At 39.9% G+C, this 288,358-nt stretch overlaps 1 protein-coding gene and 1 pseudogene across 2 annotated transcripts; one reads left to right on the top strand and one right to left on the bottom strand.

Annotated features, from left to right (window-relative positions):
- Positions 1–132,193: 132,193 nt before the first annotated feature.
- On the top strand, positions 132,194–268,553 carry EPC2 (enhancer of polycomb homolog 2; the record flags this gene model as incomplete). The annotated part of the gene is made up of 14 exons (XM_080719980.1): positions 132,194–132,346; positions 176,342–176,501; positions 222,169–222,314; positions 234,455–234,661; positions 238,353–238,501; positions 239,231–239,363; positions 242,391–242,582; positions 247,488–247,577; positions 249,186–249,331; positions 249,435–249,778; positions 264,443–264,579; positions 266,171–266,330; positions 267,311–267,644; positions 268,481–268,553. 14 exons carry the CDS (start codon positions 132,194–132,196, stop codon positions 268,551–268,553), a joined length of 2,424 nt encoding a protein of 807 aa, XP_080576106.1.
- Positions 190,871–191,985, bottom strand: LOC308279850 (5'-nucleotidase domain-containing protein 3-like; annotated as a pseudogene). The gene has a single exon. The product of its transcript is annotated as a 5'-nucleotidase domain-containing protein 3-like (transcript).
- Positions 268,554–288,358: the final 19,805 nt, after the last annotated feature.

Genomic DNA, 288,358 nt, shown 5'->3' with positions numbered 1-288,358 from the left:
TGAGCACAGACAGGGATGGGACCAAACCATCAAAGAGCGCCTCAAAGGGCGGCCCCGCTTTGTCACCCAACTCTATGTTCAATTCTAAGTAAAAGGTGGCAGGAAGCTGAGAGGAAGAAAAGAACCCCTGAAAACCTGGTAACTCACATGGAAGCGGTGTCTTCTATCAGGATGGGGAACATAGGGGGCCTGAGACAGGGTCACTGCAGGTTTGATGATCCTCAGCAGAGTCACTTACCCAGTGTGCCAGGAACGACCTCAGCCCCAGCACTTCCGGTGTCACACTTGGTGGGAGCAGGAGGGCCCACGAAAGCCAGGGCAGAACTCAGTCCACAAGCCCGGCTCAGGTGCCCTAGCTGAATGGGCATGTCCTCTGCATGCTCTCAGCCTCAGGGTAGTTCTGGAGCTTTCTTGGCAGGTATCCAAGGAGCCTGGTTCTAGACAGCTCACTCACAAGGTCACAGCATTGTGGCAAAGGAGCTGAGCTGGGTTCTAGTCCTTGTTCTGCTGTTGGCTTTGTGAATGTGGGTAGCTCCAAGTTTTGAACCTAAGTATCCTCATCTGTCCCCAGAGGCACTGATAGTGCCCTGCCTATCCCAGAGGCGGCATGAATCCATGCGGACATGTGGCTGGCTTTGCAAAAGCTGTACAAAGGAAGTCGGAAGGCATCCAGACCCCGTGCTAAGGTCTTTTCAGGCACAGAGATAATATTTCTTAGGGATCCTAGAGTTACCCACCCTGAGGAATTTTCTCTTGAAGAGCCCAGTCCAGAAGGAAACTGGTACATGTTAGATTAGTAGTCTAAACCCAGAACTCTGGAAGCTTCCTATATCTGCAGAATAAACCAGGTGGACAATGAAAGCTTCCATAAAATAATTGAGTATGTTTTCATGCTTCCCGTAATGCCAAGGGATATTCTTTACTTGTTCATTCATACATTTATTCGTTCATTCAACAAATATTTATAGACCATCTTATCTCTGAGATAAACTGAAAAAGGCTCTTTATGGGCTCGTGTTCCAGTGGAGGAGAGAGTTGTGCAAAGACACTGCACTACCCCACGAGAGCCACAGCCCAGTGCGCAGTACAGAGCTGGAACACTGAGGGGCTGAAATATTAGGGAAAAGGTTAAGTGGCTTATGGGAGAGTAGGAAGTGACACATCACCCCAGCAAGGGGACACCCAAGAGAGAGGGATGACGTGCAGAAGCCAGATGAGGGGCGCGAAAGGGAGGAGTCGGCATAGTTTTCTGGGAACCATAAAAGATTCTTTAAGGTTGCCATCAACATCTTTTTCTTCCTTCCTCCTCCTCCCTTAAAATTTTTTTTCTAGATACTGGGGATTGAACTCAGGGACATTTTTCATCTGTGCTACACACTAAGCCTTTTTATTTTGAAACAGGGTCTTGCTAAGTTTTTTTTTTTTTTTCTTCACATCTGGAGATGGAATCCAGGGATATTCGACCACTGAGCTACACCCCTGTTTATTTTGAAACAGCATCTCACTAAGTTGCAGAGGGCTTCACTAAGTAGCTGAGGCTGGCCGCGAACCGTGATCCTTCAAGTCTCAGTCTCCTGAATGCTGGGATTACAAGTGTGTGCCACCACGCCTGGCTGGATCTTGCTAATTTGCTGAGGCTGTCCTCAAACCTGCAATCCTCCTATCTCAAGCTCCTGAGTCCTGGGATTACAGGCCTGCGCCACCATACCTGGCATAAGATTCTGTATGTCTTAAATGTAGTGTAGGAAGGAGAGGGATAGATAATAAGCCCAGAAAGTAGGTACAAACCAGATCATGGTGGAAGTAGGGCACTGGCAGGTTTTCCAGGTAAGTTGAACAGAGAAAGCCATTTGGAACATTTTATTTATTTATTTATTTATTTACTTTTTGGTGGTGGTGCTGAGGGTGGAACCCAGAGGCTTTTTACCTCCGGGCTATACTCCTAGATCTATTTTATATTTTATTTGGAAACAGGGTCTCACAAAGTTGCTGAGAGCCTCACTAAGTAGCTGAGGCTGGCTTCCAACCTGTGCGATCCTCCTGTCTCAGCCTCCCAAGCGCAGGGATTACAAGCGTGCACCACCACGCCTGGCATTTGGAACATTTTAAAACACACGAACGACAGCCATTTATCTACACACATGTGTTCAACAAATACTCACTGTGTGCCCAGAACATGGCAGCGCTATTCTAGGATACAGTGGTGTGTATGACTGCCATGTTCCTACCCTCCTACAATATGGAACATCAAAGGCAAATGCCAAATAAGTAACTAAAGTGTGATGAGTGTTATGACACCTACAGAATTTTGTGGCACCATATAATTTTGTTTCAGAAAGGCCACCCTGACCATAGTTTCGGGGTGGATATTTTTTCCTATCTTCCTGGGAAAATGTGCACAGGGCAAGTTTGCTCCACTGGCCCTGAGGTGAAAATCCAGTTTCCTTCTGAGAGGCATGGACCCTGAAATTAAGGCATGGGTGTGCCAGGATAAAGCCAGAGGTCTAGAGTTGCAGCTAAACGCCAAAGCCCCCAGGTGGAAGCAGAGGTGTGAGGTACACTTGCAGTTCCATTTCTGATTACCCGTGGGCTTTGTGGGGCAGGTCCTGCCATTCGCTGCCCTCATGACCCTGAGGAGATGATAGTGTTCCATTCAAATTAACATTCTTAGATTCTACTGAAGACGGAAAGTGATCGGCACGTTCTAGCCAGTCCCAGCTTACTAACGAAACTTCTGGGTTTTACTGGCTGGTCTTTGTAAATTCTGCTCACTCTGGGCCAACAGTGAGAAGACAACCTCAGAAGCACCTTCTCCACGTAACCTCAGTCCTCCCTGCTCCACCGCTGCACTTAATATTGTCCTTTTTTGGTTTTTGTGTTTGGAACTGGGGACTGAACCCAGGGTCTTTCTGCCTCCAAGCTATACTCCCAGTCCTAGTTTTATTTTATTTTTTATTTTGAAACAGAGTCTCACTAAGTTGCTGAGGCTGGCCTCAAACCTGCAATCCTTCTGTCTCAGCTTCCCAAGTACTGCGATGATAGACGTGCACCACCACACCCTGGTTACTGTTATTATTGTCCTCTTGGTTGAACAGAATTAAATAAAATAGATGGAATAAAAAGGAACGTTGTCCCTCATACCTCACAGCAGAACAGTCTCTTTAGTGGAATAGTTGCTGCTTCCCCCGCCCCCCCCAGTACCAGGGATGGAACCCGGGGCACTGTACTTCCGAGCTATACCTCAGCCCTAGTTTTTAGTCTTTTTATTTTTGAAACAGGTCTCAGAGTTGCAAAGGGCCTCGCCAAGTAGCTGAGGCTGTCTGTGAACCACGATCCTCCGGTCTCTGCCTCCCAAATGCTGGAATTACAAGCTTGCACACCACGCCTGGCTTTTCTTTTTTCTGCAAAAGATTATATGAAGGAAAAATATACTGCTGAGCTAGGCACAGTAGCACACTCCTGTAATCCCAGTAATTGGGAGGCTAAAGCAGGAAGATCACAGGTTTGAGACCAGCACGAACCTGCTCCAAATAAAAAAAAATATATATAAGTAAAATAAAATAGGCTGGGGTGTATCTTAGAGGTAGAAAGCCTCTGGGTTCAATCCCCATTACCATGGCAGGAGTGAGGGGGAGACAGTGCTGTACAAGATGAGCTGTGAGAGGCACCAAAAACCCGCTCCAGTCCATCACAAAATCTGAAATTTCTTTGGTCAAGTTTTACAAACCCCTGTGAGATCAAAGAAGTGGCCTAAAGACTTGGGAGCTGTGGCTGGGATGTCAGGGAAGACGGGGAGAGGTAGCCCCATGTCACAGCCTGTCCACAGCCCCATGCCGAGGCCACCTGGATGGTGGTGTGTAGCTGGTATGTTGTTCTGCAGTGATGGTGTCCACCCATCCCTGAGGCCAGACATAACGATAAAGGACATAGGTAGAACTCCTGTCTAGAGTCAACACTGCTACGTCTGCATCACCGCATCCCCTGGCTCAGCCGGGCGGCTGTCGTGTGGCATCTCGGTGTGGTCGATGGAGCCCAAGGAGAAAGGATGAGGCCTCCTCCCTGCCCGTCCATTGTTGATCCCCACGGCTGTGAGCTGGGACCTCCCCCAGCACTGCGGACCGGAACACTCTCCCACGGCCTCTCTGTGTGGTCTGGCCTGCCTCGCAGTGTGGCATTTGGGTTCCAAGAGCAAATATTTCCAAAGAAGAGCCAGGTGGAAGGGGCCTTGCCTTTTTAGCCTGGTCTCAGGACATGGCATGGCTCTGCCAAGTACTATTGGTTAGACACAAGGCCCTGTGACCAGCCCGCACCCAGATATATCTATCAACTTCTTCTCTTGACTGAGTGACAAAAATTTCAGATATATTTAAAATCACCATACAAGTTTTTTTTTTTAATTGGTACATTATAATCATACATCTTGATGAGGTATAAGATGGTGGAGGCATATATGCACACATCACTCATTTAGCCCTTCCCCACTTCTGACCCCATTCCCTCCCCATTCCCTCCTTCTCCTGTTTGGCTTAGTGATTAACTTTGATATGTTTGTACCTCACGTGCATTTGAGAGTTTCCCTCTTCCCCCTACCATCCCTCTCGGGTTGCCATAATTTTTCATATATGGTTTCTCCTTCTTCCTCCAGAGTTCCTCCTATGACCCATTTTTCCCCTAGCTTCTGCATATCAGGGAGACCATTCAATAACAAACCTCACTTAGCAAAATGTTCCCCAGTTCCATCCATTTCCTGCAAATGACACAATTTTGTTCTTCTTTATGGCCAAGGAAAATCTATTGTGTACATGTATCATAGTTTTGTAATCCATTCATCTGTTGATGGACATCTTGGCTGGCTCCATACTTTAGCAATTGTGAACTGTGCAGCAATGAAGATAGATACACATGAATTATTTTGATAGTTTGGTTTCCATTCTTTTGGGTAGATACCCAGAAGTGGTATTGCTGGATCATATGGTAGGTTCATTTCCATTCTTCTGAAGATTCTCCATACTGTTTTCTAAAATGGTTGCCCTAATTTGCAATCCCACCAACAATGTAGTAGAGTTCCCACCTCTCCATACCCTCGCCAGCATTTGGTGTATGTGTGTGTGTGTGTGTGTGTGTGTGTGTGTGTGTGTGTGTTTTGGTGGTACTGGGGATGGAACCCAGGGGCCTTCTACCTCCGGGCTACACTCCCAGACCTATTTTATATTTTTATTTGGAAACAAGGTCTCTTACACCAGCGAGGCTGGCTTCAAACCTGTGTGATTCTCCTGTCTCCTCATCCCAAGGGATTACAAGCGTGCGCCACTGGTGTTGTTTGTGTTTTTAATGGTTGCCATTTTAATTGGAGCTAGGTAAAACCTCAGGGTAGTTTTGATTTGCATTTCTTTGATTGCTCATGATGTTGAACATTTTTTCTTACATTTATTAGCCATTTGTATTTCTTCTTTTATAAAATATTTAGTTCATTTCCCCCCCCTTATTTTTTGGTGGTACTGGGGTTCCTGGAAACCCTTCTACCTCCAGGCTACACTCCCAGACCTATTTTTATATTTTTATTTGGAAACAGAGTCTTTTAAGCCAGCAAGGCTGGTTTCGAACCTGTGTGAACCCCCTGTCTCCGCTTCCCAAGCGTAGGGATTACAAGTGTGTGCCACCACACCCGGTGATTTTCCCCTTTTTTGATTGAGTTATTTGTTTTCTTGACGGTAAGTTTCTTGAGTTCTCTTTATATTCTAGATATTAGTCCTCCATCAGAGGAGTAGTTGGCAAAAATTTTCTCCCATTCTGTCAGCTCTCAGTTAAGGTTCTTGATATACAGAAGCTTTTCAGTTTAATGCAATCCCATATATTGATTCACCTTTTAATTTCTTGTGCCTTTGGGGTCTTGTTGAGAAAGTTTTACCTGTGCCCATGTATTGAAGTGTTGGACCTGTGCCCTCTTCAGGTAGCTGCATGGTCTATCATCTAATTTCCAGGGTTTTGATCCATCTTGAATTGATTCTTGTGCAGAATGAGAAAGTGGGGTTTATTTCCATTTTTCTGCATATAGTTAACCAGTTTTGCCAGGACCATTTGTTGAAGATGCTGTCTTTTTACCAGTGTTCATTTCTGGCCCCTTTGTCAAAGATCAAATGGCAGTAAGTGTGCAGATTTGTTTCTGAATCTTCTATTCTGCTCCATTGGGCCATGTGTCTGTATTTAAAAGCACCAATACCATGCTGGTTTTATTACTATGGCTTTGTAGTATAATTTGAAGTCAGGCATTATGATGCCTCCTGCATGGTTTTTGTTGCTGAGAACTACTTTGGCTATCCTGGTTTTTTGTTGTTCCAAGTGAATTTAAGGACTGATTTTTCTATGTCTTGGTATTTTAATGGGTTTGCATTGAATCTGTAGATCACTTTTGAAATAATGGCCATTTTGATAATATTCATTCTGCCTATCCAAGACCATGGAAAGTCTTTTCATTTTCTAAGGTCTTTCAAAACCAAATAAGGACAGCTCAAGAAAATAAAACTATAGACTTATATCACAGATGAACTTAGACACAAACCTGCTAAACAAAATACTAGCAATGTGCATTCAAAATCACATCAAGAAAATTATACACCATGACCAAGTTGGATTCATCTCAAGAATGCAAGGCTCATTCAATATAAAAAAATTTCATGTAATTGACCACATAGACAGAACCAAAGAAAAAAAATCACATGATCATTTCAATAGATACTGAAAAAGCATTTGACAAAATCCAACACCCATTCATGCTAAAACCACTATAGAGAATCAGAATAGAAGGAACATACCTCAACATCATAAAAACAGTATATAATAGGCCCACAGAGAACATCATATTAAATGGGGGAAACCTGCAAGAATTTCCCCTAAAAACCGGAACAAAACAAAGATGTCGATTATCACCACTTTTTTTCAGTATAGTACTTGAGACTCTAGCCAGAGCAATAAGGGGAAAAAAAAAAATCAAAGGATTACAAATAGAAATAGGAAAAGAAGCCGGGCGTGGTGGCGCACGCTTGTAATCCCAGCATTCGGGAGGCTGAGACCGGGAGGATCGCAGTTCGCGGACAGCCTCAGCTACTTAGTGAGGCCCTCTGCAACTCAGTGAGACCCGGTTTCAAAATAAAGAATAAAAAATAGGGCAGGGGGTGTAGCCCGGAGGTCAAATGCCCCTGGGTTTCATCCCCAGACCCGCAAAAAAAAAAAAAAAAAAAAAAAAAAGAAATAGGAAAAGAATAACTAAAGGTATCCCTATTTGCAGATGACATGATACTATACTTCGAGGACCAAACAAACTCAATCAAAACGTTTAAAGAAATGATGAACAGATTTAGCAAAGTGTCTGGATACAAATGAATCTTAAAAAAATCAGAGCTAGATGTGGTGGCGCACGCTTGTAATCTCAGCATTTGGGAGGCAGAGACAGGAGAATCGCGGCTCAAGCAACTTAGTGAGGCCCTTTGCAACTCAGTGAGACCCTGTTTCAAAATAAAGAATAAAAAATAGGGCTGGGGGTATGGCTCGGAGGTAGAATACCCCTGGGTTCCATGTCCAGTATCGCAAAAATAATAATAAATAAATAAATCAGAAGCTTCCCATATGCCATCCATAAATCCACTGAAAGAGAAATCCAGAAAACACTTCCACTTACAATATCTCCCCCAAAATAAAATACTTAGGAATAAACCTAACCAAGGAGATAAAAGACCTCTCTACAAGGAAAATTATAAGACATTGAAAAAAGAAATGAAATAAGACCTTAGAAGATAAAAAGTACCATATGAGTTTTTAACAGGCAATCTGGTTGTCAACATTTTCTTTGCTGGTATAAACATTGTTAAGATAAAAATAGTTGCTAATATTTTTAGTACTTGCCATATGTGCCAGGAATGATGCTCAGCACTGTACACATTGTGAAAGTCAAAGGCCACATGATCCCCATCCTATAGGATGTGGACTAGTATTTTTTCACTTCATTTTAATATTTAATTATTATATGAATTTTGTATTGGTGCATTGTAATTGTGCATCATACTGAGATTCAAAGTGATACATTCATATGTTCAGACAAGGTCACTTGGTGTGTTTCTCTCCCCACAACTCCGCTCTTCCCCTTCCTGCCTCCCCATACATCACGGCGAGAGTCATAGTAACACATTCATAAACGTGCCCATACCATTGTGTGATCTGTTTTCTTGCCCAATTTCCACCCCCCTTTCTGCCACTCCCTTTCTACTACACTACGGGTCTCTCTTCTCACTCATGAGATCACTTTTCTGTCCTTTTTTCTCTTTAGCTTCCACATAGGAGGGAACACGTGCAGCCCTTGACATTTTGAGTCTGGCTGATCTCGCTTAGCACGGTGCTCTCCAGTTCCACACATTTTCCTGCAGTGGACATAATTCTGTTCTTCTTTATGAATGAGTAAAACGTCATTGTGTATATACCACTTGTGCTTTATTCATTTCTGTTGCTGGACACTGGGGTTGCTTCCATAACTTGGCTATAAGCATTCCTATATGTTTCCTTCTACAGTTTCAGTTTCCATTCTAAGGCAGTATAAGACCCCCAGCTTAGCTGGGGATGGTGGCACATGCCACTAGTACTCGGGAGGTTGAGATAGAAGGATTGCAGGTTCAGGACCAGCCTCAGCTACTTAGGCCCTCTGCAACTTAATGAGACCCTGTTTCAAAATAAAAAATGAAAATAGGGCTAGGGTGGGGCCCAGAGGTAGAATGCCCCTGGGTTTAATCCCTGTCACAAAAATAAGTAAATAAGACCTTCAGCTTTGTGGAATCTAAAACTCACAATACATAAATACAGAGTGTAGTTACCAGGATTGAAAAGGAGAAAGACTTCTTGCAAAGATATGCATCAAAGGTATAATTTTGCATTATAGAATAAAGTCTAAAATAAAATATGAGGCCCACAACAATAATTTTTTTTTGTGCGGTACTGGGGATGGAACCCAGAGGCATTCTATCTACAACCTACACTCTAGCCCTATTTTTTACTCTTTATTTTGAAATAGAGTCTCACTGAGTTGCAAAGGGCCTCACTAAGTAGCTAAGGCTGTCTGCAAACCACAATCCTCCAGTCTCACCCTCCCAAATGCTAAAATTACAAGCATGTGCCACCACACCAGCTTAACAATAATATTTTTTATAGTCTGGTAATTTACCAGCACCTTATATAGTTGTCTTTTTCCCCTTTTAAATCTATGACAAGAGAAAGAAAAAAAATATAACTCTATGAGGTGATCACTAACAATGAAAAAATATACATATATATATATATATATATAAACTTTTATTGGTGTACTATAATTATACATCGAAATGAGATTCAAAGCAATACAAACATACGTACACACATCACTCCATAGTGTTTTCATCCTTTAACCTTGGGTAGTGTGCGTGTGTGTGTGTGTGTGTGTGTGTGTGTGTGTGTTGGGTGTGTGTGCTACTGGGGATTGAACCCAGGGCAGGGGCATTCTACCTCTGAGCTACATCCTCAGCCCTTAATATTTTTTGTTTTGAAACAGGTTTCACTAGGTTGCTAAGAGTCTCCCTATGCTGCTGAGACTGGCCTTGAACTTGTTTCAGCCTCACAAGTACTCAGATTACAAGTATGCACCACCACATCTGGCTTGGCATCCTCTTTAAATATTCTTTTGTGAGTCCTTTCTTATCATGTGAAACCATAAAATACTTTCAACTATTGCATTATTCTATAATGAGTGACTGGGAATCCTAAGTTGAACTATAGCAGTATTTGGTAACAGGTATAGCATGCCCTGAGCCGTGCAGACTTTACTTGGCCTAAAATGGACTAAACCCTTGAAATCTCCAAAATGATGAGCAATCTTCCTTCTTCTAAGTTGTTGTGGTCAGGTTTGGGGGTCGCAGCAGTGAGAATGCTGATTAAAACACTTGCCTTACCTTCACTGGGTATTGAACCTAGAACTTCTAGTATGCTAAGCAAGCAGCATACCACTGAGTTACCTCCCCAGCCCTTAAAAGAAGTTCTCTTGAAAAGTGTTCTGATCGTTTACCTTAGGCCAAAGAGCCTCCATTGCTATAGTTCTTTTGGGCTCTGGGTCACCCTTCTTATCTCTTTAGGCTGAGTTGTTCACCTCAAAATATTGCTCAGGTTCTATTAGAAGTTGTACTTCTACAAAATGTTAATGGGCAACAGTTACAACGTTTTACAAGGAAAATACAAAACAAAATTAACAAGAACAAAACAAATTTAGTTTGTATTATAGTTATGAACCAAGAAACTTTAATTGTCATGGGCAGGCTATGCTATTAACATAGACCAAACATGTCTGTGTCTTTCTATAATATCAGAATTGATCCAACAGCAATAAATTCACAATCTATACCACCTTCTTCAGTTGCTAGTCACATAACCTAGTTGTAGGTTGGTAGAAGGTTGATCACATAACCTAGTTGGTAGGTTGGTAGAACAGGAAATCACAAGTTCTTTTATTCCAGGCTTAATTTCTAATATCTGTAACAAGCTGAGCACTGTAGTACACTCCTAAAATCCTAGTACTCAGGCTAAGACAGGAGGATCTCAGGTTTAAGACCAGCCTCAGTAACTTGGTGAGATCCTGTTACAAAATAAGAAATAAAAAAGGCCAGCATGGTGGTGTGTGCTTATAATCCCAGCATTTGGGAGGCTGAGACCGACAATATCAGCTACTTAGTGAGGCCCTTTGCAACTCAGTGAGACCTTGTTTCAAAGAAAAGAAGAAAAATAGGGCTGGCGTGTAGCTCAGAGGTAGAATGCCTCTGGGTTCCATCCCTAGTACCACACACACACACACACACACACACACACACACACACACTAAAGAAAGAAAGAAAGAAAGAAAGAAAGAAAGAAAGAAAGAAAAGAAAAAGAGAAAGAAAAAGAAAAAGAAAAAGAAGCCAGGCGTGGTGGCACATGCTTGTAATCCCAGCATTCAAGAGGCTGAAACCGGAGGATAGTGGTTCGCGGACAACCTCAGCTACTTAGTGAGGCCCTCTGCAACTCAGTGAGACCCTGTTTCAAAATAAAGAATAAAAAATAGGGCAGGGGGTGTAGCTTGGAGGTCGAATGCCCCTGGGTTCTGTCCCCAGACCCACAAAAAAAAAAAAAAAAAAGAAAGAAAAAGAAAACGAAAAAGAAATGGGATAGGGTTTTCACTTAGAGGTAGAATACCTCAGGGTTCAATTTCTAGTATGTACATTTGTGCTCGTGTGTGTGCGTGTGTGTGTGTGTGTGTGTGTGTGTGTGTGTGTGTGTGTGTAGACACACATACACAGGTACTTAGATAAGAGTCTTAAGGAACTCATTCTGAAGAGTCATCAAGGGAAGTGGTTTGGACTGAAGGAGGTTTCTTTTCAGAGTGTAGCTTGAAGTGTCAGCTCCAGGTGTCAGCTTGGAGTGGGCCTTGGTTATTGTCTCACAGGAGAAACCGTGCCAAGCTAAAACCCAGGGACAAAGAACTAGAGGTTTGTTGCTATGGTGATTTTCCTGGGCCAGGGAGATTCCTCCTCTCCTGGGTCTCAGGTAAGGGTGCTGCCTCATTTGTTGGTGCGGTGTGTTTAATAAGCTCAGGGGCCTGGGTTTTCTGCTATGGGGTTGCTCTGCCCATGCATCTATGTGTACTGATTTGATTGATAAACCAGCTGGTGGTCATTATTTATTAGCACATTAATTTACCAGCTTGTGTCTTATGGTTGTGCTGTGCAGATGCTTGTTTACTTGTATAAAGTATGGAGTCATTCTGTCTCAGCCCTTGTAACCAACGTAGAGAAACTCATGGTCTTTCTGGCTGGCTCAGGCACTAGTGGCATGGGTGAGATGAGACCTATCTCCTTTCTAAGCCTTGGTTTCTCTGCTGATAAAATGGAGTTGATAATAAAAGATGGTGAGAACTGGATTTATGAGGACCGTGGGGAGTCTGGGAAGTGCAGAAGGCCATGATGGGGCTCCCCCTATGTCTTGGCAGCCAGACCCTGGGGTCTTGAGTCAGGTTTTCCAGAGATGTTTCTAGAGCCGGTCTCTGAGATGAGACTTGAGTGCTGGCAGCTCTTCAGGGAATGAGTGCCTGGGAAGAGTGAGGACAGCAGGACTGAGCAGAGGCCGAAGTGGCAGCAATGGCTTCAGCCAAGCCCGTGGGTGCTCAAGTTGGTCCAGCGTTTCAGATGGTCTCAGAGGAAGGCCTGAGGGTTAGGCCTTTGAACTCTTCCTCCCATGGAAAAGCCACTGGGCTAGGACGCCTGTAGGGCAAGGCAGTTCTCTGTGGCCCAGGACGGTTCCTGGAGGGTTCCTGGAGAAAGAGACCCTCCGTGAGAGTTCCCTGCCCTGAAGACAGCGTGGGTGCTCAGTCCTGTAAAGGGAGAGGGAAACACACCCACTACCTCTGAGAACTGGACCGCACTTCTCAGGGACCAAATAAGTGGGCGGGGGACCTACACTTGGAGCGAGGAGGGTGAGAGGAGCCAGGAGGTCACAGAATGTTGTTCTGTTCTGATATGATCTTGCTCTGTCTCCACCTGAAATCACCAGGAAATTAAGTGTCTCATTGGGTAAATGCCGCACCTGGCTGGACATGCGTGCAGCTGAGAAGGGAAGGATTCTGTAGGTAATCTGAGGCTGGGAAGCCCGAGGACCACGGCAAGGAGTCAGAAACTGAAGATAACTAGGCAAGGAAACTGGAGGGAGGCAGTAGAAAGAGAGTGTGGGTCAAACTGAACCTCAATCTCCAAAGGACAGGGAAGCCCCAAGCGTCACGTTGGATAGGGTGCTTCCCCTGGCCTTCGGTGGGGTTTAAGGATTTCAGACCTCAACCACAGAACAGCAGAAGGCGCTCTCTGTAGTATGTGCCTTCCCAGCTGGCACCAGGGCAGTGGAAAGAATCTCTGAGAGTGTGGTGGGCCTGATTCAAGGAATACATAAGACATGACTGGTAAGTTTCCACCCAAAGCACCCCATGTCAAGTTACATGGTGCTCCTAACTGAAACTGCCCTTCCCCGACTCATCTGCTGAAGCCCTAGCTCCCGGTGCGACTGCATTCAGAGATAAGGCCTGCAAGGGGGGATTAAGGCTAAATGAGTGCTGAGGTTGGAGACCTAATAGGAGAGGACTAGTGTCCTTATAAGAACAGGAAGAGACACAGGGAGGCACACGCGTGGAGGAATGGCAATAAGGCACCCTCCGCGTGCCAAAGAGAGAGGTCTCCGGAGAAACCAGTGCTGCCCACAACTCCATCCCGGACTCCAGAGCTGTGGGAAATGAATGTCTGGCGTTTCAGCTGCGCAGTCTGAGATATTTCATCTTGGAAGCTCAGCTGACCAAGACAAGATACAAGCCACCCACAGGCCGGGAAGGCTAGTGCCAGGCAAAACGGATCCAGTGTCCCCAAGTCTTTATCTGTGTCTCTCTTACTTCATCCCGAGTCTGGAGGGACTGGCCAGTGGCCAGGGGACGCCTGGCCAAGCATGTTTCCAAGGCCACATACCAATCGTAAACACACAAATGCAGAGTGCCAGAAACAGGGCCGCCTCGGTGACACCCGGCGGTCACACGAGCTTGAGGACCTGAGCCAGCCTCAGTGCCCCTTCTCTCCTGCCTGTCGCTGGCTGTGTGGCTGACCTGAAATCTGCTTTCAAAGGGAAGTTGCTTCTCTGTAATTCTTTGGGTTCCAGTTCAGAACTTGCATAAGGAAGCAGGATCCCATTTAAGGAAAAGCCCAATGAGGAAATCAAAACAAAACCAGGAAGCAGAATGAGGTGCCTCCCAGCCTCTTGGCCTGAAAAGCAAGACAGCAGCCTTAGATTTGTGCCTTTTTCTTTTCTTTTCTTTCCTTTTTCTTTCTTTTCTTTTTAACCACAAGGAAAGTGTCTTCAAAAGAAATCTTACCAAGCTGGGCATGGTGCGCACGCTTGTAATCCCAGCACTTGGGAGGCTGAGACAGGAGGATTGCACAGGTTCGAAGCCAGCCTCAGCTACTGAGTGAGGCTCTCAGCAACTTAGTGAGACCCTGTTTACAAATAAAATATAAAGTAGGTCTGGGAGTATAGCCTGGAGGTAGAAAGACCCTGGGTTCCACCCCCAGTACCACCAAAAAAAGAAAAAAGAAAAGAAAAGAAAAGAAAAGAAAAGGAAGGAAGGAAGGAAGGAAGGAAGAAGGAAGGAAAAGAAAAGAAATCTTACCAAGAAGCAGATACAGGAGGTAGAGAAGGATTGAACTGCTCAGAACAAGAGGAGAAGGAAGCCAGGCATCGTGGTGCACGCCTGGAATCCCAGTACTTGGGAGGCTGCAACAGGAAGATCACAGGTTCACAACCAGCTTCAGCAATGCAGTGAGATCTTGTTTCAAAATAAAAACTAAAATAGGGCGGGGGGCATAGTATAGTTCAGAATTAGAATGGCCCTGGATACAATCCCTAATGCCACAAGAGGGTGGGGGTGGGAAATGAGTTCCAGATCTTGCCCTCCAAGCTGGTGCTTTGCAAAGGAGCTTGAAGACCATGTACTTTCAGCTGGGCGTGGTGGCACACGCTTGTAATCCCAGCACTCAGCAGGCTGAGATCGGAGGATCGTGGTTCGCGGACAGCCTCAGCTACTTAGTGAGGCCCTCTGCAACTCAGTGAGACCCGGTTTAAAAATAAAAAGAATTAAAAAAAATACGGCAGTGGTGTAGCTCAGAGGTCAAATGCCCCTGGGTTCCATCCCCAGGCCTGCAAAAAAAAAAAAAAAAAAAAAAAAAAGGACTATGTACTTTAATCTCCTAAGTGCTCCTCCACCCTCCTGTCTGTGGAGCTATGGAGAGCTGGCATTCCCGCAAACCTGGCCATGCCTCAGCCAGTCACCTGGGCAAGGACGGGACCATGGGCCATCCCTCCCCAACCCCATCCGAGAGTTGGATCCAGGCACCGGAAGCCATAGCAGACATGATCCATCTTCACAGAGCATTAGTTTTACTCAGGTACAAGCAATTCAAAACATGTTAATACAGAACCGACTGTCGTGCAGTAGGAAGCACAAGCCACATGAGGTTTCAAGGTCAGGCAGGGCTTTGGAGAATATCCTGCCGCGGAGGACACACTGGGCTCTAGCCAGAGCATCAAGATTGTAGCTTCTGAGGTTGGGGCGCTTGGGGAAACATTCCCAAAGCAACGTTCTAAGTGAAGGCAAGTAGGACCAAGCATAAGAAAGAGCGCTGAGAAACTGAGGTATAGGTGGCTGAACGTTAAATAAGGACATCTGTGTTTTACTCTGAATGAAGGTGCCCTCGTTCATTCACTAAACAGGTATTTACTAGGTGTCTACTCCCATCCAGGCACCGTGGGAGACGTTGTGCCAGCTATTTAGGAAAAGACTTGTCTGTAAGTATTAGACCCAGGGATAAGTATATTTGGAAACCCAGAATAGTGGTTGCTCTGAGTCTTCTCTATTTTATGAGTCTGTTTGAAGCTAGCAATGCTGGCTTCAAACCTGCGCGATCCTCCTGTCTCTGCCTCCCAAGCGCAGGGATTACAAGCATGCGCCACCACGCCTGGCGAGAAACACTTTCAAATTAAAGTTACTATGTTGGTGGAAAACAATCTAAATTATACAAACAATTTATCCCTTCATGAAATATCAATTGAGCCCCAATAAATGCCAGGGCTCACACTGGGCACAGTGAACCTGCCCACAAAAAGTAGATTGTTCACAGGACAGGAGATCTAGAAATATGGTTGTCTAAGCAGGGCATGGTGGCACATGCCTGTAATCCCAGTACTTGAAAGGCTGAGACAGGAGGATTGCAGATTTGAGGCCAGCCTCAGCAATTTAATTAGGCCCTATTTCAAAATTTATTTATTCAAACTAAAATAGGATGGGGTGTAGCTCAGAGGTAGATTGCCCCTGGGTTTAATCCCTACTAACCACCCACACACACATATACATAGGAAATATGGCCGGGTGTGGTGGTGCGCTTGGGAGGTGGAGACAGGAGGGTTGCGCAGGTTCGAAGGCAGCCGTGCTGGCTTAAGAAACCCTGTTTTCAAATAAAAATATAAAAATAGGTCTGGGAGTATAACCCGGAGGTAGAAGGGTTTCCAGGAACCCCAATACCACCAAAAAAAAAATATATATATATATATATATATATGAATAAGATTAAGAAAGAAAGAAATATGGTTGTCTAGGGTAACACTGGGATAGATGGTCAAGCAATAGGTACGATGAGACTCTCAAGGGAGACGTCTCATTGTACACTAATGGTGTACAATGTAGATCATCTCTTATTTTCCTAAAATTTCACAATGCTTAGAAATAACAAGTATAGCTGGGCGTGGCGGTGCACGCCTGTAATCCCCGCACTTGGGAGGCTGAGACAGGAGGATCACACAGATTCGAAGCCAGCCTCAGCTACTTAGTGAGGCTCTCAGCAATTTAGTGATACCCTGTTTCCAAATAAAATATAAAATAGGTCTGGGAGTATAGCCCAGAGGTAGAAAAGCCCTTGGGTTCCACCCCCACCATACACACATGCACGCATGCACACACACACACACACACACACACACACACACACACACAAGAAATAACTAGTATAACCATAACCATAACATTATACCAGGAAGTACTGCAAGCGAGAGTATGCTGTGTCATTTGTCATTAACAATAATGTCAGCATGGTTTAGGACCATGGTGAGCCCAGGCTTGCCTGTAAGAGACAAGGCTTAGACCCTGTCTGGGAAACATGAGTAAACTGAGGTACTACATGTGCCTGACTGTGAGAAATAAACTTGGGAGGGTGAGGCCCACTGGATTCAACCACTGTGCAGAGACAAAGGGAGCCATAGTATTCAGTGAGTCAACAGGCTGAAATGAAGGGAGGACCTCTCCTCTCACTTCTCTACCACAGTGCCCCAGCAGAAGCAGCAGATAAGCCTTTGCATGTGCTGAGAGAGAGAGAGAGAGAGAGAGAGAGAGAGAGAGAGAGAGAGAGAGAGAGGAGAAGAAGAAGAAGAAGAAGAAGAAGAAGAAGAAGAAGAAGAAGAAGGAGGAGGAGGAGGAGGAGGAGGAGGAGGAGGAGGAGGAGGAGGAGGAGGTGGAGGAGGAGGAGGAGGAGGAGGAGGGAGAGGAGGGGAAAGGAGAGGAGAGGAGAGGAGAGGAGAGGAGAGGAGAGGAGAGGAGAGGGGAGGAGAGGGGAGAGAGAGAAGAGGAGATGAGATAAGAGGAGAGGAGAAGAGAGGAGAGGAGAGGAGAGGAGAGGGGAGAGAGAGAGAAGAGGAGATGAGATGAGAGGAAAGGAGAAGAGAGGAGATGAGAGGAGAGGAGAGGAGAGGAGAGGAGAGGAGAGAGAGAGAGAGGAGGAGGAGGAGGAGGAGGAGGAGGAGGAGGAGGAGGTGGAGGAGGAGGAGGAGGAGGAGGAGGGAGGGGAGGGGAAAGGAGAGGAGAGGAGAGGAGAGGAGAGGAGAGGAGAGGGGAGGAGAGGGGAGAGAGAGAAGAGGAGATGAGATAAGAGGAGAGGAGAAGAGAGGAGAGGAGAGGAGAGGAGAGGGGAGAGAGAGAGAAGAGGAGATGAGATGAGAGGAAAGGAGAAGAGAGGAGATGAGAGGAGAGGAGAGGAGAGGAGAGGAGAGGAGAGAGAGAGAGAGGAGAGGGGAGAGAGAGAGGAGAGGATAGAGAAGAAGAAGAAGAAGAAGAAGGAGAAGGAGAAGGAGAAGGAGAAGGAGAAGGAGAAGGAGAAGGAGAAGGAGGGAGGAGAAGAGAGGAGGAGAAGAGAGGAGGAGAGGAGAGAGAGGGATGCATATGGATGATCCCAGTGTCATTGGGAAATAACTACAAGCACACCCCTACTGGTGAAAGCCTCATTGCCATCTCTGGATCCACAGGGAATAATGCCCTTGGGTCCTATCCCCAGCACCACAAAAAAGAATGAAAAAAAGAGAGAGGGAGGGAGGGATCCATGGGACAGAGGCGGGAAGTCCCACTGTGGTGGGTCTGGAAGGGAGGTGTGTTGTCTGCCTGGGCTGCCATCTCAGAGCATCACAGACACAGTGGCTTAAATCCAGAACCTGTTTCCCCACAGTTCTCGAGGCTGGGAGTCTGAGGTCACGGTGTCGGCAGGGCTGGTTTCTTCTGAGGTCTGTCATGTCTTGCAGGTGGCTGGCTTCTCCTCGTGTCTGCACTTGGTGTCCCTCTGTTGAGGTCTGTGTCCTGAGCTGCTCTTGTTATAGCATTCACTCTGGCTTAGGGCCAATGCCCGTTGCCTCAACTAACCCTAATCACGTCTGCAGAATCACTCCATTCTTAGGCACTGGAGGTTAGACCTTCCACATGTAAACTCTGGGGCACATGATGCAACTCAGAGCAGAAGTCTTTCCCTAACTGTGGTAGAAAAGGGAGGAAAGGGAACCAACAAGCTCACTGTGTAGAAAGTTACCGAGACTCCACGGGGCCTGGCGTGGATGAGGAGGAGACTGACCAGTTTGGCCACTCATGGCCAGGACCTCAGGAGTAGTAACCAGGTCCTAGTGAAGCCTTCCTCTGCCACAGGATGGTGAGGCTCCTAGGAGCATGTTGGCTCAGTCTCATGCAAAAGAAGAAAGTTACTCCTTGACCTCAGGCCTGTCTTGGCCCCACTGCTCCATGGGGTGGCGCCATCTGCATGCAGCAGCTGTGTGGCCCCGCAGGGTCTGACCTCAAGACGGAATTTCCAGGGGCCAGGTCTTCTCCTGCAAATTCACTGTGCTTCATTGACCTGGGGCAAATCCCCTTTGTCAGGGGAGGCCGGGGGCTCAGTTTGGTGAGCTCTGTCACTGCAGTGGCCTGAGTCAGTCAGGGGGCCAGCTCTGGCTTCCTGGGTGCACCACCAGGAGGCATTTGGAATGCCACTAGCATCTCCGTGCTTATGCAAACCCAGTTGTTTTGCAGCCCACATGGAAGGCTAGGAGGAGGGATTGGCTTTGATCTATTATCAAAGAAGATTTTACATTTATGTGGGAATGGCTAAGGCTAAAAATATGGCTTTTTGGGAGAAACACGGGCCCATTGGTGGCCTGAATTCAGATATTTTACAATGATAACTGTGACGTTTCAGAACATTCGCATTAAACAAACAAATGTGAATATCCCTGGGTTTTTGCTTTGAGGTTGTTGGTTGGTTGGTTGGTATTAGAGATTGAATCCAGGGGTGTTCGGTGAGGTCTTTTTATTTTATGTTCTGAAACCGGGTCTCCTTAGGTCTCACTTAGTGCTGAGGCTTTCCTCTAACCTGTGATTCTTCTATCTCAGGCTCTCAAAGATTAGGATTACAGGCATGTACCACCAGGCCCAGTGAAACTCCCTGTTTCATTTTTCAAATAAAGACCAAATGAACAGAAAGCATCCACGTGCTCATGCTTATTTCTTGCCAGCTGTAGCTTCCTGGAAGTAGGGCAGTACTTTCCCTGGCACAAGGCTCTGCACACAAGGGCTGGGACTTGGCACCTTTGTTTCAGAAAAGCAGTGTCTTCTACATTCTGGTCCAGCCCAAGGGACTTGGATTTGAGTCAGGATCTGACTGACTGGAAGGGGTATGCTCCAGCCTTCGGGTCTGGACTTTCTTTTCCTCTTTCTTTCTTTCTTTCTTTCTTTCTTTCTTTCTTTCTTTCTTTCTTTCTTTCTTTCTTTCTTTCTTTCTTTCTGTGGTACTGGGGGTGGAGCCCAGGGGTTTTTATACCTCTGGGCTATACTCTCAGACCTATTTTACACTTTATTTGGAAACAGGGTTTCACTAAGTTGCCGAGAGCCTCACTAAGTAGCTGAGGCTGGCTCCGAACCTGCGGGATCCTCCTGTCTCAGCTTTCTAAGCGCTGGGATTACTAGCGTGCGCCACCACGCCCGGCTTTGGACTCCATTTCTAAAATGGATATAGTATTATTTGACCTTTCTCCATCATGGGGTCTTCTTTTTCTTTTATGGGAGGGGTCTGTTTGTGGTATTGGGGATCAAACCCAGACCATTGTGCTCACAAGGCAAGCCCTTTGCCACTGAGCTACATCCCAGCCCCTTCATGGGGTTTTCATGAAAATCCAATACAGAAGTACAGGTGAAGTACGGAAGAAGGGCCAGGTAGCATGTACCTTGCAGGGAGCATTTCTTAGTAAACCGGCATTATTTGTTTGTTTTTGCCTCTCTGTCTAGTATTAGTAGAAAAGCTATATTACAAACCTAATTTCTTCTGGCCAAGGAGCGCGTAGACCTCCCCTCCTCCACTGCGGTTGAGGGATATTCAGAAGGCTTTCCAACCTCCCTCCTGGTGTGCTATCCTATATGGCCCTGCTTGCAAGAAATTCCCCTTTCCTGACTTTTCTGTAGGCAATGATCTGAATATAAATTATTATGAAAACTGTTCCATGCAAACAAATTTTGGAAGGCAGATGTGTGACAGAAATGGCTTCCTGGTGATGGACACATTTTTTGTTGCACACATGCTCAGAAGATGCCTACCCCTGGTGCAGCTGTCTAACAGCAGGCCCACTGCGCCTTGGGTTTAGAAGGCAGGTTGGGGGCTACAGCAGAGGGGCTGTGACCTTCCTGGCTTCCTAATTCCAGAATCAAATATAGCATGCAGCCAGGGTGCATGCCTAGAATCTCAGCACTTGGGAGGCCAAGACAGGTGAATCACAGGTTCAAAGACAGCAGCAGCAACTTAGTGATATTCTCAAAAATAAAATAAAAAGGAGCTGGGGCCAGGTGTGGTGGTGCACGCTTGTCATCCCAGCATTTGGGAGGCTGAGACAGGAGGATCGCGGTTCGCAGACAGCCTCAGCTACTTAGTGAGGCCCTTTGCAACTCAGTGAGACCCTCCTTATTTCAAAATGAAGAATAAAAACTAGGGCTAGGGGTGTAGCTCAGAGGCAGAATGCCTCTGGGTTCCATCCCCTGTACTGAAAAAAAAGAAAAGGAGCTGGGGTTACAGCTCTAAGGTAGATTACCCTTAGGTTGGATCCCAATACCACCCAAACAAAAACAAAACTCAGCACGCAATCTTGAACTCAGAGGTCCCTGTGGAAGCCTCCCAATCTCCACCTGGCCTAGGGTTTCATCGCCACAGGTCAGGCTTTGCTGTGTTCTGGGAGATGTTTCTGAATATTCAACCTGAAACTCCCTCCTTTAGACCACCTAACAGCTTTGTGAGCCTTCAATACTGCCATTAAAGCCCTCTCTGCTGTAAATATCCAGAGTAGCTTCTTATTCTACAAATGAAACCTGCCCGGCACTAGAGATGGGCACTAGAACCCAACTTGGACCACGGGAGTCAGATCATAGAATTTCATTCCAACAGGCACGAAGCCTGACTTTCTGATGGACTTGGAGACTCTGAGGCCAGAGCAGCTGGCAGCCCTTTCACCTCTGCAAGCGAGCTTTTTGGAGGGAAGCAAGCAAGCAAACAAACAAAAAAACCCGACCTGAGAGGGCCAAGCGAGGCCCAAGCTCAGCTGAGTAGCTGGATCAAGTAACATCTATGCCAGACACAGCTTCCTCCTGTCTAAGGCAGCTGGACCTGGGCAATCCCATTATGAGACCAGAACAGAACTTTTGTGGCATAATGAGGAGGACAAGAGAGGAAACCTCGTGCCAGCTGTGGGTATAGATCACAGAGTCCCTGGGAGCACTTTATAAGGTCTGAGTGAGGAGCCAGACATAGTGATTCATGCCTGTGAATCCTAGTACTTAGGAGGCTGGAACAAGAGGGTTGAAGGTCTGGGGCCAGACTCGGCAATTTAGCGAGACCTTCAGTATCTTAGACCCTGTTTCAAAAGAAATAAATAAATAGGGAAGGGAGGAAGGAAGGAAGGAAGGAAGGAAGGGGCAGGTTGGGGATGTAGTTCAGAAGTAGAATGCCCTTGGGTCCAATCCCCATTACTACAAAATGATAATAATAATAATAATAATAATAATAATAACAACAATAATAATATCATCCAAGTGAACAATTATGGGCCTCGACCTCCAGACCACATGTGAGTAACTGATAGACTCCCTTAGGATGGGCTGTTCTCACAGACCCCCTTAGTGGCTGCCAAAGACCCTCTCATAGGAAGGGGCACAAGCTACAGACATTCCTTGAAAATACTTGAATCCCACTTTCAGGCACTAAGATTAATTTTTTAACCTAATTTTGATTTTCTTCTTTTAGGGTTAAAATTTTCTTGCCTTCATTCTCTCAGTATTGTAACCAGCAGATAAGAATGCTGTCGAGTGAGCCGGGCGTGGTGGCGCACGCTTGTAATCCCCGCGCTTGGGAGGCAGAGACAGGAGGATCGCGCAGGTTCGAAGCCAGCCGCGTGCGCTGGCTTAGGAGACCCTGTTTCCAAATAAAAATGTAAAAATAGGTCTGGGAGTGTAGCCTGGAGGTAGAAGGGCTTCCAGGAACCCCAGTACCACCAAAAAAAAAAAAAAAAAATGCTGTCGAGTGAAGTATTTCAGCCCAGCTTGTATAAGCCAGAGCAGCTGGGCCGTTTTTTTTTAACTGTAATAAATAAGTGAATACATAATCAGTCCCTCGAGTGCCAGCTCTCTGTGCTTTTTCATCTTTAGTCTGTGCCCCCGAAAGGAAAATGGCACAGAGAAAAATGTTGACAGACTGTTCTCTGTGACGTTAACCAAAAAGCTAAATGGTTAACACTCATTCCAGAAGGCATTACGATGGTTTTGATGGGTGTAAATTTAGAAAAATCTTCCCTTGGCTGGAATAAATATTAATTGTTTAAGACTCAAAGCCACCAGAGAAGAGAAGGCAAACATTTTAAGGCCTGGGGTCTGCAATATGTATAAGACAGCCCTTCTGGAGGAGAGTGAACAGCCATAGAAATAAATACTGATCAAGCATTTTCTAAAGCACCTGGCCAGGGCTTGGGTGACTGAAGATGAATCAGACATGCTTCATGGGTTCAAGAAATTTACAGTCAGCCAAGCGTGGTGGCAGACATTTGTAATCTCAGTACTTGGAGAGATTGAAACAGGAGGACCATAGGTTCACGGCCAGCCTCGGCTACTAACTGAAGCCCTCTGCAACCTAGTGAGACCCTGTTTCAAAATAAAGAATAAAAGAAATAGGACTGGAGTTATAGCTTGGAGGTACAATACCCCTGGGTTCTATCACCATCACCAATACCACAAAAAAAAAAAAAAAAGAGAGAAAAGAAATTTAGTCTATGGAGAAGCAGGCTTGGTGAAAGAACACACTTATTTGACAGAGGATTTTTATCTTTGAATCAAACAAAAATTATTCAGAGGCAAAGCTGACGGATAAGTTGGGTGATCAAACCAGCTGACTCTCAAGCATGACTCATAGGATGGCTCTGAAGTCAGCTCCCCAAGATGGTTTCTGAAAACATTGCAAGCAGCTTGGAACTCGTGCGTAACCGGCCTCCTGAGGGGCACTTTGAAGGGGAAAATTCATTTGATATCCTGTGTAAGTTCCAGTTTGCTTGTTTTCTGTTTTTGTTTTTAGAACCATACAGGAGGGAGAGGGGAAATAAAAGGATCACATGATTAAATGTTTGGCTGATGGAATTTTCCTCTAAATTGAAGGTCCCTAAACTTTCCCGGGATGTGGGTACCCGTTAGGACACAGAAGTTGTACTGGCTTGTCACCTCTGCCTTGACATCACCTTTGAGCCCCTCCCGGGTTTGGTTTGTGTGAGAGAACAGTCTCCTCTCTCAAGGCCTTCTCCTGGACTCCTGGCTGCTGGCCGCCGCCCACTGTCACTTGGGGACATTCTGGCCAAGGTCTCTGCGAGCGCTGACTTTTCCTTGGGACCTGATTTACTCTGTAAACATGGGGCCAGAACCTTCATCCCAACCCTGTATTGCAGTCCATTCTCTGGACTCGAGTCTCCAAAGTCCCCATTGCAAAGAGCACACTGTGTGCTGTTTCTTTTTAATCCCACCTCCCTCCATAGGCCGGGAGCAGATTCCATGCTGTCTAACTCCACCACTCCCCCCACCAGCCTCTGAACTATAATCCCATGGCCTCCTCTCTATGCAAACAGCTCTCTGAAGCCTGATCACTAGCACTTTGCACCCCTAAAGAATCCCCTGTGGGATACAGCCAGGACCCCAGCCACTTATAAAATAAAGATCAGCCCAGGACCTTAGGGTATCCTGCTACTTCTCTTGGTTTCTGACAGAGCTGACTTCCGAGCAAAGGATCTGGGCTGGAGGCTGTGGCTCTGTCTACAGGGTAAGGATAGTAACTGTAAGAAGCCATGCAATGGAGACTCACCTCACAGATTTGGGGCAGGGGTAGTCGACAGCACAAGTCCAGTGCATATACAGGTAATAGCCCTCCCTGGGGTTTCTTTTAGAAAGTAAGAGTATAGGGAGCAGGGCGCAGTGGCGCATACCTATATTCACAGCTACTCAGGGCTGAGGCAGGGAGAACACACATTCAAGGTCAGCTTAGGCAATTTAGCAAGGCCTTGTCTCAAAATAAAAAATAGAAAGGAAGCTGGGCGTGGTGGCGCACGCTTGTAATCCCAGCTTTCGGGAGGCTGAGACAGGAGGACTGTGGTTTGCAGACAGCCTTAGCTACTTAGTGAGGCCCTCTGCAACTCAATGAGAACCTGTTTCAAAAATAAAAGAATAAAAAATAGGGCTGGGGGTGTAGCTTAAAGGTAGAATGCTCCTGGATTCCATCCCCAGTTCTGTAAAAAAAAAAAAAATAAAGGGCTGGAAAATGTAGGTCAGTAGCAGAACACCCTGGGTTCAACCTCCAGTACTGGCAAAATAAATTAAGATCATAAGGGATTTTCATAAAGCCTATGATGTCTTAATTCTTTTATAATAAATATATTTCCACTTTAAAAGTCTCTACCTGAAGGGTTGTGGGAGAATTAACCAAGGCTTCAGATATGAAGGGCCGAGGTGTCCCTCTGCCTCCTCACCACCCAGCCTCCTTCTCCTGGCAACTTCCTCAAACTGTACAGTTTATTTGAATATATGAGGGGAAAATATACTAAAACAAGCATGAATAGATTATGAAGTCAGATGCAAAATTCACATGAATTTTTAAGCTAGAACAAGGAACTTGAAAGAAATTTCTTATCTGCTGCTCCGGGGCATGCGTTCACTCTTGTTAGGGATACTTCAGCAGAAAAGTTTGAGAAGTTCTGATGTGGGCCCCCGGGGAGCCAGCAAAGCTTCCTGGCTGGGGGCCGGCAGTGCAAGGAGGAGCAGGAGAGAGGGCCATTCTTGAGCTTGGCCCCTCTATGATAACTGCACAACTCACCCTCCAGTCCTGAGCACCCTGTGTCCTGGGGGTGTCCTCTTTAGGGCCACCCCTGTCTGCATAGGACAGCCCCAGAGAGGCAAAGAGCTACATGTCACATGGCTGGAATTCGAATCAGGCTGATACTACTGCCCCCTGCACCCCCTGGAGGAGGTGGCAGGCCCAGATCTCGGGGCTGGGCCCACCTAGAGGAGGCCGTATGTTCTGTGTCCCCTGGACTGGGTCCAGGCATCTGCTACTGTGCTCTCTAGCTACCAGGCTGCCCTGCTCTGGCCAGCTACCCCCAGTGTGTGACCCTCCCCTGAAAGGACAGTGCCAGCCATTCCACATCTCACTCAGGGGTAAAGCGACTCCACAGTTCTTCCAGAGACACAAGCAAATGAGCCTCAGAAGGCACTGGCTGACTTTGAGGACCTCGTGCTCTGGCCTCCAGTGCAGATGAGGCTCAGGGAGCACCGAAAGGGGGGCCACATGGCCTTTGTGGAGGAAGAAGGTGCGCTCCGGTGGCCACGTCCCCTTCAGGAAAAGCTCTGAATGCCGGCTTCCTTCCCCTGGGGGCTGGTGGCCAGACCTCTCCCTGCAGCCCAAGAGGGAGTGCTGACTTGGTGAATTTAAAGGTTTCCACTTACCGCCCAGGAAGCAGGAGGAGGACCTATATACCCGCTCCCCGGAGCAATGTGCATTCAAACAGGAACTAGCTCCAGCCTTTTCTTCCTCTCAGCCTTTGCTTTCTGTTTCAAGTCCGTATCTTTGAGTCACACAAACATTTTAGAACAAACAGTAAGAAATGAGTCAGCTTTCAAAGGGGACATTTTGAATTCTAACGAGCCATTTTCCCCTCTGGAAGTCAACGGCATTGCTTCCAGATTCCAAAGTGGACCCTGCTTCTGTCTCCACTTGTTCTTTCTGGGTTCTGTCCCCTCCAGCAGGAGCGTGGTAGGTGCTTAGGGGCCAAACAGGGTCTTGAGCAGCTACCTGTGGTCCTCTCTGGGGAGGCCTCAGCAGTGGCTACACCCGAGAGGCAGCAACCAGTATTAACTCACTAATCATTGTTGCGTGCTGGGCATAGAGGTGATGGAGTGCAGGCACCAGCTCTCTACCCTCTGATCTTCAAATCCAATGGGGACAAAAAGCAAAACACAAACCACAGCAAAAAAGTTCCAATTCTACTGACTATTTGAAGGACAACCAGGAAGATACTGAAACGGGGTTTCTTCTGAGCCCCCCAAGATGAAATGGGGGGTTTCCTGAGAAGAAACCTGGTGTTTCATCAAAGAAGAAATGGAGTTTCTTGAGAAGAAACTCGGCGTTTTCTTACAGGGTTCTTGTCTACGAAGAATGACACCCGCAGACTGCAGGAAGGGGAGTAAAAGGTTTATTGGAAGCAGCAGGGAATGGGGAAAGGTGGCTGAACACCCCAAAGGGGCTGGAACTCTGGGGTCCAGCAGCTGCCTTCAGGACAATACTTGAGAGTAGCCCAAGCCAAATTGCCTTCATTTGCAGGCTGCTTTCTTCCAGAGTCCATGCGATCTGCCAGAAGGGAATAGGGAAAAGTGGCCGAACAACCTAAAGGGGCTGTCGGGGCCGTGGTGCCCAGTAGCTGCCTTTAGGTCACTACCTGAGTGTCGCCCGAGCCAAGCGCCATCAGTTGCAAACTATTTTCTCCCAGGGTCCACGCGATCTGCCAGAAAAGAGGTACAGGTCACCCCTAGGGGCCCTGGTCAGCCTTGATGTCCAGCAGAGGCCTTCAAGTCACTACTCGAGAGCTGCCCGAGCCACGTGCCCTCAATTGCACTCTGCCTTCTCTCAGGGCTAACATGACCTGTGAGAGAGAGAAAAGCTCCCCCAAAGGGGAGTGGATCTCGAGAGGGAAAGACCCCATTTGGTGGCCGGCTAGGGCCTTTGCCAAATGTCTGTGTGTCCTCTTTTTTGGGTTACGATGAGTTTGGGATCCTGGGAATTCTGGGAAGCAGCTCTCAGAATTTGCATAGGGTATTTGCAAGTCTTCTGAAGAGTCTCCTTTCAGGAGTGCCAGACTTGCTCTGGTGGTGGCTCCTGGGTTTGTTGATTAGTAAACCAATGTTTGTGAAGCTTTGGTCCTTCTTATCTCTGAACCTTGGCCCTTTGCCCCTCAGGAAATTGGGTTTTTCTCTACCAAGGCCTTTTCCCTATCTGCCTATTTCCTTTCTATCTCCTCAATACTACAGACTGTGGACACACCCGAAGAGAATGTGATTTAGCTAAAAGGAGAAGGTAGAGTCAGAAACCTTCTCCCCCAGGAAGTGAGATTTAAGGTAAGCCCTAAAGCCATCAGCAACATGGAAAGGAAGCAGAGAGTCGGGATAGCTGGCATTTTGTCACTGAGACAAAGACCTGAGAAGAGCAACTTAAAGGGGAGAGCTTTTGTTTGGCCCACGGTCTCAGTCCAGAGTAGGCGAGCACCACTGTTTTGGGCCTGAGGCCACACATTATGGTGGAAAGGAGTGGCAGAGCCAAGCTTCTGGCCTCACGGTCGCCAAGAGATGGGAGCCAGCAAGGTACACCTTGCAGGGCCCGCCTGCCCCCAGTGACATGCTTCCTCCAATAGGCCCCTCTGCTCACAGTTTCCACTGCTTCCCAACACCGCCGTCTAATATGAATCCCTTGATGGACCTATCCACTGAGGAGGACGGAGCCCGGGACCCAGTCACCTCCCAAGGCCTCGCCTCTGTGTGCTGCGGTACTGGGGACCAAACGTGCAAACAGGCCTTTGGAGAACATTCCAGATCTGAACCATAACAATGGTGGAGATCAAGGCTCCACCCTTCAGGTCGGTGTGTATGGAAATGCTGAGGCCGGGGGATGGGGTGTGTTGAAAAAACTAAGGATGTTCCATATCTCAGGAGAGGTCTGAGGGAGATAGGCAAAGATTTGGGCCCTGGAAAGCAATTGGCAGGTGAAAGGAAAGGAAAAGATAAGATCAGATTTGCATGTTTAAAGGAGTGCTCTGGTTTTGTGGGCCAAATGGGGAGTTGGAAAGCATGCTGCATTTGTCCAGGTGAGAGATAGTGATGGCTTGCACTGGGGTGGTGGCAGAGAGGGTGACAGGGAGACGTGGCAGAGAGGGTGACAGGGAGACGCTGATTGATGAGAGACTGAGAGGTAATGGGGTAAAAAGCTGTGGACTGGCTGCATGCAGCAGGCTTAAGAGTCCAGGATGACCCCTACTCTTAGGGTCCCCAAAGTTACATAGTAATTGCTTCCTGAAATGTTCAATGCCAGTACTCACTGGAAACCAGAAGCTCTCTGCTGTGTGAGAAACCCATTCCTCCCACCTCAACTCATTCGTTCTGTACTGGAATCCCAGCAAAATCCTGGCTGAATCCCGTGGATCAGGGATCAGCAGGATTGTGTTGGGGATTGTAGCTGGCTGCCAAGATGCTGTTTCCTTCTGGATCCAAGCAAACTGGGAGCTGTGCCATCTGCCTGTGTGGGGTCAGGATGGGCAGCGTCTGGCCAGGCGTGGGGCTCATCTCCCACAGGAAGCCCCTCCAGGCAGTTCTGTCAATCCCTGGGCTATGGGTCAGCTGGTCTTGGAGCCACAGTGCAGGGGACCCAGCTCAGAACGCCATGACCCTGGGCCGTTCCCATGTGCTCATCCAACCTTTAAATGAAAGATCATCGTCTTGCTGGGCAGAACACCCACAGCCCTTCTAGTCTCATGCAGGAAATTGCTTAATGAACTCTAAAATGGTGACCCGCATTTGCTGGAATGCCTACGCTGCGCATGTGTCCCGCCCTCTGCTTCTGTCCCATGTCTCTCTCTGCCCACGTCCCCTGGGCTCAGGCGACTGCTCCTGCCCTCAGCCTCCTCTCTCCTCCTCTTGGCCCCTCTTTTCCCACCCCCGCGCTCTGGCGCTCTGTGTTCTGCAAGTCTTCTTTTTTTCCCTGACCTGTGCCCTTATGTTCCTTATTGTCTGTCTGCTTTCTGAAAATATTTTTACTTTCAAGAGATTATGTGGCCATCCTGACTCTCCTGCTAGACTGCCAGCTCAGAGCATACACCCACCACTGGCCTTCATGTCTTTTTTATTTTTTATTTTTATTTTTTATTTTTTGCAGTACTGGGGATGGAACCCAGGGGCATTCTACCTCCGAGCTACACTCCCAGCCCAATTTTTTATTCTTTATTTTGAAACAGGGTCTCACTGAGTTGCAAAAGGCCTCACTAAGTAGAAGCTGAGGCTGTCCATGAACCGCAATCCTTTTGTCTCTGCCTCTCAGGCGCTGGGATGATGAGCGTGCACCACCACACCCAGCTCCTTCATCTCCTTTTTTCCAGATCCACTGATGCCGTGGTTGGATTGAATCCCCCTACAAAACCATATATTGATGTTCTAATCCCCAGTATCTCAGCATTTGATGTTATTTGCAAATAGGGTCACTGTAGATGTAATTACTTAAGATAAAGTGACACTGGAGGAAAGTGGGCCATAATTCTACACCATGGGCATCCTTATAAGATGACAGCTATGTCCAGCATGGTGGCACACACCTGGAATCCCAGTACTTGAGAGGCTGGGACAGGAGGAACCTAGGCTCAAGAGCAGCTTCAGCAACTAACAAGATCCTGTTTCAAAACAAAACAGAGTAGATCTGGGGGTGTAACTTGGAGGTAGAATGCCTCTGGGCTCAACAAAAGAAAAAGTCAGCCAGGTAAAGGCAGATTCACACGGAGAATGCCAGGGACAATGAAGCCAAAGGCTGTAGGCATGTAGCTGTCAGCCAAAGAGGGCTGCGGACTGCCAGTGACCACCAGAAGCTAGCAAGAGATGAGGCCAGGTTCTTCTCTACTCACTTCAGAGGGATCATGGCCGACTTCTAGCCTCCAAGTTGTGAGACAGTGAGTGTTTATTGTTCTAAGCCACTCGCTTTGTGGCATGTTGTTATGGCAGCCCTGCCAATCTAGTACCAATGTGGCCAAGTGCATCCCAGGACTTTCCTTCTGAGGCCCTCATCCATCACCAGATTCCATCTGCTTCCCACCTGAAAACCTCCTTGGTGCTGATGCAGCTGGTGTTTCCATAGGTGAAAGAGCTCTCTGGGGCCAGATGCCGTGGCCCATGTCTGGAATCCTGGTATTGGGAGGCTGAAACAGAAGGATCGCAGGTTTAAGGCCAACATCAGTGAGTTAGCAAGATTCTGTTTCATTAAAATAAAAATATAGAGCCAGGTGTTGTGGCACACGCTTTTAATCCCCGTGCTTGGGAAGCTGAGACAGGAGGATCCGCAGGTTTGAAGCCAGCCTCAGTTGGTTTAAGAGACCCTGTTTCCAAATAAAATATAAAATAGGTCTGGGAGTATAGCCCAGAGAATGTCCTGTTTCATATATATATATCCGGGTGTGATGGTTGTATGCTTGTAATTAATTCCAGTACTCAGGAGGCTGAGACAGGAGGGTCATGCAGGTTTGAAGCCAACCTCAGCTGCTTAGTGAGGCTCTCAGTAACTCAGTGAGAACCTGTTTCCAAATAAAACATTAAAAATAGGTCTGGGAGTATAACCCGGAGGTAGAAAGCTCCTGGGTTCCATCGCCAGTACCACAATAAATAAATAAATAAATAAACAAATAAATAAATAAATAAATACAAAAATATAAAGGGCTGAGAGTGTACCTCAGAGGTAGAATCCCCTGAGTCCAATATCCAGTACTCTTCCCCATCCATCCAAACAAACAATTCTCTGAAGTCCACGGGTATGACTCGTGGAGTAGGAGGCAGCTACTGACCCCACTGCTCCACCACATCTCCGATCCCCAGCTGCTTCTCCCTGAGCACTGGCACCTTCCAAACCACCAGATGATGCTCTTATTGCCAATGTGTGTCTGTTGCCCAGTTTCCCCTTGCTAGGAGGTGAGATCCATGTGCGCTGGCACAGTTGATAATTGATAAGCTTCCTTTTAAACAAATATCTGAAACAGGACCTTCCCACCCCTGCCAATGTGGAGGAACTAAGACTGCCCTGCTCTAGCAGGGCTGGAAACAATGAAATCAGTGATCAAGTGCTAGAGAATTTTAAAAAGGAGTTTTCACTGATCTGAGGAATCCATGCGGGAGGTGGCGTGAAGGCAGGCCTACCTTGGTTCTTGACCATCTTGTGATCTCAAGTCCCCTGCTGCCTGAGGGCTGTGCAAGCTTGATTCTCAGTGTGATCTCCCCTGGAGTGAGAGCCCACCCAGGTGGTTGCTGCCTAGCAGTCCAGCAGGGGGTCTCTAAGGGTCATTTTGGCCAGTGCAACCAAGGAATCTGGCTGTTCCACACTGGAATAGTGAGGCTGAGGAAGGGCTCTCAAGGCCCTTGTATTCTAGCTCCAGCTCTGGGCCCGAGTGCTGCACCCATAGTAAAGCTCCACCATTTAGGGAACCCCAACTATTGCAAAGAATGGCTAAGACTTGTCCATAGATAGAAATACATGCACAACCCTAAGGCAGAATCAAGTGCCATGAAAAAATAAAAAGAATTAAGTGCCATGAACTCAGCAGCTTGGGAGAGTTGTTGGAATTCAGAGAAAGAGGACGACAGAATGGTGAGGGGAGACATGGTGGCAACTGTCAAAGGACCTAGAACTCTCCTTTGAAGGAAGAAGAGATATGGAAAGACATTTCAGTGGGGCATGGTATGAGCAAAATTGTAAGCAAAGACTTGGCATCAGAAGACATTTAGAAGACAGTCCCTGGCTGTGCTCAACAAAGAGTGCACTGACCAACTGATAATGTCAAGGCGGATGGTACTTGGACCCTTTCACTTGGGAACAAATGTGTCCTGATGCCAAGAGAGATGCAGAAGGGTCGGGTTCTGAGTTAAAGAGGGAAACACAGCCTCTTTTCTACTTGGATAAATAGCATACTAATAGTTTGGTAATGGACATTTCAAATAAAATGTAGTGACAGAGGTAATAAAGCATCAGTCAAGTTATCATTCAAAATAATACAAGGTAGTTGCTGACACTGTTGGACAAGAAATACAATTCCCCAGTGGAGCTGACGTCATTGCGGAATGGTCAGGCCTCTCTCTTGCTCTTTGGCTGGCTTTTTCTCGTTTCCTCCCTGGTATCAGCAGGCTGGTGGGCTATTTAGGTGGCTGTCCAAGGGGGACGCCGCTGGGAGTTGGCTGTAACACACCTTCCTGTATGGCCTTTGGGAAAAGGATGGTGAAAGTTTAACAAAGAGGATATGATGGGGGACGATCAGCACTGTGGGAATTACCTTGTGACAGTGCTAATATGGAATCAATATCTGGGATGAGATGAGCATTAGCCACCAAAGGTAACATAATGGAATATGTGGACCCAAATCGTAAAGACTATTAAACCAACCATGGTTATAATGTCTTTCTTTATATGACAATTATAGGCCAATTAAGGGCATTCTATAGAAGTTATTAACTGATGTTTTAGATGTCACCCTCAAGGCAGAAAAGGAGAATATATCATTGGCTTAAGTTTCTTCTACTGGAGATCAAGATCTTGTCAAATGAAGTGTCTTCATGTTCCTAGATTTAACTCATCCATCTTCATTTCCAACTCAGCTTGCTTGGCTGCTGTGAATCTTAGGCTCCTTTCTGCTTTTCTCTAGGACAGGCACCATTTAGACACTTATTTGTCCATGGGTGTTCAGTTGCTGCCTCTTTTGACACTTCCTGGCAGTCTCAGGGTCTCCTGAGGGAAGAAGCAGGCCACTCATGGGTACCTTCTTTGTCATCCATACCTTTATGACCTTCTGCAAGTAAACAGAGATGGAGTTTTAAAATAGGGACAAAGTAAGGAAGAGGAGTCTTTATGCCAAGTCCTGTCTGAAAGCTGGTTATACTGCTTAGCTGGCAGGGAGCAGTAACCAGTCAATACCCACTACCTTTTTCCCTTCCTTCCTTTCTTTCCTTCCTTCTTTCTCTCTTTCTTTCTTTTTTTCCTTCTTTCTTTCTTTCTTCCCTCCTTCCTTCCTTCCTTTATATTATTATTATTATTATTATTATTATTATTATTATTAATTATTTGCAGTACTGGGGATAGAACCCAGGGGCATTCTACCTCCGAGCTATACCCCAGCCTTATATTTTATTCTTTATTTTGAAACAGGGTCTCACTGAGTTACAAAGGACCTCACTAAATAGCTGAAGCTGTCCATAAACCATGATCCTCCTGTCTCAGCCTCCCAAATGCTGGGATTACAAGTATGTGCCACCATGCCCAGACCCGCTACCTTTCTGAAATGACAAAAAAATAGTGAGGGAGGAAGTGAGGGCAGTAGAGACAGGTCATACACAGATGCACACTTACATAGTTCAGCCACAAATTGCTAGGCCACACGAGCAGAGCATGGGAAGGGAAACACTTTTAGGACTTCTGCCCACCAGTACACAGGTAATCATTTGGTCCAGTTTGAGTCATAGGGGGAAGGGCTCTGCTCCACCCTTTGGGCCTGGTCCCCTTGTGCCTCTCAGTGTGAGTATCCCATGTGTTAAGTATGATTCTCAGGTTGAAGGAAACATAAATTTGTACATGTTAGCTCTTAGATGCAAGTTAGCTACACATCAACTTGACCAGTGATTTATTTGTACTTGTGTAGAAGAGAAAAAAAAAGCACTGTGCTGGACATTTTGACAGATGGTGTATATCTCGAATGCAGCAGTGCATAAATACTACCCTCTGAGCTGTTTTCAGTGGCTGATTTCAAGGGTTTTTAAGAGGAATTTTGACCCATGCTTCATCTTATGAGCAACTCCTCTCATCAGACACGACAGTCCCTGGTATGAAGAGGATGCTTTTAATCAGCCATTATTTCCTTAGGCTGCTGTCCACTGTCAGCCCCTCTCAGCACAGTCCCCTGTGTCTCCAAACACTCCTCTAGTCTTTATTCAACCTGTGGTCACTGGGTAGGGGAAAGACGAGTGTCGAGCAGAATCTACTTGTAGAAAGGAAGTGGGTTTCTCTTTGCTCGTTGTTCCCAAGAATATTCCTACAAGGAAGAATCTTTGCATCCTCCCCGCCCTTTCTATTCAGATAGACAAAAGAATTTCCTGTAAGACTAGCGAGCCCTGTGGCACTGACGCTGACAAGGGCCACTCTGTCTCAGCCTGGGGGACCAGGGGACAAATCGTTCCTCTCCTTTCCTCTGTGGCAGGTTTCTGTTGAAGCTGCAACAGCCCAGACTCTGTCTTCCCACAGCAGCTGTCTTCAGACTGGGGATCAAGTACACCTGAGGTGTGCAGCCTTTTCTTTCTTTCTTTTTTTTTTTTATTACAATGCACCAATAAAAAAGATTAAAAGACAGGGAAAATTAATTTAAGGAAGCACTGAAATGAAAAACACAGTAACGTGGAAAAGCAAAGATCAAATGCAAGTTCAATGATAGTCAATAAAATAATGTTGGCTTGTTAAAGGAAGTTGACAGATAAAATGCCCAATTTTATAATATATTAAATTCATTTTTACCTTGCTAAAAATGTTATTTCCTTGAGACTTTTTTCTTTTCTTTCTTTCCTTCTTTCTTTCTTTCTTTCTTTTTTTTTATTGGTGTACTGTATTCATACATCATAGTGGGATACAAACTTTTGTAGACATACATGCACACATCGCCCAGTCAGCCCCCACCCGATCCCCACCCTATTCTCTCCCCATCCCTCCCTCCCATGCTTGGCTTAGTGGTTGACATCTAGTATTTTAGCAATTTATCCAAAATTTAAAATGATAATCTCATATAACAGTTTCATTTGTCTGATACCAAGCTTTTGATGACTTAAAGATAACATTTCAATATTTCTTTTTATTTTCTTTCTTACCAGAGAATATTTTTTTTCTATTTTTTTAGGTAAAACTATCATATATTTATATATTTATTTTTCAGAAAAAAAAATCTATCCTAATATGGAATATGGACTCTAGATACCCAAAACGATCTTGAAAAAGAACAAAGTTAGAAGATATATATTTTCTGATTTCAAACCATATAAAGCTACAATAATTGAAACAGTGTAGTACTGTTCTAAAGGCAGATATATAAACCATTGGAGTTAAATACAAGCCTAGAGCTAAATTCTTCCCTATATTGTCAAGTTATTTTTGACAAGGTTTCCACGATCATTTGGTGGTGAAAATTATAATCTTTTAACTAAATATTGTTAAAAAATAATAATTACATGGAAAAGAATAAAATTGGACCCTTACCTTATCCCATATACAAATATTAACTCAAAATAGATAATAGACCTAAATATAAATCTTAAGACTATAAACTTTTAGGAGAAAATCTGGGTCATAAAACCTCACACCATTGAAATTGGCAGTGATTTCTTGGATATGATTTCAATGGCACAGGCAACAGAAGAGTATACAAACTCCCTAAAAAATAAAAAAAAATTGTATATCCAAAGACAATGTGAACAGAGTTAACAGTTACTAATAGAATGGGATAAAATATTTCCAAATGCTATATCTGAAGGTATATTAATATTCCAACTAGAAATCCTAAAATTTAACAACAATAAAGGCAAACAATACCATTTAGAGATAGGTAAAAGACTAACATAAGTAATGAATCTCCGCAGATAACCAATCTTAGTTGACTGTTGGATGGAAACTCTTGTTTCTCTGGTTCTGGTGTGTGTTACCTATTTCTTCTTTGTAATTAATCTCTTTGAGTATTTTCTCTAGCGCTGGTTTTGAAGACATAAATTCCTTCAGTTTCTGTTTGTCATGGAAGCTTCTTATTTCTCCATCTAATTTGATAGAAAGTTTTGCTGGGTAGGAAATTTTTGGCTGGAAGTTGTTTTCTTTCAGAGTTTGGAATATGTTACTCCAAGCCCTTCTGGCTCTCATAACTTGGTTTGGGAAGTCTGGAGTGATTCTAATTGGTTTGCCTCTGAATGTCACTTGGCCCTTTGTTTTTGTTGCCTTTAAGATTCTCTGCTTGGCTTCCACATTGGTCATTTTGACAATTATGTGGCGTGGGGATCCTCTTCTCCGATCCTGTCTAAAGGGAGTTCTATAAGTTTCCTGGACCTGTGTATCAACCTCTTGCTCTATGTTTGGAAAATTTTCTGCTATTACTTCCTTGAAGAGATTGTTGATCCCTTTGGTTTCACTTTCTTTTCCCTCCTCTATTCCAATTATTCTTAGGTTAGCTCTCTTAAAATGGGCCCATATTTCTTCAATGTCAGATTCCTGCTGTCGGATATTTTTTCCTAGATTAGAAACTATGCATTCATTTTTGGAATGATCATCTTCTAAGAGCGAGATTCTGTTCTACATGTGGTCTAATCGGTTGTTTGTGCTTTGAATTGAGGCCTTTACTTCATTAATTGCATCCTTTATCTCTTTTTGGCTCTCTCTGAGTTCTTTTCGAAGCACCTCTATTATTTCTACAGTTATTTTCTTGATTTGATCTTCTAGAAATCTCTGATTTTCTGTTTTATCGGGTTCTGATGTTGTGGGGTTGTGGGCATTCATTGCTCCAGTATTATTCCTCTTTCTCATGATTTTGGATGTTTGTGCCTTCTCTGGGTTCTTCCCTTGGGTCACTATGACTTCACTTAAGGTGTTCTGGATCTTGAGTCAGTAGTATCTCAGACCCCACTACTCCTTTACTGGGTTTTATCACAGAGTCTCCGACCCAGAGAGTCGATAGAGGCTGTTTTAGACTAAGGGGGGTGCCAGGTTGCACGTTCTCCTATGGTGTGATATCTCTGCCACCGCCCCTCCCCCACTGGGTCGAGTCCCAGGGAGTACAGTACTGGGATTTCTCCTCTGTGGTCCGCAATTTGACTCACTGTTCTTGAGTACGCAGATGTAGCTGTACTGGATTCGGTGAATTCTCTGCTGCTGCTGCTGCCGGTGGCAATATGGCGCCGCTGCTATGCCCTCGGCCGTGAGGCTGGCATATTACTCTTTGGTTTTGATTTCCACTCTGAATCCCTGCAGCGTGTGCTGAGCTCAGCCACTGGGAGCTTTAGATTTTACCTGCGGCGAGAAATCCTGCCTGGCTGTTCCGCAGTGGCTCACCTCGGCTTGCTGTAGCTGTCCGGTGAATTTGCCGCTGCCGCCGGCATTATGGCGCTGCTGCCGCATCCTCGGATCTCCTCTGTGGCTCTGAGCTCTGTTCTCAGTCCGCTTTCTCTCTGGAGCCTGGTGATTTTTTTGTTTCTCTGGTGATGGTGTTTTCTGGCTATGAAAGGCGCTGATTTTGTGGTAATGGAGGTTGGTTGTTAGCGGGGCTCTTAAGTCCCGCTTTTCTTGGTCGCCATCTTCCCGGAAGTCTCCGTGTGCAGCCTTTTCAAGAGGGTAAATACCCAAGATTGATTTAGAAGGCATCCACTTTGGGAGTCTTAACTTCTAAAGTACTTAACCTCTGAAGTACTGACTTCTAAAATCATGTCATGGAAGCTCCCCTGTCCTCCTCACCCATTATGATCTCAGCGTGGAGCCTTGCTCTGACTGTAAAAACCTCCCGAGACAAAGAGAGATGTTGGATATGTGGGTTTCTGGGGACTCCTTTAATGATTTATCAAGACATCTTCCCCCCCTTAGGGCTTCCTGTCTTTCTCTGGCACATGCACATTTCTGTCAAGGGTGAAGTGTGGCCCACATTGAGATGCCCTAAATTTAGAACAGCTAAAGCAGTATAGGTTAGTGATGATAGGCTTTTTTTTTTTTTTTTGAATGATTTCTTTTGAGTCAGTCTGCATTATTCAGTAATTAAAACTTATTTTATCAAACCAGCTCATGAAATATTTATTCCAATTATAACTTGTCCTCGTCTTATTTTATCTTATGAAATGTTTAATCTTTTATAACTCCCAACAAAAATAAACTTTTAAGCGAAGGTTGAAACATTTAGATGTCAACTTAAATTTGTGCAATGGGGTTTGCTGTTGTTAGAAATTATTTTAGGAAGTTGTTGAGCAAAAATGTTTGGAGACTATGCCCCAGAGCATCTCATGGTCCCCACAATTGAATCCCATCTACATAGGCTCCTCCCTGCTCAAGGGCTATGTAATACATGATGTGCAATACATAGCCACTAGTCACAGGTGAATAGTAACCACTCTAGCTATGTTTCAATTGCTAAATAGCCACATGGAGCTGGTGGCTGTTATATTGGAAAGTGCAGAGACAGAACATCTCTGTCATCACTCAAAGTTCTATTGGACTGCACTTATCTGGAGTATCCTGGGAACTGATATGGCCTCCAGGGGCAGCCACAGCTCCAGAAAAAGCTGTGACATGGTGGAAAATATGTAATCATTCCAGCTTTTTATAAAAGTAGTTCCAGCACCTGGTGCAAAATTAAGAAGATACGAAATAGTCAATAGAGCAAAATAAGTCTCTTTCTGTCCTTGTCTCCAGTGACCTAATTTCCTACCAGTTTCTTGAAATTTCCTCCAAAGGCATTCTCCTCAAATGCAAGTAAGTATACATGTGTGCAGTGCTGTGGCAGTTTTAAAACATGGCTCCAAGTCTTGGACATTTCTCCCACAGAAAGGGGAGGTTTGTGCCCCCTCCTGTTGAATCTGCATGGAACTTTGACTATCCAGCCACCGAGGTATGGTGAGATTATCATGTGTTTCCCAGACAAGGCCACAAGGCTCCTGGCCTGTTTGCTGGAGCACTGACTCTGGGAGTCCTGAGCTGCCATATACAAAGCTGACTGCCCTCTACCTACTGAACTGGAGAGACCATCCTTAGCCATTCTTCAGTCATAACAGCCAAAGTGTCAGAATTGAGATAGAAGAAACTATCTGGATTAATTACCTGGGACTTATGAGAGGAGGTTTTATAATTTGATTGGAAAGTTTAGAAAAACTAACAGATATTTAGATAATTTAGGCAATGAAAAATGAGGTAATTAGAAACCCTAGGATAATCAAACTTCACCCATAAAAGAATAAGAGTCTATATGGTTCATCTATGAGTACTTGTAGTCATTGTAATGCTTAACACAGAACATTGGTTTAGCCCAAACTGGCAATATAACAACATATGCAGGATGGAAGGAAGCAGAATGTGCTTGAAGAGGGTGCAGGTAGGCAAGAGAACGTATCTAAAATTGAAAAAGCAAAAAATAGCTGTATTATTTAGAAGTATAGATATAAATTACAGAAGAAACAGATGGGAGATACTGAAGTGTGCACGTGTGCCAGTGGGAATGATCCACTAGAGAGGGAGACACTGATGGGAGGGAGGAAGAGAGGGACGGAGGCTGCTCGGAGGACCTGTGGCATGGTGGGCCTTTGATGGGGTGGGCAATCTGAGCAATGGAAAGGGTCTGGCCAGGGAATATGTGCTTCAGGTGGGGAAATGAGTGCATTCACAGCTGGTAGTGTCTCCTTTCTCAATGAAAGAAGAGGAGAGTTTATCAGCTGAGTGTAAAAAGCAGGGAAGTGTTGTGTCTTAAGGATAAAAAAAAGGTATGAAGAAGTCACCTACAGGAATATATGGAATGCTGGTTTTCACAAAGGAACACAGCAATACTGAAGAGTAGCTTTGAGCACCTGTTTGATGTCTGTGGCAGTTGACTTAAAGTAGAAGCGGTCTGCTTGCTTGCTTGCCTTTCCATCGTAGCCCTCAGTTGCTTGAGTACAGTGAATGGCAAAATATGATCAGTTTTTTTTTATGTTTTAAAGGAGACTGCACTGGAAGGGGAGGGGACTTTGAGTGTGGGAGTTTGGGAATGCAGTATTTATGATGATGAGCCATAAACTCTAAGCTAAACAAGAAGAATGAACACAGGAGGTGGCTGATGGTTTGCAAAAGTTAGTGGAGTCAATGGTAGAGATCTCGACGGGGTTGAAAAGTTGCTGCAGTGAAGCCAGGCGTGATGGCACACACCTGTAATCCCAGTGCTTGGGAGGCTGAGACAAGAGGATCACAGGCTGGAGAGCAGCCTCAGCCATGTAGTGAGAGCCTGTTTCACCAAAAAGTAAAATACAATAAGGTTGGGGGAGTGTAGCTCAGAGGTAGAATGACTCTGGATTTGATCCCTAGTACCAAAACGAAGGGGGCGGGGGTAGGAATTGTTGCGTGAGCATTTGAGCTTATGTCAACAAGAGGAAGGCATAGAAGGGGCAAGCTTTTTGAGTTTGTAGCAATAGTGGAGTTTCTGGTGGCAACAAAGTTCAGGATATGATATCTAGAGGAACCAGAAAAAGGAAAGGTCTTATGGATGAAAAAGTCAAGAAGACCAAGAAGCCAGAATGCTAGATGGGAGATCTACATGGCTAACTCCAAAGACATGACAAAAAGAGTTATGCAGAGAAAATGAGGAGGAGCTGGGAGGCATGGCCCTCAGTAAATGAGGACACTAATCAAGTGTGAAGAGTCAGCAGAGCCCTCTAATAGGCAGAGGCTTTTGTGAGAGATAAAAGTGGCTAAATTGTGGGAGCAGCAATAGAGAACAAGTCGGCCTCAACAGCTCCAGGTCTCAAAGATTATGGACTATAAGAGCTCAGACAGGCTCTGTCAGAAAGAGCTGAAAGTCCTTGGGACAAGCCAGGCTCCCATTAAGACTAAGAAGGAAAAAGAAGTCTCTGAAATTGGCTGAGGATTGTGGATTCGGTTATGGGGGGATTCCAAAACTAATTGTGGAGAAGTTTGGGAGGAAATGGGGAGGAAGGGTAGGAAAATGGGCCAAGTTGGTTCTGAAAAAATGGTAGGGAAGGATGACAAGTGCCCATGATAAAAGATGGTCTGCTCTTTACAGGTGACAGTTCAAAATGAATATCAGACTTTGTCATCCCTCCACCTCGATTCCTCTGATGGCTTCTATTGCACTGAACTCCTTACAAGGACACACTAGGCTCTAGTCAGTGGTTCTCCAACAGTGGTCTCTGGACCTGAAGCAACACCATCATCTGAGACTTGTTAGAAATGCAAATTCTTGGGCACTATAACAGAGTTACTAAATGAGGAATTCTAGGGGAGGACCCAGCAATCTGTTTTCACAAGCCCCTCCAGGTGATTCTGATGCACACTAAAGTTGAGAACCTATCTGCCTGATTTCAGAGTTTCCTAACCTGGTAAGCTCTGAGCACACGGGACTTCTTTTCCCCTGTTCTAAGCTCACACTCTCCTCCAGTTCTTTGTTCTTTTTGTGCCACGTGCCTGGAATGTTCCCGCCCCAGCGTACTCTGCCCCCCTCTCACCATGTAAGTCTCTTTTCAGATCGGTCCTACCTAATAGTCGTGTCTCGCCCCAGCTCCCACTCATTGTCTAATCCATTGCCCTCTTACTTCCTCAAGCACTTAGCACTTTGTGAAATTTCTTGTTCTAAACATGTTTGTCTCTCTGCTCCTATTAGAAGGTAAACAGCATAAGAATGTGGCATTAATCTGCTATTTTACCACTTTGTCTGTAGTACCTAAAACAGTCTGGATATAGTGGGGTACTCAATAACTATTTGTAGTGAATGCATTAACAAATGAAGCATGGTTGAATAAATCAGGATATCAGGATATGTTTTATTTATCATTATTACTATTATTATTATTATTATTATTATTATTATTATTATTATTTGGTGGTACTGGGGATGGAACCCAGAGGCTTTTCTACCTCCGGGCTATACTCCCAGACCTATTTTATATTTTATTTGGAAACAGGGTCTCACTAAGTTGCTGAGAGCCTCACTCAGTAGCTGAGGCTGGCTTCAAACTTGTGCGATCCTCCAGTCTCAGCCTCCCAAACGCTGGGATTACAAGTGTGCGCTAACACACCCAGCTTCAGGAAATGTTTTAGACTTCGGTATGCACAAAAATCAGTTGGGGATCTCTTCAAGTGCAGATTCTGATTCCTGGGCCTGGGATGGGACCTCAGATTCTGAATTTCTAGTGAGTTCTAGGTAGTATGATGTTTCCAGTCTACAGAGCACATTTCGAGTTGCAAAGCTTTACAATTAGCCCTTGAGTCTGTCTCTTATAATCTCAAATACTTGGTCTTTTGATGGCTTCCAGACAGCCTCCTGAACATCTGTGATGATTACATTTGAAATATTTTCTGTCCAGGAAAGATAGCAGCTTTCCTAAGCCAGCACTCCTTAGAGAGAAGTTTAGGCTCTTTCCAGAGATTATGAAATAATGAAAAGGAGCATACTAAGGAAGCTACTGCTTTACAAGGGGCCAAGTTTTGCTGAGAACGACTCAGCAAAACCCCACTATAAGTTTCCAGATTAATTAAAAAAAAAAAAAGAAAATTTAGATCTTTGCATTCTGTGGCAAATCTGTTTACTGTAAAGTAATAGGGTAAGTTTGTTCCCATCCAAATCATTTACTAGGAATGCCAACAAGAAAGAGCTGAGTATGTAGGGAGGGTTTTTACCTCTTCTTTGCCACAGTTTGAATAAGTTCTCCAAAGTTCATGTGTTAGAAACTTAACCCCCAAATTCATATGTTAATGGTATTTGGAAGTCGGACCTGTGGGAGTAACTAGGATTAGATGAGGTCATGAACAGAGGCCATGGTAGCTTTATGAGAACAGGAGGAGAGACCTGAGCTAGAACATTTGCTGTCTCACCGGGCGGTGCCATGATACAGTGCAGCAAGAAGGCCTCACCAGATGTGAGCAGATCCTGGCTTGTGCTCCTGGGCTTCCAGCCTCCTAGACCATGAGCCAATTAAGTTTCTATTCTTTATAAATTATTTGATTTCAGGTATCTTATCATAGCAACAGAAAATAGACTAAGACATCATCTTCCTTGCTTGAGTGCCATAGGTTAGCAATTAGCTAGGAGGACAGAAAAAAAAAAAAGAAATATTGGGGCTGTATAATCAAAATACTTCATAGCACTTTCATTAAAAACCATGGCATACTCGCTGGGCATGGTGGCGCACGCTTGTCATCCCACACTTGGGAGGCTGAGACAGAAGGACTGCACAGGTTCGAAGCCAAAGGCTGGCTTAAGAGACCCTGTTTCAAAAATAAAAATATAAAAATGGGTCTGGGAGTGAAGCCCAGAGGTAGAAGGGTTTCAAGGAACCCCAGTACCACCAAAACAAGCAAACAAAAACAAAAAACAAAACAAAAAAAAGTCATGATGCACTCTTGTAATCCCAGCATTTGGGAGGCTGAGACCAGAGGATTGTGGTTTGAGGATAGCCTCAGCTACTTAGTGAGGCCCTCTGCAACTTAGTGAGACCCTGTTTCAAAATAAAGAATAAAAAATAGGGCAGGGGGTGTTGCTCAGAGGTAGAATGCCCCTGGGTTCCATCCCAAGACCTGCAAAAAACCAAACCAAAACAAAACAAAAAACCATGAACATCAGATAAACAGTTCTTGGAATAAGTTATTAGGAGGTGATATTTCCCATGCACTAAGCAGTTCTTTGATCAAAAAAGTTATGAATTTAGGAGATGCTGTATTACATGAGCAACCATTACAACTCCTGGCTGCAGGATCTCTTAGAGGTGTTAATATCCTACCTATGACTCTTTGAGGGCTTTTGGTATACATTTTCCAAGCTTACTGGAAGACTTTGTAAGAGTATCATGTAGAACTAGTGCCCCATGCCATAAACCTTGGAAAAGTTCACTGAATGCGGTTGGCTTCTGTTGAAGCATTTTCTAAGAGTGGAAGCCTAAGGAGACAGGCAACACATAATCAAGGAGAATGGCCAAAGGAGGTGCTTTGTCTCCCAGCCCTCGGCCTTCTGCCTGTCGGAGATTCTTCAGTTTGAATATCTAAACCCTCTGAGCCTTTCCAAACATTTTACTCCCTCTCACCTTCATTCTCCTGTGTCCCCCTCCTCTCAGAGCTGACAGTCTAATGGAACCTCTCATTGTTATGAATTAATTTGATGCCCTTTTCAAGAGTCTTAGTATTTCTAGAGGATTTATGGATCAGACCTACTTGGCCCAAAGGAATGGCTTTCCACTGGAGTAGCAGGAAGTGGTTTTTGGCAGAGGAAACTGTCTAAACTTATTGCAGGAAGTCTACTTCCCGGTTCTGAAATTAAGGGACAGCAGGAAGACCCAGGAAACGACCATTGCTCCTCCAAGGCCTTGAGCAGCTCTCTTCAAACCGGGTACCTGGTACATACCTGCTACAATTCCAAGTAATACTTTACAAGTTGACAAATTTTAGCCTTTGGGGATAATGGCCAATTTTGTCTCCTACACTTTGTTTACATGATATTTTTCTTAAATACTTTCATTGGTGCATTGTAGTCTCACAACATAATGTAGTGATAGAGACATACATGCACACAGCACTTGGTGAGCTTTCTTCCACATCCCGCCCCTTCTCTGTACATGAAATTGAGATTGGCATTGGTATTCTCACATATGTATATAATGTCAGTGGAAGTGTTTTCTTTACTGATTCTCCCTCTCCCCCCTTTCTCCCCTGGACCACCTCCGTCACTCCACTGGGATTTCTCCTCCATTTTCTAAAGCCCCTCTTGGCCAGGCATGGTGGCACACTCTTGGGAGGCTGACACAGGAGGATCACACAGGTTTCAAGCCAGCCTCAGCTACTTAGTGAAGCTCTCAGCAACTTAGTGAGACCCTGTTTCCAAATGAAATATAAAATAGGTCTGGGAGTATAGTCCAGAAGTAGAAAGCCCCTGGGTTCCACCTCTAGTACTACCAGTAATAAATAAATAAATAAATAAATAAATAAATAAATAAATAAGTAAAGTTCCTCTTGTATCTTGATGACTCCCTAGCTTCTACATATGAGAGAAAACATATGACCCTTCACTTTCTGTGACTGGCAAATCTCACTTAACATAATGTTCTCCAGGCCCTTCCATTTTCCTGCAAATGACATAATCTTGTTCTTATTTTTGCCGAGTAGAATGCCATTGTGTGTATATCCCATAATTCTATAATTCATTCATCTGTTGATGGACATATCTCTGAATCAATTTTTCTTCCTCTCAATTTGCCTTATAACTACATATTTCAAACCAAATGTATAATTTACACAGTACAGAATGTGAACAAGTATTATTGGATAAAGTTTTGGTTTTTATGACTTGAATAAAATATAACCTGTGGGGAAAAAAGGAGTTTTACACAAAATTATTTTTGTTTTATCTTATTGGTATTATTTTTTACCTTATTACTGTTATTCTGGCCCCTATTTCTGTTTAATCTGATATACATCTCCACATTTTGTTTCGCTAATATTTTTAAATCATGATATTTTTTCATCAAAAATTTTCAAGTTTTGTAACTTTTTTAGGATTCTGGAATATACAAAATTCTTTGACCATCTCCACTTTAAGGCATTATATAACTAGTCTAATTCTTCATCATTTAGAAGGCATTTAGAAGGCGTCCAGCTAGTGATGACATAACTCAACTAAAAGTGAAATAAGTGATACAGAAATGCATTATTTCATGGGACAGAAAGGCTGGAGCAGGACCACCTTCAGGGCTCAGAGAGTCATTGGCTCAAATTGATGACAAGATGACTACTTCATTTGTAAGCACTGTGCCCAGATGTGCTGGCATCCAGAGAGGGAAGAAGGAAAATAATACTATCTTCATCCGTGGCCATGTCACACAGCAGCTCCCTTCGTTTCCCTCTGATTTGGCGACAGTTAGAACATGTCCACTCGTGAGCCAATCACTGCAAGGGGAATAAGACTACTGGGATTGCGTGGGCAAATGGGGATGGACCCTGGATGTGGGCGTGCATCAGCTTGCCTTGGGACAGATGTTGCCCATGGATGAGGAGGATACAAAATCAAACAGGCTCCCAGCAGAAAACGGGAAGTTCATGAAAGTGAGCAATATAGGAGAATTTAATAGTAAGACTGTTTGCAAAAGGTGTAGGAAAAATGTTAAAAAAAAATGTCATGGCACCCCACCCCCCAGGGCTGATAACAATGAGGCATACTGTTCCACCTGTACTGGCCTCCTGTGCAACAAATCAACATAAATTAGGTGGCTTAAACCAACACAAATTTATTTTCTCATGGTTCTGGAGGCTGGAAGTCTGGAACTCCCCCTGGAGGCTTTAGAAGAGAACCAGTTATTTGCCTTTCCTAGCTTGTGGTGGCTGTTAGCTTGTTCCTTGACCCACTGCGACATCTTTCAAACCTCTGCCTCCAAGATTACATGTCTCCTCCCCTATGTGTTAAGTCTCCCTCTGCCTCTTTCTTATGGAGACACTTGTTATTGGATTTAGGGGCCGCCTGGATAATCCAGCATCTTCTTATCTTCAATTCCTTAATTTAGTTACAATGGCAGAAAAAATAGAAATTAATTGATTTATAAGCTTATTTATAGTTATGTTTATAAATAAAGACACATGCACAGGTTCCAGGGATTAAGATGTCTTGGTGGGGGCACCATTTAGCCCACTACAGCACCTTGAGGCTGGCAGGAGGAGGGGAACCAGAGACACAGAGAAGTTTGTACTACGACGAGCCCTCTGATGGAGCATGGTTTCAGAAGGAGAAGCAGCAGGCCCACTGGGAGGCAGCGGGGGTCACTGCCCTGGCCTTATGCGCCTGTCTCTCTTTGATCTCCTCCTGTAGCCCCTATCAGCCAGACCAAACCAGAGCTTTTGATGCCAGCGGTAAAGGTCAGCCTCTCTTTGGGGCCACAAAATAAGAAAGAGAAGTGGAGAAGGGGCCCACCAAGGGCATGTAGAAGATACAGAGTACAATACAGGAGCAAAATTGAGGCTCTGGAAGGGAACATGAATGAAGTAGTCAAGTACAGAGCCCACCACTCCCTGACTCTTCAACACTTTGCATAGAACTACTCATTTAAGTAGAACCACCAGCTTAAAAACGACCCAGTGCTACCATTTAAATAAGCAAATATTGTCCTCTCTGTTTACAAAAGCAATGTATGTTGATGACAGAAAATTTGAGACATATATAAAAAAAAGACGGGGCAAATAAACATTACCCACAATACTCCTACACAGAGCTAATCAGTCTTGAAGTGTCCTTCTGGCATACCACACCTCCAGTGTCGATGTATTCAGTAAGATAACTAGACTCTGAATGTATTGTTCATAAACAAGTTTTTCCATTATGAGATTTTTCCATATGGTTACATAGTCTTAAAGAATAGTGTGAAAGGATGCATGGTCTTCTCTTGCAGGCATTTCTAATACTTTCTACAGAGTCAGGTTTGGAATCGTCTGACTCCCACCATTACCCTAACCCTTGGAGAGGTCACAGCATCAATACCCATAGGTCTTGTTGGATGCCTGGCTTGGTGGCTTGGAATCCAGCTCAGCCCAGGCACTTGGACTGGAGCTAGGCTAATCTGCTAGCGTTGTGCTTCATCACCTGCCTTTCTCAATTCTACCCCCACCTCCCTCCCCTCCAGGGATTCTGATGCACCTCCTGGAGGAGGTGGTGGCACCCCAGAAGGGACTCCCTGTTTCTCTCCACACCTCCATCCATCATCACTACGTCCTCTCTCCCCATCTTACTAGCTACACCTTGCAAAATGTTCCAGATGTGCTTCCTTTATTAAGATGTTCTCAATGTCATCTCCTTCCTGGGTTTTGGTAACCATCAGGAACAGTTTCTTAACATCCCAGAAAAATGAGCTTCAAGAATTTGAGAGTGAAGCAAGAAACATCTGCTCCTCTACTTGGTTGAAGTCCTAGACTCCTTACACCGAGTTCTGTCTCAAAACTATTTGTTTTTCAATTTAAGGGCAGAACTTGCGCTGGATACCTGACCAGGAGGCCAAGGGGGTAGTAACCTCCCTGGTCTCCCCTGACAAGCCCAGCCTCTCCCGTACTCTTCATGGAGACACCCAGGTCACAGCATAGCCTACCACATGGACTAGCAGCATTTGCTCTGTTCCCAATGATATCCGCAGCCACCTAGTGAAGGGCTTAGGTTTCAGGCTCCTCCTCAAAAATCTGAGCAAACTCAGAACACTGCACAGCTGGGAGTCATTACTTAGGAATTGCAGGGCGGCATCAAGGGGAGGCAGGGCCTCCAGCTGGCCCAGAAGCCTCATGTGTGGCCTCCAGCAATTGATGAATCGGCTTCAAGAAGAGCTAAGGCATCCCGGCTGGATGTCCATGACTCTCTGAGCAGAGCCAGGCGGGGAAGGGTACCCCAGCCTCTGAGCCTTATCTCCAGGATGGGGCTGCTGAGGGCGGTCCTGAGGGATGGGGTGTCTGGCGCTGACACTTTCCCTACTCCTCTGGGTGCTTGTCCTTCTACTAGAGATGAGCCCATTATTTTGAGATACATACCTTGCTGGGCCTCTAAAGAGGTCAGGAAAAAGATGCTGTTACCCAGAGCGAGTCAGGGCTGGTCAAAGCCAATGCTTTAGGCCACCAGCCAAGCTGCAGAACTTGTTCGTTGGGGCGTCCACACACACCTGTAAAGAATCGGGCAGACACATAAGCTAGGCCTAGTTACACTCACAAGACAACTAGGACACTCATGACTCATCTGAGGTTTCAATGCTGCTTGATTGAATGGCTGTTATAGTTCCAACCTCCCCCAGATATAAAGCAGGCCTCCTCCAAGCAGGCTCTGCAATGTATCCCTTCCTCCACTCAGCTCCCTCCTAGGACCCCAAGGCCTATTCCAGAGACGTCAGCAAACCTCTTATGGCCTGTCCCCTCCAGACTTGAATTTGGAATCTCTTTCTTTTCCCAGAGTCAGGCCCAAGCAGAGATGGGAATAGCCCCTTTCCCCCTATGGGGTTCTTTGAAGCCCTACTTGCTCTGCGAGGACTCCCAGCAGCCTAGAGCAGCCCCTCCTCTACGCTGTCCAGGAGGGAAACCCTACAAGGGCCAAGAATGTGCTGTTACAGACCAAACTTCCTGCCTCAAGCGCCTTCTGACCTTCTGTAATTACGGCTTCGGAAGCGGTTGGCTCCCCATCTAGAAATTGGAGATAATGAGCCCCAACTTCTCAGGGCCACTGAAGGTTTAATTGATTCATGGTGGCTAAGTGGTTGGCAGTCCAGGCCTGGAATTCCTAGAGACGGCTCTGTCAACAAGTAAAGAGGCAGCCTGGCCTTCTAGTGAAGGAGCCCAGGAGCGGTGGGGGAGGGCTGACTGGCTGCGGCCTCTCTCCCCCAATCCCCAAGGTCTTCTCTTTCTTCTAAATGAATGCTTCAAACTCTTTCTGGGCTCTATGTTCTAGAACCCTCTGCCTGACCAGGGTGGTCTATATTTGGACCCCCTCAAATCACTCCTTTCCTTGCCTGAGAAAAATTAACCATTGTCAATTGTCACCTATATTTCCTTGTCTAGTTCATTTGAACCCTGTCCTGCAGAAACCCCACTTGCTTGCAGTCCTTACTGTTCTTTTTGTTTGTTTGTTTGTTTTGTTTTGCAGTACTAGGGATGGAACCCAGGGGCATTGAGCTACACCCCCAGCCCTATTTTTTAATATTTTTATTTTGAAACAGGGTCTCACTGAGTTGCAAAGGGCCTCACTAAGTAGCTGAGGCTGTCTGTAAACCCTGATCGTCCTGTCTCAGCCTCCAGAATTTTGGGATTACAAATCTGCGCCACCACGCCCGGCAGTCCTTACTGTTTATACCAGCCATAGTAATCTCTCTTTTGTGAGTGTGGTCCTATAAACCAGCACTTCTCTAACTCTGGTGCAAGTTGGAGCTTGTTAAAATGCAGATTCTGGCTGGTTTGTAATCCCTGCGCTTGGGAGGCGGAGACAGAAGGATCGTGCAGGTTCAAAGCCAGCCTTGCTGGCTTAAGAGATCCTGTTTCCAAATAAAAATATAAAGAAATAGGTGTCTGGTAGTGTATCCCAGAGGTAGAAGGGTTTCCAGGAACCTCAGTACCACCAAAAAAAAAAAAAAAAAAAAACCAAAAAAACCAAAAAAAAAAAAAAAGCATATCCTAATTCCAAAAATCTGAGCTGGAAGCCAGGCAAGGTGGAGCACACCTGTAATGCCAGCAACTTGGAAGGCTGAGGCACTAGGATCACAAGTTCAAGGCAAGATTATGTCTCAAAAAACAAAACAAAACAAAGCAAAACAAAAAAACAAGTACTGGGGATATAGCTCAGTGGTAGAACACCCCTGGTTCGATCTCTTGTACCGCCAAAAAGAAAAGTCTGGGCTGGGGCCTGAGACTGTATTCATTCTAAGCTCCCAGACGATGCTAAAGCTGCTAATCTGAACAACACACATAGAGGGTCGGCCATGAATCTTATGCCCTGTGCCAGTGCAAAGCTGCCCCTGCACAGTGAAGTATTTCATTAATTCAAATATATACGTTCAAAATTAACAACCTTTACTTGTAAAGTCAATCAACTAGTTTGTTTGATAAGTAAGTACAAGAATATGAAATTGACTGTAGTAGATGACTATCTTGCATCAGTTTCAGTTTCCAATTTTATTTCTGTATTTTATTTTTAAAAAAACACCTGATTCTGGCCGGGCGTGGTGGCGCACACTTGTAATCCCCGCGCTTGGGAGGCAGAGACAGGAGGATCGCGCAGGTTCGAAGCCAGCCTCGCGCGCTGGCTAAGGAGACCCTGTTTCCAAATAAAAATGTAAAAATAGGTCTGGGAGTATAGCCCGGAGGTAGAAGGGCTTCCAGGAACCCCAGTACCACACACACACACAAAAAAAATAAAAACAAACAACATAAAAACAACATCTGACTCATGCAATTAAGTGAAATGGCCATTTTTTTCAAATACTGATTCACCTGGGAATGTTTAGATGTTCTTCATAGTGAATAATTATGTTAGGTACCATTCTCCTTTACAACTACTGTGCCAAGAAGAGTTAATCCAGGTTCTCCACAAAACTGCTTAATTTGGTAGAACAACACAGTGTGATTCTTTGGTGAGTATGTTGTGTTAATATTAGGCATGTAGAAATTTTCAACATCTCTACTGTTTCATTACTATTTTTTTTTTTTTGTGGGTCTGGGAAGGGCATTCGACCTCCGAGCTACACCCCCTTTTTATTATAAAAAATAAAAAGATTTTTTTATTCTTTACTTTGAAACAGGGTCTCGCTAAGTTGTGGAGGGCCTCACTAAGTAGCTGAGGCTGTCCAAAAACTGTGATCCTCCAGTCTCAGCCTCCTGAATGCTGGCATTACTATTCCTAAAGTGTAAATTTTTTTTTTTTTGTATGTGTATGGTACTAGGAATTGAACCCAGGGGTATTCTACTTCTGAACTACTCCCTCAGCCCTTCCTTCCTTCCTTCCTTCCTTCCTTCCTTCCTTCCTTTATTGTGGTGCTAGGGATTGAACCCAGGGGCATTCTACCTTCCAGCTATGCCACCAGATCAATCTTATTATTTTTTTAAATTGGCCAAAAGCCTCCCTAAATTGCTGAGGTTGGTTTTGAACCTGCAATCCTCCTGTCTCAGCTGAGATTACAAGAATGGGCCACCACACATGGATTAAAGCTTGATCTTTAAAATAAAATTCAAACCAATGGGAGGCCTGAGACAGAAAGATCACAGGCTCAAGACCAGCTTCAGCACTTAGTGAGACTCACCACAACTTAACAAGTCCTGTTTAAAAAAAAAAAAAATGTAAAGGGCTGGGGGTGTACCTTGAAGATAGACTCCTCTGGGAGAAGAAAGAAAGGGAAGGAAGGAAGGAAGGAAGGAAGGGGAAGAGAGAGGGAGGGAGGGAGGGAGGAAGGAAGAGAGAGAGAGAGAGAGAGAGAGAGAGATGCAAACCAAGTCAATGTATTAACCTAGACCAGCTTTCTCCACCTCAGCACAGCAGCTATATTGGGCTGGATAACTCCCTGTGAGTTTTGACTTGCACATTTTGGGATGTTTGGCAGCTTGCTTATCCTTGATGCCAGCACACACACACTCTTTCTTTTCCCTGGCATGCTTGTGAAGAGGCTGTGAGAATCAGAAATGTCTCCAGATATTGCCAGTGTCCCCTAGGGGGCAAAAGCATTCCACCTTTTGAGAGCCATTACCCTGTATACACTAGGATCTGGGGCTTCCCTAAAACACATCTTAAAACTATGGTTTATGGCCTTGTTTAGCACTTAACAGGCATACCTTATATTGTGCACAGCCCCTTGTAGGGACTCTTTATTAGACCTCAAACTCCTTGTGAGCAGGACCATATGGAAAACTTCATTGTGAACCGCGATTTGCTCAGCGTGGTGCCCAGCAAATGTTTGTCGCTTGACTGATAGAGAAGTCGGCATCTGCCCTGGCTGCAGTATGTGGAAAATTTGAAAAAAAATCTGAGATAAGGAATGTGACCATGTCTTGAAAGCATAAACATATAGATATAAGGTGATAATAAAACTGTCAAAGGGCATTTATTTGTTTTCATTTCTTCTCATTTGTTCTCATTCTTCTCCGAGGCAGCAACAAGAACAATAAAACATCATTCTCCTTTAAAAATTTTTCTTTAGCTGGGCATGGTGGCCCACACTTGTAATTCCAGCATTTGGGAGGTGGTGAACAGAGGACTGTGGTTCACGGACAGCCTCAACTGCTTAGCGAGGCCCTTCGCAACTCTATGAGACCCTGTTTCAAACAATAAAAATACTAAACAATAGTGTTAGGGGTGTAGATCAGAGGTACAATGACCCTGGGTTCCATCCCCAGTACCGCAAAAAAAAAAAAAAGAAAAATTTTTTTTTTAGCTGGGCATAGTGGCACACAACTGTAATTCTAGTACGTGAGAGGCTGAGACAGGAGGATCATAGGTTCGAGGCTCAGCAACCATCTGAGACCTTCAGCAACTTAGTGAGACCCTATTTCAAAATAAAAATTAAACTTGGGAGGCTGAGACAGGAGGATCGCGCAGGTTTGAAGCCAGCCTTATTTGGCTTAAGAGACCCTGTTTCCAAATAAAATATAAAATAGGTCTGGGAGTGTAGCCCAGAGGTAGAAGGCCCCTGGATTCCATCCCCAGTACCACCAAAAATAGATATATAGATAGATAAATAAATAAATAAATAAATAAGATATTAAAAAAATAAAGGTCTCGGTGTGTGGCTCAAAGATAGAATCCTCTGGGTTGCATCCCTGGTACCAAAAAAGAAAAATGTTTTTTTCTTTATTCCCATAGAGTGGTATTATCTCTGTCTCAATTTTCTTATCTGTAAACTAGAAGTGATAATATTAATTTTGTAAAATGGTTTTGAGGATCAAATGAGGCAATATCAATAAAGTACTTAACCACCCAACAAAGTCACAAAGGAAATATTTAGTAAACAAGAGTTGTTCAGTCTGCCTTTGAGATGTCTTTAAATATACCCACTATAGATGGCCTTAAACTAAAAAGCTTCTGCTCATCAAAGAAAACCATCAGGATTCTAAAGAAAAAGCCTACAGAATGAAAGACTTTTGCCAGCTATCCCTTTGATAGAGGACTAATATCTAGAATATACAAAGAACTTAAAAGACTTCACACACACACACACACACACACAATCAAGAAATGAGCAAATGAATTGAATAGAAATTTCACAAAAGAAGAGATACAAATGGCCAATAAATACATGAAAAGATATCCAACATCATTAGCAATCAGGAAGATGCAAATCAAAACTACTGAGATTTTATCTAATCCCAGTCAGAATGGCAATTATCAAGAAGTCAAGGGGAAGATGGCAACCGAGAAAAGCGGGGCTTAAGAGCCCCGCTAACAACAAATTTCCATTACCACAAAATCAGCGCCTTTCATAGCCAGAAAACACCATCACCAGTGAAACAAAAAATCACCAGGCTCCAGAGAGAAAGCAGACTGAGAACAGAGCCACAGAGGAGATACACCGGCCTCGCGCCCGAGGACGTGGCAGACGCGGCAGCAGCGCCATACTGCCGGAGGCACCGGCGAATTCACGGGACGGCTACAGCAAGCCGAGTTGAGCCGCTGCGGAACAGCCAGGCGGGATTTCTCCGCGCAGAGAGCATCTAAAGCTCCCAGTGGCCGAGCTCAGCACACGCTGCAGGGATTCAGAGTAGAAATCAAAATCAAGAAGAAAAACGCCAGCCCCATAGCCTGGGGCGTAGCAGCGGTGCCATATTGCCACCGGCAGCAGCAGCAGCGAATTCAGCGAGGCCAGTACAGCCACATCTGCGTACTCAAGAACAGTGAGTCAAATTGCGGGCCACAGAGGAGAAATCCCAGTACTGTACTCACTGGGACTTGACCCAGTGTGGGAGGGGCGGTGGCAGAGATATCACACCATAGGAGAACGTGCAACCTGGCACCCCCCCACAGTCTAAAGCAGCCTCTATCGACTCTCTGGGTCGGAGACTCTGTGATAAAACCCAGTAAAGGAGTAGTGAAGTCTGAGATACTACTGACTCGAGATCCAGAACACCTTAAGGGAAGTCATAGTGACCCAAGGGAAGAACCCAGAGAAGGCACAAACATCGGAAATCATGGGAAAGAGGAATAATACTGGAGCAATTAATGCCCACAACCCCACAACATCAGAACCCGATAACACAGAAAATCAGAGATTTCTAGAAGATCAAATCAGGAAAATAACTGTAGAAATAATAGAGGTGCTTCGAAAAGAACTCAGAGAGAGCCAAAAAGAGATAAAGGATGCAATTAATGAAGTAAAGGCCTCAATTCAAAGCACAAACAACTGATTAGAACACATGGAGAACAGAATCTCGCTCTTAGAAGATGAGCAATCCAAAAATGAACTCATAGTTTCTAATCTAGAAAAAAATATCCGACAGCAGGAATCTGATATTGAAGAAATATTGGCCCATTTTAAGAGAGCTAACCTAAGAATAATTGGAATAGAGGAGGGAAAAGAAAGTGAAACCAAAGGGATCAACAATCTCTTCAAGGAAGTAATAGCAGAAAATGTTCCAAACATAGAGCAAGAGGTTGATACAAAGGTCCAGGAAACTTATAGAACTCCCTTTAGACAGGATCGGAGAAGAGGATCTCCACGCCACATAATTGTCAAAATGACCAATGTGGAAGCCAAGCAGAGAATCTTAAAGGCAACAAAAGCAAAGGGCCAAGTGACATTCAGAGGCAAACCAATTAGAATCACTCCAGACTTCCCAAACCAAGTTATGAGAGCCAGAAGGGCTTGGAGTAACATATTCCAAACTCTGAAAGAAAACAACTTCCAGCCAAAAATCTCCTACCCAGCAAAACTTTCTATCAAATTAGATGGAGAAATAAGAAGCTTCCATGACAAACAGAAACTGAAGGAATTTATGTCTTCAAAACCAGCACTAGAGAAAATACTCAAAGAGATTAACTACAAAGAAGAAATAGGTAACACACACCAGAACCAGAGAAACAAGAGTTTCCATCCAACAGACAATTAAGATTGGTTATCTGTGGAGATTCATTATTTATGTTAGTCTTTTACCTATCTCTAAATGGTATTGTTTGCCTTTATTGTTGTTAATTTTTAGGATTTCTAGTTGGAATATTAATATACCTTCAGATATAGCAATTGGAAATATTTTATCCCATTCTATTAGTAACTGTTAACTCTGTTTACATTGTCTTTGGATATACAATTTTTTTATTGTTTTACTTTTTAGGGAGTCTGTATACTCCTCTGTTGCATGTGTCATTGAAATCATAACCAAGAAATCACTGCCAATTTCAATGTTGTGAGGTTTTATGACCCAGATTTTCTCCTAAAAGTTTATAGTCTTAAGAGTTGTATTTAGGTCTATTATCTATTTTGAGTTAATATTTGTATATGGGATTAGGTAAGGGTCCAATTTTATTCTTTTCCATGTAATCATTATTTTTTAACAATATTTAGTTAAAAGATTATCATTTCCACCACCAAATGTTCGTGGAAACCTTGTCAAAAATAACTTGACAATATAGGGAAGAATTTAGCTCTAGGCTTTTATTTAACTCCAATGGTTTATATATCTGCCTTTAGAATAGTACTACACTGTTTCAATTATTGTAGCTTTATATGGTTTGAAATCAGAAAATATATATCTTCTAGCTTTGTTCTTTTTCAAGATCGTTTTGGGTACCTAGACTCCATATTCCATATTAGGATAGATTTTTTTCTGAAAAATAAATATATAAATATATGATAGTTTCACCTAAAAAATAGAAAAAAATATTCTCTGGTAAGAAAGAAAGCAAAAAGAAATATTGAAATGTTATCTTTAAGTCATCAAAAGCTTGGTATCAGACAAATGAAACTGTTATGTGAGATTATCATTTTTAATTTTAGATAAACTGCCATAATACTAGATGTCAACTACTAAGCCAAGCATGGGAGGGAGGGATAGAGAGAGAATGGGGTGGGGATTGGGTGGGGGCTGACTGGGAAAAGTGTGCATGTATGTCTACAAAAGTATGTATCCTACTATGATGTATGAATACAGTGCACCAATAAAAAAAAATATATAAAAAAAAGAAGTCAAAAAACAATAAATGTTGGCAAGGATGTGGGGAAGTTGGAACTCTTCTACATTGTTGGTGGAATTACAAATTAGTTCAGCTGCCAGGGAGATCAGTGGAGATTTCTCAAAAATTGAGAATGAGAATGGATTCACCATATGATCTGGCTATACTATTCCTGGGGATCTTTCTAAAGGGGCCAAAATCAGAGAACTACAGTAATATATGTATGCCCATGTTCATAGCCCACAATTCACAATATCCAAATTATGGAACCAACCTAGGTATCCATCAACAGATGAATGGATTACAAAATTATGAGATATCCACACAATGAAATTCTGCTCAGCAATAAAGAAGAACAAAATTATGTCATTTGCAAGAAAATGGAAGGACCTGGAGAACATTATGTTAAGTGAGATTAACCAATCACAGAAAGTGAAGGGTCATATGTTTTCTCTAATATGTGCAAGCTAGGAAGTAATGGGGATACCAGAGGGACTCCAGCTAATGAAAGAGAAACCTCAGTGCAGCCAGGGAGGAGGTCTGAGGGAAGGGGAGGGGGGAGAGTGAGGTTCATTGAAGGAATTACTATCTTCGGCTATGTATATATATATGTGAAAATACCAGTGTCAATCTCGGTACTCTGTAATGGAAAAGGGAGAGATGAGGAGGCAAAAGGGGGTCACCAAGTGCTGTGTGCATGTATGTCACTGTCAACATGATTTACATTACGATGTGAGATTATAATGTACCAATAAAAGCATATTAAAAATAAATAGATAGCCGGGCATGGTGGCGCACACTTGTAATCCCCGCGCTTGGGAGGCAGAGACAGGAGGATTGCGCAGGTTCGAAGCCAGCCGCGCGCGCTGGCTTAGGAGACCCTGTTTCCAAATAAAAATGTTAAAATAGGTCTGGGAGTGTAGCCCAGAGGTAGAAGGGCTTCCAGGAACCTCAGTACCACCAAAAAAATAAATAAATAAAAATAGATAAACATACCCACTCTGAAGAAGAAGAGAGGCCGGCTAAGATAATGCAAAACAGTATATAAGCTAAAGTCTTTTCCATTTAGCTTCAGAAAGAGCTTTTCACTAAACCCTGACCCCTTGTCCTCATATATACACATTCTTCTATGCACTCAGGCCTTGCTCATCCTCCTACCTCCAAAAGGAATTTATCTTCCCCACTTGCATGGACTTTATCCCTTGGATCACCATACTCTACCCAAACCAGAAACTGGGGTTGTCCCTCCACCTATTGATAAGTTCTCTAAGTTCCACTGATTTTTGCTTCCAAAAGGTGGGTGCCCCCAGGCCCTGGATTTCTTCTACTTTAGCTCAGGCCTTTACCTGTTCTACTTGAACTATTGCAATAGACCCTAACACTTCTCTCACTGTGTAATCATATTTGGTACCATCCTCCACTGTGTTCACGAGTGGCATTCAGTGGTTTCTTACAGCTTTGGGAAAATCAAGTTCAAGCACCCAAACAGAATACACAGCGTGTTGATAGAGACCTAACTCTTCGCTCAGACGATGCCCCAATGGTGTTGTTGGTTGTTGTTGTTGTTGTTGCTGTTTTGCAGAACCAGGGATGGAACCCATGGGCATTGTACCTCCAAGCTACACCCCCAGCCCTATTTTTTTTTTTTTTTTTTTTGGTGGTACTGGGGTTCCTGGAAGCCCTTCTACCTCCGGGCTACACTCCCAGACCTATTTTTACATTTTTATTTGGAAACAGGGTCTCCTAAGCCAGCGTGCGCGGCTGGCTTCAAACCCGCTCGATCCTCCTGTCTCTGCCTCCCAAGTGTGGGGATTACAAGCGTGCGCCACCACGCGCGGCTCCTATTTTTTTATTCCTTATTTTGAAACAGAGTCTCACTGAGTCGCAAAGGGCCTCACTAAGTAGCTGAGGCTGTCTGTGAACCGCAATCCTCCTGTCTCAGCCTCCCACATGCTGGGATTACAAGCGTGCACCACCATGCCTGGACAGCATGTTCATTCTGCATTAACCAAGCTGTTTCTCATTTTTTAATGTGGACCCAGATCGATATTTTTCCCTGATTGGTCTGTCTATCTCTTCCCTGCTTGTCTACCTGGAAATGCTTTGTGTGTGTGTGTGTGTGTGTGTGTGTGTGTGTGTGTGGTACTGGGAATTGAACCCAAGGGCATTCTACCCTTAAGCGACACCCCCAGCCCAATTTTTTTTTATATATTGAAACAAGGTCTCACTAAGTTGCAGAGGCTGGCCTTGATCCTGTGATCCTCCCATCTCAGCCTCCCCAGTACTGAGATTACAGGCATGTACCACCACACCAACCTAGAAACTCCTCTCCATTCCTCAGTGGCAACCCCAAGCCATGCCAGTAATCACTGACATGGAATATAATCAAGTGACATCATGTTACATGCCCATTTCCCCAGCATTCTGAGGTCATATGATGTACTAGACAAACAATCTTCATATATACATTGAGAAATATAATCAATAGGTTTATATGAAGTATAACAATACATGTGACATATACAAGAACAAACATTATGAATTTGGACTGGCTTTCTTGGGTGCCCATGGATGTCTCCTCCAACTGTGGACACTGCATTGATTTCCTGGGCTGACATGGAATGTTGGGTGCATTTCCTCCACAAGGGCAGTCTTCCTCAGGACCCCTCTAGATGTTTTCATTTTTGTTCCTGTGAGTTCCTGGGAAATGCATCTTTGAGGAATATATACCTCACTTTTTCTGCACTTGGCACACACAGACAAGGAGGCAGGTGGGAGACTCTCCACCCACCCAGGACCTGCTTCCCACTTCTCCCCTTCCTTTGCTCTTCTAGGCCCATCATTTTTCTTCTCCTCTTCCCTCTTCTTCATTTCTTAGGTTTTGTTTTTTCCTCTGCTGAACAAAATGAAAAGATCCCCATCACAGAAGGGCAAAAGTAGATGTTCTACAATAAGCACTTAACATATATCGGGGACTGTGCTAAGGGCTTCCGGAGCTATTGCATCTAGTCCTCACAATGAACCTGCAAGACAGGAAGGTATGCCCAAGAGACTGCTGGACCTGCGGGTGGTTAAAGGCTTTGGTGGAGTGATGTGGCAAGTAAGGGAAAGATACAGCAAAATGTTCAAGAAAAATGCCTGTGCATATGTCATACAAGGAGGAGAAGACGACGAAGATGAAGATGAAGACAAAGAAAGAAGAATTGTGTCCATATCCTATCCTTTTTTTAATCTGTCATGCTGGGAATTGAACCCAGGGGCATTCTAGCACTGAGCCACATCTCAGCCTGGGAGGTTTCTCCTCCACATCACCACATCCTGGCTTGATTAGTGCTTGTGGGAGCTGCAGGATTCTTCTATGGAGCTGGCTCAATCCAAGAAGGCAGAGGGGCTGCACCTCAGCCCCTCTGAGGAGTCAGGGAATGATGGTAGAGAGAAGGAAGGATGGGGCTGGTGAGCCCCTAGAAGATGTGGCACAGACGGGGGAAGACAACAGGGTTAGCTCTGCCCATTCCTGTAGTCATGTGTCTCAGGCTGGAATATCAAGTCACCTGCTAGAGGACAAGCTCGCTGAGTAGCTCGGCCTTTGGGATCAGTAGGCAATTGACTGTGCGGCCAATGGGCCACGGCATCAGCTTGTGGTAAACTGGCCATTTGGTGACCTGAAGATTCTCAGGTGACACAGGCAGCTGGCATGCTAAGAGTCAGACCCACCGTGGGTGACGGGCACCCAGGGAGAGGCTGAAGGAAATGCCTGCAGTGGTCTCTTCTGTGCCCCATTTAGTGCGCACATTGCCATCGCTTCTGCCTGGAAGACACTGGGCTGAGAGCGATGGCAATGGAGGGGAGAGATGGTGACATGAATCAAGTGATAGCCTCCTGCCTGGCTCCTCAGAGACGGCGCTGGTTGGGGGAGGGGACGGGATGTTGGCGGCCCAAAGTCCTGAACCTCCAGGATATACAGGTTTTTTCTCTCCACTTCCCCCTGTGGGATTGTGAATTGTTGAAGCAGCAGCAGTCCTTTGTCTTATCATCATCATCATCATCATCATCATCATCATCATCATCAGCATTGTGACTCTTCATCCCCCTTCTTCAATTCTGACATAAAAACATGGAGACATCTGTGTTTGGGACCACAGAAAATCTGGCTAAAATATACACAGCTAAATTCTTACTTCACGCTGGGCTTGAGAATCACAAAAGAATACCATCTGACTCGTTCATTGTCTCTCTAACTTGCTTCCCCCTCCACTCTCAATGTCTGTTTGGGGACATTGACCACCTTTGAAAGACAGATTGTTAAGCCAGGTCCTGCCTAGGAGGTCCCTCCCCTCTGGGCAAGGTGGAAGGGACACATGGAATTCTCATTCCCAGCTTTCGTTAGCTCTTTTTCTGGCTAACAGAAAGTCTCTCAAAGATGCTATGAAAGTCAGAATCAAAACCAGTGCAAAAAGGCAAAGAGAAGTGTTTTCGGACTCCAGGCCCTTAAAGACCCTTGAGAGAAAAGGAAAATGCTGGAGCCTGTAGGACCCTGGGCTCACTCCTGCTGTGCTGTTGCCCTGAGGACCACGCATCAGCCAAGGAGGCAGGGGTGGCTGGGTGTATATATATACAAATGTCCAGTGTCACCTGTCCTCACTTTGGCCATCTCTGTACCCACAGGGCAGGAGTCCCTCTCTCACCAGCAGGGAGAACAGGAAGTCACCCAAACTAAGCTGCACAGCAGGGCTGAAGCGAACCTAGATCCACACAGGGAGACAGCGATCTCAAAGCTGGAGAAGTCAGCTCTGTAAATAAGGCAGCAGAGGCCAGGCTTTCTGACCAACTGTGCCTTTTCCACAGCTCAGAGGAGGATTTAAAAGGCCGGGATGGGAAAGAGAAGGAAAAGTAAATACCATTGCATAATGTTATGAAAATCACAGACGTCTGGGTGGTATCTTCCTCCAGAGGAAATGTTCTTTTGTGTCTAGAAGGCAGCAAGACCAGGGCTGTTTGCCTTAATCTAGCCTTGGGTTAAGCTGCTCTAAAATTGGGTTTCAGTCTTACTGAGCAGAACCATTTCTGCCTCTTCCTTACTCTTACACTATCGCCCTTTGGGGGATCTCAACTGAGAGCATGAGGTCTTTACCCCAGCCCCTTCTCCTTGGTGAGCCCACAGCTCCAAATTTTTTTTTTTTTTTTTTTTTGTGGTACTGGGGTTCCTGGAAGCCCTTCTACCTCCAGGATACACTCCCATGGGCTACACTCCCAGACCTACTTTTTAACTTTTCTATGTGGAAACAGGGTCTCTTAAGTCATCCAGGCTGGCTTCGAACCAGCGCAATCCTTCTGTCTCCGCCCTCCAAGCGCGGGGATTACAAGCGTGCGCCACCATGTCCGGCACAGCTCCAAATTTTATGTCTTCAATCCTGTGAGACCACCAGAAGCTCAGCTCAGTTTCTCCACTTCTTAGCTACCCCTTCCAGATTAAATCCTCAGCCTGCCAGCACCAAACCTCCTGGGGAACAGGGGGCCAGTGACCCCAATCTGGTCCACATCAATACATGTTTTCTTCCTCTCCAGACCCTTGCCCTTTATTTATTTATTTATTTATACAAAATCTATCTATCTATCTAATCTATTTTTGGTACTGGGGATTGAACCTAGTGGCATTCTACCACTGAGCTACACCCCCAGCCCTATTTTATTTTAATTAATTAATTTACTTATTTATTTATTTGTTGTGGTACTGGGGATGGAACCCAGGTTTTTTGTTTGTTTGTTTGTTTGTTTGTTTGTTTGTTTGTTTGTTTTTACCTCCGGGCTATACTCCCAGACCTATTTTATATTTTTTTATTTGGAAACAGGGTCTCTTAAGCCAGCAGAAGCTGGCTTCAAACCTGCGTGATTCTCCTGTCTCAGCCTCCCAAGCGCGGGGATTACAAGCGTGCGCCACCATGCCCGGCTTCTTCTTTTCTTTCTTTCTTTCTTTCTTTCTTTCTTTCTTTCTTTCTCTCTCTTTTTCTTTCTTTCTAAATAAGAAATACTTTTTAGGCTGGGCATGGTGGCAGATGCTTGTAATCCCAGTATTTGGGATTCCGAGACAGGAAGATCACAGGTTCGTGGCCAGCCTCAGCTACTTAGGCCGTTTGCAACTCAGTGAGACCCTGTTTCAAAATAAACAATAAAAAACAGGGTTGGGGCTGTAGCTTGGAGATACAATGCCCCTGGGTTCAGTTCCCAGTACTGAAAAAAAAACCAAAAACTTTTTGGCTGTGAACCTGTGATTCTTTTGTCTCAGCCTCCCAAGTACTGGGATTACAGGCATGAACCACCATGCCAGGCTCCTTTTAATTTTTTATTTTGAAACAAGGTCTCACAGAGTTTGCTAAGACTAGCCTCAAACCTGCTATCCTTCTGTCTCAGCCTCCCAAGTACTGGGACTACAGGTGTGTACCACTGCACAGGGCTCCTTCACCCCAATTTCTACCTGCCTTGGTAACTCTCTAATGATTTCAAACACATGGATTTTTTTTTCCAATGCAGCTGTTCTAGCTGTTTTCAATGGAGAGTTGATTTAATACAAGTTAGACTACTAGAACCAGAGTGGAAATCCAGTTACTGAAGCAATCTTTGAAGACCTGTTATCTGCTCAGCACTGGGAACTTCAGCGCATCTTAGAGAGGTAAAAGGTGGCTTGCCCTCCATTCCTTCGAGGAGCACAGACAAAGCCTGGAATAATTGCAGCACACTACAAGGAGAGTACACAAGAGCGGGGAGATAGAGTGAGCCGTAGTGATCAAAGGCAGTTTCTTTTGTCCCCCTACGCCTGCACCAGGACAATGGTAAAGGCTCCCTGTCAAGTTGTGGAGATGTGTGCACAGAACACAGGTAGGAGGAGGGAGTGCACCTGGGCTGGAGAGCAGGAGACCAGAGCGGCCCCACGCGGCCCCTGTGTGTTATTGCCTCTCCTTGGCCAGTTTGAGACCCACCGAGGAGCAACAAGAGGCATCTCCCTCCGAAGGAAGTTCTGCAAGAAGAAAGAAGTCCTTTTCTCTCTCCTCCCTCTCTCCTTTTCTTCTTTCATTTCTCTCTCTCCCTTTCTCTCTCTCTCTCTCTCTCTCTCTCTCTCTCTCTCTCTCTCTCTCTCTCTTTGAACTGAGGGTTGACTCCAGAGGCATTCTCCTTCTGAGCTATACCCTGTAGCCCTTTATTATTTCTTATTTTGAAACAGGGTCTCGCTAAGTAGCTGAGAGTCTCATGAAGTTGTTGAGGCTGGCTTCCAGCCTGCGATCCTCCTATCTCGGCCACACTAGTTTCCTTTTCTAGCTTTAGTTATTTCTCTTTGTCCTGCCTGCTCCTTTCCTGTCTTAGAATCAGGGCTATATTGAGATAGGTCTATTGGAATGGGCAAGAGAACTTGCCTCTGAATGACCTGTAGAGGCAAAAACATTGTAATTCTATGTTACTCACTACTTAATACCCACCTCTGTGCAGGAATTCTTTTCCCTGTTTGACAAATTGGAAAAGCCATCATTGGGTTCCAGAGAGGACAAGTCACATAGTGAGAAAGAGGGTTTTTTTGGAAAATTATCAAATAGGTGCCCTTCCCACCACTCCCTTTTATGCCCTCTGCCAGAATCTTCTTAAACAAAATGTGACTGCCCATTTTGATCTCTTCTTGGTCTTTCTGATTTCCCTTTTAATGACCATTTTGGATACCCAGCTGTTTTGGGAGATGACTTCCCCTAAGCTTCTGCCAGCCTCTGTATTAACTTAGTTTACAAAAGTTTCCCTGAAGCAAAATTGTCTTTTATTTTAGTTGATATCAGAGCATCAGGGAAATACAATGATTATAAATGCTTGAGTTGTGAGCAAAATACTAAATATTAAAAAAAAAAAAAAAAGGAACCACTTAAACCAGCAGCCAGATTTGCAGCCTTCCCCGGGCTGAGGAGTGGCTAAGGCTTGTGTTCTCTGAATCCAAGAAGCCAATAAGAAATATCAAACCTCTTTGGGGCAGATTGGAATGAACCAGAGCTTCAAGCAGGGTTTTCTGGGTAGCTACAGTGATTCTTCCATTTTTCTTGCACCTCGTTTCCACATGTTGCTCTGTGGGTGTGGCGCTGTCTGTTCAGCCACTGACCTCTTTACTCAGATAAGCCCAGGCTCATCTCTGGGTCAGTAACTGTCTTCCTCCTTGGTGGCACAGAGAGGCACAAAGGGGTCTCAGCAGGGAGGCTCAGCACCTCTGCTACCTGAGAAGGAAACCTAGCAGATAAGGAAACCTAGCAGATAAGTGGCTCCTTCAGCTTTCTGCAAAGCAGCAGGTAATGACTTAAGCCAAAGTAGCTTCCAGGAGGGTTAGAAGAAAATGTCAGATGAATAACAGCTTGGGAGAAGGTGGGAGAAGGAGGAAATGGGGAAGGATAAGGAGAGACAGGAACAAACACATTAGGGCTGGTAGGCAGGTTTTTTTTTTGTTGTTTTTTTTTTGTTTTGTTTTTTTTGAAAACTAGTCATGCTGGGCATGGTGGCACATGCTTGTAATCCAGTACTTGGGAGGCTGAGGCAGGAGGACCACAGGTTCTCAGCTAACCTCAGCTATTTAGGGAGTCCTACTGAGACCCTGTTTCAAAATAAAGAATAAAAAATCGCCGGACGTGGTGGCGCACGCTTGTAATCCCCACACTTGGGAGGCGGAGACAGAAGGATCATGCAGGTTCTAAGCCAGCCTCACTGGCTTAAGAGCGCCTGTTTCCGAAAAATAAAAATAAAAATAAATAAATAAATAGGTCTGGGAGTGTACCCCGGAGGTAGAAGGGTTCCATTCCCAGTGCCACCAAAATAAAGAATAAAAAATAAGGCTGGGTGGGGTAGAGCGCAGAGGTAGAATGTCCCCGAGTTTAATCTCCAGTATGTAAAAAAATAAAAATAAAACAATAAAGAAACTAGTCACTATTCTCACTCTCTCTGGCTATTTCCTTTGATGGATGATGATAGCAGGTGAGTCCAATGTCCTATGGTCAAAAGGCAAAAGGAAACTGGAGGAACTGAAGAATGCCTGGTCAAGGTAGCCATCGAAAAAGCAGCGATATCACTGAAAAAAGCCATCTCTGTTACGGTTGAATTAAGTCTCCCTCAAATTTGAAGTCCTGACCTCAATACTTTAAAATGTAATCTTATTTGAGGATAGGGTCTTTACAGAGATAACCAAGTTAAAATAATGTCTTTAGGGTGGGCTCTAATTTAATGTGACTGCTATCCTTATAGAAGGAGAGACTTTATAGCCTGACACACACAAGGAGAAGGTCATGTAAAGACAGAGGCAAGGATCAGGGCGAGACTTCTACAGGTGTAGAAACCCACCCACCTACCAGCCCACCGGCACAGGCTGGGGAAAGCACAGAACAGATGCTTTATTGCAGCCTCACTGACATCTTGATTTTGGGCTTCAGAACCAAGAAAGAACCAATTTCTGTTGTTTAGGCCACCTGGTCCATAGAACTTTATTACAGCTGTCCTGGCAAACCATCACATGCCCTCTGGTGTCGAACTCTAATTCTCAAAACATTTTACCCTAGGGGGTTATTTTCTTCCAGTAGAAAAATTAAGGAATATGAGCCGGGCGTGGTGGCGCACGCTTGTAATCCCTGCGCTTGGGAGGCGGAGACAGGAGGATCGCGCGGGTTCGAAGCCAGCCTCGCTGGCTTAAGAGACCCTGTTTCCAAATAAAAATATAAAATAGGTCCGGGAGTATAGCCCGGAGGTAGAAGGACTTCCAGGAGCCCCAGTACCACCCCCCAAAAAAATTAAAGAATATGAAAGGAAAAATTAATCAAGCTATGAACAATGCAGTTAATATTTTAGAAACAAAACTCCAGGAACGTTTGTTTGGGAGAAATGAAGGCAATATGGTTATATAATAATATATAATATATTACTACTATATTACATATAGTAGTTGTATAGTATATAAAACAGTATATATAATAGCAGTTATATAGTAATAGGAGGAAATAGTTGGTTTGGCAAATGAGGGGTTGAAAGTTTGGGGACGTGACACAGTAAGAGAAAGGCTGTTGCAAAATTACAACAGAAAAGAGAAAAGAAGGTACACGGTAAGTGGATAAAGAAGCAATCTGGTTGTGGTGTGAAAGGAGACGACCCATGATAACAGAAACTAACAAAAAGGATATTTGGATTCATGTATTTTTACATGTTGACTAATAAATATATTTATATCCTATCTCATTTAAAAAGGAGGACATTATGCTAAGTGAGATTAGTCAGTCACAAAAAATAAGAAATCAGATGCTTTCCCTAATATGTGAGAGTTAGGGAGAATTGGGTCATAGGAGGAACTCTAGATGAAAAAGGAAATCCTATGGAGGAGCAAAAAAGGCAACCTAAAGGAGGAGAAAGGAGGGGGGAAGAGGAAAATCTCTAAAACACACAATGTACTTAAACATATCGAAGTCAACCACTAAGCTGAGCAAGGGAGGGAGGGATGGGGAGAGAATGGGATGGGAATTGGGTAGGGGTTAAATCAGTGATGTGTACATGTCTGTACACACAAGTTTTTTGCCCCAATATGATGTATGAATATAAGCACCAATAAAAAAAAAAGTCAGCTGAATTTTCAAAATATAACCAAGATCACAAAGTGAAGATCTGGGTAAGAGTAATAGTGAGAGAAGGACCAAGCGAGGAGGGAGTTTGTTTGTAAAATCCTCCTGCAAATATGCTATTATGCAGAAGTGAAGCTCTTTCCTACCAGTGTCCTCCTTTCCAAGTGGTGTCATAGAAGAGATCCACGTGCAGCCAGAACGCCAGAATTCTGGGGAGCTTCCCGCTCCCCTTGTGTGTTTGCTTTTCACCCCTAAGAAACAGTGTGTGCGTCCACTTTAGCACCTTCCAGGTGCGACACCTGAAAACTCTACTTACACTTGCAATGGTTGGTGCAGTAACAGGTGGCATCCTCCTAGAATATCCTGTATAGAGCCTTAAACACAAGGACTCAGACTAATGTCAGATAGCAGAGATTTCTTTATCATGTGTTATTGGAGAAAGAGACTAATATCCACCAAAGAGGATCACTGTATCAGAACATGTCTTTGTTGTTTTTGGCAGTACTGGGGATTGTACCCAGGGCACTGCACATGCTAGGCAAGTGCTCTACACTGATCTACATTCCTAGCTCTAGAACATGTACTTTTATAGTATTAAAGTCTTTATGAAACAACTTGATCTCCAATATATTCTATAGTAAAAGGGATATATATTGGATTTTTTTTTTTTTTTTTTTTTTTTTTTTTTTTGGTGGTACTGGGGATGGAACCCAGGGGCCTTCTACCTCTGGGCTACACTGCCAGACCTATTTTATATTTTATTTGGAGACAGGATCTCTTAAGCCAGCTGGCTTCGAACCTGCACAATCCTCCTGTCTCAGCCTCCCAAGCGCAGGAATTACAAGCGTGCGCCACCATGCCCGGCTTATATTGGATATTTTCAAAATCAACATATTGATCTCCAATAATCCCTCTAGTAAAAGGGTATGTTTCAGTGGGATAATACTATGGTAAGAATAGAATGTAGTATATTCTGTATAGTACATACCAAGACATCAAGATATGTTCCATAGATTGTGGCATCTCAAATTGTTCAAAGGAACTCTTTCATAGAATGCAACATTTAAATACAACTTAAACTTACAGACACATGCACACATGCATAATATCTCTCCATCATAAGAATTTCATTCAATGCCTAGAGCTCAATCCCACTGTGGTACTGAAGAAGGTAGCTTTTTTAAAAGGGCACTTGTTTGAGTCTAAGGAAATAAAGGATCATTGCTTGCATGTAAAATTCAATGCTTGGAAGTCTTTCTTCTTTTAGGGTGCTGTAGTCATTATGGCTCCCTCCTGCAGGCAATCCCTGCCTGACCCCCTGCCTGGATATTTGATCCTGGCAATGAGGATCCCTGGATAAAGATGAAGCGGGGGAGGGTCCCAGCAGATGGACTCAGCACTCTCTGGACAATTTGTAGTAAAGACCTCCTGCCGGTCATATGCTGCTGAGGAGCTGAGTAGTGCCTGACTCACTGTAACCATGGCAACAGTAACAGTGGAACTGGTCCTGGTTCAATGTCTTTCTGTTTCAAGGAGTTATATGCTACCATGGCACCTCATCATCATTCCTTCATCATTTGAGTTTTTGTTTTTCCACTTAATAAGCATGTATTAAGTGCTTGAGATGGGCCAGGCAGTATGATATGATTTTGAGAAGCTTGCCCACTGTTATCATTAGTCTTCAACATGCGACTATGGATTGCACTGTGACCGGTACTGGAAATACATGGCCCATGTTCTCAGGAAATATGTGGAAATATGTCCTATCTATTATTACACTAAGATCTCAATAAATTTAGATCTCTAACTTACACAAGAACGATTTTAATACAATACTATAAATACATATGTTTCAAAGCAGCGATTCTCAACTTCAGCCCATGGGCAGATCACCAAGGGAGTGTTAAAAAAAAAAAAAAAAAAGCCTAGCCAGGCGTGGTGGCACATGCTTGTAATTCCAGTACTTGGGAGGCTGAGACAGGAGGATCGCAGGTTCACAGCCAGCTTCAGCTACTTAGTGAGGTCTTCTGCAACTTACTGAGACTTTGTTTCAAACTAAGGAATAGAAAAAAGAGCTGGGAGTGTAGCTCAGGAGTAGAATGCCTTTGGGTTCCATCTCCAATACCACACACACACACACACACACACACACACACACACACACACACCCCTGATCTCCCTAGCCCCATTTAACCAGTTAATTCAGAATCTCTGGCAATGAAGTCCAGGCATTAAAATAGATAATGACTCCAGTGATTATACTATAAGGCCAGAATTGAGAACCACTACAGTAGAATTTTTGCTTCAAACATTTCAGAGCACAGAACAATATTAGACACACAATAGGCTCATATCTAATATATTTAAGTCTAACTACTTTACATGCCTTTCTTTCTTAACAAGCTTCCAGCATATATCTAGCACAGAATAGGGGCATAAGGAATGGCTGTTTCTTTCTATTCTTCCTCCTTGCTAGAAATTACCTAGAGGAAACTAAAAAAATTATTGTGCGTGTTCCAAATGTACATGTTGAGGGCCTTTAAATTCAAATAAACGATGGTACTTATGCATATGGGTTTGCTAAAGTCCTTGATTGTATATAATTACATTTTCTAATGTTCAAACAGTAATATTTTTCATCACTCCTGACAGCAAAAAGCTAGTTGGAAAAAAATTTGAATCTGATGATGAAATATAACACAGATGTGAAATGGTAGTTACACTGAGGCCTGGGATGGTTTCAGTTCAGAATAGAAACCTGGGGATTTGGAATGAATAAGCTCAAGATGAAACAATTTCATTTTCTATCTAAATTTTAGAGGAGGCTCATATAAAAAATCTCCATAGCTAGGAGCAGCCATTGGCTTCTTTTGCCTATTTCTTTATGTTCTGATTGGCTCATTTCATTTGGTCTTCTTAATAACCAGTTTTTGTGGATCACTGGAAATTTTTGAAAATGCTTTTGATTTTATTCATTTGTGAGGATGGCAGAAAATGAGATCTCGCATAGCCCTTGACAAGACCCTAGAGTTTCCACAAGGGCCAAGAGGGGAAGGAGGCTTTCTATCCATAGGGGAAGTGATTTCATTCATTCACTCAATAAATATTTGTTGAATATTGACTAAATGAAGGAAGGAAGGAAGGAAGAAAGGAAGAAGGGACGTACTCTGGGCAATGCTTTTAAAGAAAAAATGTTTATTCAAGCTAGTGTGGTAGGGCAGTCCTGAAATCCCAGAACTTGGGAAGCTAAAACAAGTTTTGAGGCCAGCCACCGCAACATAATGAGATCCTGTTTCGAAATAAAAAAATAAAAAGGGCTGGAGGTATAGCTCAGAGGTAGAATGCCCCTGGGTTCAATTCCTAGTACTAAAAAAAAAATCTTTATAGAAATATAAAAGTGGACATTTTTATTTTCATGTGAATAAATTCACCTACACATCTGTTACTTTATATGGATCTTTGCACTTCTTATTCAGAGGCTTGTAATTTTACTACATGGAACAGGTATGTTTCCGGGCCAGCACACGCAGGTGCATAAAATACTACTGAAATTAGGTGGGAAAAGGAAGAAAACTAGTGCTGCCTATTTTATCTTATTCTTAGCTTCTGGCCCTTACTCAGCTGAAGGACCACAAGTTGTGGTTTGGGGTTTTGATCTGAGTTCAAACTGATGTTTATTTGTTTTCCTTTAAATGAGACAAACTTTCGCTTCTTAAGTCTTCTGTGTAATGTGGTGACCCTCAAGCATGGTAGAGGGAAACATATAAGAGTCTTATGTTTTGAATTTAACAGAAATCTCTGTGCCCTAGAATATGTCTCTGAGGGATTATTTATAGAAAAGTCATGACCAAGGTCGGCTTCCTTGGCTTTGAGCAGTGCTTCTCCAACTTTATTATGCACACAAGTCACCTGGGACCAGGAAGCCTGAAGCTGTCAGCTCGGCAGGGCTGCCACAAGAACCCAAGGACGTGCATTGCTCACCAGTTCCTAGGCCTGGCCAATGTCTACCCTTGTACTCTGAGTAAAAAGGGCTCAGAAGGCATCCAGTTAGTGACAATAAAGGAAAGATGGCATGCCATTCCTAAAACCTTTTCTCCTCTGAGAGACTTTCCCAGACTATTCAAAACAAATCCATTTTTTATTCCAAAAGGAAAAATTATAAATGTTTTTGAAGCAAAGATTCTATTTGATATCCCTCACATGTCTTTCCAAGTACCAAGAAGTCTGATGCTTTTTGCCAACATAAAACTAATTAAACTTCAAGCTGGTAACTCCAATTAGCCTTACTTAAAAGCCATATAGATAGTTAAAGGATCTATTTTTGTTTTTGAATTATAAACCTAACTTTTTTTGTGTGTATATATATATATACACAAAATAAAATAATATATATACAAAAAATACACATATTTGTGTCCTTGACCCTTAGACTTTAAACTTTGTGGGGTAGCCGGGCCTGGTGGCGCACGCTTGTAATCCCCGCGCTTGGGAGGCAGAGACAGGAGGATCGCGCAGGTTCGAAGCCAGCTGTGCTGGCGTAAGAGACCCTGTTTCAAAAATATAAAATAGGTCTGGGAGTGTAGCCCGGAGGAAGAAGGGCTTCCAGGAACCCCGGTACCACCAAAAAAAAAAAAAAAAAAAAAAACTTTGTGGGGTAGATTGTGTGCCTCTGATTCTTATAGTCATGAAAACACCAAACACAGGTGCTGATACCTAGGGATAAGCTAATTTCATGTCACCCAAATATGACGTAGCTACCCCTAGGGCTGTGAGATGGTTGTAGGTTAAATATGCACACCATTTTATGAATTTTTATAGTTTTATATGTTTTTAATACATAAAATTTATCTTATGTATAGATAACTAGGATTATATTGCCTGGGATTTAGTTAATATTATTAGGTTAAAAAATACATTATCATAAATATTATTTTTTTGAAGATTTAAAGAAGTTTATTAAAAAGATCAAAATATAGAAGATAGTTACAGCCCCATACCAGAATTGGGGAGGGGGGGGTTCAAATGAATGCCCCACCCTATCCGAAATTTTTTTTTATTTTTTTATTTTATTTTTTTTTTTTGTGGTACTGGGGTTCCTGGAAGCCCTTCTACCTCTGGGCTACACTCCCAGACCTATTTTTACATTTTTATTTGGAAATGGTCTCCTAAGCCAGCGCGCGCTGCTGGCTTCGAACCTGCGCGATCCTCCTGTCTCTGCCTCCCAAGCGCGGGGATTACAAGCGTGCGCCACCACGCTTGGCCCTATCCTAAATTTTAAAAGTGAATTTTTATGAAAATGAATATTTAAGCTGTGCATGGTGGTAATCCCCGCACTTGGGAGGGGGAGACAGGAGGATCACACAGGTTCAAAGCCAGCCTCGCTGGTTTAAGAAACCCTGTTTCCAAAAAAATATATAAAAATGGGTCTGGGAGTGTAGCTTGGAGGTAGAAGGGTTTCCAGGAACCTCAGTACCATCAAAAATAAATAATAAATAAATAAATAAATAAATAAATAAATAAATAAATAAATATTTAAGCCGGGCGTGGTGGTGCACAATTGTAATCCCCGAGCTTGGGAGGCAGAGACAGGAGGATCGCGCAGGTTTGAAGCCAGCCTCGCTGGCTTAAGAGACCCTGTTTCCAAATAAAATATAAAAAATAGGTGTCTGGGAGTGTAGCCTGGAGGTAGATGGCTTCCAGGAACCCCAGTACCACACACAAAAAAAATATTTGAATACTATTATGTAGCTCATGCATACAGCAAAAGTTGTGAAAACTGTTTTTGAATAACAGGTTTAGGAAATAGTATTTAATCCATCATTAGAACTCAAAATTGAGGAAACTGAAGCTCAAAAATATCACCATGTTTCAAAGCTTTAAGATATCATGGATCATAGGATATGTTAGTTTCACAAGTGCTAAAAAGGGAGGAAATTTAAAGAATAAATGAAATAGCAAAGTGGGTTACTTCAAAGTCAGACATCTATGATTAAAACTGGTTAAAGAATAATTTCTGCTCTTAGAGCACTTTTACTTCAATAGGTGATAAATTGTTGACTCAGAGGAAGAGCATTCCCCTGATGGAATTTCGTGTGGTACATGTGGCAGGTAAGCAGGTAGGTGACATTGTTTCAGGCAGAAGCTTTTTCATGGTCCTTTGACATCACCCTTGTAGAAGATGACCTATTCTCCTGATACTGTCCTTCAGCCAAAGACCACCTGGGACACATCAACAGGCGAGCAAGTTGGCTGTACTGTTCACTGCAATCAGAAAAAACTGTGGAGTATCCAAGCAAGAGGTGTTAGAAAGAACTTATGGCAAGATTCAGGCTTGTAGATATGATTTCAAAGACAACTCTAAGAGGCTGGGCTTTTTTCTGGATTAGATGCTGCCAGGAAGCAAAAGCAGTTCTGTGATTTAGCACCTTAAATCCTATCTAGAAGATGAAAGAAATGAAGATGACCTAATGCTGGGATTGCTAAGAATTCACTCCTGGTAAGGGATGGGTTGAGTTTGGTCATTTTTGTTGTTTGGACAATGGTCATATTTTGGCCTGTATTCAGACTTAATTGGAGAGTGGTCTGGTCTTTGTCTTGATCCATCAGGATCACAGATTAGTGAGTTGCGTTCTTTGATGTTAGTGTTCTGTGAAACCATGTTCAGCAGGAGAACAAGACCTCCTGTGAGTTGTAGCTAACACCTGGATATTGGGGCTGATTTTCTTTCTCACACCTTCCCATGTGGCTCTCTCTTGAACCACCTTGCTACACTTCTGGCTAAATGCCAAGTGTCAGAAAATTGCCAGCAAGTTAAGAGTTTTGTATTATGCTAATGAATTTAAGACCCATCTTGGACTCTGATAGCAGATGCCTTTGTTTAACTAAAAAGATATTGCCTTGCTACATTATCTCTTCAAAAGAAGGTGATCTATCAGCCATCCATGATGATCAATACTGTACTTCATCAATTTATCCTACCCCTGCAATTTTACACATACCTTTTCTTTATACCATAAAGACTCACCACAGCCAGATGTGGTAGCTCACACATGTAATTTTAGTACATGGAATGCTGAGACAGGAAGATCACTGGTTCAAGGCCAGCTTCAACAATTTAGTGAGGCCCTCAGTGACTTAGTAAGATGTTTTAAAGTGAGAAATAAAAAGGGCTGGAGGTGTAGCTTAGCAGCAGAATGCCCCTGGGTTCAATCTCCAGTAACAAAAAAAGAAAAAGAAAAAAAAAAAGAAAGAAACTGCCCTACTGAAACTTCCTTGGGGCTTCTATGTTGGTTAATGATGGTCAATTGTGTTTGCTGAAGCAGAATTCTCTCAGGGCCTTTGATGCTAATGATTGCTGCCACCCCAAGACTAGAGGCACTATTACCTAGGTAAAGAAAAGGAAATGAAGGTAGAATGGTTACCAAAGAGTTGGGGATAAGGAGTTTTTATTTAAGGTAGCAAAAAACATTCTGGGATTAGATATTGGTGATGGTTGAACCACTGAATTGTACACTGAAAAGGGTGAATTTTAGAGTTAATTTGTGTGTGTGTGTGTGTGTGTGTGTGTGTGTGTGTGTGTGTAGTACTGGAGATGGAACCCAGGGGCATTCTAACTTCGAGCTACACCCCCCAGCCCTACTTTTTTATTTTTTATTTTTATTTTTTTAATTTATTTTTATTGGTGCATTGTAATCATACATCACATTGGAATATAAGACTTGAGAGGATATACAAGGACACATCATCCAATTAGCCCTCATCCAGCCCCCATCCCATTCCCTCCCCCTCCCTCAATCCCATGTTTGTTTGGTGATTAACTGTGATACATATGTTTATGTACCTCCTGCTTTTTAAAGAGGCTCCATCCTCCCCTATTCCATACCCTCTGATTGGTCACCTTAATTGCTTCACTATAGGGCCCTATCTATAGCTGGACCACTTCCTGTTGCCTGTTTCCTCCTAGTTATTGCTGATTAGGGGAATCATCTGGTTTTAATTTTCTGCGATATTTCTCTGTGCATGCCACGTTGCAAATACCGATCCCACGCTTGATGGCCCCAGTTGTGGCCTGGCTACCCGGTAGACTGATCAGACCTCGCTGGCTCAAGCAGCGGCCTTGCCTCATGGGAGGCCCCGGTTCTGGCCTCGCTGGCCCCGAAACTGGCCTGACCCCTCAGCTGGCTCCAATCCCGGCCTTGGAGGCCCCAGCACTGGCCTTGCCTCACGGCAGGCTCCGATGTTAGCTGATGGCCCCGGCATTGGCCTAACCCCTTGGCAGGCTCTGATCCAGGCCTCGGAGGCCTCAATAACGGCCTTGCCTCACAGAAGGCTCCGATGCCGGCCGTTTGCCCCGGCACCGGCCTAACACCTCGGCAGGTTCCGATCCCGGTCTCGGAGGCCCCAGCACCGTCCTTGCCTCACGGCAGGTTCCGATCCCAGCTTTGCTGTGTCTGTCGCCGGCCTCACCTCTCGGCAGGCTCTAATCCGAGCACCCTCTTCGCCCAACTATTTGTCCCACGTTCTTGAGGGTGCGTGGTGGTGGTAGCATTCTGCCTCTGGGGTCATTACTTCAAAAGTTCCAGGTGTAATGTATCAGATCTCTGCCTCCCCTGAGTACTGACCACTGCCATTGCCACTGCATCCACCATTTCAAATCTTTCCCAAGCTCTTTTTCCACTCTGAATGTTGTCCAATTTTCCTAATCATGCGGGACGGTAGCATTCAACCTTTGGTGTAATTTCTCAAAAAAAAAATAATAATAATAAGGTTGGTAGGCTCCGATTTCTGCTTCTCCTGAAAACAATTCTCCACTGCCAACGCGGAGACCACTTTCAGCACCGCCTTTCTCCTTGGTCTCCGCTAAAGTCTCTCTCCTTACAGGTGATGTCCAAGATTCTTAACAGTGTAGAAAAGAAACAGTCCTCCTTAGCGGGGAATTTTTCCAATAATTCTAGTTCATTTGGATAAGTTTTGTCTGCATCTCCAGTATCCTGGCATCCGCCACCTCCTTGACCCCTCTCTGATATTTTCCTTTTTTCTTTTTCTTTTCCTTTTTTACAGGGTCCTTCCGGGTGGGCCAGCGCCTGCCCACCCGCCCAGGGTCCTTGCGGGTGGGGAGGGGGGTCACCTAGGGGTGCCCCGCCAGCGTCTGCCCACCCACCTTATTTTTTATTTTGAAACAGAGTCTCACTGAACTGTAAAGGGCCTCACTGAGTAGCTGAGGCTGTCTGCGAACCCAGATCCTCCTGTCTCAGCCTCCCAAATGCTGGGATTACAAGGGTGTGCCACCACACCCAGATATAGTTAATTTTTTAAAATGAATTCTGTTGCATTAAATAAACATTCAAGTCACAGACTACATGTATGAGATGGCCCCATTGATATAAAAGGAAAAAATATGCATATATGTAGCCTAAAAGCCTACACAGGAACAAGAGACATTTCCTAGCTTTACACTAGGATTTCTCTAATTTGAATAATTTACAGATCCTGTAAAGGAAAATAGTTCTTTGTTTACTTGCTGTTGGCTCAGTTTTTTATTCTAAAATTTACTTCAGTAGGTGCAAGTAATAGAAAGCAGTGTACTTTTTAAAGTACATTTATTTATTTATTTATTTATTTATTTATTTATGAGTATGGTACTGAATGAAATGAGGGGCATTCTACCTCTGAGCTACACCCCTAGCCCTCTTTTATTTTTTATTTTGAAACAGGGTCTCATTAACTCTTGGAAGGTCTTGCTAAGTTTCTGAGGCTGGCCACAAACCTGTGATCCTCCTGTCTCTGCCTCCCAAGTACTGAAATTTTAAGTGTGCACCACCATACCTAGCTTCTCTCTGTGCTTTTAGCATTAATAGAAATATAAATCCCAGAGCCAGGCCTGGTGGTGCATGCTTGTAATCCCAGTACATGGGAGGTAGAGACAGGAGGGTCACAGGTTCATGCCCAGCCTTAGCTACTTAGTTAGGCCCTCCGAAACTTAGTGAGACCCACTTTTCAAATAAAGAATAAAAAATAGAACCAGGGGGTGTGGCTAGGAGGTACAATCATCGGTACCCCCCCCAAAAAAAAAGAAAGAAAGAAAGAAAAAAGAAAAATAAACCCCAAGCAACATAAATTAAATATTTCCAATATCTATGTATTAAAAACCCAATTGGTATTGTGCTAAAATGAGATCTCTGATGGAGTTAGAATTGCAGGAAGACGTCATCTCTGGTACAAGTCTATATTAAATCTTTTTGCATTTGACTTTGATTATATTCTTTGTATTTCTATTATGTTATAAAAACCTGGATACAGTAGCACATGCCCATAATCCCAGTACTTGGGAGGCTGAGACAAAAGGATTATAGGTTTCAGGCCAGCTCAGTAACTTAGTGAGACCCTGTTTCAAAATAAAAAATGAAATAGGGCTGGGGTGTAACTCAGAGGTAGAATGCCCCCACCTCAATCCCCAGTTACATAAACACACACACACACACACACACACACACACACACACACACACACCTGAAAAACTTCAAGTCTATGTTTAAAATTCAGGATAATCATACCAAATTTAACCAAAACATGAACCAATTTTAATGATTATGATACCTGAAAACTCTAAATTGGTTTTGTTCCCTTAAAATTGAAATTCATTAGGCTGGACATGGTGGTGCATGCTTATGATCCCAGCATTCGGGAGGCTGAGACCGGAGGATCGCGGTTTGCAGACAGCCTCAGCTACTTAGTGAGGCCCTCTGCAACTTAGTGAGACTCTGTTTCAAAATAAAGAATAAAATATAGGGCAGGAGGTATAGCTCAGAAGTCAAATGCGCCTGGGTTCTATCCCAAGACCACACACACACACACACACACACAAAAAAAAAATTAAAGTTCATAAACTGGGCATAGTGTCCTACATCTGTGATTCCAGTGCTTAGGATGCTGAGATAGGAGGATTGCAGGTTCCAGGCCAGCTTCAGTAACTAAGCAAGATTCTGTTTCAAAATAAAACTTGGAAAAATAAATGGCTGGGGAATATTTCAGAGGTAGAATGCCCCTGGGTTCAATCTCTGGCAGAAAAAAAAAAAGTTAATATTGATGGGCTTTTTAAGCATTAATTATTTTTAGGAACAAGAAATAATATATGAATCTGTTCTGTTTTTTGAAGATGTTGAAAATGCATAATATCAACATAGAGCTCACACAGTTTAGAAGGATAGTAAAAACTAGAAATGAGTCAATCATACCATTTATAAAACCACTATAATTGAAGTTTTCTTATCAGCGTTTCTGTTTTGTCTGAAACTGAAATGTTCAAACTTGGCACTACATCCTGTGGCTTTCAATGGCCCACATGTATCCTCTTCATGTTAAATCAGCCTCTGGTCTTATTACCTCTCATTAATTAAACTAGTGTATTACTCACTTTAATTATGTTAATTTTCAGGATGTCACCTTGAATTCTCCATTGATTAACAATTTTAAGAACTTAAGTCTTTACATATGAAAATGCCATTCAATTGCAAATTATCATAGCCAAAGAGAAGTTTTGTGTGGTAACTACAGAAGAATTTAACCTCAGGGCAACAGTATCATTTTGACTTTGGGACCTACCAACTTTGTGGCCTTCAGACTTGCTTTCTGATCACAAAAGGTTAAAAACCAGAGAAAGGTGGTCAAACTGTTTATGGCATAAATGAGAGGATTTTGAGGAATATTTTCCATTATCTTTCCAGTATTTCTGAAACATTTTAAGTGATTATCATTATTTATATAAACTTAAAACTAAACTATAAAGCTAATTTCATTGTGAATATATATATATATATATATATATATATATATATATATATATATATATATAATTTGTATTGGGGATGGAACCCTGGAACACTCTACCTCCAAGATACACCTACAGCCCTTTTTATTTTTTATTTTGAAACAGGGCCTCACTACGTTGCTGAGGCTGATCTTGAACCTGTGATTCTCCTTTTTTAGTCCCCCAAGTACTGGGATTATAGGTGTGTGCCACCACACCTGGATACATGGTAGGAATTTTTGGTTTTAGTCCTAGGGATTGAACCCAGGTGCATTCTACCTCCAAGCTACATTCCCAGCCTGATTTTATTTCTTATTTGGACACAGGGTCTCATTAGGTTGCTGAGAGCCTCTTTAAATTGCTGAAGCTGACTTTGAACCTGTGGTCCTCCTGTCTCAGCCTCTCAGGTACTGGGAGTACAGGCATGCACCACCATGCCTGTTTAGAAAATATGTTAAAAATTAAATGCTGTCACTCTAAGTGATCATGACTCCCAAAAGATTATAAACACAGGTGAAAACAAGGGTGATGCTCTTAAGATCCAGCATTATGTTGAATGTGGTCATCTTTTAGAATTTAGATGAAGGAGTTTATCATTTTTAATCATTGAGATGGCTATCACAATAAATAGATAAAGTTAAAGATAATTTTGTGTAAAGAGCTTCCATCTAGGTATGTCCAGAATACCTAGGGATACATGGATTTGGTTGAAGAAATACTTTATATCCTTCTATGTGGCTTACAATTTTTATTTATAATGAGCACAATAAAAATAAAGTGGCCCCATCTCCCAGTCTCCCACCTACGCACTGTCCCCAGCCCTCTTATTTCCTCTCCAGAGTTTCCTGTCCACGTTCTTGTCTTTATGAATTTACGTAAGTCCACTGCCGGTTCCCTTGAGTGTCCTCAACACCCAGAAAGGTGCTTTGGTATCCTGATAGAACAGGTGCAGTAAAGTCAGCTAGACCAGGACAGAAAAGAACAACAGACCAAAGAGTGGGCACTAAAAAGCAGGCGGCCCAACACATCAGGGATTGGGAGTGGGAGACAGGTCAGGGTTTTAAAATCTAAACCCAGCCAGGTTTGCAGGCAATGGTTTAAACCCCATTTCACAAGAAGTCTCAGAAAATTAGAGACCTTAAAAATTCACTAGTTAGCCGGGCATGGTGGCGCACGCTTGTAATCCCCGCGCTTGGGAGGCGGAGACAGGAGGATCACACAGGTTCGAAGCCAGCCGCGCATGCTGGCTTAGGAGACCCTGTTTCCAAATCTTAAAAAATGTAAAAAATATGTCTGGGAGTGTAGCCCGGAGGTAGAAGGGCTTCCAGGAACCCCAGTACCACCAAAAAAAAAAAAAAAAAAAAAAAAAAAAAAATTCACTAGTCTACCTCTTTCAAATGGAGAGAAGAGTTGAGTCTCAGTGATTATCATTTGCTCATTAGATCAGTTGGAATGCGAACTCAATTCTCTCCAGTCCTCCCAGAGCTCTTTGAAATCACAGTGCATTGCAAATCCATCTCAAATGAGGTAACTGCCTTTCCTCTCAACAGTAACCTGCGAAGGGTCTGTATAAGATATAGTATGTGGTACCCACTGAGCCAGAGTTTTGTCAAAAAGACAAAATTTTTATGAATTTCTCTATTTTCTCTCTCTTGGCCTGGGTTCCTTTTGAGGCCCCTTGAGGCCAGGGATCATGTGCTACCCAAGGATTAAGAAAGTGCAAGCTGGGTGTGGTGGTGCAAGCTTGTAATCTCAGCATTTGAGAGGCTGAGATAGGAGGATCACAGTTCGAGGACAGCTTCAGCTATTACTTAATGAGGCCCTTTGCAACTCAGTGAGACCCTGTTTTAAAACAAAGCATAAAAAATAGGGCTAGTGTAGCTCACAGGTAGAATGCCCTTGGGTTCCATTCCCAGTACCACAAATTAATTAATTAAATAAATTAAAAATAGCCCTGTGTCTTGATGAGGGCCTGCCTTCAGTAGCACAGACTCCTGGCACTCCCAGCCTAGCTATAGGCGGGCAGAGCCACCCCAGGACCCCAGGGGCAGGCTCTGCAGAGAGCTCCAGTGCAGGCCAGAGAAGGCCACTTGCAAGGGGTAGCATAGAACAGAACAGGGGCCTCCAGGAGGTGTAGAGAGCAGTGCAGTGTTCCCTTACACACCACAATACCACAGTCCAATTTTCTGTCAGATCATTTTTTCCCCATTTCTTCTACAAAACAATTTAAAATGTATCATAAAAATCAGTTCTCAGGCTGGGGATATAGCTCAATGGTAGGATATTTCCCTGCATGCATGAGGACTTGGGTTTGATCCCAGCAACGGAGAGAACAAGAGATCCTTAAACTTTTTCCATAAAGACAGTAAATATTTTAGGTTTTGCAGACCATGAAGTATTTGTGATGTGGCTGCATATCAATAACGTTTACTGGACACAGAAATCTGGATATCACATAATTTTCACCTGTGATAAAATTTTCTTCTTTTGACCGGGCATGGTGGCGCCCGCTTGTAATCCCCGCGCTTGGGAGGCGGAGACAGGAGGATCGCGCTGGTTCGGAGTCAGCCTCGCTGGCTTAAGAGACTCTGTTTCCACATAAAAATGTTAAAAAATAGGTCTGGGAGTGTAGCCCGTGGGAGTGTAGCCCAGAGGTAGAAGGGCTTCCAGGAACCCCAGTAACACACACACACACAAAAATTTTCTTCTTTTGATTTTTTTCAAACAGTCAAAGATGTAAAAGCCATTCTCACGGGCAGGCTATCCTGAAAACAGGAAATGAGTTGGCTTTGGCCTGTTGGCTATGGTTTGCCAGCCTCAGTTCTAGGTCTTTGGCTTTAGACTCTTTGACCGTGACCAGAAGAAAGGCATTTGGTTTTATATTATATCTAAAATATATCCACATGCACTTATGCATCTGTTATTAAAAATTAACTTTCATAAATAGTCCTATGAACTATAAATGGATTTTTCACCTTATCTAACATCATTTTATTTTTCATTGATGTCATGAACCACTGAATTGCTTTTCTAAACCCCAAGGGCCATGTCACCTCCAGTTTGGAAGACTATTGGAGCTCCATTGCAGCCTGTGTTCAGGATGGTGTTAGTATCTCAATCATACTGGCTGTTCTGTATTTATCAGCACTGACATTACTTGGAATTTGCCAGTAAATAACATTTAAAAAAGATACTATCATCAACTTGTCAAGGGCAGCATGACAGGATCGCCTGCCTCAACCTGCCTAGCACCAGGTGTCTCAGAAATGTTCAGATGGCTCCCTGTCTTTCTTGATGTGTGATGCATGAATTTTTGTTTGAACTGGGCAGGATTCAGAACAAACAGATATTTTAAAGTTACTGCAAGCCCCTGTCCGAAACCTCAAGTTTGGCAGTTTCAAAAAAGGCTTTGGACCATTTGCATTAATAGCCATGTTTGTCACCAGCTGAGGCATCTGAAAAGTGTGACAGTTTCAACTAATAACCTCCTGGTATAACTCAGCTAAACATTAAAATAGATGAGACCATGAATGGCTTAAAAAAAAAAAAGTAGTTCACTGTGACTGGAAGACAAAAGATGCAATGCCTGGCACTTTTTCCTAATGAAGGATAGCTTCACACCCCTCTGCAGTTCAGGGCTCATGACACGCCTCTGGAAAACAGGGACTAAATGACAATTGCCATAATCATTTTCCATTATCCATTTCTCTCTTGTCCTTTTCCCCCGGGATCCTGGTCTTGCCTACCTATCTAAAATTTTTAATTGACACATAATAATTGTATATATTTATGGGGTACAGTGTGATCTTTCAATACACGTATACAATGTGTGTAACCAAATCAGAATCCTATCTAGATTTTAAAGATGGGACAAGGGAGGGAGGGAAGGATCCGTCTGAAATCCTATTAAAAGACTTCATGCTCATCCCTGTTTTGAACATCTTCCTCCCCATTTCCCACTTCCCTGTCAATGCATGTGGACAAGGGGAATGTTTCTGTCTCTTTCTTTCCCCAACTTCAATTCAGTTTAGAAAACAGTTATTGTACACATTGCCTGTGCTAGTTTCTGGGGACAGAGTAGTTGGTGAAATAGGATCCTGTTTCTTGTAAGCACAGAACACAAGCCCCCTAGTTCCGTGAGATGTTAAGTGCAGAAGTTCTCTGTTAGCCGTGAAGGGATCAATGATAATTCTGATGTTAGCTATCAGTCATTCCCCGCAGGTATCATCATCCTCTGTAGATGGATTGTGCTTCACCAGCAGAAGTCTCTTGCTTCCAAAGTCCCAGGTCTTTCTTTTCAGAAACAAAATGATAGCAACTCTTAGTAACATGAAAGAATTTTTTTTTCTCGATACTGGGGATGGAACCCAGAGGCATTCTACCTCCAAGATATACCTCCAGCCTTACTTTTTATTCTTTATTTTGAAACAAGATCTCACTAAGTTGCAGAGGGCCGCAGTAAGTAGATGAGGCTGGCTGTGAACCTGTGATCCTCCTGTCTCAGCTTCCCAAGTGCTGGGATTACAAGGTACATCACCATGCCCAGCTATGAGAGGATATATATATATATATATATATATATATATATATATATATATATATATATATATATATATATGTATGTATGTATTTGGTGGTACTGGGGTTCCTGGAAGCCCTTCTACCTTTCTACCTCCAGGCTATACTCCTAGACCTATTTTTATATTTTTATTTGGAAACAGGGTCTCTTAAGCCAGCAAGACTGGCTTCGAACCTGCGGGATCCTCCTTTCTCCGCCTCCCAAGTGCGGGGATTACAAGCTTGCGCCACCATGCCCGGCTATGAGAGGATATTTTAGAAAAATAATCCATGCCAGGCATGGTGGTACACGTTTGTAATCCCTGCACTTGGGAGGCTGAGACAGGGGGATCGTGCAGGTTCGAAGCCAGCCTCACTGGCTTAAGAGACCCTGTTTCCAAATAAAATATAAAATAGGTCTAAAAAAAACCCTGATAAGGACATATAAAACAATACCTAAAACATATATACCAGAATAACCTAGATAGTAGGTTCTAAGAAACTTTATTTTCTTCTCTAAAATGTTACCTTTGAAGTACCTAAAAATATGCTCTAAGTATAATGGTATAAAATATTGATATATAGCCAGGTGTGGTGGCGCACGCTTGTAATCCTAGCACTTGGGAGGTTGAGACAAGAGGATTGCACAGGTTCGAAGCTAGCCTCAGCTACTTAGTGAGGCTCTCAGCAACTTAGTGAGACCCTGTTTCCAAATAAAATATAAAAAAGGTCTGGGAGTATAGCCCAGAGGTAGAAAAGCCCCTGGGTTCTACCCCCAGTACCACCAAAAAAAATTGATATAATGTACATATATACACACTCATTTTAGGTACTACATATATGTAATATATATGAGCGTAGGTTTTCAATTCTGTTGAGGGATGGAACATATGGAGCATGTAAAGTGGTATCTTAATGTGGTTTTATTTGCATTTCCCTAACAACTAATGAGGTATAACACTTTTCAAGTTATTTATCATTTATATATTTCTTTAAAAAATATATATTCAAATGTTTTGCCCATTTTACACTGTTGTCTTATCTTTACTGATGAATTAGAAGTGTTCTTTATATATCCTGGATACGAGGCCCTTAACAGATAGATATATGATTGCAAATATTTTCTTTCATTCGGTAGGTTGTCTGTTTACTGTTCTTTTCCTCCCTCCCTCCTTTCCTTCCCTCCTTCTTCTTCCTTCTTTCTTTCCTGACTCTTCCCTCTTTTCTTCCTTCCTTCCTTTCTTTTTTCCTCCTTCCTTCCTTCCCCCCTTTCTTTCTTTCTTTCTTTCTTTCTTTCTTTCTTTCTTTCTTTCTTTCTTTCTTTCTTTCTTTCTTTCTTCTTTCTCTCTTTCTTTCCTGGGGATTAAGCCCAGGGCCTTGGGGGCAGCTTGGGCAAGGATTCTACCATTGAGTTGCACCTCCAGCACTTAATTTTATTTTGAGACAGGGTCTCACTGAGTTACCCATGTTAACCTCAAACTTATAATCTTCCTAACCCAGCCTCTCTACTAGCTGGAATTACAGAAGTGCACACTGTTCTAAGCACCTTACTTTGTTAATAGTGTCCTTTGATGAACAAAATTTGTTATGTTTGAGGGATGGTGATATAGTTCAGTAGTAGAGTGCTGGCTGGCCTAGCATGCCTGAGGGCCCTGGGGTCAATCCCCAACACACACACACATACACACACACACACACACACACACACGCACACACAAATTAAGTTTCATAAAGTTCAGTTATACTCTTTCCTCTTTGATTGCTGTGCTTTTGGTGTCAGATCTATAAAATCTTTGTACATTTAAGGTCACAAGCATCTATACTTATGTTTAGGGTTGGCTCTCACATTTAGATCATTAATGCTTTTAGGTCTGTTAAATTTGATACGTCCTGGACTTCAAAAGAAATTTCAAGTGTACAATTGAATACAAAAATCCTTGTGTTTGTAGGAAACATCTGGACTAGATAATTAAATTCGGGAGCTTTCTGTGCATAGGTGACATTTAAAAATTGAAATGGAAATAAACTCACCAGGGCAATGATTGTATATAAAGAAGAAAAAAAAAACAAGGCTTTCCTACATTTAGAAATCAGAGGAGGCATCAGAAAAGAAATACATGATATGATGGGAAAGGAATAAGAATAGTTCCGTGATACACACATCAAATCGGTCCCCTTATGTTACTCCAGAAGGCTTCCTGAAATTTCTAATGTCACATTGCCATTGCTCCTGCCTTAGCTGGAAAGCACATCGACTGGTCTATCTCCTGCAGGGATGCAGTCTTACTCATCGCTGACCAGAAGTGAGAAGCCACAGGATTGGGCAATCTTCTCTGATATTGCCATTTAGTTAGTGCCAAGTTCGTATACGAACAACACAGGTCCTCTCTGCCTTGCTCTCCCTTCTGCTTCCTTTTTCTGGCCCTCTGTCCTCAGAGTCTCTGGCTCATGTCACCTCAACTTTTTATATTTATCCCAGTATTTCCTGTTTTCTCTTCACACTTTTCACAGTGAAGTGTGTTAGGATAGTCTTCCTGGAATGACACATTTCACCATCATGACAGGCTCCACTTTTAAGAACTTTACATGTTTCCCCTCACAAAACACGTCCTCCAAAGTGCCTCTGGAACAAGGTATGGGGCATCTTCTAACTTTGGGAAAGTCCACAGGTGCCAAGACAACATCTGGACAGGCCAGGCCAGGCCTGGATGCTACAGGATCCATCTGCCATGTGCTCACATCATCAATCAGCCTTTCTCCCTTTTGGGAGCACCAGATGCAGCAGGGGGTCCTGCCTGGGCTTGATGTCCCTGGCCACTACACTGTTTCTCTTCATACCTTATCAAAGGCAAGATACCACGAACAAGGTGCACGGGCATCTGAGCTCCTGTGAGGCTGTGCAGGTCAGCACCCAGTGCTATAGTTTGGGGCCTATATTCAGGTGCAGGTGCTGCTTCATCTCATACCAGTGCTTCCCACTCGGGCTCTACTAGCAACTTGGGAAAGACAGATCGTTATTGTACAGAACCATCGCAAACACTGCAGGACATTTAGTATCCCTGTCCCATTCCCACCAAAATATCAATAGCACCCACCAGTCACTACGACAATGAAATGCTGCCCCGTATTTCACCATATAGTTCTGCCCCAATAGATCAGCTTCAGGGCCAACCTTTCTTCTGCTACTGTTTATCCCCTCTTCTCAGCATTATTTTTATCTTTCAAAAGAGGGAACTCATATGGTAGGCAAAATTCTAGAGATCCTTCAAGATTGACTTTTCCTGCTAAGTAAGTCAAATGTGAATCTAGGTTCTATTGGGAGAGACTTTGCATATATAAATAAGGTGACAAATAGGAAAATTATCCTGGATTATCCAGGTGGACTGACTATGGGCATATGATACTCTAAAGACAGAAGCAGGACTTCTGGGAAGATGGTGACCGAGAAAAGCAGGGCTTAAGAGCCCTGCTAACAACCAATCTCCATTACCACAAAATCAGCGCCTTTCATAGCCAGAAAACACCATTACCAGAGAAACAAAAAAATCACCAGGTTCCAGAGAGAAAGCAGAATGAGAACAGAGCTCAGAGCCACAGAGGAGATACACCGGCCTCACGCCCGAAGATGTGGCAGCAGCGCCATACTGCCAGCGGCAGCAGCGAGTTCACCGGACGGCTACAGCAAACCGAGGTGAACTGCTGTGGAACAGCCAGGCGGGATTTTTCAGCGCAGGGAGCATCTAAAGCTCCCAGTGGCTGAGCTCAGCACACGCTGCAGGGACTCAGAGTGGAACTCAAAACCAAGAAGATATAAGCCAGCCTCACGGCCGAGGGCGTGGCAGCAGCGTCATATTGCCACCGGCGGCAGCAGCAGCGAATTCACCGAGTCCAGTACAGCTACATCTGCGAACTCAAGAACAGTGAGTCAAATTGCGGGCCCCAGAGGAGAAATCCCAGTACTGTACTCCCTGGGACTTGACCCAGTGGGGGAGTGGTGGTGGCAGAGATATCACACCATAGGAGAACGTGCAACCTGGCACCCCCCATAGTCTAAAGCAGTCTCTATCGACTCCCTGGGTCAGAGACTCTGTGATACAACCCAGTAAAGGAGTAGTGGGGTCTGAGATACTACAGACTCAAGATTCAGAGCACCTTAAGTGAAGTCATAGTGACCCAATAGAAAAACCCAGAGAAGGCACAAACTTCCAAAATCATGGGAAAAAGGAATAACACTGGAACAATGAATGTCCACAACCCCACAACATCAGAACCCGATAAAACAGAAAATTAGAGATTTCTAGAAGATCAAATCAAGAAAATAACTGTAGAAATAATAGAGGTGCTTCGAAAAGAATTCAGAGAGAGCCAAAAAGAGATAAAGGATGCAATTAATGAAGTAAAGGCCTCAATTCAAAGCACAAACAACCGATTAGACCACATGGAGAACAGAATCTCGCTCTTAGAAGATGATCATTCCAAAAATGAACGCATAGTTTCTAATCTAGAAAAAAATATCCAACAGCAGGAATCTGACATTGAAGAAATATGGGCCCATTTTAAGAGAGCTAACCTAAGAATAATTGGAATAGAGGAGGGAAAAGAAAGTGAAACCAAAGGGATCAACAATCTCTTCAAGGAAGTAATAGCAGAAAATGTTCCAAACATAGAGCAAGAGGTTGATACACAGGTCCAGGAAACTTATAGAACTCCCTTTAGACAGGATCGGAGAAGAGGATCTCCACGCCACATAATTGTCAAAATGACCAATGTGGAAGCCAAGCAGAGAATCTTAAAGGCAACAAAAACAAAGGGCCAAGTGACATTCAGAGGCAAACCAATTAGAATCACTCCAGACTTCCCAAACCAAGTCATGAGAGCCAGAAGGGCTTGGAGTAACATATTCCAAACTCTGAAAGAAAACAACTTCCAGCCAAAAATTTCCTACCTAGCAAAACTTTCTATCAAATTAGATGGAGAAATAAGAAGCTTCCATGACAAACAGAAACTGAAGGAATTTATGTCTTCAAAACCAGCACTAGAGAAAATACTCAAAGAGATTAATTACAAAGAAGAAATAGGTAACACACACCAGAACCAGAAAAACAAGAGTTTCCATCCAACAGTCAACTAAGATTGGTTATCTGCGGAGATTCATTACTTATGTTAGTCTTTTACCTATCTCTAAATGGTATTGTTTGCCTTTATTGTTGTTAAATTTTAGGATTTCTAGTTGGAATATTAATATACCTTCAGATATAGCATTTGGAAATATTTTATCCCATTCTATTAGTAACTGTTAACTCTGTTCACATTGTCTTTGGATATAAAATATTTTTTTATTTTTTAGGGAGTTTGTATACTCTTCTGTTGCCTGTGCCATAGAAATCATATCCAAGAAATCACTGCCAATTTCAATGGTGTGAGGTTTTATGACCCAGATTTTCTTCTAAAAGTTTATAGTCTTAAGTTTTATATTTAGGTCTTTTATCTATTTTGAGTTAATACTTGTATATGGGATTAGGTAAGGGTCCAATTTAATTCTTTTCCATGTAATTATTATTTTTCAACAATATTTAGTTAAAAGATTATTATTTCCACCACCAAATGTTCATGGAAAACTTGTCAAAAATAACTTGACAATATAGGGAAGAATTTAGCTCTAGGCTTTTATTTAACTCCAATGGTTTATATATCTGCCTTTAGAACAGTACTACACTGTTTCAATTATTGTAGCTTTATATGGTTTGAAATCAGAAAATATATATCTTCTAGCTTTGTTCTTTTTCAAGATTGTTTTGGGTATCTAGAATCCATATTCCATATTAGGATAGATTTTTTTTTCTGAAAAATAAATATATAAATATATGATAGTTTTACCTAAAAAAATAGAAAAAAAATATTCTCTGGTAAGAAAGAAAATAAAAAGAAATATTGAAATGTTATCTTTAAGTCATCAAAAGCTTGGTATAAGACAAATGAAACTGTTATGTGAGATTATCATTTTTAATTTTGGATAAATTGCTATAATACTAGATGTCAACCACTAAGCCAAGCATGGGAGGGAGGGATGGGGAGAGAATAGGGTGGGGATCGGGTGGGGGCTGACTGGGCGATGTGTGCATGTATGTCTACAAAAGTTTGTATCCCACTATGATGTATGAATACAGTGCACCAATAAAAAATAAAAATTAAAAAAAAATAAAGACAGAAGCAGAAGGCAGAAGAATTGACCAGAGAGATGAGATAAAAGGGGAAGTCAGGAATATTTGAAGCATGTGAAAAACTCAACCTGCCATTGCTAAAGAAGGAGGTGTATGTGGAAATTACGAGAAGAAACACAGCAGCCTCTTGAAGGAAAGAGTGGCAGCCAGCACAGTCTCAGCCCTACAACCACATGTCACTGAACTTGGCCAATAACTGAATGCTCTTGGAGGCAGATGCATCCTCAGAACCTGCTAAATACAACACAGCCCTACCAGCCCCTTGCTTCAGCCTATGAGAGCATGAGCAGAAGACCCAGTGGGCCCAGCATACCTGGACTACTGACCTTCTGACCTGAAGAACTGTGAGAAAATAAATGGCTGTTGTTTTGTTTTGAGATGCTAAATGTGTGGTCATTTCTTAATTATTTTTGTCAGGTAAACAGTGATACCATATATTGAAGCTCATCAGAACCTTTCTTTCTTTGGAACAAAGGTTCCCTGTGATTTCATTCTGGTTTCTTTTTCTCTAAAAATACTGTGTTTCAGCCGGGCATGGTGGCACACACTTGTAACCCCAGCATTTGGGAGGCTGAGACAGGAGGATCGTGATTCTCAGACAGCCTCAGCTACTTAGTGAGGCCCTTTGCAACTCAGTTAGACCCTGCTTCAAGATAAAGAATAAAAAATAGGGCTGAAGGTTTAGCTTGGAGGTAGAATGCCACTGGGTTCCATCCCTATTACCAAAAAAAAAAAAAAAAAAAAAAAAATACTGTGTGTCATTTAGATCCCTGGATTTTCTCACAACAAAATAAATTATTAAAAAGCCTATCTGATCTGGCATATCTTACTCTTCCACTATAAAGAAGAAATCTTCCATCTTTATCACCAAGGAGAAGCAACATTTTCTGGACCATCAACCATTTTATGTTCTATAATAGAAAAGAATCATTTAAAATGACCTGGAATTGAAGAAAATGGAGAAGGAAATTGTTAGGAAGGTTTCAAAAGCATGAATCTGTGGAATATTATAGGTTGAGATAATTAGGATTAACATTCGATACTTAGATAATTAACAGAAATTTCCCTGTGTGAAATAAGCTCAACAAAGAACAGCATCACCTGGGAGGTAGGATGTTGTATTTCATCTGTATTTCATCTCTTCATTTTTTCTTGGAACATGGAGCTGTGGCTTTGTCTTGGCTTTGCCAAGACATTAGGGAAGGCAGGTGGGACCACTATTGCTATGCTCCTCATCCCATAGCACTTTGAATCTGCCAGAAGTATGATTCATGGCTAACTAGAACAAAAATGTATAAAATGAGAGGAGACCTCATATGATTGAAGGGAAACTAACAGGGGCAACAGCATACGAATGATTATTAAAATTATTAAGTATTTTATAAAAGGTCACTTTAAAGGACGCACAAATAAAAGGAAATTGGGGCTATCAGGAATATTCTGGAAGTCACCAAGAAAAGCTAGATTCAATTGCTAGAGAGTGAGCGCTCATCCTGTTTTCTTTGTATCAGAAGTGAACACTTTCATTCATATATGGAGAGTTTTCCTCAACTGGCACTTTTGGAAGAATAGCTGTGTCTTATGGATTTCTTTGAATAAAATAAATAGCAGGTACTTAGAAAATACTCAATTAATTGAACTGAATAAAATTGCCTATTGATGAGCTGGATAACAAATTAAGACATTGTGTTTCTAATTAGAGTACTGATCCCTTGGGAGAAATCAAGATTAAGTCAGAAGAAGCCATATGTTCCTCATTCCTCCATCCTTCCTCCTCAAATGACCTGCTGCTCTGGGGTGACTTCTGCAATAGAATTGTCTGGAAATGCTGGTTAAGAATGAAGAATTTGGAGCTGGGTTTGCAGCTCAGTGGTGTAGCACTTTTCAAGCATGCATTCAGCCAGCCCTGAGTTGAATTCCTAGCATGACAGGAGAGAGGGAGAGAGAGGGAGAGAGAGAAAGAGAGAGAGAGGGAGAGAGAGGGAGAGAGGAGAGAGAGAGAGGGAGAGAGAGAGAGAGAAGAGAAGAGAAGAGAAGAGAAGAGAAGAGAAGAGAAGAGGAGAGGAGAGAGAGAGAGGGGGGGGAGAGAAAGGAGAGAGAGAGGGAGAGAGAGAGAGGGAGAGAGAGAGAGAGAGGGAGAGAGAGAGGAGAGAGGAGAGAGAGAGATTGTTTGAGATTAAAGAATTATATACCCCACTGCTCTGGGCCCACTGACTGAAATCTAGGAGAGAAGGGTACTTGCATTTTTAAATTGAAATATAATTACCTACTATTAAACAGATTTTAAGTGGACTGCTCAATTGAGTTTGACAAATGTATATGCCCCATATAAGTACCACCCCAACCGAGACTTCTGTCACCCAGATTTCCTTAGTTTTCTTTCCAATTAATCATTCACTCTCTCCAACACAACCGCTGTTCTGGTTTCTATCATATGTAGAGACTCTTTTGAGTCACACTCATCATGTTCTCGAGACCCATCCATGTTGCTATAGATATTGATAGTTTTCTTTTATTAAGTGATATTCTACATAGGAATATGCTACAATTTATACATTTACAGTCTGATAGGAATTTGGTATATTCATTTTCTATGCTGTGTAACAAATGACCACAGATGTACTCGCTTGAAACAGCACATACTTATCTTAAATTTCCAAGGGTTACACCTCTGGGCGTGGCTTGGTAGGTGCTCTACCCAGGGCCTCACAGAGCTGCAGGCCCGCCATCCATGAGGCTGCGTTGCTGGCTGGAGCTTAGGATCCTCTTCCACATGCACATGGCTGTTGGCAGAATTCAGATCTGGCAGTTGTAGGACTGTGGGTTATGGCGGACACCTTGGGGTGTGTCCCCCAGCCGTTGTTTCTAGTTTTCAGTTCCTATGAATGCTGGTGCATTCGTTTTTGTGTGAACCCACGCTTTCACTTTACTTGGGTAAATACCTGGGAGTGGAATTTCTCAGTCCAAGAGTAGGTTTATATTTAACTTGATAAGAAAATGCCAAATGGGTTTTCAAACGGTGGCAGTTTCACACTCCCACCAGCGACAGAGCGAGCGCTCCGGCGGCTCTGCAGCTCACCGGTGTTTGCGGTTGTCTGTCTTGTCATCTTAACCACTTTCCACTGGGCGGGAAATCTGCGCTTTTAATGAGCGGTGTGGGTGATGCTTCCGTACATTAACCACTGAGTGAGAGAGGCGAGTCAGAGGTGACTCCGCTCTTGCTCCTGACCCTTAGAGGTAAGTCCTAGACCTAACTGACAAACTGGCTCACAGGAGCATTTGTCAAAATCACACTCTCCACTCTCCTGCACACACCCTGAACCAGCATCTCCAAAAGTACAATCAGGGAATCTGTGTTTTCCAAAGACCCTCTGGGGATTTTTAGAAAACCTGCCTTTGCCACTTCAAGGCCCCAAATGTCTTTAGGTGGTACCAACACAGAGAAACTGTGCATAAAATGGGGTTAGGAAATGGTACCCTAGCCGTCTTGCCTCATAATAATGTCTCTTAGCTTATCAGTGCTTATTTACTTGCTTGTATTTTTTTCTTTTCTTGGTACTAGGGATTGATCCCAGAGGCATTCTACCTCTGAGCTACACTGCCAGCCCTTTTTATTTTTAAACAGGTTCTCACTAAGTTGCTGAGATTCTTGCTAGATTTCTGAGACTGGCCTCAAATCTGTGATCCTCCTATCTCTCAGACTCCCAAGTCCTGGGATTACAGGTGTCTGCCATCACACATGGCTGCTTATTTAATAACACAACTTCATGTGAAAAAAAGAAGTTTTGGGGATTTTACTTCAGATGTTTTGTTTTACTGATGAGTTTCCTATTCAAGAAACTTATCTCAAGCCGGGCGTGGTGGCACACACTTGTAATCTCAGTATTCGGGAGGCTGAGACAGAAGGATCGAAGTTCTTAGACAGCCTCAGCTACTTAGTGAGGGTCTTTGCAACTCAGTGAGACTCTGTTTCAAAATAAAGAAAAAAGCTGGGCATGGTGGTGTACGCTTATAATCCTCACACTTGGGAGGCAGAGACAGGAGTTTGAAGCCAGCCTTACTGGCTTAAAAAACCCTGTTTCCAAATAAAAATATAAAAAATACATGTCTGGGAGTGTGGCCCAGAGGTAGAAGGGTTTCCAGGAACCCCAGTACCACCAAAAAGAAAGAAAGAAGAAAGAAAGAAAAGAAAAGAAAGAAAGAAAGAAAGAAAGAAAGAAAGAAAGAAAGAAAGAAGAGCTGGGTGTATAGCTTGGAGGTAAAATGCCCCTGGGTTCCATCTGCAGTACTGCAAATAAAAAAAAATCTCCAAATGCAACTCAATAATCTCAAGGCACACTCCCTGTTGATATTAAGGACATTAAGTTTCTTCTCTTTTTTTCTCTGTTTTCCCCTTGGTACTAGGGATTGAACTCATAATCGTTCTACCTCTGAGCCCATTTTCTAAAATTTTCTACACCTCCAGTCAATTTTCTAAGGTTTTATTTTGAAACAGAGTCTCACTAAATTGCTGAGGCTAGCCTCTAACCTTTGATCCTCCTGTATGGCCTTCCCAAGTACTGGGATTACAGGCATACATCACCTCAACTAAGACACTAAGTTTAAGAAGGATTTCCCTGAAAAATAGTGTTTGAGTACATGCTATTTACCAGGTGCTATAATATGATATGAGCACTGGACAGGAGCCAGGGAGAAAAATAGCCCACTAACCAAGCAAATTCAACCTGGGTGCTAAGTACAAAGCCTGCAAGAGACCTGTACCAGGGGCACCTGACCTTACCCAGAAGTGCTAGATTCCTCCAGGATTTTTATTCTCTAGCCATCATTTTTAGAAAACCATTTTCATGGGCCACGGTCACAGTGGTGACTGCGGCCGCAGAAACAATAGCTGGCAGTGGCCAAATAGGACAGGTATTCCTCTGAGAAACCCTGGACAACAGATTTTGGTTTAATATCTGATCTGGACAATATATAGAGACATCTATAGCCATGACTTCCTGATGATAAGTCAGGTCCCTTCCCCATGTGATCTCAGCAGCAGGAACAGGAGGCAAAACTCCGGAAGCCAGAAGCAGAGATATTACGAGACTCAAGGTGCCTCAAGTCTCAATCATCGTGAGACTATAGATGTCGCGAGAGAATTGGCATGCCTATAAAACAACGGTGCCTCCCATCTGCCACGTGACTCAGCCGGCCGATCAGGACTATGCACAACTCTCTAGATGCGTGGCCCGTCGCTCCCTTCCCCCATGGCCAGCTGACTCCCCGGGGGGTACCAGGTGCCAGGTCTGAATAAAGCAGCAGTCTCTAATAACCTGGTTGGTGTTTTTACCTCCCTCCTAAACTCCCTAACTCTATTTTCAACCTTTCGCCTACCTAAAATATAAGAAAGAAGAGACAGACCAAGATGGCAGAAACGGCGGCGGTGTTGGCCAGTATTCAGGAGAGTTAGATAAATCCAATCCAACCCGCCTTGAACTGTTGGAGAAATCTCCTAAAAAAAAAAAAAAAAAAAAAAAAAAAAAAGACTGCTCCTGCCCCACTGCTCAGGAATTCTGGACAACATACTATGTAAGAAAAAGGCTCCAGAGGAGGGCCAAGATGGTGGCAGCAGCAATGGCCTGTATTGGGGAGAGGCAGGTAAATTCATTCCAATCTACCCTGAACGTTTGAGGAAATCTTCTCAAAAGTAGACTGCACCTGCCCCACATGCTCAGAAACTCCGGACAACATACTATGTAAGAAAAATGTTCAGGGCACGTCAGATGGAGCCCCGCATAGTTGGGTTGGCTGGCACTGTGCGTCCCAGGAGCCAAGGGCGCTCCTGGTCACCATGCTCCTCTGCATAGCACTAGGGTCGGGTGCGCTTGGAGCAGCAGAACCCGCTCTCCATGGTGAAGCTGTGGGCCTCTGCTCTTGGCCGGGAGATAAAACACATTGCTACTAAGTACTTGGGCCCCCAACTCCTACAAAAGACATGTACTGATTTCTATTATAAAAAAATATTGAAGAGGGAGGAAGATGGTGGCAGCTACAGTTGCAGCTGCAGCAGCAACCATAGCCACAGCAATGATGGTTAGCAGTGGCCGAATAGGATATGCTTCCCCCTGAGAAACCCTGGACAACAGATTTTGATTTAATAGCTGATTGGGACAACACACAAAAACATTTCCAGTCATGACTTCATATCTGAAATACAGGAGAGTGGAAAATGGAGGAATTAGAGGCAAGACTGCAACACAGCGCCTGCCACTGCAAGAAAAGTGATTTTTGGAGAGATATTCTAGAAGAGATCAGAAAGTAGACTGCTCCTGCCACACATGCACAGGAATACTTAACAACATACTCTAGGAGAGACCAAGAAGGCAGAGGCAGTGGCCAGTATTCAGGAAAGGCAGACAGATCCAACCAAATCCACCTTGAATTTTTGAAGAAATCTCTCCAAAAGTAGACTGTTCCTGCTCCACATGTTCAGGAACTCTGAACAACATACTATGTAAGAAAAAGTTTTGCAGAGACAAACCAAAATGGTGGTAGCAGTGGTTGCCAGTATTTGGGAGAGGCAGACAGATCCAATTCATTCCACCTTGAATTTTTGAAAATATCTCCCTAAAAGTAGACTTCTCTTGCTGCATATGTGCAAGAATTCTAGACAACACACTATGGAAGAAAAATCCAGGGCAAGTCAGAGGGGCTGTGCCGATTCATTGTGCTGGGTGTCCTGGGAGACCTCAGCTCATGGCCGCTGCGCTCCTCTGCGCTGCGCTGAGGGTCAGGGTGTGCTTGGAGCAATGGATTTCCCTCTCCATGGTGAGGCTGTGAGCCTCAGCTTTCAGTGTGGAGATAAAATCCATTGCTGCTAGAGAACTGGGATCTTAGCTTCTGCAAATGACACACGCTGTTTTCGCCTACTAAAATATATGTGGAGGGGAAAATGGAAACCTCTGTAAACGTCATGCCTATAGTGACAAGAACCAGAGCCTGCTAGGCGGCGAGGCTGGATCTGGAGTCAGTGAGGCCGGGCCTGGAGCCTGCTGCGTGGCAGGCCTGGAAATGGGGCCTGTTTCACAGCAAAGGGCCAGCAGGATGCTTCATCTGTGTGGCCAGGAAGCAATAGAAGCTGCCACTGCCTCACCTAATCTCTTAGCAGATTTCCAGATCCAAGTGACCTCTATTAAAAAAAAAAAAATTGGTTGTGAATGGATCATCCTGTCAAAGTCACTCATCTTCTGGCTTTTAGGTTTTCAGTAAGTGGGAATAAGTGTGGAGAAATAGAAGCTCTAGTACATTGTTGGTGGGATTGCAAGTTGGTGCAACCACTTTGGAGAACAGTATAGAAGATCCTCAGAAGAAGGAAAACAAACTTACCATATGGTCCAGCAATACCACCTCTGAGAATCTACCAAAAAGAATGAAAACCAAAATACCAAACTAATGCATGAACAACTATGTTCATAGCTGCACAGTTCATCATTGCCAAACTGGAACCAGCCAAGATGTCCTTCAACGAATGAGTGGATTTCAAAACTATGGGATATGTACACAATGGAATTTTTCCCAGCCATAAGGGAGAAAAAATTATGGCATTTACAGTGTAATTTCACAAAAAAATAAGAAATCAGATGCTTTTCTTAATGTGCAAAATATTAGGGAGAAATGGGTAACAGGAGGAACTCTAGATGAAGAAGGGACCCTATAGAGGAGCAATGAAGGTGACATATCTGAGGGGATAAGAGGGAGGATAAGGGAAACTCTTTAAAGGATATGATGTACTTAAACATATCAAAGTCAACCAGAAAGCCAAACATGGATAGGAGGGAGGGGAGGGAAGCAAGGGAAGGGGTTAGAGATTGGGTAGGGGCTGATTGGGTGATGTGTGCCTGTATATCTCCACAAGTTTTTTTTTTATCCCATTGAGATGTATGACTACAATGCACCAATAAAAATTTATTTTAAAAAAAGAGCCGGGCGTGGTGGCGCACGCTTGTAATCCCCGCGCTTGGGAGGCGGAGACAGGAGGATCGTGCAGGTTCGAAGCCAGCCGCGCGCTGGCTTAGGAGACCCTGTTTCCAAAAATGAAAATGTAAAAATAGGTCTGGGAGTGTAGCCCGGAGGTAGAAGGGCTTCCAGGAACCCCAGTACCACCAAAAATAAAAAATAAAAAAATAAAAAAATAAAATAAAATAAAAAATAAAAAAAAGAAAACCATTCTCATATGAATAGATGTGACTGAATTCCTCTGTGACCAAAGTCTTACCTCTCAAGCCGGACCCAGGATAGTCATCCAGTTGGGATGGAGCACAGAGGAGGACTGCTAGATATTTCAGCAATGCTGGAGTCCAGACAGAAAGACAGGTGGGGAGACTGATGGACAAGGTGTTTGGGCAGCTTCACACTCACCTGCTGATGGTGAACATTTGATGGAATGTCAATCAAGAATGAGGACCACGGAGTTGGACTTCTAGCTGATCTCTGAGTTTTGCCTCCCTCTGTTTCTACAGAAAAAAAAAAAAAAAGAATAGCCATGTCCTAATTCATAGAGAGAGGATGTCTGAGGAGTCTGAGAATAGGATGAACGTATGTTTAAGCAGTATGTTAAGCCAGGCGTGGTGGGATACACTTGTAATCCCAGTACTTGGGAGCCTGAGACATGGGAATGAGAGGTTTGCAGCCAGCCTTAGCTATTTAGTGAGGCCCTCTGCTACTTAATGAAGCCCTCCTCAACTTAGTGAGACCCTGTTTCAAAATAAAAATAAAGAATAAAAAATAGGGCTGAGGGTATAACTCAGAGGTAGAATGTCTGCTGCCTCTGAGCTTAATCCTCAGTAGCTAAAACAAAACAAAACAAAACAAAAAAACTGCCAAAAAACAGTATGTTACTGCCTTTCAAATAATATGGTCAATATTCTTTTTCTTCAACCTCCAGACCACTTTCCAAATAAAACTCTTCTAATTTTCAGTACACTAAAAAAAGTCTAAAAACCAGAGGAAATAAATACTAACTATACTTTTTCAGATGAGTAATTGACTCATTTGCTTTCAATTGGAAACTTCTTTATTTGAAAAGGTGGCTGAAGATGGAAAAAGTAGATTGAGCATAGTGTTGAAAAATAAGACTGACATACTATTTGAAAAGAAGTTTGTCATCTGGGCATGGTGGTGCACACTTATTTTATTTTTTGCGGGTCTGGGGATGGAACCCAGAGGCATTTGACCTCTGAGCTACACCCCTGCTCTATTTTTCTTCTTTATTTTGAAACAGGGTCTCACTAAGTTGAGGAGGGCCTCATTAAGTAGTTGAGGCTGTCGGCAAACCACCATCCTACGGTCTCAATTTCCTAATTGCTGGGATTATAAACTTGTACCACCACACCAGGCTGGTGCACACTTATAATCCCAGTACTCAGAAGGCTGAGACAGGAGGGCTGGAGGTTCAATGATACCCTCAGCAAGTAGCGAGACTGTCAGCAACCCACTGAGACCCTGTTTCAAAATAAAAAGGGCTAGAGGTTATCTTGGAGGTAGAATGTCCCTGGGTTCAATCCCCAGTGCCCCCCCCACATCTGCTCTGTGTTTCCCAGCTTTTCAAATATATTGTACATTGTGTAACTCTAAAAGCAAGTGAAATTGCTGAAGTCAGGGAGTTCACATGACTTGCCCCAGGTCTCACTGACTCAGTGGTAGAGCCAGGACTTAAACTTCACCAAAGCCCAAGCTCTGACCTGCTCCTCTTCCAGGGCATTACTCAGAGCTCATCCCCCCAGCAGGTTGTCACAAGACTGTGGAGCTTTGTTGATATCTTGATTACAGCTTTATTCTAATAAGAAATGGGCTTATTATTATTATTATTATTATTATTATTATTATTATTATTTTGGTGGTACTGGGGTTCCTGGAAGCCCTTCTACCTCTGGGCTACACTCCCAGAGCTATTTTATTTTTGGAAACAGGGTCTCTTACACCAGCGTGGCTGGCTTCAAACCTGCGCAATCGTTCTGTCTTGGCAGGGATTACAAGCATGCGCCACCATGCTCGGCGTGGAATGGGCCTATTTTTTAACAGTGTGGGTTTGGGGTACCTTTCTGAGACATTGATGACACCCTCACCTCAGAGAATTAAAATTGTGCATTCAATGTTAAGAAATGCACCTCTGAAATCTGCCTCTGGAACCTTGCAGGAATCATGGACCCAAGTAAAGACCCACTTCCTTTGGCTGTGAAGTTCTTAAAGACAAAGAGTGAGACCTCTGTTTTCTCACTCCACTTGTGTGGCTGGTGTGATGGAGCTCTGATGCGTTCGCCTTACATGCAAAGGCTTTGGGAGTGTTGGAGGAAGAGTGAGGATTCAGTGAAGCAAAGAAGGAAGAGAAAACCCTTCAATAACAGGGATGTGATGGGGCGTAATATGGCTTAAGAAATGATAGCTCCTTCCCTCTGATGGAGCTGTGTAATTATCAAGGCACATGCGAGTGGCAGCAGCTGTCAGTCCTCCACTTCCTGTCTATGTTGCACCCGTGAGTGCAGCCAGCCAAGGAATGAATGCAGGCCAGGCATATTCTCCAGCCCGACTGTCCTTTGAATCTGACGGCACAAGAGAGGACAGGGACATGTGTACTTGGGTCTTTTCATAAGTTACCCAGAAGACTTTAAAGCTTTATTTATTTACCTCTTATATAAATAGAAACTAACCCCTTCTTTGAGACACTTGTCCCTTTTAATGACTGTTTCTTTTCATTGCTAAGACTCAGAACGATCTGTTGTTATATATAATTTCCCAGAAAAAGGATATGATTTTATATCAACATTCTATGCTTTTCTCTATAGAATATTCCCTCCATCTAGGCTCAGGAAATATGTGGAGAATGAATTAGCATCTTTCAGATTTTCCTCCTAAGTGCTCCTCATCCCCATCTCTCTCCTGCCACCCTCGAAGCATCCTCCTCCATGCCACACACTGACGGCTTTACTGTCCCTCTAGTGAGCATTTCTCATAAACAAAATAAGCAATGCACTTGGCTTGCACAGACATCTTTCTCCTTGAGTGGTGCCTCCATTCACTGATGAACACCTCCCTGGGGCTTCATGTGTAAGGAAGGCAAGTGCAGCCCTGGGGACCAAGAAGTGAATCATTGGTCACATGGCTCAAGCCCTATAAAGACATGAGACTGAGCAACTATCTCAACTCTTGGAAAGCCCTTTATATATTTAGTAAATACATGCTGCCTGGCTCATGCCAGGTAAAGTAGGCAGCTGCTCACGTGAAAAGATTTCATGAGACACAGAGCACATTTATTCACTCATTCAATACATGTGAGTCTTTCCTCTGCCCAGGTACCATACAAAGCTCAGTGGCTACAATGTCCTTGTCATCTCACCAGCATCTGTACCAGAAGGAAGCACAGGATTCTGAAAGCTGATAGCAGCCATGCTGTTTCTGGGCAAAGTGGCAACAACTGGACCATGCATTGAAGACATGTAGAAATTAGCTGGAAAGTGTGGGAAGTGGAGGGAATTAGGGGAGGTCATTCTAGGAAGAAAGAAGGGGGAAGACTCCAGGAGCTGCAGTGAGCAGGAGCCTGCTTATACTGACTGGAGGGGCTGACTGTGTGCCTCTGGCCCTCTCTCTCCAGTTGATGCCTTCATCAAGAAACTGCAGGGCAAAGGAGTTCTGTGATGTAGTGACTTAGGGTGCTCCATGCACAGTGCAGAGCAGGGCATCAAAGAGCTGAGAACAGAGGAGGAAGGGTTGGGAATTAACCAACACATCTGGTAAGGCCCTGAAGGGACCGTACATGCCATACATGCTCCCCCAAGGGATTTAAATATAGCTAACTTATGAAAGTAGCAACGCTTACTTTTTTTTCCTATGGCTAATGATTCAAGTATAACTTATAAAGGGCTATAAGATTCAATCCAAGACTTGATCCAGACCATAAAAATAAATTCTATTTCTTTAAAATTTCCTCAAATAAGAAAGAAACTATACCCAGAAGGAAAAGCAGTGCAAAACCTATTCGTTTGATGTAAATGTTCAAAGGATATCACCAACATAATATCTCTCTTTTGCAGAAAGATAAATGTGCAGCATTTAGAATCTAAGTATATGGGGTCATAGTTCAGATCCATCACTTACCATCTGCACCACCTTGGGTAGCTCAGCTAACTTCTCAATGCCTCAGTTTCCCCATTTTTAAGTGAGAGTAGTTAGAATATACTCCACTAGGGCCGTTGTGAATACTATCTGCTACAATGACTTTCTGTTTTTCCTCTTGCGTTTTAGTAAGTTAATAATGGTGGGGAAAAAAATATATATATATATTTAGAATCTAAGTACATGGGGTCATAGCTCAGATCCATCACTTACCATCTGTACCACCTAAAATCTTAAATTAGGTCTGCTGGTGAGTACTGCAATCTTGCAAGCTCTGGCAATGTGCTCTGAAAGAGGGTTCTGAACATTGTGTCTTGCTGGGACTTGATACCTTTTTTCTGATCACTACTTTCTGATCCAATTGGAGGTAACAGACAAATTGATGGTTCATAAGTCATGACAGTCCTTGATGACAAATGGAGCGGGCTCTAATCTTCCAAGTACCACCACCTCCCTGTACTCTTGTGTTTGCTCTCGCATTGATTGGGCTGGGAATTTCAAATTGAAGATCTTGCAAGTTCAGCTTGCAACAGTGTTTATCAAAATGTTGTCCTTGGACCACAAACATTAGAATCACTCGGAGCACTTCTTTATGATGGTGAATCCTAGGCTCTACCCTAGAAGTGCTCAGTCTGAATATTTACAACATGTCTGCATTTTAAACATGTATGGGGTAATTCTTAAGTACACTAAAGCTGGAGAGCTAAGGCTCCATAGTAGTTTTTCTCTTATGCATTCATCACCAACTCCATTTGTTTCTTACTTCATTCAACAAATATTTGCTTCTGTCAGTCACTGTTCAAGGTGATGTGGAATAATATGGTGATTAAGACCAGCCGAATCCTTCCTTTTAAGGTGCTTATGGTCTGGTGAGAGTGGGAAAGAGAGACCATAAATTGTAAAACAAACAATGAAACTTCAGATAATATAGAGGAAATAAAATTATGGGGAAGTGGAGAGGGGGCAAGTGACACCATGGTTGCTTTAGATAGAGTGGCCACAATAAGCTCAATGAGGAGGTGACATTGCAATTGAGGTACATATTCTATTGTATGATTTCTTCTAAATATTCATATTTATGATGCAATGCACATGTATACACACATGAACTTTAGTCCTATTAGACATAGTGAACAGAAAATCCTTAAGATTAGTTTGAGAGGGTATTTTAGCTACATACTCACATGTTTATATTAGATATGTCAACCATGGCACTCACCACTCTCAATAGAAACTGCCCTATTCATTGCTACTAAACAAGAAGACTGCTATGTTTTGAGCCGCCAGGCCCTATTCCTAGGTTACAACTGGCTGCACCCAAAGGCAATCCATCCTCATTATGGCCAGCAATACAGAAGCCCCTCCCCCCATTCTTGCAAGATATATTCCCAAGTACCCCCAGTGGATGTATGGAACCATGGATTGCACAAAGCTCCATAATAAGCACATATCACATGTTTTGGCTATAACCTTTGAAGTCTGAAGTTTAATCACAGAACTAGTACAGGTTTCTTTTTTTCACAGTTTCACAGATTACTCATCATCATAGATTTTAGAAGCCTCAGCCAATAACATTTTTTCTTCCATATTAAATAGAAAACTTTTCACTTTAAAGAAACATTTTATAGCTTCTCTTTGGTCTATCCAAATTTCCATCATCATTATTCTCGTGATTTGAGGCCACTATTAAATAAAATAAGAGCTACTTGAACATAAGCACTGCAATCTTGCAGCAGCAGATCTGGTACTCAAGATGATTACTAAGTGACCAATGGGAGGGTAGTGAACACGGTGTGAATACACTGGACAAAGTTCAGGCCCTGGGTAGAATGGAATGGGATAGCAAGAAAGTTCACCAAGCTACTCCAAACAGCTGATAATTCAAAACCCATGAATTATTTATTTCTGCAATTTTCCATTTAATATTTTCAGACTGAGATTGACCATGTGTAACTGAAACCATAGAAGAAAAACACAGAATAGGGGACTACTGTATAGGAAAAGATAAACCGGACCATCGAATTCTCTCCCAAAAATAAGAATGAGGAACAGTAAACGAGGCAGGGAGAAGCAAGCTCTGGGGTTGACATAGTGCAGAGAGAGAAACAGCAAGGCGCACTTGAATCCATGCATGACCAGAGAAGTTTATGAGAAACAGAAGCTTTAACTCAAGGAATCGAAACTGTAAGAAGGCAGAAATAATAAGATGAAGACATAGACCACAAAGACTAGCTCAATATCACAAAAAGCACCTGTCCTGTATGGAGTTGGACTCTACTTCAAATCCTAGTCTTCCTGTGACTTCTCCTAGGCCCCCAATTTTTCTAATCACCAATAGGAGCAGGAAGAGCCCTGCTCCCAACCCATATCTTTTTTTATTTAACTTGAATGTGTCTCTGTCACTGAAATTATTTATGTTTTATTTTGAATGATGTCACTGTAGTGTGATTTTAGTTTAAATATACATATACACAAACACACACCATGCACACGCCACGTGCACACACACACACACACACACACACACACACACACACACACACACTTTTTTTGTACCTGCCTCCTGGATGTGGGAAAGTGAGGTGATCTTACACTTCTTCCTTTACAAATCATTCCTAGAATTCCACATCCCCCACATAAAGGCCACAACTCTAGCATGGCTCTACCACTTTCTTACTAACTTTCCTATCTGATAAGTGAACTGGGGGACAGGCTTCATTTGTGGGTTTGCAACAGCCTTGAGAGCATTGATCCCAAATAATAAGGATACTATGAGTAACTCCCCTCCTCCTGAAGTTGATTTTCTTCTGATGAACGCTTATCAGTGAGTGGTTGTTCCTTAAAAATAGTTTCTGAAAAGGCTTAAGCATCAGCAGCTACCTCCCTGGAGAGAGGGAAACAGAACATATAAAAGGAAAATGCATGTGATGTCAGACCTCATTCCCAGTCCCTTTGAGTAATATAAAAGAGAAATGTTGTGGAGCAGTTGAGATATTTAGCTCTGAAAATTAGCCAGAAAGGAACTACTTGGATAATGTTCAGTATTTTTTTTTTTTTTTTTACAAACCACCCTTTGAAATAGACCAGACAGAGGTTCCTTTCACTTCCATGGGAGTTTTCAGCAAATGGAGAAAGGAGGACTGTATAAGCTTGAAGCAGCCTCGGCGGCCATTCACAGACTTCCTAGCATTCTCTGCCACTTCCCCGAGCTGAGGGCCTTGAATGTGGCTTCTCACTATCGTCATTGTCCCCCTCGGGCTTTAGCCTAGCAGCTGAGCTCTCAGAAGCTTATAGCCTTCAGAGTATGGGAAGAAGTTACCATCAGACGTGATCACACACTACACAGAGGAGAGATGAGCCAAAAGCCATGGCCACAGGGAGGTGAAGGGCTATTTTCACACTCTCTAGAATCCCATTTCCCGTCTCTTCTGCCCAGGGCTCCTGTAGTGGGTCTGGAAAGCTCCTGCTATGGGGGTACCCAGAGACTCCACCCAGACAAGCAGAGATTCCTGGCTCCCTGTTCAAGAACAAGACCTCCTTACATTGCCAACTCCTTCTTCAGAGCATCCTCTTCTCACTCCATTCCTGGCCTTCCATTCCTAGGCTGTAAGGATTCCCAGTCTTTGGGGGTTGTAAGCTGGTTTTGGCACCTGGCCCGTACTCCATGTGCCAGCTTACTATTTCCTCTGCTAGGAAAGCCTCATCCTTTTAAGGTTCTTATTTTCTCACACGTATGATGATATGTTCTTTTCAGGTTTTGTTTCTCTCTTTTGAAAGGGTAACAAGTTCAGCTTTTAGAGTACCCCACCACCAACTCCACCAATCTTTGAAATCCTCTCCTGCTATTTTGCCAGCTGTGAGTAAATTTTCTAGATATCCTTTCTGGTAAGCATTCAAAATGTCTCAGAACAAAATAAGCTTAATAATAATCCAAAGAAGATCCTAATGATACTTTATCTAGAGAAATGTTCCAAGAGTAAAATCCCAAGATGTCAATGATGAGTCTCCTTAAGACTCTAAAGTGATAGCCATCAATGCTTGACTCAATTATATTAGCTGAACAAATACACACAGACCCAGGAGGAGACTCTCACTTCTTACCTGTCTTCTCCCCAGAATGGGGTCCCCTTTTTTGTGGAACACTGTATTTTTTAAATTAGAGGCAGGATGGACTTAATAAGTAGATATATATCAACTAAAAATCATAATCTGGGGAACTTCAAAAAGCCAGCTGCTTTTACACCATATTGCTCTCCCTATATTAAATAGGGATGCTTTGGGCTTCAAAAACCAGGGAACTATAGAAATTGTGGTTCACACCATTTCTATTGGAGAGAAGCAGGTCATTTTTACTGGAGAGAGGTCCATTGTCCAATCAATGGCTCAGTGATATCACAGAAATAGACATTCTCTACATATATACTCAGACATTCACAGAGTTGACTTTTTTCCTGCCTACTTATTGCCTAATGGTTATACCCTCACACCAGAGTGGATGGACAGAAAAGCACTCGGCTTTCTTGGAATAGGGGTCTGTTTTTGTTGCTGAGAATGGAAGCCAGAATTCACCCATACATCCACTGCTAAACCAGTCACTGGTGGAGAAAATCACATTCCCATGACTGACTAGAGCAATCATGATCCATCCAGAGGACTGAAAATTAGAGTTGGGTCTCACCTTTCCTGAAATCAAGACTCTAGTTCTACAATGAGGGAGAAAAGACAAGACAAGTGGTTGTTGAGTAGAGCCCAAAGTGTCTACCCTAACCACTAAGATTGCTGATGCCTGGGATCCAATCCCACAGTTTTTTTCACTGATGCTTTCTCCAAACATAGGTTCTATCCAATGAAAGAAAAATATATTCCATTTGCAAGAGACTTATACCTCCAAAAGTATTTTATATTTTTAGGAATATCAAATAGGAAATTGCAAACCAAGAGAAATACTTATATTTATCATGAGTACTAGTGGTATACTTGTAAATCTTTAGCTACCAACTGAAGAGAAACTCTGATTTATGGTGGCTGATGTTTGTGGTGTGTATTCTCCCACCACAAAAATTCCAAGCTACCAAATGGTTTAGCAACTGGCTAAAAAAAATTTGAAAGATATAACAGTCAATTCTTGTGAGTTAATACTAATCAACTGTGGCACCACACCGAATGAGTCTACTCTATATCAATATGCCAGGCAATTGTGCTGTTACACTTTTATTTTATTTTATTTTGCAATGCTGGGGAAGGAACCCAGGGGCATTCTACCTCTAAGCTACACCTCCAGCCATATTTTTTATTCTTTCTTTCTTTTTTTCTTTCTTTCTTTTGGTGGTACTGGGGTTCCTGGAAGCCCTTCTACCTCCAGGCTACACTCCCAGACCTATTTTATATTTTTGAAGCGTGGCTGGCTTCGAACCTGCGCAATCCTCCTGTCTCCGCCTCCCAAGCGTGGGGATTACAAGCATGCACCACCACGCCCTGCCTTTTATTCTTTATTTTGAAACAGGGTCTCACTAAGTTGTAAAGGGCCTCACTAAGTAGCTAAGGCTGTCTGGGAACCCAGGTCCTCCTGTCTTAGCCTCTCAAAAGCATGTGCCACCACGCCTGGCTGTGCTGTACTCTTTTATATGTATAATATCGTTTTTAATCTAGCACTCCAGACACCTTATGAAGTAGATATTATCATTGTATTTTACAGATGGGAATTCTGGGCTTAAAGATGTTTGATCTTTTGCTACTTCTAGGTTATAATCCAATTTTTCTGACTAGGTTCAAACAAGAGATCCATGGTTTTCTCAAGGCCAAGAGACCCTCAAATGATAGATATTTTACCCAAGTAACAAATACTTATTACTAGAATTGTGTGCACTTTGATATCATTGAAGTAATAAAGACTAAGACAAACTAAAAAAGTCATCAGAAGCCTTTATTCTTGTTTTGAAGCAAAGAAAAATGTAAAAACCTCATTAGAAGCATCCAAACACAGTACTTTCTGTTCTCATTGTGAATATTCTACATTTGAAAGAAAGGTTAGGTCCTTCTTGGGTTTTTTTTTTGTTTGTTTTTTGTTTTTTGTTTTTTGTTTTTTTTTTTTGTATGTGTGTGTGAGACATCAAGAAGATTTTTTTTTTAAAGCACTCATTTTGGCCTTCATTCTTACCTTTAGCTTTATACCAAGGAACAGCCTTTGTGGCTCAGATATGTGAATATATTCTACAATTGTGTATTTCCTTATTTTAAAAATGGTTCGCAGCAATTCTGCAAGCTGAGGGGCTCGATTTTTTTCTTTTCTTTCCTCAGGTGGTGGTGGAGACGCACAGCTATGGTAGTATAAACGTGACAAAGCTCCATCATGGTCAAGTGCTTTTTAAATTAGTATGTTCTTCATTATAAAAACAATCCCTACCCCCTAAAAAGAAAAACACAATTGCCTTTCTCACAAAGTTGTCCTCTGCAGGTTATCACTGGGTATTTATTTATTTATTATTTGTTTATTTTTGGTACTGGGGTTTGAACCCAGAAGAGCTCTACCACAAGATACATCCCAAGTCCTCTTTATTTTATATTTTGAGACAGGATCTTGCTAAGCTGATCAGGCTCATTTTGAACTATCCTCCTGTCTCGCTTGGGATTACAGGAATGCACCACCTTGCCCAGCTCATCCATCAAGCATTTATTAATCACCATGGAATACTACCATAAGCACCCTGGAAAGAGAGAGAAGTAAGGTACAATGAAATTGGTCTCAAGTGAAAGTTCACATAATACTGGTGAGAAGCAACCGAATTTGTGCCAAAATGCCAATTTTGGTTACAAAATAAGACCTATCTTCCGTGAATTCCTGTTGACTTCTCCCCCACACTCCAGAGCAAACTCATGTTTCTGTGTATGATAAGTAGGAATCAGTGGAAGCCAGCAGGAGACAGTGACCACTGAGACTGTTCCTGAAGTCTATTGCTCTTGAAGCTGTAGTCCATGTTTCTCCCCAAAGATGCTGTGACATAAATAACTTGACTAGAACCAAGTCTCTCTTCTTCCTCATTCTGTTCCTCTGATTGATCTTGAGCCACTGCCCCATTTCACATCTACACTGCTTTACAGGTGCATTGTCTGGTCACATAATACCAGAAGATAATGCCACAACTTGATAATGATAATAACAAAAACAATAATAAGAATGCAGAAGATTCTTGGAACATTTAATAGCAGCAGTTCTCAGTGAGTGATCTATAAACTCTAGGGAGTCTACACAATCCTTTCAAGGGATTAAAGAGGTCAAAACTATTTTCACTATCATGCTAAGATGTTATTAGCATGCTCAAGACAGCAGTGCCAAACAATAGTTACTGGATTTTGAGCCAAGTCTGTTGCCCAGGCTGCTCTCAAACTCCTGAGCTCACGCAATCATCCCATCTCAGCTTCCCAAGTAGCTGGGGCTACAGGCATGCACCGCTGCATCTGGCTATCATTGGACTCTTTAATGCCATTAATTTACAGTAAAAAGGAAAAACAAATTTAAAAATTCCAGTTTCAGGTAAGAATTTGCTTGGAGAGACAACATCATTTAAACAGTATTAATTTTATTAATAATAGCAAGATTATTAATAATTAGTGATAATAATTTTATTTATTGACCCTTGAGTATGTACCATTTTAATATTCTGTCTGGCAAAATGGAAAATATGCATAAAACACTTCTGTATGCCAAAGTACAAGGTAGGTCAAAGCACTTGCGTGATTTTAGAATTGCAAGCTAAACTACCACTTTTTTCATGGTTATTTGGTAGTCATTTGCTTAAAAATAAATAAACTGGGTCTATCACCATCAAGGAAATCAACTGACAGTATTTGTTGCTAGGGATAAAATTCAAGTGTTCAAACAAAAATTGCTAAAGCTACTATATTAAGGTTGGAAACCTTAATATCTGTCACCATGAACCTAGTAGCTTCTCAATATTTAAAGACTTCTCTGACATCAGCAGTGATGTTAGTTAATGATATTTTTGATATTGTATTGCTAAATGCACAGAAGTTTGAGAGACATGCATAACTCAGTGAGTTATATTTTCTAAGTAACCAAATACATATTACAAAATCATGACCTAGTCCATTTATGTGTTTTAATGTAACCGAATATAAGAATTTCACCTATATGGTTTCATATTTCACATTGGACTAATAAGAAACTAACAATGACTGTGTTTTAATGTATGTTATGGTTTGGATTAGAAATGCCCCCCAAAGACTCACATGTTGAGGGCTTGGTTGCCAGTACAGCAGTGTCCAGAGGTGGGACTCTTGGGAAGAGATTGGATCACATGGGCTCTGACCTCATCAGTGGATTGACTCATTGATGGTTTAGTCGTTTGATGGCATTATTGGGAATGGTGGGAACTGGAGGAGGTGGGCTCTCCTGGAGGAAATAGGTCACTGGGACAGGCGCTGGAAGAGTGTGTCTTCTTGTCTTCCGCTTCCTTCCTCTCTGCTTCCCAGCTGCGTGAGCTGAGCAGCTGTTCTTTGCCAGACCCTTTTGCCATGATTATTTTGCTTCATCTCAGGCCCAAAGCAGTGGTACCCACCAACCACAGACTGAAACTTCTGAAACTCTGAGCCCAAATAAGTCCTGCTTTGGGCTTTTTTTCTCAGATATTTTGGTCATACAGACAAGAAGCTGACTAACACAGTATAGTATCAGAGACATGTAAGGCTATTAAAATACTTCTCAGAAAATCACAGGTTCAAAGCCAGCCTCAGCAACTTAAGATACTTATTTTTCCAACCCTATATACCAATACTATATGTGTATGCTATATATGTATGCATATATATGTGCTGTATTTACATGTACAATCTATACATATATATGTATGCTATATGTATGTTTATATATGTGAATGTATGCTATATATGTATGTATATTCCATATACTTCAATCAAAACAATATATTAAAAGAGATTATGTTAATTGATTCAATAAATAAGCGATATTAAATTTCTCCATTTTACTTTACTTTTTTTTGTGTGTGGGGGTCTGGGGATGGAACCCAGGGACATTCTACCTCCAAGCTACACCTCCTGCCCTATTTTGTATTCTTTGTTTTGAAACAGGGTCTCTCTAAGCTGCAGAGAGCCTCACTAAGTAGCTGAGGCTGGCCACATACTGCGATCCTCCTATCTCAGCCTCCCGAATCCTGGGATTACAAGCATGCACCACCACGCCCAGCTTCAGTTTTACCTTTCTATATGGTAAATATCAATAGAAATAACCTTTATTATGAAAGCTCTTTCGGACTCCTCAACAATTGTGTGTGTGTGTGTGTGTGTGTGTGTGTGTGTGTGTGTGTATGTGGTGCTGGGGATTGAACCCAGGGGCATTCTACCTCCAAGCTATGCTCTCAGACCAATTTTTTATTCTTTATTTGGTAACAGGGTATCACTAAGTTGCGGAGGGCCTCACTAGGTAGCTGAGGCTGGCCTCACTAGGTAGCTGAGGCTGACCTCGAACCTCCTGTCTCAGCCTCCCAATAATTTTTTTTTTTTTTTTTGGTGGTACTGGGGATGGAACCCAGAGGCTTTCTACCTCCGGGCTATACTCCCAGCCCTATTTTATATTTTATTTGGAAACAGGGTCTCACTAAGTTGCTGAGAGCCCCACTAAGTAGCCGAGGCTGGCTTTGAACCTGCGCAATCCGCCTGTCTCAGCCTCCCAAGCACGGGGATTACAAGCTTGCACCACCATGCCTGGCTCCAACAATTTTTAAGAATATAATTTTTGTGTGTGTGTGTGGTACTGGGGTTCCTGGAAGCCCTTCTACCTCCGGGCTACACTCCCATACCTATTTTATACTTTTTTTTTTTTTTTTTTGGAAACAGGGTCTCTTAAACCAGCATGGCTGGCTTCAAACCTGTGTGATCCTCCTGTCTCCACCTCCCAAGTGCGGGGATTACAAGCGTACACCACCACGCCCAGCCCAAGAATATGATTTTTATAGCAGGGTGTGGTTATGCCTGCTGGTAATCCCAGTACTTGGGAGGCTGAAACAGGAGGATTGCAGGTTTGTGACCAGCCTCAGAAACTTAGTGAGAACATCTACAACTTAGTAAGACTCTGTTGCCAAATAAAAGAATAAAAGAGGTCTAGGGGCACAGCTCAGAGGTAGAATGTCCCTAGGTTCCATCCCCAGTGCCTCCCCCCCAAAAGAATATAATTTTTATGAAAGCTTCTTAAGGTTCCTCTTTCTTTTAAGAATACTTTTCTAAGCTGGACATGGTGGCGCATGCCTGGAATCCCAGTACTTGGAAGGCTGAGACAGGAGGATTGCAGATTCAAGGCCAGCCTCAGCAACTTAGTAATGCTCTCAGCAATTTAGCAAGATCCTGTTTCCAAATAAAAAATAAAATAGGTCTGAGAATACTAGACTAAGCTAGGCACATTGGAAATCTAATTAAAAGCACTAAAACTAATCTTGAATGATGTGTTGGAATTTGTGGAAGCAGTGGCTCTGCTCCCTGCAGCTCGTGCTCTGCTGAGGACTGCTGCCACTGGCAGCTAGAACCCTCCTGCAGCTTCTGCACAACACACACCACCCTACCACTGATAACCACAAGGTGTTTGAACCCAAAGTTAGCTTGTTTAATTGTGACAAACTGGCTCATTGCAACTTTGACCTCATCTATCTTATCTCTTTCTGAAAATACCATCTGCCCTCAAAGGAAGGTTTACTTTCTTAACAGTAAACAAACACTCAAGAGCATTTGCCTCAACAACAGAGATAATGTATGGAAATTTGGCAGGTTCCAAGATGAGAAGGATACCAGAGGGGAGCCTAGTCATTTTTACCTTCATTCAAAAGATAGTGATGGAGTGCCTGCGATGGACCAGTTGCTCAGCTGAGTGTTGGGGATATAGTGCTAAGTCAAATGGATCCAGTCTCAATTACAGAACAAGACATGATATTAGGTAAGAAAACATAATAAGAAATATTTAGGAAGATAAATAGAACCAAGGGAAGAGCAGGAGGCAGGGCAGAATACCAACAGGAGAGATGGTCCTTGCAACAGTGAACAGCGAGGCCTCTCCGAGAAGGAAACATGTAAATTGGACTTGAAGGATGAGAAGGAGCCACCGTGTACAGAATGAGAGAGGAGTTATGGACTAGGGAGGTGTTCACAGCTTATGTGAAGGTCTTGGGCCATTGCCTTTTTGCAGGCTTGGAACGTCCTAGGCACAGGTTGCCTGGGGGTTGAGTGCACAGGCTCACAAGTCTGACTGCCCAGGTTCTAGTCCAACTCTTCCTGGCCCTGCGGCAGTCACCTAACCTTTCTAGGGATTGGTATCACTAATAAAACAGGATAGTGGGCCGGGCACATGCTTCTAATCCCAGTAGTGGGGAGGCCAATACAGGAGGATTACAGGTTTGAAACCAACTTCAGCAATTTAGCGAGACTCTTAGCAACTTAGCAAGACCCTGTTTCAAAAGCAAAAAACAAAATTGGGCTGTAAGTGTAGCTCAGAGATAGAATGTTCCTGAGTTCCACCCCCAGTACAAAAAAGAAAGAAAAATAAAAGAAAACAACAATAATAATAACAAAAAATATATAAAATGGGAAGGGAGTCTTCTTTTACAGATGGTTATTTCTCATGGATTACATCATATAATTATGCCAAGTGTTGGGCTCAAAATAAATAAATAAATAAATAAATAAATAAATATCGATGATATAATATTGGTTTGTAGGAACTTGAGATAGTTGGTCTTGGCCAGGCTGAAGAGCCCTAACTGAAGTCTGTTTAGCATCAAGCCTTGGCTGGTCTTGGTTATGATACAGGAACCATATATCTAGAGTCAAGATGGCATAAAGAATCCCATGCAAGATTAGAAGAAATAAAGTGAGAAAAGCATCATGAAAGCCTATGATTCCCACACATGCTGGGGCTGGAGTTGGCAGAAGGGGCTCATCAGAGGCACAGACAGGCAGAGGCTGAGGTTCTGACCGGGAAAGAGTGCGAAGTGGAGAGCACAAGGCATAGGGGCACGTTTGACAGGCCAGGTCAGGACTCAAACGACGGGACAGCCAAAAGCAAGGTCTGGTCTCAGCCAGCAACTCAAAGGATGCCTGGTAGGCTTTGCTGTCTTGTAGGTGCTCTAGTTCTAAGTGTGGCCACCAATCTATTGAATGTTTTATGTCTATGTTGAGTTGGACTGTTCCTCTTCCCCTTTTTTGCCCTTTGTTCCAAAGACCAGAATTTCCGAGTCGCTTTGAGTCTGAGTGTCCCATTTTGAACTTTGATAGTGGAAACAACATAGACAAATCTTGCATGGCCCTCTCAGAGATATAGTCCTTATAGTGGCTCAGAGTAAAATTAAAAGAGAAGGAATAATTGAAATTTAACTCCATCTCTGCCTTTCTCCTGCTTTATAGCTGATAGCTTCATGCTGGACCACTACGGGTGTGCTGTGAAAGAAACAGAAGGGGAAGAAGTGAGAAGAGGGTTAAGAGATGAACTAGAGTTTGATGATGTGTTTGGGGAGAAGCAGGGGACAAACAGTAGCTGTTCTTGGGATGAGAAGGAACTTGGGACAAGAAATAGGTATAAAGCAATGTTAAGATGCTTTCCTGTGTGCCACCACAATATTATACCTCTCCCTTTTAGAAATCTCTGAAACAATTTAATGTTTCAATTTTAATGTTTCAGATTAAATTTTAATTAATTTTAATTTTCAAATGTAATCTAAACATATAGCTATTCGATAGGGACCATAAGTCATCCCAGACTTTATGTAGGCCACAGAAGATTGGATGACCATCTAGGCAGGGACCACTGTCAAGGGGGGAGATCTCAAAAAGCATGGAAAGTCAGAGGTGCTGCTTCACCGTGATGCTTAGGTGGACTCCCTTACCCATGCCTCCAGGTTTCAGGAAAAGAGAACACTTTGGTCAAGGGCAGCAACAGGAAAGGCTCACAGAGAAAGAAAAATAAAGAAGAAAATCAAGATGGTGGATCAGGTACTACACTTTCCAGTGCCTCCTCATCTGAGAATCAAAGCAGCTGGAGACCAGATGTTGAGCAAGGTGGGTGGCTGAGGGAACTCACCAAAGTTCAAAACCAGACACTCAGAGACTCAGAGAGACCCAGAAAGTTGCTGCAAAATCAATGCTGTTTTATAGGTTGTTGGTGTTAAGTCTGAAGGTTACAGCCCACCATCTAAACATGATGCTTAATGGTACACTGGGCTGGATATTTTCTGCTGCCCCCTCCTATCCTGTTACACCTTTCTCCTCCATGCCCTGGGCCTAGGAGGTTCACCTTTGTGGACTGAATCAGCAAGCATCTTGCCAGCCTTAAGAAGTGATTGCCATCAGTGAGGAGCAAGGGTAAACAAAAGAGGGGAGGGCTGGTAAAGACAGTTGAGTGTTCACTTATGTTCTGTGCTCCTTCACCACCTGGTCACCGCACCCTTCTTCTGAAGGCCGAGGCCCATAGCAGACAACCTTCTGTATTTATGGAATTCTCTCTTTTCCTTTAACCATTCTTCCTCCTTTGCCCCTCAGGCCTGGAGGTGACAAGAGTCCTAGTTATTAGTAGACCCCAGACTCAGCACTATTCCTGCTGTTTCCCAGTACACTCTGTAAAGCATATCTTATCAAGACCATCTTCTCCTGCCCAGACCCTAACTCTTACATCTCTCAAATAAACAAACAACAAACCAATAAAAAAAAAAAGTGTTTAGGACAAGAGAAGATAAGCACAATTTAAGGTCCCTTATTTGGCAAAGCTGTTGACAGGAGATAGATAAGAGGAGATAGGTTAGTTCTTGTTTTGTTTATATCTTCTTGAAGGAGAATTATCTGTCATCTATTCATAAAAGGAAAGACACCCAATAAAATCTACTTTGAATTTATCCATGGATGCAGAGTGCATCCGAAGCCAGGAGCAGATCTCCACCCACTCCCCCAACTGTACAGTGGTCCCTTGCTGCTGCTGCTGTTGTTTTCCATATGGGTGGAGTCAGCCATCTAAACACGCCACAGATCATAAAGTCCATCCTGGTGTCTAGGGCATTACGTGATCCTCAGCTCCTGCTGGGTGTTAGCATCTGTGACACAATTCTTGCAGATGCAAACATCTATATGTCTGCAATCCTTCACACCCCAGAGTGTCTCATCAGAGATGTCCCTGCCGTGCTCTTTCATAGCTGCTATGTACTGTCTCCCAATGTTCAGAAAGAATATTAAAAGCTCCCATTCTTCTCAAACCACATTGCTTCTTAGTGTCCTCTGACTAGTGGGTCACTCTTGTGTTTTCTCTGATTTTTTTAAAGTTGTGCTATTTAGGCCAGGTGGTGGTGGCGCATGCTTGTAATCCCCGCACTTGGGAGGCGGAGACAGGAGGATCGCGCAGGTTCGAAGCCAGCCACGATGGCTTAAGAGACCCTGTTTCCAAATAAAAATTTAAAATTTTTAAATTTTAAATTTAAAAATTTTAAATTTAAAATTTTAAATTTTAAATTTAAAATTTACCTCTAAAATTTTGTAGTCCAGAGGCTACAAAAAAAGGCATTCTACCTCTGGACTACACCCCCAGCCATATTTTTTAAAATTCTTTACTGTGAAACAAGGTCTCACCAATTTGTAAAGGGCTGGCCGAGAACCTATGATCTTCCTGTCTCAACCTCCCAAGTACTGGGAGTGTAGCCTGGAGGTAGAAGGGCTTCCAGGAACCCCGGTACCACCACCAAAAAAAAAAGTTTTGCTATTTAGGACAGAGATTATATATGTCTTTTACAAGGTACTTAATAAAAGTCAGGTCCTCTACTAACAGCAAGGAATACAAGAGGGAGCAAAACAGTCACAGCTTCTACTTTCATGGATTTCGTAGCCACAGAAACAACAAGCATGTTGGAACACCTAGAGAACTGGTGTGGCATCACTGCTGGGTGTGTCTTTGAGGCGTTCCCAGAGAAGACTGGCATGTGAGTCAGTGTACTGAGTGGGAAAGATCCACTCTCAGTGTAGGCAGGTGCTGTCAGATGGGCTAGGGCCAAGAGAGGAAGAAGAGTCTGGAGACATTTTTCATAGTCACAACATGAGGGTCCCACTGGCATCTAGTGGGCAGAGGCAAGGGGCACTGGAAAGGCCCCTCCCTCCAAAAAATTAAATGGCTGCAAATGTCGATAGTACCAGGGTTCAGACCCCTGAACTAGGTCAATGATTCCAGCCAAAGAGAACAACCCGTGCAGAGACACGGCCTCACACCTAGCCTGGCACAGAGAAAGCATTCAGTAGTGGACTAAAATTTCAGCTTAAGTTAGTTAGCGTATCACTTCTATTTGTCTTCTCTATCATTACTTCTGTTGGGTAAAATTCTGTTTTACAAGGCAGGGGTAGGAATGGATATGACCAAAACATCTCTTCAAAATGTACATGGAACAGAAGCTGGAGTCCAGAGGGGAGTGAAATGGAGTTGCTGGATGTGGGGATTTTTCTTGCACTCTAGATGAACGTTGCTTGAAAATAGAAAATATCTTCTTCATCTCAACAGGAAATATGACTCCCTGAAAGTGGGCATTTGTGGTTGGGAGTCCTCAAATGGTGACCTGGATTAAGCTGACATGGAAATTATGGTTTGGGAGAAATAAATAGGACACAGGAAAAAGGATGAAAGAAAATCAAGATTTGTGGAGTATTTGTTTAAGTCAAGACCTGGGGTACAATATTCTTTCATTTAATACAAATTTATTAGGCTCAATTGTCCTAGATGCCAGGGCTAGTGGGGGGGGAAGACTCAGGATCTAATAAGGAGACAGATGAGCAAATAAACAATGATGAAGCAACAAAGACTATGCTCCAGGAGAGTGCACTTGCCTCAAGTGGGGCGGGGAAAATGGGTCAGTAGATGGGACTTGATGGTGGACTCTGAGCACTGAGCAAAAATTCCAGGGAAAGGAAAGGCACAAACAATACCACAGTGGAGACTGGATGGGAGGAAGGCAAACTGGGCAGGAGAGTCTACTCAGGAGATTGGTGGAGTTAGGCAACCATGCGAGTGAGAGTCTCTGAATGTGGAGAAATGGTACTGCAGTACAGAAGGGGGAGGTGGACTGCAGGAAGGAAGAGGCCACATCTACAAAGTGTCTTAATGCCATCACAGTGACAATTAAGTTTCAATGAATGAATTTATGAGGACATTCAGAATATGCAACTTGTATGGCTTTTCATGGTTTATATAGCACTTTCACACCTTTTAATATATATACATACATATGCATATATATTTATATATATTCACATTACATATACACATATATACTCATATATACATACACACACACACACACACACACACACACACATATATATATATATGCAAAGTACTGGGGATTGAACCCAAGAAAGAGCATTATACCTCCAAGCCACACCCCCGACCCTATTTTATTTTTATTTATTTACTTATTATATTATATTTTATTTTTTGTGGTACTGCTAATGAAACCCAGGGGCATTCTACCTCTGGACTACACCCCCAGCCATATTTTTTAAAATTCTTTACTGTGAAACAAGGTCTCACCAATTTGTAAAGGGCTGGCCGAGAACCTATGATCTTCCTGTCTCAACCTCCCAAGTACTGGGATTACAAGCGTGTGCCACCACACCCAGGTTTATTTTTATTTTTTAAATAGAGCCTTGACAAATTGCTGAGAATCTCACTAAGTTTCTGAGACTGTCTATGAACCTGTGATCCTCCTGTGTCAGCCTCCCACGTTCTGGGATTACAAGCATGTGCCACTACATCTGGCTTTTACTATTATATATATATTTTTTGGGTGGTACTGGGGTTTCTGGAAGCCCTTCTACCTTTGGGCTACACTCCCAGACCTATTTTTTATACTTTTTAATTTGGAAACAGGGTCTCCTAAGCCAGCACACGCGACTGGCTTCGAACCTGCATGATCCTCCTGTCTCCGCCTCCCAAGTGTGGGGATTACAAGCGTGCGCCACAACGCCCAGCTATAGTTTATATTTATAGTAACCCTGTGGCATTGGTAAGTAGTTATTCTACCAGCTGCAATAACAAAAATTGAGAATAAGAGTCAGTGTGGATTTTGTAAAATTATTATTATTTTGGTACTGGGGATGGAACCTAGGGGCATTCTACCTCTGAGATACACCCGCAGCCCTATATTTTATTCTTTATTTTTAAACAGGGTCTCACTGAGTTGCAAAGGGCCTCACCACGTAGTAGCTGAGGCTGGCCTCGAACTGCGATCCTCTTGTCTCAGCCTCCCAAATGCTGGGATTACAAGTGTGTGCCACCACGCCTGGCTAGGAGTCAGTGTGTTGACCAAGCAGCCATAGTAGGGAGATCCAAGACAGAGTGTCGCTGACTTGAACCCTCAAAGGTTTGCGCTCCCCATGCTCCATCCTTCAGGTCTCTCCTTCTGGAATGCATCTTCTTTCCTCCTGTCTTGTTTACACATGTTTTTCTACCAAGAATAAACTTTTTGCCCCATTTCCACCTGTTCACGGTATTTCATAGTATTTCCTCTCTAAAGTTTTCTCTGACATACACCCAAGTCATTGGCCAGAAGTAATCTCTCCATAATTTCTCTTCCCATAGCATTTGTGTGAGAGAGTTTCTCCTAAATACCTATTCCTTTCTCTGCTCTACCATAGTTAACTGTGTGTACATATCTTCTCTTCTCCACTATGCAATAGGTACTGAGAACTGATGCATGCTCATCTTTAAATCCTCCACTTACTAGAAAGCCTTATGTAGAGAAAATAGAAAGCAAAGTAGGCATTATTAAATGTATGAATGAATAAAGTGAGAAAGGTAAAATCCCCAGGGACGACGTGGTGTTTGGAAAAGAAATATGTCTAACACTATTCTGTCTCCCAGGATCTCCTTTTTTATTCCAGGACTGAGTGAAAGAAAAACATTCTGAAAAAAGGTTTAAGATGTCCAGCCAGTTACCTTCTATTTAATTTTTATGGAAAGCTCACCCAATTTCTTATATAAAGTCAATCAATAATAGAGCATCAAGCTGGATGTGGTGACACACACTTGTGATTCCAGTACTTGGAAGGCTGAGACAGGAAGATTTCAGGTTCATAGCCAGCCTCAGCAGTTTAGTGAGGCTCTCAGAAGCTTGGTGAGACCCTGTTTCCAAATAAAACATAAAAAATAGGTCTGGAGGTATAGCCCAGAGGTAGAAAACTCCTGGGTTTCGTCCCCAGTACCACACACACACACACACACACACACACACACACACACACACACACACACAGAGGGAGAGAGAGAGAGAGAGAGAGAGAGAGAGAGAGAGAGAGAGAGAGAGAGAAAGAAGAGAGAGAGAGAATATAGAGCATTCAATCAACTTGGGTCAAGAGATCTGGTTAGGCAAGTTATGATTAGGAGTATTGAACCTTTAACTTATATGTCTTTGATTAAGAATAACATGGTCCTGTGGCCATGATGTGGAAAAGTCTTCGACTGCATTTCCCAGGATTCCTTTCCACCATTTTCTAATTTCATCTTCTTCAGGGTACAGGTACAAGTTCCACTGAGAAAACATATTCCAGAGTTTGGGAAAAAAAAAGGTCCCCACTGATTTCAGCTTTGATAGCTGGAGAAAGAAAATGTGTATGGTACAGTGAGGCATAGAAGTTGGGATTAGGGCCACCAGAGCCACAGAGAAAATGGGCAAAGGTCTTGAAAAGACATTTCTTCAAAGAAGATATGCAAATGACCAACAAATACACAAAAAGAGAAAAGACGAGAATTAAGGCATACTCTTGATGATTAAAATGTTTAAGAAACTAATAGTTTAAAACATTAACCTTTTAGCTGGGCATTGAACCCATTGTGCTGGGGATTGAACCCAGGGGCATTCTACCTCTGAGCTTTACCCCAACCCCATTTTTTTTTTTAATTTTGAAACAGGGTCTTGCTAGGGCCTCATTAAATTGCTGAGGCTGGCTGTGAATTTGCTATCCTCTTGTCTCAGCCTCCCAAGTACTGGGATTATAAGCATGCACCACCACACCTGGATTGCTTTCTTCTCTGTTCCTCCTGTCTCTCCAATCAACCTCCCCATCCCTGTGGCCACTCTTTCCCCACCATCCTCCTGCCCTTGCCTAGAGAATAAATGAACGAACGAACAAACAAACAAACAAACAAATAAATAAATAAATCAATAAATAGGGGGAAAGGATGAAGTCAAAGGGGAAAAAGAGACCAAAGACAGAGAGAGCAAGAGGAAGATGAAAATTAATGAAAAGATGAGGAAGAAAAGAGGAATTCATGGCATAAACCTATGTAAAATATTCTGAAGCAGAGTCACCTGGCATATTTGTTAACTGCACATTTCTGGGCCACATTCCAGACCAGCCTAATTGGCATTTATTGGAGCAGCATCATTTAACTGTAAATGGAAAGATTTTTGATAAAATAATTATTCCCCTTTTCATTAATTTGACTTCAATTTTTGCATGTGTGAGTGTGGTGCTGGGATTGAACCCAAGGGTATACTATCTCCAAGCTATACTCCCAGCCCTATTTTATTTTATTTGGAAACAGGTTTCTCCTGTCTCAGCCACCCAAGTACTGGGATTCCAGACATGCACTACTACTACCAGACAAATATTTTATTATTTTTATTTTAAATTTGCAAATCCATTTGCTTCTTTAAAGTTGTAAAAAAGAGAAATATTCCATTTATTAGACTAAAAACCCTTTTTTATTCTACGCAATGGTTGATAACATTACTTTACACATAGAAGTTGGCATATTTTCACACACATCAAAGCAGCTCTGAGACGTAGCACCTTCCATCAAAAGGATCTGCTCTAATGAGAGTAGCAGGATAATTTCAAATGCACTCTCTTCTGCCATGAGCACTGGTGCTGTGGATGCAGGAAAATCCACACTCCACACAAAAGAGTGTGCTCCTTATTTTTTCCTTTACACTTGTTTGTTAGGCTGTTTTCTAAATTACAGTTGCTGCTGGGCATGGTGGCGCACGCTTGTAATCCCCACTCTTGAAAGGCTGAGACAGGGGGATCACACAGATTCGAAGCCAGCCTCAGCTACTTAGTGAGGCTCTCAGCAACTTAGTGAGACCCTATTTCCAAAAAAATGTAAAATAGGTCTGGGAGTTTAGCCCAGAGGTAGAAAGCCTCTGGGTTTCACCACCAGTACTACACACACAAAAAAAATTACAGGTGTTTGCTGATCATTGGGTTGTTGTTGTTGTTGTTATTATTATTGTTATTGTTATTGTTGTTGTTGTTATTATTATTGACACTTGGCTAAAGTTGGAGTATTGTCTGCCATGCTAGCAGTCCTGAGAAGTCCTATCACATCTTTTCTGTGGGACCAAATCTAACAGTTCCCATTGTGTCTGTGGTCAGATTTCTCTATGGCAGAAACTGCTGCCATAGAGACTTTCTGCAGGGTGTGAACACCTGAGTTCACATGTGGAGTTAGTTATTATGTGACATGTTGTCATCAGGTTGTTACTGCCACAATGGAGGCTGTAGCTGCACACATGCTAGTTACCTGGTATATTAGTCATGGCTATGTTGGGAATCCATATTGAAAAGGACCCGCTGTGTAGTGGTCATGTTGTCTAACCATATTGAACAGTGCCTACGGGGACGGGATCATGTTGTGTATCCATACCTAGCTGGGCCTGCTGTGATAGTGATCATATTGTGTTTAATTGTGTGGCTACCCTAGGAATTTATGGCTATAGATCAGGCAATACGGCAGGAGAAAGCCAATAATTGTACTTGATCTGGGCCATTAGTGATACTACTGAGAGCAAGCATCTGCTTCTAGGGTGGGAAACAAATCTTTCGTTTGGGGATGGCAATAAAGTTTACATTCTAATTCTAATGTGTTTTTTATTTACTTATTTTGTTAATTCTCTCCTATTTGTAATTAGGATAAAGTAACTCTAAAAGTAATGAAATATGTACATACTTAAAGGCTATATTAAAATTAACAAGTCAGGTGTGGTGACGCACATTGGGAATCCCAATACTTGGAAGGCTGAAACAGGAGGATTGTAGGTACCAAGACAGCTTCAGCAAGTGGTTGGACTCTCATAAACCTAGTGAGACCCTGTTTCATAATATAAATAAAATAGGGCTTTGGGGGTAGCTCAGATGTAGAATGTCCCTGGGCTCTATCCCCAGAACCACAAAAAATTTAAAAAAGAAATCAAGCTTGATTCAAGCGTATCCAGATAGAATGCCTTAAGAGCTATTCAGGACTTCATAAAACCAATAAAGTATAAATATCTTGTCAGAGAACATAATGCCAAGCAGGATATTTGTTGTTTTCTGTTTCGTTTATTTTTCCTGGTACTAGGAATTGAACCCAAGGGTGCTCTATCCTTGAGCTACATCCCCAGCCCCATTTATTTATTATTTTGAGACAGAATTTCCCTAAGTTGCCCATTACAGTTTCACATTTGTGATTCTCCTGCATCAGCCTCCTGAGTAGCAGGTGTGCATCACCATTCCCAGCTTTATTGTTCTTTTTAAGCTAAACTCTGGTTGGGAAATTTTTCTCTGTGGGTCAGGAAATGTTGATACAACCAACGCTTCTAGTCTTATATTCCAATATTTCCTTGTAGTTAAATTACATCAATGGTTAATTAAACGAAGAAAAGGTCAACAAGTAACAAGCCTGGTTTAATAGGCACAACAATATACCTACATTCAAAGTGGCATGGTCTCTCAGGATAGAGACTTGGGCAAGCTTACTGTATTTTGGGATTCTTCTTTTGGAAAGGCCATGAGAATTTGTTCACAAACCCTGTAGCAAATTGGTGTCATTGTCTTCTTCCTTTATGACAGGGAAAAAAAATCTACTCAAATGGCCCACTTATGTTAGTCACCAGGATTGGCTCTGGGAGAGGTCTGGCTCTTTGTAAAGCCAAGGTGGATATGTAGAAGGGGACCTATAAGGATGGATGTGTTGGTTTGTTGAAAAACAATCAAATATTTTCAAACATCATTTGTAATTATTTCAGAAGGCCTGCCAATGTTTGATAGATGTGATACCATGATTCTTGCTATTGTCATTTATGATCTCCCTTGTGAACATGGTGGCCTTATTTCACATATTATGATGAGATTTCTCATGGGTTAATAGCCTACCTCTTTCTGATTTTAGACAGGAGTTACCATGTTGCTGTTAAGGTAGAAATTTGAATTATTAAAATTAGCTTTGCAATTTTCTAAAACAATAGGAGAAAAGAAGGAAGAAAGAAAAGGAAGGAGAAAAAAAGATGGTGAAAGAAGGAAGGGCAGTTTCCTCTCCTCAAGTCTGATCTTAAGGCTGTGTCATCAGTTATTGAAGAGAACTTTTGAGAAATGAGAAACAGGTCTGACTTTTCAGAGACTTTGGTCTAGTATTTAGATCTAAGTGGGTGTTTCTTTAATAAAAATATGAGTTCTTTTGAAAGATCTAATGTTCTCTCTTTGGCGGGCCCTGTGGCCATGATGACCTGGTTAGTAGCTCCCCTTCATGCCTGGGTAGTTGATGGGACCAAAACAGTGTTGGGGAATGAGGTGTTAAGAGGGGTGGAGAATGTGATGTCACATTTTGTTTAGTTTTAAATAATATAAAATTAACCATAAACCAAACTCAAATTTTCATTTTATATGTACTACAGTTCTAATTTTGTCTCATTTTAGTTACCTTTAGCCATGTAAATGAAAAAGCAGAAGGAAGGGAAAAGAAATAGTAGCTTAAATGTTGTTAAGCCTCTACTGTGTTGGCCAATATGTATCTTGTTATTTCATTTAATTCCTATGAGGAGTCTGAGATAGGCATATTATATCCATTTCATAAAGTAACAGATTAAGCCATATGACAAAGGTCACAGAATATGTGGACCAACCTTTGTCTTTTTTCAAAGCCCAAGCATGCTTTATTCTCAGACTTTAATTCTCTTTCTTTCTTTTAGGTATTGGGGATTGAATCCAGGGCACTCACTATTGGGCCACACACCCCCAGTCACTTAAATCTCTAGTATTCCAGTTGTGTGCCACAGCATCAGATTCAGACTTTAGTTTTCGAGTTTTAAAGATTGACAATCTAGAACTATTAACTATTATTATATGAACATAGAGAGGCTTATACAGTAAAAGTAAAGAATTTTTTTCGGTACTGGGGATGGAACCCAGGGTCATTCTACCTCCAAGCTACACCCCAGCCCTATATTTTATTCTTTATTTTGAAACAGGGTCTCACTGAGTTGCAAGCGGCCTCACTAAGTAGCTGAGGCTGTCCACAAACTGCGATCCTCCAGTCTCAGCCTCCCAAATGCTGAGATTACAAGAGTGCGCCACCACGCCCGGCTTAAAGATTTCTTGACATCCTTACCCTATAGTCTTATTTCCCTCACTAAAGGAATATTTTGTAAAATATTCCAGGCTTGTCTCTATGCCTAAAATAAGTTTCAAATGTAGTTTTCTTTAGTTAGCTACTTGGGTACATTTTTAAATGACTGAATCTAAATCATATATATGGGCTACAACATATAGCTTAGGTCATTTCATTCTCATGAAGTAATAGGGAAGTAGGAGGAGAAAGGACCACAGTGGTCAGTAGGACCTTTAAGAAGTGGCTCCAGGCCAAGCTATCACTGCCTCCAAACCTAGTGGAAGGCATCAACATGGTGGTAAAAGTTGGACCTCAAACTGACATCCATTTCCAGAATCCCTCTGTCTGTGAAGATTCCATTAAGTTATCTGAAAATGGTGAATCTGGGTTGTTTGTGGGCACAGACATACTAGCCATGGAGGAGAATGCCAAATGCCAAGAGAACTGCTGGCCTGGAGAAGGGTGGAAGATGGAAATTTGGTACCTCAACATCCCCTGTTCAGCTCTGAGTAGAAGAGGGCTATGCCTTCCTTTAAAAGTAGACACTCTGGTCTGGCATGGTGATGCCTGTCTTCTGTAATCCCAGTGACTAGGAAGGCCAGCCTGAGCAACTTAATGAGCCCGTCTCAAAATAAAAAATCAAGTAGGGGAACTGGGGATGTAGCTTAGTGGTTGAGCAGCCCTGGGTTTAATCCCTAGTACTGGGGGGAAAAGAGTGAACACCCTGAAACTTAGTTTCCTTGAGACCAGCCTTGGCACAGCCTACTGGCTGCAAAAGTTACCCATAGCCAAGTGTCAGCGATGAGGCTAAGGCACAATGCAAGCACTGGAACTGGAGTTACAGCTAAAACACAAAGCTGGCAAACAATTGCTATTGCCACCAACTAGAAAACAACCTGCTTCCTCTACCTCCCCACCATCTAACCTGAGGTAGCAAGGCCACCTCGTTTATGCAAAGATCAGATTAGCTAGTGGCCCTGCCAGTGCCTATGCCCTTGGCTCAGTGCAAGACAGGAGGGACAGCTTACTAGTCAGGCCTTGGTCTGTGTTAGCTCCTTTCTTTCCAGAAAAGACTATTAACTCCACTCTCTACAACACGGTCATTTATGGTCATATGGGTCTGCCCTTAACTGGGTACTTAGAAGAGCCACACTTAGGCAATTGTAACAGAGCAAAATTTTGAGCTCTTTCAGTCCTGTTTATCAGGAGACAATAGAGAGAAAAATTGTACTCAGGAAGGATTGCCTGGAGGCCATGGTGTCTATCTATACTCCCAGATCTGCATGGAGTGGGGCTCCCAGCCTTAGAACACAGGCCCTCTTTACCTTCAGTAGGATTGTTTGTGCTGGATTAGTGTCTCAGCTTATATGGAGGGTCACCATAAGAAGCAGTCCTAGGAAGCCCCTCTTATACGTATTGTAAGGACACTGCTGAGATAAATGTTATGCCACCTGGTTGTTCTATGTATGAAGATTCGTGGATATTGTGCTTAGGAGCAGTTGTAAACCTCCTGAGCCATCATGTTATGTAATGGACATTGTGAACTGTGCAGAGGAGCTCTCTTAATTCCTTAGTGCTACTAGGGAACTTAAAGGCCAATGCTACCCAGGCATTTTTCAGCTCCCCCAAAAACAATCTGAATTTTTTTCTGAAACAAGGAGAGGGGCTTGGATGAGCCAGTACTGTGTTTTATTTCAGTGGCTTCTGATTCTTGCTCTGCCAGTCACCTCTAACAGCTGATGAGACACAAGTAAACCTGTCTTCTGATGAGGAGAAACAGAGTTGCTTTTCTTTCTGCCTCCTAATAAGTCACTTTGGAATTGAGGGGGCTCTCAGTATGCTAATACCATAGGAAGCAGGCTATTTTGTTCTAAGGGACAACAAAGATAAAATCCCTAAGGCATGGCTGCCAGGAAATCAATCCACCATTTTCCTTAATTCAGGATTCCAGCTGCATACTCCATTCACAAATCTGTGCTTATAAACATTAGTCCTTTGTTGGTGTTGATGGGAGAGATTTTAAAAAATAGGTGAGGGGAGCCACATTTAGAATAGCAACCCAGGTTTCCTAGCAATGGAGTCCTCTCAGCTAACACTTTGAACCCCAGCACGCTGAGTGCTCTGAGCCCGCCTGTCTGAGAGGTGCAGGCAAGTGAGACTACGCTGCCTTCACACAGAGAGAAACATCCTTCCCAGTTACCTTCCAGAGATGCTTGAAGGGAAAAGGATGAGCCGGTGGAGGAAGTCGGGGAAGGCAGCTGAGATGAATATATGCTATAGGAGACTGAACCAAAGCAGGTGTGCGCCTGTAGCCCCCCCACCCAAAGCCCAGGAGCTCCACTCCAACTCCCTGTTGAAAACAACATGAAAAAGGTCCAGCTGGTTCCATGAATGTAGCAGTGGCTTCAGTTGAATGGCAGCTGTGATGAATTTAGAGCTAGTTTCCTCCCAATGTGGAATTTTTCAAGGGTAAGGTAGCTGCATTGAAAAGGATCCTTTTACCTCCCTTAGCCTTGCTCCAACAATTGTAGTCCCTGTTTCAAATTCTTTTTCCCCCCAAGCATCACTATTATGCATTTTCCAAAATAAGCAGGATTATAGTCATCAGCTCAATAGAAACTAGTACCTCTGGAAATCCAAAGTCCTGAAATTAAATCTATGTAGCTCACTTACCATTTGGACACAGATAATTGTCCAAGTCAGATTCATTAGCTCCAATGCAAGAGCTTCACTTATTTCTGGTACTCAAAAGCCTGAGCATGTGTGGCGTCAATCCATTCCATGTGTGGGGCATTGGGTGTGTTTTCCGGTCAGGGGTGGGGTGACAAATGAGACAGGCTGTGGGTGGGTTTAAAAATCAAGTGTTGTGGACCCTCTGGAGCTGTGTGTTTTCAAATCTGTTTCCTTCAATTACATCTGCATCATTTCCCCTGAGTTAATAAAATACAGAGCTTTCGGTCTCATTATTTTGAGACTATCTGGATCTTTTGTGGAACTGGGAAGTAAATCATCAGCTTATACACAAGGTGGCACCCTGTGATTCCAACCAGGTCTGAGAGAAGAGATTCTGCTAAGAGACTGAGACATAGCTACAAATTTTTATTTACCATCTGGCATTCCCACTGTGGCGAACGAAGAGGTGCAAGTAGGTATTTGGCATGTTACCTCTTTGGGCAATCTTCGTGTCTCAGAGTCAGACACACCTCTTTAAAGGGCACTGGAATCACAGGACTGACGCTAGTCGCTAGTGGATTGTAATGAATGCAGAGCCCACATTTAGAATACATATGGAAAACAACGATGCTTTATTGGTATTAGGCTCATTCCTGGGAACATAAGGGGGAGGGGTAGAGATGCAGTTCACATACCAACCTAATTAACTTTCAATTGGGTTTGCTGAAATAGGGAGCCAATTAGAAAGAACGTGACATTTACAAAACTCTAAAATCCTTGAATAGCAACTGTGTCACTAGTTTTAAGGTTCCTTTCGAAAAGTAATTTATCAATAACTTGGAAGCTGCCTGTCCTGGTTATAGTACTGGGGACTGGAAACTGGAATATAATCTTAAATTTTACAGATACTTGATATTTAATTTAGACTACATTTAGGTAGTGGTTTTATTTTTTTGATACGGCTTTAGAACTGATTCTAATTCTTGGGTGTTTGCACATTATATTTTCTGAGATAAATGCATGTCATTTGGAATTGATCCAGAGCATATTTGCAGTGGACTGATTCTGGAATGACTGTATTCAGTATACTGTGTGTGAAAATTAAAATAGGCTATTGGGCTGTATAACAATTTGAAACAGGTTTGATAGAGATATTTTATAAGAGGATCTAACTGAAAATTGAAAATATATTTTGTCCTTAGCACAAAAATTGAGTATTCAACAGATTATAAATTTAAATTAGAAACTTTTTGAAAAATAGTGTCTATATAAAAATTAAAATTATTTTACAAATGTGAAACAGAAGCATTCTGGCTTGGGCACTGAATTAGAAGCCAACAAAATACAGAATGTGTCTCCAATGAAGAACGTATTGTGTTATTTGCTTCAAACTGTTTTATTCCCAGCTCTATAATCATTGCTTACAGGGCAAGAAGAAAATGGAGATTTGGGGGAAAAAATCTGGTCACATGGTCAAAGTAAAAGAACAATAGAAAAACAGTTACTATAGCAAAAGCTGTTTGTTCCTATAGCTGAATTTCAGCTTTTAGAAGTTTCTTTGAACAACTGGTTCTACAATTTCTTTGGCCAAAGGTAGGAAGCTGGGAAGCATGGTATGCCCAATATTGCAGATATTGGCAGCAGTATCTGGGGTGGATGAAAGGCCAGTAAGGTATGTGAACTCTTAAGGTGAAGTGGAATGGGGTTGGTATTGTTGAATTTCTTTGTGTAATATCAGTCATCAACTATGTAATAAATACCTGCTATATAAGAGCCATAAATCTTGGGGTAAATAATGGAGTGGGTGTCATCTCTGTCCTCCTTGGAGTTATTGAACCTTTAGGCTCTGGATTAGCCAGGAGTTGGAAGATGGATCAGCAACTTTAGGACACTGAATGATCAGTAAGCTGAAGCATTCAGGGTAGCACCATTGAGTTTTGGAGTCAGGATAGACCTGGATTTGCTGTGAATTGTTAGTGTTAGAATTTGGCAAATTATTTGTCTAAGGTTTGGTTTTCTTATTGGTAAAATTATTTCTTCTTATGAATATTAGAAGAACTAAGTGGAATTCAATTAGTTGAGATTATAATGTTATATTCAGATATGGGATACACACACACACACACACACACACATATTACCACTATAATAGTTGGTACATTATACTGGGTATTTCTTTTTCCAAGAGAGTAACAATACATATAGGGACTAGAAGAAAGCTGACATTTCTGAACCTGAGAAGAACTAGGCATCCAGATAAAAGCTCTGGGTGACTCATTCCTTCAGCCATTGCTTCCTGCCCTTTCAGGTTGAACCCAGGGATGACCCCCTCCGAAGGACTTCTTGTTCTTCCTTGCAGAGTATTGGAACTGCTCCAGAGAGTAGCACTCTGAGCAGGACTTGCCTATAAGCTTGAGGAAGGTATTGCTTACAAGAAGTGAGTCACAGCCTTTCCATTGTTTCCAGTAACAGTGGATGCAAAACACTCAAGCCCACTAAACAATGCTCCTAGTCTGCTGGGACTAATTGGTTAGATTATTTAAGACAGTACCATGAAATCCACATCCACCATTCTGTTTTCAAAGGAGGAGGTGGAGAAAAAACGGGAAGAGAGGAGGAAAAGAGGAGGGGGGAGGAAGTCTAGAAGGAGTGGTAATGAAGAAAGTTTTGATATCATGTAGACATGACTGTAGGAATCAGTGTTTTCACTATTGGACTTCAACAAACCATCTACCCTTTTTTCTTTTTAAGCTAGCCAGAATATTTATCAATTATTAGCAAATGGTAAAATGTTTTCATTCTTCCTGGAGATTTTGTGAGAAATCTGTAAGGCTGAAGACTAAAAACTCAGCAAAAAGACCTGGAGGGCAACAATAGCGGGTACTTGAGTCAACTAGATTGCCCTCCTCTTTAGAGCTTTCTCTAGTTCAGGCTAAAGCCATCTCTCCCTTCTCTGAACTCTCGCAGCAATCGCCTGTGACTTGGCAATTAATCACGTGCTATTGCTTCGTGTTATCCCTTGAATAGTTTTCTTCAAGTATTTGCATTTGGGGGGGACTGTCACTTATCTTTTCTTCAAATATTTCCAATTCTTGCTATTATTTATCCTTCCGGCGTCCTGAGCGCTGTCAACCTGAGCGCTACAGGAGGGCCAGAACTTTATCCCGGATTTCTCCGCGTCGTTACAGCACCCTGCATTCCTCCATACATCGGCCAATGGGAAATGTACGCTGCCTCGGTAAACCTCTAAGTTGAACACTTGCGAACTCTTACTAGTTTTGAAATCAAAGAACTATCCACCTCGCTCTCAATAACTACCGAAGTTTGGGAGACAGGTTGAAGTTCACTTGTTGCATCCGGCAGGCGGTCTCGGGGCACGCACCCTCCCCGCAGCGCGGGCATCTTCCCGGGGCGGGCGCCGGGCTCGCAGACCGCGCAGACCTGGCCGCGCAGGTGGCGCCGAGGCCGGGCCGCGGGCCGGGCTGCCGGGCGGGACGGCCGGGCGGGCGGGCGGGCGGCGCCTCCCGCAGCTCCCGGAGGCCGGGCCGGCCGCGCTCGGCGCCGCGGGGGCTCAGCGCGGCTCCCTCCGGACGGGCGGCGGGCGGCTCGGCGGGCACCGGCCGGCGGGGGCGAGGCGCACGCTCGGGACGCGGGCGAACTTGCGCACCTGGCACCTGCCGCCGCCCGCCCGCCGAGCGCCGCCGCTCCCGGCCCGAGGCCCGGCACGCTCCCGCCGGCGGCCGGCCGCGCCGCGGAGCGAGTGGGTGGGCCGGCGAGGGAGGGGAAGGCTCGGCGGAGGAGGGAGGGAGGGAGGGAGGAGGGAGAGGGCAGGCGCGGCCCCGCGGCGGGGGCGCGCTCTCGCGCGGGCTGCCGGGATCGCTCGCCGCCGCTGTGGTAATGTCCGCCATGTTGGCCATGGCGCAGGGAGCGGATCGGGCGGGCGAGCGGCGGATCTAGTGTGTGGAAGCGGCCGCGGGCGGCGGGGGGCTGTTTTCGGGCGGGGTGGGCGCCCATGCTGGGGCCGGGGGCAGTGCGGAGGAGGAGGAGGAGCGGGCCGGCCGCGCTGCACTGAGGAAGCGGTGGAGGAGGCGGCGGGAGTGCTCCCCCCCTCCCCGCCCGCCCGCCGCCGCCGCCCGGGCTGTTCCTGTGAGGCGGGGAGACAATGAGTAAACTCTCCTTCCGAGCGCGGGCGCTGGACGCCGCCAAACCGCTGCCCATCTACCGCGGCAAGGACATGCCCGACCTCAACGACTGCGTCTCCATCAACCGGGCCGTGCCCCAGATGCCCACCGGGATGGAGAAGGAGGAGGAATCGGTAGGGACTCGAGTGTTTATTACCCCCTTCCCTCCTCCCCCTCCCCTTTGTCAGCCGGCCGCGCCATTCACAGAGCGCTTACGCTCGCTGGAGGGCGCCGCGCCGCTCGCGCGCCGGCCCCTACGCCGGCGGAGTAGCGCTCAGCCCGGCGGCGCAGCGCCCGCCCGGCCGCCATGTTGTTGCGTCCCCGTGTTGTGATTAGCTCGGCGCGCCGCGTACGCCGCCGTGAGGGGCCTCGCCGTCAGGGCGCCGCGGAGGGCGCGGGGCGCGCCGCCCGTTGGCGCGCCGCCTCTGTTTACCTTTTTTTTTTTTTTTTTTTTAAGAATTTTCCAATTAAAAATTTCCCGGCGCGGGGTGGTTTAATGGCGAGGGATTCTTCTTGGGCAAGGAAATGTTTTTTCTTCCACTTTTAAATCCGGGCATGCGTTAGGTTCTCTTGGCAGCGACTTGTACGGAAAGTAAAGCGCTTTCAAAACAAAACGTCTTCCAGCCAGGTAGCGGTCGGTCGCCGCCGCCCGGGAGGGTGCAGAGGGACGGGCGGTGCAGCGCCGCGGCTGCCGCGCCGGGCCGGGCGCCGGAGCCTCCCGGGCGGACGCGGCCCGGCCGGCGGGCTCCGTGCGCCGCGCTGCTGCGGGGAAACCGGTGCGCCGGGACCCGCCGCCCGCGCTGCAGCCCGGACCGCCGCCACTGGAAGGTGGTCTTTTAGAAGCCGAAGACCTAGTGCATCCCAGTTGACAGTTGTATTTGCGTAGAAAAAAGTGCATTTTGGCAAAAATTTCGCCCCCCCCATGGGGTACATTTTACATAAGATTGCATTTCGTCCGATTTGACAGTTGAGTGTTTATGACTGGAGTGGTGTTACTTGCACGCCAAGTTCATAGTAACTGCACCCTCAAGAATTTCTTCAATGAACCTACAGTCCCGCCTTATTGTCAACCCCGGGTCTGTGTGGATTGGTTCTCTAGCTTCTGTGACTGTCAAAAGAAAGCTCGAGGTTTCCGTGATTGGCTTTCTCTTTTGACTATTAATATTGCAGGAAATGCATTTAAGCTTTTGATTGGCTGCTCGAGTTCTGACCTCATTATGTTACTCTGTTATTACTACTTTGGGCTGTGATTTAATCACATTTCTCTTTGGTGTTTTGATTGCCTGAAAGGCTTAACATTTTCAGATGAATGTGGTCATAGCGATGGGATGAACAATCAAAATAAGATAAGAACTCAGCATTTATGCCTTAAGTTTAGAGCTGAGTCGTATGTAGAATTATTTTTGTTTTCCTTTTATAAAACTTGTTTCTTAGTTTTCCATGGGAAGAATAATTTTAAAAAGGAAGTTAATGGTATATACAAGAATTGACTGAACTGTAAAAAATGAACTTTGGGAATGCCTTTTTTTACCCAGTGAGTTTTGACCCAAAAAGGAAAGTGATGAGTTTTAAGAGTATCCGTATTGTATTTAATTACATGGATCCTATTATTATTTTAGAACTTGAGTAAAGAAATCTGTTTAGAATGAAGTTAACTCCTGAAAGATATATTACTTTTTTGTAATTAGCTATATATTTGGCCCCTAGTTTATCTCAATTTAGGAAGAAAACTTGAAGATGAATTTTTCTTTTATGTTGTATTGAAAATAAGTGCTTAACTCCTGTAATAAGTGTGTAACTTTCTCAGTAAAATTTATGATTTGCATTGTAGAGCATGAATTCTAAACTTGGACTCTGTTCATCAACCTGCTTCACATGCCCAATTTAAGGAAGAAAAAAAATTATAAATTTTGAGACCTAGTCAAAACCTAGAACCTGACTCTTTGTTCTGTCCTTCTAATGTTACAAGGGGAGGTTCTTAAAATCAGAACAAAACCCCTGATTTATAGTCTAAAAAATCTTTTGCTTTCCAGAATATCCAGTGAGGGATATTTAAATTTTTCTTATTTTAACATACTATGCCAGAAGATTTGTGCTTTCATCAGTGACATGTAGCTCAAGTCTTCTTTTATTTACAGGAATCAGTTATTAAGCAGAATGATGTATTTAACAACAACAACAACAACAACAACAAAGTTCTGCTTTGGTAAAACAGTTCTAAGCAGTAGTAAAACACAATTTCCACAAGTGTATTATTTTACTTGATTTGTAAAATCAAGTATTTTACAAATACTTGTATTATTTTACTTGATTTGTTCATCTTCCAACGTCTATATGTCTTAAGTAGTTATCTTTATTTTTAAGTCACATAGACTTGTTCTAAGTCACCTTTTATATTTATGACATAAATATTTGGTGCATTAATAATGGTTGATTGGAATTTCTAAATTCTCCTGTTTTAAGTTTTTTTTTTTAATTGGTGCATTGTAGTTATACATACTACTGGAATTTGTTGTATCTTTATACATGCACATTACATAATTTGGTCAATTTTATTTCCATAACTTCATTTTGAAGACTTTATGGATAGCTAACATCCTCTACCCCTTTTCACCCCTCCCTCATAAATTAAAGACCTTCTCTGTATGACTGTTGAACTATCATTTGACTTTGTTATATAGCCATCCACTCATTTTTTCAGTTACTTTCTGACAGTGCTTTAGATGAGGTGGTTTAGGTGTTCTGTGGTGTTGACGGCATGCTGTTGACGGTATCATTCTCTTAGCCTTTTCTTTTGGACATGTGAGGATCTTTAATTTCTTCCTCTTTTTCATTATCTATTTTGTTGTTTGTTTTGAATGTGAGATATTGAGCCCTGGGATTTGCACACCTTAGGCAAGTCTTCTACAACCTTGTTATACTCCCAACCCTTTTTATTGTCATTTGCCTAAGGCCTGCCAGTTGGCACCTTCAAAAAACTTGTTTTATTGTTCTTTCTGGCGGCAGTTGGTCTAAGTTAATGACTGCAAATTTAGGTTTATTTAAACTAAAAACCAGAAAAATGGGGTAAGCAGTGATTCTTCCACTGCCTCATGAGTGTGTTTATAGTGGTAGTTAGTGTTTTTAACAATATCTGCCATTTATTGAATACTTCTTATGTTTCAGGTACTTTGCTAAACACTCTACATATATTCCATTTAATCTTTTTAAAAATTAGCTTTTTGAGGTATAATTTTATATACAATGCTATACTCCCATTAACAGCCTAAGATTTGATGAATTTCGACAAATGCATACATCCACAGGAACAAGATAAGAAACATTTCCAACATTGGAAAAAGCTTCTTCGTGCTTCTTTATAGCTAGCTAGTCTTTCTCTAGTTCCAAGCAACCACTGCTTTATTTTTATTTCATTGTAAATTAGTTTTGCCTTTTGTAGAATATTATATAATGGAAATGTACATACATGTTTGTGTGTATAGCTGCTTTTGCTCAGTGTAAGGCATTTAAGGTTCATGTATGTGTATCGGTCCATTCCTTTTTATTGCTGTGTCATCCACCCATCCATTTTCTTATTGGATATTTTAAAACATTTCCAGTTTCGGGTTATTATTTAATCTTTGTAACAGCCCTATGAGGTACTGCAGTTTTCTGTTTTATAGGTGAGGAAACTGAAAGGTCTTATTGTTGGTAATGGGTAGGGCTAGGATTTGAGCCCTTGCCTTTGATGTCACAAAAGATTATTCTCATAATCAGCATTCTTCATATTGAGGATTCTTAAAAAAACCAAAATTGGGCCAGGCGCGGTGGTGCATGCTTGTAATCCCTGCGCTTGGGAGGCGGAGACGGGAGGATCATGCAGGTTCTAAGCCAGCTGCGCTGGCTTACCTGTTTCCAGATAAAAAAGTATAAAAATAGGTCTGGGAGTATAGCCTGGAAGTAGAAGGGTTTCCAGGAACCCCAGTACCACAAAAACAAAACAAAACAAAACAAAACACCCCCCCAAAACAACAACAACAAAAAATTGTCATCTGAACAATTACTAAGTTATACAGTTTTTATAACATTTTACTTTTTTAATGTTGAGAATTTTAAAAGCTGATATTGATTTGGTCAGACTATAAAATGAAAAAGTCATTTACATCACTTAACTCTGACTTTGTTCTTTTTTATTGCTTTGCTGGGGATTAAACTCTGGGCCTTGCACTTGGGCATACATTTAGCAAGAGCTCTACTGCTGAGCTGAATTTCCCACTCTGATTTTGATCTTTGTTTTTCAGAGTTTCTCTTTTCTCAGCAGTTTGGTAATTTTGCTTTTCCCTGTCTTCACCATTATCTTTGAGTACTTAAGTTATCCTAAACACCTAAGAAATTTGCAGGAAAATACACTATTATTTAGATTTTTCTTCCATTAGAATATAATCTCTGGAAGGTCAGTGATCTTTGCTTAGTTTGCTCATTGGTATATTGCTAGTTTCTGGAACTGTGCCTGGGACCTAATGTATATGCTTGATAAATAAGCTTATTCTTTTTCTGTAATAAGAGCTATAATTTTATGTACCTGCCTGTGTATATGTGTACCTGCACTTTTTCACTGTGTGTGTGTGTCTGTGTGTGTGTATTTCATTAGCAGAATTTAGTGACTTCCAGGAATTCTTTGATATTACTTACTTTGATTTGTATAATTATCTTTTTTTCTCATAGAGGCCTCTTTATAGATTTTTTTACCTAGATTTTTTTTTTACCTAGATGCAATAATAGTGTCTATCCTGTCTTAATATGTAAATTAACATAAGTAAATAAACATATACATATATATGGGTTTGTGAGAGTTCATACTGGCATGAGCCATAGTCTACATAAATCTGGTCATTCTGTTTACAGACAAAGATCATGATAAATTTGAATTCATTTCTCCCCTTATATTTTACTTAATTTTTTGCCATTAATATTTGATATCCGAATAATAGAGTAGAAATATATTCAGTGCTAATATCTTTTCGAAATTACTTTTGTCAAAGCCAGTGCAATGGTGCATGCCTATAATTCTAGCGACTGGGGAGGGTAAGGCATGAGAACCACAGGTTTGAGGCTAGCTTGGGCTACTTAACTAGACCTTGTCTTAAGATATAAAAAAGTACTGGGGATATAGCTTAGTGTTAGGAGAGCCTATGGGCTCAATCCCCAGCACTACTAAAAATTTTTTTTTTAATTAAAAGAAGAAAACTTTAAAATTATTTTTGGCATTAATGTTATTTCATGTTTCATAATAGGCCCTACAGAGGCCATAAAGTGCAGTTTTAGTGGTGCTAGGGATTGAACCCAGGCCTTCAGGCATGTTAGGCAAGCGTTCTACCACTGGGCTGCATCTCAAGTCCATGTAAAGTGCAGTTTTGTAAATCGATACTGTAAAAACATGAAGCCTTTCTTTAAAAAAAAAAAAAAAAAGCAAATGAAATGGTAGGTATAATCTAAATGCCAAGTATTATCTAAATAAGATATTTGAAAGTTATTTAAAAGAGTTTGTATATCAAGAGTGTGTATAACCATGTGTAGTGATGTGGTGTTAGGAATAAAAGAAAATGTACACCTTGATTTCATGAAGCTAAATGAGTCACTAAGATATGTGTGTGTGGAAAATTAATAAAAAGTACTGCTTTAAGTCAACCTGACAGACATTGAAAAATGTTAGAAAAAGTTGTATGTCTGTGTAGTTGAGAGAGAGAAAGCCTACCATATTAGTGTAGGCTTTAAGTAGACTAGGCAGGTATGATGGTACATGCTTGTAATCCCAGTACTTGGGATGCTGAGACAGGAGTATTGCAGGTGCAAAGCTAACCTCTGCATCTTAGGCTTTCAGCAACCTAAGGAGACCTTGTTTCCAAATAAGATATAAAATCGGGCTTGGTATATAGCTTGGAGTTAGAATGCCTCTGGGTTCAATCCTCAATACCAAAAATAGACTAAAGGAATGTCCTTCCATGTTTTTTGTCTATCCTTACCTATCCTCCCCTGCTGATTCAGACTTCAGGAGGATAACATTCTATCATTTATTCTCTTGGCTCTTTCTTTTCTTTTGGATGTACAGATTTAAAATTTTTTTTAACTTTTTTTCCTTTGTTCTCTCGTATCTTCAGGGCTAGAAACTTAAAAATGTAGAAGGTACTCAGTGAATATTTGATGAATGAGCAAAAATTTGGGTATAGATAGGTTGGAGGAAAAAAAAAACAAAACCCATAGACTTAATACCAGATTGTATGTAGATAGCTTTGAATGTCAGGCCCAGAAGTTTTTAGTCAATTAAGTGGTCACTAATTTGGGAAGTTGTGTATCTTTTCTGAGTTTCAGGTTGTTAACTATCGTCACAGATAACCTTTTTTTTTTTTTTTTTTTTTTTTTTTTTGAGTATGTGGTGAGTATTTTTAGTCATTGCCAGGTACTTTGTTAATCAGTAGATGGTTTAGAGCTAGTTGTAGCAATAAGATGTATAAATGCTATTTATTATCTCTTTTACAGAGAAAGAAACTGAGGTTTTGCAAATTAAGTAATTTACCTAAGATCCCCTAAAACAGAACACGAAAGAACCAGGATTTGAACTCCGAATCTATGACCAATTGACTAGTGATGGATTTCAGCACTCTCAGCTTCCCTGTTGTACTGCTTCAGTGAGTGGCTTGAGGAGTAGATATGTCTAAAGTCTATACTTTACTGCTTCATCATATACTATCTCATAGGCATGGCGGAGCCAGAAGATTTTGCTTAAGGGAATGCTGTTATGAAAGGAACACCCCCAGCCCTATTTGTGTGTGTGTGTGTGTGTGTGTGTGTGTTTTGAAATGGGGTCTAAGTTAAGGAGGACCTTACTAAGTTGTTGAGGGCTGGCCACAAACCTGTGATCCTCCTCTACTCAACTATCCAAGTACTGAGTACTGAGATTACAAGCATGCATCACTATGCCTGGCTCCAAAGTCTTTTTAAAGAAAGCAGACCCTTAACATTTACTAATTTTGGGGAATGTAAAGGATAAGTTTTGTGTGGCCTTGAAGATATTATTGAATCTTCCTGGCCCTTAATCTTTTCATTTCTGAAATAGAATTGGACTGAGTGATGTTTAAATTACATTTCACCCTAAACATTACTTGCATCCACTGGACATATTTTTCAGACTTAATTAGATAAAAGAATTAAAAAAGGTGACACTAAGAATTAAGAAAATATTGACACATAAGGTTTAACTCGTTACCACTATTAAGATGCCATCATTTTAGCTTGGAGTTCTTTTTTAGTGAAAATTAATTTTATTTATCCAATGTCTGATACTAATTTTTCCTAGAAATCAATAGAGCACTTTACTCTTTGTACATTTTGGATGTGATAATTTTTCTGGTTTTGTTTACTACTCGTAGTCATTGATGTTAAGAGTTCTGATCTTTGATTTTTATTTTTAGTGAGTGTTCTAATCTCATGTTTCTTACTTGAGTTTATGAGTGTATATTAATGCTATATATGAGAGAGAATATGAATATACACTTATATCCTCACTTGATCCAGGAACTAATATCACTTTCTCTTTTAAGTGGTGGCAAATTTGTATTACAGACATTGACCATGATTCTGGCCTCTTGGATTGAGTTTAGTTGTATCACTAAACATACAGCTCTTCACTGAGTTTTAAATAGAACTGAAGTGGAGAATTGCTAATGAGTAGGTGTATAGACATAGCAGAGGAGGAGAGGCTGATAGAAATAAGCCAAGAAAGAGACCAATATGGATAAAAGGTTCATCATGATTATTTAATTTTATTTTAAAGCTAATCCTTGATTATTTGCCTTGTCTGTACTGTATAAGTAGAAAACAATTTTAAATTTGCCTCTTCCATTATTTATGACTGTTCCTTGTGGGATTAGTACTATGAAGGAAAATGGCAGTCTGTCTTGATTCTCCTCAGCACCAATTCTTTTTGTCTGCTTTTTTAAAGCCCCCCCCCCCAATAGGCTAGTATTGCTGTGAAGGCAGAGGAATGTAGCAAAGGGGAAGAGCCAGTTAACCTGTCTGCTAGCTCTCTAATTCATATTATTACTTCACAGCCTGCCCCCCTCCCCCCTTTTTATTGGGCGAAGGACGTGAGGCTATTGGTTGGGGAGTGGACAAGCAGTCCACAGACTGTCAATAGTCACTTGTATTCCTAATTTGGTAAAGTTAGAATTTTGATATTTTGTCTTAGGTTTCAGCCCTGTCCTTCTTCCTTCCCCATGGTCAAAGTAATTGAGAAGTATCGCAAAGGGCAGTTTTTAAAGATTTTTTGTGTGACTTCTTAAGGTCTGCAACTTAATTGTGACTGCTATTTTTTATTAACAATTTTCAGTTATGTAGAGTAACAAATATGAAGCAGTGTGAAAGATTAAATTATGTAGTGTCCTTATACATAAATTATTCTTTGACCTATCTTCACATTTCCCTTGATAAATACATTTTTACATCTGTTAAAGCATTAGCAGATTAACATGTGATTTTTCCTCCTCTCTTTTTTGGCAGAGCAGTTAACAAATTGATTTAAAAAAATTTAAGATGTTGAAAATTAGGGGCTAAGAGAACTAAATCTTCAGCTAATCAAACCATAGATGAGAACTAGGTCCTGAAGAATCAATACTTAAATATTGTATTTGTTTTTCAAAGTTGACATTTTAAAAATCAGATTACAGGGGAGAATAGATTTCAGTAGTGAAAATATTTTCAGTGGATGGTATACATTAGAAAAGTGTATGAAGAGAGATATTCTAATATACCAGTGAACTCTGGTATGAACACTTAGGTTTGGAAACTTTAGGAACTCTGATCCATTGATGAGAATAGTTAATGCCATATATTTGATTTTTGTCATGTTTTTCAACTGGAATGCTATTAGCATTAGATTTGTAGTTGGTGATACTAGGACATGCAGGTGAAACAGGAAATTTTTTTACATCTGCTGTCCATTGATTTCTGGTAGCATTCCAGTTCAAATAATCAAAAAAATGCTTCCTCTGTCCATTTTCAAAAGGAATCATTATGTAGGGCTTTTAAACATTTATTTATTTATTGCTATGGACTCTCTTAGTTTGATGAAACTCCTCAGAATGACACCTTAAATGCTTAATATCGGATAAACCAATTATATTGAAACACAGTCATTAAAACGGGTGTTTGTTTGAGATAGCATCTTGCTAAATTGTCTAGGCTGGCCTTAAGCTTGCAGTCCTACAACCGTAGCCTCCTGAGTAGCTGGGATTATAGTTGTGCATCACTGCACCCACTAAAACAGTTTTTAAAGATTATTAACAATATAAATAGTACAGTTGGATTTGGTTAGCTTAAATTCATAGTAGTGATGTGTGTAAACAATATTTTGACAAATGCAGCCATTGTAACATGAAAAGATCCATGCTTTCTGTTGGCGTTGCTAGTCACAGGTAATGCTAGTAGAACATGAGCAATTAAAGTAAATGTTAAATTTGTTAGAGCTTAGGGAAATTGAAAAAAAGATTATCTTACCAAAGTTCATGGATCCGTCTATTTTTATGCATGTTTTGGGGATCTGTGACCTGAAGCTCAGAACCCCTCAGGGAATTTCCGTGGCCCAAATGGCAATCCTATTCCTCTGTCATAATTAGGCAGGCTGCATGTTTTATTATCATCACTGTAAAGGAGATGCTACTGTAAACAGAATTTTATTTTTGATATGTTTTCCAGTAGCTTTTTTTTGTGTGTGTGTGTGGCACTGGGAATTGAACCCAGGGCCATTCTACCTTCGAGTTACACCTCCAGCCTTATTTTATTTTTATTTAAAAACAGGGTCTTGTTAGGTTGTTGAGAGTCTCACTACTTGCTGAGGCTGCCCTCAAACCTGCGATCTTCCTCTCTCAGCCTCCCAAGTACAGGGATTAGAGGTACCACCGTGCTTAGCTTCTACCAGCTTTTTTAAATTGAAAAATAATAGATTCACATGACTTAAAAATTTAATAGCACAAATGGATATTGTGTGTGTGTGTGTGTGTGTGTGTGTGTGTGTGTGTGTGTGTAGTAAGTGTCCTTCAGGTCCATAGAAGATCTGCAGAAACAATGAACAGAATATGTTTGTGTGTTCTAGAAGATTTCTATACCAGTGCTTTTTACTAGGTAAAGTAGCCAGATATTTTTCTTGTACTCATTTAACAAGTGAGGAATATGTCACCTTAAAGTTAATTTTTCTATCTAGATAATTTTTGTTTTAAATTCTTTTCTTTAAAATCTTTATAAAGACTTAAGAACTGATAAATTGTTGCTTTTGCTTTCTGTTGGGCTATTTAGAGCTTTTATAGCAAATTTAACCTGTCATTTTCATGTGGCAGTTTGGTTGTAAGTAAAGCTTTGATTTGTGCACAAGACTTCTGTTTATATTCGTATGTATAAAAATATTAATATCAGTAATTGATGATTCAGTGATTTGTCAGTTTATTTTCTCTAACAAATATTTTTGGCTTTACGTAGTAACTTGGATTAGAAGACCAATAATAGGGTACCTTTTTGAAGAAAACTGCCTAGTTCAGCTATCATGCTTGTAAGCCAGACATTTCATAAAAACTGCCCTCTCTGGTAGTTGTTTGAGATGTTTATTCATTCAGTACTTAGCCTCATGAACACAGTGTGTGGTCTGTATCTTTGTATCCCCCTTCAGTTGGTACAGGGAATGGCATTTGGTAGCTAGCTGCTCAGTAAATATTTGTTAACTGAATGAACAACACTTGCTCCATGCTTTAGGCACAGAAAGGACTGAGATGTGGTATCTGTTTTCAGGAAGCTTAGTGTCTTATAGAAGAAAAAAAGAGTTTTAGACATAATTCGTTATAATGTATTAATGTGGAAGATAAAAATGATACTTTGGAAATTTATATAGGAGGCATGATTTTAACCAGAGTATATATGAATTAATGTAATAATAACTAATTGACTATAATAATTGTTAAAAATTAGCCTGGAAGTGATAGTTTTGTATGACAAAATGCCATGAATTACTTTATAAAGACAGGTGTTCTTATTTTTCACATAGGGAAGCTTGTGATACAAAGTAAAACAATTTTTCTGGTCTAGCAGAGATTCACCTTTCAGGGCAGACAAATATGTCTTATAAAAGGTGCTTATTAAAAGAGTTCTGAGAAAAAGTATTATAAAAGGTGCTATAAAGAAATAGTGCTATTTGATTATTACAAGAGTAATGTATTGATTTTACTTATTTGGTCTAAAGCATAATTCTACTTTCTGTAAAGAAAGTACTTGAAAGAAGATTCCCTATACATTGAAGGTGCTTGGTTAGTAGGAGTTACCCTTCAGCTTTATTAGAGATAGCTCAGCTACTTAGCAAAATTTGTCAGGGATTTCAAAATACTCCCAAAAGAAATATAAAAATATTTAGGTCAGTGATTCTCAAACTTTAGCATGCATCAGAATCCTTTAGAAGGTTGTTAAAACAAAAATCGCTGGGTCTTATCCCCATAGTGTCTGATTTAGTAGATTGTGTATGAAGCTTGAGAATTTGCAGTTTTAATATGTCCCAGCAGATCCTCATGCTGCTTGTCTAGGGACCCAGCTTTGAGAACCACTGCTTTAAAAAGATAGAATAACATACTTGAATGTCTGGGATACTTATATAAAATCCATGTGTAGGCTTTATCCTAGATTGTCAACCAAATCACAATTTAAGGGTAACTTCGATACAGTGTGATGGTTTGTCTGGGTAGAAACAGTTGATGTGTATGTACACAATCCATGCCTTTTTTTCCTTCTATGTTGACACTCCTTTTGGTGATTCTTATTAGTTGACTTTCAAACTTTTAAAACAGACTCATCATTTGTGTATTTGCGATTGAAATTAAGTGTACTTTGACAGACACAGACATATTCATACACGAGATAATAGAGTTGATTTTCATCTTTTGAGGTTGTGGTGTTATATAGTCATTACGGATGAAGAATTGTTGAATATTCAGCCATTGTTCCAAGGACATACATGGTTAGGTTCCTGCAAGCCTCATAGCAGTTTCATCAACTGCTTTGTGTGTTTATGTTTAAAAATACCTTATTTAATATGGACTGTTGATTTATCAGTGTTGAACTTACAGCCAGCAGTACTGTAGCTCATCCCTGAACAAAGCTTATGTAACATGTATAAGTAAGGCACATCATAGCCTTATACATAGGAATTAGACTGTGTTTCCCTATGCTTGGGGGCCCCTTTAGACAGTAAAATCAACTACAGAAAGTTAAAAAAAAGCACAAAATATAGAATGTGGGAAGTAGTACATTATTTCTTTAATAGTTCATAGATCTGAGGAAGTCAGAGTATCACCCTGTTGGATCTTAGCTGGGAACATGTGTTGAGTGACCCAAATTTTTCAGTGCTCTTCATGTCTACAAATGATTTTGAAAGTACTGTATTAATTTTGGTGTCACAAAATTTATTGAGTAGACAAATCGGCAAATACGAGAATTTGCCAAGTAATCAGTATCAGCTTTGTTTACATATATTTTCCCCTTTCAGTTCCATTTTGTTAATAATTTTGGTTATGAACTACTAAATTGATTTCATGACTTTTGATACACAGTTGAAAAATACTGCTGTAATTAATTCAGCAACATTTTATACTATTTACACAATACATGATAAATGATACTAAGCTCTATTTCTCTATATTTGGGAAATACAAGATTTAATCCTAGTGATGGGAACTAGGTTTTCCTGGATATATCCTCAAGTTTGGATTTGTAGTAGATCACTGTGATTGGGTGTATTGTGGAGTCAGTGTGTAGGTGGTAGTTGAGGTAGATGGAAGGAAACAAAGCTAGTTAGTAGTATGTTGGAAACTGATTTCTACCTTGTGTTTTCAATAAATTATAACAAAGTAACAACAAATTTACTACCTTGTAGATTTTTGTTTTAAGTTTTCATTTTAGGTCAGTATGTCTGTTGTTCCTCCCCCCCTCCACCTCTTTCTGTGGTACTAGGGTTTGAACCCAGGGGTGTACCTCTGAGCTACACAACCCCCAGCCCTATATTACTATTTTTTTAAATTTTGAAACAGTCTCACTAAATTGCTGGGGGGCCTAGCTAAATTGCGGAGGCTGGCTAGCAACCTGTAATCCTCTTGTCTCAATCTCCTGAATACTGGGATTATAGACGTGTGCTATCACATCCCATTGTGTAGGGTTTTTTAACTGAGATCCCTAATTGATAGATTGGTTAGGGTACTTGAACCCTCTACCTCAGTGTTTTTTTTTTTTTTTTTTTTTTTGCTGGTCGGGATGGAACCCAGGGGCATTCAACTTCTGAGCTACACCCCCTGCCCTGTTTTTTTATTCTTTATTTTGAAACAGGGTCTCACTAAATTGCAGAGGGCCTTATTAAATAGCTGAGGCTGTCCGTGAACTGCGATCCTCCGGTCCCAGCCTCCCGAATGCTGGGATTACAGGCATGCACCACCATGCCTTGCTCCTCCCTCAGTTTTATATTTGCTTTTCCCTTCTGCCTAGAGTGAACAACCATGATGATTCTTTTGCCATGGAGTAATTATCTAGAGGAGGTTAAGAGTCACATTTTATTTTATTTATTTATTTATTTATTTATTTTTTTGGTGGTACTGGGGTTCCTGGAAGCCCTTCTCCCTCCGGGCTACACTCCCAGACCTTTATTCATTCATTCATTCATTCATTCATTCATTCATTCATTCATTCATTCATTTGGAAACAGGGTCTCTTAAGCCAGCAAGGCTGACTATGAACCTGCGCAATCCTCCTGTCTCCTCCCAAGCGCAGGGATTACAAGTGTGTGCCACCACTCCCAGCAAGAGTCAAATTTTAGTTGGTAATGCTGATTACTATTTCTATTATTATGCCTCACTGCACATGAACCAGAAAGGCCTAAATTTTCTGAGTGGTCTAAGGAGGTACTTAAAGCTGTAGATTGAGCTTATACTGTTGTGAAATGCAGAATCTTCCTATCAGTTATTTTGCTTGGGGACATGTCACTGAAGAATGCATATATGTTGAATATAAAGATTCTTGTAAGCTCTAACATAAATTTAGATATTGTTTATCTGTGTTGCAGTGAAAGTGTGTTCAGAAATGGTGGCATAATTAAAAGGTGCCTGACTATTATTAGGTTGTTGACACAGCTTAGGAAGGTGCCCATTGTATAGAGTGGCATAGCGGTAAAACATGACCTTTGGAAATGTGTTCTGCCACCAAAGCTTATCTTGAGATGGTCAATTTTTCCATAAACTGAAAAATCAAAACCCCAATTCATCCAACTTTTAAAATTCTGTTTTGAAATATGAGTTAAGTATTTCTTATTCAAGATTCTTGAATCCAGAACTGTTTCAGATTTTAGAGTTTGAAATGTTTGCATATATATATAATTAGAAATCTTGCAATTGAGATATTTTAAACATAAAATTCATTTATGTTTTATACAACTTACACACTCAGCCTGAAGGTGATTCCATACGCTATTTTTAGAGTACCTGCTTTTTAATTGTAATTCATCACATGAGGTCAAGTGTGGAGTTTTCTTTTTTCAGAGTATGCAAAATTTAACTTCCCTTTTAACTTGGTTATATTAATTTAACTTGATTCTTAAATCTAACCAACACATTAAAAACAAAAATTATATATAATGAGGGTTCCATGTGATGTTTCTATACATGTATATATTGTGTAATATTTATTTTTTATTTTTTTATTTTTATTTTTTGTGATACTGGGGATTTTCTACCTCTGGGCTATACTCCCAGACCTATTTTATACTGTATTTGGATACTGTCTCACTAAATTGCTGAGAGCCTCATTCAGTAGCTGAGGCTGGCTTCCAGCCTGTGTAATCCTTCGGTCTCAGCCTCCCAAGTGCTGGGATTACAAGCATGCCCTAACACCCCTGGCTTATGCAATGTTTAAATCAGGTTGGGAGATGGAAATGTATCTCAGTGGTAAACCATGTGATTTCTTACTAGCTCACTTCCAGTTGAGAGTAGATGGGTAGTTCGCAAGTATTTTCTCCCCAGCATTTAGCTCAGTTCCCTCGCACCAAGAAGTTTAATACATAAACAAGTTAGTTAAACTTATTCTTAGGTATTTTTCCCAGCTACTATAAATTATATAGCTTTTTTCATTTATAACTCAGGTAAAACACTACTGGTGTATAGTAACACTACTGATATCGTATGCTGATTTTGTATCCTGCAATATTGTTGAATTCGTTTAATACTTTTTTTCGGTGGTGTTTGTGGGGTTTTCTGTATTGTATATATGTGTGTGTGTGTATATAAATATATATGCATATATTATATATATGTTCATGTCATCTGCAAGCAGTGACAGTTTGACTGCCTCTTTTCTAGTTTGGATATTGTTTATTTTCTTGTCTGAATGCTTTGGCTAGGGTTTTCCAAAACTATATTGAATAAAAGTGAGCATCCCTGTCTTATTCCACATCTTAGAAAGAAAGCTTTCAGCTTACCTTTGTTCAGCATAATGTTAGCTGTTGACTAATATTAGGCTTTTATTAGGTTGAGTTGTGGTCCTTCTATATCTAATTTGTTAAGCAGATTTATCACAAAGAATTTATTGAATTTTATCAGATGGCTTTTGTGCATCTATTCAGATGGCTTTTGTCCTTTGATGTGGTATATCACATTTATTGGTTTGCACGGGTTGATGTGTTGACCGCAGGTATGAAGTTTCTTTCCCATTTGTGTCATTTTATATTTTTAGATAAGGGATGTTCAATCTGTATCCACTTCTCCATTGTAACAATATCATATAGGTGGATTTGCAAAATATAAAAAAAGGTCAGATTAAGAAGGAAAAGTAAGAAGAAGAAACCATAGACCCCCTACAGTTGTACTACTGAGATATCCTTAGTTGACTGTGGGGTGAATGTACATCTTTCCATGTTTCTTTTCTATGTACTTAACATATGAATTGGAGAAAGAGGTGGAGAAAGACAGTGAGAGGGATACTTTTTGTTTTTAACCTGTTTATTTTAGATTGAAAAATCTGTGGGAAGAATCTTTTTGGCTTAGTATGTGTCATCCTGTCAATTACTGGTTTATCCTAGTCCCGATAGCCTGGGACATGGGTGGTATGGGAGAATGGCAGCTTGCCTATGGATGATCGATTTAAAAGGGGCTGGGGGGAAGGAATAGTGGGTCTCAGTAAACAAGGGAATGTTCAGGAGTGGGTAGTACAGGCTTGTAATCCTAGTACTTAGGAGATTGAGACAGGATGATTGCAGGTTTGTGGCCAGTCCCAGCAACTAAGACTTTTGTTTCAAAATAAAATATAATGTAAGGCGGGGGTGGGGGGTGTACCTTAGAGGTAGAATAGAATGCCCCTGGGCTCAATCTCTGGAACTCGCCCTCCATACACCACCCCCCCCAAAAAAAAAAAAACCCAAGGAAATATAAAGCATAGATTTGGTCATTAATGTTTGGGTTGGGCACTGACTGTAATTTGTTATTACTATAACTAGGTGGGTAGTATTCCATATGAATTTAACATACAGGGTAATCAGTTACAAATTGATGGACATTGATTGACATGCAGTAAAGAGTTTTTAGTCTTTAATAAAATGCTTTCCACCCCTTGGACTAGGGATTGAATCCAGAGTTTCTCATGCTAGGTAAGCATTTTACCACTAATTTTACAAATCTTCATCCCTTTCTATTAATTAAAAAAAAATTGAGACAGGATCTTAGTAGGTTGCTCAGACTGGCGTTGAACCTAAACTTTTCTACCTTATCTTCCTAAGTAGCTGGGATTATAGCTGTGTGTCATACTGTACATTTTTCCATATGAACGTCATCATCATTATTTAACTATAGAAAATAGTGTAGGTATTTTATTGGGATTCACTTTATCAATCAGCTTATAAAGAATTGACATCTTTATGATATTGTTTCATGTTCAAGAACGTGGTTTGCTTTTTCTTTTAAAGTCTACTTTGTTATCATTCAGGAGTGTTAATTTTGTATTTTTTGTTAAGCTTACTTCTAGGAGTTTTGCTTATTTGGTTGCTGTTGTAAAAGGCATCTCCTCTTCTTATTCCTTATAGCCTGTTATTGCCTGTATTTAAGAAAGCAACTGATTTTTATATTTTAGTTTTATTTCCTATAAATTTACAAAATTTTCTAATTGTTTATAGTTTTTGCATTTATTTGTTCCTGAGGTATTGAGTTAGACACCATATGATCTGCTATACCTCTGTTTTTCTAAAGAGTAAGCTTCTAATTACCTTTGCCTTTTTAATTCTTGTAATTCCATTTTTAAAAGCAGTGAAGAGAATGGGCGTCTTTCTTCGTTTGTTTCTAACTTTAATGTGAATGTTTTCATTAAACAAAATGTAGATTACCTTGCATTGATAGATGTAGAAAACAAGTAATATGCATATTTGTAATAGAATATATTCTGTATTATGAACATCATACATATGATACATAAAATATATACATATCAAAAAGTCTAGTGTATCCATCACATATGAGTATTCACTGATGGTTTTTGACCTCTGGAGATTTTAATCATGATTTTTCTCTGTAGATCTATTCATTATCATTATTATTATTATTGTAGTAATAATAGTACTGGGGATTGAAATGAGGGGCCTGAGTTACACCTCCAGTTCTTTTTAAAATATTTTGGAACAGTGTCTCTGCTCTGGGCCTTACTACGTTACTGAGGCTGGCCTCCAACCTGCAGTACTCGTCTTAGTCTCTCAAGTACTGAGATTACAAGTGTGTGCCATCATGCTCTGCAGATCTATTTCTTACGATAAGTATTATAATTTTGAGCTATCCTAGCTTTCTTGGATAAACACTTATATGGTAAAAAGGTATTATCCTTTAAAAATTTTTTTTTGTTAATTTGCTTTTCTGAAAAAGGACTTACATAGCTTTGGCATCTTCTTGGCAGCCACCCTATAGTTCCTGTGATTCAGTTTCATTTCTAAATTTGATACATTGAATATGATTGGTGTGATTCAGGTCAAATACCTAGCCTGGTCCAGTTAATTGTGGCATCAGGTGGAGTGAAGTTAATCAGTTTGGCTTGTGGAAACACATCAACTATGGGAGAGGATGGTAGTTTAGAGAATTGATATGTGTGATGAATATCTCAAAAGATATCTATGGGTACCTCCAAAGATATCTACTACAATTTTGCATTTTGCAAAAATAGGATTTATAGTTATAGCTAGTAAATTTCTAGCTTGACTAAACATTGATTTATTTATTTATTGGTAAACAACATTTGTTACTTGGAACACCACCGGCTACTTTTTTTTTTAATTTTTAAAAGGTACTTGGGGTTGAACCCCAGGGACATTCTACCTCTGAGCTACACCCCCGGCCCTATTTTATTTTTTATTTTGAAACAGGATCTCACTAAGTTGCTGAGGCTGGCCTTGAACCTGTGATCCTCCTGTCTCAGCCTCTCAAGTACTGGAATTATAGACATGCACCACTAAGCCTGGTTACCATTGGCTACTTTATTCTATAATATATGTTTTTTATTTTTTTTATGGTGCATTGTAGTCATACATCTTATGGGGTACAAGATGGTAGAGGCATACATGTACATATCACCCAAATAGCCCTTACCCAATTCCTGCCCCATTCCCTCCTCATGTGTGCTTAGTGATTGACTTTGATATGTTTGTGAATGTATATCATGTGCATTAGAGAATTTTCCTCTTGCCCCCTCCCACCCTCAGGTAGTGAATGTTTTCAAGGGTTACTTAGAACTAAGATCCTAAAGAACCTCTGAGTCATCTACCACCTTCAGTCTCTTAAAAGACTGCTCTTGTGGGCTTGGTGGCCCACTCCTGTAATCCCAGTACTTGGGAGGCTCTAGCTTCTTTCCATTCAGTATTTTTTATTTCAGATCTTTACATATTATAACATTTATCAATAGTTTTTTCCTTTTTTTGCTGAGTAGTACTCTCATGGCTATCTGACAGTTTCTTTTCATCTGTTGAGTGATTTTTGTCTCTTGTAAAGTTGCTGTGAGCATTCATGTGAGGACACCTGCATTTAATTGTTTGGGATAAATAAATACTTGAGGGTAAAAAGGCTTGGTCCCATTAATGGTATTTTAAAAAGTTAAACATGTTAACTTTTCAAGAAACTTAAAGTTTTCAAGAGTAGTTTAGAACCTTGCTACTCAAAAGTTTGGTTTGCAGATTTGATATCACCTGTGAACTTGTTAAAAATGCTGAACTTCCGGTCTCATTCAAAGCCTGTGGAAATCAAAACGCATAAACAATGATTCCTAGGATGTTCAAATGCGGAACTGGTCTGTAGAATTCGAGAAGCTCGGGTTGAGAGCAATGGTTTTCAAGCTTTTCTCCTGCTATATCACAGACCTTAGGGCTTTGACATGTTTGCTGTGCAAATTCCCTAATGAGATTTGAGAGTTATATTAAAATATTCTTAATTAAAAACTAGGGACATAGTTAATCTTTTTCACAACAAGTTATCTAATTTTTTGGTTATCTTCATATGTAGGTCTTGAAGTTATCTCTATGATTGGTTTTAGTGATCTGACCAATAAGATTGATAAATGCAGAATGTTCTGTCCCCTTTGTGGCTATTTCATAGTGATTTCACTTAAGGCAGTAAAGTGTTGCCAATTTTAGATTTGGTAGTTCAGGAAAAATTGTTTCTTACACATTTTAAAGCTCTTTGGTTTGACACAATTTCTTGTGGATAAAAAATACTCTGTGTGTGTGTGTGTGTGTGTGTGTGTGTGTGTGTGTGTGGTACTCAGGGTGGAACTCAGGGGCATTCTACTTCCAAGCTACACCCCCAGCCCTATTTTTTCTTCTTTATTTTGAAACAGGGTCCCACTGAGTTGCAAAGGGCTCTACTAAGTAGTAGCTTAGGCTGTCTGCAAACTTGGATCCTCCTGTCTCAGCCTCCCAAATGCTGGGTTTACAAGCATGTGCCACAACACCCAGCTCTCACTGTCTTTTTGTGTAATTTCCCTGGTGATTAAGTCTGGTTTCCTAACCACACATTTTAAAAGTTCTTAGCCCATTTTGCTGCATTGTATCAGATGTGGAATTCTTCTAAAAACCTTAAATATAGTACATAATATGTAGTTATATGGCATATAACATTTGTATAATAATACAAATGTGTTATTATTTACACACATACACACACATATATATACACACATTCTCATGCGTGCTTGCGCTCCTCTCTGTCTCTGTCTCTCTGTCTCTCTCTGTCTGTCTCTCTCTGTCTGTCTCTCTCTGTCTGTCTCTCTGTCTCTCTCTCTCTCTCTCCTCTCTCTCTCTCTCTCTCTCTCTCTGTTATGATTTCCAGCTTTTTGTTTGTATGTGATACTGGGGCTTGAACCCAGGGGCATTCTACCACCGAGTCACACTCCCAGCCCTATTTTATTAATTTTTTTTTTTTTTGTGGTACTGGGGATGGAACCCAGGGGCATTCTACCTCCAAGCTACACCCCCAGCCCTATTTTTTATTCTTTATTTTGAAACAGTGTCTCACTGAGTTGCAAAGAGCCTCACTAAGTAGCTGAGGTCTCCCAAATGTTGGGATTATAAACATGTGCCACCATGCCTGGCTCTCTATTAGGTTTTTAAGGCTAGCCTCGAGATTATGGTCTTCCTGTCTCAGCCTCCCAAATACTGGGGTTAAAGGCATGTGCTACCACACCTAGTGATTTTCAGCTCATTTTAATGTACTTTTTTAGTTCCATTGAAATTTTCATAGATGTAGAAACTAGGGACATAGGTTAGTTAGTCTGTCTTTTTTCATAGCAAGTTATGTAATTCTTGGTTATCTTCATGTATAGGTCTTGAAATTATTTCTATTGGTTATGTTTACTTAGAGTATTCAAAAACAAAAGTTTTAGGAATGACTTTGTAAGTCAGTAGGCAAATTAACTTTCATATAAAATAAAAAAATCACGCCAGGTGTGGTGGCACACATGCTTGTAATCCCAGCATTGGGGAGGTGGAGACCCTAGGATTGCGGTGTACAAACAGCCTCAGCTACTTAGCAATGCCCTTTATAACTCAGTGAGACCCTGTTTCAAAAACAAAAAGAGGCCAGGCATGGTGGCACACACTTGTAATCCCAGCATTCGGGAGGCTGAGACCGAGGATCACAGTTCACAGACAGCCTCAGCTACTTAGTGAGGCCCTCTGCAACTCAGTGAGACCTGGTTTCAAAGTAAAGAATAAAAAATAGGGCAGGGGGTATAGCTTGGAGGTTGAATGCCCCTGGGTTCCATCCCCAGAACCACCAAAAAAAAAAAAAGAGTAAAAAATAGGGCTGGGGGTATATCTTGGAGGCAGAATGCCCTTGAGTTCCATCCCTGGTACTGCAGGAAAAAAAAATCAAATATCAGTAACTTATTTTCCCACCATTTAAAATTTTCTGTTCATTCCATTGTTGAATAATATTTATGTCTACTCATAAGTAAGCTGCATTGATATTGTTAGTGTTGACTTTCTACATTAGTGTTGAAGATTATTGTTCTTCATCTGCATTAGAAAATTTTTTGAAACAAAGTTTTGAAACAAAGTTCCCAAACCCAGCAGTTAGATAGGGGAACAAAGAGTGGACATTTGTTATTTTTATCAAGTGGGACAAGTTAGTGCTATGCCACATATAATTGGAGTTTTCCAATAGCTGATTTGTAATTCAAATATTCCAGAATTATGTATATGATAACTTATTTCTACACAATAAAATTGATTTTATTTCTACATTTTTGCTTATGTTACTCAGTACATTAGAGTCCCTCACTCCTACCTCTTCTTCTTAGACATCACAGGCAATTAAGATACAGAAACTATGAGTGACTCAGCTCTGACTCATTTAAAACTTAACTGGAGAAAAGAAATCTTTATCCTGTTATTAAATTCTAAAGGGAATTTATTACAAATGGGCTGTTTAGTTGATAAATGTCTTTAAATATAATTTAGCAGAAAAAAACAGAAACCTTAGAATTGTGACTGCTTATTTTATTGATTTTTAGCTAAAGTCTATTTCTTTGAGAGGCAGAGAAAATGAAATATATGTAATGTTACCTACAAAGGCAGTATGTATTTAGAATACTGGAGAAATGAATGAATAGTATGTTCTTGAAGACCAGTGTTCCTTAAATTGTAGCAGAAGACCAGTTTTTAAAACAAAATTTAATTTACTGCACTTGTCAAGTACAATAAAAATACATTTTTAGATAAAAATTAAATTTAAAAATTGAATAAAAAATTAAATACATTTTTAGAAAAACTTTAAATAAAAATGTAGAAAGTACAAAACCATACACAAAAACTTTTTTCCCCCCAGTACTGGGGATTGAACCCAGGGGTATTCTACCTCTGAGCTATACCTCCAGCCCTATTTTATGTTCTTTATTTTGAAAAAAAGAGTCTCACTAAGTTTCAGAGGGCCTCACAAACCTGCAGTCCTCCTGTCTCAGCCTCCCAGGTATTAGGATTACAAGTGTGGGAAATTTTAATCATTACTTTGAACAGATAAAATTTCTGTCAGATGGTTTTTAAACATTCTAAATACTCTAAATTTTGTAATTTTAGAGGACCACAGTCTGAGTCACCCTGCCTGAAGCTAATGGTTGTTAGTTACAGTGTTGGTTCCCAAAATGCAGTTCCAAAACCACAACATCATCACATGGGAACTTGTTAAAAATATAAATTGTATGATTTTATTCCAGATTTGTTGAATCAGAAATTCTGGTGGTTTGTCTCAGCAGTGTGTTGAAACAAAACCTTCAGATGATTCTGAAGCAACTTTTTGATAGTTACTATTGGATTTTTATTTTTTTATTTTTTTATTTTTTTGCGGGTCTAGGGATAGAACCCAGAGGCATTTGACCTCTGAGCTACACTCCCTGCCCAATTTTTTATTCTTTATTTTGAAACAGGGTCTCACTGAGTTGCAGAGGGCCTCACTAAGTAGCTGAGCCTGTCAGTGAACCACGACCCTCCTGTCTCAGCCTCCCAAATGCTGGGATTACAAGCCTGAGCCACCACGCCTGGCTACTATTGGATTTTTATATTAAAATGCTGATTATCTGGGCTTTTTTTGGGTCAGACCCATACAGCACTCTATAGTCTAAACTCTTTGAATGCCAACTATGTAAGTAAAAGACTGAAGAGATGTGATTGATTATAGAATTTAACCTGTTACGTTTTCATAGCTGGAAAAATAGTATGTGTGATTGAAAATATATGTGCTGAGTGAAGAGGAAAATTTTGGTGTTTTAGAGTATGGTTCACTAATTAAAATTCAGTTGATAAAGAGTTGGGAAACCTGACTTTCTCTTGCCTGATGAAGATTTTACTTTCCTAAGTTGTAAGACTTCAGGGCTGTGTGGCAGCTTGTTCAGTATGTATTAAAAGGAGCTAGTGCAGTGTTAGGTTTCAGACCCGTGAAGATTGAAATGGGGTGTTTTCAGAGATTTCTCTTGATGCGTGTTTTCCGTTGCTCATTCGCGTTGTTTTGCCTGCTTTCCTTCACTTTTGTTCATTGATTACATCAAACAAGTACCTCCAGTACCTTAGTGAATTGAAGTGTTGATGATGGGTATTCTGTCTTGTTTCTAATTTTTAGGGTAAAAATATTCATTATTTCAATTACATTTGACTTAATTGTGAATTTCTTGTAAAGGCCCTTAATTGAGATTTCCTGAAAATTTTTGGAATAAATTTTAGCTTTTGCCAGACATTTTTGTGTGTCTATAGAGGTTGGTCATATAGTTTAAATACATATTAATAGCTGAATTATATTGCTTTTGAATGTAAGCCAACCCTATATTCTTGAGATAAAACCCATTTAGTGCATTGTTGGATTCTAGTAGCTAAATCCATCTGTGTTCACAAGGGATAGTTGTAGTTTTCTTTTTCTCAATGTGTTTTTCTGGTTTTCAGGATCAGTAATAGTGGCCTCATAGAATTGAGTTGGCATGTATTCCCCTCTCTTCATTATTTTGGAAACATTTGTGTAGAGTTGGTATTCTTTCCTCTTTAAATATACGGTGAAATTCACCAGCAAAGCTGTTGCCCTGACTTTTCTTTGTGTGAAGTTTTAAACTATACATGAATTTCTCTAATTCATACAAGGTTATTCAGGATATCTATTTTCTCTTTCTTTCTTTTCTTTCTTTCTTTCTTTCTTTCTTTCTTTCTTTCTTTCTTTCTTTCTTTCTTTCTTTCTTTTGATTGAACCCAGGGGCATTCTACCTCTGAGCTACATCCCAGCCCTACTTTTTGTTCTTTATTTTGTTTTATTTTATTTTTTTGTGGTACCAGAGATGGAACCCAGGGGCATTCTACCTCCGATCTTACTCCCAGCTCTTATTTTTAAATCTTTATTTTGAAACAGGGTCTCACTGAGTTGCAAAGGACCTCGCTAAGTAGTTGAGGTTTTCCGGAAGTACAACCCTCCTGTCTCGGCCTCCCAAATGCTGAGATTACAAGCATGCATCACCATGCTTGGCTTCTGCTTTTTATTTTTGAAATAGGCCTCACTAAGTAGTTGAGGCTGGCCATGAAACCGTGATCTCCTGTCTCAGCCTCTCAAGTTCTGGGATTACAAGTGTGCACCACCAAGCCCAGTACGGTCCTTTTTAAATTGCTTGTGTTCCTTCTCTGTTAAGTCCTTTCTTCTTTGGTATTACATCCTATGGATTTTAGCTATCTTGGTCATTTTGTACTCTTATTTCTGTCTTAGCTCATGCAGCATCTTGAGCTTTTTTGTGTGTGTGTGTGTGTGTATGGTACTTTGCATTGAATCCAGAGGCATTCTATCTTTGAGCTCCACTTCAGCCCAGTTTTATTTCTTATTTGGAAATAAGGTCTCGCTAGATTGATTAGAGTCTCCCTACCTTCTGAGGCTGTCCTCAAACCTGTGATCCTCCTGTCTCAGCCTCTCAAGTACTGGGATTACAGGTGTGCACCACCAGGTCTGGCTAAATCATATATTTTATAACAAAATTTTAAATTTTGATAAAGTATAATTTATTAGTGCTTTTATTTATGGTTTGTGCTTTTTATTTATTATGAAATCATTCTCAAAATTAAGGTAATTAAAATTTTCTTGTAGTTTTTTTTTCTTTTGTGGTACTGATGATTGAGACCCAGGGGCATTCTAACTCAGGGTTACACTTCCAGCCCTATTTTATCTTTAAATTTGAAATGGTCTCACTGAGTGGTTTAGGGCCTTGCTAAGTTTCTGAGGTGGTTCTTGAACTTTAAATCCTCCTGTTTCAGCTTCCAAGTACTATGACTACAGGTGTGTGCTTCTTATAGAGGTTTTAAAAGCTTCAGTTATACATATTACTGTGATCTGTTTTGGATTAATTTTTGTGTGTGAGGCAGTATAGCTTGCTTTCCTCAAACTCATAATTAGTTGTTCTAGAGCTGTTTGTTGAAAAGACCAATCTTGCCTTCATCAGTTAGCATTTTGTCTGAAATTTATTGTGTGTGTGTGTGTGTGTGTGTGTGTGTGTGTGTGTGTGTGTGTGTGTGTTTATTTCTGGGCTACTTTTCCACTGATTTATATGTTAACTTTTATGCCAGCAACACACTGTTGAGTAGTTTAGCCATATAAGCAGTTCTTGAAATCACATTATTGTAAGTTCTTCAAAATTTTTATTTCCAAAATTTTCTGGGTATTTTATTTTTTTTCCTTTTCAGATGAATTTTATAATCAGCTTGCCATTTTTATTTTAAAACACTTAAAAACCTGTTAAGAGTTTTGATTGAGACAGTTTTGAGTGTCCAAGTCAATTTTGGAAGAAAAAAATTTTAAACCATCAAATCCTCAAATCCAGGAATATAGTTGTATGTTTATATTGCTGTACAAGTTTTGAACATGGTTTCTGAAACCTACCCACATTTAGAGATTTGATGCTGTTTTGAATGATGCTGCTTTTTATTTTCCATTTGCTGGAACATAGAAATACAATTGAACTTTGAATATTGATCTGTAATCTTGTTAAATTCACTTTAGCTCTTACAGCTCTGTTGAGATTGTTTAGAATTTACATGATTGTTTGCAAAACAAAATAAAATGAAAAACCAGTTTTACTACTGTTTTTCTAATCTGCATGCCTTCAATTTTTATTTCATTACTACACTGGTTAGAACCTCAAGTAAAATGACTAAAAGCGATGAAAATAGACATCTTTGTCTTGTTCTTGATTTTAGGAGAAAGCATTCTGTCTTTAGCCATTAATTTTTTTGTTAGCTATAAATTTTCCATGGTGCTTTGCTTTTTGCCAGGTTTAGGTAGTTTGGTTTTCTGGCAATGTTATAAAATTAGGAATGGATATTAAAAGGTTTATTTATTCATTTTTATTTATTTATTTATTTTGCCATTGGGGATGGAATGCAGTGTATTTCTACCTCTGAGATACACTCAGCCCTTTTTATTTTTTTTGTGGTACTGAGGATTGAATCCAGGGGCATTCTGCCTCTCAGTTACACCATCACTCCAATTTTTTTCTTTTGAATTTTAAAACAGGGTCTTACTAAGTTGTGGGGGACCTCACTAAGTTGCTGAGGCTGACTACAAGCCTGCAGTCCTCCTGTTTTAGCCTCCTAAATCCTGGGATTACAAGTGTGTGCCACCACTCTTGGCTCTTTTTTATTTTTAATTTTAAAATGGTCTCGCTAAATTCTGTCTTAGCCTCCCAAGTCCCAGATTACAGGCATGCACCACCACTTTCGGCCAAAAGGCTTATTTTTTATTACTCAAAATTCTTGCAATCTTTTTAAAAATTCTGCTATTTTTGATTACTGCATGATTTTCATAAAATTAAGAATATTCTCTGCATTGTGCTGTGGACTACTCTAAACACTATTAAAGTATGTAGTAATTACAGCAATTCTGTGAACTACTTATTACTGTTTAATTCACCATATATTCCTTCAATGTGGTCACATGAATATTCATTTCTAATAAGGCAGGGTTTGTCCTTTTTTTGTAGTTCATATTGGGTTCTCTCATATTTCTGTTGATTTTAATTATTTGTTTTATGAACGTATAGAACATTTAACATGGTTGTGAGATCTAGAACTCTTTTATCCTCCTCTCCCAATATTTTTTTCTAAGATATTGGGTACTTGGGAATGAGAGGCATTGAGAGTAAAGTTTGGTATTTTAAAAATCTACTTTGTCACAGGGCGTGGTGGTGCATGCTTGTTGTAATCCCAGAATTTGGGAGGCTGAGACTGGAGGATTGTGATTCAAGGACAGCCTCAGCTACTTAGTGAGGCCCCTCGCAATTCAGTGAGATCCTGTTTCAAATTTAAAGAATAAAAAATAGGTCAGGGGGTGTAGCTTGGAGGTCGAATGCCTCTGGGTTCCATCCTCAGACCTGCGGGGGGTGGGGGGGGATCTACTTTGTTGATTAAGTTGCTGTAGCCTTGTTTTTTTGCCCACTTGGTTTGTTTTATGCTAAGCTTGGTATTCTAGCTTGTTTTTATTAATGTGCCTTTATCTGTGGGTCCTTGCTTGTACTTTAGTTTTTACTTCATAAAATGGTTGCTGATATTTGATGTATATGTACAATCATAACCTAAATCTTTGTTGTGAATTATGATTATTAGCATTACAATTATTAGTTTTTTATACTCTTTGGATCTGCTTATATTTGTTTTCATTCACTGTTAAGTTTGATTATTTTTGCTTTTTCTAAATTACTTTCTTTGGAGGGTGGAATATATTTCTTATAGCATATTGTTGACTTTTGGATTATAACCTATGAAAATCATTTTGTTTGGTAGATGTATTTAGTAGATAAGTTTGTTCAAAGTTACTGATTTGACAATATATCAACTCATTTTATATTTTGTGTATTATGTCATACTCGCTACTTTTATATTTTGCTCTTTTATGTGACTTTTTGTTATTTGGGAGGGTTTTTATTTTTATTGTTGCAGTTGGTGCTTTTATCCTTTTTTGTGCTTATAAATATCTAAATTATTTAATCTTTTTTTTTTTTTTTGCGGTACTGGGGATGGAACCCAGGGGCATTCTTTCTCCAAGCAATAGCCCCAGCCCTATTTTTTACTCTTTATTTTGAAACAGGGTCTCACTAAGTTGTGGAGGGGCTCACTAAGTAGCTGAAGCTGGTGTGAACCTCAGTCCTCCTGTCTCAGACTCCTAAATACTGGGATTACAAGCATGCACCACCATGCCCAGCTACTTAATCATTTTTAAACCTGTTCTTAATTTTTGCTGTACTAGGGATTGAGCCCAAGGGTGTTCTGCCACTGACTGAGCTACATCCCCAGCTTTCCTTTTTTTTTTTAAATTTTAAATTTTGAGATAAGGTCTCACTAAGTTGCACAGGCTAGCTATGAACTTGGACTCCTGTCTCAGCCTCTGGAGTAGCTGGCATCACAAGCCTTGTCCCACCATGGCTGGCTTGGTTGATGATTGTTTTTAACAATATATTTTAATTTTGTGTATCACAGCTGATGCTTGTAAATAGCTTTCTTAAACAATAATGAACTTATTCTGTTTTCTTAATTTTGCTTTTCTCCTCTCCATTTTAGTTGTGCTGTTTTCATTTTAGTGTGCAGGTACTTGTATCAGTGTTTTAGCCCTGTCCTCATTTTTGATATATTTAATTAAGCTAATGTTTCTGCCATCTTTTGGTTGAATGGAGACAAGATGAATGGGAACTGCACTGTTTACTATGCAGCCACTTGCCACTTCTGGCTATTGAGCACTTGATATATGAATAGTTTGAATTGAGATGTTCTGTTATATATTCAACACATTGGATTTTGTGACTTGGCATGGAAAAACTAAAATATTTCAGTATGTTCTTACATGTTGAAAGGATAATATATTGGATATGTGTATTGGGTTAAATAAAAATATTTCTAATTTCACCAGTTTATTTTTACTTTATAAAATGTGGCTACTAGAATCTAAAATTAAATACATGGCTCAAATTTGTGAGATCCATTATATTTCTCTTGTGCAGTGCTGCTTTTTTAGTAGGTTCCTCAAGAGTTCCTTCAGAATTTCCTAAATTCTTTCTGTACTCTTGATACTTGAAGGACAAATTAGTTGCATATAAAAATCTTTGCTTAACATTTTACTTTCATTGAGATTTCTGGAAGTGCTGCATCATTGATAATTAAAAAAAATTTTTTTTTGTTTTGAAGTATAGTTTCTTTGGATTTATTATTTTTGACAGTTTGTCCAGATATGTCCTAGAGTCATTTGTTCTGGGTAATTTTGCCAGATGCCTTGTGGGCTTTGTGTGAGTGTGTGTGTTTGGATGTGTGTTAAAAAAATAACAAAATTTACCTCAACTTTTTTTTTTTTTTTTTTTTTTTGGTGGTATTGGGGATTGAACCTACGGGCATTCTACCTCCAAGCTATATCCTCAGACCTATTCTTTATATTTTATTTTGAAATGGGGTCTCACTAAGTTACAGAGGGTCTCACTTAAGTTGCTGATGCTGGCCTTGAACCTGCTATCCTCTTGTCTCAGCCGCTCAAGTACTGGGATTACAAGTGTGTACCATCATATCTGGCTACCTTAACCTTTTAAAGTGTATAGTGCAGAAGTGTTAACTATATCATGTTGATGTGCAATCTATATCTAGAACTTTTTCCTCTGGTAAAATTGAAACTATACCCATTGAATAGCAACTGCCTATTATTTCCTACCCTCAGACCCTAGCAACCAATATTATACTTTATTTTCTTAGGAGTTTGATTACTATAGATACCTTATAAATGGAATCATAACGGTATTTGTGTTTTGTGGCTGGCTAGCTTCACTTAGCTTAGTATAATAGTCTCAAGGTTCATCTCTGTTGTAGCATAAGACTGTATTTTTTCTTTTTTAGGGCTGAATAATACATCATTCAGGGGTTTATGGATATTTAGGTTGCTTTTACTCTATGGCTGCTATAATACTGCAGTATACAATTTTGTTAGTTGCTTTTTCTGCATAAATCTGGGATGATCATGCACATATTGTCCTTCATTCTGTAAATGTATATTACGATGATTGGTTTTCCTTTTTTTCTATTGAGGATTGAATCTAGGAGCATTCTACCTTCAAGCCTTACCCCTAGCCCTTTTTATTTTGAAATAGGATCTCAAATTGCAGAGCCTGGCCTTGTACCTACCATCTATCTGACTCAGCCTCCCAAGTACTGGGAGTATAGGCATGTGCCACTGCAGTCAGCTTAGTTTTCATATGATTAATCAACCTTGCACCTTTTTAATATGCTGCTGAATTTTGTTTGTGAAAATTTTCTTGAATTTTTATATCACTGTTTGCCAGGGATATTGATCTCTAGTGTTTTTGTAGTATCCCTTCTGGTTTGGGTATCAGGGTAAGGCTGACCTCATACAATGAGGTTAAAGTGTTCTCTTTACACATTTACTGGATGAGTTTGAGAAGAATTAGTGTTCATTCTTCTTCAGATGCTTAGTACAATTCTGAAGTGAATTGATCTGGTTCTGGATTTTGTTGTGAAGTTTTAGTTATTAGTATAGTCTCCTTGCTAGTTATAAATCTGTTTAAACTTACTATTTCTTCACAATTAATTCTTGGTAGATTATTTCTTTAAATTTTTGCATTTCTTATATCTAGGTTGTCTAATTTCTAGGTGTATATAATTGTCCATAAAATTTAGTCTCTTAAATCCTTTTTATTTAATGGCTTCAATGGTAATGTCTGCCCTTCTCCCTCCCCTTCCCCCCTTCCTTCTTTAGTATAGCTAAAGGTTGTCAGTTTTGTTGATCTTTAAACATAACTTTTGGGATTGTCAAATTTTTTTATTTTCTTCTGTTTTTTAGGTTTCCTCCAGCTGCTCTGGTAAAGCAGTGATGAACTCTTCTGGTCTTTACTTGTTCTTTTTCTGGTTGTTCTTTTTCTTTTGTGTGTGTGTGTGTGTGTGTGTGTGTGTGTGTGTGTGTGTGTACTGGGAATTGAGCCCCATAAGTATTATAACCTCCAAGCCACTACCTCTAACCCTAGTCCATATATATATATATATATATATATATATATATATATAATTTTTTTTTAAATTTTGCAACAGGGTCTCCAGATCTTAAGTTCCTGAGGCTGGCCTTGAACCTAGAATCATCCTGTATCTTCCTCTTACTTATTGGAAATGTTAGGCCTATGCCACTTGCTTGGCTCTTGTGCTTCATTTTGAAGGACACTTTGTTGGATTTTTTATTCTTGTATGGCAATTTTTTTTCTTTCAGTGCTCAATATACATTATCTTTCTTCTGATCTATTGTGGTTTTGCTGAGAAATTCACTGTTAATCTCATAGGTTCCCATACATAATAAATCATTTTTCTATTGCTTTCAGGATTATTCTCTTTGCCTTTTGATAGTTTTCTTATAATGCATCTCAGGGTGGATATCTTTGGATTTGTCCTAATTGCGGTCCTTTGAACTTTTTGAATTTGGATGCCCATTTCCTTCGTTAGAGTTGGGACTACTTTTGGCCGTTATTCTTTCAAGTGAAGTTTGTCTGTGATCCTCTCATCCTTCATCTCCTATAACATGTATATTGTTCCACTTGTGTCCTATAAGTACCTTATTTTTTCTTCAGTTTGTTCTGTGTGTGTGTGTGTGTGTGTGTGTGTGTGTGTGTGTGTAAGTATGTGTGTGTTTGTTACTGGCATTTGAACCCAGGGGCATTCTACCTTTGAGCTATACCTCTAGCCCAATTTTATTTTTTATGTTGAAATTTCTGAGGCTGGTTTCCAACCTGCAGTCCTCCTGTCTCAGCTTCTCATGTACTGGGATTATAAGCATGTGGCACCATGCCATGCCCCATTTTTTTGTTTGTTCTTGTTACTAATAATTTTAAGTGACCTATTTTTGAGCCCACGGATTGTTCTCTTCTATCAAGTCCACTATTGAACTTCTCCAGTGAAATTTAAATTCAGTTATTTTTTCAGCTGCAGAAGTTCTGTTTGGTTTTTAAAATACAGTTTTTTTTTAGCTCTTTGTTTATGTTTTCATTTTGAACATGCCTTGCTTTTTTGATGTGATTTACTTGTCTGTCAGTGTCCTCCTGTGGTACATTGATTTTCATGACAGCTATTTGGAATTCGTTTTAGGCCATTCATACATCTGTTTCTTTAGGCTTGTGTTTTGGAGATTTATTTTCTTCCTCTATTGTTCTTCTGTTGGCCTATCTTTCTCTGTTTCTTTGTGTGCCTTGCTATCTTTTTTTTTTTTTAACTGTGATTAGTAAATTTGAAGAAATAAGGGAAAAAACACCCAACAGCCACCTCTCCTAATCTTTACAAACTGACTTTGTGTAAGGGAAGAGCTTGACTAATCAGCTCTAATAGAGATTCGGGAGGGTCTCTCAAACCTTTTCTAGCGATGCATCTTCTTTGGCCTATGTGTATAATTTCTTAGAGGAATTTTCCAGTATCCTTCATCTATTTTTCAAATGTTTGTAATCTCTTGCATGAGATCTCCCGTATCTGTCTGCAGTGCAGGTTCTTTGGTGCTGAACAAGTTGAGTTCTCTTTTCCATAGCCCCCAAGACAGGCATGATAAAATCAGCCCCATGTGTACTCCCACAGATGGTTGAAATGTTGATTGCATGTTTTACTATTCTTTAATTCCTTTCAAAAAGAGAAGCTGTTGAACTGTTTTTCTCCTGATTGCACCAAGGAATGCTGGCTTCTCCCTGCAGTGGTGCAATTTGTGGTGTTGCAAGAGCCTGCTGAGCTCTCTTTAGTTCTCTGTAGATCCCGAGTATCGAAAGTATACCAGTTCCTCAAATAGATGCCCCAGAAGTGAAAATGTTGGACATGGATTCCACTTTTCTGTTTACCACCCAAGAGAGAAGTTGTCAGTCGAGTGTTTTCTTCTGACCAAGCACATCAGTGCTGACCAAGGATGAGCTATGGTGATTAAAATGGCTTTTCTTACCCATTTCAGCATGGCTCTTTGGCTTTGAGCTTGTCTGGGGCACTATAACTTCTGAGCTGGCTTTATAGTTTTTCAGGGCTTTTTGGACAGTATATCATGAAGTCAATGTGTCTATGGGGGAACAAGGTCTGGGACTTACTGTTCTTCCATATTGCTCCTTGATGGCTTTCTTTGGTATGTAATTTCATATGTCTTATTCCAAGGTTTTCTTGAAATAGTTTTAAATAAATGTTAGTTCTGGGACATTGCCTTTTGTTCTTCAAAAACTTCAATTATTTTTTTTTTATTTTACATTCTACCACCTTTCTTACCCATTTTACTTTTCTCTTGATCTTTTTGCCATTCTTTTGGTATTTGACCACCTTTATGCAAGCACATTATGGGCTTTTTTCAAAGGTTATTTTTTATTGTGCTTCTTGTACCTTCAGCCCTAATCTTTGTGAAAAAAAATTTTTTTCTTTTGTAAGTTCAAAATCAACTTTTACATTTCTTTTTGTTTTTATTCCTTTCTCTTATTTTTTGAATTTCTGACTCAAGGTGATTTTTCATATTTCTAGATACTTCTTTTGAGATTTTCTATGTGAACACCATAGAGTATACTTACAAAAACCAAGGTGGCTATGATGTTACAAAGAAGTATAATCTTAGCCTAGGAGGCTGCGATCAGAGCCTGCCGAGGGGTGAGGCCGGTGCCGGGGCCTCCAACGCCGGGATCAGAGCCTGCCTTGTGGTGAGGCCGGTCCTGGGGCCAGCAAGGCCGGGATCAGTGCCTGCCATGTGGTGAGGCACTGAGGCCGGTCCTGGGGCCAGCAAGGCCGGGATCAGTGCCTGCCATGTGGTGAGGCCGTAGCTGGAGCCAACGAGGCCAGGATAGGAGCTTGTCTTAAGGCAAGGCCAGCACTGGAGCCAGCGAGGCTGGGATTAGAGTCTGCCGAGCGGCCAGGCTGGTGCCAAGGCCTTGAAGAGTATGATCAGAACTTGCAATGCGGCATACACAGAGAAATATCACAAAAAACAAACAAACAAAAAATCAGATGCTTTCTCTAATATGCAAAAACTAGGAAGAAATGGGTAATAGGAGGAAATCTGAAGAAGGGGCCCTATGGAGGAGCAGTTAAAGTGACCAATCAGAGAGAATGGGATGGGGGAAGATGGAATCTCTTTACAACACATGATGTATGTAAACAAATATATCAAAGTTAATCACTAAATCAAGTATGGGATTGAGGGGGGGGGATGGAGTGGGATGGGGATTGGATAAGGGCCAATTGGATGATGTGTGCTTGGAAACCCTCACAAGTCTTGTACTCCATTGTGATGTTTAACTACAATGCACCAATAAAAATATATTTTAAAAAAGAAGTATTATTTAAAAAAAGAAGTATAATCTTAGATGCCACCACCATGTATGTAGTCTACTTTTGACTGAAATGGCCTTACATGGCATGTGACTGTATTTAAACTGGGAACATTTTTATTAATGTTTGCTTCTTTTCTCCTCTCCCCTACCCACAAGAGTGAAGGGAGGTTCCAGGCCAGTGAACTTAGTGAGACCTGTTTCAAATTTTAAAAAAATGAAATAGGACTGGAAGGAGGTAGCTCAGAGAAAGTGCCCCTGGATTTGATTCTCAGTACTACCAAAATAAATTAATGCAGAGATTTTTTTAGTCTTGTTCTGTTTAGGGGATTGAACCCAGGAGTGTTCTGCCTCTGAGTTACACCTCCCAGACCTTTTATTTTTTGTTTTGAAGGAGGGTCTTGCTGAGTTCCTGAGAGTCTCACTGGGTTGCTTAGGCTGTCCTCAAAACTCTGGACCTCCTGTCTCAGTCTCCTAGGTATTGAGATTATAAGCATGAGCCACCACACCAGCAGTACAGAAGTTTAACAGGATGGTGTAGAATGTCCTTCTGGGTTTACAGTTCTATGGCTTCCAGTGCTAAACAAATGAACACTTTTGCCTATCTAAAGGCAGTATATTGTACCGGGGTGTGGTGGCACACACCTGTAACTTCAATGCATGGGAGGATCATAGGTTTTGGAGGATAGCCTCAGCAACATAGTGAGGCCTTGTTTCAAAACAAAAAATGAAAAAGGGCTGGGAGTATAGTTTAGAGGTAGAGTACCCCTGGGTTCAATCCCCAGTACTGTCATGGGAGCAGGGTCCATTCCTCAACTCAGGATCTTGGCTTATGTGACAGAAAAGAATTTTTCTTTCTCTGTCAGAGATATAGACAGAGGTTTACTTAGGAAGTTAAGAAATTCATGTTCAAGGGAGAACTTAGACTATCACCAGAAAGAGAGAGACAGAGACATTGACAGCTCTTCTTTTTTAGGGGACTTTTGTAAGGGTTGGGCAAATGATAAGCATGTAAAGGGGGTATGTGCTTGCTTCCCTTGATTTACTCTTAAGAATTTAGGCCTGGACTTAATCTAATATACATTCTATTGGCTAACAAAATAAATACATCAAATAGCTGGACATAGTGCTCTAATAGTTATTGGACTTTTAGGAATTTGAGTCTGGAGGAAAACAGACCTTCAGACTGAAGATGAAGGCTATCCTGGAGTTTTCAGAATTAAAGCTACAGTCTTCATTTTCTTCCATTTGTCTGCTATTACTTTATTTTTCCTATCTTACCTCAGTGCCAATAATAAATAAATAAATAAATAAGGCAATGTATTCGTAAAGGACGAGATGTTTAGATCATTGGTAGAAACTTTACTTAGTAAGCAGAGGTCCATGAATTCTATCCCCAGAACCACCAACAAAGAAAAAAGAAAAATAGCAATAGTAGTTCAAAAGACAGGATGAGTGGCAGAAGCCTGCCATCTTAGTACTTGGGAGATTGAGCCAGAAGGATCACAACTTCAACGCTAGCACAGAGGAATTTAGTGAGACCCTCTTTTGAGGTAAAGTGTAAAAGGGCTGGAGTGTAGTTCAGAGGTAGGACCCCCCCCCATATACACCCGGGTTGAACCCCACTACGATATTAAAAAAATAATAGTAGGAAGATTAATTCAGTGGGTGTTCTGTATTTCATCATCATTATTATTAAGATGGATAATCTTCAGGCATAGTGGCACACACCTGTAATTCTAGTACTTGGGAGACCTCCCAAGTTTGATGCCAGCTTCATCAACTTAGTTGAGAACCTGTTTTAAGATTTAAAAGGGAAGGGGGGCCCTTGAGTATACCTCAGGTAGAATACTCCTGGGTTCTATTAACCAGTAACGTGCGCTCGCGCGCGTGTGCACCTATCACACACACACACACACACACACACACACACACACACACACTCGAAGAGACTTTACAGTAGAGAAAGAATTGAATATCTTCTGATTTTTAAGTAGTTGAATAGTATTTTTTTCCTGTTCATTTTTTTAGATTTAGGATATCTTATAGTATCTCTACTGATACCCTCTTCTGTCTGTATAGAAGGATCTACTTTTGAGGAGTAAGAAGAAAATTCCTTTTTTCTGAGTCTCTTTGGCGAGTTTCAAAATGGGGACATTGTCTTTGGTTTTCCATGGATCAGGTGGTCTCTGTGGTTTTTGTTTGTTTTTATTACTGAGAATTGAACCTAGGGCCTCACACAAGGTAGCAAAGCAGTCTACCACTGAGCTACATCCCTAGCTCCTTTTTAAAATTTGGAAACAGGGTCGCACTAATTTAGACAGGCTAGCTTTGAACTTGTGATCCTCCTATCTTATACTTTGGACAGGTGAGCTCAGTTTTTTAATCTTTTCCTCTCCAAGGATTTTAACCTTCCCTTCTTCTGAATAAGTACACTTCTTTCTATTTTAGTTTCTGAAAATTTTGCCACATTCTCTTGTGCTAATGGCTAATTTTGTTTTCTTTATCAGTGTGGCGTTTTTTTTTTTTTTTGGTGGTGGTACTGGGGATGGAACCCAGGGCCTTTCTACCTCCAGGCTATACTCCCAGGCCTATTTTATATTTTATTTGGAAACAGGATCTCTTAAGCCAGCTGAGGCTGGCTTCGAACCTGCACGATCCTTTTGTCTCAGCCTCCCAAGTGCAGAGATTACAAGTGTGCGCGCCACGCTCGGCTCAGTGTGGCTTTTTTTTAAATAAAATTTTTAGTAATAGGTTTACATTTTGGGAAGGTAAAGTAGCTAAGTATAGATTTTCAATCATTTAATTTTAATTGGGCATTTTGCATTAAAATTCTTTTTTTTTGGGGGGGGCGTGGGGATAGACCATAGGGGCATTCTACCTCCCAGGTACACCCCCAGCCTTGTTTTATTTTTTATTTAGAAACAGTCTTGATAAAGGCCTTGCTATGTTGCTGATGCTGACTTCAAACCTGTAATTTTTCCTCTCCGCCTCCCAAGTTCTGGGATTAAAGGCAAGCATCATCATGCCCAGGTCATAAATTCTTACATACCCACAACTAATCTTTGACTTTGTATGTAGTCTAACTCATTGAATAGAATTCTGAAAGACAACAAACTGGGTCATGAACTTGGTAAAGATGTAAGAGAACCATCCAAGTAAAGAGTCAAATTTTAGTCCTTCTAATTTCTAGCAAGGTAACTATAGAACCTGTTTTTTTCCCCCCAGAAAATAAGTCTTTTGCTGGGTGTGGTGGCGCACGCTTGTAATCCCCGCGCTTGGGAGGCGGAGACAGGAGAATCGTCCAGGTTGGAAGCCAGCTATGCTGGCTTAAGAGACCGTTTCAAAATAAAATATAAAATAGGTCTGGGAGTGTAGCCCGGAGGTAGAAGGGTTCCATCCCCAGTATCACCCCAAAAAAAAAAAAAAAGAAAAGAAAAGAAAAGTCTTTTCCCTACAGTTTGATACTCCTTATGTATGACTAAAAATATGAGTTATTAGCGATTTTTTTGTCTACTTGTAATGATTTACCATGTAATTTCTTTCTTTTTTTGTGTGTGGTACTGGGGATAGAATCCAGGGTCATTTTACCTCTGAGCTACACTTCAGACACAATTCTTGCCTACAGTCCAAGGTAGGATTACAAAAACAGATACAAACATAAAAATCTGAGAAACTTTGCATTGGAATGGTATTAGATCTGAGAACCAATGAAGTTTTTTTTTTTTTTAAAGACTTAGGATGATCAGGTTTCATTGTGGAAATGACTTTTTAAACAGACTCGAAGGCATTCTCTGGGAGAAACAGAGGATTGCTTATTCAGGGGGATGTCAAGGGTGGCAGGTAGGAGGATAGCAGTTCCTATTAGTGTTTCAGAGTTTGCCTGCCTCTCCTTTCCTCTCTGTGTCTCTTTCTGTGTGTGTGTGTGTGTGTGTGTGTGTGTGTGTGTGTGTGTGTGTGTGTGTGTGTTTCTGGATATTTGGGATTAAACCCAGGAGCATTCTACCTCTGAGCTATGCCCTATTTGAATTTTTATTTTGAAACAAGATCTCACTAGGTTGCGGAGGGCCTGAGTTACTCAGTCTGTTGGCAAACCTGCAATCCTCCTGTCTCAGCCTCTGAACTGCTAGGCTTACTAATGTCTTCTCTGGCACCTGGCTTGCAGATCTCTTGAAGGCTACATTTGGTTAATTTTGTTACAGGTAGTAAAATTTATAAAAACATATCAAATGGGTAGTTTAGATATTTTCACGGTTCTTTAAAAGTTTTGATTGTGATAATAATTAAAAATATACTTGTACATATACATTCTTCTGTTTGTGACTAAAAAATCCAAATACTTATAGAGCAATGTATTCTTTCTACATTCAGAATCTTCTGATTTTTGTTTTATTCTTTCATTTTATGTAATTTCTGACTAATTAGTGGGTGGTGACTTACTTACAATTTTAAAACAATATGTTCAATTTTAAAACAATATGTTTTGAAAATTCTGTGATACATAGTGTCATAGAAGTACTTAATGTTTTAAGGAGGAACTCAGTTTCAGAGAGGTGAATTATTTACATGCCTTAGATTATGGACATTATTATTGGTTTTTATCAAGGGCCTTTTCCTCTGCTCCCCTTTACTTGCTCTGTATTTTTTTTTTCTTTTTTTTACGGTACTGGGGATGGAACCCAAGGGCATTCTACCTCTGAGCTACATCTCCAGCCCTATTTTTTATTCTTTATTTTAAAACAGGGTCTCGCTGAGTTGCAAAGGGACTCACTAAGTAGCTGAAGCTGTCCGCAAACGGCGATCCTCCTCAGCCTCCCAAATGCTGGGATCACAAGCGTGCGCCACCATGTACCAGCTCTTGCTCTGTATTTTAATTTTTGTTGTGGAAATTATCAAATACATAAAAGCAGAAAAACAGTATAATGAATCCCCTAACATATGACCAATCTTGTTTTCATTTCCAACACTACAATCCCACACAGCCCAGATTTTAAAGGAAATTGCAAGGCCTCTTTCTGGTTTCATTTGTTTATTCTGTTCTATTCTATTCTTCCCCATTCCCATTTTTCTTCTTCCCCTCCCCCTCCCCCTCCGGCAACCACTTAATATGTTTAATGTTTATCTTTTGGCTAAATGTATACTGTTTTGTGTGCATTAATTTTAATTTTTATGAATCACATAGCTGATTTTATCTTTTTAGGAATTTTTCTCACTCATTACTTTTAAGATCTACCATGTTATATGTACATCTGGTCTGTAGATACCAACTGCTGTATATAGTATTCATAGTGAGCACCTACTATACTTCTCCATTTTCCCAGTTATAGATACCCACATTGCCTCTAACTGTCCTTCTCAACAGATACTGATTCAGTTTATGTGTCCACTTATAAAACTTGGGTTTAGAAGTAAGATAGGAAGTACCACATCATACAGTAAGCAGATCTAATTTTCATAGTCTTGCATGCAGGAATTTGTATCCTCACTACACTTTTCTAATACTTAGAATTTTCCTAATTTCTGTTTTTTTGCCAGGTTAATAGGTATAAATTATCTTTTATTTGCATTTTTCTGAATACAAATTTGAATTTGAGCATCCTTCTGAATGTTCTTTGACCTTTGGGGTTTCTAATATGTAAATTACCTGCACATCTCTTTTACCATTTTTATTTTGGGGCTGTTGTCCTTTTCTTGTGGATTTGTAGGAATTTCTTATGTATTCTAGATATTAAATCACTTAGAGGCTTTAAACATTGAAAATACTGCTCTATCATAACTTTATTAACTACTTCCATGGTATCTTTCGTTGAGCAGAAACCTTACATTTTAATGTGACAAATTTCATTGGATTTTCCCTATTGTTTATACTTATGAAATACAAAAATTTCTGTTCCTATAGTAGATAAAAACTTTTTTTGTTTTCTTCTTTTAACTTTGGTTTTACCTTACATGTATGTGTACACACATGTATGTATGCTTTTGTTTATGTACATATTTTCAACCTGGAATCCCCCATTAGATGTAGTGCATAAAGTGGACATTTCCTTCGATGTTTATATCTTGAGCAGTTTGGCTGTTGCCCATTACTTATATAGCACTGTCTTCATTCTAGCCTAAGTACCTATTTATACCTGGATCTGCCTGGGGGCTTTCTTGTTAAATTTGTTTATATGACTAGCAACCTGAATAGTGATTAAGAACTTTAGCTCTGGCTTTTTTTTTTTTTTTTCTTTTTCCTTTTTTCCTTTGGTACTTTGAATGGAACTCAGGGGAATTCTACCTCTGAGCTACTCCCCCAGCCCTATTTTTAATCTTTACTTTGAAACAGGGTCTCACTAAGTTGCAGAGGGCCTCTCATTAGCTGAGGCTGGCTCCCAACCTGTGATCTTTCAGTCTCGGCCTCCCAAGTACTAGGATTACAAGCATGTGTCACCATGCCTGGCTAGCTCTGGCTTTTACTTATTAGCCAAGTAATCTTGGGCCAGTAATTTAACCATGTATATACCTCAGTTTCCTTTTCTGAATAATGGGAATAATTCTACATATTCCACAAGATTGTCATGAGAATTAAAGATTTCTAAAGTGCCTATTATATAGTAGTAGTTGTTAGTTGTTATAGTTAAATACATTAAACTACTTGTTCTTTTTATTACTATATAAGAACATCAAATATATAAGTATAAGCTATTTGTTCTTTTGATAGACTTTATTACTGTGGCTTTATCAATATTTTATCATTTATGGGAGACTAATTCTTCTTTTCATTGCTACATTTCATTTTTTTTTAAGTTGGCTTAGTAGTTCCTGGGCTTTTATTTTTGGGGTGTGTGTGTGTGTGTGTGTGTGTGTGTGTGTGTGTGTGTGTGTAGTTACTGAGGATTGAACCTAGGGGCATTCTACTTCTGAGCTATACCTATCTTCAGCTCTACCTGTTGATGAGTCTTAGTACTGGCTGAAGATGTCCTCAAACCTGTGGTTCCTCCTGTCTCAGCCTTCCAATTACTGTGATTAAAGGCACATGCCACCACACCTGGGTGTTTTCATTTAAATTTCAGAGCACTTTTCTTCAATATGCTTGTGCTTTCTAGATTGAGATTAGTCTGAAAAAATGCCAAAGAGGTGTTATGATATAGCAAACTGATTATTTTGGGGAGGAAGCTGATAAAAATTGATTGGATCTAATGAGACAAGCCCTACTTGTGAAAATCTTAGTAGCTCTCTTGTTTACTGGCTTGCTGTTCACTTGTTTATAGAATAAAACGCTTGTTTCTCCACTTCCTTATATTGTATTTTTTTTTCACTTTTATTTTTATGCCGTCTCCTTCTGCTTTTTAAAAAATGACTGGCAGCCGGGCGTGGTGGCACACGCTTGTAATCCCCGCGCTTGGGAGGCAGAGACAGGAGGATCGCACAGGTTCGAAGCCAGCCACGCTGGTTTAAGAAACCCTGTTTCCAAATAAAAATATTAGAATAGGTCTGGGAGTGTAGCCTGGAGGTAGAAGGGTTTCCAGGAACCCCAGTACCACCAAAGGTGGTGGTGGTGGTGGGGGGAAGACTTGCAGAAGATAATGAAATTAATATAACTGTTATGTCATTATTTGATGTTGATCCTTTCCATTCTCTTACTATCCTTTTATTTATTTATTTATTTATTTATTTATTTATTTATTATTTAAGTTTTTGGTGGTACTGGGAGTAGAACCCAGACGCTTTCTACCTTGGAGTTATACTCCCAGACCTATTTTTTTTTAATACTTTATTTGGAAACAGGGTCTCACTAAGTTGCTGAGAGTCTCACTATGTAGCTGAGACTGGCTTCGAATCTGTGAGATTCTCCTGTCTCAGCCTCCCAAGTGCTGGGATTACAAGCGTGTACCACCATGCCTGGCCTTATCATCCTTTTAAATTACTACTTTTGTCGGGTGTGTTGGCACACACTTGTAGTCCCAGCATTTGGGAGGCTGAAAAGAAGGATTGCGGTTTGCAGACAGCCTCAGCTACTTAGGCCTTTCACAACTCAGTGAGACCATTTTAAAAAAAAAAATGGGTTGGGGGTGTAGCTCAGAGATAGAATGCCCCTGGGTTCCATCCCCAGTCCTTAAAAAAAAAAACAACCTACTTCCAATCTAATATATTGTGTGCTTTTGTATATATAATGGAGCATTACCTTAATTTTTAAAATATCTTCCAGCATGAAAACTTTTTTTTTTTAAATCAGTGTAATAGTGCTCTTTGAACAGTACCTTTTCATATACCCTAAAGGCTTGAATGAAGTTATGGTGTTTAATTTCTTAGACTCTGTAGAACTTCAAAACTTAAATTGGTGTAATGTGATGGAATTAAGAATGTTGGCTTTTCCTATGCATAGCCTGGGCTCATATCTGTTTTGTCACTTAGGGCTGTGTTACCTTGAACAAGTCACTAAACATCTTTATCAGTTTATGTGTAAAGTGTTTTGCATTTATTTAATATGTGCTGAGAGCTTCTATATATTGTCACTGTATGCTCTAGGGATATAAAAGTTAAAATGAGCAAAACTCATTGCTGTCTTGGGGTTTACTTTATTCTTGGGGGAGTGGCAAATGAATAAGTGAGATTATATCAAAGGTAGCTAAGTGGTATGGAGAAAAATAAAGCCAAAAAGGAGTGCTGGAAGAGGAATACTATTTTATGTAAGGAAGTCATGGAAGGCTTCTCTGATAGATGAGATTTTCAGGGATTTCTAAAGCAGGCCATTTGAATATTTGGGAATAACAAGGAGATACAGAGTGGCTAGGGTAAAGGATGAAAGAGGAGAGAAGCCAAAGATGTCAGAGAGCTACAGGGTTTTATAGGTTGAGTGTTTTTTAATTTTTACTTTGAATATGATGGGGGTCCATGAGAGTGACATGACCTGATTTACCTTCCAAGAGGTAAAGCTACTTTATTAAGAGTAGGCATTGCTAGGGCAAGGAAGGAAGTAGGGAAACTGTTTAGAAGGCAATTGCAGTAAGTCATGGAAGTGCTGAACAGTGATTAGAAACTGGATGTATTTTATAGAAAGTTTTTGTTTGATTCTTATTGAAAATATTCCTGCCTTGACAGTAATACTAAATTGAATATGAATATTTAATATAATTTTGTCTTTGGATTATTAGGCATTTTTATTAGTGAAGTTTCAAGTGTATTAGTACAGAGTACATTTTAAATTTGTAATGCAGTCATTTGCTGTGACTTGCATACTTTTACTTAATCTGGCAATGGTGATAAATACCTCAGTTAATTTATTAAGCAAGGAATCAGTTTTCTTATGAATAAAATTTTAAGCTGTAGTTTGTAAAGTATGTATATATTTAATCTTTTAAAACTTTACTTATTAACCCGGGCATGGTAGCGCACGCTTGTAATCCCAGCATTTGGGAGGCTAAGACAGGAGGATCCAGGTTTGCAGACGGCCTCAGCTACTTAGGCCCTTTGCAACTCAGTGAGGCCGTTTCAAAATAAAGAATAAAATACAGAGCTGGGAGTGTAGCTCAGTGGTACAATGCTCCTGGCATCCACCTCCAGTACTGCCAAACAAAAACAAAAACAAAAACAAAAAAAACACCAAAAACTATAATCTAATGTTATACCAGTATGAGCCACAGGGAGAGTGATATAATAAATTGAGTAAAGGAATTACTTATAATTGAGTCTTCAAAGTAACTTTTAAATAGAATCATGTATCAAATTAATATTATCAAAATAACTTATGTTGCCTACTTTACTTTTTCCAGGAACATCATTTACAGCGAGCTATTTCAGCACAGCAAGTGTTTAGAGAAAAAAAAGAGAGCATGGTCATTCCTGTGCCTGAGGCAGAGAGCAACGTCAACTATTACAATCGCTTGTACAAAGGAGAGTTTAAACAGCCCAAACAGTTCATTCATATACAGCGTAAGTTTGTTAATTTGTTGTTTTGTGTTTGTAATTTAAATTTATCAACCAGTAGAAATATTTTCTTTTGCCTAGAGATTTTAATTTTTCTCTTCATAAACACTAATTCATAGAAATGTTAAGCATTAGAGATATAAGTTCCTCTGTGCCTATGTAACTTGATCATCTTGAGTTTAAGTAGCATTTGGGACATTTGATGTTTAGACAGTTAAAAGGTGGTGGGTTACTATACGCTAATGAAATTTATTTTTAAAGGCTCAGTAGCCACAATGCTCAGGAGTTAAAATTAAATCTTGTGACATTTTTTAGAAATAGACCCCATACTTGTAGCTTCATTTGTTTTTATATAGAATTTTGTCTAATTCTGCCTCCTTAATACTTGTTTTTCCACCTATTGTTACTAAATTGATCAACATCTCTAGTCTTGAAACTATTGTAATAATCTCCTAACTCTAATATTTACTATTGTCTCTAATATCCTTACCCTCTTTTACTCTATCTATCAAAGTCGGCCTGCATTAGATTAGTCTTCCTTAATTATCAGTTCGGTCAGATTTTGCTGTTGATTAAAACCCTACTGTTCTTTATTGTCTATAGTAGGAGTTTTCAGCTGCTGTACACAGTTGCTAAGGTCTTTATATCTTGTCAGATTAAAAAAAAATTGAGTAATTTGTTAAAATAGAGATTACAGAGCTCTACTTTAGGCCTAACTAAAGTTTTTACCTCTGCAAACTGGTGATACATATTTTTAAACAATTTCCCAGGTAATTCTGAATTGTCACCAGATTTAAGACTGGCTTAAGATCAGCTTTTTCATAGATTCTGGGATGTACATTTTTGGTTTTTCACCTTTAAAATGAGATTGAATCTTAAATTGCTGTTGTCTAGAATAGAAGATGTGTTCTGCATTTATTTCTTCTGCTCGAGACTGCCAACCCAAGACCACTTGAAAGTCTGCTTTTTGGGTTTCATTCCTTTATTTTGGAACCAATATTATCTTTAATTCAAGCTGTATACTTGCTGGGAGCTCAGCTCAGAAGGAGATTGTTTTCGTTCTCCGTCCACTTAAGGACAAGTTGAGAAGCTGAGTTCTTTACTATCTCTTTTTGCATAGCTGGTTGATTTCTTTATCATATGCTGAGAGTATAACATTACTCGAGAATATTTTTTTCTATTAAACTTATTAATATTAAAGACTCAAGCATAAAGCTTTTCTTTTTATGGTACATATAATGGTTTGTCTTATTACTCATAATTGATGTCAGTTTAGATTTGATAAAATGTAATAATAGTCAAGTTCTCTAATATAAATTTGTTTTTTGCCTTCTTTACCTTCATTTTCTGTTGCCCTTCCCCTCCCTTTGTGCCATAGGGACTACTGAAAATTTCTCACATATGCTTTACTTCATATTTCACACTTCCTTGCATGTGCTTTTGAAGCCTTTTCACTTTCCTATAGCTTATTTAAAACCTAACCCTTATGAAGCTTACCCTGACTTTTCTTTTTCTACCTGTCTACTTATCACAGCATCTTGAACATACTTCTTTTATAGGATTCACCCCACTTGATTGCAGTTATTCATAACCATTCTTTCTCTGTTTTAGACGGTGAACTCCTTGAAGGCAGGGATTCTTTTTTAAAGTGCTGGGCTTATAGATACTTAATAAATGTTATGTTTGTTGACTGATTAATACTTTTTAAATGGCCTTAAAAAGCCCTTTGGTGGTCTCATTTTCCAGAGGCTTTTTTCCCAGAGAATCCAATAAAAACACAAATGCAAAACATATTTGTTTTATTTTCTCTGTATTCTTTAATTTTGCATTCCACTAGCTTATTGAATTGTGTTTACTTTTCTATCCATTAGGAGGGACCACAACTTTACATAATTGAAATTTTAAGGATTTCTCTTAAGTCAAAGCATCTTTTGTTTTGCATTTTAATAACAATAGCAGGGCCATTTGTAATAATCTTGTGTCTTGCCTCATTTTACTTTATTTTAAAAAATGGAATAAAAATAGAAAAGTGAGCCGGGCGTGGTGGTGCACGTTTGTAATCCCAGCATTCGGGAGGCTGAGACCTGAGGATCACGGTTCGTGGACAGCTACTTAGTGAGGTCCTCTGCAACTCAGTGAGACCCTGTTTCAAATAATAAAGAATAAAAAATAGGGCAGGGGGTATAGCTCGGAGGCCAAATGCCCCTGGGTTCTATCCCCATACCAGCAAAAAAAAGTATTTTAACGATATCATTTTTTCTTATTTATCAGCATATACTAAATTTCATGTAATATACTGTACATATAGTTTTTATTCTGCCTTTTCTACTTAACTTTAAGTTTCTCAGATATATATATATATATATATATATCTCTGAGAAACTTAATATGTATACATATTATACATATGTATACATATGTATACATATTATACATATTATATTATATATGTATACAGCCTCTTTTTTGGGGGGGGTGGTACTGGGGTTCCTGGAAGCCCTTCTCCCTCTGGGCTACACTCCCAGACTTTTTATTTATTTATTTGGAAACAGGGTCTCTTAAGCCAGCGAGGTTGGCTCTGAACCTGCGCGATCTTCCCGTCTCTGCCTCCCAAGCACAAGCGTGTGCCACCACGCCCGGTTTATAGCCTCTTATTTTAACTAAGTAAGTTTTCATCAAATGAATACTCCGAATTTGATTTTTATATGCCCATTGTTAGACTTAAAGTTACATGTACTAAATTTTGAACTCCTATTTTTATCCCATTTTAAGTGAACATATTAAAATTTTTATCATGACTTTTTGTCAACTTCTTAAATATAAGGAATTTTAGAAAGTATCACTTTAGCATTTTTCTTTTCTCTTTTTAATAAAAGATTTGAAAGAATCCTAATTTGCCTGGCTGGGAAAGTAAAGAAAACATGAAACTGTCATACTGGGTGGGATTGTTTTTGCTTATCACATTTCCTGTTTGGGTTTTGACAAAAACCTCCTCACGTAGGATTTGTTTGTTTTGTTTTATGGTATTGCGGATTGAATTTAGGAGTCTCCTACCTTTGAGCTACACCATCAGCCCTCCTTTTTTAAAAATTATGAAATAGGATCTTGCTAAGTTGTGGAGAGCCTTACTATGTTCCTGAGGCTGGCCTTAAACCTGCAATCCTATCTACTTCTGAAGTACTACGATTACAGAAATGTGCCACCACACCTGGCTGTTAATTGGTGTTTTTTTTTTTTTTCTTTGTTGTTTGTTTTTTGCAGTTCTGGGGATTGAATCCAGCAGCATTCTACCTCCGAGCTACACCCCCAGCTCTATTTTTTGTTCTTTATTTTTGAAACAGGGTCTATGTTTTTGAGGTCTCACTAAGCCGAGGCTGGCCACAAAACTGTGATCCTCCCATCTCAGCCTCCCAAGTACTGGAATTATAAAGTGACCATCACCATGCCTGGCTCTATTACTTAATTTTAATAATTTCTAATCCATCATCCTTGCTGCCACTATTTTGTCTACCCATTTAAAAAAATTTTAATAACTCTGTTGCATATAAGATAAAACTTAGCATCTATGTATTTCGTGTAAGTTTCTCCTTTTTATTTATTTAGTTTTTTATGGTACTGAGGATGGAACCCAGGGATGTTCTACCTCGGACCTACACTTCCATCCCTATGTCATATTTTTACTTTGAAATGGGATCTCACTAAGTTGTGGAGGACCTTGCTAAGTTGCTGAGGCTAGCTATGAATCTGTCTCAGCCTCCCAAGTATTGGGATTATAGGTGTGCACCACCACACCCAGCTTAAGGTCCTTCTTTGTGCCTCTAACCATGTTCCCCTATGTGTTCTTCCACTGTGACACTAGCCTTATCAAATGACTGTGTAAGGGTTCTTTTCTTCCTCTACATTTTAAACTCCTGGGCTCTATCTCATTCACTTTAGTGAATTCACCTAGTATCGTCTCAGACTATATTCTCAATATTCTTTTTTGCCCCTAATTTCTCTAACCCTTCACACTTTAAGCTTCAATAATAATGAGCTCTTGGCAGCTCTTTGACTTATGCTTTAGTTTCTCATGTCTTCACATAGCCTTTTATTTCTATACTTGTTAAACTACAACTTGCTCCCAGCATTACCTTCAGGAGCTTTTTCTTGATTCCTCCCAACAGAATTCTTAGCACTGTTTGCTTCAAAGCCTTCTCTGTAATTTGCATATGTCATTATGACACTGACTACGTTTGATTGTGATAGTTTGCCTTCTAAAGCCTCCCTAGCTATAAAACTCATTGGAAGCTAAGATTTCTTTTTTAATTTCACTGCCTACTACAGTACCATGCGATTATATATGTAATTAAATATATATTGATAAATGAATGAACTAATGAATTTATGATTAAAGATAAAAGCATACACATCATGGCATCTTTTAGACATAACTTTTGTGGTACTTAAAGTAATACATAGTCAAATATTAAGGCTAAAATTCTAAGTACACACGGTGAAAATGAGAGACCTATGTGACATCCAAATTAGAAATTAAAAGGTGAACTCTCTTATTCAACATTCTTTTAAAGCAAAAGAATTGAGAGTGTAATCTCATTTGTCTGGTATCGGTAAACCATATCATTAAAAGTGTAAGATAAACATTTTTATTTCTTCCTTTTCTTTCCAGTGCCAGTTTTCTGTAGCTTCTTTATTGATATTCTGGGAACTCATTTAATACTACTACATTCTTATATTTTCTTGTAAAAACATCAGTAGATATGTGTTAAGAAATCAAGAAATTTTTACTAGGTTGGAAGCATCTTGAAGGCACATAATCTCTGATGTTCCAAGATATTCAAACTCTTATTCAGACTAGTTTTGTGTACTGCATGCAGAAAACACTACCTCTGTTTTACTTGTTATTATACACATTTATTTTGGGAATATCAATTCACATGTTATAATTTTTTCATTCCTTTTGAATTTAGTAACCACATTAAATTTAGGACCCAAACATTTCTCCTTAAGGAAATCTTTGCTTTGGGTAAATTGTTTAGCTTCCCATTACCCCCTTTTGGTGCTTTTATATATGTGTGTTTTTTGCTGGGGATTGAACCCAAGGCCATTCACCACCAACTACACCCCTACTACACCCCAGCCCTGTTTTATTATTTTTTTAAATTTGGAAATAAGATCTTGCTAAGTTGTTAAAAATCTCGCAAGATTACTGACACTGGCTTCTAACCTCTGATTCTCCTATCTCAGCCTCCTGATTACAGGGATTACAGGCATGCACCACCATGCCTGGCTCACATTGCACCCCTCCCCTTTTTGCTGAATTGAGGATGGAACCCAGGGGCATTCTACCTTGGTGCTACACCCCCAGGCCCATTTTTTATTCTTTTTCTGGAAATGGGTCTCACTAAGTTGCAGAAGGACTCACTAAGTAGCCGAGACTGCAAACTGCAATCCTCCTGTCTCAGCCTCCCACATATTGGGATTACAAGTGTGCACCACCACCCAGCTTTTACCCCTTTTAAATTTATTTTTATTTTATTTATTTTGTGGCACTGGGTATTGAACCCAGAGGCATTTTACCTCTGAACTAAACCACCAGCCAGATTTTCTTATTTGGAAACAGTTTCACTAAGTTGCAGAGGGCCTTACTAAATTGTTGAGGCTGGCTTCCAACTTACAGTCCTCCTTTCTTAGCCTCCCAAGTACTAGGATTACAAGTGAGCGCCACCATGCCTGGCTATCCCCTTTTTAAGTGTGCATGGACACTATACTTTAGTATACTTGAAGCTGACTCCTCAATCTGACGAAGCTGATTGTTGTCACGTCTATATTGGAAAAGAGGAAAAATTATACTTTGTTTTGCTGTTTTTAGCAACAGTGAAATACATTCTAGCCTCACATCTAACTTTAGTCCCAATGTCCTTGAAGTGTCCTTTTATATTTCTTCCATCAAGGAAAACAAAAAATGATCATAGATAATGTGCCCTGGAGCGAGAGCAAACATGGTTTGATTAAAAAGAGTTGGGAAGGATCCAAATACCTTTTGTTTGGAGTTATAAAAGATCCCAAACAAATGATGAACATTGTGTATCCTATAAAACTTCTTGGTGGAATGATGCATTTTAGGAATATTTTCTTGTAAAAACGTCAGTGGATATGTGTTAAATCAAATTGAGCTAGGTGGATGGTGGCACACACTTGCAATCCCTGTTCTTGGGAGGCTGAGACAGGATCACAGGTTTGCAGCCAGCCTCAACTACTTAGTGAGGCCCTCCACAACTTAGTGAGACCCTTTTTCAAGAAATAAAGAATAAAAGATAGGGCTATAGGTGTAGCACGAAGATAGAAGCTTCTGAGATCAATCCCCAGTACTGCAAAAAAATAAAAAAATAAAAAAATAAAAAAAATTAAAAAATCAAATTGAGCACAGATTCCATGAAATGACATCAGACCGAAAAAAATAGCACAACTGCAGGAGCAGTTTGTGTCCGATTTGTAGAGAATACCTTCTAGGTGAAATTGGATTCCAGGTGGAGCTGATTAGGGGTGACTAAAAGGACAGTGGTCATGGCCAGACCTTGGGGCCAACCCACTCTCAGATCAGCTGGCTCCAAAGGATCATCTCAGATTATACAGAACTTGTCACCACCGCCTATTTTGGACAAAACTGTGAGTGGGCACTGAAGTGGAAGTGGTAGAGCAGTATCTGAGTAGATGCTGATCAAGGCAGGAGGAGGAGCCTTAATACTGGAAGATGTTACATAGTAAAGTGATGCCAGGCATTAGAGGGAAAGCAAAACAGTCTCTTGGTAATCCAGAGTAGGGAGGTGAAAGACAAGTCTGAGTTCAAGGAGAGAATACCTTTGACCCGTGTGCATTTTTGTATTTCCAGTGTTCTAAAAGACAGAGGGTGAGTGTCGCAGTGAGTTTGATTAAAATACAGCACAATAGATTGAAGACCATCGTTATTAAAGACATTAGGGAGAAAGTAAAGACACTGTAGTAAGTGGTAAATTTTTGATGCATTGTGGCACATATTTTAGGCATGTTATACTTAATAAAACACAAAATAGGCCTTTAGCATATTCACATAGCAACTATCATTCTCCAGCAATACTATACTGCCCTGAGTGTTGGCACCTTTCAGCATCTTTTCCCATCTTGTCTTGTTTATAGTTTTGTGGGTTGCCTAGCTATAAAAATGTTCTCTCATATACTTATTTCCTGAATATTTTAATAGAATACTAAACAACTGTTAGTAAAAGTCATAGTAGAATAGCTGTTTACTGACTCTGTGTCCAGGTTCTAACCGTGTTTTGCATAAATTTTATGTACACTGGGCCAGTTACTCCTCAGAGGGATGCTGTGAAGCAGCTAACATTTTAACCCCCATTTTGAACACAAGGTTACATGGAGTCCAAGAAAATGTAGCTAAGCAAGTGGAAGAGTTAAGATTCAAATTCAGATTATCTGGTTCTGTGGTGTTCCTGTTTAACCATGTTATACTGCCTCTCAGTCATGGCCCATTACAACTTGCAAATACTGATGCACATAAAATACAGAAATGTATCACTATTCAAATGAGTTATTAACGAAGTCAATCACTAAGCCAAGCAAGGGAGGGAGGGACGGGGAGGGAATGGGGTGGGATTTGGGTAGGGGTTAAATCAGCGATGAGTACATGTTTGTACACACAAGTTTTTTACCCCAATAAGTTGTATGAATATAATGCACCAATAAAAAAAAAATTTAAAAAAAGGAAAAAAGAGAAAAAAAATGAATTAGTAATAGAATTAAATATGGGGGTAAGCTGGGCATGGTGGCACATGCTTGTAATCCCCGTGCTTGGGAGACAGAGAGAGGAGGATTGCACCGGTTTGGAGCCAGCCACGCTGGCTTAAGAGACCCTGTTTCCAAATAAAAAAGTATAAAATAGGTCTGGGAGTGTAGCCCGGAGGGTAAAAGGGCTTCCAGGAACCCCAGAACCACCAAAAAGGGGGGGGGAACCCTTTTTTTGAAGGAAAAATGCAAGGTAGAAAACTAGTTGCTTGTTGATTTAAGAAAATTAGAAAGCAGATGCACACAATGTTTACATTCTTCTCATTTGGTCTGGCAGGGGATTAATGATTGAAAGAACACTGTGCATGAGTAGGAGAGGATATGCCTGGTAGAGGGAAAAACTTGAAGAAAAGAGAACCATAAAAGCAATAATCCCAGTGTTAGGGAGCCTGAGACAAAAGTATCATAGGTTCCAGACCAGCCTCAGTTACTTAGAGAAACTCCCAGCAACCTAACAAGACCTTGTTTTAAAACAAAAGGGCTGGGTATCTAGCTCAGAGGTAGAAATCCCCCCAGGTTCAATCCCCAGTACCACCAAAAATAAATAAGATTAAATAACATTGATTTACAAAACAAAGTGCAAATAATATAGAGGGTTTCTATATGCTACCCCACATATGTGTATACACACATATATACATGTATACACACATACATGCACATACACTCTTCCCTGTTAATATCTTGCATTACTTAATGATTTTGATGTTTTAGTATTAACTAAAGTCCATGGTTAACATTAGAGTTTATCCTTTATTATACAGTTTTATGGATTTTGAATAACACAAAACATGAATCCACTATAATAGTATCCTACAGATTTGTTTGACATGCTGAAAACTTCACCAATTTAGCCTTCTGGATTCTTGTCAATCTCACCTATTGAAATATACTGTGATTTGCTTCCAGTTTTACGAGATGATGAGTAAACTTGCTCTAAGCATTCATGGACAGATTTTTTAATGAATGTGAATTTTCAACTCAGGTAAATACTTAGGAATATAGATGTGTTCCAAGGTGGCTGTACTACTGACAGAACACTGACAGAGTTCTGGTGCCCTGCATCATTATCAGCACTTGACATGGCCGGTTTTTTAGATTTTAGCCATTTTTAATAAGTTTGGGTTGTTACTTCATTGTTTTAATTTGCCATTCTCTAATGACATAGGATGTTGAGTACCTTTTCATATAATTAATTGACTCATTTTTGGTGAAGTATCAGTTTAGGTCTTCTGCTCATTCCTTAATTGGATTATTTGTTTTCTTATTAATGAGTTTTAACCTTTTTATATATTTTAGATACAGATTCTTTATAAATATGTTTTGCATATTTTCTCTCTTTGTGGTATGTCTTTTCATTCCCACACTGTCTTTCACAGAGAAGTTCCTAATTTCACTGTGGTATAGTTTATCAGGTTTTAAAAATGTATTATGCCTTTTGTGTGTTGGGGGAGGAGGCTGCTGGAATTAGAACCCAGGGGCGTTCTACCTCTGAGCTACATTTCCAGCTCTACTTTTTTTTTCATTTTTTATTTTGAAACAGGGTATTATTAAGTTAATGAAGCTGACCTCTAACCATTGATTCTCCACTCAGCCTCCCAAGTGTTGGGATTATAGGTTTGTGCCACCATGCCTGGCCTGGATTACATCTTTGGTATTGCTTCTAAAAGCTCACCACAGACTCAAGATTACTGAGATTTTTCTTCTGTTTTCTACAAATTTTGCCGATTGCATTTTACTTTTATGTCTGTGGTTCCTTTCAAGTTAGTTTTTGTAGAAGGTGTAAGGAAGGTCTCTGTCTAGATTTCATTGTATTTATGTGGGTGGATGTCCAGTTATTCTAGCACCCATTGTTGAAAGGACTATTCTGTTTTCATTGAATCCCCTTTGCTCCTGTGGCAAAGAAATAGGGTCTCACTAAGTTGCAGAGGACCTCACTATGTAGCTGAAGCTGGCTGTGAACCTGTGATCCTCCTGTCTCAGCCTCCCAAGTACTGGCATTAACTTTCTGTACTAGAACTTTACTGTACCCTTTAATTGCAGATTTTTCTCGGTTCTGTGGAATTTTCTACATTGTCTTCTCATTGGTGAAACACAGTTTTATTTTTTTGTTTTGATGCATATATTTTTTTGTTTTCTTTTCGTGTTCTGTTATATTAGCTAGGACTTCCAGGACAGTGTGTAATAATAAAGTGGTGAGATAGAACATCCTTGGCTTTGTTCTTGTAATCTTAGTAGAAAACATTTAGATTTTAAAATTTTGCTATTGGCTATAGGTTTTCTGCAGAAGTTCTTTTTAAAGTTGAAGAAATAATGTATCACTACTTTGAGAGGTTTCTTTGTACCCATGATCCATCCTTAAACAAACCAACAACTTTTACTTATTTCTCACTTTTTTCCCTCTAGTTTGTTTTTAAGCAAATATCAGGCATCATTTCACCTCTAAATATTTCAGTGTTTGTCTTTCAGAGATAAAGACATTTCTAAGCACAAACATAATACCATTATAACAATTATTTCTTGATGTTAACTAATGCAGAGGAACTTTTGCCATAGAATTTTCAGCCTTAGTGACTAGAGTGTCTTGAAGTTCTAACATTAGATGTTTTACTCTATGACTGTGTAGTAATCATTTAAAAAAATTCTAAAGAACCTTTTTTTTTGTTAACTAACAATAACTTAGTAGTGACTAATTTGAGAGTATAAAAATTTTCCCAGCATGTTTTTCCATACTGTAATCACAGTATTTGGGAGGCTGAGATTGGAAGATCACAGGTTCAGGGCTATCTCGATCAATTTAGCAAGTCACTCACTCAATGAAATAGTGAGACCCTGTTTCAAAATAATAAAAGTGCTGGGGGTATAGTACAAAGGTATTGGGTCCTGGGTTAAACCCCCAGTATTCCCCCCTAAAAAAGAAATCATGTGTTTCTTTCAAAGTAGGCACATGGCAAAGGTTCATTGATTAAGAGTTCACCTTGAATATTCAATTCATAGTTTTAATTTTAAAACTACACCCTGATTGTAATCTGAAATTTGCATTAGCTACAAGTGATAGTTAAAAAAACAAACGAACAGAAAACACAGCCAGGTGTGGTGGCGCATGCTTGTAATCCCAGTTCTTGGGAAGCTGAGACAGGAGGATCCGGGGTTTATGGCCACCCTCAGCTACTTAGTGAGGTCCTCTGTAACTTAGTGAGAACTTGTTTCAAAGTAAAGGATAAAAGCCAAGCGGTTTGTAATCCCAACATTTGGGAGGCTGAAACCGGAGGATCGAGGTTCGTGGACAGCCTCAAGTACTTAGTGAGGTCCTCTGCAACATATTGAGACCGTGTTTCAAAATAAAGAATAAAAATAGGGCAGGGGGTGTGACTCAGAGGTCAAATGCCCCTGGGTTCCATCCCCAGACCCGAAAAAAAGAAAAGAAAAGAAAGGAAAAGCTAAAAAATAGAGTTGGGGTGTAGCATGGAGGTAGAATGACTCTGGATCCAATCCCTAGAACCGCCAAAAAAAAAAAAAAAAAAAAAAAGCACTCTTTAAACCCAATTTTTTTTTTCCTTCGAGGTACTGGGGTTCCTGGAAGCCCTTTTACCTCTGGGCTACACTCCCAGACCTATTTTATACTTTTTTATTTTTGGAAACAGGGTCTCTTAAGCCAGCAGGGCTGGCTTCAAACCATGCGATCCTCCTGTCTCCACTTCCCAAGCGCAGGGATTACAAGCATGCGCCACCACGCCCGGCTAAACCCACTATATATATAGTTATATATAGTTATAGAGGCTGTCAATGAAATTTTAGAACTGATTTCTAATTTTTAAATTATTATTATTATGTTTTTTTCTGGTGGTCCTGGAGTTATAACACAGGGGCTTGCTCATGCTAGGCAAGTGCTCTACCACAGAGATAACTCCATCCTCAAAACTGATTTTTTAGAAAATATTTTCTAGAAGTTGGTTGATCAGTGGACTGTTGTTTCTTTTGATATCACTGGGCTTCCAAGCTGCATAAAAGCAGTGTCTTTGAAAAGATACATAATTAACCAAATGATATTTTCTTCTAGTTTACATTCATCATGAGAATTATTATTATTATCATTGTAAAAGGGAACTAGTGCTACCTTAGAGCTACTCCCCCCAAAACTTTTAAAGACATTTTTTTACTTCAAGTAAGGCATTTCTAGGTTACTGAGAGTCTTGCTACATTGCTTTCTGTCCTAGAGCTTGTGATCCTTCCATCTCAGCCTCCCAAGTACCAGCTTACTTTTTTAATTTAAAAAGAGTTTTCAAAAAGGATCTTAGCTTCTAAATTGAAATATATATATATATATATTTGGCCCCAATACATTATACTCAATGTGCATATATAATTTTTAATTAGTAAATTTTACATTTTATTTATTTATTTATTTATTTTTGCGGGTCTGGGGGTGGAACCCAGGGGCATTCAACCTCCGAGCTACACCTCCTGCCCTATTTTTTATTCTTTATTTTGAAACCGGGTCTCACTGAGTTGCAAAGAGCCTCACTAAGTAGCTGAGGCTGTCCGCGAACCGCGATCCTCCGGTCTCAGCCTCCCAAATGCTGGGATTACAAGCGTGCGCCACCATGCCCGGCTAGTAAATTTTACTTTTTAAAGCAGTTTTAGGTTCATAGCAAAATTAAGCAGAAAATACAAGTTCGCAAATACCCCTTGACTTTGTGTGTACACACACACACACACACACACACACACACACACACACACACACACACCTTTCCTACCATTTCAACCTCCCTTTTTTTGTTTTAACTTGGCTAGAGGCTTATCAATTTTATTCATCCCCCCCCCCCAAGAACCAGCTTTTGGCTTTACTGGGGTTTTTTAAGATTGATTTTCTTTTTAAATTTCTTTTATTAATTTCTTCTCTAGTTTTTCTTATTTCTTTCCTTCTGCATAGTTTGAATTTAGTTTGCTCTTCCTTTTTTAGTTTCCTAAAGTGTGGAAGCTTAGATTGAGTTTAGATTTTTCTCTTTTTTTCTAGTATGTACATTCAATGCCAAGTGTTTGGGGATTTTCCAGCTTTCTGTTACTTATTTTTAATTTTATTTCAGTTCTAAGTGATCTTAGAACATACTAAAAACATACATAATCACATATAATGTGATTTCTCCTCTCAAAAATTTGTTAAAATGTGTTTTACAGCCCAGAACGCAGTCTATCTTGGTGAATATGCCATGTAAGGTTGAGAAAATAATTCTGCTCATATTGTACATAGCATTCTATAAATGTCAATTAGATAATTTGACTGATGGTGCTGTCCAGTTTAAGTGTGTCCTTACTGATTTTCTGCCTTCCAGGACTGTCCATTTCTGATAAAGGAATATTTAGGTCTCCAACTATAATAGTGGACTTATCTGTTTCTCTTTGTAATTAAGTCAATTTTTGCCTTACATGATTTGGTGTTTATTGTTAGACATACATTAAGGCATTAAGGATTGTTGTGTCTTCTTGGAGTATTGAAGAGAGGTGGAACCTTATCCATCATCACCTGTGAAATCACTGTTCTTGCCCAGCATGGGGGCAGGGTCAGGCAAGCACACACTGAGGACAAAGGGTTCTGGCTCTTTCTCATGTAAGTCCTCCAGCCAAGCTGGTTCTCTTGGACATGATGCACTTGAATGCCTGCCAGAGCCCTAGGACCAAGATTTGGGAACAGGCTGACTCTGCTACTTATTGCAGCCCAGGGCCACTGAAGGACTTGCTGGTCATCCACTTTCTGTCAGCAGTTTATCTTTCTATGTTCCTGGGCCCTGCAGTCCCTGACAGTTGGACTGTGCATGGTCAGGAAATGTTTCATGGACGAGCCTAGAACAGTTTCCAAACTATCTTTTGAAACCAGAGATGGCATCAGTTGATCTCACCAGTTCTAGGAGCTTAGTGAACAATAAGGCCAAAATAGAGCTTGCCCTGCCCTGCAGCCCATGAGCAGAGGAAGCTAGGCTGATGGACAGCTAGTGTTGATATTGATCCCGGTTGCTTTTTCCATAAAATATAAAATGAATATCAAAAGGCATACTCGTATCTCTTTAGAAGACAACACTCAGACCCACATAAAGTCAACCCCATCAAGTCTTCCCAGTCCGGTGCTGCAACTGCTTCTGGCTCCATGGGCGGTATGCAGTTATTTGGCCTGTGCCTCCTGCAGCAGCTGGGCTCTGGAGGCTCAGGGCCTGTCAGACCAGGTGAGCAGCTCTTCAGTGGAGTCCTCCTGGGGTAGAACATATGGCTGACATTGTTGTTCAGGAGGCAGCTCAGCGATGCCATGTAGATGTCTGCGAATCACAGACACAGGAATTATGTGGGGTTCTAATTTGGAACAAGTTTCCAAACTGGGCATTAATGAAGCTTTTGGTCATTTCTCTGGGAGCTAAAAAAGGATGCTTCATGATTGTGCCTGGCCAGCCCTGGGAGAACATGAGTGGGATGAGCACACCTAGTGTAGGGGTGGAGTCCCATGCTCATACACACGCCTCTGACCTCATCTCCTGTTCCTTCCACTCCTACAAAACCAGGCGCGACTCCATATCTTTGAACCTGCATGTGCTCCAGGTCTGTAGCCAAGTCATGGTTTAGATGTACTGCTCTGTGTTCATGATCCTGAGCTCCAAATTCAACTCAGGGATGGTGCATCTGCCAGCTGTGCTTCAGGGTCAAATTTGAAAGGTCACTGCATTTGTGGGCACAAAAATACAACACTTTGGATCCTCTCCACCCAGTGAATTTCAAAAATTTATATAAATTGCCCTACTTGTAAATCTGGCCTTTCTGCAACTTGTGGATTTCATTCTAGAGTAAGATACCTTTCTAGTTCACCTATCAAAAAGGTCTCTGCTTATCATTAAAGAAGCTTGGCTTCTCAGCCTGCACTATGACCATGTCAAACAGATCCCTCCAGTCTTTGCCAACAATATACCTCATCTCTTTGTCCACAAAGCTACTGGGGATATTGGTAATGAGAAACATCTTGCCATGATCAGCCAGTTTGGCCAACACCGCTTGGGTCTGATCGGTATTGCAGATGTACTTTTTGATATCTGCTTCCATTGTTCTGTACATTATTCCTTTGATGTGGGCATCCCAAATTGAATTCTTGACTCCTTGCACAGGTGGACAGGCTTATAGTTGATATTGCTCTTCAGAAAGTGCTTGTTCACAGGACAGCAAGAGAGAAGATGTGCATGAACTGCTTCATGGTGTTCCCATAAGAACTCTTTGCATAGAACTTTAGATAGAAGTCGCTCATATGCTCCAAGGGTACATGGGAACATTTCAATGACTTCTTCATCAGCGACAACATTGAGGCCTCTGTAGACAGTTCTCAGCTGGATGTAATGAAAAGTATGAGTCTTTATGAATACTGTCCGGTGGGCACCATATTGCAGTCCACAAATTGCAAAGCTTGGGTTGTACTCACACTTCTGGATTTTCATAGGGTACTGGTGTTCATTGATGAGGAGGTTCTAGCAGCATTAAAGATCATTGTGTAAAGGTGCTTGGAATAAAACACAAGGGTATAATTGTAATTGAAGCCATAAATTTCAATGTTTGACAGGCTCATTTCATTGTTGGTGAAAATGGCATCTAGATCCAGCAGATTGTTCATAATTGAAGAAACCAATTCGGTTGTGTACGTATTCGCCCGTGCCTAGGGGCTGAGGGGCTGCTTGCAACAGCCCCATAGACTGACCACTCTGCCAATTCATTGGCCATCCTGCCTCTGACTGGCTGGGAGTGGCACAGTGCCTAGGGGCTGAGAGGGGCCACTTGCAGCAGCCCCATAGGCTGGCCACTCTGCCAATTCATTGGCCATCCTGCCTCTGATGGGCTGGGAGTGGCACAGGCTGGGAGTGGCAAGGCAGGTAGGGCGCCAGATCCACTCTCAGCCCTGCAGGTAGGCAGCTCCTGATAATTCTATTTTTAAATGAACCATCATCCTATTTTCTATGGCAGCTTCAGCATGTTACGTTACTACCAACGCTGTACAGTGATTCTATGTCCTCTACATCCTTGCTAACATGTCATTTTCTGGGTGTATCTTTTTATTTTTTTTTAATTTTTATTTATTTTTGCGGGTATGGGGATAGAACCCAGGGAACTTCGACCTCCGAGCTACACCCTCTGACCTATTTTTTATTCTTTATTTTGAAACCGGGTCTCACTGAGTGCAGAGGGCCTCACTAAGTAGCTGAGGCTGTCTGCGAATGACGATCCTCAGATCCCAGACTCCCCGAATTCTGGGATTACAAGCGTGCACCACTATGCCCATCTTTTTTAGAGAAATGCCTGTTCATTTCCTTTGCCCATTTGTAGATTGGGTTATTTGGGGCACCCTCTTGCCTCCACGGATTGTAGTTCTTTATATATTTTGGATATTTACTCTATCACATACACGGTATTTTTTTTTTTCTGTTTCTTTCCACTCAGCTATTTACTTGGGCAGAACTTTCAAAATTGTTGCATTGACATTTGACCATTTTTCCTTTTTGTTACTTGTGCTTTTGGTGTAATCTTAAGAAATCATTGTCATATCCAGTTTTGAAGCTTTCTTCCTTGCTGTTCTTTTTTCCAGGATTTTTATAGTTTGAAGTTTTATATTTAAGTTTTTTATTTGTTTTGAGTTAAGTTCTGTACATAGTATAAAGAAAGAGTTCACCTTCATTCTTTTGCAGGTGAATATTCAGTTTCCTAGCATCATGTGTTGAAGAGACTATCTTTTTCACATTGTAGAGTTATGGTACTGTTAGCAGATTTTGATTATATCACAAAGCTTTATTTCGAGTCTCTTTGTTTATTTCTATTGGTCTGTATGTATGTCTTTATGCTAATACCATACTGATTTATCAATTATCACTGAAGCTTTGTAATATGTTTTGTGATGTAAAATTTGTTTTTAAATAGGATACCTTATATCCCCAGCAGAGCTGCCTTTTGGTTTGTTTGTTTGTTTGTTTTTTTGGTGGTACTGGGGATGGAACCCTTCTACCTCCAGGCCTATTTTTATATTTTTTAGTTGGAAACAGGGTGTTTTAAGCCAGCAAGGCTGGCTTTGAACCTGCGTGGTCCTCCTGTCTCTGACTCCCAAGTGCGAGGATTACAAGCATGTGCCCCCATGCCCGGCTTCTTGTTGTTTTTAAGAACTTGTGAGAATCCTTTGCAAAGAACATCTTGAGTGGGTAGCATTGGGGATTAAACCCAGAGGCCTTCTACTTCTGAGCTATACCCACAACCCTATTTCCTTTTTATCTTGAAATAGGATCTCCTTAAGTTACCATGCATCAGCCTCAAATATGTGATCCTCCTATGTCAGTTTCCTAAATCCTGGGGATTACAGGTGTTCATCACTGCATCAACTAAAAAGAGTATCTTTAGTAAATTACTAATTTCCCTTCAAATTTTGTTTTATAAGGTTGGCTTTTCAGATCTGTTAAGACTATTTTGTATCTTTCTCAGATCTTCTGTATGTTGAGTTTATACCCTTGTTCACTATTTGCTAATGTTAATCTGCTGAAACAGTTGCTATTTTAACTATGTTTCTGACCATTTAGTCATCTAAGAATATATATAATTGTGTGTGATAATTGTGTGTGTGTGAGTGAGTGTAATGGTACTGGAGGATAAATGAACCCAGGAGCTGAGCTTTCCTGCATAATGCTATTTTATTTTTTAGTTTGAAATGGTCTCACTAAGTAACTGAGGGCCTTATTGAGCTGCTGAGGCTGGCTTTGAACCTGCTATCCTCCTATCTCAGCCTCACAAGTACTGTGATTAGGCACATGACCCCATACCTTGCTGATATATAATCAGAATATATATATTCTGTTTATGTTTATGATATTATTTTATACTATTAGATTTTCTTAATAGAATTTTAAATTATTTTTTGTGGGTGGGGATGGAACCCAGGGGCATTCAACCTCTGAGCCACACCCCCATGTCCTATTATTTATTCTTTATTTTGAAATAGGGTCTCACTGAGTTGCAGAGGGCCTCACTAAGTAGCTGAGGCTGTCCACGAACCGCGATCCTCCAGTCTCAGCCTCCTAAATGCTGGGATTACAAGGGTGCGCTACCACTCCTGGCTTTAGAATTTTTATTCTTATGCATGCATTATTTTAAAATTGGTTTGTACTGGTTGAGCTAAAGTACTGCCTAAACCCAGAAGTCTAAGTTAAGAGTTTGCGCTGATTCTGTACTTGTAGAATGATTTGTTAAGGGTGAACAAGGACACTAGGTTTAAACAGAAAACATGGGAGAATGTCAAATGTTAAGTAGAGATTATTGACCTAGAACATATTTTTTAAACTCAAAAAAAATTTTTGGGGGGGTGGTACTGGGGGTGGAACCCAGAGGCTTTCTACAAACTCCAGACTATACTCTCAGACCTATTTTATATTTTATTTGGAAACAGGGTCTCACTAAGTTGCTGATAGCCTCACTCAGTAGCTGAGGCTGGCTTCGAACCTGTGCGATCCTCCTGTCTCAGCCTCCCAAGCACAGGGATTACAAACGTGCACCACCACACCTGGCTCAAAAATGTTTTTAGATTTACAAAATAACCGGATTTTATTTTACTTAAAAATAGGTGATACATTTAATTGAATCCAAAGAAAAAGTGTATTAAAAAAAAAAACCATCTTTGTTCATCCTCCACTCTAGCTACTCATAAGAAACTACTTTTATCAGGTCATATATGTTTTAGGATTTCCTTATCCAAATTTAGGCACATGGGAATTTATATTTCTATACCCTCTATTATGCAAAACTTAATATATGCACTTTTCTGAACCTTATTTTGTTTTGTTTCTTCTGTGCTTACAACTGTAGTCTGGAAAATTATCTTATTAGCATGTACAGTATGTTCTCAATTTTTCTTTTATTCTTGCTTAATAGGCTATTTGTGTGTGTGTATGTACATACCAGTTTGTTATTCAATTTTCTGTAAAAGAAAACTGGTTGTTTCCAGTCTTTTGCTGTTACCAGTAGTAGTGTAGTGAATAACTGTGAACATGCAGAATTTCATCATTAAAGATGGGCATATGGTTTTATTTATTTGTTACAGAAAGCACCTTTAGCATTTAAACCTATTTTGTGCCTCTATTGGCAGTATATGAAAATTTTTGTTTTCAAAAGCATTTAGTGTTTGAAATTTTGCTAATCTGATAGGTGAGAAATATGTCTCTATGATATTTTTATAGTATTTTTCCAAAACATGTGCATGAGCACAGTATTTTTTTTTTGTGTGTGTGGTGCTGGGGACTGAACCCAGTAGTATTCTACCTCTAAGCTACACCCCTAGCCTGATTTTTTATTCTTTATTTTGAAACAGGATCTCACTAAGTTGAGAAGGCCTAAGTAGCTGAGACTGAGCACAGTATTTTTTAATAAGCCTTTTATTGTGGAAAACTTAGGTTTGCAGAAAAGTTAGAAAAGTAGTATAGACAGTTTCTTTAAATCTCTCGTCCAGTTTTAGTTTTCTTTAATGTTAGAACATTACTGGGGTATTTATGTCAAAACTAGGAAGCCATGTTAGTACATTATTATTAACTAAACTCCAGCTTTTACTCTGGTTTCTCTCAATATTGTTAATATTTAGATTTCTTATTATGAATGAAGTTGAGTGTCTTTTCAAGTGTGTAAGAGCCATTTGTATTTTGATCTTCTGAACTATTATTGTCTTTCACCACATTTTCTAGTAGGTTGTTAGAAAGCAACAAGGGAGACAGGCAAGATGGTGCATGGCTATAAACCCAGTGATTTGGGAGGCCAAGGCAGGAGGATCACAAGTTTGAGGCCAGCCAGTATAACTTAGGCAGACCCTACTTAAAATTAAATAAATGAATAAAAAAGGCTGGAGCTCTCTTCAGTCATCAGTAACAGGTAGAGTCAAAGGAAAAAATATGAACAAGAGTGAATGAGGAATTTCATAGAGGGATAATAAAAGTATCATTATTTGTACACACTTTTTCATGTTGGGTCAAATCTAGGGCTTTGTGCATGCTTTGCTAGTGCTCTGATCTATACCTTCTGCCCAGTAATAATAATAATAATAATAATATTATTATTATTATTATTATTATTATTATTATTATCTCTAGAATCTAATATCATTAGGCTTTGTTTCCTTTGTAATGATGAAAATCTCTGCTTAAAAGATTCAAAGTATCCACTTGCTCATTCTCTTAGCATGTGGTTCTTGTAATTGTCTTGGTTTTTGTAATTGTCCTTGTCATTGCCATTCATTTTGACCAAAGATATTTGTTGTGTATATAAAATGCAACTTTTTTCTAAGTGGGAGAGGAGTGTAGTTAATTGGATATTCAAAAAGACCAGAATAATGCTGATTATGATTCGAACCAAGAACTTCTAAAAAATCAAGTTAGTCAATAGAGGGAGTTGGATCACTACATAACATTGTAGAAAATGGCTTTGAACTGTTTGGCAGTTCACTTTTCTATTTGCACATTTGTGCTGGTAAGAGTTATGAATGCTGTCTCTAGCTAGGCTTATAATTAAAAGAAATTTGGGAGAACCAAAGTGAAGAGTGCTGTTCAGAATCTCTTTAACATTCCCCTATGTGAAACTTAGAGGTTAAATCAGAAAATCAGAACCTTGGAGAGCTCCATGCACAGGATGAGGTGGTACTTTGCTTGTGATTTATTTCTTCCTTATTCTCTCTCCCTCTCTCTCTCTCTCTACCCCCCCCCCTCTCTTTTGCTGAACTGAAGATTAAACTCAGGGGTATTCTACCTCTGACCTATATGAGCTATACTCCCAGTCCTATATTATTATTATTATTATTATTATTATTATTATTATTATTATTATTATTAATTTTGAAACAGGGTTTCACTAAATTGCAGAGGCCCTCACTAAGTAGCTGAGGCTGGCCATGAACCTGTGATCCTCCCATCTCAGCCTCCCAAGTACTGGGATTACAAGCATGCACCACCACATCCAGCTTGAACTCTGCTTTTTACGTATGATACGCGTGCACACACACTCACGCAAGCACCTACATACATGTGTACAACTTCTTTGGACATAAGGTCCTGAATGTTTTACTTTGAAGGTAGATTTGAATTATAACACAACTTCCTCTCCAGTCTCATTTTTGGTAATTTATATCTAATAGTTAGTCCTGGCCTCTCTGTGTTCCTATCTTTGCTCCTGTTTCTGTCTAGAATGCCCTTGCATTCACTTTCTCTATGCTTTATGATATTGATGTCTAGCCTAATTTGAAAAGAGGAGCTTGTTATATTTGTTATACTTGAGATACAGTCATTGTTGGTTGTTATAGGAGTCGATGCAGTAAACATCATTTTTAGAAAGTCATAAAGGAAAGGAATTGGAGAGCTGGGAGAGCAGATATAATCAGTTTTTAAATGCATGCCACTTTTTATTAATACTGAAGGAAAAGCCCTTTGAAGCAAGGTATACTCATGTTTTTTATTTTGTCACTGCAGAGGGATTAGATATTGGCAGTTTCCAGAAATAGAGTTTTAGGATATAGTGATCTTTGGGAGTCTGTATAAAAATGGATGCTGTATCTTTATATGTTTTTAAATAAACTAGCATTGATAATTCATACATAAATATTGGAACTTGTTGACTGAAATAAGTTTAAGTGGGAAACTAGAGAGTTTGTTTTGTTTGCAAGCAAATCTTTGAGTGCCTGATAGACAAGGTAGATAGTTGATTTTTTATTTATCCACTTTGGTCAGTTCATAGTCCTCTCGTTTATTCCTGTATTAATTATTTTTATTTTCTTTGGTTATTAAATGTAATTTGTAAACTTAAACATGTAATTCCAAATTAAAACAGAAATGATTGTTTTATTTATTGGTATTCATGCTCCTTTTGATAGCCTAAACAATTTTTCATTATGGCTCTTCCAGTTAGAAGGGTGTAATTTTGCTTCTGTGTGGTGTAGAAATAAACTACTGAGCTTTATGAGTTAGGAGCCTGAAATCTGTGCTTGGTTCACCAAGGTTCTTATCCTCCTCATTTTCTTTTCTTTTTTTTTTTTTTGGTGGTACTGGGGGTGGAACCCAGAGGCTTTCTACCTCTGGGCTATACTCCCAGACCTATTTTTGGAAACAGGGTCTCAGTAAGTTACTGAGCCTCACTAAGTAGCTGAGGCTGGTTTCGAACCTGTGTGATCCTCCTGTCTCAGCCTCCCAAGTGCGGGGATTACAAGCGTGCGCCACCACGCCCAGCTCCTCCTCATTTTCTAATATGTAAGACAAAGTATTTCTAGCTTTAAATTATGTGATTTTAATTATTTGTTTTGACATGCAAATTAATGATGTCTGATCTTCACCTTAACTTCTTTGGTTTTTTTAAATAAGACCCTACTAGTAGTATTGTGGCAAAACTATATCCACTTAAGATCTTTGGCTAGGCTTGAGGATTAAATCGGCATAAAACAATAATATGAGAAAAGCATATAGTTTTTTCCATCTGCATGGGAACCTAGAGCAAAATGAAAATCCAAAAAGTATTTGGGTCCCAGTGCTGATAATAAACAAAGAATAGTAGTTATGGAAAAGTAAATAAAATATATGGGGAGATGAAAGAAAAACGAGTTATTTTAACATGATCTGTTTGTACCTAATTTCTCTTCAGCTTTCCATCTCTGATGATAAGAATGTTTCTTGGGAAAGACATCTTTCACATAAAAATTGAATCTTTTTCAGAAAGAAAAGGGGAAGTTATGGTGCCTGTCTTGCATCTCCTGTTTTCCAAGTATCTTAGGTTGAAAATAATTTTATGCCAGAGGGGACATACTTTCTTACTTTTCTGTATACTAAAAAAAGGTGGGAAGGAGAAGATTAAAAAGAGGGAGGAAATTCAAAACGGATCCCAGAAAGAAAGAAAAAATTTAAAAATGAGAACTATTCAAATTTTGTATTTACTTTTATACCAAGATTTTTACTTTATTAAATACTGCATGTGCAACCATATTTAATTGCATAATTTCTCCCCACACCTGGTGTTTTTTCTCCAACATGAGGAGAGGGAATCATATGATTAATTGAACATCTGGGGTGCTGGTCTATAATTACCCTTAGGAACTATTAATTTTTGAGAATTTTGAACCTTGTTCCATCTCCCATTTACTAGAGAAGAGTAACCTCTATGTACTTTAGGTATAGATAATTGAAGCCTGGCTCTCTAAGTATATCTTTGTTTATATTACTTTTCCTCTTGACAAGTTGCACATAGATTTAAAAAATCTTAAGACTCAGGAAGCACTTACTCTGGCCATCCTCCTTGTTCTAATGGCTAGTTTCTAGTACAATATAGACAATTTTTTTTCAGATAAAAAGTTATAAGGGATGGACTCTGAAAGCATGATAGTATAAATACCATCTCCATTCTTCTCGCCTTTAGTATCGGTAGCCTCTTTATTTTCTTCCTGTTTAAAAGACAAACAGCTCTGGGTAAAATATATCTCTAATAAAAATGTAATAATTTTAGTAATTAAATTTTTTCCAAATCAGGATTGCATTTTTTTTCTAGTAAATACTTGTTATTATATTGACCGTCTTGGGTTTTTGTTTGGTTTTACAATTTTATTATTTGAAAATGGGAGGTAGGAAGGCATGCCTCTGTTGACCTTGTGGTTCTTTAAATGGAAACTTCAACTTCTTGCTTTTTAGCATGTAGCTATCTGCTTGATCACTTGGTCACACTGGACAGATTTTGAAATGATTCTCTTAAGATGCTTTCCCTGCTCTGGAAGAGGAATTCCTGCCCCAGAAATTTTATTATTAATCATACTTATTTTAAATTTTTGACTGCTTTCTGTTTAAAATTTCTTCATCAGGAATCACCATTGTCCCTCACTCAGGGGCAAAGTATAGTGGGGTTTATACCATCGCTGGATATCATGTGCTGCTGAGGACCACAGTGCAATTTCTCTTTGAGATGTTGGTATAGACCAGCATATTACTTTACTAAAATGTCATAGACTACATTCATCATACATCATCCTAGTTTTACCCATTGTTTTGAAAGAGGCTTCTCTAACTTGGAAGATAGGAAAAACCTAAACTGGATAGATCCAATAATTTAAAAGATACAATGTAACATTTTGTTGGAAGATAAACAGATTAGACTTCTAAGCCCAGTAACCACTGTTGTATGAGGAAAACATGGATACATAGTTCTTTTCCTATCCAGATAATTAGAAATGGTAGAAGAAATTAATAAAATAAAACCTTAAGATACTTGTAGAGATGGATGGTGGTGGTGATTGCACAGCAGTGTGAATGTACTTAGTACCACTGAACAGTTAAAAATGGTTAAAATAATTTTTTGTGCGTGGGGGGGGGTACTGGGGTTCCTGGAAGCCCTTCTACTTCCAGGCTACACTCCCAGACCTATTTTATATTTTTATTTGGAAACAGGGTCTCTTAAGCCAGCACGGCTGGCTTCGAACCTGTGCGATCCTCCTGTCTCCGCCTCCCAAGCGCGGGGATTACAAGCATGCGCCACCACACCCGGCTTGTTATGTATTTTAGCACAATAAAAATATAAAAATAATTCTTGGGAGGCAAGTTGAATATAAATAATGTGGATATTATATAATTATGTAGACCGTTGCCTGTGAAGTGCTTTTATAGTCATTACCTCTCACTTCATTATTCACATTGATTGGCAAACATTATAAATAATATTAAAGGAGCTATGACAGAATTTGTGTCATTTTAGAAAAATATCAAAACAGGTGATCCAGAAAGTTATTCCTTTTGTATTCAGTAATTCAAGTTTGATGTATACTCTTATGCTGCACATATTTCTGTAATATCAGAAATATATTTGATAAAATTGATAAACATGAGAATGATATCAATAATATATGCAACTTTCCCCTGGTTCTTTTTATGTTTTTTTCTCACCTAGGAGAGCTGGGATAGCAGGAAGAAAATTAAAGACCCTTTCATCTCTGTATTGAGAAAATTAAAAACAAATGCCTTCACCAAGGGTCCTTTCCCAGAGAGGTCTCCTTTAGTGTTGTCCTGCTCTTAGCTAATGGTACATTTTGTCCTGAAGCTACAACATAGTACTCGATTACAGTCTGATTTTAGTAGCCAAATCTACTCAGCAGATTTGAGCAATAATAGCAACCTACCTTTATTCAATGCTTACTCAGTGCTGGGCACTGTGATAGGCACAACTTACTTCATTTAATCCTTATAAGAATCTTAAATTAAGGGATAGGTGCATATATGGGTCTTGTTTTATAGCGACTTATGTCTTATCTATTATTTAGTCAATTCAAGAATGTTATATAAATAGAATCTAGAATATAACCTTAGGGGATTGGGTTTTCCACTCAGTATAATTCCCTTGAATTAACCAAATTATATGTATCAGTAGTTTGATCTTACTTACTGATAAATATCATTCCATGTTCTTTGTTTATTTCTTTACCACTGAAGGACATTTGAATTGTTTCTAATTTGGGGCTATTATGAATTAAGGAGATATGAACTTTTGTGTGCATGTTTTTATGTGAACATAAGGTTTTATTTCCTATAATATTTGTATCTTAGTTTATCTGTTCCTTAATAATATCTTAGTTTATCTGTTCCTATGGATCAACATTTAGTCATCTCCCCTAATTTATTGCTTTTGGGAATAATGAAGTAATGATTGGTCTTATACATGTCACCTTGTCCACATCTATGAGAGCTTCTTTAGAATACAGGCCTAAAAGTGGAAATATTGTATCTTATAGAATGGACATTTCACTTTACTCTAGATATTGCACTGCTTTCCAAACTGGTTATATCAGTTTATATTTTTACCAGTTGTATATTAGTATATTGTTTCCTTTTATTTTTTTATCAATACTTACCATTATCAGTCTTCACAATTTTGGCCAGTTTGATGAGCATCAAATGGTATTGTTAATTTAAATTCGACATTGACCAGTTATAGACAACGTTAAACATCTTTTTTATATGAATTAACCTCTTCATATTTTTGGGCCTAGTTTTTGTTCACAAACCTTCCATCCGGTCTCACAATCTCCCAGGTATTAAAATTACAGGTGTGTGCCATTGTGCCAAACTATTGTGCATATTTCTTGACCTGTAAATATAATCAATCTTTTTATTTTTTAAACAGTTGATTAGTTTGAATTTTCTAGAAGATTAAGTATCTTGAGTATATAAAATTTAAAATATATGTATACTTTTTTGGTGGTACTGGGGTTCCTGGAAACCCTTCTACCTCCGGGCTGTACTCCCAGACCTATTTTTTATATTTTAATTGGAAACAGGGTCTCTTAAGCCAGTGAGGCTGTCTTTGAACCTGCAGGATCTTCCTGTCTCCGCCTCCCAAGCGCAGGGATTACAAGCATGTGCCATCAAGCCTGGCAAAATTTAAAATATTTTTGAGCTGGTATCCAGAAAACTTCAATCTATTATAATTCATTAATTAGTCTCTGCTAATCAAGAACCAAGAATATATTATTTTATGAATTATATCTCAGGATCCCTAAATAATAGTTGAAAAGGGTAAAAGTAAATTAAGAAGGAATGATAGAATATCAATGTTTCACAACCTCTAAGTGAATCAGTGGATAAAGACAATGGCCATTAACGGTTGCACACATCATAAAAGGAGAGAAAAACAAAGTATGTACTTCCTGATATAAATTAGTTTCTTAGAATACTCCAATAGTAACTCTGACTGATACAAGAGGATCACTATTCTTCAACAGCCTCAGCTACTATTTAGTGAGGCCCTTTGTAACTCAGTGAGACCCTGTTTTAAAATAAAGAATAAAAAACAAGGCTTGAGAGTAGAGCTTGGAGGTAGAATACTACTGGGTTCCATCCCCAGTAGCACCCCCCCCCAAAAAAAAATACTCTGAGAACGTTTATTTTCTTTTAAAGTAATGAGTTATGGGTTTATGCGTATTTTTTGTTTCAGTCCATTGTGTTTATTATCCTTAATGACACATTCACCTATTTTGGGCTACTAGGAACATATTTAGGTTAGATTTGAAGACTTTGATATGACTCTTCCATCTCAAAATACTAGAAACTTAAGATATGCCAGGTTACTTGTATAGTTCCTGGTCCAGATCTGAAAGGAACCTTTTCTGCAAGATGCTTTTCTTTCTTTTAGTGGGAAATTGTATTTGGAAACTACAAACTGGGCAGTAGGGATGTTCACTGATTAAGATGTCTCTTAATGGACCTGACATAGAAAATAAATGTTTTTAAAACTTAACAGATAAAATATGTCATGTGCTCATATTACTATTTCTTACTCTTAGAGTACACAGTTGACCTGGGTGTTATTTTAGTGGTAGAGTTCCTGCCTAATTTGCACTAGGCCCTGGGTTCAGTTCTTAGCACTAAATAAATAAATAAAACTAGACTACAGGGTTCTGTGTCTCATATATAGTATCACAGACATCCTCATAATCCCAGTGTTTATTCTCCATAATACCACACCACTCTTAGAATAATGATGATAGCACTTCTACTAACAATATAACTATTGGAGACAGTTTCCAGATTTTTCATGTTTTGATTGCTTTTTTATCTTTTTAAAATTTTTTATCATTATTTTTTGGTGGTACTGGGGTTCCTGGAAACCCTTCTACCTCGGGGCTATACTCCCAGACCTATTTTATACTTTTTATTTGGAAATAGGGTCCCTTTAAGCCAGCACAGCTGGCTTAGAACCTGCAGGATCCTCCTATCTCTGCCTCCCAAGCACGGGGATTACAAGCGAGCACCACCACGCCAGGCTGGCTTTTTATCTTAAAGGCACTTGCAGTAGAGCCCAAATGACAGTTGGGCTTACTTATTCTACTTTATTTTTTAGTTATAAGAGTGTCTCCAAATATTGTGTTTGGTCATTATATGAAATATTTACACGTTTCTAAAAGTAACATCTATAAAACAAGATATATTTGAAGACATCTAGTTGACATCCCCCTGCCCATGTGGATGTCAATGAACCTTTCCCAAAATTCATGGTTTGGGATACTAATCTTTTATTTAGTAATTGATACATAGATCAGTGAAAGTTAAAAACTATAAAGCTATAGTAATAAAACCAGCATGATATTGGCACAAAACCAGACACATAGATCAATGGAAGAGAATAGAAAACACAAAAACAAATTCATACACTTATAGCTGATTAATTTTCGAAAAAGGCAACAAAGACATATAAAAGTCAGCCTTTTGAACAAGTAATATTGGGAAAATTAGTTATCCATTTGTAGAAACATAGAATTAATCCTTTACCTCTCACCCTGCATAAGAGTCAACTCCAGATTGGAAATTAGACCAAAGACTTTGAAATGAAATGTCTAACATCCAACATATAGGTACAGGTAGAAATTTCTCCAATAAGATGCCTCTTGTATCCCATTACGATGTATGACTATAGTGCACCAATAAAAATTTTAAAAATAAGACACCCAAAGCTCAGGAAATTAAAACAAGAATTAATAAATGGGATGACATTAAAAATTTCTGCTCATCAAAGGAATCATCAAGAATCTAAAGAGAGAAGCTTGGTGTGGTTGTGCACACTTATTATCCCAGCATTTGGGAGGCTGAAACAGGAGGATCATGGTATGCAGACAGCCTCGGTTACTTAGTGAGGCCCTTTGAAACTTGGTGAGACCCTGTTTCAAAATAAAGAATAAAAAAAATTAGGCTGGAGGTGTAGCTTGGAGGTAGAATTGCCCCTGGGTTTCATCTCCAGTACCGCAAAAGAAAAGAAAAAAAAAAGAAAAGAAAAGAAATGGGCAACTAAGTCAGGTGTGGTGGTGCACACTTATAATTCCAGCATTTGGGAGGCAGAGACAGGAGGATTGCAGTTTATGGCCAGCCCCTCGACTACTTAGTGAGGTCTTCTGCAACTAAGTGAGATCCTGTATAGCTCGGAGGTAGAATGCCTCTGGGTTTCATCCCCAGTAATGCAAAAAAAAAGGGGGGGAGGGCAACTGAACTAAATAGATACTTCACAAAAGAGGAGATACAAATGGCCAATAAATAATGAAAAAAAGTTCAGCATCATTAGCACTCAGAAAGATGCAAATCAAAACTACACTGAGATTCCATCATTCCAGTCAGAATGGCATTCATCAAGAAGTCAAACAACAATAAATGCTAGTGAGAATGTGTGGAGAAATAGGAACTATGCTACACTCTTGGTGGGATTGCAAATTGGTACAGCTGCTATAAAGATCACTATGGAGATTCCTTAGAAAATTGAGAATGGATCCACCATATAATCCAGCTATACCACTTCTGGGTATCTTTCCAAAAGGATTGAAAATAGAAAATCATAGTAATACATGCATATCCATGTTTATAGAAGCAAAATTCATAATAGCCAAATTATGGAACCAACTTAGGTGTCCATCAACAGATGAGTGGATTGCAAAATTATGAGATATCCACAGTGGAATTCTACTCAGCAATCAAGAAGAACAAAGTAATGTCATTTTCAGGAAAGTGGATGGATGTGGAGAACACTGTTAAGTGAAATTAGCCATTCAAGAAAGTGAAGGTTTGTATGTTTTCTTTTATATGTGAAAACTTAGGGAGTAATATGTGGAAGCTAGAGAGTAATCAGGATACTAGAGAGACTTCAGATAGAGGAGGAAGAAATCCAGTGGAGCCAGGGAAGTGGTCTAGGGGAATGGGATGGGGATCAATGAAGGAAACACTTAGATTGACATTATGAACATATGTGAGAATACCAGTGTCAGTCTCAATACCATCATGTGAGACTATAATGCACCAATAAAAGTATTAAAAATGAGGTTAGAAAGACACCCCACACATATATGGAAATTTAATGTAAGAACAAACAGTCATTACACATCACTGGGGAAAGGATGGAAATATTTGGTAAATAGTGCTGGAATAGTTTGTTTTTCATATGGAAAAAAAAAAACCTAAAGAAAAAAACAGCAAGACTAACTTTTTGTGTGTGTGTGGTAGTGGAGTTCCTGGAAACCCTTCTACCTCTGGGCTACACTCCCAGACCTATTTTTATATTTTTATTTGGAAGCAGGGTCTCTTAAGCCAGCAAGACTGGCTTCGAACCAGCGTGATCCTCCTGTCTCCGCCTCCCAAGCGCGAGGATTACAAGCATGCGCCACCACGCCCGGCTAAGACTAACATTTATTTATTTATTTATTTATTTATTTATTTATTTATTTATTTATTTATTTATTTATTGTACTGGGGGTAGAACCCAGAGGCTTTCTACCTCCAGGCTATACTCCCAGACCTTTTTTATATTTTATTTGGAAACAGGGTCTCACTAAGTAGCTGAGGCTGGCTTCGAACCCGTGTGATCCTCCTGTCTCAACCTCCCAAGCGCGGGGATTACAAGCATGCGCTACCACGCCCGGCATAAGACTAACATTTTTTTTTCTTTTAAATTTTTTTATTGGTGCATTATATTCAAACATCATATTGGGGTAAAAAACTTGTGTGTACAAACATGTACTCATCGCTGATTTAACCCTACCCAATTCCCACCCCATTCCCTCCCCGTCCCTCCCTCCCTTGCTTGGCTTAGTGATTGACTTTGATATGTTTAAGTACTTTGTGTGTTTTAGAGATTTTCCTCTTCCCCCCTCCTTTCTCCTCCTTTCGGTTGTCTTGTTTGCTCCTCTATAGGATTTCCTCTTTCAAGAGTTCCTCCTGTGACCCATTTCTCCCTAACTCTCACATATTAGGGAAAGCATCTGATTTCTTATTTTTTGTGACTGACTAATCTCACTTAGCATAATGTCCTCCAGTTCCATCCATTTCCCTGAAAATGATGTAATTGAGTTTTTTTGATGGCTGAGTAAAATTCCATTGTGTACATATCCCACAGTTTTGTAATCCATTCATCTGTTGATGGACATCTTGGCTGGTTCCATAGTTTGGCTATGGTGAATTGTGCAGCTATGAACATAGATACACATGCATTAGTTTGGTAGTTTGGCTTCCCATCATTTGGGTAGATACCCAGAAGTGGTATTGCTGGATCAAATGGTAGATTTGTTCCCATTCTTCTGAGGATTCTCCATACTGTTTTCCAAAGTGGTTGCACTAATTTGCAATCCCACCAACAATGTCTTAGAGTTCCCACTTCTCCACATCCTTGCCAGCATCTGTTGTTGTTTGTGTTTTAAATGATTGCCATTCTAGTTGAAGTTAGGTGAAATCTCAGGGTAGTTTTGATTTGCATCTCTCTGATTGCCAGTGATGTTGAGCATTTTTTTCATGCATTTATTGGCCATTTGAATTTCTTCTTTTGTGAAGTGTCTATTTAGTTCATTTGCCCATTTTGTTATTGGATGCATTGTTTTCTTAGTGTTGAGTTTCTTGAGTTCTCTGTATATTCTAGATATTAGTCCTCTATCGGTGGTGTAGGTGGCAAAAATCTCTTCCCATTCTGTTGGCTCTCGATTGGGGTTCTTATCTGATAGTTTCCTTTGCTGAACAGAAGCTCTTCAGTTTCATGCAATCCCATGTATTGATTCTCCTGTGCCTTTGGAGTCTTGTTGAGGAAATGTTTATCTGTGCCTATGTGTTGTAGTGTTGGACCTGTGCCCTCTTCAAGGAGCTTCAAGGTCTCTGGTTTAATTTCCAAGTCTTTGATCCATCGTGAGTTGACTTTTGTACAGGGTGAAAAGTGGGATTAATATCCAATTTTCTGCATATGGTTAACCAGTTTTGCCAACACCATTTGTTGAAGAGGCTATCTTTTTTCCAGTGTATGTTTTGGCCGCTTTGTCAAAAATCAATTGGCTGAAAGTGTGTTGGCTTGTTTCTGGGTCTTCTATTCTGCTCCATTGGTCTATATATCTGTTCTTTTGCCAGTATCATGCTGTTATTATTACAATGGCTTTGTAGTATAGTTTAAAGTCAGGTATTGTGATTCTTCCTGCATGGTTTTTGTTGCTGAGAACTACCTTGGTTATTCTGGGCTTTTTGTTATTCTAGATAAATTTAAGGACTGATTTTTCTATGTTTGTGAGGAATGATCTTGGTACTTTAATGGGCATTGTGTTAAGTCTGTAGATCACTTTTGGGAGGATGGCCATTTTAATGATATTTATTCTGCAAGTCCATAAACATGGAAGATCTTTCCATCTTCTAAGATCTTCCATTTCTTTTTTCAGTGTTTTATAATTTTCTTTGTAGAGATCTTTTCCCTCCTTAGTCAAGTTTATTCCTAGGTATTTTATTTTTCTTGTGGGAGATCCTGAGTGGAAGTGTTTTCTGAATTTCTTTTTCAGTGGATTTATGGTTGGTGTACAGGAAAGCTTCTGATTTTTTAAGATTGATTTTGTATCCAGATACTTTGCTGAATTTGTTGATCAGTTCCATAAGCCTTTTGGTTGAGTTTTTGGATTTTCTATATATAATATCATGTCATCTGCAAATAGTGAAAGCTTGAGTTCTTCTTTTCCTAGTTGTACTCCTTTAATTTCCTTTTCTTGCCTTATTGCTCTGGCTAGAGTCTCTAGTACTATATTGAAGAGAAGTGGTGATAATGGACATCCTTGTCTCGTTCCAGTTTTTAGGGGGAATTCTTGGAAGTTTTTCCCCATATAATATGATGTTGGCAGTGGGCTTATTGTAGATTGCCTTAATAATGTTGAGATATGTTCCTTCTATTCCAGTTCTCTGCAGTGTTTTTATTATAAATGGATATTGAATTTTATCAAATGCTTTTTCAGCATATATTGAGATGATCATGTGGTTTTTGTCTTTGATTCTGTTTATATGATGAATTACATGGATTGATTTTCGTATATTGAACCAGCCTTGCATCCCTGGGATGAACCCTACCTGTTCATGGTGTATGATTTTCTTGATGTGATTTTGAATGCGTGTTGCTAGTATTTTGTTTAATAGTTTTGCATCCAAGTTCATCAGAGATATAGGCCAGTAGTTTTCCTTCCTTGAACTGTCTTTATTTGGTTTGGGTATTAGTGTGATGTTGGCTTCATAGAAAGTATTTGGGAGAGTTCCGGTTTTTTCTATTTTGTGAAATAGTTTGAGTAACATTGGGGTTAGCTCTTCTATAAAGGTTTTATAGAATTCACTTGGGAAACCATCTGGTCCTGGGCTTTTCTTTGATGGTAAGCTCTTTATTGCTGTTTCAATCTCTTTGATTGTTATTGGTTGGTTTAAGTGTTCTATATCTTCTTGACTCAGTTTAGGAAAGTTGTATTTATCTAGGAAGTTGTTGATTTCCTCCAGATTTTCCATTTTGTTGGAGTATACTTTTTCAAAGTATTTTCTGATAATCCTCTGGATTTCTATGCTGTCAGTAGTAATGTCTCCTTTTTCATCCCTTATCTTCATAATTTGGGTTGATTCTCTCTTTTTTTTAGTTAGGTTGGCTAGTGGTTTATCAATCTTGTTAATTTTTTCAAGAAACCAGCTTTTGGTTTTGTTGATTTTCTGTATTTTTTTTTATTCTCTATTTCATTAATTTCTGCTCTAATTTTAATAATTTCCCGTCTTCTGCTGGCTTTGGGGTTCAATTGTTCCTGCTTTTCAAGGGCTTTGAGGTGTGTTGTTAGGCGATTTATTTGAAGATTTTCTCTTTTATGTGAGCACTCAGTGCTATAAATTTTCCTCTTAATACTGCCTTCAAAGTGTCCCAGAGGTTTTGATATGTTGTATCTTTATTTTCATTTGTTTCTAGAAATTTCTTGATTTCACCTCTTACATCTTCTTTGACCCATTCTTCATTCAGAAGTGTGGTGTTCAGTCTTCACATGTTTATGTTGTTTCTCTGGGTCTTCTTATAGTTGATTCTAGTTTCATTCCATTATGGTCTGAAATGACACAGGGAAGTATGTAACATTTTTTAAATTTGCTAGTGCTCATTTTGTGTCCCAGGATGTGGTCTATTTTGGAGACGGTTCCGTGAGCAGCTGAGAAAAATGTAATCTCCGCTGTAGTTGGGTGAAATATTCTATATGTGTCCAACATGTCCATTTGGTTAATGGTGTTCTTTAGTTCTGAGGCATCTTTACTGACCCTTTGTCTGGAAGATCGGTCTAGTATTGTGAGAGGTGTGTTGAAGTCTCCCAGTATTATTGTGTTGGGATTTATGTGTGACTTCATGTCACAAAGAGTTTGATTTATGAAAGTAGCTGCCCCTATGTTTGGGGCTTAGATGTTGATTATTGTTATTTCCTCTTGCTGGACTATTCCTTTTACCAGTAAAATATGACCTCCTTTGTCTCTACTAATAAGTTTGAGTTTGAAGTCTAACTTGTCTGATATCATAGTTGCTATTCCTGCTTGTCTTCGAGTACCATTAGCATGGATTACCTTGCTCCAGCCCTTTACCTTGAGTTTGTTCCTATCTTTACTTGTAAGGTGTCTTTCTTGTAAGCAGTAGATGGATGGATTCTGGCTTTTAATCCATTTTGCCACTTTATGTCTTTTTATTGGGGAGTTGAGGCCGTTTACATTCAGTGTGATTATAGAGAGATAATTTTTAATTCCCAACATGTTAAGATCTTATTCCTGTTTGAGATGCTGTTTATTCTTCTTTGTTTTGTTGTCTGCTGGATGGGAATTCTTGTTTCTTTGGTTCTGGCATGTGTTACCCATTTCCTCTTTGCAGTTAATCTCCTTAGTATTTTCTCTAGCGCTGGTTTTGAAGACATAAATTCCTTCAGTTCCTGCTTGTCATGGAAGCTTCTTATTTCCCCATCTAATTTGATGGATAGTTTTGCTGGGTAGGAAATTTTGGGCTGGAAGTTGTTTTCTTTCAGAAGTTGTTTGGAATATGTTACTCCATGCCCTTCTGGCTTTCATGACTTGGTTTTGGAAGTCTGGAGTGATTCTAATTGGTTTGCCTCTGAATGTCACGTGGCCTTTTGTTTTTGTTGCCTTTAAGATTCTCTCCTTGGCTTCCACATTAATCATTTTGACAATTATGTGGCGTGGAGATCCTCTTCTCTGATCCTCTCTAAAGGGAGTTCTATAAGTTTCCTGGACCTGTGTATCGACCTCTTGCTCTATGTTTGGAAAATTTTCTACTATTACTTCCTTGAAGAGATTATTGATCCCTTTGGTTTCACCTTCTTTTCCCTCCTCTATTCCAATTATTCTTAGGTTAGCTCTCTTAAAATGGGCCCATATTTCTTCAATGTCAGATTCCTCCTGTCGGATTTTTTTTTTAATTAGAAACTATGCGTTCATTTTTGGAGTGATCATCTTCAAGAATTGAGATTCCATTTTCCATGTGGTCTAATCTGTTGTTTAAGACTTTAAATTGAGGCCTTTATTTCAATGATTGCATCCTTTATCTCTTTTTGACTCTCTCTGAATTCTTTTCGAAAGTCTACTATTATTTCTACAGTTATTTTCCTGATTTGATCTTCTAGAGATCTCTGGATTTTTGTGTTATCAGATTCTGGTGTTGTGGGGTTGTGGGCATTCAGTGCTCCATTGTTATTTCTCTTTCCCATGATTTTGGAAGTTTGTGCCTTCTCTGAGTTCTTCCCTGGGTCACTATGAGTTTACTTCAGATGCTCTGGATCTCGAGTCTTTGGTATTTCAGTCACCACTACTCCTTTCCTGGGTTGTATCGCAAAGTCTCAGACCCAGGGAGTCAATCGAGGCTGCTTAGAGTGTGGGGGGTGCCAAATTGGGTGTTCTCCAGTGGGGAGTTGTGACTATGGTGTGATATCTCTGCCACCGCCACTCCCCCATTGGGTTGCTCTGCTAAAATCTCCGACCCAGGGAGACTATCTGTGCAAGTCCCTGGGAGTGCAGTACTGGGATTTCTCCCCTTGGGGCTGCAATTTGACTCACGGTTGTTGAGTGCGCTGATGGAGCTGTAGTGAACTCGGTGGATTCGTAGCTGCCGCCACTGGCAATATGGCACCACTGCCACGCCCTCGGCCATGATGCTGGCGTATTTCTTCTCTGGTTTTGAGCTCCGCTCTAAGTCCCTGCCAGGTGTGCTGTGCCCGGCCCTTGGGAGCTTTAGATGTTACCTGCGCCGAAAAAACTGCTGACTGCCACCCGGCTGTTCAGCACCTGCTCACCTCGGCTCTCTGTCCACCCCTCCTCTCTGGAGCCTGGTAGCTGGTTGAGTGCATTGGTCTTCAGCCGTCCAGTGAACTCGCCACTGCTGCCGGCAGTAAGGCGCTGCTGTCGCATCCTCAGCCGTGAGGTTGGCATAGTTCTTCTCTGGTTTTGAGCCCTGCTGAGCCCTTGCGGGGTGTGCTGATCCCGGCCCTTGGGAGCTTTAGACACTCCTTGCGCCGAAAAAACTGCTGACTGCCGCCCGGCTGTTCAGCAGCTGCTCATCTCGGTTTGCTGTCCACCCCTTCTCTCTTGCGCCTGGTGGCTGGTTGAGTGCGTTGGTCTAGAGCCGTCCGGTGAACTCGCCACTGCCGCCAGCAGTAAGGCGCTGCTGCGTCCTAGGCTGCGAGGCCAGCATACCACCTCTCAGGATTTGAGCTCCTTTCTGAGTCTCCGTCCTCTCTAGAGCCTGGTGCTGCTAGGGAAGATGTGGCCTGCGCTGCGGCTCCGGATGCTCCACACCGCGGCTCTGGCCGCTCCGGCCGCTCCAGCCGCTTTGCACCGCGGCTCTGGGTGCTCTTTGCCACAGCGGCCATGGCACTTCGGGATGGTTTTTTTCTGGTGTCTCGTTTTTCCAGCCCTCTTTCTCTGTCCCTTGTATTTAGTTTTTATTTCTTTGCTGGTGGTGTTTTCTGGCTCTGAAAGGCGCTGGTTTTGTGGTAATAGAGATAATTAGCGGGACTTGTAAGTGCCGCTTTTCTCCATCACCCTCTTCCCGGAAGTTCTCAAGACTAACATTTTTAAAGAAGAAAATACACAAGGATACCTGTAAGACCCAAAGGTAAAGAAATCTTAAGGCAAAAATGTCATGCAACAAAAGTCATAGTCAGAAACAAACTACATACCAGAAGACATAAATGAATGCACTCCTTTTTAGCAAAAGGGAATCGAGGGAAAACAGCATTGCCTTTCTGAATCCAACAGACTTGGGTTCAAATTTTATGTGATTTCCTACAAACCAATAAAAACACTTTTAGTGTCTCAATTTTTTTCTTTTTCTTTCTTTTTCTTTTTCTTTTTTTGTGGTACTGGGGCAGAACCCAGGGATATTCTACCTCCGAGTTACATCTTCAGCCCTATTTTTTATTCTTATTTTGAAACAGGGTCTCACTAAGTTGCAAAGGTAGTTGCTAAGTAGTAGCTGAGGCTGTCCTCAAACTGCAGTCCTCCTGTCTCAGCCTCTGGAATGATGGGATTACAAGCGTGTGCCACCACACCTGGCCTTAACATCTGAATTTTATTGTAAAATGAAAATACGAATATCTTTCATGGTTTTATGTGGGTGGGAGAAAATTTACATTGTAATTTTAGTGCTTACTAGCTACTTAAAACTAGAAATATTTAGGACTTAAGCAAATCAAATAAGTTCTGTCTTAGAGGTTAGAACTTTACAATCTGAAGCTTGAAATAAACTTACTATTTTTCATAAAGGGTGAAGTATTTTAAATAAGCATTTTATTTTCTTATGAATACCACTCAGATAACTAAAGCAGAAAGCAAATAATTATTGTGAAGATTCTTAATACCTGTGAACTAGAACTAGAATTCTTAACATTTTACTTGTTTTCTTTTCTTAATGTTCATATCCATCATCTTCCATGGCCCACATTATGATAAATGGTATATTTTTACCTCTTTGCTCCCATTAACTCTCATGTTTCTTTGTATTCTGTTTTTTAGAGTTTAGTTTTAAATGTACATTTTCTTATAGCAATACATACATCATTAGGCATAATCTTAAAACATTTTTTTCCTACACAGATCATTCTCCTCACTCTAGTACATACCTTAAAATCTTTTACCTTTTATTTAGGTGTTTATCTTTAGATTTCTGAATAATGGTTTCATATTACTATCTTTTTAAGCTATTTTTATATTTCTTGATTTCATTCTATTTAAGATGAATATTCAGTTTTTTTTACTTCTCAGCACATTTTCTCGATTTTTGTCTTTAATATCTTTAACAAATTAGTATTTATCATTTACAGTATTAAACATGCAGATAGTAACAGCTACCTACAACTTGGCTAAGAGTTTGATAGAGTGAAGAGTTTTAGGGTAAAAACTACCATCCTTGAGAATTTTGAATATTTTGTGATTATCCTTTTTTTTCTCTTCTTTGAGACAGTCTCTTATTGCCTACACAGGATGGCTCAGGCCATCCTTTAGCTTCAGCTCCTGAGTAGTTGGGACTGCAGACTTGTGGCACCGCACCCAGCTCAGTAACATTGTCTTTTAACTTCAGTGTTGCTGTTGAGAGGTGTAATTTTTTTTATTTTTTGCTGTTATAGTTTTATATATTTAGTATTTATTGTTCCTCAAGTGTTTCTTTTATATAGTATCCTGTTCCTGTTTTTTATTTCATGGTTTCAATACTATCTTTTTCTGTTTTGTTGTTTTGTTTCCTTCTTGCATTGTCTGTGTTTTCTCAAACATCTAAATTATTTGACTGTTCATTTATATTTGAATAAAGTCACTTTTTATCTGATGGAGTTTTTTTCAGAGATCAAACATTTCTTTCCATAAAGGAATGCTTCAATCATATTCCTAGGTGGCTGGAGTATTTTTATATGTATAGCTGAGTTGGGGAAAGGGGACACCGGAGGGTGATGGCTCACGAGGGAGATTTCACTGTTATCTCTGCAGACTTTATTTCATTTTTTCTTACTGTTCACATCCATCATCTTCCATGGCCCACATTATAATAAAGGACATCTTTTTTTTACCTCTTTGCTTCCATTAACTGTCATGTTGTCTTTATATTCTGTTTTTTAGAGTTTACTTTTAAATGTACATTTTCTTATCAAAGCATTACATACAGGGCATCCACCCTAGCTAACTAGGCAAGAGCATTTCCGCTGCATCACACCCAGAGCCCCGGGCTGAAAACGTTTTTGAGAGGAAAAGTAGTTGCCTGGCTTTTCTGAAGGGAGTAAAAAAAGGTCTAATTATCTCTAAAATTTTTTCTACCTATCTCCTTATTTGTATAAGTATCATATGCCTTTTCTGGAAGTATCAGTTAATTTCATCTAAATCCTAGATGGAAAAGGTAGAGTTTCCTATTTCTTTATTGTATGTGTTTCCGTCTCTCCCAGCCATTTTACATTTTAATTACGTTCTCATATAAGGCCTAATTCATTATAATTTTTTGGGGGGGCGGGTCTGGGGATGGAACCCAGAGGCATTTGACCTCTAAGCTACACACCCTGCCCAATTTTTTATTCTTTATTTTGAAACCAGGTCTCACTGAGTTGCAGAGGGCCTCACTAATTAGCTGAGGCTGTCTGCAGACCACGATCCTCAGGTCTCAGCCTCCCGAATGCTGGGATTACAAGCGTGTGCCACCACGCCTGGCTCCTAATTCATTATAATTTTGAAAATTCATTTGATACTTTTCATTCTCATCACCTCTAAGGATGTATGCTACTTGAAAATAAATGCTTTTGTTTGAATGGGATTTTGAGACAAGTATACCATCGTTCTGCCTTTTTTAACCAGAATTCATTTCTATGTTCACATTTCTGTTAGAGGAAATCTGACCCAGGTGTGCTTTAAACATTGACTGTTAGTGGGTGAGTTGTTCATCTATGGTACAGTTCCCTGTGAGTGGTTTCAAACATGGCTGAGGAGGGGCCAGGACCATGCAGACACAGTGATTAACATGTAAAAATACAAAGGTGAGTTTCTATAGAGAGTTCTGTGTTCATAGAATTAAGGAAGGTAAGTGATAAGTGTGGATTCTGTTGTTAGGTGAAGCCTTGAATTTAAAGTACTTTTTGATTAGCTCACATTCAGTGAGTTAGAGTAGTAATGCATCCTAATTGTATAATTAGGAAAGAGGGCGAGTAAAATAAACTATGCATATTGATAGGCATTTTGTAAAGGCCTATCAAGAATGTCCTGGAGAGTACAGGTATTTATATAATAAATAAGACTCTGCATTATTGGGTTTAGGAAGTCAAGAAATAATGTTCTTTCTCCTTTTCTGCTTTGGAGCTGATTGAAAAAATAAATATACAAAATTTCAGCTATGTGGCTCAGTGGACTTTCTAATATTTAATCCCTGAATTAGACAGATTTACCCTGTCAATAAGATAACCACTGATGTTAGTTCTCCCCTGGTTGGGGCAGAGTCAACTTCTTGCGCCTACCATTCATTGGAGAACTGACCAGAAATGCAGCCTCTATAAAGGAAAGATGAACCACAGAAAATATTCATGGGAAGGTATTGAACCAATAAGGTCTTCCTCCCAAATTCACCAGTCATGACAGAGTGAAGGGGTAGAGAGAGACTGAAAGTATCCTTATACTTTTCCCTCCTGGATATTTGAGTGGAAAAGTAGAGAACAAAGTACTTCCCTTTAATGTACAGTATGTAATAGGTATAGCACTCTAGTAGTATCAATCCATATTCATAATATTATTGTGAAATAATGGACAATACCTGGCTCATCATTGTCTGCCATGTTGAATTACATGCTACTCATTTAGTACTATGTTTGGTAAACCCCTTTTAATTTAAAAGCATCTTACCATATATTGGCTCTGGGAAATTTTCTTAAATTATTTTCTTTTCTAGGTTCTCTATATTTTCATTTTAATAGATAGCTATACTTATTAGATATTTGCATATGAATATGGCCAAGTACCAAAGACTTTAAAAGGTACTTTTAAATAGAAGTGAGAATTGCTTTACCCAATAATTTAGACTATTCTCTAAGCTGTAACCATTCAACTTGTACTGTGCTGTATATTCCAACAGCAGGCTATTTCCACTGCCTTACCTACATAAACATGGTTGTTCTCCTTGACAAAGCACACAAGCTTTCCTGATGGCATTGCAGGAAACTTTCTGAGCTACTTTTCTTTTCGTTTCTTTTCTCTAGTGATCATGAATACTCGTAAATAGCCTTATGTCAAATCTTTTGTTGTTTATTGCTCAGTTAACTTTCCCACAGGAAGTCTTCTCTATATGTAAAGATACATGCCCTTATTAACCTTGTAGTAATTGTATTGATATACTTCATAAGAAGTTTTCAACCCTTCTACAAATCCTCCTCCTCCCCTTTTTAAAAAGAGGGTTTTGCTTGTTTTGTTTGGTTGATTGGCCTATGAAACTAACCCTCTTATTTGTAAAATTTGTTATTTAGCAAGAATAAAGCTTCTTGGTTTTAAGAAGTGAGATATCAGTAAACTTGCAAAAAATATTCTACTTGTACTTTAAAAGAATCTCTTAGAAATGCTATTTTTAGTCAATAGCTTTAGTACTCACTTTTTTTCTTAGTATTGTGTAGGGGGTAGACGAGTATGACTAATCACTGCTTTTAAAGATTTTCTTTTTGTTTGATAGAGAAGATAATCACTATAATATGAGGTAAAAAAGAAGTACAAATGAAAGACCTGTACCTGGTTTGAAGCAGCAGATTACCTAACTTGATGAGTCTTGTGTAGAATTTAATAAAAAGAGAAATAGTAGTACTAGAATACTTACAGTGCTAGTGTAAATCTTTGCCCTGGTTCTTATTTAACAAACACATTGTCAGATCTCCTACCACTTCTCACTATTAATTTTTCTAAACTATTTCCCAGCTTTTCTTGTCCCTTTCCCTGCCTCACAAGCTGGTGAAATGGCTTTTGTAAGACCAGAAATAAGAAAGAGCCCTTTGCAACTCAGTGAGACCCTGTTTCAAAGTAGAGAATAAAAAAAATAGGGCTGGGGGTGGAGCTTGGAGTAGAATGCCCCTGGGTTCCACCCCTAGTACCAAGCCAGAATAAAAGAATAAGAAGATAGAGCAGATAAAAGGTGGAGAAACATAGAGTAAGATTAGGTTGGTATGTAAATGACGGTGATGGAAAATTTGTATCCTTGCTCTTAAACTTGCAAAAATTCCTGTTTAATTTAGGAATTAGCATATGGGTTAACTTTGCTCAGCATGTTCTAAAATATTTTCCTAAAAATTATTCTGACTATACCAACTACCAATTGCATTAACTACTAGTTGAACTAAAGGTGGATCATTGGACATTTTTTATGTGTATAAGTACAGTATCCCTTGTAGAAGGAAGAGTAATTTTTAGTTATGTATAGTTCATAGGATCCACCTCATTTATTATGGAGTTTGACATGATTGGATTATACCAACTACCAATTGCATTAACTACTAGTTGAACTAAAGGTGGATCATTGGACATTTTTTATGTGTATAAGTACAGTATCCCTTGTAGAAGGAAGAGTAATTTTTAGTTATGTATAGTTCATAGGATCCACCTCATTTATTATGGAGTTTGACATGATTGGATTAGCTTTTAAGAGCATACTTTTGAATCATTGATAATCTTGTGATTAAAAACAATTTTTGCTGGGCATGGTGGTGCATGCTTGTAATCCCCGCGCTTGGGAGGCGGAGACAGGAGGATTGTGTAGGTTCAAGCCAGCCGCGCTGGCTTAAGAGACCCTGTTTCCAAATAAAAAATATAAAATAGGTCTGGGAGTGTAGCCCAGAGGTAGAAGGCCCCTGGGTTCCATCCCCAGTACCACCAAAATATGGATGGATGGATGGATGGATGGATGGATGGATGGATGGATGGGTGGATGGATGGATGGATGGATGGATATAAGAAAATATATTCAGAATTTTTGTTTGTTTGTTTTTGGTGGTGTTGGGGATTGAACCCAGGTGCATTCTACCTCCAAGCTACATCCCAAGTCCTAGGTTTTATTTTTTATATTGAAACAGGGTCTCACTGAGTTGCAAAGGGCCTCACTAAGTAGCTGAGGCTGTCTTCAAACCGCGATCTTCCTGTCTCAGCCTTCCAAATGCTGGGATTACAAATGTGCGCTACCATGCCTGGCTTATTTTCAGGAATATTTTAAATGAATCATATTTACAAGTCAGTGTCATTAGTTCACAAATAACTCTGTTCTTCTTGTTTATTCATTGTGTAGCATTCAGTAAGAATTAAATGCAGTAATGTTTTAAGATTCTACATAAGGGAGATTGTAACAGTTAATTTAGTAATGCATAGAGCATGTTGAATACATCCTAGCCCATAGTAAGTACTTTATAAGAATTAGCTAACATTTCTTTTTCTGTCACTTGTTATCTTTTTTTTTTTTTTTTTCCTTTGATAGTACTAGGGGTGGAACCCAGGGGCCTTTTCTACCTCCGGGCTATATTCCCAGACCTATTTTATACTTTATGTGGAAACAGGGTCTCACTAAGTTGCTGAGAGCCTCACTAAGTAGCTGAGGCTGGCTTCGAACCTGTGTGATCCTCCTGTCTCAGCCTCCCAAGTGCTGGGATTACAAGCATGTGTTACCATTCCTGGCTTTCTAGTGATAACTTTTAAGGAATTAATTGTTCAGATTTATGGGATTTATTCACTTCTGATGGTAAACATTAAATATTGAAGTCCTTCAATACTTCAGTACAGACTAATTTTATTGAAATTACATAAATGTACACATTTATTGCCATTGAACTGCCTGAAAGAATGTCAGGCTGAATCTGAGAATGCCAGGACATTTCACGTAGTATGAATGTAGGATATTTACTCATACCTTGATATGCAGGTAGCCTTTAAATAACGAACCAATTAATGATTGATACCTCTTCATTGCCTTGCTCTAAATCTTATGTAATTTCAACACATAATTTGAGGCATATCTGTTTTTCTCCCTTTGTATTTTAATAATATTTGTACATGCTTTAAAAAATCACACAGTTGGGAATAAAGAAAATTATAATTCCCTGAGTTTCTTATGTATCTTTTCAAAGATATTCTGTGTTTACAAACACATGCATATCATTCTTATTCTTCCTAAAATATAGTGCACTATATACACTATTCTGTACCTTCCCTTTTTTATACTGAATGACCATAAAAGTCAGTTTTCACTTGTGATGAATGAGTGAAATGGTCATAATGATCACTGAAAATCATTTTTAAAGAGTGGCTAATGATATAGGAAATTGTTCATTATATAATTTTATTTCAAAAACTATAGAATTATTTACATGATAAACTGAAATTTAAGTATTTATATTTATATATGTGCATAAGAAAAAATAAGAAAGTATAACAAAAATGCCAAGTATATTTATGATTCATATCAGTTTACATAGGTCACTGCCTTTCTTTTTTAGATCTTCAGTTTCATATATCTATTAAACTATCATCTAATCCTACAAATATTGCTTGTTTGGTATTTTTAACTTCCATTGTCACAATTAATACCCTGTGTGTATATATCTTTGTCTTTGTGTAAGTTTATTTATAGCAAGAATTCTAGAAATAGAATAGCCAAGTCCAAAAGGATATTTTTAATTTAATTAAATGTTTGTAAATTCCTCCTCACATTCCAGAATAGCATATTATCAAGTTTTAGATCTTAGTCTATCTGATGAGTGAAAGGTATTGTCTCTTTGTGTTTCCTTCTGTTTAATTATGAATGAGCCCCCCATGTATTGGTGTTTACACTCCACTAAAAATCCTTTACATGCTTTTGTTGTATTCCTAGGGTTTTTTTTTCTTTAGTAATATACAAGAAAGCCTTAAGAAAATCGGTGTTTATGTATTTTTCCCCTCAGTTCTTTGCCTTTTGACTTTGTTTATTAGATTTTGTATGTAGAAATTGTTTATTTTTATATAGTCAAATTACTCACTGTAATCAGTTTCATGGTTTCTAAGTGCCTGTCTATACAACATTTTATCTGTGCATTTTCTTCTAGTAGTTTTTTTTTTTTTTTTTACTATAGATTTTTGTCAACTGTGGCAGGGCATGGTGACACAGGCTTGTAATCCCTGCCCTTGGGAGGCGGAAACAGGAGAATCACGCAGGTTCGAATCCAGCCTTGCTTGCTTAAAGAGTCCTGTTTCCAAATTATATATATAGGTCTGGGAGTATAGCCCAGAGGTAGAAGGGCTATACCAAAAAAAAAAAAGTCAACTGTGTAATTTATTGGTTTTAGAAGTGGGGTAGGAATTCAGCTTAAATTTTATAGATAACTAGTCTGTCTTGTCAACACTTTGTTTTTAAAAAAATTAATTTTTATCTTCATTGATCCAAAACACTATCCCATCATACACTGTATATTTAAGTTTATTTTTCTTACTTTTGTTCCATGGCTTCTCATTGTTATATAACTGTCATGTTTATTCTCTTTTGTAAATATTATTTTATGTTTTATCATATATCCATACTTTTTTGAAAATAAGAAATTAATTTCTTAATGGTTTTATTCTCCTCTTCAACTTTAAATCGTATATAAAGCAAACATTTATTTTTTCTTCCACTCTGAAGTTAGTCTCTGAAACTAATTTCTAGGTATCTTTTCATGAAATCTTTGTAAATGCATATGTATTTAAAAATGGTCTTGCTGGGCGTGGTGGTGCACTCACTCTGTTTGTAATCCATGAGCTTGGGAGGCTGAGACAGGAGGATTGCACAGATTTGAAGCCAGCCTCAGCTACTTACTGAGGCTCTCAACAACTTAGTGAGACCCTGTTTCTAAATAAAATGTAAAATACATCTGGGAGTATAGCCTAGAGATAGAAAGCCCCTAGGTTCTACCCTCAGTACTGCACACAATAAAAAAAAAAAAGTGGTCTAATCAAATATTGATAAAATACTATAATTTCTCCCAGGTTTGAAAAATTCTTCTTTTCTTTTTTAGCTTTTAACCTAGACAACGAACAACCTGATTATGATATGGATTCAGAAGATGAGACTTTATTAAATAGACTTAACAGGAAGATGGAAATTAAGCCTTTGCAATTTGAAATTATGATTGACAGACTTGAAAAAGCCAGTTCTAATCAGGTAATGTACCATGTAAAAATTTCTTGTCTTTTACAGTTAGCCCAGTTGGCACCTTTATTTTAATTTTCTTTAGACCTCATTGTATTGGATTTTACTGTCTCTTGAATTTCTTTTCCAGACATCCTAAGAATTTCTATTTACAATATTTCTTGAATAAAATACTTAAGCACAAATTTCTTGAATAGAAGCATGAAGAGTACTGTTCTGACTTTTTCCACGTGGATAAAAATAATACTGATTACAGCGTTATAGTATCTTCTTGATCCTCTTCATATGACTATTTTTGAAGCTTCAAATTACTAAATTTGCTTGAATGGGTCTCTAAAGAAGTTATATCAAATCTTGCTCAGTTGCTCAGATTTATATTAAGTTATTCATCATTTAAAATGAATTTTAGTTTTAGTTACCTATATGGTATTTAAATTTTTAAGTTAGAAAAATTATTCACAGAGTATTAGAGAATTTTCTTCAGTGAGGTGTTCATATATGGCATAGGAAATTTAAAGTGGTATTGTCTTCCTGGAATCCAATTAAGTAGCATGTCAGGAGTCTTGAAATGTTTATACCCTTTGATAGAGTAATATCACCTCTGAGAATCATACTAAAAAAAAAAAAAAATTGGGCTGGGTGTGGTGACACAAGTTTGTAATCCCAGCATTTGGGAGGCTGAGACTAGAGGATAATGGTTCACGGACAGCCTCAGCTATTTAGTGAGGCCCTTTGCAACAGAATGAGACCCGGTTTCAAAATAAAGAATAATAATAATAATAATAATAATAATAATAATAATAATAATAAAGGGCTGGGGGCATAGCTCAGAGGTAGAATGCCCCTGAGTTCCATCCCCAGTACTACACACAAAAAAAAATTAATAATAATTAGGCTGAGACTTTAGCTCAGTGGTGGAGTGCTTGCCTAGCATGTATTTAATCACCACCATTGGGGGTTGGTGGAGGGGAGAAGAAAGAGAAATAATAGATTTTTAAATGGGAATGTTTGAATAAATTTTAAGTTGTCTGTTGGATAGAATATAATGTATCCATTAAAATCTTGGTTTTTGAAGAATGGCTAAAGCTATAGGAAATTGTTCATTATATAATATTACATTTCAGAAACAGTATACAGAATTGTTTATGTGGAAAACTGAGGTTTGTTTAAAGCATTTCTTTTTATATGTGCATAAGAAAGTACAACAAAATGCCAACTATGGTTACATTTGGGTGCTAGAATTATTAATAATTCTTATGTTCTTTATTCTACTTTTTGTTTTCCAAATTTTCTATAATAAGCATGTATTAATATTGTAATTAGATTTTTAATAAATTATTTTTAAAAATAATTTTTGGTGTACCTGTGTGGTATATTAGTATGCTAATTATTATTAATATATTAAGTTACAGATACAACAAAGTTACAAATAAACTTTTACTGTAGACTGTTAAAACCTTTCATTAGTTTAGCTATACAAATTTCTCTTACCCTACAACTTAAATTCTTAAATCACTAAGATGTTACCAGGTCTTCAGAAGCAGTTTCCAAAGTTTTCCATTGAAAAATTTGACTGCATATTTAGCCTTTCTTCCAGTTTTTCCCCCTGTTTTGATGGGAAGTAATATTCAGTGTACTATCCAAAGAAGTACACTTTGAAAATGAATTTTATAAAATTCAGTTTTCTGGGTTTTGAGATATTCTTGAGTTTTTAAAATTGAGAATAAATTGTCAAATTGATGTTTGTTATAATAAGTGCTCACAGTTTTCCTGGGATTTTGATTACTGGTATCAATAACAGCTTCTGGATGTTTTAAATGCAAATTTTTCTACAAGATATAGGTTGGAGCACTCCTGGTATTTTTACTATGTTCCAGAATTGCTCAATATTTACTCATGCTGGCTTCAATTATATCATCAGAAGACTTCAGCTCTATTTTGTAATTTACTTTCCTAATGCCTATCTAGTTGAACAAGACAAGTAATAGCATCCAATAAGATGCCATTGTAGAGTTTTATGTAAGTGATGCACATAAAAACATTTAAAAATACAATTTACTGTTCACATATAATCAGCAGCATCTCTTATTTTAGTTTTTTTTTGCATGAGGACAGACTCTTGTCCTTGAAACAAACAGCCGACTAGACGCAGAGCATCTGCTTAAATCAATGAGAGATAAAGGTGGAAGTTTTATTAAGGGAATCTTTTTCTTTAGAATCAAGGATTAAAGACACCAAAGGACTGTTCATCTTTATTTCAGGTCCCTGATTTCTGAATTCATGTATCTCTTTATTTTTATTTTTTATTTTTTTTGGAGGGCTGGGGCTATTACTAGATCCCAGGGCAAAGAATCAAGTTTGTGGTTATACTAATTTATTAGGCTGGTAGAGAAAAGTATTAAAGACAGACTGAGGCAAACCTGCCTCCATCATTCTAAGAGACCACTTCAAAGAAGTCATTATTATTATTATTTATTTTTGTGATACTGAGGATTGAACTCAGAGGCATTCGATCTTTGAGCTATAACCCCAGTCCTTTTTCTTTTTTGAAATGGAGTATAAGTTGTGAAGGGCCTAAATAGCTGAGACTAGCTGGGAATCTCTATTCCTTCTGTCTCAGCCTCCCAAGTACTGGAATTATAAGCCTGTGCCACCATGCCCAGACAATGAAGTCATTATTAAAAACTCCTGTTGCCAGATTTTGTGATTTTTAATTTCAGTTCTCATCTATTTGTTTTTATGTGTTCTTAGGGTTTTTTTGTTTGTTTGTTTGTTTGTTTTGGTTGTTGTTTTGTTTTTTGGGTTTTTTGTTTTGTTTTGTTTTGTTTTGTTTGTTTTTTGCTGTTGTTTTGTTTTTCCTTTCCAGTGCTGGGGATTGAATCCAGGACCTCATATATACTCTAAGCAAGCACTCTACCACTGAGCTGTACCCCAAAGCCCACCTTGTATCTTGAAACTGTTTTTTTCTTAAGAATTGAGTCCCTTCTGGTTTTACTATTTTTCATGACCTTACTTTTTTTTTCTTTCTGGCTTAACTCTTTTAAACATGAAGATTTCTTAAAATTTTGTTATTATGCTAAGTATTTTGGGGTAACATCATCAGTGAGAATTTTTATGGCTATCATAATTCATGTCATTGACTTCATTCTCAAGCTCCAGAAATTTTTTTTTTCTCTTTTGGTTTTATTTGTTGACATCTTCACATAGATGTTCCACAGACCTTTTAAGCTTAACCTTCCCAAAACTAAACATATTCCCTTATTTTACATGATCCTATATTTCTCATCTTTTCAGTGATTCTCTAAACTCAGAACCATCTGTTTTTAGCCCTTTTCTTCAATCCCTAAATTTACTTTTTTTTTTGGTGGTGGTGGTGGTACTGGGGATGGAACCCAGCGGCTTACTACCTCTGGGCTACACTCCCAGACCTATTTTATACTTTATGTGGAAACAGGGTCTCACTAAGTTGCTGAGAGCCTCACTAAGTAGCTGAGGCTGGCTTTGAACCTGTGGGATCCTCCTGTCTCAGCCTCCCAAGCGCTGGGATTACAAGCGTGCGCTACCATGCCCGGCTTCAATCCCTAAATTTAAAGTAACCGAATTATTTTGATTTAATATAAAAATTATCTTCTTTTAGTCATGACAGCTAATTGCGATGTCCGACCTTAAATTGAATCAGAGAGGGGAAAATTGTTACAAGGATAATTAATTTCTGACTCAGTTGACAAAACTGAAAAATGGATGGTAGATAGATAAAACTATCAGTGTTAAATTTACTAAAGTTACTGGGATTATAAGCGTATATCTCTTCTCAGATATGTATGTATTAAAGGATAAAGAGCCATGATACATATACATATATGTATATCTTACCCACAAATGGATTAGAAAAAGAAGTATAATGTGTGTGGAGAGTACTTACATGCCAGTAAACATGTGGGCACAACTTAGTAAAGCAAATGGATATAAAAGTTAACAGTAGCTGGATACAATGGAGCATGCCTGTAATCTCAGCTACTTGGGCGGTTGAGGCAAGAGGATCATAAGTTGTAAAACAGCCTGGGCAACTTAGCAAGATCCTATCTCAAAATAAGAAAGGCTGGAAATGTGGCTCAATGGGAGAGCTCCACTCAGTTCATTCCTCTCAGGGCTGAGGGATTACTGGCTGGGGATAACAATAAGTGAGTCTGGGTCTGAAGGGCATACAGGTGTTCTTTGAAATGTTTTTATCTTGCAGATTTTCTGTATATTTGAGACAATTTCTAAATTAAAAGTTTTTTAAAGTCATAAGCCTCCTTAAATGTCACTCTTTTCGTAAAATTTCCTCTAATATAATTACCTTAATAAAATATTATTCAAGAAATAAACATTTTTAAAGCTCTCAATGTTTTAATTTATAAACCCTGATTATACTCTTTTTTAAACTGTCTAATCCCCTATTTTCAGGTATTCAACACTACTCTTTACTTACACATTCCATTAGAAAGATGTCCTTATTCCCCACCCTATACCACCCCTGCCTAAAACAGAATGCTTCTCTAACACAATGAATAGAGGCCGACAGACATGCGCTCCATCATATGCTATCTCTATCTTCCTGTAGAGGCAGAGTCCTTATCCTTTTCTAACTCTTCCTTTGTACCTGTGTATTCCTTAAATATTTTTCTCTTTCTTTCTTTCTTCTTTCTTTCTTTCTTTCTTTCTTTCTTTCTTTCTTTCTTTCTTTCTTTCTTTCTTTCTTTCTTTCTTTCTTTTTGTAGTACACCAGGGATTGAACCCTGGGGCATTCTATCTCCAGCTACATTCCCAGCCCTATTTTTTATTCTTCCTTTTGAAACTGGGTCTCACTAAGTTGTGGAGGACCTCACTAAGTAGCTAAGACTAGCTGCAAACCTGTGATCCTCCTATCTCAGCCTCCTTAGCAGGGAGATTATAAGCATGTACCCTCACATCCGATTTATAAACCTTTTTTTTTTTTTTTTTTTTGCTAGTGAAGATGCACATTTGTCTTTCACATATATTAATTTATTACCAAATTAATTTATTTCACATTAATTTAAAGACATAAATTTTTATTTTACTTTTTTTTTTGGTATTGGGGATTGAACCCAGAAGCATTCTACCTTCAAGCTACACCCCTAGCTCAAATTTTATTTATTTGGAAACGGCTCTCACTAGGTTGCTGAGAGCCTCAAAAGTTGCCAAGGCAACCCTCCTGTCTCAGCCTCCCAAGTACTGGGATTACAAGCTTGGGACATCATGCCCAGCTGATTATTTTACTTTAAATCATCCCTTCTTTCATTTCCTCATTTTTTATCTCTCTGCCCAAAAAAGATACTGTAGGCTCCCTACTTCCAAAGAGAACTTTCATTAATCTCATATTTCTCAAACTATTGCCCTATCTCACCTTTCTTTTTTGTCATAAATTTTCAAAAGACTATTCATACTTGGTGTTTGCTGTGTTTTCTTTTTACTCACATCACCAGCTATTTCAGTTTACTGAATTTTACTCTTTAAGGTCACTAGTGGCCTCCTAATTGTCATCCAGGAGCCTTCTTCCCCCCCCCCCAACTTTTCTTTTCTCCCCTTTGGCTTTTTATCTCTGTGGTACTAGATATGTTGATCACCACTTTTTCTGTTTTATTTCTTCATTTCATCTCTTTTTCCATTGCCTCCCTCAAATATGCTATATTTCCTTTGGCATCTGTCCTCAAAATTTATTCCTTTACCTTAAGTTACCAAATTTGATGCTAATTCCCAAATCCTGTCTCTACCTCCTATTCTCCAGGCTGTGTTTTTTATGGAAGTTTTCCTCTTTAGAAAGTATTTCAAATATTCCGGGCATGGTGGTACATGCTTGTAATCCCAGCATTTGGGAGGCTGAGATAGGGGATCACAGTTGGCAGACAGCCTCAGCTACTACTTAGGCCCTTTTCAAGTCAGTGAAACACTGTTTCAAAATAAAGAATAAAAATAGGGCTGGGGTGTAGCTCAGAGGTAGAATGCCCCTGGATTCTACCCCCAGTACTGCCCCAAAAAAAGGGGAGAAAGTATTTCAAATTCAACATTTTTAACCTTCCATCCTCCCCTAGATTTACTTAACAACATTATCATTATCTTCCATTCAGGTGACCCATCTTGCATGCTAATGATTAAGTTCTTTATAATAGTTCATCTATATAGAAATAAAACTAAATCAAACCAGTTTTTTGCTCTAAAATAGATGTTTGCCTACTTTTCCCATTTTTATTGCCTCTCACCTAGACCTCTGCTATTCCACCACTAGCTATTAAAAATAAAAAAAACTAATCTTTAAAGCTGTGTATGGTGGTGCACACTTATAAATTTCAGTACTTGGGAGTTTGAGACAGGATGATTGCAGGTTCAAGAACAGCCTCAGCTGTAGCAAGACCCTTGGCAACCTAGCAAAACTGCATCAAAATAAATAAAAAAGGCTGGGGGTGCAGCTTTGAGGTAGAATGTTCCTGGGATGAATTCCCAGTACACACACACACACACACACACACACACACACACACACACACACACACACTGAAGCGAAACAAATATTTTTAAATGAAAAAACAATAAAACCACCTCTCAATGGTTTGTACTGTCTGTAAATTTCATATCAATGTAGCAAGGCCATTAGCAACCTAGCAAGACTGTTCCAAAAAAAAAAAAAAACAATAAATAGAATGTCCTGGGGGTAAATCCCTAGTACTACACACACACACACACACACACACACACACACCCCTAAACAAATATTTAAAAAAAAATCACCCTCCCCAAAAAAAAAACACCCTTCACTAGTTTTCACTGTTTGTAAATTCCATAGTCTTCCTGACTCCAGGCACTGAACTATCTGGAACTCATTGCTCTTATAGCTCTACATTGTTCCTCTGCCTAGAATGCCAGCTCCTACATTTCTAATACTGTGCTCTACTATTAGTAAGCGTGTAGTTTGCACCCCTAGTGTTATCATTTTACTACCTATTTTGCAGTCACTTAACAAGCTTCATCTTCCCATCCTGAAAGGAATTTTAACACTACCTTTTATTCTACATCTTCCAGCCAGCCACATTTAATATTTTTGGGCCCATGACTTGTAACAGCTTTTTCCTGGTGCCAGATTCCCTCAAGAGTCTAGAAGTAGAAGGGAATTTGGAGCTGTGAATTTTTCTTGGAAAGGCTGTTGAAGCATGCTGAGTAGTTAAGCATTTATTTCAGAAGAAATGTGTATAAATGTCCATATTTTTGGCTCTTCAATTAATAAGACCTAATCCTACATTTGGGGAATTGTCCTCTTGATGAAGCTTGATATAAGACAGAGGCTGCCTTACTGTCTCAAGAAATGAAAAATGTCAGAGCTGGGCATCATAATGCATACCTGTATTCCCAGCTCCTAGGGAGATGAGGCAGGAGGATTATGAGTTCAGGGCCACCTCTGGCAGCACAGTGAGACTTTGTCTCCCAAACTGAATACCTGAAAATGCAAAATGATGTCTTTCCTTGTACCCTTTGCATCCAGACACTTTCGGGAACCATTCTGTGTTCAATGAGGTACCTAGGCTCTGCCAATTACGGTTGCTGAGTTTGGTTTTTGTTTGTTGTATGTGTGTTACAGGGATTGAGTTCAGTGGCATTCTGCTTCTGAGCTGTACCTCCAGCCCTTTTTTAATTTTTAGTTTGAAACAAGGTCCCATTAGGATGATAAAAGTCTCACTACTAGCTGAGGCTGTCCTTGAACCTGCAGTCCTACTGTCTCAGCCTCTCAAGTACAATTACAAGGGTGTGCCACACACTCAACTTCATTTGATGAATTTGAATTGAGAGCCTGAAATGCAAAGAAGTAAGGATAATGGAGAAGTGTTTGATAGTGGTAAAGATGGCAGCAGGATTGGCATTACTGTGACAACAGTAGCAGGTGTCAGTAGTACAGTCCTCATGCCATTCCTGCTCATGGTGCAAGCAGCAGCGATTTCCACCATCAGATCAGTTTGCTGGTCTCATTTTAGGCATTGTAGATGCTACACCTGATTCTCTAACACTTCCAAAGATGTTGATCTTTTTAATAGATTCCTTTATTTCCTTATAAATAGAAACCTTAACCAATATATGTTTTGAACTTTTGTTGTACTTATAAAAGGTAAAGGTAAATTCAAATCATCTAAAACTCAATGGCTCCTGCTGACCCCCCCAATATCATGCAGCACCTTAAGTCTTTATTTGAAATTGCATTGTTAATACTTTGACTGGGGCAGGCCTTAACGAGATGCATCAAAGTATTGTGGCATTTAAGAAAACGTGGTTATTAAACTGGGTGAGGTGGCATGTAAGATAGGGTTGTAACTCAGAAGTAGAACCCCTTGGGTTCAATTCCTAGTAAACACATACACACACAAGTTCATTTTAATGGCTACAGGGAAGGTTAGTTACAGCAATCTACCATTATGTAGTTAAAGAATTTACTCCTAAGTTGAAAGATTTCTAGAACTCCTGGAAATTGTTATCATTTTATTATTCGATGATTTCTATGGTTTCATGGGTTGACGCTGTTAAAAATAAAAAAAACTGTAGTAGGGAGGGACCAGATGGAAAGGGTGTGCATGTGTTTTTCTGTCACTCTATACCCCAATATGATGTAAAATTACAATGCGCCAATTTAAAAAAGAAACTATATTGGAAGCTTTGAAGGAAGAAATGAATTTAAGCATCTCAAGCATGGAGATAAATAGTACGAATTTTAGCGGATTATTGTCACCTCTCTATGAGAGAAACATTATTTACCTGTTACATTAATATTCTTAGAATTTCAGCAGATACTTTCCTTTTTGATTTGTTTATATGTCCCTTAAAAAATAGTGCATAGTTTATGTTTGAATTCTTTCCCAAAGACAAAAGTACTTTAATAGTCTACCAAATTTCTACCTCTATAGTTGAAGTTTTTTCCCATTTTCTGGACCTTTCTAAAGATAAAAAAACTTTTTTCTAAAATTTCCCCCCACAATCTGTAAACTAATAATGGGTCATTTATTTTTTACACGATTGACTTTTTTTTTTATATACTGGTTATTGAACCCAGGGCATCCTACCTCTCCCTCTCCACACACACACAGCTGCCTCCATCCTGCAGTCTACCTGTCTCAGCTTCCCAAGTACTAGAATTGCAGGGGTGAACTACTGTACTTAGGATAAATTATTATTTTATAAATTAAAAACACCAATTTTGCCGGGTGTGGTAGTCATGGTGGTGCACGCTTGTAATCCCCACGTTTGGGAAACAGAGACAGGAGGATCACGTAGGTTCGAAGCCAGCCTCGCTGGCTTAAGAGACTTTGTTTCCAAATTTAAAAAAAGTATAAAATAGGTCTGGGAGTGTAGCCCGGAGGTAGAAAGGTTTCCAGGAAAACCAGTACCACCCCCCCAAAAAAAACCCAACAGTTTTCACATGTAATTTATTTGTATATTTAAATGTATTTTTTAATTGTTAGACCATGGGTTTTTCTACTAATAAATAATCCATGGAGCTAGTATTAGTCTAGAAGAAAAGCCCAAATAGTAAAATAATTTTATCTTCTCATCTCTAGCCCCCCAAATAAACAATTCATTACTGTCTTGGAAATACTAAATTTACTATAGACCCTTTTGCAGTTGGACATTGATTTCCACTGCCTAATGGTGGATAAAGTGCATGCTAAGTGATAACTTTTTGTATAGAGTTTTAAAATAGTAGGGTTTGGATTTTGTGGACTTTTGATCACATGACATAATTTGTGACTGCTTTATAATTGTTCTTGCCCATTCAAATTGATGTTGTCACCATAATATAGATACAGTGATACTAGTTGCCTTAGAATAGTTAAAGATAAATTTTACAGAATGATTCAAATCAAGATTCTCTCATAAGAGAAAGTTGTTGTATAACAACATATAAATAGCAGTTAACTGAGAAAATACAAGTAACACTGGAAATAAATATCAGCATGTTTAACTATAAACTGTGTAGTAAATTCTTATTAGTTATGATATAAAGAAGGCATTTAACAAGGCAGAAAGACATTGCAAGCTGATCAGGTGTTTTAATCCACAGCAAATAGTGTCAATTTGGTAGTATTGTTACAGAAGTTCACTGCTGTTCTGCTGATGGGTGGAAAGAGCCCATATCCTCCCCGCTCTCAGATTACATTAAGTTCTTGATTTAATTAGCAGAGATAATACAATTTTATCAGAAGTGTAATGACCAAATAGCTAAAGCACATGTAACATATCATAGTTGTTCCCTGGTCTCCATCCACAGGAGAGCTACCTTTGATGCTATCAGCATGAGGTCGAATTAACTGTGATCTAGAAAGCTTAATTCTGGTCTGTGTGCTTAGTGATAGAACACTTGCCTAGCTAGCCTGCCTGATCAAGGCTCTGAGTGCAATCTCCAGCATGGGGCGTGGGAGGGAGATCCTATAAAAAGCTCAATTCTTATCCTACTTCTATCCTTGTAGACTTTGGGAAATATATCACAATTCCAGAGAACTTCAACTAAGAGTAGAAAGATAACCATTTAAAGGTAATATTTGGAAGTACTAGGTCTTTCGGTTTGCTCTCATATTACGGGCCGCACCCTCTACTTTAAAATCTAAATTACTTGGCCACTCATATATGGTTAGGTTGTTTCTACTGAGCCATTGAGTTACCAAAGAATTGCCACTGATCCTTTTGCTGCAGTAAATGATCCTTCAGTATCTACATGGCCAAATGATAATAAGCTAACTAACCCTAGAAATTACCACCATAGGACTTGAAGTCCAGTGATCACTAAGTACTTTTATCCCATGGAGTTATACCAACACAAGAAATTATAATGAGAAATTCATTTAGTGAGACATGACTTCATATTATTTTATACAAGATAGAGATAGATTTGTATATTGATCTCACAATTTTAGGAGAATTTGCCCTTCATTTTCAAGTTCTAGAGGAAATTTATTAGGAATTATTCCAACTTGATTTGAAGTTTTCATCTCTAAAATGATACAGGTACAAAAATTGGAATAGTATTACTTCAGTGAGAATTTCCAGCCCTAAAATGCCATGATCTTACTAAAGTTTACTGTAAATAATTATGGGTAGCTGCCATTCCATCCTGCTGAAGCTGATTGGTTTATTTGATCTCAAGGAGCAACGAAACAGACATGATTAAGTGAAATTTTACAAACTTTAGTTTGAGGTGTGTCAGCTTCATGCTGATAACATTGATTAAGGAGAGGTAATGTCATAGCTACTAGAGGAAGTGTACTAGGACCATTGTCCCAAACATGACAGTGTCATGAGCAGGATAAGGAACAAAGTTTCTCTAGCACTTAACTAGTGCACATAGCAAAATTGCTTTTCTATATGAATATGTGAATTCTACCATTGGGTAATGTTGAAACTCAGAAATCTGCTGTTTTCCTTTTCTTCATTTCCAAAGTAGGCATATTATAGTAGGTTACAATAAATATTTTAGAGATTTAAAAAAAATGTATCTTCTGGTTTCAATTGAAACCCAAACAGAAGCTAGTATACTTGAAAATTAGTAGAACTTCAAATGTATAGAATCACAAAATATCAAAATTCTGAAAGATCTTAGATGTCTTCTAGTCCCAAGATTTCCTAAGACACAAATCTATTATTGTAGCCTTCCCAACTATTTTTCATCCTGCTTTCTTAAGTTTTTTAAGTGATTAAACCATTACTTGTCAGAGAAAAATAATTTTTGGATAAATCTCCTAATTAATGAGTTCTTTGTTAGGTTAAATTATACAAGTTTTTCTTAGCTGGGCATGGTGGCGCATACTTGTAATCCCAGCATTCGAGAGGCGGAGACCAGAGGATCGCGGTTCATGGACAGCCTCAGCTACTTAACAAGGCCCTTCGTAACTCAGTGAGAGCATGATTCAAAAATTAAGAAGACTAAAAAATAGGGCTGGGGGTATAGCTCAGAGGTACAGTGTCCTTGGGTTCCATCCCCAGTACGAAGAAAAAAGCGTGTCTTTACCTACCATCATATCTGATCATAATTATTGGAATGAATCACATGTTTCCTATAGTTGTAGTTTAACTTTTCTCTTTCAAACATTGTAGTCTCTGATATCTTGTGTTTTTTCATTTAGCTTGTAACACTTCAAGAAGCAAAACTACTGCTAAATGAAGATGATTACCTTATAAAAGCTGTTTATGACTACTGGGTGAGAAAACGTAAAAACTGCAGGGGGCCATCCCTCATTCCTCAGATAAAACAAGAGAAAAGAGATGGTTCTACCAACAATGATCCTTACGTTGCCTTTCGGAGGAGAACAGAGAAAATGCAAACTCGGAAGGTAATGTACAAATTATGTTTAATTGAATGTAGATCAGTAGTATTTAAGCCTACTGTATATTTTTCTAATAGCTTGAATAATTTTTTTAATAGTCTGAATAATTTTTAACATAATGGGAGGTAATGACATTGATGAACTTTACATTGAAAATTCTACTCTATTCTGTAATTGTTTTTATTAGCCTTTTGTTTGTAATGTTGTCTACTACCCACACCTTTTATAAAAATCTGATCATTCTATTTTAAGTTTGCAGTTGAAGTAATATGAGGAATTCTGTGTCCTTAAGCTTCTGGAAAATTTCGAGTTCTTCAGTAAATTATATATTCTATCATGAATCTCTTCTTTTTGGGAAGCTATTTGAAATAATACTACTTTTCCTTGAGGGTCACTTAAGAGCTTACAGTTCCTTTGGAAGGATATTCTAGTTCTTGCAAGTAAAAATGTACCTTGCTGCCTTTAAGTACTGTGGGGTTGTGGGAAGTAGGGAAAGGTTCATTTTTAAGTCCATTCTGGCAATAGTCAAATGTAACATTGGGTTCTTTTTCTCCATTTTTGAGTTGACAGTTGTGTCAGATTTCAGATTGATGGACTTGTTCCCATCTGGCTTTCAGAAGCAATGTATATCAGAATTTTAAGTAAGAAAAACAGAATCTCATACTGTAGATTGATATGGTATAGAGGAAAGCAGTATTTCACTGGGGTACCTACTTCCTCAGATTTCTCATAACAGTAATACTACACATGGTAACACATTCTCTAACATCAGAAATAACCAGAAACATTTAAATGTAAAAACCATGAAGAATTATAATTGAAAGTGAAGCATTTTTGTAGATTCTTCCCCCCTCCCAACACTAAAAGCTTGTTTTTATCAGCTGTTAACATAACAACTGTGAAGCACAGCAGCTGCCAGGGATAGTATTTTTAGGAGAAACTCTCCTACTGGCTAATAACCAGAATTTTTATAACTCTTTCTTATGGACATTATTTTCTTAAATATCAGAGGATGACATTTCCTAACCCAGGCTGGTTTTTCAATTGGCATTCTAGTTCTTAGCAAAAGGCATCTAAGATATTCTATGAAGATTGCAACACTTTGCTTTAAAAAAAAAAAAACTAAAATAACATGAGTTTGTAAATACAGTAAAACTGTATTGCCAGTTGTGGCGGTGACACATGCGTATAATCCCAGTACTTGGGAGACTGAGATAGGAGGATCCCAGAAGAGGTTAGCGAGGCTTTTGTCAATTTAGCAATACCTTGATTCCAAGTACAAAAATATAAGAGGGCTGGAAGCATAGCTCTGAGGTAGAATGCCCTGAGTTCAGGCCCCCCACCCCACCTTTAGAAGGAGGAGAAAGAGGGAATATATATATGTACTTACATAAATGTGGGCTGTTAAGATATTAGGAAGAGGTTTATCTGAACTTCTAGTTGCTTTTTAAAAGCAGAGTTGATTTAGATACATTGTGCAATTTAGCAATATCTTTTGAAAAGAAAATACTATTGTACTTCCTTTAGTGGATGGGTATGAAATACTAAAAATTAGCAGTATTTATTGGCATACAAATAATATTCTGAATATTAAAATATGGCTTATTAAGCCAGTATATATTGAAAATTACAAGTAGCTGGTTCTTACATGTAGGCACTCATCATAGTGTGATCACCAGTACAAATTACTTCTTGCACTCTGATTTCTACCCTTTTTCTTATTGGTTACTTTCGTATTCCACTACAGAGGGCACGTTTTCTTTTCCAGTGCTCTTTACTTTTTTTCTTCCTTTTCTTACTGTAAGATCAAAGACTATTTTATCATGCACAATGTTCCTAGTTAGAAATGTTTGTGTGCTTCAAAATAGGAAAACTAGGTGAGCACTCAACAAATAATGCCTGCTCCCTAGGTTTTCAAGAGGTTTGGGCAAGCACTGGGGGGTATGCAAAAAGAATACTGTTAACAAAGGCTCTTGTTCCATAAACCTATAAACATTCATAAGAGCGGATGCAAAGGCAGGTAGCTGAAATGTTTGTTTGGCAAGATAGAAGTTAATAGTTATTTGGGGGGAATAGTATGTAGTACTTTAAAAGACATATGTTAGTGAGGTGGTTAAGGCACCACCATGTCTCAATGCATTGATTGAGAAACCCGAATTATCATATGCAGCTAACATGTTTAACCGCATAGTTACAGCTCTTAGTGTCTTTGCCTTCTCCCTCTGTGTGACCCAAAAGATTAGACAGGAAAGAAAATTCCCAGGGTAGTGGTTCTCAGTTCTGGCTGTATATAACATTCGACCTGTGATTTGTACTTGGTTATAAAAAGATCTGCATTTACTTTTAAAATAACAGCATTTGAAAATCGCTTCCCTGGAGACTTGCCAATAGGTACAGAACTATTAATATGTATCTGGAATAAGAAGAGTTGTCCTCAAGCACAGAGACATTTGTGAGAAAGGGGTAAAGGGTTTGAATATAGAGAAAAGGGACATTTTAAGACAAGATGCCAGTATGAACTCATGATTTTTAATATTAATATAATTAGATAATAGATCTGAGTGTACATAGAGATATATATTATACATTTATTTCATAGCTTTTTTTTTTTTTTGCTACCTGAAAAGGTTACAGAAGCAGTGATACCCAGTAGCAATGGAGATGCTGAACACAGATCTTGATTTTAAATACGGTTTTCTATTAAGAGGAACTAGGGTTCCTTAGGAAAATGGGTTATTCTAGATATAGAGCTAGAAAAATAAAAGCTGAAAAACTATTTCTATGCCAGAAAATAAGAATGTGATTTAAGGATGTTAGAGTTCCCTCGGAAGGACACAAGAATCAGCTTGAAAGGGTGGGAGGTGGGGAGGGACATACTCCACTGATCAGAGGTGGGAAGTTTGAGTATCAAAATAATGAGACTGAAGAGCCGAGCACAGTGGCATGAGCCTGTAATCCCAATACTTGGGAGGCTGAGACAAGAGGATCACAGGTTCAAGGTCAGCCTCAGCAACTTAGACCCTATTTCAAAATAAAAATAGGGCTGAGGGTGTAGCTCAGAGGCAGATTTCCACTGGGTTCAATCCCAAGTATCACAATCTTGGCAAAATTTTCTGTCTTTGGAAAATGCCTTCTCATAATACAAATGGTTTACATTTTTATATACTAGATTTTGTTGCAGGTGAGTTTTTTTGCTTTTTTGTTTTTTTGTTTTGGTAGTACTGGGGTTCCTGGAAGCCCTTCTACCTCTGGGATACACTCCCAGACCTATTGTTTAACTTTTTTATTTGGAAACAGGGTCTCTTAAGCCAGCAAGGCTGGCTTCAAACCAGCGCGATCCTCCTGTCTCCGCCTCCCAAACACAGGGATTACAAGAGTGCCCCACCACGCCCGGCCAGGTGAATGGTTTTTAAATTTGTTTACATTGGACTATTTTTTGTACCATTCTATCTTTTTTAACAGCTAGCAACATTTTTTCCTTAAATATTTTTGAGTGATACTTGCTTGTACTTATATTTTCAAATTTAAATATATGGTTTGTCTTACATGGTTGTTGTTTGAATGATTTTTTTAAACATTTTTACACCTAACATTTTTAAATATTTAAAAGATAAATTTGGATAAAATTTTGTTGAATAAAGCTAGAAATGTGGGTAACTGGCTTATTTATTCTCCTAAAATTTTTATTTTTTAATAGAATCGTAAGAATGATGAAGCCTCTTATGAAAAGATGTTGAAACTGAGACGAGAGTTTAGTAGAGCCATAACAATTTTGGAAATGATTAAGAGAAGAGAGAAAACAAAACGAGAATTATTGCACTTAACCTTAGAAGTTGTGGAAAAAAGGTAATATTGCTACTCTTATTAATTCATGGCAGCTTTAGCCAAATGATGGGCAAAATGTAACCGAAAGAATTTGGAGGGTGGAGGCTAAGCCTTATGACAGTTCATATTGTTTCTCAAAGAATTTTCTGGGGTTTTGTTTGTTTGTTTTGTTTTCAAATATTTTGTTTTTTTCTTTTATTATTAGATTTTTAACAATTCAAATTGCCAATTTGTGAGGGAGTTGGGTATAGAATAGTTTCTCTAATTTGAGAGGGTAGAACTATTGAGTTTTACTTAGGAACCTAGGGATCATTTTGTTATGGTCTCTGTATTATGATGTCTATTAAACAGAATTAGTAAAAAATGGGTGTTTGATTTTACTTTCTGATTCGGAAGACAAACTTTTTGTTTCAATTCTTTTTTGCTTTTGGAAATGTATTCCTTAATGTATTTTCTTGCATAATTAAATAGACTAAAGTAGACCTAACAAAATTTTGTATGATTCTTAAAGTAAGCATTTTATACAACATTTCCCAGTACTTGATAACACAAAGTACCTTAGGCAATATTTTTAGTTTTTTGGTTTATTGTGTGAGCTGTTTTGTTTCTATGACTTTTCCCGTTTAAAAATAATTTGATTGTTAGCTCTGTTTCATTAGTTCTGTTCATTGTAATGTCACTACTTTGTTTTGATTTTTTTCATTATCAGTAAACTACGAAACATTTTCTTGTATTTTGTTGCCTTTTAAGATACCATTTGGGAGACTATGGAGGTGAAATCCTTAATGAAGTGAAAATCAGTAGGTCAGAAAAAGAGTTATATGCCACTCCAGCAACTCTTCACAATGGAAATCATCACAGAGTTCAAGAATGTAAAACTAAGGTGAATATTCTCTGGGGAGAAGCATGCATGGTAATATTGAGCAATTATTGATTTTTTTTGCAGTTTTCTATATGTAGGGTGGTTAAAGAAGACAGTCATTAACATGAGTTTAGTTTTTACTTTTTGCACAGCACAACCCTTTGAAGTAGGGTTCAAAGCGTAGCTATTAAGTGGCAGAATCAAGGTTTACTTTTAAGTCTACTTAATGCATTGTTTTACAGTATATTTGCTGCTTCCATTGAGAATAAGGATAACCACATTTTATTTATTGTTAGCAGACCTATCATAGGGGCAGGCATCAAAATCTAAAATTTAAAGCTTTGTCATGGTGGCACACGTTTGTAATCTCAGCATTCAGGAGTCCTCTGCAATTTAGTGAGATCCTGTTTCAAAATAAAGAATAAAAAAAAAAAAAAGATTTTTGAAAGTATTTTCATCATTTCCAGAGCCAGCACTCAGTAGTTACCTACCTTGAGTGATGTAGAAAGCATTCAACTTTTAGATCACAGTGTCTTCCTAATAAAACAGCTTTACAAAGAGTTATCTTATTCTTGAATTAAATAATTATATTTATGTAATACAGTACTTATTGGTTCATCACTTGGTGTATAAATTTAAATAGATACTGACTTGAAGTATCTAGATAGTATCTAGATAGTAGAGCCTTACTCTAGCAAGATCCCCCACACACACTGGGGATGGAACCCACGTGCATTCTACCTCTGAGCCACACCCCCCAGCCCTACTTTTTGTTCTTTATTTTGATACAAGGTTTCATTAAGTTGCAGAGGGCCTCACTAAATAGCTGATGCTGTCTAGGAAGTGGATCCTCCTGTGTCCACTTCCCAAGTACTGGAATTTTAAGTGTGTGCCACCATACCTGGCTAGCAAGATTTTAAAGTGACTTAGGGTGTTTGTGGAAAATTCATATTTTAAAAATGTACACAGGCTGTGTACATACATGGTGGTGCACACCTATAATCCCAGGCTGAGACAGGAGGATTGAAGGTTAAACTTCAGCAACTTAGTGAGACAGTGAAACTCTCAGCAACCTAACAAGACTCTGTTTCAAAACAAAATATTTTTTTAAAGGGCTGAGGAATAGCTTGGAGATAAAAAGCTTCTGGGTTCAACCTCTAGTACCACTAAAATAAGAAATAAAAATTTAAATAAAAAGAGCTGGAGGATAGCTTGGAAATAGAATGCCTAGAATGCCTCTGGGTTTAATCTCTACCACAAAAATAAAAATTACACAGTCATCATCTTATTTATTTATTTATTTATTTATTTTTGGGGTGGTACTGGGTTGAACCCAGGGGAAGTCTACCTCTGGGTGACACACCCAGGCCTTTTTTAATGTTTTGCTTTGAAACAGGGTCTTGCTAGGTTGCTGAGAGTCTAAGTTGCTGAAGTTGGTCTTGAACCTGCGATCCTCCTGTCTCTGCCTCCCAAGGTACAGGTGTGCACCACACCCAATCCCAGGTTTATTCTTAAAGGTCAAGAAGTAATGGGGAACAGGACTTCTCCTTTTTTCAACTCATGTCAGTTCAGATACCAAGTTCTTATTCATCACAGGCATCTAGTCCACCTACCTGATTTCCTTTAAATCACACTTGCCTTGATGGCCAAAAATGTTATCAGTGCAACAAATGTCATTTTGTAAGTTAGTTTTTGAAATCCATTTTGTATCAGCCAATGCTTTTCTTAGGCATGTGATTGTTAGGCATTAAAACGTGAAAAATGGCCGGGCATGGTGGCACACACTTGTAATTCCCACGCTTGGGAGGCTGAGACAGGAGGATCACACAGGTTCAAAGCCAGCCTCAGCTATTTAGTGAGGCTCTCAGAAACTTAGTGAGATCCTGCTTCCAAGTAAAATATAAAATAGGTCAGGGAGTATAGCCCGGAGGTAGAAAGCCTCTGGAGTACCACAAAAAAAAAAAGAAAAAAAAGTACATGAAAAATGAAACCCATAGTTAACTGACAAAATCATTCTTTATTATGTATATTGAATCTTATTTCAGATCTCCCTAAGAATAAAAAATCAGCCTGTTGAAATACTTATTTTAGAAATGTGTTTGCATCCATTGTCTTACTTCATTACACATAGTTAACTTTATTCTTGGTCACCTATCCCACCTTAAAATATATAGAGTTTCTAACAAGTTGATTTCTTTTTGTAATAACAATTATCCTTTCTATGAAACACTTTTTTACTCAGTGTAATTTTCCACTCTAGCAACATTTTCATCAAGTGCACTATTTGTGACCCTAAAGAAGTTTCAACATCTAAACTACATGGGGACATGTATAACTTTTTGATAATTCCATACTTCCACTTTGTATTTGTGTTCAGAATAGTTATCTCCAGCTTTTAAAAAGTGGTACATCCCTTTTTATTAAAATGATTGACAGTATGATAAAACGTAAAGCAGCTGTGGAAGGGAGGTGGAACCAGAAACCTCCCTTCAGTAAGTCCATTTGCCAGGTGGCCTCTGAGTACCTCCACAGACTCCTGGGATACTTGAGAGAACTGTTTTATTATTGTTCAATTGAGACAGTAATTATACATTCTAAAAAGTGAAGGTCTTTTTAATTAATCTTATTTTTCTCAAAAGTACCATCTACAGACACTTTAAAAATTGGAAATAAATGTAGAAATGAATTCATTATCTAAGTCAAGTAATTTTAAAATTTTGAAGTTATTGTCTTCATTAATACAGTGAAGTTAAAAATTGAATTTAAATACCTTTTAAACATTGGATTGCATAATAATAGAGCAATCTAGAAATCACTAAGTTTATTAATAACTATGAACAGTAAAGTTAAATACCATAATTATTTTTCATTATTACTTGCAGAAAGTAAATCATGTTTCAATTTATGATCACAGTAATTTTTGCATACTAAAAATAATAAATTATCTCATGGATAAAAGCGTTTTTTTCAGAGAGCTATATAGTTTTTTGTGATTTCTAAAATAATTTTTATTTCTTCCTTTTGGGGGAAAAATCATCATGTAAACAGCACCCTCATCATTTGTCTTTGAAAGAAGAGGCTTCTGATGTTGTTCGTCAAAAGAAGAAGTATCCAAAGAAGCCTAAAGCAGAGGCTTTGATAGCATCTCAGCAGCCCACTCCTGAGACGCTGCCTGTGATCAATAAGAGTGACATTAAGCAATATGACTTTCACAGCTCAGAGGAAGATGAATTTCCACAGGTGCTTGCTTTAAAACGATTTCAAAGATGTTTCCTTCTACTCTTTTATATTGCTGTATTTTAAAACCATAATGGACATCTTAGAGTTTTGATTCTTGGCTTCTTCACCTAATGTTATGGCATAAACATTTTCTACATTATGCATGTGTATTTGGGTGTATTGCCACTAAATAGTATTTACTTACTGTTATTTTCTATCAGTTTGTAAAATTTATTCTCTTGTAAAACATATAAATGGTTTTCAGTTTGTTTCTTTTATAAAAATGAACACTTTTATCTTTTTCTTTTGCACTTAAAATGGATTTTTAGGAATAGAATTACTGAACCAAAGATTATAAATATCTAAAGACATTTAAACATAATTATAAATATTAACCAGTAATATGGTAGAACTCCCATTTTACCTTATTTTGCTAGCATTATGTTTTATAACTTTAATGTAATTTTGCTAATTTCCTAGGTAATTGTTCTTTGATTTTAAAGAAAATTTTTTAAAAATTGATTAAAAGATTTAGCTTGTGAAAATCATCTTTTGGTGAATATTGCAACCATTTATAGCACAATATTTGCAATTTTATTTTAAGTGCTTTTTTTTTTGGTACTACTGGGGATGGAACCCAGGGGCATTCTACCTCCAAGCTACACCCCCAGCCCAATTATTTTTTTTATTCTTTATTTTGAAACAGGGTTCATTGAGTTGCAAAGGGTCTCATCAAGTAGCTGAGGCTGTCTGTGAACCATGATCCTCCTGTCTCAGCCTCCCAGATGCTAGGATTACAAGCGTGCGCAACCACGCCCAGTTTGTTTGTTTGTTTGTTTGTTTGTTTGTTTGTTTGCGGGTCTGGGGATGGAACCCAGGGGCATTTGACCTCCAAGCTACACCCCCTGCCCTATTTTTTATTCTTTATTTTGAAACCAGGTCTCACTGAGTTGCAAAGGGCCTTACTAAGTAGTTGAGGCTGTCCAGGAACCAAGATCCTCCAGTCTCAGCCTCCCAAATGCTGGGATTACAAGCGTGCACCACCACGCCCGGCTACACCCAGCTTTTAAGTACTATTTTTTTTTTTAATTTAAACCTTTTCTTTTCTTTTCTTTTCTTTTCTCTTCTTTTCTTTTCTTTTCTTTTCTTTTCTTTTCTTTTCTTTTCTTTTCTTTTCGTGGTATTGGGGATAGAACCCAGAGGCATTCTATCTCCGGGCTACACCCCCAGCCCTATTTTATAATTTATTTGGAAACAGGGTCTCACTAAGTTGCTGAGAGCCTCACTAAGTAGCTGAGGCTGGCTTTGAACCTATGTGATGCTCCTGTCTCAGCCTCCCAAGCGCTGGGATTACAAGCGTTGCACCACCACTCCCGGCATTAAGTACTATTTTAAAAATAAGATTTTTATTTTACATATTAAAGGATCCATTTTTTTCAAAAAGTAATATTGGTTAGCACCTGGCCTAACAATAATCTATTTTTCTCTTCTTTTTTTTTTTGGTATGATATAGGAAACTTTCTTTGCTTGTTTGTTTGTTTGTTTGTTCATTCTGTGGTACCATGGATTGAAACTCAGGATCATTCTACCTCCGAGCTACACTCCTAGTTCTTTTTTTGTTAGTTTGAAACAGGATCTCACTAAGTTGCAGAGGGCCTCACCAAATAGCTGAGGCTGGCCACGAACCTGCGATCCTCCTGTCTCGTGTTCCCAGTACTGGTATTACAAGCATGCACCACCATGCCTGGCTTGGTATAGAAAACTTAAAGAGAAGACTAACAAATGCCTTGAATTCCTTGCTAGTTTTATCATGTATTTGCTTTAAAGACGATGTTCTTTTAAAAACTAATATCACAAATATATTTGGAATCAAGACTGGTTATTGCTGCAACAAATTATAATCTAGAGTTTTCATAAAATATGTTCTGCTTTGGCCATATTATATTATTTTTCAATGATTTAGCTTTTTTAACCCCAGATAATATTTTGACCTTCATATGCATAGAAACAAATGCACAAGACATGTTTAATTTTGTTGTGATTAAGTACCACTTAGTGAAATCAGTCATTCCTTTCTTCAGAGGATAATCCAATAAGACTCTGGCAAGGATTTGAGTAACCATGGGACATTCATCAGATGACCATTTTTAAGAAATGAGGGATATAATGCTCATCTGATGAATGTCCCATGGTTACTCAAATCCTTTCTGATAAATGCTGGCTCAACCTATATTTACTTGCACTTTTATTTTTTGTGGTACCGGGGATGAAACCCAGGGCCATGCTATCTCCAAGGTATACCCCCAGCCTGATTTTTTTATTCTTTATTTTGAAACAGGGTCTCACTGAGTTGCAAAGGGCCTCACTAGTAGTTTTCCAAATATCAAATATAGAGGAAGTCTCTAGGCAAAGAATACATAGTTGCCAGGGGATCTACTAGCAATGTGGCATTGCTGGAGCACAGAACAACAGAAGAGAAAGGAGAGGGGTGAAAGGAATGGTGTTTACAGTAATTGGCAAATAGCCTTTATCTACATTATATGTATGTTCTGGAAAACTATTAAAAATTTTAAGTAGGAACATGATGGAGTTGAGATAATAAAATAGTAGAATAATGTTATGTTGACAGTACTAAGTTATGTTATGTTGACAGTAATAAGCACCTAGTAAGTTTTGCTATACAGTCCCAGTCCTTTAAGAAGGATTCTGTAGGGTACTATGACCTAGAGAAGCTTTTCCCATTTTATTAGACTCATTATGTCCAGCCCAAGAGGAAGGCTCACTCAGCAGATATTTCTTGTGCATTATGGGATTTTCACGTCTGCTCTGAATTTTTATGTTTATTCATACAGCCCCCAAACCCTGTTTCCAAATGACAATTGCATTTTAAAACTGTTAGATTTTCTGAGTCCTTGTGCTAGGTCTTAGACAACTCTGATTAGTTTTTATGGTAGTACCACATTGCTCAGGAGTAAATGTTTATCTGTAGGTAGGTATCATTCAGAGAGGCAGCTATTTAAAATAGAGCTCTTCCAAATTTAGTGTTTATGTTGCTAAAAGAATTAATCATATACTGCTTTTTTTGTCTAATAAAGAAGAAACAAGGGGAGGAACCTTAAGACAACCAACATTTTATCCAGAATTAGCCACCTAATTTTCAGGAGAACACTTCTTGATTATGCTTCTTATTCTCCTAACATCAGCCCCTTTCTTATGTCACAGCCTTCCCATGCATCACAAAATCCACCCCTGGGGAATGGTAATTGGGATGGAGGGGGTAATAATTTACTTTAGACAAAGAATTTCTGAGACATTGATTATGTCATTTCCTTTGTATCTTAGAAGAGGTAGATGATTTGCAAAGGAGCCAAAGTGTAGAATTTACATTTTGGATTTCCTTTCAAATTTCAGTTTTAGGACTTGGTTCCCCAGGAAGAAGAATCAGCTCCAATTCACTTTCTGTATCTTGCCTGTAGGGGAGGTACATTGGAACCTCAAACAAATGTCTTTCTCCCCTGATGACCCTGCTCAGTGGTAATTACCACAGTTTGAAAACAGTATGGAGAAAGTATTTTTCCTCTCGAAATAGGAAGAGAGGGATTTGTGAAGTTCAAAAATGTGCAAGTTGCCTGGTGTGGTGGTGCACTTATAATCCCAGCATTTGGGAGGCTGAGACAGGAGGATCGTGGTTCACAGACAGCCTCAGCTACTTAGTGAGGCCCTTTGCAACTCAGTGAGACCCTGTTTCAAAATAAAGAATAAAAAAATCAGGCTGGGGGTATACTTGGAGATAGCATGGCCCTGGGTTTCATCCCCGGTACCACAAAAAATAAAAGTGCAAGTAAATATAGGTTGAGCCAACATTTATCAGAAAGAGAAGATGTATTGCAGAATGACATTGTGAAACAACTGAAATTTAAGTGCCAAAACTTTTATTGTTGTTGAACTATTATAGGCAGAAACTTTTTTGTGTGTATCATTTAATCTGTTTCTATAATATATTTAAAATATGCTGTATCAGTGCTGCCTCAGGGATTCGACTCTTTGGCCTAATGTCACATGGCCCCAACAGATTGCTTTTTAATGTATAAGTAACAACCTTTTGAAAGTCTGTATTTTGTTGTTGTTGGGTTGGGGACTTACCACTTCTTCCTGCAACTGATCTGCTTGCCATTAATAAGTCATTCTTCTTATTCTCTGTTTCTTGTCAGCTAAATTTAAAACAATAACTTCTTTTTTTTTAATGAGGATGGATTTGGGGGGAAAATAACATTTTTGAGTAAAATTAGTTTTTTCTAGTTGTCCCCCCATTGATAAGCCATTTTTACTTCCAAGATTTTGGCTTTATTAACTGTCATCAAGCGTTTATGGCCACCTAGACTATTTACAAAACATAAATGGGATATATAAAATGTATTAATACATTTTCAGTCTATAACTGTTCATGTTCAGAAGCAGTTAAGTAATAAAAGGTATACTTACTATAAGAACTAACCCATTAAAAAATAAGGATTTTTACCCTTAGCTGGGTGTGGTGGCACACGCTTGTAATCCCAGCATTCGTAAGGCTTGAGACAGGAAGATCGCGGTTCGCCGGCAGCCTCAGCTATTTAGTGAGGCCCTTTGCAACTCAGTGAGACTGTGTTTCAATTTAAAGAAAAAAAAATAGGGCTGGGGTATAGCTCAGAGGTAGAATGCCCCTGGGGAACGTTCCATCCCCAGTACTGCCAAAAAATAAAATAAAATAAATAAGGATTTTTAAATACAGAAAGTATTTGTTAGTCATTAAATGCTTGGAGGAATTTATTACACAGTAGATATAATATAGTAGTGATTTACTGTTTTTGATTAAATTTTAGATCATTACAAACATTGATTTATTGACTTTTGATCACTCCTAAATGGAACGATGTCTCTTTTGTCCAGGTCCCATCCCCAGTATCAGAACCCGAAGAAGAAAATGATCCTGATGGGCCCTGTGCTTTCAGAAGGCGGGCAGGATGCCAGTATTATGCTGTAAGAACTTTTATTTATTTAGTTAGTTATTATGTGGTATTTTTGCAAACTAGAATTAACAATTCATGTCGAGCTGACTTAGGCTTGATAAAAAATGAGAAATGCGTCACTGTTTTTTATTTAACATTCCATGTGTGGATACCAGTAAAAGATGCTCAAACATACTGAGTCCTTTGAAAGGATATCAGAATCCTTTACTTGGAAATTGTTCCTCATATTTTTGAAATCTTATTTCACTTTGCACTTTAGTTATAGCTTCAACCACTATGAAAATTAGCCTCAGAGCTGAGTGTGGTGATGCACACCTATGATCCCAGTATTTGGAAGGCTGAGACGGTAGGATTTCAGGTTGGAGGCAAGCCCAAGCAACTTAGCAAGATCCTCAGCAACTTACTGAGACTCTGTTTTAAAATAAAAAAGGGATGGGGGTAAATAGAATCCCCCAGGGTTCAATTCCCAATACTAAAAGAAAATTAGCCCCAGAATCTCTTGAGTTGACTCTGGAATTTTTGGTGGCTACTGAACATTTTTTTGAAATTTATTGTTATGCAAGTCTAATCTTATTTGTATATACCCAGTTAGTATTAAAATAGTAATTTTTAAAACTTCCTTTTTGTCAGTATTCTGTTTGATAATTGTGTCATAACTTTTTTACATACTCAGAAATCTCTGTTATTAAGTCAAGTTTTGGTGTATTCTATCAGAGAATAGCCCTTACTTCCTAGTGATAAGGTTTTGGAATAAGATATAGATACAGAGTTATGTGGATAACTGGCTTTTTTATGTGGCTTGTTGAGTTCCTATGTTTAATTGTATTATGGTAACATACACTGACAGTTTTTTCAGGGTATGTATATTTCATGTAGTAGAGATAAGGATATATTTATAAGTTATGCTGATAAGAGAAAGGGAAATTATTATGAAAGAGGAGGGGGAAAAGTGGTAAGAAACAGAAAAATAGAATGATGAAGATGAGAAGGCAAAGAAATGAGCTGCATTTCTTAAAAAAAAAATAAAAGCTTTGAGCCAGGTGTGATGGGGCATACCCGTAATCCCTGTACTTGAGATGCTGAGACAGGAGGATCGCGGGTTTGAGGCACGTCATAAGACTCTCATCAACCTAGCGAGACCCTGTTTCCAAATAAGAAACAAAATTGGGGTGGGAGTGCAGCTTAGAGGTAGAAAGCCTCTAGGTTCAACCCCTAGTACCACAAAAAAAAAAGAAGAAAAACTTTGCTTGACCCACACATGCTTGAAGTATAATTTTCATGACAGTAAGAAGCCTATAAATAACTAATTTTGCCAGCTCTACTTTATATATAAGTGCTAAGCTCATATTATTCTTTATAGGAATGTGTTTTTAAAAATAACATAAATGTTATATATATTCATAAACTAAATTCAGCTCTGTTAATTTGGGTGAGTGAACTCTTGACTCAGTTGTGAGTGAGCCCTAATTTTGTAGGTTTTTTTTTTTTTAGATTCTAATTGTTTATTAATGCTACAGTTACTTTATTTTTATCATAATTTAACTTTTCTTTATTTCAGTTTTACTTCATGAGTTATACTTTTTCTTTTCTTTCTTTGTCTTTTTTTCTTTTTCTGCAGCCTCGTTTGGACCAAGCTAACCATACATGCGAAAATTCAGAATTGGCAGATTTGGATAAGTTAAGGTATAGGCATTGCCTTACAACACTTACAGTTCCAAGAAGATGTATAGGATTTGCAAGGAGGCGAATTGGCAGAGGTGGAAGGTAAATTATTTATTTTGATAGTTTCTGTTTATAAGCTGGAAGGGAAGATGTGGAGACCTGTTAATCTCTTTCAGTTAATATTTGGTTTTATTTTGATTTTCAGGGTCATACTGGACCGAATATCCACAGAACATGACCCAGTCCTGAAACAAATAGACCCTGAAATGCTGAATAGTTTTTCAAGCTCTTCCCAAACTATAGACTTGTCTTCTAATTTCTCTCGGACCAATGCTTCCAGTAAACCTTGTGAAAATAGACTGTCTCTTTCTGAAATATTAAGCAATATCAGATCATGTCGACTACAGTGTTTCCAGCCAAGGCTACTAAATTTACAGGACAGTGATAGTGAAGAATGTACCTCAAGAAAACCAGGGCAGACTGTGAATAATAAAAGAGTTTCTGCAGCATCTGTAGCTTTATTGAACACCAGCAAGAATGGCATATCAGGTAAGCTATCACTGTATTCAGAGTATATTGTTGCTCTTGTCTTCCTAATTTTCATTATCTACTAAATAAACTCTCAGTAAATTTTGGAGGTTTATTTTCCAGTCCCACTCAGGAAAGAAACTTTATCTTAACCTACTACATTTTTTTTCAAACCTGAGAAACAAAATCATACTTAAAGTGGTTCATATTTTAACCAAGATGCCCTAACTGGTTTTATCTATATAACCCCACTGATGAGTATTTGGAAAGTGAGTATCTGATGGTGAATGGAAGGCAGAAAGTATCAAGAGGTCCCCGTGGCAAACTGTTTACAAGCTGCCATCTGATCATTGACCACTGTCAGTTTCTTATGTTAAAGGGGTTTTCAGCCAGGTGTGGTAGCTCATGCTTGTAATCCCCACGCTTGGGAGGCTGAGACAGGAGGATCGCATAGGTTCAAAGCCAGCCTCAGCTACTTAGTGAGGCTCTCAGCGACTTAGTGAGACTGTTTCCAAATAAAATATAAAATGGGGCTGGGAGTATAGCCCGGAGGCAGAAAGCCTCTGGGTTCTACCCCCAGTACCACACACAAAAAAAGTTTTCATTTTGTGGATTAATTTTGCTAAAATGTAAGCATTGCTCCATGAGAATACCATTGAAAGCTTTCTTTCTGGAAAATGATTTTTTTGGAAGCTCCCTATAAGTGTTTGTAATTTTTGTGTAGCTAGCTCACCTCTCTAATTGAGATCAAAAAGTTTTTTCATTTTGAGAGAAGACATGTGCTCAATGTAATTTAGTATTTTTATATCATATACATTGTGAATTATATATAATATCTAAAATTCAATTTTTATTTTTATCACATTTATATTAAATCTGAATAATATATAAATATCCTTATATACACTGAAATAATCCATGACATCCAGAAGAAAATGAGATGTGACTTGACTTTATACTGATGATAGCCTTTCTTTCTGTAAAACATTTATGTTTCTAAATTATTTACTGTATATGGTTCATTTTAGGATGCAAAATTATAAGCTTCTGGAAAATGATTTAAAATACATTTGTAGCCAGGCCTGGTGGCACACACCTGTAATCCCAGTACTTGGGAGACTGAGAAAGGAGGATTACAGGTTATTTAAAGGCTGTAGTGGAAAACTAAATATTTTAAATTATTCTAAATCAACATATAATTTTACAACTTAAATTTTTTGCTACATGAACTTAGGAAAATGCACCTCATTATATGAAATTTATGAATATGGAGCTGGGTGTGGTGGTGTACACTTATAATCCCCGCGCTTGGGAGACTGAGACAGGAGGATTGTGCAGGTTCGAAGCCAGCCTCAGCTACTTAGTGAGGCTCTAAGCAACTTAGTGAGATCCTATTTCAAAATAAAAGTATAAAATAGGTCTGGGAGTATAGCCTGAAGGTAGAAAGCCCCTGGTTCCATCTCCAGTACCCAAAAAAAAAAAAAAATCATGAATGAAGTTTCATGACCTTTTGAAGTTGTAAATACCTAATATGTTTGAAGTCTCCCAATCCTTAGAAAGCTAAGGATAGTAGAAAATTGACAAATTGTTAGATCAAATTTTTTAGCAAACTCCCAAAGATATAGATTAGATTATTTAAACAGAAATTCCTATGCCAAGCGCTATTCAAAATAATTTTTGCAAAAAAAAGGAATTCAAAGGCATATAATATTTTTTAGTTACTTTTATAATTACATTTGACCATAGGCTGAATTTTTTATTTACCAATGTATATCATATTTTTTAAAATGAGTTTAGGCCAGGCATGGTGGCGCACGCTTGTAATCCCAGCTTTCGGCAGGCTGAGACAGGAGGACCGCGGTTCATGGCCAGCTTCAACTACTAAGCGAGGCCTTTTGCAACTAAGTGAGATTGTGTTTCAAAATAAAGAATAAAAAATAGGGCTGGGGTGTGGCTCAGAATTAAATATGCCCCTGGGTTCCATCCCCAGTACCACCAAAAAAAAAAAAGAGTTTAATGTTTAATGTATTGTTTAATGTATTTATTTCTCTCCATACCTTTCACTTTTTTGTGTGTTTTGTTTTGTGTTTGGTACTGGAGATTGAACCCAGAGGCATTCTACCTCCAAGCTAAACACCCATTCCTAACTTTTTTGTTTTGAAACAAGGTCTTGTTAAGTCGCTGAGAGTCTCACCACAGTCTCGCCACGTTGCTGAGGCTGGTCTCCAACCTGTGATCCAAACTGAGCAGGGCCAGACAGATGTTTGCAGCTTTCTACTATACATTCCAGATAAATTCTAATTTTAACTTAAATTTGTTTATTTTGGAATTTTGCCTTTCCTTTACCTTCAGGGAGGGCAAAACAGTCATTTTGTTCAGTGTGTGTGTGTGTGTGTGTGTGTGTGTGTGTTTTGCAGTACTGAAGATGGAACCCAGGGGCATTCTACCTTTAGCTATGCCCTACCCCCAGCCCTATTTTTTTTTTTTTATTCTTTATTTTGAAACAGGGTCTTACTGAGTCACTCATTAAGTAACTGAGGCTGTCTGCAAACCACAATCCTCCTGTCTCAGCCTCCAGATGCTGGGATTTCAAGCATGCGCCCATGCTCATCTTTCCTGGTTTTTTTTTTTTTTGTTTTTTTTTTTTTTGTTTGTTTGTTTTTTTGGCAGGTCTGGGGATGGAACTGAGGGGCATTCAACCTCCGAGCTACAGCCCCTCCCCTATTTTTTATTCTTTAGTTTGAAACCGGGTCTCACTGAGTTGCAGAGGGCCTCACTAAGTAGCTGAGGCTGTCCGTGAGCCACGATCCTCCGGTCTCAGCCTCCCAAATGCTGGGATTACAAGCGTGCACCACCACACCTGGCTCTCCTGTATTTTTAATAATGTTACCATAATACCATTTTTTTTTTCTGGAAAAAAAAATTAGATCTAGCCGGGCATGGTGGTGCATGCCTGTAATCCCAGGACTTGGGAAACTGAGGCTTGGAGGATCACAGATTCAAAGCCACCCTCAGTGAGACCCTGACGCAAAATAAAAATGTAGATCTGGGGGTGTAGCTCAGATGTAGAATGCCCCTGGGTTTAACTCCTAGTACAGCCCCTACAAAAAAAAAATTAAGGTTTAAGCAGCAACTAAGGCACAGGAGAAGCCAGTATTTTTAAATGAAATCTTTCATATTTTATCACTTGTTAATAGACCAAAGGATTTGTTAAAGTTTGTTTGCTTGTTTGTTTTGTTTGTTTTCCTGTACTGGCTGAAGCACAAGCCCTTGAGGCCAGAAGGGTTTTTATTTCTTAACAAATATTTTTGTGTAATATTGATAATATTAGGCATGGTGCTGGGGATATAGCTCCAAGGTAGAAATCTTGCCTAAATGTGTGAGACAATTAGGCAGGAGAATATAAATACCTAGTTAAAAGAAGACTTTTGATGCATTTCTGTAAACAGTTGAAGATCGATAGTAACTTTAAGTTCCCATTTGTATCGTTTATGCTCTCTTACATAATTTTTTCAGTTTTGCTTAGTCATAAGTGAATTGTTACTGTTCAGTAAATGCCAATATAGGTTGTTTCATCTACCTAAAGAGAATATAGAAATTTTTGTAAAGTTATTACTTTTGGTGGACATACACAAAAGAATGGAATCTTGATGTATTTGGATTCTTTATGCATTTTAACATTTTTGTCTTTTGCTCATTTCGCTGAGCTTGGGCATGAGAGCACATGTATCTTTATGACTAGTAAAACTGACACAGGACTATATTTCTACCTGGTGGAGAAAATATCACTGAACTAACCAAATTATTAATATTGAATTTCCTTTCTTAGCTGGGAAATCACAGGAAATGAATTTAATCAGAAATAAAATTATAATGCAGTTGGCAGTAGTATTTATTTATATCACAAATTCCTTAGTTTCTTAATGAAAGAGAAAAGGGAAAAGAGAAAGCTATATTTGAACTTTAGAGCTAAAGGCAAAGAAGTTTTCTTTTATGTTCTTAATAACTCTGGTGAATGTTTTTTAATTCATAACTATGTACAAAATGTATTCTGTTTATTATTTTAGTTATATTTAAGGTATATTTAAATGTATGTCCTAAGTATTAGAATAACTAACACTAAGGACTTTATTTTAAATCAAAAATTTGTTTTTAAGTATTAAGTAAAAGTATGATTTCTAAGTTAAAAACTCAATGAAGGCAAGATAGAACTGGGCATGGTGGTCCATACCTGTAATCCCAGAGGCTAAGAAAGGAGAATCACAGATTCTCAAGATAACCTCAACATGGTGAGAGTCTGTTTCAAAACAAAAATTAAACAGAAAGGAAAAAGCAGGACAGTGAAAGATAGTACTTCACATAGTAAGTGAATAACCAAGGGAAACTTCATCTCATATATCATTATTTAGGACCTCTTATATGCAAGACACTGTGTTGAAAGTTGGAGTTTTAAGCCAGGCCTGGTAGCACAGGCCTATAATCCTAGTACTTGGGAGGCTTTGTCGCCTCTCAGGTTCAAGGCCAGTCTCACAACTTAACAAGACTTTTAGCAACTTAGTGAGATGCTGTTTCAAAATAAAAAGGGCTAGAGATGTAGCTCAGAGGTAGAATGCCCCAGGGTTCAATCCTCAGCACCAAAAAAAAAAAAAAAAAAAAAATGCCATTTTACAAAACATATACTCTCTACTTATAAAGAATTTATAGAATTTATGGCACAAGGCAAATACTACACTTGTTATGATCTTTTTTAGTCATTTGAACTTAAGTACTATTTGTTATTTGAGTACTGTTATTCAAGTAAAAATTTAAGACAATATATTTCATATCTAAAAGTGCTTTTCTTGTTCAGACTGGAAGGATCAGAATAATTTACATGTAACCCCAATTTCCACTAATGCACAGTTGCAAATAATATGGTATTTTTTTCTTTTGTCACCTCTCTTAATATAATAGATACCAACAGCCATTTGACCAGCTCCTGATTTCATATTACCAATTTGTAAAGTTCAAGAGAAATTTGGTCTTTAGTGTATTCAGTTTCTTTTCTCTTCCTTTTTAAATTGACATGAAATATTTGCAAGCAAAGAAGTTTTAGAATGGATAAAACTGCTTTGACAGCTACGATACAAGGATTTATTTTTTTTATTTTTTTGAATTAAAGATGCTTGTGAAGGTGAGAAAAGGATTTAGAACTAAGGGACTAAACAATTGTAGTTTCACTGCTTAAAGAAATAGTAGTAAATTTTTAGTAACTATCTTGGTTGTTAGAAGTTCAGTGGGTCTTTAGTCATGAATCTGATATATAAAATAGAGCCAGAAAAATAATGAACTGACATGAAAAACAGGCTATAGGTTAGATATATACAGTATCAACAAATGCAAGTGTGTTACTTATGTACAGGATGATATATTTGTATGTATAAAGGGGGAAATTCTGAACAGATATACTGATCAGGTATTAAATTGTATTACCCAGGAAGATTGTAAAACTTCTTAAGTGAAATAATACTTCCCATTTATCGAGGGTTGTGAAGTACTTCCACCTTTACAAAACATTCAGATTTATGGTTCCTTTTAAACTGTTAGGGCTTTAGGTCATATGGTGATTTTCCTTTTTGGTGTGGTACTGGGATGGAACCCAGGGGCTTTTTACCTCCAGGCTACACTCCCAGACCTATTTTTTAAATTTTATTTTATTTGGAAACAGGGTCTCACTAAGTTGCTGAGAGCCTCGCTAAGTAGCTGAGGCTGGCTTCCAACCTGCGCAATCCTGTCTCAGCTTCCCAAGTGCTGGGATTACAAGCATGTGCCACCACACCTAGCTGGTGATTTTCCTTTTAAGCTAGCAGTTTTTAAAGATTAACTAGTGTGATGCAATAGTATATGCCTGTAACCCCAACTACTTGGGAGACTGAGGTAGAAGTAACACAAGTTTGAGGCCATCCTGGGCAACTGAACAAGACCCTGTCTGAAAATTTAAAAAAGGCTAGTGATACAGCTCAACAACAGAGCACTCCTGAGTTGAATAGCCAGTACTGCGGGGGAAAAGCCATGCACAGTGGTGCACATCTATAATTCCAGTACTTGGGAGTCTGAGACTGGAGGGTGGTGTGTTTGGGACCAGCTTGAGCAAATTAATGAGACCTTATTTCAGAATAAAAATAAAATAGGGCAGGGGTGTCATTCAGATATAGAACACACCTGGGTTCAATCCTTGGTCATACATACACACCCCAACTAGTAAAAAGACCTTGGTTTAGTCATAAGCAAGAGAAGCAGAAAAGGTTCCTTTTTTATATATTCCCATTTCAGCTTTGGACCACCCCTACCCCATCCAAATCTGGGTCTTTATACTGTGTCTTATTACTAAAGAGATTTGTTCACTCCAACTGTTACCTCTTCCTTATGTATTTTATTTTAGTGCATGCCTCTTGATTACTCACAAGTCAGTGTAAAAAGTCTGTTATGGAAGTATTTCAATAACTTATGAAAGGAAAAATAATTAGTGGAGAAAATGCTTTCAAATTTTTACCGTTTGCCTACCAATAAATCATTCCTGAGAACAGTAATTCAATATTGTGTCTATGCCATGAAAACCATACATTTCTTACCACTTACCTTCACTCCAAAAATGATAGAGGAGTTAGAAAGGGTGTGTTTTATGCATTCTAAATTTTTATGTTATGGTTACTATTTGTTATTTTTGTCTAAAGAGTTGAAATAATACTAAACAGTGTTCTAGAGAATTCTGGATGAAGAACATAAACTTGTTTCAAATTCAAAAATACTTTAACAGTAAAAAATAACCTAGATATCAAGAATGGATTTAACATACTGAGTTTGGGATGAAGGGAAAGAGGAAAATCATATATGTAATTTTTAAAGTATAGCCACATTAAGTTTTTATCAGTGATTCTCAACCAGAAATTAGATCATGGTTGAGATTTTTGATATCACAGTCAACCTCGAGACTAGTTTAAGATGTATGAGTTTCTATGAGGAGAAAAGGATGGGGTTCCAAACATATGGTTTCAACAAGATAAAATAATAAATGTAGATATCCAAGAAAGCAGGTAGTTTTATCAGAATCTTTTTAATACATGGATAAATTATATATGTTTATAAAAGCAAGTAGAACACCCGTGGTTGACAATACTCTTATTACCTGTGGACTACCAATCCAAAAGTAACAATATTTTTATTTTTGGCTCTACTACATCTGGCTAATATTTTTAATTTTTAAAAAATGGCTATTTGAGCCAGGTGTGGAGGTGCACACTTGTAATCCCAGCATTTGGGAGGCTGAAACAGGAGGATTTGGGTTCGTGCCAGCCTCAACTACTTAGTGAGGTCCTCTGCAACATAGTGAGACCCTGTTTCAAAATAATGGATAAAAAAATTGGGCTGGGGGTATAGCTTGGAGGTAGAATGCCTCTGGGTTCAATCTACAATACAAAAAAAGAAAGAAAGGCAATTTGTTTTCACTAGCTTAGATTGAATATCTCTTCTCTGAAAGTGTTTCCGATTCTTTAGTTTTTCGGATTTTGGAATATAGACTGAAAATCTGAATTTTAAAATCTAAATTCTTTTAAGTGTTGTACATTCAGAAAATGTTGGACTTTGGATCTTTTCAGATGACAGATACTCAACCTCCACCCTCCACGTTCTTCTGAATTATTAAGATTTTAGCAACTTTCTTATAAGATTCTGAAAAGAGAAAAGTCTGGTTTCCATTTCTATTTTGAAATAACCACTAAAAGCATATTCTCCTTATTTGGTTTATTTTTCAGATTTTATTTTTCAGTGTTAAACACTGTAAACCTTACCTTTTCACAACATTTCCTTATCTCTATATAAGTAACACTGGATTTAAGAACTAATACCAGATTCCAAGTCTACTTTTGAAGAGGTCCACTCTTACATACAGAATTTACAGAATTATTTAAGATTTTCCTTCCTGCCTTTGTATCTAATAAACTATTTTCATCTCTTTCCCTAAGGTTTACAAACAGCTGGAAATGTATGCATTTTTCACATTTTCATTTGATTTTTGAATATTTTAACACTTGCAGTGAATTTTGATATATGCAAAGAAAAATACTGGGTTTTGTTGGTAATTCAGTAAAATGATGTGGACTTCAAAGATTTTATTTTTTATATTTCTTTTTATAAATTTTTCTAGTCATACATTGTAGTCATACATCTTAATGGAGTACAAGATGGTAGAAGAATACGTGCACACATCACCCAATTAGCCCTTACCTATTTCCCACCCCATTTCCTTCCCCCCTCCCTTCTTATATTTGGCTTAGTGATTGACTTTGATATGTTTGTGAATGTACATCATGTACATTAGGGAATTCCCTCTTACCTCCTCCCATACTCCTCAGTTAGATATCCTTATTTGCTTATCTATAGTTTCTCCTTCGTATAGAGTTCATCCTATGAGTTTATCCTATGACCCTTTTTCTCCCTAGTTTTCACATATTAGGGAGAGCATCCAATTTCTTATTTTTGTGACTGACTCTTCTCACTTAGCATAGTGTTCTCCAGTTCCATCTATTTCCCTGTAAATTACATAATTTTGTTTTTCTTTATGGCTGAGTAAAATTCCATTGTATACATATCTCATCTTGGACATCTTGGTTGGTTCCATAGTTTGGTAATGGTGAATTGTGCAGCTATGAACATAGATACCCATGCATTAGTTTAGCAGTTTGGTTTCCATTCTTTTGGATAGATACCCAGAAGTGGTATTGCTGGATCATACAGTAAGTTCTTTCCCATTCTTCTGAGAACCCTCCATACTGTTTTCCAAAGTGGTTGCACTAATTTGCAATCCCACTAACAATGTATTAGAGTTCCTACTTCTCCACATCCTCACCAGCTTTGTTGTTGTTTGTGTTTTGAATGATTGCCATTCTAGTTGGAGTTAGGTGAAATCTCAGGGTAGTTTTGATTTGCATCTCTCTGATTGCTAATGGTGTTGAGCATTTTTATACATTTATGGCCATTTTAATTTCTTTTGTGATGTTCTCTTTCACTTGCCCAATTTTTATTGGATTATTTGTTTTCTTAGTGGTGAGTTTCTTGAGTTCTCTGTATATTCTAGATATTATTAGTCCTCTATTGGAAGAGGAGGTTGCAAAACTTTTATCCCATTTTGTTGGCTCTCTGTTGAGGTTCTTGATACTTTCCTTTACTGTACAGAAGCTCTTCAATTTAATGCAATCCCATGTATTGATCTGCCTTTTAGTGTCTTGTACCTTTGGAGTCTTGTTGAGAAAGTATTTCCCTGTGCCTATGTGTTGCAGTATTGGACCTATCTCTGGTCTTATTTCCAAATCTTTGATCCATCTTGAATTGACTCTTGTGCAGGGTGAGAAAGTGGGGTTTATTTCCACTTTTCTGCATATAGTTTAACCAGTTTTGCCAACACCATTTGTTGAAGAGGCTATCTTTTTTCCAGTGTATGTTTTTGGACCCTTTGTCAAAAAAACATTGACTGTAACTGTGTGAATTTGTTTCTGAGTCTTCTCTTCTGCTCCATTGGTCTGTGTATATCTGTTTTTGTGCAAGTACCATGCTGTTTTTGTTTATTCGTAGTATAGTTTAAAGTCAGGTGTTGTGATTCCTCCTGCATGGTTTTTGTTGCTGAGAACTACTTTGGCTATTCCGAGTTTTTGTTGTTCCAGTTGAATTTAAGGATTGATATTTTATTTCTGTAAGCAATGACATTGGTAATTTAATGGGTGTATTACGTTGCATCTGTAGATAACTTTTGGAAGTATGGCCAATTTAATGATATTTATTCTGCCTATCCATGAACATGGAAGAGTTTTTCATCTTCTAAGGTCTTCTTTGATTTCTTTTTTCAGTGTTTTATAATTTTCTTTGTAGAGGTCTTTTACCTCCTTGGTTAAGTTTATTCCTAAGTTTTGTGGGTTTTTTGTTTTTATTTTTGGTGGGATATCCTGAGTTTAAGTGTTTTCTGAATTTCTTTTTCAGTGGATTTATGATTGGTATACAGAAAAGTGTGATTTGGGGGGGAGTGCAGGTCTGGGGGTGGAATCCAGGGGCCTTCAACCTCCGTGCTACGCCCCCTGCCCTATTTTTTATTCTTTATTTTGAAACCAGGTCTCACTGAGTTGTAGAGGGCATCACTAAGTAGCTGAGCCTGTCCGCGAACCATGATCCTCTGATCTCGGCCTTCTGAATGCTGGGATTACAAGTATGCACCACCATTCACCTGGCCAAAGTGTGTGTTTTGTTTTTGTTATTGTTTTTAAGATTGATTTTGTATCCATACACTTTGCTGAATTTGTTGATCAGTTCTATAAGTCTTTTGGTTGAGTTTGTTGAGTCTTCTAAGTATATTATCATGTCATCTGCAAATAGTGAAAGTTTGAGTTCTTCTTTTCCTATTTGTACTCCTTTGATTTCTTTTTCTTGCCTTACTGCTATGGCTAGAGTCTCAAGTACTATTTTGAAAAGAAATGGTGATAATGGACATCCTTGTCTTGTTCCTGTTTTTAGGGGGAATTCTCAAGTTTTTCCCCATTTAATATGATGTTGGCTGTGGGGCTATTATAGATTGCCTTTATGATGTTGAGGTATGTTCCTTCTATTCCGATTCTCTGCAGTACTTTTAAAGCATAAATGGATGTTGGATTTTTGTCAAAAGCTTTTTCAGCATCTATTGAAATGATCATATTATTTTTCTCTTTGATTCTGTTTATTTACATGGATTGATTTTCGTATGTTGAACCAGCCTTGTATCCCTGTGATGAACCCTACTTAGTCATGGTGTATGATTTTCTTGATGTGGTTGAATGTGTGTTGCTATATTTTGTTAAGCAGTTTTGCAAGTTCAACAATGCTGTAGGCCAGTAGTTTTCCTTCCTTCAGCTGTCTTTATTTGGATTTGGTTTTAATATGATGTTGGCTTCATAGAATATATTTAGGAGAGTCCTGATTCTGTTTCACAAAATAGATTGAGGAGAATTTGGATTGGCTCTTCTATAAAGGTTTTATAAAATTCACTTGGGAAACCCTCTGGTCCTGAGCTTTTCTTTGATGGTAGGCTTTTCATTGCTGCTTCAGTCTCTTTGATTGCTATTGGTTGGTTTAAATTTTCTGTATCTTCTTGACTCGTTTAGAAAGGTTGTATTTATCTAGAAAGTTGTCTATTTCTTCCACATTTCCTATTTTGTTGGAGTATGTTTCTGCTAATCCTCTGAATTTTTACACTGTTGGTGATAATATCTTTTTTCATCCCTTCATAATTTGAGTTGATTTTCTCTCTCTCTCCCTCTCTCTCTCTCTCTCTCTCTCTCTCTCTCTCTCCCCCCCCCCCCTCTCTCTCTCTCTTGTTAAGTTGGCTAGTGGTTTATCTCTCTTGTTAATTTTTTCAAGAAACCAGCTTTTGGTTTTGTTGATTTTCTTTATTTTTTTTTTTATTCTGTTGGCTTTGGGGTTATACTGTTCCTGGTTTTTTTTGTTTTTTTTTGTTTTTTTTGGTGGTACTGGGGTTCCTTCCCTTCTACCTCCGGGCTATACTCCCAGACCTATTTTATACTTTTCTTTTCTTTGGAAACAGGGTCTCTTAAGCCAGTGCTGTTGGCTTCAAACCTGCGTGATCCTCCTGTCTCCGCCTCCCAAGCGTGGGGATTACAAGTGTGCGCCACCAAGCCCGGCATGTGTTCCTGTTTTTCAAGGACTTTGAAGTGTGTCATTAGGTTATTTATTTTGTGATTTTCTGTTCTTATATGGGCATTCAGTGTTAGGAATTTTTCTCTTAATACTGCCTTCAAGGTGTCCCAGAGGTTTTGATGTGTTGTATCTCTATTTTCATTTGTTTTTAGAAATTTCTTGATTTCACCCCTTACTTCCATGACCCATTCTTCATTCAGCAGTATGGTATTCAGTCTCCACATGAACTCTGGTGTCTCTGAATCTTCTTATAGTTGATTTCTAGTTTCATTCCATTGTGGTCTGAAAAGACACAAGGAACTATGTCACATTTTTTTGTATTTGCTACTGCTTACTTTGTGACCTAGGATATGATCTATTTCAGAGAAGGTTCCATAAGCAACTGAGAAAAATGTGAACTCTGCTGTAGTTAGGTGGAGTATTCTATGTGTGTCTAATAGGTACATTTGGTTGATGGTATTCTTTAGATCTGAGGCATCTTTTCTGACCTTTTGTCTAGAAGGTCAATCTAGAAGTGTGAGGGAGTATTAAAGTCTCCCAGTATTATTGTATTAGGACATATGTGTTACTTAATGTCGCAAAAAGTTTGTTTTATGAAAGTAGCTGCACCTATGTTTGGGGCATAAGTGTTGAGTATTATTACTTCAAAGAATTTAGATGGAGCAGTCATTCATAGCCTCATGTTTTTGAGTCTTTTTCTCTTCTTTTTATTTTTCTTTCTGTTACTGGGATTGAACCTAGGAGCATTCTACCTCTGAGCTATTTTGAAATAGACTTTCACTGAGTTGCCAAGGCTGGATGTGGACCTTCAGTCCTATCTCAGCCTCCCAAGTACTGGGATCACAGGCATGTGCCACCATGCCTGGTTGATTTTGAGTCTTCTAAAAATAAAATTGCTGTCTATTTTCACCCTTCTAGTTCAAAATTAAATGTATGACAGAAGTAAAAGTTCATTTAAAGGTTTGTTCATCTCTGAGGCCTAATCCCCTTTTACTAGACATAGCTTCTTATATGTCTATAATTTACCATCAAAAGACCCATCCAGAAAAAATGTTTTTATTTTCTCATTTGTGATCCTGCTAAACAGAAAACTTTGGAGTAGTGAAATAACCTAGATTGAGGATGTAGTCTTTAAATTCCTGCCACTTTGATTAGATCACACAACTACATATAAAGATTGACTTATATTGGTATTCATTTTGTGTGGGTTTTTTTCTTCCCAACTACATTGTAGGACTTTATTGCTAAGACTCTTCTTAATGTATTCTTCCTTTTCATTTCAACTCTTAGTACAGACTCTACATTATAATAGATAGTAAATACGTGTTGATTGAGTGAAATAGGAGAGAAGAAAGAAAGCAATAAAGAAAATTAGAGCCCAGCACAGTGACAAAGGCTTTTCCAGCTATGTGGGGAAGCTGAGGTAGGACGGTCACAAGTTCAAGGCCAACCAGGGTAATTTATCCAGAACTTGTTTCAAAGCAAGAAATAAAAAAAAGCTGAGGATGTAACTCAGTGGTAGAGTGCCTGCTAATAAGGTTAATTAGTAAGCAAGGTTCTATCTCCAGCACTACAATAACAAAGCAAAAATTACCCATAGGATATATGTATTCTAGTGCGATTTAGTAGTCAATACTCTAACAATGTACTGACTTAGGAAAATAACTTTATGTCCTCCAAACCAATTTATCAGTGAATATCAATAAATTACATATTTGTTTCTTCTAGAAAAATGATTCCTATTTTAGCTTTTGTGATCTTTTAATCAACTAAGTAAACATGATGTACATTAGCAAACATACCAGTCAATCACTAAGTCAAACATAAGGAAGAAGAGGAGGGAAGAAATGGTGGGAAGTTGGGGAAGAGATAAATGAGTAATATGTGCATGTATGCCTCTACCATCTTGTAGCCCATTAAGATGCATGATTACAATGCACCAATAAAAAATTTTAAAAAATATTTTAAAAAGTAAAAAAAGTGAGTTTTTGTTTCTGGTTTTTGTTTTTGTTTTTTGGTACTAGGAATTGTACCCAGGGGCATTCTACCTCCTATATCTATAGCACTTTTTCTTTTTTTTTTTTAAACAGGGTCTTGCTAAGTTGTTAAGGGTTTTACTAAATTACTAAAGCTGGCCTCAAACCTGCTATCCCTCTGTCTCAGCCTCCTAAGTACTGGAGCTATAGGCATTAGGCATGTGCCATCCACCTGGCTAAACAAGATGCTTTCATAAGAAACCCCCTTTTGATACACTTAATCACAGCATATTTGATTACATCTGAGGATACATTGTTCTTTAATTTTCTTAGAACTTTACTGATTTCCAGCCCGTATTTTTATAGATATGTTTTAGGCATTGAATCTATTGGTTTAAACTATGGCTTATGATTGTTAGATGAACATTTTGCCATACTGGGGATGGAACTCAGGGGCATTCTACCTCCGAGCTACACCCCCAGCCCTCTTTGTTAGTCTTTTTATTTTTTGAGACAGGTCAGTTGGGAAGGGCCTCGCTATGTAGCTGAGGCTATCCACAAACCCCAATCCTCCAGTCTCAGCCTCCTGAATGCTGGGATTAGAAGCATACACCACCACGCCCAGCTATTAAAAATCATCTTGAAGATGGCCTTGCTTTCTTATTAAAGCTGTAACTCAGTCAATATTATTATTTACATGAACAAATTGATGTTTTTCTTACAATGTGGTCACTATAATATAGAGAATTAAGATTGATCTTAAAGATTTTTAAAATCTGAATAAATGTTAGAACTATGTTATACAATAACAGCTATGCAACAAGCCTTTTTAGCATGTGCTATTTGGAGATTATGAATATGAACATATGCCACATGTGATACCATTTTTATTGACTTCTTTGCTGATTGTATTGTGATTTTTTTCATCTTAATTGTGGAATAAGTTTACATTGTATTTATTAAAAATACTTTAAAGCATGTATTTATCTTTTGCCAGTAACAGGGGGCATCACAGAAGAGCAGTTTCAGACTCATCAACAGCAGTTAGTTCAAATGCAGAGACAGCAGCTTGCTCAGCTTCAGCAGAAGCAGCAGTCTCAGCATTCCTCACAGCAGACACATCCAAAAGCACAGGTAAGCCTGTCTTGGAATCAGAGTTGTATGTCTGCCTTTCTTCTTTTAACTATGTAGTTTTGTTCAAATAAGCAAATAAAGTCATTTCCTTTGAATTTTTCCACTCTTGATTTTGCAACTCTAAATTTCTTTTTAATTTATATAATTTTAAGTGACTGGCTTATAAACTAATCTCTGAATATTTTGAGAGTAGCATGAGAACCAAATAAGATTTTTAGTTTAGGAAAGAAATAGCTTCTTTTATTTGGAAAGTTATTGAGAATTCATAGGAGTAAATATATATTCTTAAAATCATCACTCCCCACCCTCCTTTATACAGAAAAGTTTTTATGACTTTTCCAATGCTTCCTAAAACATGTTTAAGTACTATGTGGATATGCCTCACTATAACCCCTCGCCTCTATGCGTCACATTTCTCTGTAGGGAAAAAAAAATGCTACTAGGGGAAGTTGTTCATGGGCACCATTAAATGAAGACAGTAAGCATAAGAATAAAACTGTAGGAACCAACACTGCCAACATCTTGATATATGAGCCCTGTAAGGCTCATTATGAACTTCTGGCCTCCAGAACTGTATGGAAATAAATTTATTGTTTTAAGACATTAAAAAGAAAACTAATGTAAGAATACATTTCAAAATAGAGCATTCAGAAACAAATAAGCCTTGTATTTTAGGTTTTATATTTTATTATTCCATAATCTTGCAAGTACTCCTAAAGTATTAGCTGAGATTAACTCAGTTCATTTTTATTCTGTGAGCTAGCTCAGGTCAGCATCTATCCATAGTGGTTCAAATCAAAAGATCAGTACATGAAACCTTAAAGATCCTGAACCCAGCACCACAAAAGTCTCAGTGACCCTGAGCCCCAAGCACACTACTGTGACATCCAGTTTCATGCATAGTCGAGGAGGAAGAGTCATTTAACTTACCTTCATTTGCTTTTTGTGAGTCTTTTCAGTAAACAGCCTGTAGTATTTTCAGCATTTCTCAAGATTAGGCCAAGATAGGTTTTTACATTGTGACAAAAATATTTATTATTCAAGTCTATAATTTTATTTCATCTATGGTAGATAGCTTGTCAAGAATTTTTTTTTGGGGGGGGGGGGCGGTACTGGGGGTAGAACCCAGAGGCTTTCTACCTCCAGGCTATACTCCCAGACCTATTTTATATTTTTATTTGGAAACAGGGTCTCACTAAGTTGCTGAGAGCCTCACTAAGTAGCTGAGGCTGGCTTCGAACCTGTGCGATCCTCCTGTCTCAGCCTCCCAAGCGCGGGGATTACAAGCGTGTGCCACCACGCCCGGCATTGTCAAGAATTTTTAAAAGCATTCATTAAGACTTGTTAGAAAAACAAAGAGCATTAAAGATTTGGGGTTTAATTCCCAAGTTCCTTCTCAGAAATAATTGCTTGCTAGTTTTTAGTCATTTTTCTGTTTTTTGTACCTAAAATATTCTACAAAGGCTTAGATAGATCTCTTTATCTAACGTTTCTGACTACTCAAAATTAGAAAGGCAACAACATCTTGCATTTGCCCCATTCCTTAATGTGAAATTACATCTGAGAAGCTGAGAGTTTGTCCATTTTATAGGGCTCGAGCACCTCTGACTGCATGTCTAAAACACTCGACTCAGCCAGCGCCCACTTTGCTGCATCTGCAGTGGTCAGTGCGCCTGTTCCCGGTCGCAGTGAGGTAGCCAAGGAACAGAACACCAGCCACAGCAACATAAACGGTGTCGTCCAGCCTTCAGGTACGGCTGGGGTTTCATTTAAAGTTGTAACCCACTGAGTTGGGTTTGGTTTTATTTCTTAAATTCAAGGGAGGAACATATGAAGTCAAATCAGTGTTATTCAAAAAAAAAATTGGGGGGGGGGAGTTACAGGAAATAGCTGAGTGTTCTAGAGTTCACAGAGTCTTTCTCTGTTTCCTCCCATGTACTGGAAACCTGCCTATGGAATATTCCACTGGTTTCATCCATAAACACATTTTAGGAAACCCTTGAGCTAATTTCCAGTATCACCTTGAGTCTTCCATGTTCAGTAAGCTTGAAGTCAAATTTACCTTCAAACCACTCGAAAGTCTCCTGGGATAACTCTCTGACACTTCCTCTTGAGATATAGTATTGCTGTGAAACCCTGTCTTTGAGGACTTCTCAAAGACTTGCTGTTTCTGACATCTTTCCCTCTCTCTCAGCCTGTAGGACTGTCCAGTTGTTCACATATACCCATGATGCCAACTGTCCATCTGTCTTAATTGTACTTACTTTTTGTTTTGTTTTGTTTTGGCAGTACTGGGGATGGAACCCAGGGGCATTCTACCTCTGGGCTACACCTTCAAGCCTGTTTTTTATTCTTTATTTTGAAACAGGGTCTCACTAAGTAACGGAGGCTGGCCATGAACCGTGATCCTCATATCTCAGCCTCCGAAGTACTGGGATTACAAGCATGGGCCACAACACCCAGCTTGTACTTACCTTTAAAGATGCCACATACAAGGCAGCACAATACTTTGCAAAGCCTCTTTATGCTAGCCAATAACCTGAGGGTATCTTTCGGGTGAATACATTGTATTTGCTTAGCAGCAGCTCTCATTAAAGAAACTGTGATGGAATGTTAATTTGATATTTAATATATAATATAAAATATTATAATATAAATGTTTGCATTTATTGTAAGTACCTTATTAATGTCCCATGATGTTAATTGAAGGAATTTTTTTTCTCTCTTTCAGGAACCTCTAAAACGTTATACTCCACCAATATGGCTTTATCATCCAGCCCAGGGATTTCAGCTGTACAACTTGTAAGGACAGTTGGCCACACTACTACAAACCACTTAATCCCAGCGTTGTGCACAAGCAGTCCTCAAACACTTCCGATGAACAATTCCTGCCTGACGACTGCAGTGCACCTTGGTAACGTCAGTGTTGTCTCTCCAGTCAATGTGCACATCAATGCACGGACTTCAGCACCATCGCCAACAGCCTTAAAACTCGCCACAGTTGCTGCCAGCATGGACAGAGTGCCAAAGGTTACTCCCAGCAGTGCCATCGGCAGCATAGCAAGGTGTGTGGGGGCCACACATCACTCTCTCTTCCTCTGTGCTATTTGTCCTGTGGGAGGGGAAAGACCTGGTCAGTCGGAGCTTCTGGTGACACACTTTTTACCAGATCTTGAGGCTCTGCTTAGTGTAAAGTTCTTTGGCTTTAAAAAGCTTCAGTCACTCTTAGTATTATTTTTTTGTAGTTTGGCAGTCTGGAAGGTTAGAATTGTTATTATTAATTCCATGCCAGAGTTTAGGTTTTGTATCAAAATTTGTGATTTTTAACATTATGTGAAGAAAGTAAACTCTTCTATGTCTATGTTAAAATTGAGAATATTCGAGAATTAACCAAACCTATAATATTTCAGAGTGAGTTTTCTATTTCTTTTCAGTAATGCTAATGCAAGAGCAGTAAATCAGAAGAAATTAATTTGCATAGGTTAATAAGCATATGACCTTAAGCCTTTCAAATTAAACTAGTGGTATGTCATTTAAATAATACTGTACTCCTAAAAGTTATTCTCTTTGAGCATCACATGCTCTGTATATTGTAAAAAAAAAAAAAAAAAAAAAGTGGACTTGTCCTCTTTTTTATATTTCAAATTAATTTAGCTTTTTTATATTTCAAATTAATCATTAGCTTCTACTGAAAACTATGCTAAATTGTTGTCTTTCCTAAATAGTTATAAGCAAAGATTGCTAGAATTTCTGAGCTAAAGAAAATTTCCTCATACCTGTGTGAAAATGATAAAAATTGGGAAGGTTCTTCTGAAGTCATGTTTAGTAGTAGTTAGATAATGTAATCTATAACATATTCTAGAGAGTATTAATGTTTATTTTGCCCTTTGCCTCATTATAGAGAGAACCACGAACCAGAAAGATTGGGTTTAAATGGAATAGCAGAGACCACAGTAGCTATGGAAGTGACATAACCTAAAACATGTGGCTCCTCCTGTGTGGATGGTGTGCAGTCATGCATGTTCCAGCTGAACGCAACAGGCGGCACTCTGTGGACCACAGAGCGCAGCAGTGGACCTAAGTGGACTACAGTATATCGGATGTTAAATCGATATATGATGTACATTTTGTAAAATTGGGAAAATCACTACCTTGTAAAATAGTTTATTTGTATCATCAATATTATTTCTGTTACTTGAATAGTAGATATTCATCATCATGCTTTTGCACTTGAATTTGCAACTGAATGGATTTTAAAAATAATTCTTTAATGGGATCATGAGCATGAAATGGGATCCTGCATCACTTGTTTTAACTATTTATTTTGCCATGTTTACATTTTGTATCTTGTAAAAATAAATCCAACTTTGTGTCTAAAAAGTTAAAGATTCATAGCTAGGAAATGAAATTCTTGTAATTTTTTTCTAAAGGAACTGTAAAGTTTTCACTTGGTTCATTTTGTTTCACAATTTGACTAGATGGACTTTTTGGTAAATACTTTAGTGGCATTTCACTGTCAAATATGAAGTTCAAGGCAAAATAGTATTTTCTATTACTGTGCAGGGGAAAGGGATGGATCGATACATGCAAATTTAATGTAGTAACTCACTTTTCCATATATTTTGAATGTATATTTCTATTTATAATACCAGTTTATAAAAAATAATTGCACAGAAAAATGGACTAGGAAAAATTATGCATCTAGCACATTTAAACTGTGCAGATATGAAAATTTTTCAAGGATTACATTTTATCTGAAGACTGCATATTTTAACTGGCTTTAAACTGTAACACACCACATAAAAGATATTTACCAGGTATGTATTGCATTATATCATTGCAATAAATATTGGAAGTCTAGATATCGAGCCATCCCAGGTGTTGGGAGGGGGGAGGGTTGTGGCAAGATTGTCTTTTCAATTTTGGAGAGTTTTCCTGTGGCTACAAGGCAAGTAACGGGTTGGAAAAAGTCTGACTGTAAGCGTTGGACACCTTCATAGTGTAGTGTTTTAGTGACTTTTTTTATACGGTTCTTGTAAATTAGATACGTGTAGTGGTGTTTCAGAATGTTTGTTTATGCACTAGTTCAGACAACTTTCCCTGTTACTTGTTCTTGATAAGTGAAAACTGCAGGGAAATAAAAAATACATATCAAAACATGGACATGCTGCATATGTGTTTATTTCACAATGTGCACACAGTAAAAGTGAAATTTTAAGGAGATGATAGCACTTAACAGCACTTTTCATTTTCACAGTGCTTTCCAAGCATTAATGAAAAGAATTATAAGAAGCTCATCTGTGGGCACTATTGGGTTTCAGATAATCCAATATAAACTACCTTTGATATGAAAAGTTCTTAAAATATTTTACAGAATGTAAGTAATTTGCAGTGTAGCAGTCATTGAAATCTCATAAATGAGCCTCATTTTATAAATAAAAGTTTAGAGTAGAATTATATTGCAAGGGGGTTTTGTCAAGTAAGTACTGGGAAATGTAAATATTTTTAATGAATACAATTAAAACCATTTCAAACTTAACATAATTTTATACTTTACATTTTTTATATCTACAGTCCAGAAAGTTGTAAAATAATATGTCAGTTGAATTAACGGGCCAAGATTTCTGCTAAGAGTGGTTTTTATTCAGGTCCTAAATGTGTAAAGCAATTTATGGTCAAAACCATAGGAAAAGAATAAATTTAGTTTCTTCATTGGTTGTGACCTGATAGAATCCATTATCGTTTCTGCCATACTACCTCTGGAGTTACTCATTGCTGATTATATAAAGGAAATAATTTTGATTTGATATGTATTATGACTGTGTTCATTCTGCTTATAGTTGGATGTATCTTCTTGCTACTAAGAACTTAAAACGTTAGTGCCAATTTCAGAGAAAACTTTTCCCATTTTACTGAAGTAAAGCATGAAGTCAATTTGCCTTATGTGATATATATGTTATAAATAAGTAAAACAAAAGAACTCTCTATTTGTACAGTTTCTGGAGGTGGTGGCAAATCCAGAACTTATCAAAGACTGATGACCAATTCATTTGTTCCTTTTGAAGTAAAATAGAAAAACTAAGCCTTCCTTATTCTGTGGTTGTAACTGTTTCATGGATGGCATTTCAGTTCCTTACATACACATTTTTCCAGTGTTTTTCAAAACTAAAATGACAAGTGCTTGTTTTCACTTTATTAAATTGAAGGATAGGTGGTTTCTGCAATAGCCATGTGCCCAGGTGGTACCACCATCTCTTGGTATTCTGAGGAAACTAGTATTGGTACTTGGAGCTTTTAGAATACTTTGGTAAATGTGTTTCTTTGGTGGGAGGTGGGGATTGAAGATATTTTTTATTTTTTACATCTACAAAGTAGTAACTCTTATGTGCTACAAATAGCCTTTAATTCAGTGTAGATAAAAGTACTTATAAACTACTTTTCTACCTTCCTAAGGAGAGTCCCCCATTTCTTTCTCAGTAATTCAAAGTTATTATTTAACTCTACCCAAGAATATATTGCATATATTTATTTTGCAAAAGACCAAGGAAAAAATAAAATATTTTGAGGGTTTTTTAAGAACATACATAGTGCATACACATATTTTGGTTATTTTTAAAAATAGGAAATACAGTATTTGCAATTGTGCTTAGTGTTTTTTTATTATTATTATTACCAAGATGATTTGGGGAGTACAGTGGCAGGGGACTAACATTTCAGAAACTTTTCCCTAGTAATATACTGCTGATTTTGAGTACAGTGTTATACTTTTTGACAGATATTTTAATCAATAATATGCTAGTGAGTGAAGGGTTTATTTTCCCTTCACTAACATGACAAACTGCTCAGTTGTAAAAGGTAAGGCTATTTCAAGTGATTCTGAATATTAAGACTAGATGGTTTTCATCTCCATCAGTAACACAACAGCAAACTCATGGAGCATGTCGAATTCTCTCTTTTTCTTTAGTCCTAACAAGAATTCTGTAAAGTACTATTATTTCCCATTTTACATGTTGGAGAAATAAAGTTTAGAGAAGTTAAATAACTTACCCTGTGTCACATAGTAAATTACTGAGCCAGGAGCTAAACTTGGGCAGTCACTACACTCCTACCCACTGCCTCCCATGTTTAACATGAAGCCCTCTTCAAAGAAGTACTTACTGTGCTGCCCAGTACACTTAGCAACAGCTGAAGCAGTTTTAAGTTTCATTTAGAAGACAGTCCCCCACTCTCACAACTGGTGAGCACATTAGTTGCAACTGTGGCTTCTAGCCATCCTCCAAGCAAACCCAGTTTATCCTCTTCCAAGTCTGCCAGACCTACCCAGTAAGTGCTTCAGAGCTCTTGATCAGCAGAGGCAACAAAACAGGGCCTGGGCCAGTACTCTGTCGAAGGCAGCCCTTTCTGGACCCTAGTTTCTCCATCTGTAAAATGAGCAAGTTCCTGAAACGATAATAGAGGCCACTCTGAGATGCTTGGTGAAGTGTGCTCATGGCCCGTGTGATGCTAGTTGCTTACCAAGGAAGCAAGTGATGGCAGGTCTAAGGCTAAGCATACAGTTAATCTAGGGCCCTCCCCCAACCCCGTCTCTAATGTCTGTAAAATAGCTGAGCTTGTGTGGAACTAATAACTTCAACGACTACACAACTCAAAAGAGCATAAGATTTATGTATTTTTCTAGATGGATAATGGAGAGACTTGAGAGAGAATACAGCATGGTAGACTATCAGGAGAATTTGTTGCGCTGGGTTTTACTCCCTTTTCTAGTCTTATCACTAAACTTGTTTCATACAATGAATGGGTGGGATTAGGTGACCTCTAGCCTGTCTGCCTGCCCCAGTGCCATGGAATCTAACCCACCACCACCACCAAGGGCTCCTTTGCTTTCCTGAAAAATCACCTTCCCTGACATTGCCAGCATCCTTTGACTAGCACTGTTCAGAAGGATCAGTAATGAGTCAGATCCCATGAACTTTCAACTCTTTTTCTTCTTGTCCAAAGAGGAAAATACTTCACACACACACACATGCATGCAGGTGTGCTATATTGCTGTGACTTACTACAATGCTTAAGCTTTTTAGTGTACTTAAAAGGAGGTTAGCGCTAAACCACCTATTGTTCCAGCAGTGATTTATTTGGTATAACACTTCAGCCTTACACTATCCCAAAATGGAGTCTTCTTGCAGGGCTGGGGGTTAAACTCACAGGTGCTCTGCCACTGAATTACATCCCCAGTCCTTTGTTTTTGAGGTGGGTTTTTACTAAATTTCTCAGGCTGGACTCAAGTTTGTAGCACTCCTGCCTTCCTTCCTCCTCTCCCAAGTAGCTGGGATTACAGGTGTGTGCACCATCATGCCTGACTAGAGTCTTTGTGTCAATATCAGGAAAAAATTATCTCACCTGCAGTCCACAAATACAAACTATTAGTATCATGAACAGCACATTCTAGATCTAGGGCAGTAACATTGTAACATTTCCCATTTACCAATGTTGAAAAACTAGCCATTACCGTACTGAAGAACACTTTCCTCTGCTTCTTATTCCCAGGGCTACCAGAGTTCATGGGCATATGTATGTCCTTCTGTCTTAGAACACCTGTCTCAGGTGCTCTACTATAGTAAGTAGATTCTGGCCAGGTGAGCCTAGGTTAAGGTTAGCCAAAATGTAGGGGTTTGGGTTTTTTTTTTTTTTTTTCTCGGTACTGGGGATGGAACCCAAGGGCATTCTAATACACCCCCAGTACTTTTTTTTATTCTTTATTTTGAAACAAGGTCTCACCAAGTTGCAGAGGATCCCACTTTAGTTGAGGCTGTGAACCAAGATCCTCCTGCCTCAGCCTCTCAAGTACTGGAATTAAAAGTGTGTGCCACCACACCTGGCCTAAAATGTAAGGTTTCAGCTTTCAGTATGAGACATCAGTACATTACACTACTGAATTAAAAAAAAAAAAAAGTAACATATCACCAGGTAGTCTAGGAATAGCACAGGGATGGATCAGTGGGGTATCTGGACTGCATTCTTTTCTGGTGGATCTTCAGGTTGTACAGAATTCTTTTGCTGTAGAATGCATAGTTTGCTTTGAAGCCAGCAATGGAGAGTTTCTGCTGCGCAGTCTTAGGTCAGGAAAGGTCTGAGCCCTCTGAAAGGGCCCACCTGATTTAGACCAGAGCTCTGCAGCGGTCTGATTAATTCAGCGGAATGATTAGGGACTTGGACTTTATCTGCCAAACATCTTAATTCTGTTGGTTAGAAGCAAGTCACTGGCCTTTGGGGAAGAAACTTACACTGGGACATGGATACTAGGAGACAGGAATCTAGGTCCACCCTAGGATGTCCGCCAACAACACATCTTTATAATTGGATAATTCCATCCCACTACCACTCCCCCTAGTCTCCATTCATCTCAGGACCTTAAATAAACCATCTCTATCTGACTCATCCATTTTTTTGTAAAGAAACAGTTTAAGGTATTTGCCCAAGCAAACATTTTGCTATCCTGTAAGTCGTAAGTCTCACAGTCCTGAATGTTGGGCAGGAGGTCAGGTCAAGGGGAGCTGCGTCAGCAGCCCTAAAGCCTTTGTAGAAATGAATGGGTGTGAAGAAAATGGGTGCAGAACTTTAGCATCTGAGTGGCACGGGATGGGGGAGAGGAGTCTGGTCACCCAGGAGTTCTTGTGTCCCTTAGGAGACCATGCAGAAGTAACCCATGATAGAGACGTGTGGCTGGTCAGAAGGCCCAGGTGTTGGGAGTCAGCAACCAGATCAAAGGTGGGTGATGAGGATACAGGTCAAAAAACTTGAGGGCAAATCTAGCCAGCTTCTATTGGTCAGAAGCACCTAGGAGAGCTTTTAAAAATACAGATGTGGCCGGGTGTGGTGGCACACGCTTGTAATCCCCGCGCTTCAGAGGCAGAGACAGGAGGATCACACAGGTTCGAAGTCAGCCATGCGCGCTGGCTTAGGAGACCCTGTTTCCAAATAAAAATGTAAAAATAGGTCTGGGAGTGTAGCCCGGAGGTAGAAGGGCTTCCAGGAACCCCAGTACCACCAAAAATAAATGAATAAATAAATAAATAATAAAAATACAGATGTGTGGTTTCATCCCGTGCTGATTAAATCAGGATTGCCACAGGAGAGTCAGGATACCAGCATCTAGTACTTGGAGTTCTTTTCTTTTTTTATGTAGTTAGTTGCTTGGGGTTTTCATAAACACGTCACCTGACTGCAGCTGAGGCAGGGAATGACTAGTCTAATATTGCTGTTCCTAGTGAGAAGGCTGGAATTTATTTCCTCCACTGTCAAATAAGGAGAATCGGGCTGAAGCTGTAGCTCAGTGATGGAACAGTTGGTAATATGAGCGAGACCCTGAGTTCAATCCCTAATACCAAAAGTAAAATAAGGAGTATTAAATTATTTCTCAGTCTCATTAGTTCCAAGGGAATACAGAGAATTTCTCTCACTAAGCAAGCTCTATGGCCACTGGAAATTGTGAATTTTAAAAAGTTCTTTTAATAAATGCTCTTCCCTGCCCCTGTAAGCCTTTGAGATTGTAGGCTTAAAAAAATGAGTTCAATTTTGACAGTTCATTACAGATTTAAAATGTAGTTACTTTAATTCTCTATAGCAGTTCTGAAATAAACCTTACACCTTCCCATCTCTAGCAATCTAAATTCCTGAATCACTCCCAAAGCACCATGCTCACAGAATTCTTCATGGTGGTGTAATCAGCCCTTCACAAGTGCTTGTTTATTGCCAATGCAAGAGGTTTCCAGCCTCTCTAGACCAACAACTGGTAATAATCCCCTTTTCGTCAGTATTTATTACTATATTATGGTAGTTTCTCCTTTTCCTCAGGGAATACATTCCAAGACCCCCAGTGTATGCCTGAAATTGAGGGTAGTGTAGAACCCTAATAAGCAGATCATCTCTCAATATTTGCAGGGAATTGGTTCCAGGACCCCTTTGGATACCAAAGTTCACAGAGCTCAAGCCACTTCTACAAAGTGGCTTGATATTTGCAAAACCTATGCACATCCTCCCATATTTTAAATAACTCTAGATTACTTATATTACCTAATGCCATTTAAATGCTATGTAAATAGTTGTTACACGTTATTGTGTAGAGAATAATGACAAGAAAAATATCTACAGGTTCGGTACAAATGCAATTTTATTTTGTTTGCTTGTGGTCCTGGCAATGGAACCCAGGGGCATTCTACCTTTGTGGGCCCGGAGCCTGTAGCACGGCAGGGTTGAGACTGCGGTCTGCTTCACAGCAAAGGGCCAGCAGGTCCCTGCAACCATGTGGCCAGGAAACCCTAGAAGCTGCCGCTGCCTCACCTCATCTCTCAGCAGAATCCCAGATCCAAGTGATCTCTATTTAAAAAAAAAATGGTTGTGAGTAGATCATCTTGTCAAAGTTACTCACCTACTGGCTTTCAGGATTTCATTATATGAGAGTATGAAAATTCAAAGAAGGACTTTTAAGCAAGAAAGAAACTAATTGATCAGATGTGGAGAAATAGAAGCTCTAATACATTATTGGTGGGATTGCAAGTTGGTGCAGACACTTTGGAAACAGTATGAAAGATCCCCAGAAGAAGGAAAATGAACTTACCATATGATCCAGTAATACCACCTCTGGGTATCTACCAGAAAGAATGAAAACCAAAATACCAAACTAATGCATGGCAACCATGTTCATAGCTGCACAGTTTACCATTGCCAAACTGTGGAACTAGCTAAGATGTCCTTCAATGGATGAGTGGATTACAAAACTATGGGATGTGTACACAATAGAATTTTGCCCAGCCATAAGGGAGAACAAAAATTATGGCATTTACAGTGAAATATCACAAAAAAATAAGAAACCAGATGCTTTTCTTAATGTGCAAAAACTAGGGAGAAATGCATAACAGGAGGAACTCTAGATGAAGAAGGGACCCTACAGAGGAGCAATTAAGGTGGCCTATCTGAGGGGAAGGGAGGGGAGAAGAGGGAAACTCTTTAATGCACACGATGTACTTAAACAAATATATCAAAGTCAATCAGAAAACCAAGCATGGGAAGGAGGGAGGGAGAGGGAAGGGGTTGGTAAGGGTTGATTAGGTGCTGATGTGTGCATGTATAGCTTTACAAGATTTTTTTATCCAATTAAGATGTATGACTACAATGCACCAATAAAAATTTATTTAAAATAATTAATAAAAACAAAAACTCCTCCCCCAACCATTGCTTTTCATTGCACTTAAAAATCCCACTTCCAAACCAGGTGTGGTGGCGCATGCTTGTAATCTCAGCATTTGGGAGGCTGAGACCAGAGGATCGCGGTTCGCAGACAGCCTCAGGTACTTAGTGAGGCCCTTTGCAACTCAGTGAGACCCAGTTTCAAAATAAAGAATAAGAAATAGGGCAGGGGGGTAAAGCTCGGAGGTTGAATGCCCCTGGGTTCCATCCCCAGACCCGCAAAAAAAAAAAAAAAAAAAAAATCCCACTTCCCTCCATGGCTGCAAGATCTAACATGGTTTTGTCACACTCACCCATTTTACTTCCCTGCTTTACTCACCACTCTTGAGCCCCACTGGCCTATCTGTCTCTCAACTCTGTGTGTGTGTGTGTGTGTGTGTGTGTGTGTGTGTGTGTGTGTGTGTAGTGTGTGTGTGTGTATGTGTGTGTGTGTGTGTGGCACTGGGGAATGAACCCAGGGGCATCCTACCCCTGAACCACACCTCCAGACCTATTTTATTTTTTATTTGGAAGCAGGGTCTCGCTAAATTGCTGAGGCCGGCTTCCAACCTGCAATCCACCAGACTCAGCCTCCCAAGGACCAGGATTATAGGCATGCGCCTCTGCGCCTGGCTGCCTCTCCACTTTATCAAGCCATTCCTGCCTCAGTGCTTTAGAACATGGACGTTCCTGCTGCAGAGAACACCCGTCTCGTCTTTTAGCCCCAAAGGTCCCCTCCTCAGAGAGTTGCTCCCTGATCGTACTTTCTAAAGCAGTTGCTTTCTGGCAACCTTCTCTAGCTGAAGGGGACAGCTGTTTTCTGTCCCAGCCTCTTATCTACGAGCATTGGAAAGGAAATAACTTTTGTCTGTTTCCAGGTCCTTCCACCTGTTGTATGAGCCTCAGAGTGGCAGGGACTTGTTTTCGGGTGGTTATCCTCACCTGATGCGGGGCCTCACACATAGAGCTATTTACATGTTCATTGAACAAATAACCGAAGGAGTAAGAATGCTGTTAAGTACGGTCAAGAGGTTTCCTTTTAATCTTTTATTTATTTTTTTTGTCTCACTGTTAGTTTAGACCAAAACACATTGGCTACTAAACATGACTTCATTTCCCTTGAACTTATTAGCCAGACTGTTTTCAAGTCTAAACTAGTTTGTTTAAAACGATTGACCTGCAGCTTCAGAGCCTAGTTTCCTTGTGAAGCTTCCTCAGGGGTTGCTGTCATCTTGTACGGCCTTCTCCCATCACTGAGCAGACGGCTGTGGGTGGAGAGTGGTGGAAAATAGGCCTTGAGATTTCCAAAAGTTATTTTTCTGCTTGTATTTATATGGAGTTAGCAGTTGTACTCAAGTGCTAGCAAATCTGGAAGCAGGTTGAATAGCTGCTGGTTTTACCATTGTGTTTATAAGCCACAAATATTTCATTAATGATTACCGTAAGGTATCCGGGTCTCTGTTCAACTAATGTTTTCTTCTGCATTGTGTTTTCAGGGTGCATTTTTGTCAAGGATTAGATTTCAACAAAGTTATGGGGGATTTGGTGAATTATAAAAACTTTCTACTTAAGTATTTTGTAGGGATGATGCCGACAACCACCAACAGCCACATCAGATATTTGCCAACAAAAAAAGGCAAACTACATTTATACCCAACGGTTGATATCTGACATCAGGTCTCTTCCCAGTTTGGCTTGGTTCAGGGTTGATTTTTCATCTATCAACTATTCTTTCCTGGCTGCTTTGGAGGAGCTGATCCCCCACATACCCATCACTGAGGTGAAACTTGTTCCAGGGTTTATGAACGAGGAGCAACCCTTTTCTCAAAGGCTTTGCCTTTCTCCTTTCTGTCTTGGGGGCTAGATTGCATAAAATGTTTATAACCATAAAAAAGCTCTACTAATGACCTAGTCCTCATAGCTGTGACTCGGAGAGGTGAAGGAGCCTGTCCAGAGTCACAGAGCTGGAAGGCATCCAACGTACTATGTGCTTCCCTTTACATGACCCTGGTTCAACAAATGGTCATTAATGATTTTCAGCTCTTTGTTTTAAGTTCTGATTTTGAAAATGTCAGATGGTGATGTTACTCATAAACATTTAGATGATTTATTAAACATATTGTATAGGTTAGGGACTCTTCTTAAATGCCACATGCCTTGAAATCAGTATTTGCCTTTAGAGTCAAATTTAAGATTATTACATTAAATAGAAGTTCATCGAATTACCCAATTTTAAAAAATGCAAGCCGGGCGTGGTGGCGCACGCTTGTAATCCCCGCGCTTGGGAGGCAGAGACAGGAGGATCGCGCAGGTTCGAAGCCAGCCGCGCGCATTGGCTTAGGAGACCCTGTTTCCAAATAAAAATGTAAAATTAGGTCTGGGAGTGTAGCCTGGAGGTAGAAGGGCTTCCAGGAACCCCAGTACCACCAATACATACATACATACATACATACATACATACATACATACATACATAAAATTAAAAATTAAAAAATGCAAACCAACTGTTAGAAATGGTGTGTGTACATTGCGTGTGTGTGTGTGTGTGTGTGTGTGTGTGTGTGTGTGTGTGTGTTACCAGAGATGAAACCCAGGGGCCCTTCCACCTTTAGGCTACATCCCCAGACTTATTTTATATTTGTACTTGGAAACAGGGTCTCACTCAGTTGCTGAGGGCCTCAGTAATTACCGAGGCTGGCTTCAAACATATGATTCTTGTGTCTCAGCCTTTCAAGTACTGGGATTACAAGCATGTGCCACCACAACAGGCAAATTATTTCATATATTCACTAATTTATCCTAATTTCATTGGGTTCAAGATACTTATTTGCATTTGTTTACATTAGACATACCTTTCAAATGAGAAATGTTATTAGAAAGTAGCAATTTAAACTAGGTGTGGTGACACACGTTTGTAATCCCGGTTCTTGGGAGGCTGAGACAGAAGGATCACGGGTTCACAGCCAACCTCAGCTACTTAGTGAGACACTGTTTCAAAATAAAAAAGAAGATAGGGCTGAGGATGTAGCTTGAAGGTAGAATATCCCAGGGTTCAATGAGCACAGCACCAAAAATAAAAAGTGATAATTTACTGGAATAGTGAATTTTTGCTAATGACCCTCAAATAATTTATAAAATTATTGTATGGAAATCTGGACCAAATGCTTTTTTTCCCTTGTATTATTTGTGTGTGTGTGTGTGTGTGTGTGTGTGTGTGTGTGTGTGTGTGTGTGTGTTTTCCTGGGATTCAAATCCAGGGGAATTCTACCTCTGAGCTATACCCTCAGACCAGCCCAATTTTATTTTTTTTTAATTTTGAAATAGGGTGGGGTTGGTCTTGAACCCATGATCCTCCTGCCTCAGCCTCTCAAGTACTAGTATTATAGACATGTGTCACCACACCTGGCTTTATTTACTAATTTTTCAGAATTGTTGATCACTTTATTCAGTAACTATGAGCATTCATTGTGTTTAAGATGTCCCAGAGCACTGTTGGGGGTAGAGTTTAAGAGGCATGGCTTCCTGGGAGGTGGGGGTGGTATCTGTGTAGGTTTAATTTATTTTCTAATAAAAGAGGTTGAGTACCTTTTCACATATTTAAGGATCACTTTTAGATTCCTGCACCAATTTTTCAACTGGATTATCAGTTCTTCATCTTTCCCTTGACATAATGTTTTTAAGGTTTATCCATATTGTGGTGTGTGTCCGTTTTTCATTCCTTCATGCTTATCCATTCAACTGTTGATTCACATTTTGGGTCATTTCTATCTTTAGGTTATTGTGACTAATGCTACTATAAACACGGGCAATGTATTTGTTAAAGTATCTATTTTTAAATGCTTTGAGTATATGACTAGGAATGAAATCTCTATATCATGTGATAATTCTATGCTTAACCTTTTAATGAGGCCCCAAACTGTTCTACTATGGACCAATCATTTAACAATTCCATCAGCGAGAAGAATTCCAGTGTCTCCGCATCCTCACCAACACTTTTTTTTTCTTTTCTTTTTTTTTTTTTTTTTTGGTGGTGGTGGTAGGGATTAAGCTCTGGCATTTACTTCTGAGATATGCCCCAGCCCTTTTTAAAATGGGGTTTTGCTAGGTTGCTGAGAATCTGACTACTTGCTGAGGCTATCCTCAAATGTGGGATCCTCCTGTTTCAGCCTCCCAAGTACTGGGATTACAGGTGTGCACCACCATGCCCAACTACTTATTTTCCTTTTTAAAGAAACGGTGGCCATCGTAGTTTTGATTTGCATTTCTGGGTGACTAATAAATTCAAGATCTTTTAATGTACCAATTGGCTGTTTGTATATGTTTTCTGGAGAAATCTCTTTCAAGTTCTTTGCCCATCTTTTTAGGTTGGATTGTAAGAACTCTTTACATGTTCTAGATACTAGAACCTTATAAGCTGTGTGATTTGTAAAAACTTTTCCATCCCATGGCTTACTCTTTCACTTTTCTGATAATGTTAATGTACAAAAGTTTTGTGTTTTGAAGTTCAGTTTTCTATTTTGGTGGTTACTTCTCATGTCACATCTAAGAATCCAGTACCAACTTCAAGGTCATGAGGATTGTACCCTACAGTATTTGATAAGATTGTTGTGGGTTTTGCTCTTATATTTTAGGCCACTGATGCATTTTGAGTTAGTTGTCATTGAAGGTGTGTGTGGGGGGGAGGGAGGACGGGGACAACTTCACTCTTTTGCATGTGACGTCACTGTCCCAGCAAGGAAGCCGGCGCCCCTGACAGAAGCATGTGGGTGCAGATGGTCGCCTGCTGTGGCCCTGGGCCTCTGGTGTCCCGCCAGGCCACCCTTCCATACTTGGCAGCCATGGGTCTCCTGTCTGTGAGCCTGGTGACAGCTTCGCCTCCTTCCCAGCCCCACAATTAGCTGAGAGGCTCTCCTGCATCTGACACTGGGCAGGGCTGTGAGATTCCACGCCAAGGAACCTCTTGTACTAATTTATAGCCACAGTGCCCAAAAAATCTGACCTTGAGGACATTGGGAAGCATCCCCAGACCCGAGCTGGCAGCCACACGGGAACTGCAGAAGAGGGCTGCTTGGGAGTGGGCGCTCAGCGTCCTCAGCCTGGCCCCCTTGCTGGTCCAGGAGCAGCCAGCTGGGGCCCAGGCAGAGGGCTGCAGGTGTTGGGCAAACCCGTTGGCCCCACGGAATGAATTAGACTAAAAATGGCGCAGTTGCTTCTAGGTCTGATGGCTGTTGCTGGGTTATAAGATCAGAGATAAATTTATCTCCCAGGAAATTGCTTGAGCATGAATTTTTCATTTCAGCCTCGTCAACATCTCCCGCCTACCCTAGTCTATCCTCCTAGATCCCAATGAGCATGCACCAGCCCATCCTTCAGGCGAGAGCGTGCGATTGCGGTCTACTTTGTTAGTGCCCACCTCAGCAGGTCTTAGCAGGTTTGCACGTGTGGTACCCAGGATTAAACCCAAGGGCATTTTATCTCCAAGCTACACCTCCGGGCTACACTCCCAGACCTATTTTATATTTTTGAAACAGGGTCTCTTACGCCAGCGCGGCTGGCTTCGAACCTGCGCGATCCTCCTGTCTCCGCCTGCCAAGCGCGGGGATTACAGTCTCCAAAGTTCTGGGATTACAGGCGTGTGTCACTATTCTTTTAAATCACTTTTCTATTGTCATTTTAGGAGTTTACATCTAATCATTTGCTAGGTACATAGGCCACCACTGATCAACAAAGAGGTAACGGAAGCCACATATGTGTTGAACATTTTCTAGTAGCCGCACTTAAAAGTCTAAAAGGACGCCGAGCGTGGTGGCGCACGCTTGTAATCCCCACGCTTGGGAGGTGGAGACAGGAGGATCGCGCTGGTTCAAAGACAGCCTGCTGGTTTAAGAGACCCTGTTTCCAAATAAAAATATAAAAATAGGTCTGGGAGTGTAGTCCAGAGGTAGAAGGGTTTCCAGGAACCCCAGTACCACCAAAAAAAAAAAGTCTAAAAGGACACAGTGAAATCAACTACAGGTCTTACTGAACTCAATTTATCTAAAATGGGATTACAATGCAAACATGTCCTAAATGTAAAAATAATGAGATAGTTTTACACTCTTCTGAAGTCTGTTGGATGGAAGACTATTTTACACTGCTTTAGTTTTTAAATTTATATTTACTTTTTGTCAAAGGGAAAAAGAAACCTAAAATTCAGTTCCTGGATCACACTGCCCTGTGTCAGGTGCTTCAGCACGCCAGGTAGCTCAGAGCTACTTGTGGGAACGCGCTGGGACACGACTGGTAGTGAAGGGTTGAGTGGCAAGCGTACTTCATCAGCAACACCCAGGAGCCTGTGCCCTGCCGGGTCGCCAATGCGCAGAGATGGTAAGGCAGGAGCGAGCCTCCTTGCCTGCAGCCTACCCCTCCAGCCCTCACTGGGCTCTAGTGCTCCCACCACTTCCCATCAGCCCTCATCACTCCAGGGCCAGGAACTAAGGACAGTCCTAGAGTGGCCCAAAATCTAAACTAGCTAATCCTAGTCCTGCCTCTCCTGCTTTACCCACTTCTTCCCACAAACACCCTGTTGTCTCTGGCTCCTGACCTCATCCTTCCTTTCTTTTTCCTTTTTATTTTTCCTTTTTAATTTTTATTTTGAAACAAGATCTCTAAGTTACCAAGTGTCTTGCTAAGTTGCTGAGGCTGGCCTCATACCTGCCATCCCCCTATCTTGGTCTCCCAAGTACTGGGATTACAGGTGTGTACTACAACAACCAGTAGTTTTTTTTTTTTTTTTTTAAGTGTATCTTTTTTTAAATTAGTGCATGTGGTTATACATAATACTGGAATTTGTGGTTACATATTTGTGCATGCACATACAAAATGTGGTGAACTTCATTCCCTTCCCCTCTCCTCCTCCCTCTGTGGTCCCCATCCTCTCCTGTGGGCTCATGACTTTTGTCCTAGAATCTGTGAAGGAATAAACTTCTTCCTTCAGCTGGGGATGCAGCTGGGTGGTAGAGAGCTTGCTCAGCACTCAGGATCCTGGGTTCCTTCCCACAAAACAAAACAAAACAAAACAAAAGCCATTTCTTCCTTCATGACAGTCATTTCTGCGTCCACCTGTCTTACCATACCTGCTTAAAACAAATCCCAAGCACCCTGGAAACACCCTGATTGGGGCTTACCTTCCTTTTCATCTAGTTCTCCCACCAACCCTGTCATCCTCTATATTTTTTCTTCTTTCTGAGGATGAAGCTCTTTTGTTTAAGCTCCTGTTTCTGGAGCAGGGCTGCTATGCAGTGTAGCACAGGTTGTAGACAGCAACCAGGCAGGGCTGATATTCAGCCTGCGGGCACCAGGCTGGCCAGAGGAGGCCTCTGCTTCCATGGGCTGGAAAGACTGCAGCCCACGTCCTCCTTCTTACCCCCACTTCCCTGACTCCAGCCCATCGTGTAGCCCTTTTATATATGTTTGTCGACCTCAGGCCTCTTAAGCAGAAGGTGGGATCCTACCTGCAGGGCTGCTTTATTATTGCAGCAGAACTCATCCTCCTTCCACAGGGAAAGAGGGTGGTGGAACCGCCCGGGACAGCAGTGTGAAGTCACAAGATTTGCTCCTTAACCTCTGTGCTGCTGGTGGCATTCTCACCATTGCTCCATCCCACCCTTTCCTATCCCAAGAGGTACCAGGGAGTACATGGCTAAAAATAGCTCTCAACAGAGCCCTTCCCTGCCCATGACTCAGTAAAACTCAAGAATGATTGTCTAGCATGAAGATTCTCTCTGTGGTTCTCAAACTCAAAGGTGCATCAAAGTCACCCAGAGGCCTCCTTAAAACACAGATCTGGCCGAGCGTGGTGGCACACGCTTGTAATCCCAGCATTTGAGAGGCTGAGACCGGAGGATCGTGGTTTGCAGCTGCTTCGTGAGGCCCTGTTTCAAAATAAAGAATAAAAAAAAAATAGAGGAGGAGGTATAGCTCGGAGGTCGAATGCCCCTGGGTTCCATAAAAAAGAAAAAAGAAAAAAGCCAGGCGAGGTGGCGCATGCTTCTAATCCCCCCGTGCTTGGGAGGCAGAGACAGGAGAATTGCGCAGGTTCAAAGCCAGCCTCGCTGGTTTAAGAGACCCTGTTTCCAGCCAGGCGTGGTAACGTACGCTTGTAATCCCAGCATTTGGGAGGCTGAGACCGGAGAATAGCAGTTCGCGGACAGCCTCAGCTACTTAGGGAGGCCCTTTGCAACTCAGTGAGACCCTGTTTCAAAATAAACAATACAAAATTGGGCAGGGGGTGTAGCTCGGAGGTCAAATGCCTCTGGGTTCCATCCCCAGACCCGCAAAAAAAAAAAAAAAAAAAAAAAAGAGAGAGAGAGACCCTGTTTCCAAATAAAAATATAAAAATAGGTCAGGGAGTGTAGCCCAGAGGTAGAAGAGTTTCCAGGAACCCCACTACCACAAAAAACAAAAAAACAAAAAAACCCAAAAAACAGATCTGGGGCCCCAACCCCAGAGTCTCTGGCTCAGTCGGCCTGCAGTACCTGGGAATTTACATTTCTCCCACAACCTAGGTAATCTGGTGCTGGTGGCTCTGGACCACACTTTGAGAACCACTGCAGTAAGTGCAGTGCCCAGGCTTCTGCTGCTGTCCTGTCTCCCTTTTGCACAGCAGGTGCCTGAGCTTCCTGATGCCAATGTTTTGTTTCCCTGAAGCAGCTCTTACATATTGTTCTGCCAATGCTCCTTGGCCAGGAACAAATATCCAACATTATTTTGCACACTCTGTGTGTTTTTGACACTCAAGTGATGATGGTAATTTCCAGTGCTCCCAAGAAGTATCCATTAAACCCCTCCCCCACCCTCAACCAAGACCAGGGCTCTGATTCTGGAAGGAATAAGGATTGTTGAGGCTCACTGCTATGAGCTATAAATATCACAGGGAGAATAATCAAGACAGGTTTTATTCTAGAGAAACCTCTTTCTGCCTGGTTCTTTCTCTTTCCCCACGTGAAGAGATGTTGGTTTTCCAGGAAGCCCAGCTCAGCTTCTTAAAGCTAGTTGTATCAGTGGAAGTGGAAGAGAAAAGCAGGCCCCCTCCCCCACTGGGTACCGGCTTTCTTTGGAGAGCGGAAAAGCCTCATTAAATGACAGCAAGTTGAAAATTATCAGCAAGAGAGCGATTTGTATGCAACACTGAACCCCCTCTGTAGTCGTCATTTCCGAGTTGTGGCTGTCTGTCTGCAAGGACACCTTGGATGGTTCCCCAGATTGTGCAGCTTCCAAAATTGGACCTGGTTTTATGAGCTGACGTCTGGATATGCTGCCTCCTGGGAAGGTGGGGGTGGAGGAGAGAGCAGATTTTAAAGAGCTCCTTAAATTAAAATCCAAAGCATCTCCAGCCTGCACAGGGAACTGCGTCAGCTCAGCCAGGCGTGCCTTCTCTGCACAGCCTGTAAATGATGCAGAGATATGGCTTGAGATGGCCTGTCATTTAACTCTTTCTGCGCCGTTGGGCAGGGCAATCTTCAGGAGCGGAATCCTGAGTGGATTCAGGAACTCAGAGAACGCTTTAAATCAGAGGTCCCGATAATCAGAATCAATTGAGTTTTGTTTTGCTTTTGTAAATATCCATATCTGGACTTCTCCTCAGACCAATTCAATCTGAATTTCTGAAGTTGGGGCCTGGGCATCAGTCATTTTTACCTCTTGATTTCAGTTGATTTAAATGTGTGGCCAGCGCTGGACACGGTGCAAGCCTGCCTGCCTGCTTCCTGCCCGGGTGATTGACACCAGGAGATGGGTGAACGCCGGCCTCCCCATTGTCAGTGTGCTGTTTGCCTCCCAGAACTGTGCTGAGAAGCAGAGGAGATGAATGGGTAGGGAGAGCTTAGCAAGTGCAAGATCCATAATAAGTGCTTAATAAATAGTATATTCTATTTGAACTTGGGTTAACAATTGAGGGAAGGCAACTGTGGAAATAAGAGGAAAAGCAGGGCTGGGGGTGGAGCTCCGTGGTAGAGCACTTGCCTAGCATGTGTGGGACCTGAGGGTTCATCCTAAGGGGCAGGAGCAGCTAAGGAATGAAATGAATTAGAAGCCAGTATTTATAATACAAATATCTGAGGAAGAATTTGTAATCAGAATATAAAATGAATACCTACAAATCAGGGATAAAAAGATAACTCAACAACAAAGGGTCAAAAGACATTGGTATCTCACAAAAGAAGATGTAAGTTTGGTCAATAAATCACAAGAAAATATATTCAACATTATCATCAGTCATTTTGGAAAGAGCATATTAAAATCACTCCATGCCCACCGCAACAGAGGGAATTCAAAGGATTGAAAATACCGAGTGTTGGTGAATTAGAGCACTCATACATTGGGGGTAGAATTGTAGATGATGCAATGGCTTTGCAAAGCTTCTTGGTAGTTCTTCATAAAGTTAAGCATATAGGACTTCAAGTATAACCCTATTCCCACCCAGAGAACATGAAGACATTTATTTGGTGATGTTAGTAATTGATTCTTAGGTGTGGTACTGATATAGTTATATGTGAAAAGGAGCCCTTATACCTTTTTGAGATAGATATGAAAAAATTACCAGACGAAATGTTATGATATCTGGGTGTTTCACAATTACATGGGAGAAACAAGTGGATCAGGATATTGATGAATATGATGGGCCATGATCTGGTACATAACCCTTATGTTTAAGCTGATGTGGAATACAGAGGAATTCATTATGTTCCCAGTTAAGCTCTTGTCTGTATTTGAAACCTATATAATACATACATGCATACATACATACATATATACATAAACTATGGTACTAGAAATTGAACCCAGGGGTATTCTACCCATGAGGTATACCCCCCCTCCCCGAGTCCTATTTTTTGTTGTTGTTGTGGTACTGGGGTTCCTGGAAACCCTTCTACCTCCGGGCTATACTCCCAGACACCTATTTTTTTATATTTTTATTTGGAAACAGGGTCTCTTAAGCCAGCAAAGCTGGCTTCGAACCTGAGCGATCCTCCTGTCTCCGCCTCCCAAGCGTGGGAATTACAAGGGTGCACCACCACGCCCGGCTCCTATATTTTTTAATTTTGAAACAGAGTCTCATCAAGTTGCTGAGAATCTCGCTAAGTTGCTAAGACTGGGCTTCAATCTGCATTCCTCCTGCCTCTGCCTCCCAAGTACTGGGATTATAGACACTCACCACCATGCCTAGTGATAAATAATTTTAAAAAGAAGGAATGGATAAAATTTCGAAAATGGTATTACCCTGTTGGATTATGAAAATTTTGGATATTGATTAAATCTCCACATTGATAGAAACACTGCTTAAATATCATTGCCAAATGTAAATGGAACAGCATATAAATAGAAATAAAATACACAATTCTCAAATAATTCAGGGAGGAAAAAGATCTAAGGTACTTGAAATCCAGTAAAAGGTAAATACAGAAACAACGCAGGGAGAAGGCTTCCTGTGCCTCATTAATTCTGAGTGATCTCATCTGTGTACAGAAGCGCTGTGTGTTTGTAAATGCATAGAAGGAAAATGGAAGCCCGGGTCCTA

This window comes from Muscardinus avellanarius (assembly GCF_963383645.1).
Source record: "Muscardinus avellanarius genome assembly, chromosome: 2".
Classification (NCBI taxonomy): Eukaryota; Metazoa; Chordata; class Mammalia; order Rodentia; family Gliridae; genus Muscardinus; species Muscardinus avellanarius.
This window is presented reverse-complemented; position numbering and strand designations above follow the sequence as displayed.